This window comes from Vipera ursinii, assembly GCF_947247035.1.
Source record: "Vipera ursinii genome assembly, chromosome: 5".
Classification (NCBI taxonomy): Eukaryota; Metazoa; Chordata; class Lepidosauria; order Squamata; family Viperidae; genus Vipera; species Vipera ursinii.
In genome coordinates, this window is record NC_139518.1 from 4,155,528 (window position 1) to 4,381,101 (window position 225,574).

The 225,574-nt window shown below is 43.7% G+C and overlaps 7 protein-coding genes and 1 long non-coding RNA gene across 12 annotated transcripts; 3 read left to right on the forward strand and 5 right to left on the reverse strand.

Moving 5' to 3' along the window:
• Positions 1–5,222: 5,222 nt before the first annotated feature.
• EIF4E2 (eukaryotic translation initiation factor 4E family member 2) lies at positions 5,223–60,284 on the reverse strand. 5 transcript variants are annotated; one of them, XM_083364038.1, is made up of 9 exons: positions 60,156–60,269; positions 53,333–53,371; positions 51,548–51,662; positions 46,280–46,414; positions 29,712–29,816; positions 28,146–28,298; positions 27,090–27,226; positions 10,675–10,756; positions 5,223–5,626 (listed from the first exon to the last, which is right to left on the reverse strand). In XM_083364038.1, exons 1-8 carry the CDS (start codon positions 60,173–60,175, stop codon positions 10,711–10,713), a joined length of 750 nt encoding a protein of 249 aa, XP_083220164.1. In that variant the 5' UTR covers positions 60,176–60,269; the 3' UTR covers positions 5,223–5,626; positions 10,675–10,710. The 5 variants fall into 5 exon arrangements, with proteins under 5 accessions (XP_083220164.1, XP_083220162.1, XP_083220165.1 ...); XM_083364036.1 differs by lacking the exon at positions 60,156–60,269 and adding an exon at positions 56,069–56,836; XM_083364039.1 differs by lacking the exon at positions 53,333–53,371 and having other exon boundaries at positions 60,156–60,284.
• Positions 60,285–63,465: 3,181 nt separating this feature from the next.
• On the forward strand, positions 63,466–77,169 carry LOC310641686 (cytochrome P450 2J4-like; the record flags this gene model as incomplete). The annotated part of the gene is given in 7 exon segments (XM_083364924.1): positions 63,466–63,510; positions 65,205–65,381; positions 67,743–67,884; positions 71,900–71,945; positions 71,947–72,082; positions 73,528–73,669; positions 76,991–77,169. Coding segments are annotated over 7 exon segments (867 nt in total).
• Positions 77,170–92,542: 15,373 nt separating this feature from the next.
• Positions 92,543–114,243, forward strand: LOC310641162 (cytochrome P450 2J2-like; the record flags this gene model as incomplete). Its single annotated transcript, XM_083363992.1, has 9 exons — positions 92,543–92,710; positions 93,321–93,483; positions 103,247–103,396; positions 104,046–104,206; positions 109,081–109,257; positions 109,833–109,974; positions 112,599–112,786; positions 113,323–113,464; positions 114,010–114,243. 9 exons carry the CDS (start codon positions 92,543–92,545, stop codon positions 114,186–114,188), a joined length of 1,470 nt encoding a protein of 489 aa, XP_083220118.1. The 3' UTR covers positions 114,189–114,243.
• Positions 114,244–122,895: 8,652 nt separating this feature from the next.
• On the reverse strand, positions 122,896–127,398 carry LOC310641687 (uncharacterized protein; the record flags this gene model as incomplete). The annotated part of the gene is made up of 3 exons (XM_083364925.1): positions 127,295–127,398; positions 125,356–126,652; positions 122,896–122,903 (listed from the first exon to the last, which is right to left on the reverse strand). Exons 2-3 carry the CDS (start codon positions 126,614–126,616, stop codon positions 122,896–122,898), a joined length of 1,269 nt encoding a protein of 422 aa, XP_083221051.1. The 5' UTR covers positions 126,617–126,652; positions 127,295–127,398.
• A 1,338-nt stretch (positions 127,399–128,736) lies between these two features.
• Positions 128,737–158,676, reverse strand: LOC310641688 (cytochrome P450 2C39-like). Its single transcript, XM_083364926.1, has 9 exons — positions 158,490–158,676; positions 148,043–148,205; positions 143,932–144,081; positions 138,629–138,789; positions 135,841–136,017; positions 134,765–134,906; positions 133,549–133,736; positions 133,029–133,170; positions 128,737–129,057 (listed from the first exon to the last, which is right to left on the reverse strand). Exons 1-9 carry the CDS (start codon positions 158,658–158,660, stop codon positions 128,867–128,869), a joined length of 1,485 nt encoding a protein of 494 aa, XP_083221052.1. The 5' UTR covers positions 158,661–158,676; the 3' UTR covers positions 128,737–128,866.
• An 11,820-nt stretch (positions 158,677–170,496) lies between these two features.
• On the forward strand, positions 170,497–187,872 carry LOC310641211. Its single transcript, XR_014492684.1, has 3 exons — positions 170,497–170,748; positions 179,868–180,059; positions 186,833–187,872. It is a non-coding gene; the product is annotated as an uncharacterized lncRNA (long non-coding RNA).
• On the reverse strand, positions 179,943–194,388 carry LOC310641168 (cytochrome P450 2J2-like; the record flags this gene model as incomplete). Its single annotated transcript, XM_083363998.1, has 9 exons — positions 179,943–180,121; positions 180,636–180,777; positions 181,248–181,435; positions 182,645–182,786; positions 184,234–184,410; positions 187,038–187,198; positions 187,885–188,034; positions 192,853–193,015; positions 194,221–194,388. 9 exons carry the CDS (start codon positions 194,386–194,388, stop codon positions 179,943–179,945), a joined length of 1,470 nt encoding a protein of 489 aa, XP_083220124.1.
• Positions 194,389–204,202: 9,814 nt separating this feature from the next.
• Positions 204,203–223,809, reverse strand: LOC310641169 (cytochrome P450 2J2-like; the record flags this gene model as incomplete). The annotated part of the gene is made up of 9 exons (XM_083363999.1): positions 204,203–204,381; positions 204,956–205,097; positions 205,665–205,852; positions 208,893–209,034; positions 209,608–209,784; positions 211,974–212,134; positions 212,936–213,085; positions 222,684–222,846; positions 223,642–223,809. 9 exons carry the CDS (start codon positions 223,807–223,809, stop codon positions 204,203–204,205), a joined length of 1,470 nt encoding a protein of 489 aa, XP_083220125.1.
• Positions 223,810–225,574: the final 1,765 nt, after the last annotated feature.

Here is a 225,574-nt window from a genome sequence, read left to right on the forward strand (position 1 = left end):
GCAACCGGCAGGTACTTATGATGGTTGCAGTGTCCTTGGGGGTGTGTGTTCACGTGATCCCCTTTTGCGACCTTCTGACAAGCAAAGCCAATGGGGGAAGCCAGATTCACTTCACAACCCTATTACTGGCTTCACAATTGTGGCAGGAAAGGCTGTAAAGTGGGCAAAACTCCCTTAACAATGGTCTTGCTGAGCAATGGAAATTTTGGCCTCCATCATGGTCGTAAGTCGAGGACTTCCTGTACAGAGGTGATGCTCGCTCAGTGTTATCCTTGTATGGGTTCACGGGCCTGATGTTGACTACATTCAGTTGCTTAGACTTTGCTGGCTGAGGAATTCTGGGAGTTGAAGTCCACAAGCAGAAGACCTTACACCAGGGGGTCCTCAACCTGGGCAACGTGAAGACTTGTGGACTTCAACTCACAGAATTCCTCAGCCAGCTTCCTTGGCTGGCTGAGGAATTCTGGGAGTTGAAGTCCACAAGTCTTCACGTTGTCCAGGTTGAGGACCCCCTGGCTTATCAAGGACCCCCTGTCCTTATCAAGGACCCCCTGGCAATCAAGGGACGCTAAAGCAATCTAGAGGGACGCGGTGGCTCAGTGGGTTAGGACGCTGAGCTTGTCGATCAGAAGGTCGGCAGTTTGGCGGGTCGAATCCCGAGTGCCGCGTAGCAGAGTGAGCGCCTGTTACTCGTCCCAGCTTCTGCCAACCTAGCAGTTCGAAAGCACGTTAAAAATGCAAGTAGAAAAATAGGGACCGCTCCGGTGGGAAGGTAACAGCGTTCCGTGCGCCTTTGGCGTTTAGTCATGCCGGCCACATGACCACGGAGACGTCCTCGGACAAGCGCTGGCTCTTCGGCTTTGAAACGGAGATGAGCACCGGCCCCTAGAGTCGGAAACGACTAGCACGCATGTGCGGGGGAACCTTTACCTTTACCTTTAAAGCAATCCAGGCCTGATCCAGGTGTTACTTGAGTCCCAAACGGAGTGATGCTTGCACACGGCGACGCACGAGCTCAGGATGTCGTTGTCAAGGCGGCCAGGATATTTGTGCAAAAAAGAAAAAGATGAAAGCCCCCAGTTTTCATCTGCCTCGCTCATTACCGTCCTCAGCTGCTCTTGGCTCCTGATAAGATTTCAGCAGAAAGAGGGAGCCACCGTTAAAGCAGAGATAAAACCTCTCGGGGCGGATAAGGGGATGATGGTCTTTTGATCCCAAGGGCACTAGGAGTGCGGCAACTGGCAACTGGCTTGCTTAATCAAAAGCTGTTTGGCTGAGGTTTTCTGCAACTTTACTTCAGCACTGGGTGCGTGACTCCGTTTGCTTTTAATTTGATTGCTTGTCTTGAAGAGAGGAGTAGGGAGGGAAAGAGAAGCAGTGGTAGCCTCCTTCTGACGAAGATTTTAACCTTTCTAAAGCAGTCGCCATGTCGTTTATTCCCGGCTTGGACTGAACCGTGATGAAGACTTTTCCTTCAACTCTTCCTTCCTTCCTTCCTTCCTTCCTTCCTTCCTTCCTTCCTTCCTTCCTTCCTTCCTTCCTTCCTGTTCTGTACCAGCCTGCTACCGGCCCTGCAGAAAAGGCAGGGACAACCCCTTTACAAACGGCAAGAGGCTGGAATTAAGCCTGCCAAATTTATTAAGATAAAACAGAGCAAAACAAGACACCAACCATGAAACAGGAGCTATGAAACAGGAACTAATCAAGCGGTTGCCTTCAGCAAACCAGCCCTCCCACGCATTCCCCTTTTATACAGTTCAGGGCGTGGCTTCTCTCTGCCTCCTTCCGAGGTGCCCCATTGCCTTCCTCTGCAGTGGCGTAGCGTGGGGGGTGCAGGGGGGGCCGGCCGCACCGGGCGCAACATCTGGGGGGGCGCACTCGACGGCGCCGGGATCTGGCAGGGCGGAGGCACCGGAGCCCCAGCCGGGAAGGGCCTGACGCCCCACGGCGCGCCACACACACAAACACACAGCGTGACTCCTCCTTCGGGCCGCTCCGACCGGAAACTCCATAGGCCACAAGTCGGAGGCGCTCTTCTTTGCCCGGCCTAGAAGGCTCCGGGGAGCCAGGCCCGGCTGGAGCCTGAAGTCATCCGGTCCCTGGGGCGAGCCGAGTCCCGCCGAAGACAGCCTTCGCCAAGGCAGGGGCGATCAACTTACCGGAGCGGCTTTTTTTCCCCCCCGCCTGGGTTTACATTTCATGGCTGCAAGCCCAACTCTCTTCCTCTCCGCCTCCTCCTCCTCCTCCTCCTCCCCCCCCCCCACGGTCCTCTCCCGCCCAATCGGAACTGGCTTTTTCTGCCCGGCGGAAGCCGCCGGTTGTCCAGAGAGCTCCTCTCCGAGCGCTAGCCCTGCGGAGAGGCCAGGAAGGTGAGGGGGGGGCGGGGACGCGCTTCAGGACAACCTCGGAGCAGGACCGGGCTTGTCTCGGCTTGTCCCTCGCCGTAAAAGGAGCCGGTCAGTTTCCTCCTGGCTTCCGGAGCGCGCTAGAGAAGGGAAGCGTGCCCCGTTGCCGCTCGCCGCGGGTTGGGAACTGCAGCGCGGAGAGAGCTATAATTATCTGGGCCTGGGAAGGGATGAGTCCTCCTCACAAAAGGAGATTCCCCTGGGTAACAGGGGTCGGCAACCTTGGCTCTTTTATGACTCGCGGACTTCAACTCCCAGAATTCCCGAGCCAGCTATGCTGGCTCGGGAATTCTGGGATTTGAAGTCCGCGAGTCATAAAAGAGCCAAGGTTGCCGACCCCTGCAGTGGCGTAGCGTGGGAGGTGCAAGGGGGGTCGGCCGCACCGGCCGCAACATCTGGGGGAGCACACTCGCACTCGCAGCTCTCTGCCCTTGCCTGGCTCACTCTCTCTCACAGCAGTGCTGGCTGTGCGAATCCAATCCGAGCCGCCGGGTCACCGTCCACTGTGGAGGGGGGGGTGCCAGGCGTGCGGTGCGGTGCGGAGAGAGAGCGAGGGACTATCTGGGGGAGGGACAGTGCAGCGGCCGCCCAGCAGGTTAGGGGGCGCAAATTACTTGCCTTGCCCCGGGTGCTGACAACCCACGCTACGCCACTGTTCCTCTGTTTACTCCTGATTGACTGCCTCCTGCGTCGGGCGTCCTTGAACAGGGCCAGCTGTGGGTCATCTTCATCCACGCTGTCAGGCTCACACAGCTGGGTCTCTGTCGTGACCAGGTGGGAGGGGCCCGGCTGAGGGCTCTGCGGAGCCTCAAGGCCATCATCAGCAAGCTCTTCAACACCCCCCTCCTCCTCCTCCTCTGAGTCGTCCGACCCAACTGCCGAACCCACAGGCTGACCCTGAATCACAACACTTCCTTCCTTCCTTCCTTCCTTCCTTCCTTCCTTCCTTCCTTCCTTCCCTCTTTCCCTTTCTTCCCTTCCCTCCCCTGCAATGAGATTCGGGATTGAATTTCATGCTTTAAAAAAATGGTGCTTTTTCTAGTTTTTAAAAATCGAGTCTTGTCTGGGTATCCGGGGAAGGAAATTCCCGATGCTGGGGTCAGGGATGTGGTAGCCCAGGAGGCAAAAAAAAAAAAATTTTTTTGACCCACATGGAAAAACAAACACTGGAACGAGACCCAGGATTGAACTTCATGCTTAAAATTTCTTTTTCTTCCTTTCTCTTTCTCCTTCCTTCCTTCTTTCATCCCCTTTTCTCTTCTGGCTTTCACTGACCCTTGGTCCCCTGCAGGATGCAGAGCCCTGCCTGCCTGCCACTGCCTCTTGCAGACCCCTTCTGGTCACAGCCTTTTCCAGCTCCTTGTCTGCCCCTCGTATCCTTGACACGGTCAGTCACCAGGAGCTCTTGAGTTGCGGAAACAGGCAATGGAGACGTCGGGCATTTCTCAGGGAGTAGGTGAATAACAGCAAAGAAACCAACACACACACACACCCGCCAATTACAGTCGCCTTAACGATCGTGCGATTCTGCAGGCAGACACGTACCACCAAATAGATCAGCCATAAAGAAGAGGAAAGAAAAATCGATGGCGCTTTGCCAGGCTCTCGGCTCTGAGCGCCCTTAAGACGCTCAACACATTTAAATTACAAGGAGGAAATTCCCGTTAAGACTTGCTGCCTTTTTGGTCAGCAAACATGCAGGGTGTTCGTCTGACTGACAACGGTGCCTTTTAACAAGGGGCACTAGAGCACCACTTCTCTACCTTGGCAACTTTAAAATATGTGGATGTCAACTCCCAGAATTCCCCAGCCAGCATGGGGAGAAAAGAGTTCAACTCCCAGAATTCCCCAGCCAGGATGGGGAGAAAAGAGTTCAACTCCCAGAATTCCCCAGCCAGGATGGGGGGGAAAAGAAAGAGTTCAACTCCCAGAATTCCCCAGCCAGGATGGGGGGGGGAAAAAAAAGACTTCAACTCCCAGAATTCCCCAGCCAGGATGGGGGGGGAAAGACTTCACCAGAATTCCCCAGCCAGGATGGGGGGGAAAGAAAGAGTTCAACTCCCAGAATTCCCCAGCCAGGATGGGGGGGGGGAGAGAAAGAGTTCAACTCCCAGAGTTTCCCAGCCAGGATGGGGGGGGGAATTCAACTCCCAGAATTCCCTAGCCAGGATGGGGGGGAAAGAGTTCAACTCCCAGAATTCCCCAGCCAGCACGGGGGTCTTCAACTCCCAGAATTCCCCAACCACCATGGGAGACATCAGCTCTCAGAATTTCCCAGCCAGGATGGGGGGGGGGAACTTCAACTCCCAGAATTCCCCAGCCCCTGGGACTTGGGCCTGCTGGCATCAGCAAGCCACTGAGTAACTTAGGTGCTTACATCAGATGTCGTGGCGTCATTGCCCGGCACCATTTGGGTAAAAAAGCCACTGGAGGCAGACGGAGTGCTGAGGATGTGCTGGTTGTGAACTCTGCGAACGAGGCGGCTTCTGAAATCCAGACTTAGCACCAGCCACCCTCCCGATTCTTCCCCAAAATGGCCCCTGGCTGGGGAAACTAAGGGGCTCGAGCTGAGCGGAAGTAGATTGAAAGAAAACATTCGTTTTTCCAACTCTTTATCTCGAGTTTGCAGGAAGTGCTTCCCCAAACGGGAATGTAAAGCTTGGTACCGAGGTGTCTCCCCCATTTGCGTTCGCCCCTCTGATCAGCTGCCAACTCGAGCAGAGGCTTCCGAGCTGAGCCCGGCCGTCTGTCGAAACCAGATTATTCCCGCACCCCCATTGAAAACGAGACGCGAGGAGGAGGAGGAGGAGAAGCAACTAGGAGCCTAATCGTTTATTGGCAGAAGGAAGGGGGTGCCAACTCTCCGATGGCCTCTGCCGTGGCAGAGACCCTCATAATACTGGAAACCCTCTGGGCAGACGTGGGCCCTTAGCAAGAGGAGCCGCCCGGTGGGAAATGTCCCGAGGAATGCCAAAGGCAATATTTTCCCCCCTGCTCGGCCTGGCAGGTCCCTCGGCTGCCGAAGGTCAGTCTTTGACACGGGTGTAAAGGCCGTCTTGAAGGGCCAAGGGTCCAGGCCCTCCGGCCAGCTTGGCCTGGAAGGCACCGAGGGAGACGCCCGCCCCTTTTTGCCAGGCTGGACCCCGGAGGAGCTGGTTGGTGTTGAAGCCTCGCCTCCGTCTCACAAAGCGATCTTGGTATTTCGGAAGCTGGAATTATCCCTGCAAGACAAAGGGAGAAAACAGACCAGTTTACGAGGGCCAGGCAAAACTAATGAGCTAATGGGGGTGGGGGGGAAGTCTGTCAAGTGTGTACTACACACCGTGAAGCGACTCTTTCCGCTTGGACCCTGAAGGTGCGTGAATGCAGCTGACATCCCGTTAAGGGCAAGAGGGAAAGCGCCGGACCGGCTGGCTTGTTAAGATTTTGAGGGCCTTTTGCCTAAAGAGGGTCCCAGTGCAAAAAAAGAGAGAAAGGGGTGTGTGTGTGTGTGTGTGTCAAATGGGCTTCTGTTTTGTCCCTGATTTTGCGGGCTATAGGAATTGGGGTGGGGGGGGAAGGGTCTAAGACAGGGGCCTTCAAACTTGTCCCTTTGATGACTTGTGGACTTCAACTCCCAGAATTCCTCAGCACATGCTGGCTGGGGAATTCTGGGAGTTGAAGTCCACAAGTCTTCAAAGTTGCCAAATTTGGACACCCATGGCCTACAGCAGGAGTCTTCAAACTTGGCCCTTTGATGACTTGGGGACTTCAACTCCCAGAATTCCTCAGCACATGCTGGCTAGGGAATTCTGGGAGTTGAAGTCCACAAGTCTTCAAAGTTGCCAAATTTGGACACCCATGGCCTACAGCAGGAGTCTTCAAACTTGGCCCTTTGATGACTTGGGGACTTCAACTCCCAGAATTCCTCAGCACACGCTGGCTGGGGAATTCTGGGAGTTGAAGTCCACAAGTCTTCAAAGTTGCCAAATTTAGACACCCATGGCCTACAGCAGGCGTCTTCAAAGTTGGCCCTTTGATGACTTGGGGACTTCAACTCCCAGAATGCCTGGCTGGGGAATTCTGGGAGTTGAAGCCCACAAGTCATCAAAGGGCCAAGTTTGAAGACTCCTAGTCTAGGACAACTCATTGCGGGACAACTCACCGCCAGGCAAGACTTATTCTAATATCGAAGGAACGACGGGATAGAACCATTCAGAGCCATGATGGCGCAGTGGTTTGAAGGCAGTATTGTCGGCTAACTCTGCCTGACGCCAAGAGTTTGATCCTCACCAGCTCAAGCTTGACTCAGCTGCCCATTCTTCCCGGGTCAGTAAAATGAGGACCTGGATTGTTGGGGGGAGGGCAATATATGGACTCTGTCGATCAGCGGTCCACAACCTTTGTGGCTTGGCGGGAATGGGCAGAGGGCTGTGTGAGCATCGGAATGGCTGCACGCGCATGTGGGCACACAGCTCGACTTGCGCAAAAGTCAGGCCGGCACGCACATGTACACAGCTCGACATGCGAAGTTGAGCTGCGTGCACATCCCTACGTGCCATTCCAATGCTCAGGCAGCCCTCTGACCCCACCCCCAAGACGCAAAGATTGGGGACTGCTGATCTACAGAGTCCGCATATTGCCCTCCCCTCAATCTTCGCGCCAGCCCACCGCTCACACGGCCCGGTTGTGAATAGCCCACGGCCCAGAGGTTTGGGGGTGGGGGGGGGTTCCCTGCTGTAGACTGCTTTAGAGAGGGCTGTAAAGCAGTATGAAGCGGTATATAAGTCTAAGCGCTCTTGCTGTTAAAGGAAGGATGCCGGAGGAGGGAGCAAAGGAAATGTGAATGAGAAAAAATACCGTATTTTCCGGCATATAAGACGACTTTTTAACCCATGAAAATCATCTCAACAGTTGGGGGGGTCGTCTTATACTCCCAGTCGTCTTATATGCCGGAAAATACGGTAAATAAATGTTTAAAATGATTTTAAATAATTAAGCGGAACTGTCGCATTGTTCCACGGTGAATCTGCTGCCATCAAGGGCAACAGCTGGATAAGAGGGATCACTTGGAGGGAAATATATATATATATGTGTGTGTGTGTGTGTGTGTGTGTGTGTGTGTGTATGTGTATAAATATATGTATGTATGTATGTATGTATTAAGAAAAGGAAAGGCCTAGAGTCCTACTCCAGCCCGGCCCTGCCCTGCCCTAAAAAAAAAAAAAGAGCAGATATTTGCGCAACCAAACATTTCACTCTTCTGTAAACTGCCATCCATCAAGGTGGGTATAATGGTTGCACAAGGCCAACAAAGCTTGTTAGTGATGGAAGGTAATAAAAACCAACACCTGCTCAGGCTCTTCTTCCTGGTCTGCCTAGGGAGGTTTGCTCTTTTATTGTGTTGTTGTTGTTGTTTAGTATTTGTGTGGTGGTGGTGTTCCAGCCATCCCCCGCGCCCCCGCCCCCCCCGCTCAAGAGCTTGGTGTTTTGTAAGCCTCTGTTGCTTGCTTACTCCTCTTGGCAATCCAAGATGATTCGTTTGTGGTTTGGAGGCTAATTAGTTAATGGAAAGCAGAGGGAGCCCACGGGGGCGTGGCAAACGACAATCGAGATGGCGGCAGGTGGCGGTCACAATAGTGCAATGGAAGCAGGAGGAGGGGCTTAAACCCAGGGGGAGGGACTTAAATTGGACTGTCCTGGCTGATAAATCTGAATATCTGACTGTATCCTGTAGGCCAGGGGTGTCCAAATTTGGCAACTTTGAAGGCTTGTGGACTTCAACTCCCAGAATTCCCTAGCCTGGCTGAGGAATTCTGGGAGTTGAATTCCACAAGTCGTAAAAAGGGCCACGTTTGAAGACCCCTGCCGTAGGCCATGGGTGTCCAAATTTGGCAACTTTGAAGGGCTTGTGGACTTCAACTCCCAGAATTCCCTAGCCTGGCTGAGGAATTCTGAGAGTTGAAGTCTACAAGTTGTAAAAAGGGCCATGTTTGAAGACCCCCGCCGTAGGCCATGGGTGTCCAAATTTGGCAACTTTGAAGGCTTGTGGACTTCAACTCCCAGAATTCCCTAGCCTGGCTGAGGAATTCTGGGAGTTGAAGTCCACAAGTCGTAAAAAGGGCCATGTTTGAAGACCCCCGCCGTAGGCCATGGGTGTCCAAATTTGGCAACTTTGAAGGCTTGTGGACTTCAACTCCCAGAATTCCCCAGCCGGCACATGCCGGCTGGGGAATTCTGGGAGTTGAAGTCCACAAGCCTTCAAAGTTGCCAAGAGGACTGTAGGCACTCTTGATCCAAAACCTTTCTACGGGGATCTTCTACTCTTTGTTCCTCCTCCTCCCACTGGGGCTGGCCGGAGACTTAAAAATGACACACACCAGCGGCCCCAGAGAAGGAGGGAAGGCCCGCCAATAGCGCCCAACGGGGAAGATCTTCCTAGTTGAGTCTCAAGTTCAACCGTGAAGGCAGATGAAAGCTAGCCTGGAAGTTTCCTCCTCCCCACCCGGGAACGAGCGCAGCCCCACCACACCCTGCAATAAACAGCACGTTCACAACAGCAACACCAGCCAAATGAAATAAATAAAAGGTTTAAAAAACAAAACAAAAACGAAACCAAAGGGAGCCCGAGACCAGCTAATTTTATTTTGGGATGGTCCCCTGCGTCTTCTCCTTCCGGGAACCTGAGGGGACGAGGACCACGATCAGAAGGTGACTCTGGGTGGGGGCTGAAGAGAGCCAACTTAATAGCACTAGCAGACTTATATACGGCTTCACGGCGCTTGACACCCCTCTCTTAAGCGGTTTACGGAGTCAGGATATTATCCCCAACCAATGAGGCCCTCATTTGACCGACCTCGGAAAGCTGGAAGGCTGAGTCGCTCTTGAGCCGGTCAGGATCGAACGCCTGGCAATGGGCAGAGTCAGCCGGCAATACTGCATTCTAACCACTGCCCCACCGCGGCTCTAACCACCGGGCCACCGTTTCTTCTAGCCCTCCCTCTTTGAGCCGTTGGCGCCGCCGCGGTTAGAATGCTGCGTTGCCGGCTGACTCTGCCCACTGCCAGGAGTTCGATCCTGACCGGCTCAAGGTCGACTCCGCCTTCCGGGGTCGGTAAAAATGAGGGCCCAGATTGTCGGGGAGGGGGTGGGGGAAGGCAAGAGGCTGACTCTGTAAACCGCTTAGAGAAGGCTCTAAAGCGGTATATAGGTCTACTGCTACTGCTCTTCTTAAACCAGGGGTAGGCAACCTCGGCTCTTTTATGACTCATGGACTTCAACTCCCAGGATTCCTGAGTCAGCATAGCTGACTCAGGAATCCTGGGAGTTGAAGTCCATGAGTCATAAAAGAGCCGAGGTTGCCTACCCCTGTCTTACACTGAGCCTCAGTTCTGCAGACGCGGGATATACGCTTTTCTTGTGGCAAAGCGGGCTCGTGCGGCGAGTCAACCCATGGACGGAAGAGGCTGGGCGAGGTCACACACCTGCCGGAAGTCCTTCCCGGTTTGTGTTGTCGTTTTTAAAAGCCGAGAGAGGCAATTTGGGGCTGGCAGGTTGTGCCCGGACCGCTGGCCCTCCGACAAGCGAGGTGGCAGCTGGCTGGACTGGGGGTGGGGCCCTTCCTCCCTCCCCACTCGATGGTCCCACACATCCACACAACACAAGCAAGCTAAGGATGTACCTGTCAGCCTTGGAAGAGCCTGGGCAACCAAGGGGGCAAGCTCAGGTGTTTAAGGGGTTTGGACACCCGAGAATTTAGCCTCGGCTCCCCTCCCCCCCAAAAAACCCCTCCTCTTTTGTGAGATCCCTTTATAAAGGAGCAGTTCCTGCAAATTTGCAAGCCGAGGGGTAAATATCTTCAATCTGGTTCAGGATGGGATAAGGTGGCTGGGTTGTTTTTTTTTTTTTAATGCCAGGCTAGTTCAGAGCAGCATGAAATTCAAGGGCGGAAGAATTTTGTTGGGTGGCACTTCAAACACCCTGCTCCGATACTGCAAGGATGAAAGGTGGCGTAGGGAGATTTTGTGTGTGTGTGTGTGTGTGTGTGTGTGTGTGTGTGTGCGTGTGATGGGAGAAGACATTGATTAAGGGAAAAGAACTAGCCGGCCAGGAGTATTATCAAGGCCGCAGGCCTTCAAAGGGGAACTGCCGCTCCCTCGGAGTGGGCGCGAGTGCGAGAACGCGAGTGCGAACGGTGATGGAGGACGAGTTGGGGGGGGGAAAGGAAGGGCGGGAACCCCGGCTGAGAGGTGCATCCCATAATGGTTAAAAAAGAAAGATGATGCCCTACCCTGGGTGTGTGAGTGAGAGAGGGAGGACGCTCATTTCACCGGCCGCTGCTGTTCAACAGGCCATGAAATTCTTCCCAGGCCCTGGCAAGCCAGAGGGGGTGGGGTGGGGTGGGGGAGAAAGCCAAAGGGGTGGGGGAAGGAGGAAGAAGGGGGGGTGAGGAAGGGCAGGGAAACATACACACAAAAGAAAAAACAAACAAACAAACAACACAAGCACTTCAAACCAAAGGCTCAACTCTGAATTAAGAGAAAAGACAATCGCGGGCAGTTTTTTTTAAAAGCACTTTCCTGAGTGGGAAAGGCAAAGTTTTCTAAGTTGCTTTCTGGGGAGGGGGGGGACTGAGATGGAGCCCCACCAGGACAGGGATCGAAAGGCAGCTGGGATGCCCCCCCCCCACGTGAAGGAGGAGAGATCTGGCTCACGTCCAGCCTTTGCTTAGGCCCTCATCTCTCTTCTACTCTGCCCCCCCTCCCCCCCATTCCTATACGGTTCCCCTTCCAGGAGTTGGGACTACAAGATCCCTCTTAGCACACCTGCCTTTTACCTGGCTGTGAATGATCACTTCTCTCCCCATCCCTCCACCCCACCCCACCCCACCCCACCCCCACCCCAAGGAAGCTGGGTAAACAGTCGTTTTGTTTTATCAATTTGTACGGAGAGCCCTTGTGATGCAGTTTTTAGAATGCAACATTGCCGGCTGACTCTGCCCACTGCCGGCAGTTCGATCCTGACCGGCTCAAGGTCGACTCAGCCTTCCATCCTTCCGAGGTGGTTTAGAGAGGGCTGTAAAGGACTCTGAAGTAGTTTATAAGTTTATTGCTACCCTTCTTCCTTCCTTCCTTCCTTCCTTCCTTCCTTCCTTCCTTCTTTCCCTCCCTCCCTCCCTCCCTCTCTTCTTCCTTGCATCTTCCTTCCTTCCTTCCTTCCTTCCTTCCTTTGAGCCATGGTGGTGCAATGGTTAGAATTCAGCATTGCAGGCTGACTCTGCCCACTGCCGGCAGTTCGATCCTGACCGGCTCAAGGTCGACTCAGCCTTCCATCCTTCCCAGGTTGGCAAAATGAGGACCCAGATTGTTGGGGGCAACAGGCTGACTCTGTAAACCGCTTAGAGAGGGCTGTAAAAGCACTGGGAAGCGGTATATAAGTCTAAGTGCTATGGCTATCCTTCCTTCCTCCCTCCCTCTCTTCTTCCTTGCGTTTTTGTTTTCTCCTTCCTTCCAGCCACGGTCGTGCAGTGGTTAGAGTGCAGCATTGCCGGCTGACTCTGCCCACTGCCGGCAGTTCAGTGCTAACTGGCTCAAGGTTGACTCAGCCTTCCGTCCTTCTGAGGTTGGCAAAATGAGGACCAGGGGGGGGGTGTCACGTGATCCCCTTTTGCGACCTTCTGACTAGCAAACTCGACGGGGAAAAACAAGATTCACTTAACAACCGTGTGACTAATTTAACACCTGCCGTGATTCACTTAACAACCGTGACAAGAAAGGTTGTAACACGGGGGCAAAGCTCACTTAACAATTACCTGGCTTAGCAAAAGAAATTTGGGGCTCAATGGTGTTTGTAAGTTGAGGACTACTTGTGTGTGTGTGTGTGTGTGTGTGTGTGTGTATTTGCTGATGCTTTATTTAAACTAAATTCATATGTCAGTGATTGCATGACCTCTGTAGGTGCCATACACTTATTAAATACATCAACTCCCCCCTTCTGTCAAAGGATGGGTTGGCTCAGAACTCGAACTCAGATCTTGCTCACAGACAGCTAGCATTCCCCTGTTCTAAGGGAACTCTTTTCTATCTTTATCTCAATCTCTACTCTCTCTACAATTCTGGGATCTCCAGGAGGGGAGAAAGCACTGGGATTTATTACTCTGTTTTCCTTCTATGGCTATACCGTAACACTTTGCTGTTTCTGCATACTTCCCCTGTGAACTATCTCTCCCCTTGATGTCAGCTGAAAAGGGGGGGAAGAAGAAAGGAATGCGCCTTGGGCAACAGGTTTATCTCCGCATTCGGAAAGGAAGGTGTGAACAGCCGACAAAACATCACTGCAACCCTGAGACAGCCCGGCATTAACTGCTCTTTCCTACAACGGACTTAACACCTGGGGATTGGCACATGTGAACTGACCGGATGGCCTATTGGGGTGGGGTTTTGCTTGGGACTCTTTTAATCTATTGATCTGAGCGGGAAACCCTCAGATCCTGTCTTATTATGCCTGCTGCCAGCTTCTCCTAACAAAAGTTCCCTTTGGAAGAGACGGCTTCCATGAGTTCTGCTTCCTTAGCATGAGGTTTTGAAGTGGGCCCTGATACCGGGTGACTCACTTTTCAACTGCGGTGATTCGCTCAACAACTGTGGCAAGGTAGGTCGTAAAAATGGGGCAAAACTCACTTACCCAATATCTCACTTAACAAGAGAAATGTTGGGCTCAACTGTGTATCACTTCTACCATCCCGGATAAGGTAGGCCGTCCAATCTCTTTTTTGAAAGCCTCCAGGGATGGAGCACACACAACTTCTGGAGGCAAGCAGTTCCACCGGTTAATTGCCCTCACTGTTAGGCAATTCCTCCTTAGTTCCAGGTTACTTCTCTCCTTGGTTAGTTTCCACCCGTTGCTTCTTGTCCTGCCTTCTGGTGCTTTGGAGACTAGACTGACCCCCCCTCCCCGGCCGCCTTCTTTGGGGCAGCCCTGCCACTTTCCAAAGTGTTATGATTCCTCACCAGCCGGTGGATCCAGCAGCTGAGTCTGAGGAATCAGAAGAGGAGGAGGAGGAGGGGCCTGGAGTGACATTACGAGTCAAAGGAAGGCTCTGAGGAGCTCCAAGACTTATAGTTGGACCAGGAGCCCGGCCCCTCTACTCGTGCTCAGGCTGAGATACAGCTGTGCTGGGAGTCTGAGTTGGACAGTGACGAAGCACAGCTGGGACAAATCCAGGATGCACGAATGTGCAGCCAAGAGAAGCGAGTAGGGCAGAGGAATGCAATGGGGCGGCTCCAAAGGCAAAGGAGAAGGCGTTAGGAAAGCCACGCCTGGGCTGCATAATAAAAGGGAAGATGTGGGAGGTGCTGGCTGCCGAAGGCCACCGTTGGTGTTGAGGATCCAGTTTCTGTGAACCGTGTTTGTTTGCCTTGGACGTTGACTCAGGTCTGTGAATAATAAAAGGGGTTTGGGTTTTCCCTGCGGTTCCTGCCTGCTCGATTGGAAGAGGGGTTTGTCTTTGTGAGGAGAGCAAGGACTCACGTAGGCTGGGACAGTAGGCATGGTCACCCATCACCCTTGCGACCAATACTGTCAACACTGACTGAATAGTAGCTGCCCTAGCAGTTCGAAAGCATGTAAAAATGCAAGTAGAAAAATAGGGACCACTACGGTGGGAAGGTAACAGCGTTCCATGCGCCTTTGGCGTCCAGTCATGCCGGCCACATGACCACGGAGACGTCCTCGGACAAGCGCTGGCTCTTCGGCTTTGAAACGGAGATGAGCACCGGCCCCTAGAGTCGGAAACGACTAGCACGCATGTGCGGGGGAACCTTTACCTTTACCTTTATGATGGCCTTATCTTTCCTAGGCGGGTGGAACATGTGGGCTGTTAACCAGAGACGAAAGAAAAAAAAGGAAAGAAAGAAAGAAAGAAAGAAAGAAAGAAAGAAAGAAAGAAAGAAAGAGAAAGAAAGAATGAAAAAGAAAGAAAGAAAGAAAGAAAGAAAGAAAGAAAGAAAGAAAGAAAGAAAAAGAAAGAAAGAAAGAAAGAAAAAATACCCATGGCTTTCTGATACCTCCAAGACTTGACACAAGCTGGGCCAATGCATCGTTTTTGCAAGCCGCACACGAAATCTGTTAATAGAGCCATGTTTTGGATTGGAAAGGGAAAAAAAAATCCAATCACTCCCAGTCACAGCTTGCTTTAAATCTGCTTTGCTAATGACACCCAGAATAAACATAAAAATCCGCTCTGGCTATATGCCGCAAAAGTGCTTTCAGATAAATCTCGGGGAACGGGTCTAATGGGGCGGCCGCTGGGGCTATTTTTCTTGCTGATGGGGGAAAAAGGAAGGGGGGTGGGGTGGGGAAAGATCCAGCCTGCCTGCTTAACAAAGCTAGACAAATGGGAGAGGGAGGCAGGGGTGAGGGTCTCCAGTGAGCATTCGTAGTCCTTGGAGACGGACGGACGAGGCTGAATTTCTTAAATCTCCTGGGTGGGTCAGTCTCTCCTGGTTGCGGAATGGGGCAACTTGCCCCAGACAACTCGCCAAGGGACAATTCAACAATTCAATTTAATTATTGAAAATAATTTAAAATAGCAATACCACTTACGTATCGCTTCACAGGGCTTTACAGCCCCTCTTTCTATGCGGTTTACAGAGTCAGTATTTGCCCCCAACAATCTGGGTCCTCATTTTACCGACCTGGGAAGGATGGAAGGCTGAGTTCGACCTTGAGCCGGTCAGGATCGAACTGCTGGCAGTGGGCAGAATCAGCCTGCAATGCTGCAGTCTAACCACTGGGCCACCACAGGAGGGAGGGAGGAATAGCAATAGCACTTAGACTTATATACCGCTTCACAGGGCTTTACAGCCCCTCTCTAAGCGGTTTGCAGAGTCAGCATCTTGTCCCCAACAATCTGGGTCCTCATTTTACCAACCTCAGAAGGATGGAAGGCTGAGTTAATCTTGAGCGGATTGAACTGCTGGCAGCGTGCAGTCAGCCAGTAATGCTGCATTCTAACCACTGCGCCACCCGGACCCCTTCAAAACTATTTTAATTTTCATCATTCAGATTTCATTGTGTCCCTCCTTTGGCAACCTTGCGTTAATGGTTCCAGTCCACCATTTCTTTGATATTAGAGTAACTCCTGTCCCATGGCGAGTTGTCGTAGACCCCTGACTAGCCTGGTTTGGAGGCCAAACGCTCCCTCCTAACAGCACCAGAGCACGCTTTGCTGCACAGGTAGCCCCCAACCTACAATCACAATTGTGCCCAAAGTTTCTGTTGCTAACCGAGACAGGTTTTAGGTGAGTTTTGCCCCATTTTGCCACCTTTCTTTCTTGCTACCGTTGTTAGGCGAGTCACTTCAGCTGTTAAGTTAGTAATATGGTTGTTAAGCGAATCTGGCTTCCACCGCTGATCACAAAAGGAGATCACAGGACCCCGGGGGACACCGCAACTGTCGTATATGTGACCCAGTTGCCAAGTGTCTGAATTTTGATCACGTGGGGATGCTGCAAAGGTCGGAAGTGTGAAAAGCCGGTCATGAGTCCTCCCTTTTAAGTGCTGTTATATACTTCGGATGGTCACTAAATGAATTGTTGTAAGTCGAGGACTGTCTGTCTGTGTCTTGTCCTTGAACTATCTTATCTGTGGGGCGCTAAACCAGCAACTGCTTTGCCAGCCGCCAAGGTCATCCCCAAGTTAGTGGATTGGGTGCCAGCCTTGGTATCTCCTAAGTCAGGGGTCTTCAAACATGGCCGCTTTAAGACTTGTGGACTTCAACTCCCAGAATTCCTCAGCCACAAGTCTTAAAGCGGCCATGTTCAAAGACCCCTGTCCTAAATGATGGCCTCTCTTATTCACCCCCGGGGCCCCCTCAAAACGTCTGGAAGCTTCCTGATGGAAAAGACAGTAGTCCTCAAGTTACAACAACTGTCCAATGTTAAGATAAGTTTTCGATGGCCCAATTCACACAGCTGATCTCAAAGGCTCAAACTGACCAGGGTTACTCTTGAGCTTGCAAAAGGGAACGTTCAGAAAAGTCAGGATACCCCGGTCTTCCAATGTAGGTAGTCCTCAACTTATGGGCCACAAGTGAGCCCGGAATTTTGGCTGTTAAGTTGTCCTGGTTGTTAAGCGCCTCACCGCCTAAGCTGACTCGGGTTTACTGCCCTTTTTGCCACGCTTAAGCAGGCCGCTGCAGTTATTAAGCGAAACACCTGGTCGTTTGGCGAATCCAGCGTATCAAACGGGCAAAAATTGGGAGAAATGGAGGAAATGGGGAAAAAAAAAAAGGTCACAAATCGAAGTCACGGGACTGCAGGCTGCTGCGACTGGTCGTAAACGCAAGCCGGCTGCCGAGCAGCCGAAACGGGGATCGCATGAAGCAAAGGAGCGTTGCGGCCCTCGTAACTTCCTACCGGCAAGCAGCTTTTTTGAAGTCTGATGTAACTTCAAATCGTCATTAAGCGAGCGGTCCTTAAGCAAGGACCGCCTGTGCCTGGACTGTAGAGGTTCAAACCTGACATTTTCTCAGAAAACCAAACTGCAAATAAATTACGAAATTTGCCAGGGGTGGGAGGGAGATGGGGAGAGGAGGAGGGCAAATGAAAAATTAAATCTCCACTACAGACAGATGAACATAATGTCTGGGTTGTAAAGCTCTCGGTGACTTGGAAGCCTGGCCGTCCGAGGCCCCTGCCCATCTGCACTGGCCGGGCCATTGGTTTTTAGATGGCAATAACTGCTTTAATTTGGATTTTGCAAATATGGCTTTGGGGGGGCATTAGGAGTCGAAGGTGGACTACGTACCCCACAAGCACACGGGGAAGCCTGGCCCGTCACAAGGAAGGTCCCACAGATTCCTTGCAGCTGTTCTGTCCCAGCCTACTACGTCCTTGTTACTTCACAAGGCAACCCCTAATTTAGCAGTAGACTGGATAAATAAACCCCTTTGATTGGAGTTACAGGCTTCAAACAGAGCAGGAGCCAACAGGAAAATAAGTCAAAAGGTTACGTAAACAGACCATCATCTCTTGACACAGACGTTCTTTGCAAACGGTTGCCTCCAGCAACCAGCCCTGCCCACACATTCCCTTTTTGTTACGCAGCCCCCAAGGCGTGGCTTCTCACTGCTTTCTCCTTCTCCCCTGGAGTCGCCCCATGGCCACCCTCTGATTTACTCGGGTGACCTGTCTGCATTTCCCAGCGTCTCTGAGGTCTTCCAGCTGTGCTTCCTCTGAGTCTGACTCCGCCTCCCAGCCCAGCTGGCTTTCAGTTTGACCACGAGTGGAGGGGCCAGGTTCTTCCTCACTTTGTATGTCTGGTAACTCATCAGAGCCTTCCTCCTCCTCTGATGGCTCCTCAGGCCCCTCCTCCTCCTCCTCTGATTCCCCGGACTCAGCTGCCGGGATCACAGGCTGGCATGGAATCACAACAGCCTCTAAGCTGTCCTTCCAGGGCTGAGCAGAAATGATTAGAAAATCACTTGAGGTGGGTGGGGTGGGCATACAGGGGAGGAATTCCTGATGGACGCAAGAGCTTTCTTTTTCCGGGACGTACAGACAGTCCTCGAGTTACAACAGTTTGTTGAATAACCCGGTTGCAAAGGCACTGAAAAACGGGACTTAGGACCGCTTTTCCACACTTAACGACTGTTGCAGCCTCCCCGCGGGTCAGGGGATCCAAATTCAGACAGCTGGCAACTGACTCGTATTTATGATGGTTGCAGCACCCCGGGGTCATGTGGCTCTCCTCTCGCGACCTTCTCCCAAACAAAGTCAATGGGGAAGCCAGACTCTCTTCACAACCGTGTTGCTAACGTGACGACTATAAGCAAGGAAGATCACAAAGCGGGACAAAACTCACCTCACTGGTTTCTCGCCTAACAACAGAATTTCTGGGTTGAGTTGTGTTTGTAAATCGAGGGCTACCCGTATTCAAAGCATAAATCAGGAAGCGATGGAAGGATTAGGGATTAGAACAGGGGTCCCCAACCTTTCGGGCAGTGGGGACTGGTTCCGTGGAGAAACGTTTTTTTCCGCGGACTGGAAAGTTGCGTGGGTTTGCGTGCTGCCTGCATCCCACGGATGGGACTTTGCTAGCTTGTACGGACTGGTTGCTGGCATGCCACAGACCGGGGGTTGGGGGACCCCTGGATTAGAACGCAAGCAGCTGAACAGCCCATAAGAATGGTATACGGAACACTTTCTACAGCTCCAGCCAATTTTACTTCCTGAATTGCCTGTGGAATTGGGATTTATTATTTTTTTTTCTAAAGCTGACAGTTCGGGGGAAATTCTAGAGGCTCTGCAGACAAAAAAGAAACAAGCCAATTGACCCCTTTCTGTTTTGATGCTCTCTCTCTCTCTCTCTAACTTTGGTGCTTGGGGGCCAAATTAGTTCCAGAGCTGGAAGCAGCTAAAATTACGCGGCTAAAAAAGGGAGACTGACAGGTTATCATCTCGGCCATAAGGGGATATCGCGGGTACAACAGCCAAATTCGTTTTCCAAGTGGTGAGCATCTCCATGCCCTGCTTCTTGTGCCGGTTAATTATTTTATGGCATTTTGCCTAATGTTTGAAGACCTGTCAGCTGGGTGTTCCAGATGTACGAGGATGCAACGCAGATCGTGGGCAGGCCGAATGGCCTCAGCCCCCGCAGGCGTCCGGGGAGGTGCACGGCTGGGGAAGGCTTAAAGAAGTGCGCGCCACTGGAGTGACAGAGCACCCAAGGGCTCTGAGCTGCCGTTAACCGATTCGTTAATAAATCTCCTTTCCTGTTAAGCAAGCCGCTTCCCTCCACTTCTTACCCTCCCTAGATCTCCCTTCCTCCACAATCAGAAGCCTGCAGCTATGCCAAGGTTATTTATGAAGCATTATCCGGGATTGGTTCCATTTTCCATCTGTTTTTCTGGCACGAGGGGATGCTGTGAAGAGCCCGCTGCTGCATGGGAAAGCAGGGAATATGCTGTGTGTGCGTGCGCGTGCGCGCGTGCATTTCAACACTGATATAAAAAAAGGCCAGGAAATGGAAGAAATAAAGGAACATTCAGTTCGGCATCTGACTTGTCTGCCTTCAAATGAGGGAGCTTGGAGAGCCAGCTCTTGCTGGCCACCCCAGTGCCACGTTCCCCCCACCCCAAATAATAAATCCGTTTGTGCAACACATACGCACGCATGCCCCTTGTGAATAAACCAGGGCTGCAAAATGCGAGACAGTTGCTGGATTGCAGCAGAGGGAGAAGAATAAAAATATGAAACCATAAAAACCTCAATATCGACTGCTGTGTCTTTAGGGTGTGGTGACCTCCAGGGGGGTGTCATCATCACTAGCTGGGGAACACAATGTCTGGAGGAGTGGTTGGAGAGAAGAGAGAGGGACCTACCACTTGCTTCGCCTCACTAGGGCCTAATCTCCGGTGGTGAGTTATTGCAGAGGAAGGAAGGAAGGAAGGAAGGAAGGAAGGAAGGAAGGAAGGAAGATAGATGGGAGAAGGTAGGAGGTAAGAAGGATAAGAAGGAAGAGAGATGGAAGAAGGGAAAAGGGAGGGAGGGAAGGAAGGAGATAGGAAGGATAGGAATGGAGATGGAAGGAAGGAGGGAGGGGAAGGAAGGAAGGAAGAAAGAAAGAAAGAAAGAAAGAAAGAAAGAAAGAAAGAAAGAAAGAAAGAAAGAAAGAAAGAATAAAGAAAGGAAGGAAGGAAGGAAGGAAGGAAGGAAGGAAGGAAGGAAGGAAAGAAGGGAAGGAAGGAAGGAAGTGAGGGGGAAGAAAGGGAGGGAGATGGGGGAAGGAAGAAAGGGAGATGGGAGGAGGAAAGAAGGGGGAGAGAAGAAAGAAGATAGGGAGGAAGGAAGGGAGGGAGGGAGGGAGATGGGGGGAGGAAAGAAGGGAGAGGGAAGAAAGAAGATAGGGAGGAAGGAAAGAAGGAAGAAAGGAAGGAAGGAAGGAAGGAAGGAAGGAAGGAAGGAAGGAAGTGAGGGGGAAGAGAGGGAGGGAGATGGGGGAAGGAAGGAAGGAAGGAAGGGAGATGGCAGGAGAAAAGAAGGAAGGAAGGAAGGAAGGAAGGAAGGAAGATGGCAGGAGAAAAGAAGGGAGAAGGAAGGAAGGAAGGAAGGAAGGAAGTGAGGGGGAAGAGAGGGAGGGAGATGGGGGAAGGAAGGAAGGAAGGAAGGGAAATGGCAGGAGAAAAGAAGGGAGAGGGAAGGAAGGAAGGAAGGAAGGAAGGAAGGAAGGAAGGAAGGAAGGAAGGAAGGAAGGAAGGAAGGAAGGAAGGAAGGAAGGAAGGACTTCGAGAATTTCTCTGACTAGAGATTTGGGGGCTCAGCTAGACTGGCAAATCTCCAGGTGGAAATCTACGACGGTGACCAAGCCACGGCCAGCCACTTCCCCCTCCTGTACGTGCTTCTTGGAGAAGGCAGGGGAGACTCGCGAGGAAGCCCTGGAAACAAACCCACGGATCACGAAACAAAATCAACCCAGAGTTCTCCCTGGAGGCACAACGGACCAGGCCCAAAGTATCCGACTTCGGGTTACCTAACGGGAAGACCCAGATCTCTGGAATAGCCTCCGTTGCTGGGCAAGGAAACTGGGAAAGGCGACCAGCAGCAAGGTGGACGGACTCTGTTAAAGACGGCTGATGAGGGCACCAGTTGAAAGATGTCGAAAGGCCAGCTGAGGGAGAGAGAGTTGTGTAGATAACCTTTCTTATGGGGCTGCTAAGGGTTGAAAATGACTTGAGGATTAATCAACCCATCAACAGGATTACAGGAAGCCCTCGATTTAGGACCACAATGGAGCCCGGCGTCCAGTCAGAACGGAAGAAGCTTCTTGGATGAGAAGCAAAATGTCAGAATCCATTTATGTCATATTCATAAATGGAATGTTTCAAACATTATTCCATGGATTCTGCCATCTCCCGAAGAGAAGAGAATAGATGTGTATTGAACCGGCAATAGGCATTTCAAAGGAAAGGAGAAGCCTTTTGAACTGGGGAAACAAAAGGGGGGGGCCAGCATCTGGTTTTTGTCACGGAAGACAGCAATAAACATGAAGGGTCCTAAGTTCCTTTTTCCCACGAGACGGAGGATACGAGAGAAAGGATGGGGGACTGACCAAATGGGGGGTTTAAGGGGGGTTAAACCGGGAACTCTTTATAAGGGTTTACTTCGTGGAATAATATTAAGTCCTGTCTCGTTCCTACAACCAAGCATGTCATAGTAAAGATTCTTTTGGGAATAGATTTGACTCCAAGAATTTTGTCTTCCTAAGACGTGGTTTGGGGTAGGTCCTGACACAAAATGTCTTCCAAGGAAAAACAAGGAAGTCCAGTTGCCTCGTGCAAAAAGCACCTTTGGGACAACCAGGACCTGGAGAGGACTGAGAATCTCCATGGACCCTTCCTAGCAGTAAGAACCATCATCCACAGCGGAACAACTTGCCTTTAGAAGTTGTGGGTGCTCCAACACCGGAGGCTTTTAAGAAGAGACTTGAACCATCATTTGTCGAAAATGGCATAGAGTCTCCCGCTGGAACAGGGGGTTGGGCTAGAAGACCTCCAAGGTCCCTTCCAATTGTCTTATTCTGTTATATCAGACAGTGAGGCTCTGCTTGAAGCAGGGCTGGATGAAAGTACAAAGGTTTCCAAAGTGTCTTCTCTTAGCGTTCGCTAGATACTCTTTCCATCGTGAAAAGCTTACTTTTTTTGGCCGAGCCACTAAAGGAATAATGTAGTGGAGAAGCCATATTCTCTATTCACATAAAAACAACAACCCTGAACTGAAGAAGCTTCTTGGATGAGAAGTGAAATGTCTTCAAAGACAAACCAGAAAGTCCAGTTGCCTTTGGGGGGGGTGGGGGGGAAGCACATTTGGAACAACCATGAACTGGATGACTGCGGATCTCCATAGACCAGAGGTCTCCAAACCTTTCATGGCTCGGAGGAAAGGAGCTTCCAAATTGGTGCGTGCGTCCGCATGCAAACAGGGCCACACGCACCGGCATGGGGCTAGCAGCCCCATTCACACATGCACAAACAGGACCACGCGCACCGGCGTGGGGCTAGCAGACCCATTCACACATACGCAAACAGGGCCACGTGCACTGGCGTGGGGCTAGCAGCCCCGTTCACACATGCGCAAACGGGCCACGCAACCCTGCCCAGTCCTAGCGGCCCCGCTCACACATGCGGAAATGGGCTGCACACACACCGCCTGGCGCTAGTGGCCCCGTTTGGGCCCATGTGCATGCGCAAGCGGAGCCGTGGGTGCTAGCACAAATGGGGGCAGGGGGAGTGTGCGCCGGGCAGCCATTTCTGCGGCCTGCTGGCCAACAGGCCGCGGCCTGGTAGTAGCAGACTGCAGCCCATAGGTTGGGGACCCCTGCTTTAGACAATTGAACCCAAAGCTTCCCTTGATAAGCTGGACCGTTGCTAAGTGAATTTTGACCCATTTTACAACCTATTCTTGCCACAGTTGTTATAGGAATTGCTGCAACCGTTCGAGTTAGTCCCACTTACGGTAAGTCAAGGACTTTTGATCTGACGCTACCGGAGAATTTATTTTAATTTTTTTTTTTTTGCCCGTAGGAAGGGTCCTATCGGAGGAGAAACTTCTACCCTATTTTACTGTTCTCAGGGCTGAATTCTATTTTCTGACCTGTTTGTCTCTTTCACTTCGATTAGGTTATTTTTTTTAACGTGGGTCCTCATCACCCAACCGGCATCTTTGGCTACAGAGAACTTTAGATGTTTTTTTTTCACACCTTCTTCACCCCGTCAAGCTCTTAAAATACGCGGCAATCTTTTTATCATTTCTGCGAGAAAATAAAAGTTCATCTGGAGCGGCCTGGCGCTCTGGTAAGCTAAAACGGCCTTCTTTAAAATACGGTTGTCCTCTTTATATGTTGATATCCTCTGCTCTGGTTTAAAGGGCCCTTGTCACTGAAGGAGATGGGAAAATTTAATATGCGGCATTTATAACAATGAGGAATCATCTGTACAGCCGCAGTCAATTTACATAGGGCCTTTCTGAGAGCATTTATAAATCTAATGGGCTTATAAATCCTCGTTAAGTTTCTGCATTTTATTTCCCCAGCAAGTGGGGCCGCACAACACATTTTTCTCTTGCCAGGTTTGGCTCACCGGCGCCAAGAATTCAAACACCAGTCAGGCAACTGGGGGGAAAATTGGGGTTGGAAAGCAGATTGCGCCAGAGGTTTGGGGCCAGGCTGGTGCCCCATGGAGGCTTCGCAGTTCAGTTTTGGGATGAGAAAGCCATCAGAGCAAAAAAAAAAAAAAAAAGAAGAAGAAGAAAGAAAACAACAGGTAGTCCTTGACTTACGACCACGACGGCGCCCAAAATTTATGCACGCTGAGGGAGAAATGAGTTTGGTGAGTTTTAGCCCCGTTTTACGACTTCGCTTGCCACGTTTGTTAAGTGAACCACTGCACTTGTTAAAATTAGGGGTCTTCCAACTTGGCACTTTTCTGACTTGTGGACTTCAATTCCCAGAATTCATCAGCCCCTGGCTGAGGAATTCTGGGAGTTGAAGTCCACAAGTCATCAAAGGGCCAAGTTGGAAGACCCCTGCTTGTGGACTTCAACTCCCAGAATTCCTCAGCCAGGCATGCTGGCTGAGGAATTCTGGGAGTTGAAGTCCACAAGCCATCAAAGGGCCAAGTTGGAAGACCCCTGCTTGTGGACTTCAACTCCCAGAATTCCTCAGCCAGGCATGCTGGCTGAGGAATTCTGGGAGTTGAAGTCCACAAGCCATCAAAGGGCCAAGTTGGAAGACCCCTGCTTGTGGACTTCAACTCCCAGAATTCCTCAGCCAGGCATGCTGGCTGAGGAATTCTGGGAGTTGAAGTCCACAAGCCATCAAAGGGCCAAGTTGGAAGACCCCTGCTTGTGGACTTCAACTCCCAGAATTCCTCAGCCAGGCATGCTGGCTGAGGAATTCTGGGAGTTGAAGTCCACAAGCCAGAAAAGGGCCAAGTTGGAAGACCCCTGCTTGTGGACTTCAACTCCCAGAATTCCTCAGCCAGGCATGCTGGCTGAGGAATTCTGGGAGTTGAAGTCCACAAGTCAGAAAAAAGCCAAGTTGGAAGACCCCAGCTTGTGGACTTCAACTCCCAGAATTCCTCAGCCAGGCATGCTGGCTGAGGAATTCTGGGAGTTGAAGTCCACAAGTCATCAAAGGGCCAAGTTGGAAGACCCCTGAGTTAGATGAATATTACCAATAGCAATAGGACTTAGACTTATATACCCCTTCCCGGTGCTTTACAGCCCTCTAAGCGGTTTACAAAGTCAGCATTTAAGTTAAAGCGAATCTGGCGTCCCCATCAGAAGGCCACGAAAAGGGGATCACATGATCCCGGGACACTGCAACCGTCATCAATGCGAGTCGGTGCAGGATGCTGCAACGGTCGTTAAGTGTGAAAAACGGTCGTAAGTCACTTTTTCCAGTGGTGGTGAAACTTTGAACGGTCACGAAATGAACTGGGGGAAGCGAAGGACCACCTTAACTTACAAGCTTTCGTCTACTCACCGCTCAAAGTCACAGCACAGGCTTACGGCCACTCCTCGCATTTGCGACTGTCGCTAACAGTCCACCGGACCCACGATCAAAATTCGGGCGCTTGGCAACCAGCCTGCATTCACGACAGTCGCAGCGTTCCGGGGTCATGTGATTCAACATTTGCCCCCTTCCCAGTTGGCTTCCGACAAGCAGAGTCAATGGGGGAAGCCGGATTCACTTACTGACTGTGTGATTCGCTTAATGACCATGGCCAAAGAGGTTGTAAAATTGGGCTGACTCATTTAACCACCCTCTCTTGCTTAGTGACGGAAATTCCCGGTCTCAAGTGTGGTTGGAAACCGAGGCAGTTTGACTGTAAAGGCAGTTTGTGTAGCATTAGCCGTTCAGAGCGAGGTTTTTCCCCCCCTGCAATTGTAAGATTCAGGAGTCCCCAATTTACGACCATTTGATGTTCTGATGCACTTAAGAAAGTGCATCCTTGAGGCCAGGCAATCCCATTTTGATTGCTTGGCAACTGGCTCCCATTTGCAGCATCCTGTAGTCCACAGGACCACAATTTGCAAACTTTTTTTTTTGAGTGTTTCCAACAAAAGTTTAATCTGGTTGTTTTTAAGTGATTTTTATTACTTTCAAATGTTTTTAGTATTTTTTTTTGAATTGTAAAACTCCCAGAGTAAGATGAGTGACTGGCCACATTAATTGATTGATTGATTGAATGAATGAAAGAATCCATTCCTAAGAATGGATTCGATTAATAACCCCATGATTTACTTAATGGCCACATGATTTGAGTTTTGATCATGGCAACTCACTTTCCATCGTCATAAAAATACTTGTAAAGTCGAGTCCAGCCATGCGGTGCCTCGACTTACGACTGTAATGGCTTCCAACCGAAATTCCAGTCTCCATTGTGGTCTTAAGTCAAGGATTTCCTGTGGGTGGACTTCAACTTCAACCCCCCGGTGACTGGGGAATTCTGGGAGCTGAATTCTCTAAGCCGCCGTTTCTCAACATTGAGAAATGGCGGCTTAGATATGGCCTAACGCAGATCGCTCTCAACTTACAGCAGTTCATTTAGTGACCGCCCAAAGTCACAACGAAACTGGAAAAAGCGACTTACGACCGTTTTTCACACTTACGAGCGCTGCCACGTCCCCAGGGTCACATGGTCAAAATTCAGACCTTTGGCAACTGACTCATATTTATGACGGTCGCAGTGTCCTGGGGTCACGCCGCCCCCTTTTGCGGCCTTCTGAGAAGCCAGAAGTCAATCGGGAGGCCATATTTCACTTAACAGCCTTGTTACTGACTTAACAGCTCCGGCGATTCACTTAAGAACTGGGGCAGGAAAGGTTATAAAAGGGGACAAAACTCTCTTAACTGTCTCACTTAGCAACAAAAATGATGGGGTCCATTGTGGTTGTAAGTCAAGGACTATCTGTGTGCTGGTTAGAGCAAGTAGCTATTCTAGGATTAAGAGCTGATAGCCTTCTGGGAAATGTAGTTTTCAGTTACTTGGTCACATCTGTGTTTCAGATTGGCCACTGGGAGGGACTTCCATTTGGGGATACTGGGTTTCCTGCATATGTGCCGAGCGGCATGTCTTGTAATGAATTCCAGCCACAAGAGCCATGGGGCTTTTCCGCTCCGTCTAACATGGGAAAATTAACCTCGTTTTTTTACCTGCGTGATAGATTATGAAACATATTTCAGAAGAATCTCTGCAGTAGCTGTGAGTTAATGTTTAGGGAATGCCTGATGCCCGATGCCTGAAGCCCTTCCGTGGAGTTTATCTGTCTGAATCACAGCAAAAGCAGCTGCTTGACTCAGAATAATCTGTTATAAACCTGTTGAGTCCATGAGGGCATCCAGACCGTAGCCGATTCCTGCCTGAAAGCAGTGAAGGAGGAATGAAAAACTAAAAGTCGTCATAGGTTCTCGGATTCCTGAGGGGAGCAGTAACAGTTGTGGAGTTGTGTGTTGCTTTTGTTTGTTCGTTTGGTTTTGCTCTTCGGAATTGAGAGCTTGCAAACCGCTGAGCTCGGGGGGGTCCACAGTCCTGACGAGATGCACACAACAGAACGTGCACCCACGACGCCTTCTATTTGTGTTCAAGCAGCGTTCCACCCATTTCTCGCAACCCCCCCCCATCCCCGCGTCCCAGGCACGTACTTGATGCTGTCGGTGTGCGTTTTGTACTCCATGATGGTGTTGGGGGGAAGGTTGAGAACTCGTCGTAAGGTGTCCCTGATCCTGGCCGTGGTGGCCTGGTCGCTGGCTGTCTTGTTCCATATGGAGATGATATCTTCCTGCAGGGAGAACCACCAGGAGGCCATTAAAGAGTTGTTAAAATCTGAATTATTTTTATTATTTTTTAACCAGGCACAATGCCAGAAAACCTTAACCAGCAAAGTACATACTTGATTTTACACATGACGGCAAGCGGCGAGAATTATATTTGCACAATGTTGGACGGATGAAGAAACACCGCCCGAAGAAGAAATAATAATAATAAAAAATACTAGACTGTGTGGAAATGGACAGACTTACTTTAAGGTTGAAAGAAAAAGAAGAAACAGAATATTTTCAAACTTGGGACCTATTTTATCGATGGGTAGAGCAGGGGTCTTCAAACTTGGCCCTTTGATGACTTGTGGACTTCAACTCCCAGAATCCCTCAGCCAGGCACGCGTGCCTGGCTGAGGGATTCTGGGAGTTGAAGTCCACAAGTCATCAAAGGGCCAAGTTTGAAGACCCCTGGCCTAATGGATGCTGCCCTGAGCAGACAATGGGACTGGATGACCTGTAAGGTGCCTTCCAACTCTATGATTCTAAGAAGATTGTACTAAAAAGCTATCCTTGAAAAGTTTTCAGGTCTTTCTGGATTTTAATTACAAGGCATTATGCATCCAGAATGGCAACAGGTGCCTGGCTGAGGAATTCTGGGAGTTGAAGTCCAGAAGTCATCAAAGGGCCAAGTTTGAAAACCTCTGGGTTAGAGAAAAGATTTAGGGATTAGGAATTTAGTAATTTGCATCAGCGAATAAGATACTCGGACAAGACGCTTTTGTCGAGTGGTTACGATTGAATTCTGTTGGAAATAATAAATCAGTAAAACTTTATAAAAAAAATAAAAATAAGGAGATGATTTAAAGAGGGCAGCCCCTGGGCTCAGATGGACAGCCGTCTCCTGTAACTCCCCCCCGCCTCCCCCCCCCAGCAACTCACCTGGAAACGGACGGAGACGACGGCCCCGCAGATTTCTTCCCCCACCATGAACTGCTCTCCTAGCATGGCCAGAATGAGGTTCTCCCAGCACCGAGACGCCAGGCCCTTTCGGAGGCGGATAATCCACTTGCCCCCATTCTTGTTGGCATCGTCCTGGGAAGAGGGCGGGGAAGAAAATTAGGCGTCAACCACAGCGCCGGCGTGAGGTTGCCGAGAGCACAGATGCTGCACCGATGGGGCGACAGAACGAGACTGTTTTTCTTTGACAGAAGCATCCCGGCGTCTATTCCCCTGACAGGTGAAAGAGGGCAGCAGTTCCAATAAACAGCACCACTTTATGGAGGGCCAGTTTGGAGTAGCAGTTAAAGCGCCGGCCAAGAAACCAGGCGACCGTGAGTTCTAGTCCCCACTTAGGCACAAACACCGACAAGGTGACTGTGGGCCAATCGCTCAGAGTTGGTGAGCTCTAGTCCTGCCTTAGGTAGGAAACCCAACTGGGTGATTTGGGGCCAATCACCAGGAGGTGGTGAGTTCTAGTCCTGCCTCAGCCATAAAAGTCGACGGGATCTCCCTGGGCCAATCGCGAGGAGATGGAGAATACTAGGCCCGCCTTAGCATGAAAACCGGCGGGGCGAGTCTGGCCCAGTCACCAGGAGAGCTTTGTTCTAGTCCCGCCTTAAGCGTGAAAGCCAGCTGGGTGACTCTGGATCAATCGCTAGGAGATGGTGAATTCTAGTCCCCGTCTTGGGTATGAAAGCTGGCTAGGTGGCCCCGCCTACCTCACTGGGTTGTTATTGTGGGGGACAGTAGGAGGAGGAAGGCGGATTAGCTATGTTTGCCATCTCGAGTTTCTTATAAAGTAATAAAGGTAGATGAAAAAAAAGGAAAGAAAATCTAATAAATAAATAATTTATAGGCCAGAGCACTCTGAACCAATACCGTGCGCAAACCTTGGCCTCTCTCGCTCACAGGATCGTTGGCCAAAGGCTGCCCTTCTCGCCAAACAAGTGGGGGAAAAAAACAACAACCCCAGATGACCACAACAATGGGGACAATGAGTGTGTCAAACCTACAAAACTACTTTGGCTACAAGCCGTCTTTCTTCGTTTTTCGGCTTGCCACAGCTGTGGGCCGAGGGAAATTACATTCTTCCAGTTCAGTCACAACCATAACTTTCTTGTGGGAACCAAGGTCAAATCGTTTTAAGAGCCCGCCAAAGCTGTTAATTGGAGAATGTGATTTATTAACACATTTAGCGGGTGGGAAGTTTAACTTTTATTTTGTAACCTTTTTTGTGTGCGTGGCGGGGTGGGGGAAAATTCCAGTCTTAGTTTCACCTACGGTTCGTGCTGATATTATGTAGCTGTTAAAATTGTTCGTTGAGGAAAGCAATTGCCTTGGAGTTCTTATTTCTACCGGTCTCATCTATCGGAACCATGACAGAGCGCGTTCCATCAGGCTACTCAGTGTTAAACCTGGGTTCAAGCCCGACTTACTTCCGCAGTAGAAATGTCAGCGCCAGGAAGGCCTTACTAAGCCAACCTGACCGTCGGCTTTAACACTCACCTCCCACATGGGTTTAATCCCTTCTTTGAAAAGATGGAAGTCGCTGTGGCCTGTCAGGTCCCCAGGACGGACCATGTGGCTGTAAAACCGCCAGAACTGTTCCACCTGTTAAGAAATTTATTTATTTATTTAGGGCACGGCATAAGACAGAGGTCCCCCAACCTTTTGGGCACCAGGGACCGGTTCCGTGGAGAGAGGTTTTTCCGCGGACCGGAGAGTGCGTGGTTTCATGTGCCGCCCGCATCTCCCGGATGGGGCTTTGCTTGTTTGTGCGGCCCGGTTGCTGGCATGATGCGGCCTGGTACGGGAGGTTGGGGACCCCTGGCATAGGATACATGGACTTGCAACATATATTAACATTTCGCCTAGATTAAAAAAAAAACCACACACACACACACAGTAAAATATGAAGGTTAAAAGGCTGTATATTCAGATATCAGTATCTAGGCCACGGGTGTCAGAAACTGCTGGCCCTCGGGCTGGATGCGTCGTAGCGAAACCGCACCCACCCCATTGCCGACAATGGCAAAAAAGTCACGATACGTTGCGACACGTCACGTGACGTTGTGAGTTTGACACCCCCTGGTCTAGGCCATCTAACCACTGAAGTGCAGCATCGTTTCTATGAAAAAAATAAAAATAAAAATCAGATACTGGACCAATATGTGCCCTGAGCTTATAGCTACAGATATCTGTATGTGTTCTTCTCTTCTCATTGCAACTGGTCTTCCCAGTTGCAATGTATGGCAGTGAAAGCTGGACCATAAAAAAGGCTGAGCGCCAAAGAATTGAAGCCTTTGAACTACGGTGCTGGAGAAGACTCCTGCGAGTCCCTTGGACTGCAAGGTGATCAAACCGGTCAGTCCTAGAGGAGATCCACCCTGACTGCTCTTTAGAAGGCCAGATCCTGAAGTGGAAACTCAAATCCTTTGGCCACCTAATGAGAAGGAAGGACTCACTGGAGAAGAGCCTAATGCTGGGAAAGATTGAGGGCAATAGAAGAAGGGGACGACAGAGAATGAGGTGGCTGGATGGAGTCACTGAAGCAGGAGGCGTGAGCTTAAATGGACTCCAGAAGATGGTAGAGGACAGGAAGGCCTGGAGGAACGTTGTCCATGGTGTTGCCAGGGGTCAGACACAACTTCACAGCTAACAACAACAACAATCTGTATGTGATCTATAGTTTTATGTGGGACCCCCGCAGTCACTCTGACGAGAGGATACTCTGCCCCATTTATACAGTGAGTCCCGGCAGACGTTGTATGAAGTGCGTTATCCTGTTCAGGATTGTCCGTTGTTGGTGTGGTAGTTCAAAGTCTGGCACTTTTTTGTGAGGTTGTTTATATGGAGGTGCTGTGGTTAGAATGAAGCATTGCAGGCTGACTCTGCCCACTGCCAGAAGTTCGATCCTGACCGGCTCATGGTTGACTCAGCCTTCCATCCTTCTGAGGTCGGTAAAATGAGGACCCAGATTGTTGGGGGGCAAAAGGCTGACTCTGTAAATCGCTTAAAGACGGCTGTAAAACACTGTGAAGCGGTATATAAGTCTAAGTGCTATTGCTATACGCCTTCCTATGTCTGGACGCTCAGTGACCCATTTGGCTTTCCATTGGGAATCAGTGTTAAAGTTGCTGGGGAGAGGTTGTACAAGTGCCAGTGGGGGCTTCCTAGGCTAAGACAACATCAGCCAGTCAGCCAGACTCTTCGATGGGGAATCTTGTTTTCTAAGCCCGGGAGTAGCAGGACGAGTCTGAAGTCAGAAGGGAGCCATTCCATTCCATTCTATATTTCCTATTCTATTCTATTCAGTTCTATTCTATGCCACATTTTTCATTCTATTCTATTCTATTCTATTCTATTCTATTCTATTCTATTCTATTCTATTCTATTCCATATTTTCTATTCTATTTCATATTTTCTATTCTATTCTATTCTATTCTATTCTATTCTATTCTATTGTGATCTATTCTATTCTATTCTATATTCCATATTCCATTCTATTCTTATTCTTATTCCATTCCATATTTTATTCTATTCCATTCCATATTCTATTCCATTCCATATTCTATTCTATTCTATTATTCTATTCTATTCTATTCTATTCTATTCTATTCTATTCTATTCTATTCTATTCTATTCTATTCTATTCCATAATTCAATTCAATTCAATTCAATTCAATTCTATTCTATTCTATTCTATTCTATTCTATTCTATTCTATTCTATTCTATTCTTCTATTCTATTCCATTCCATTCCATTCCACTCCACTCCACTCCACTCTCCCACTCATTTCCCTTGACTGTTAGTTGGCCAGATTTTTGTAGAGAGCTTAACCTGGCAAGAAATATTTATTCTCATTGGAACTCCCTGAATCTCCTCATTTCCCCGGCGCTTGACAATTTTTCCCCTTTGGAAATCCTACCCAATTTTATAATTCGTTTAAACATTAGAAAGCTTCCAATATCTCATTGAGTTAATCGCTAGAACAATATTGTAAGGTAGATATATTGCCGAGCCTCAAATGCCGATGGGAGAAGGCGGCTTAAAGGCAAGATGCGTCTTGTCTATGGCCATCTGCTGAATTCACTGTAGGGGAAAGGACGCTCTTATTTTCTTTACTTTTGTCATCAACTAATGTGACAGGTAAAAAAAATTAAATCTAATCAGTTGACATGGTCAGAGAGAGAAAGAGGGAGATATATTTAAAAATCAAGCCAATATACATAACTCATATCATGACCAACAGTTACTGACAATTCAAAGAGGAATTGTTGATTATTTATTTTATTATCTTATATTTTATTTTACATTTTATATTATCCCATTTTATACTTTATTTTATTTATTATTTTATTTTGTTTTGTTTTACTTATTATTTTATTCGTTTTATGTTTTATTTTATTTGCTATTTTATTCCTTTTATGTTTTCTTTTCTTTTATTGTTTTATTTTACTGGGTTGAAATCGCCGAGGAATAGGGCAATCTCCTCCGTAAATTGGACTAAAAACAGTCCAAGGAAAAGAAGCAAATCGACATTATTATTATTATTATTATTATTATGCAACCCACATAAAACATTGGAAATTAACCAGCTGCTAATTGCAGTCAAATTCTAGAAACGACCGCAGAAAATCTGGCTGCATTAAACACCGATTTTGTATCCTAGTCGGATGAAAAGAGAACAGATGTAGAACTCATCTGGTTTTGTAAGCAGCACCATCAATCTATGATAAGAAACTCCATAAAATTCAGAATATGGCTGGGCACGCACCAGTGACTGAACGGCTTAGCTCCACGATGGCTGAGCATTTGCAACCTTCCTGGATCTGCCCTCGAGAATTGTCTGTGATAATGTCAAAAGATAGCGCAGGCAGTTACAAAGAGTTCATTCAAAGTTACAACGGCACTGGAAAAAGTGACTTACGATCGGTCCTCACATTTACAACAGCTGTAGCATTCCCCCGTCATGTGCTCAAAATTCGGGTACGCGGCAACAGGGCATGTATTTATGACAAGATTATTGTGATCACCATCTGCAAAACTTCCCAGCTGGCTTCCAACAAGCAAAATCAATGGGGAAAAGCTGGATTTCCTTAATGACCAGACGATTCACTTTGATTTGCTTAACGGTGGCAAAAAGTTTGTAAAATCAGGCACAGCTGAATTCCTTGCTTACCATGTTTCTCCCAAAAATAAGACCAGGTCTTAAATATCAATTTTTTTTCCTCCAAAAGACACATTAAGGCTTATTTTCCAGTCAGGGCTTATTTCCGGGGAGAATACGGTACCAAACGCGTGCGTCTGGCTGACGATTTTAAGTAGGGCTTATTTTTGGGGTGGGGCTTATATTACGAGCGTCCTGAAAAAAAAATCACGCCAGGGCTTATTTTCCAGTTGGGTCTTATCTTGGGGGAAACACAGTAGTCACAGAAATTTGGGTACCGATTGTGGTTGTGAGGACTGTAGCACAAAGGCTTTAGCCTTCTGATGGAGAGAAGCAAGCAGTGGGGGACCGCAAGGCTCTGTCTTAGGGCCAACATCTTCATCGATGACTTAAGGTACAAAAACTATCCATATGGTGTAGTAACAACAACTTGCACCTAAACATCGGCAAGACGAAAGAGATGATGTTAGACTTCCGGAGAAAAAAGGAGGAACCTGCCCCACTTTACATCGGGGAGGACTGTGTAGAGAGAGTTTCCTCCTTTAAATTTCTGGGAGTCTACCTCTGTGAAGATCTGACCTGGAAAGTTAACGCAACCCAGGTGGCTAGAAAGGCCCAACAGAGGCTTCACTTTCTTAGGATCTTGCGGAAGAACAGGGTAGAACAACAGCTAATGACCCTCTTTTACCGGTCTACCATAGAGAGCGTCCTCTCGTATGGTATTGTGGTTTGGTATGCTGGTCTGACAGCCGCGGATAGGAAAGTATTACAGAGGGTAGTGAGCACAGCACAAGACATTGTGGGCTGTTCCCTGACACCACTGGATGACCTCGCCAGGGCTCGTTGCCTTGGAAGAGTGAGGAAGATTCTCAGGGATGACTCACACCCTGGACGGTATCTCTTTACTCTCCTACCATCCGGTAGGATATAGGAATATAGCCAGCCGTACCAACAGGCTGAAAAATAGCTTTTATCCGTGGGCTGTTAGGCTATTAAATGGGACATAATCTTATGCAGAATTGACTTGGGAGGCCGGTGTGTGGTGTAGTTGGTTCACATGGTGTGGTGGGATGGAGGGTTTGTTGTCACTGTGTGTTGGGGGGAGAGAGCACAGGGGGAGGCTCAGCTAATCTCAATGTACACATGTTGTACTTTGACAATAAAGGTTTATTATTTATTATTAAGACGAGGGAATGGAAGGGGAAACTCATCCAATTCGCAGATGACACCAAAACCGTCAGGAGCAGCCAACATCCCAGAAGACCAACTCAGGATCCGAGAAGACCTTGACAAGACTTGAAACTCCAACAAAATGGAGTTTGAACGTGGGGGAAAAAGCAAAGTCTTACCCTTAGGCAGGAGAAACCAAAGGCACGAAGACAGATTGGGGCGAGACCTGGCTTAAAGACAGTAACTGTGAGAGGGGCCTTGGAGTCCTACGAACAGGAAAACATTTATTTGCTTGCTACAAAAAAGTTCCCAAGATATCATTCTGGGACTGTGTCCCGTGATACGAAGCTGATGGAAAAGACCTCTCTCTCGCATTGCCTCTGCTGAAGGTCGAAAGATCAGAGAGACGGCCCAGTTCTTAAGGCCCCAGACTGGGAAACTGGGAAACCGTGAGTTCGAGTCCTGCCTTCACCAGTGAAGCCAGCTGGATGAGCTTTGGCCAGGTCCCTCTCTCCCTCTCAGCCCAAATCACCTCTCAGGTTGGGGAAAATTGGTAGAAGAAGGAACATTAGGTGCGTTCACTGCCTTGAGCTGTTTATAAAAAAAAACACAATAATGGTAGGGTATAATTAATATAAAATAAAAATAAAAATACATAAAACGTGAAGTGGAGAGCAACTGCGTGTTTGTGGAATCTGTTTTGCGTCTCACCAGAGTGCTGGAATCCAGCGCAGAAAACGAGTAAAATGCTTAGAAACAAAACCGCAGAATTTAATTGTCAATTACGCTTTTTTTGTTTTTGTTTTTTTAAAAAATGTGATTGTGTATTTCACTCATTTGGCTCAGGTTTCCCTTGTCGCTTTTGCTAAATCGCAACAAGCCGGAAGATCTTTCTGATCTACTTGCAAGTCACTTGGAAAAAATTGGTAGCAGATCCAAATTTGCTTGGCAGGTTCAAATATGCTTGGAAATAGATAATATGGCCATAGCGCCAGTGTCCCAGTTTCATTTTTCCCCCTCCCCTGTTATTAGGACAACAAAACGCAGGGAGAGAATTTAGAGCTAGAGTGTCATTAAACTGTTGTATTGCTGACAAATCTGTCAAATGGTGGAAGAGATTATTAAGAGATCTGCTGTCTTTGGATTCAATAGAGAGGAATTGGTTAAAAAGTGAAGGCAATTGGCACCTTGGTAGAGAGTAGTCACCTGATCCTCGAATTCTTGATATCCAAGAGAACTGAGAAGAATTATACCTGCACACTGGACTTGTCGTCATCATCACAGTTGGAAGGGACCTTGGAGATCTTCTAGTCCAACCCTCTGCTCAAGCAAGAGACCCTATACCATTTCAGACAAGACGTTGTCCAGTCTCTTCTTGAAAACCTCCACTTGATGAAGCACATCCCCAATTTCTTGTGGCAAGTCGTCCCAGCAGTGAATTGTTCTCACTGTCAGGAAATTTCTCCTTAGTTCGCGGTTGCTTCTCTCCTTGGTGAGTTTCCATCCGTTGCTTCTTGTCCTGCCTTGAGGTGCTCTGGAGAATAGCTTGACTCCCTCTTCTTTGGGGCAGCCCCTGAGACACTGGAAGGCTGCTATCATGTCACCCCTCGCCCTTCTCTTCACTAGACATACCCAGTTCCTGCAACTGTTCTTTGTATGTTTTTAGCTCAGAAGAGTGGTGAACGTGAGAAAAGACAGACAGAATCCAATGGCTTGAAATCCTGGAGGAGAGAAATATCCAGAAAAGAAGGGAAATTCTATTAAATGTAATACTGGCTTTGGTCGCCACAATATAAAAAAGATGTTGAGACTCTGGAAAGAGGGCAGAGAAGAGCAACAAAGATGATCAGGGGACTGGAGGCTAAAATACATGAAGAACAGTTGCAGGAATTGGGTATGTCTTGTTTAATGAAAAGAAGGACTCGGGGTGACATAATAGCAATCTTCCAATCTCTCAGGGGCTGCCCCAAAGAAGAGGCAGTCAAGCTCTTCTCCAGAGCACCCGAAGGCAGGACAAGAAGCAACGAATGGAAACTCATCAAGGAGAGAAGCAACCTAGAACTAAGGAGAAACTTCCTGACAGTGAGAACAATTAACCAGTGGAACAACCTGCCTCCAGAAGTGGTGAATGCTCCAACATTGGAAGTTTTTAAGAAGAGACCGGACAGCCATTTGTCTGAAATGGGATAGTGTTTCCTGCCTGAGCAGGGGGGGTTGGACTAGATGACCTCCAAGGTCTTTTCCAACTATGTTATTCTGTTATTCTGAATCCCAAACAATTCCTACAAGAAGGAAGAATGGGAGAAATCTAATGAAGCCAGCACTGAGCTCTGTAAAACGAAGAGAAAAACGAAACGTGACTAGGATATGGAAGGGAAGGCACATCATCAAAGAAAACTATAACTTAAATCTCCAGAACCTGTGGAAACCCTGTCAGGAAAGCTAAAAAAGAAAAGAAAAGAAAAGAAAAAAGCTGAGCTTTGCGAGAGATACCAAACCGATATGAAGGATTACTTGGATATGTTCAAAACGAAAGACTGCATAGATCCACTGCAAGGAAAAAAGGTAAATCAGTAAATCAGGCTGAGGATTAATCTTATTTTAACTGGGGTTTTATTTATACAGGGACAAATATATATATTTTTTTAAATTTGTTTTTAACTTTTGTATCTTGGTTTTTTGATTACCCTGTAAACCGCCCTGAGTCCTTCGGGAAAGGGCGGTATATAAATGTAATAAAATAAAATAACTAAAATAAAATAAATAAAAAGGGCAGAGCTGCTTAAATCTTATTTTAGGTCTGTCTTCTCTCAGAAAGGAAATGTAGTCCATGTCGCTATCGCTCTCTTGTCCCTAGGGAAGGAGGGATGAGGAGACGGTAAGGGTTAATTTTAAAGGAACAGGGCCAGAAGGATTACAGAATATGGAAAGGAAGAAGCAAGACCACTTGTAAGAAACTTTGAGGATTCCTGAAAAGGTTGCCAAGGCCACAAAGAGAATAATGCTGTCCTTAACCTCCAGAAAGAGAAGAAAAAGGACCTGATAAACAACAACAACAACAACAACAACAACAACAACAACAACAATAGCTTGAAAGGCAGGACAAGAAGCAACGGATGGAAACTCGTCAAGGGTAGAAGCAACCTGGAACTAAGGAGAAACTTCACACTTGGAACTTACCAGTGGAACTCCTTGCCTCCAGACGTTGTGGGTGTTCCATCACTGGAAGTCTTTAAGAAGAGACTGGACACCCACTTGTCTGAAATGGCTACAGAGTTTCCTGCCTGAGCAGGGGGTTAGACTAGATGACCTCCGAGGTCCCTTCCAACTTTATTTATTTATTATTATTCGGATAGAAAGCTTGGGAAAGAAACGGAATTCTCAGTAGCCGACCACAGACCACGAGAGCCGAGCTCACAAAAACGGGCGGTCTGATGGAGAAGTGGACCGTCCTCACAACAAATCAAGGAAGTGTGATTGGGCAGCCTGAACACTTGGTGGGTGGAGTTTATGGAAAGCTATTATTAGCTCACCAGATTTTAGCGTGGGAAAACGTGTGTAGTGGGGTGTAGCGTGTGTAGTGGGGTGCCCCAGGGCTCTGTTCTGGGCCCAGTGCTCTTCAGCATCTTCATCAACGATTTGGACGAGGGGATAGATGGGGAACTCATCAAATTTGCAGACGACACCAAGCTGGCAGGAATAGCCAACACTCCAGAAGTTACAGGCTTAAGATACAGGAGGATCTGGACAGACGTGAACACTGGGCGCTATCTAACAAAATGAAATTCAATGGTGAAAAAAGTAAGGCAAGAAAAACCAAATGTACAGGTATAGTATAGGGGGCACCTTGCTCAATAGTAGCGACTGTGAGAGGGATCTCGGAGTCCTAATGGACAGTCACTTAAATAGGAGCCAGCCGTGTGCTGCAGCTGCCAAAAAAGCCAAACACAGTGCTAGGCTGCATTAACAGAGGGAGAGAATCAAGATTATGTGAAGTATTAATAAATACCACTTTAAAAGGCCTTGGTAAGACCACACTTGGAATACTGCATCCACTTTTGGTCACCACGATGTAAAAAAGATGTTGAGACTCTAGAAAGAGTACAGAGAAGAGCAACAAAGATGATCAGGGGACTGGAGGCTAAAACATATAAGGAACGGCTGCTGGAATTGGGTATGTCTAGTTTAATGAAGAGAAGGACCAGGGGGGTGACATGATAGCAGTGTTCCAGTATCTCAGGGGCTGCCCCAAAGAAGAGGCAGTCAAGCTATTCTTCAAAGCCCCTGAAGGCAGAACAAGAAGCAACGGATGGAGACTAACCAAAGAGAGAAGCAACTTAGAACTAAGGAGAAATTTCCTGACCGTTAGAACAATTCGATAAGTTGGACGGTTGACATTAATAGCTGGCCATCAACATCCCGATCAACCAATAAAAAGCCACCCCTAACTGGGCACCACACAAATACTACGCGTAGAATAGCCCAAAGCACACAATCTGGTGAGAGAGTAGTTGTCCGAGGATGGGCTCCAGCAGGAGTCGAAAAGCTCGGAAGACTAAACCTTTGGTCCTCTGGTGACTGACCCAGATTGGATCCTGCAACATTATCCTGGAACACGTATACTTGCCTTCATTCGTGGTTAAAAAAACAACAACAAACGGCCGCCGTGGACTTTATCAGACATTCGCCAGCCGTTCCAGAGAGTCGTGGTGCCCTCTAGGGACCAAACCTCATTTCTGATTAAATCTTTAGAAGAGATTGATGTGTGCCGTTGTGCCCACAGTAAAAAACATGACAATAAAAGTTATCTATCTATCTATCTATCTATCTATCTATCTATCTATCTATCTATCTATCTATCTATCTATCTATCATCCATCTATCTATCTATCTATCTATCTATCTATCTATCTATCTATCTATCCATCCATCTATCTATCTTTAGGTAACCTTCTAGTTCAGGGGTAGGCAACCTTGGCCCCTTCATGACTCGTGGACTTCAACTCCCAGAATTCCTGAGCCAGCATGGAGGAACTATGGCCCCTTCATGACTTTTGGACTTCAACTCCCAGAATTCCTGAGCCAGCCTGGCTCAGCTTGGAAACCTCTCCCTTTCCCCTCAGCATGGCTGGCTCAGGAATTCTGGGAGTTGAAGTCCACGAGTCATAAAACAGCCCAGGTTGCCTACCCCTGCTCTAATTTCTATCGCCTGTGGCATTTCGGTGAATCAAACTGGTCTGGCAAGTTTTTCTTTTCTTTTCCCCCCCTCATCTTGCCTATTCAAACCACAGGCAGTCCTCGACTTACAGCCGTTCGTTCAAAGTCACAAACGGCACTGAAAATAGCGACTTAGGATCGTTTTTCACACTTGCGACCTTTGCAGCATCCCTTGCAGTGGTCACGTGATTAAAAATCAGACGCTTGGCAACTGACTCGTGTTTATGACGATTGCTGTGTCCCCCAGGGTCGCGTAATCCTCCTCTTTTGTGACTTTCTGACAAGCAAAGTCAGCAGGGAAGTAGGATTCACTTTACAACTGGGGTGCCAACTCATCGACTGCGGTGATTCACTTTTAACGACTGCGGTAAGTTAAGGTCATAAAATGGGGCAAAACTCACTAAACAAAGGTCTCACTTAGCAGCGGAAATTTGGGGCTCACTTTTGATTGCCGGTCGAGGGCTATCTGTACCGTATCTAAGATCGTGTATCAAAATGTGTTAATACATGTTGACCATGCTTTCTTGTACACAAGAGAAACCTGAATAGGTCAAACCAATCTCCCTTGAAAATTCACCTCACAGTTTGGGACGCAAAAGCTCTTCTGGCTATTTCATCTCAGAGATGAGGAAACAATAAAGTTGTTGGACTGCAGATCCCATCATGTCTGGTGGGATCTGTATAAGCTGGCTATATAAGCCAGCGGTTGTGGAGTTTATCAACACTGGAGAAGCACAAACTGGTTGGGCACACCGGCAGAGCCATTTCTCTGTCGGCTACAACATAAAATTCTAAGCCAACAAATAACAACGACGACATCCACATCTGCCTATCCCAGGTCCTTGGTAAGGACTCGATAGGGAGAGAAAAATGCCAAATCCAGTCTGAACATCTGGCTGACTGTGCGATGATCAATAAGAACAACAATAACAATAACAATAACAATAATAGAGTTGGAAGGGACCTTGTTCTAAACTGTCAGGAAATTCCTCCTTAGTTCTAGGTTGCTTCTCTTATTGACGAGTTTCCATCCGTTGCTTCTTGTCCTGCCTTCAGGGGCTTTGGTGACTGCGCCAATCACCAGGAGACAGTGAGTTCTAGTTCCACCTTAGGCATGACAACCGGCTGGATGACTTTAGGACAATCACCAGGAGATGGTGACTTCTAGTTCCACCTTAGGCATGAAAGCCGGCTGGGTGACTTTGGGACAATCACCAGGAGACGGTGACTTCTAGTTCCACCTTAGGCATGAAAGCCGGCTGGGTGACTTTGGGACAATCACCAGGAGACGGTGAGTTCTAGTTCTGCCTTAGGCATGAAAGCCGGCTGGGTGACTTTAGGACAATCACCAGGAGACAGTGAGTTCTAGTTCCGCCTTAGGCATGAAAGCTGGCTGGGTGACTTTGGGACAATCACCAGGAGATGGTGAGTTCTAGTTCCGCCTTAGGCCTGAAAGCCGGCTGGGTGACTTTGTGCCAATCACCAAGAGACGGTGACTTCTAGTCCTGCCTTAGGCATGAAAGCCGGCTGGTTGACTTTAGGACAATCACCAGGAAACGGTGAGTTCTAGTCCTGCCTTATGCATGAAAGCTGGCTGGGTGACTTTGGGGAAATCATCAGGAGACAAGTTCTATGCCGCATTAGGCATGGAAGCTGGATGGGTGACTTTTGAGTCAGTCCCTTTCTCTCCACCCAACCCACCTCACAGGGTTGTTGTTCTGGAGAAAAAAGGAGGAGGAAGGACTGTTAGGTACGTTCGCCACCTCGAGGTGAGATAAAAAAAATCTAAAATAAATATATATATATTGAAAAAAACTCAATGTGGAGATTCACAGTTGGCATGAATCTGGCTCATAACCTCCAGAAAGCCACGGCCACCTCCACATTCTGTGACAGGGAGATACACCAGCCGATTATATCTGGTGGGACAAAATGCTTTCTTGGGCTGTTTCAAAGCTATTATCAGATGATTTGGCTGGGTAGACAGTCCTCGACCTATGACAATTGAGACCCAAATTTCCACTGCTAAGCAAGACACTTGTGAATTTTGCCCCATTTTTACGACCTCTCTCACCACAGTCATTAAAGTGAATCACTGCAGCAGTAAAGGTAGTTAACACGGGTAAGTGAATTTTGCCCCATTTTTACGACCTCTCTCACTCCAGTTCTTAAGTGAATTGCTGCAATTAAGTTAGGAACACGGCTGTTAGGTGAATCTTATATGTTACTTAGTTATATTTACTATATAAATATAATATATTATATATTATTTATTTATTTATTTTTATTTAATTAGTTTTATATACCGCCCTATTCCCGAAGGACTCAGGGCGGTTTACAGGGCAAAGTTAAAAGACAAAATAAGAGTTAAAATAGAATTAAAGTAAGATTAAATAACAATTAGTAGCCCAAAGTTTAAAAAATTTAAAAGTTTAAAAATTAAAACCCCTCAGTCCAGGCCAGATAAATCAAATAACCAAGTTTTTAGGTCCTGGCGAAAAGAAAGAAGGTCGGGGGCGATCCAGAGTTCCACAGGCAGTTGATTCCATAGGGCAGGCGCACCCACAGAGAACGCCCTTCCACTGGGGATCACCCGCTGGCACTCACTGACCGGCAGTACCCTAAGGAGGCCCTCCCTGTGGGAGCGCACAGGATGATGGGAAATTGATGCTGGCAGCAGGTGCTCCCTAAGATAATCCGGACCCATGCCATTTAGAGCTTTATAGGTCATCACCAGCACCTTGAATCTCACCCGGATGGCAACCGGAAGCTAATGCAGCTCGCGGAGGAGAGGTGTTACATGGGAGTATCGGGAGACTCCCATCACAACTCGCGTGTCTGCATTCTGCACCAGCTGAAGCCTCCAAGTGGTCCTCAAGGGCAGCCCCATGTAGAGAGCATTGCAGTAGTCTAACCGGGAGGTCACGAGCGCATGAGTGACTGTGCGTAGGGCATCTCGGTCCAGATAGGGCCGCAACTGGAGCACCAGGTGGACCTGGGCAAAAGCCCCCCTGGTCACGGCTCCTATATGATCTTCCAAAGTGAGCCGCGAGTCCAGGAGGACGCCCAAGTTGCGAGCCCTATCAACGGGGGGTTACACCTCACCCCCCCCATAGTTAAAGATGGACAAAACTGGTTCATCCGAGATGCCAGTATGCACAGCCACTCAGTCTTGGCGGGATTGAGTCGAAGCCTGTTTCTCCCCATCCAGACCCGGACCGCCTCTAGGCAACGGGACATCATGTCGAGGGCATCACTGGGTTGGTTCGGGGTGGAAAGAAAAAGCTGGGTATCATCAGCATACTGATGATACCCCACCCCGAAACCACGAATGAGCTCACCCAGCGGCTTCATGTAGATGTTGAACAAGAGGGGAGAGAGAACCGACCCCTGAGGAACTCCACAAATGAGAGACCTCAGGGCGGACCTCTGCCCTCCCGTCAACACCGACTGCGAGTGGCCCAGGAGGTAGGAGGAGAACCACTGTAAAACAGTGCCCCCCACTCCCAACCCCCTGAAACGCCGCAGAAGGATACCATGGTCGATGGTATCAAAAGCCGCTGAGAGATCTAACAGGACTAGGACAGAGGAGCAGCCCCTGTCCCGAGCCCGCCAGAGATCATTCACCAGCGCGACCAATGCCGTCTCTGTGCTGTGCCTGGGCCTGAAACCCAACTGGTATGGGTCTAGATAATCAGTTTCCTCCAGCAACAAAGGAAGCTGATACGCCACCACGCTCTCAACAACCTTCGCTAGAAAGCGAAGGTTTGAGACCGGACGATAGTTGTTTAAAATAGCCGGGTCCAGGGCAGGCTTCTTGAGGAGGGGCCTCACCACCGCCTCCTTCAAGGCGGCGGGGAAGATACCCTCCCTCAAAGAAGCAGTTATTATTGCCTGGAACCAGCCTCGTGTCTCCTCCCGAGCTGCATACACCAGCCAGGAGGGACACGGGTCCAATAAACACGTGGTGGAACTCAGTCTCCTCATGATCGAATTCATTCCAAATGACATTCTCAAGACCGCTCAATTCCTCCCCGTCAGTCTCCGCCCAGTCAGAATCCAAACCGGCCCGAATCTGAGCGATCTTATTCATATTTACTATTTATATGTTACTTCTATGTAAGGATGTAGGTCTATTCATATGTTGCATATAGTATGTTTAAACGTGTTATGCACGTGCACACTTGGAGAGCAAGCAGCTAAATTTCACTTTTAACGGGTGCCGTTGTGCCCACAATAAAAAAAGGACAATAAAGGTTATCTAATCTAATCTAATCTAATCTAATCTAATCTAATCTAATCTAATCTAATCTAATCTGGTTTTCCCATTGAGTTTGCTTGTATGAACGCACTATTTGTAATCCGCTGAGTGTTGTGATTCAGGGTCAGCCTGTGGGTTCAGCAGTTGGGTCGGACGACTCAGAGGAGGAGGAGGGGGGTGTTGAAGAGCTTGCTGATGATGGCTTTGAGGCTCCGCAGAGCCCTCAGCCAGGCCCCTCCCACCTGGTGGAGACCCAGCTGTGTGAGCCTGACTGCGTGGATGAAGATGACCCACAGCTGGCCCTGTTCAAGGATGCCCGACGCAGGAGGCAGTCAATCAGGAGTAAACAGAGGAAGGCAATGGGGCTTCTCGGAAGGAGGCAGAGAGAAGCCACGCCCTGAACTCTATATAAGGGGAATGTGTGGGGAGGGCTGGTTTGCTGAAGGCAACCGCTTGGATAGTTCCTGTTTCTTAAAGCTCCTGTTTCTTGGTTCGTGTCTTGTTTGTTTTTGTAGCTATAAATTTGGCAGGCATAATTCCAGCCTCTTGCCGGTTGTAAAGGGGTTGTCCCTGCCTTTTCTGCAGGGCCAGTAGCAGGCTGGTACAGAACACTGAGCTTTGTGCAATATGAAATTGCAAAGTAAAATGGTTCTATGCATATTTGGAACATGAGTATTGTAACCGTGGGAGAAGAACTGAAAGTAGCTGATGGATGCGGGTTCCAACGTACACGGGTATATGTGGAAAGTTATGTTCAGCAGGTGGTCAGCAGGAAGTCAGTAAAAAGTCAGCAAAAGTCAGTGGGCCATCTGACCAGTCTTAGAACAAGAAAGGGTATAAAAGGTTGGGACTGGACCTAATTGATTTGCCATTGGCTTATAGCTGTCCTTTCCAGGGGTCGGTAACCTTGGCTCTTTTATGACTCGTGGACTTCAACTTCCAGAATTACTGAGCCAGCCATGCTGAGGGGAAAGGGAGAGGTTTCCATGTTGAGCCACGCTGGCTCAGGAATTCTGGGAGTTGAAGTCCATGACTGCTAAGCTTGTAAGCCGCCCTGAGTCTTTGGAGAAGGGCGGGATATAAATGGAATTAAAATAAAAAATTAAAATAAATAAAAGAGCCAAGGTTGCCTAGGCTTTGCAGCATCCCCATGGTCACATGATCAAAATTTGAACACTTGGCAACTGGTTCAAACAAACCTTCCCCCTCATAGAAGAGGGAGTCAAGCTATCATGTGAAGTGCTAATATATACTTTACAAGGCCTTGGTAAGAAATACGGCATCCAGTTTTGGTCACCACAATGTGAAAAAGATGTTGAGACTCTGGAAAGAGTGCAGAGAAGAGCAACAAAGAGGATCAGGGGACTGGAGGCTAAAACATATAAGGAACGGCCGCTGGAACTGGGTATGTCTAGTCTAGGGCTAGGCAACCTTGGCTCTTTTATGACTCATAGACTTCAACTCCCAGAATTCCTGAGCCAGCCATGCTGAGGGGAAAGGGAGGGGTTTCCAAGCTAAGCCACGCTGGCTCAGGAATTCTGGGAGTTGAAGTCCACGAGTCATAAAAGAGCCAAGGTTACCTACCCCTGGCCTAGGCCTAGGCTACTTTATGACTCATGGACTTCAACTCCCAGAATTCCTGAGCCAGCCATGCTGAGGGAAAAGGGAGAGGTTTCCAAGCTGAGCCATGCTGGCTCAGGAATACTGGGAGTTGAAGTCCACAAGTCATGAAGGGGCTATGCTGGCTCAGGAATTCTGGGAGTTGAAGTCCATGAGTCATAAAAGAGCCAAGGTTGCCTAACCCTGGTCTAGTTTAATGAAGAGAAGGACGAGGGGTGACATGATAGCAGTGTTCCAATATCTCAGGGGCTGCCCCAAAGAAGAGGGAGTCAAGCTATTCTCCAAAGCACCTCAAGGCAGGACAAGAAGCAATGGATAGAAACTCATCAAGGAGAGAAGCAACCTAGAACCAAGGAGGAATTTCCTGACAGTTAGAACAATTAACCAGTGGAACAACCTGCCTCCAGAAGCGGTGAATGCTCCAACACTGGAAGTTTTAAAGAAGAGACTGGACAGCCATTTGTCTGAAATGGTATAGAGTTTCCTGCCTGTGCAGGGGGTTGGACTAGATGACCTCCAAACTCCCTTCCAACATTTTTATTATGATTATGATTATGATATCCCTTAATTTTTCTTGGCGTGGGCATCCCACCCCGTTCAAGCCGTGTCCCGACCGCATGACCGCAACGCACTCACCGAGGCGAAGGTGCCGATCTGCTTGATGTTCTGTTCGTAACTCTGAGAGCTGGTGGGTCTCCCCGGGGTCCGTCTGGAGTACCAGAACGTGTAATTATACTGCAGAGGGTGCTCCGCCGGTCCCGGAACCGCAGCCTGTGTGTGACATTCAAACAAATCGTTGATCCTGACGCCATTCTCTAAAGCAGACGTTTCCAGAGGGAGGAACCTGTCTGTTCCTGCTGGCGCCGGGCGGGAATGAACCGTTTAGCTTCATTTTCTTCCTGAAATCCCATCTCTCTTAATAGCTTGAAACAGACCATTAGTCTGCCAGAAGTTGACTAGACTTTCAAGTTAGAGATTAGCGGCCCTCGCTGCTTGCTGGAGTTCCTCCAAATCGGCAGAGGGCGAGGCTCCAGAGAGGCATTTGGTGTGTTCCTTAAAAGCAGCTCATTGCACAAAACCAGTTCAGGAACTCTGCTTACACGCCTTTATGTGCCTCCTGGTTGGAGGCAAACAGATCTTAAATAAAAACAACCTTGGGGGTGGGGTGGGGGGGCGAGGAGGCACTTCGTTTCCTCTTTCTCTGCATAGGAAGCAGACGGAGTTGAAAAGGTTTTTAAGCAAACCAACTCTGCTCCGTTTTCAGATTGCCTGACTAGCAAAAGTCTGGAGGTACGGCTCCCAATTAATAAAGGGTAAGTCAAAAATAGCAACACTTATATAGACCTTTCTTACATAGAAAGGGAGGAGGGAGGGAGGGAGGGAGGGATGAAGGAACAATAGCACACTTATGTACAACTCTACAGTGCTTGGCGGCCCTCTCTGTAAGCAGTTTGCAGAGTCAGCATCTTTCCCCCAACAATCTGAGTCCTCTATTTTACCGACCTCGGAAGGATGGAAGGCTGAGTCGACCTGGAGCCGGTCAGGATCGAACTGCTGTCTGTGGGCAGTGAATTAACCTGCAATGCTGCATTGTTAACCACGGCAGGCAGGCAGGCAGGCAGAAAGGAGGATGCAAAGAAGAAGAGATGGAGGTAGAGAGGCAGGAAGGAAGGGAGAGAGAGAGAGAGAGAGAGAGAGAGAGAGAGAGAGAGAGAGAGAGAGAGAGAGGGAGGGAGAATGCAAAGAAAAAGAGAGGGAGGCAGAAAGGAAGGAATAGCAATAGCACTTAGACTTATATACCGCTTCACAGTATATAAGCCCTCTCTAAGGGGTTTTACAGAATCAACGTATTGCCCCCAACAATCTGGGTCCTCTATTTTACCGACCTAGGAAAGATGGAAGGCTGAGTCAACCTTGAGCCGGTCAGGATCGAACTGGTGGCAGTGGGCAGAGTCAGCCTGCAATGGTGAATTCTAACCACTGCACCACTATGGCTCAAAGGAAGGAAGGAAGGAAGGAAGGAAGGAAGGAAGGAAGGAAGGAAGGAAGGAAGGAAGGAAGGAAGGAAGGAAGGAAGGAAGGAAGGAAGGAAGGAAGGAAGAAAGATGCAAGGAAGAAGAGAGGGAGGGAGGGAAAGAAGGAAGGAAGGAAGGAAGGAAGGAAGGAAGGAAGGAAGGAAGGAAGGAAGGTAGCAATAAACTTATATACTACTTCAGAGTCCTTTACAGCCCTCTCTAAACCACCTTGGAAGGATGGAAGTCTGAGTCGACCTTGAGCCGGTCAGGATCGAACTCCTGGCAGTGGGCAGAGTCAGCCTGCAATGCGGCATTCTAACCACCACGGGTCAAGATCTGCTTGAAACTCTTTCCCCAAACGCAGGTGAGGTAAAAGCTGCTGGAGAGATGCCTTTAGGCAAGGAAAGTTTCCTTCCCACCGTGACAATAATGACTGCAGCGCTCACAAAACAGCCCCCTTTTATGGGGACGGAGTTTGAGTTTAAATCGGTCTCTGTGGCCCAGCTTTGCAGCTTTGAGTGTCCTTTCCACCCTGTTACAAAGACTAAAAGTTAAGATTTCTCTCAATACAAAGTGTCCTCCTCCTCCTCCTGTTCTGCATTCGAGTTCCTCTAATGTGGGGGTGGGCATGAGAGCCCCCTCCCTCCGCTAGAGGTAGCTCTTGACCGCAACTGAGATCAAAGTTTCCGTGGCTGAGCAAGACAGTCGTTCAGTGAGTCTTCTCCCATTTCACGACTTTTCTGGCCGCCGTTGTTAAGGGAATCGCTGCAGTGGTTCAGTTAGCGACAGGACCGTTCAGTGAATCTGGCTCGCCCCCCACCCCCCTGGTTGGCTTTGCTTGTCAGAAGGTCGCAAAAGGGGATCACGTGACACCCCCGGGACTCTGCAGCTGCCCTAAACGCAGGTCAGTTGCCAAGCGTCCCAAGTTGTGATCACATGATCAGGGGGATCCCCAAAGGTGCTTTTTCCCCAAGACTTCTTTTGTTTTTCCTTGAAGACGTTTCACCTCTCATTCAAGAAGCTTCTGCGGTTCTGACTTCTTCAGTCAGAACGGAAGAAGCTTCTGGGATGAGAAGAGAAACGTCTTCCAAGGAAAAACAAGGAAGTCCAGTTGCCTCGTGCAAAAAGCACCTTTGGGACAACCAGGACCTGGAGAGGACTGTGAGAATCTCCATGGACCCTTCCTAACAGTAAGAACCATCATCCACAGCGGAACAACATGCCTTCAGAAGTTGTGGGTGCTCCAACACCGGAGGCTTTTAAGAAGAGACTTGAACCATCATTTGTCGAAAATGGCATAGAGTCTCCCGCTGGAACAGGGGGTTGGGCTAGAAGACCTCCAAGGTCCCTTCCAATTCTCTTATTCTGTTAAATCAGACAGTGAGGCTCTGCTTGAAGCAGGGCTGGATGAAAATACAAAGGTTTCCAAAGTGTCTTCTCTTAGCGTTCGCTAGATACTCTTTCCATCGTGAAAAGCTTACTTTTTTTGGCCGAGCCACTAAAGGAATAATGTAGTGGAGAAGCCATATTCTCTATTCACATGGAAAAACAACCCTGAACTGAAGAAGCTTCGTGCATGAGAAGTGAAATGTCTTCCGAGGAAAAACAAATAAGAAAATCCAGTTGGCCTTTTGAAAAAGCACCTTTGGGACAACCTTGACCTGGACATCGCTTATGGAAATGTTGAAGCGGTCGTAAGTGTGAAAAACTGTCGTTTTTACGGCGCCACGGTAACTTCTGGACAGTCACTAAATGAATGGTTGTAAGTCCCCAAGGTCGCGTGACCAAAATTCAGATGCTTTGACAACTGACTCACATTTTTGTGACGGTTCCAAAGTCCCAGGATCAGGGGGACCGCCTTTTCCCCCCTCCCGGCAAGCAAAGTCAATGGGGGGGGGAGGAACCAGATTCACTTAACAACCATGATACTAACTTAACAGCTGCAGGGATTCACTTTAGAGCGGTGGCAAGAAAGATTGTGCAAATCTGGGCAAAAACTCACCGAGCCACCGTCTCACTTAGGAACAGAAACGTCGGGCTCAAATGTGGTCGCAAGCCGAGGACTTTACCCCATAGCTGATGGGAGACCCTTTCTTTTTTTTCTTTAATGTAAATTTTATTGGTTTTTATAAGGGTGGGGAGGAAAATGGAAGGGACAGGGCGTGGGGTCGGGATAGCGGGAGCGTTGGGGGAAGGGTTGGGGTTTCCCCCCAATAACATTCAACATTTAGCAAATCGCATATTGTCTGGGTAGATATGTATCAAGAGAAGCAGTCAGAATAATGATCGATAACGGTAACAGATTTTAGCAGATTATAGTAAGCAATGTTACATTTTCAATCTATGATATTTTGCATTGGCTGAAGCTCCTCCAAATGTATCGGACTACGATCCGGGAGCCGGTTAGACCTCCTGAGTCTTGTAATTCCCACCGATCCGGAGGGCACCAGCTTGGGGAAGAAGGCTCACCTTCTCCAAAGAGGGCTACTCTGAGAGCTATAACGCATTCTGAGAACCCTTGAGCAGGTGCTCTGATCCAGAGCAGAGGTCCCCAACCTACGGGCCGCAGCCCACTACCGGGCCGTGGCCTCAGTGCACACACGTGTTGTGATTCCATGCCAGCCTGTGATCCCGGCAGCTGAGTCCAGGAAATCAGAGGAGGAGGAGAGGCCTGGGGAGCCATCAGAGTCGGAGGAAGGCTCCGATGAGCCCCCGGACTTAAAAATCTGATGAAGAACTTGGCCCCTCCACGCGTGCTCAGGATTGAGACTCAAGATGTGCTGGGAAGCTGAGTCAGACTTGGAGGACGCACAGCTGGAAGACATTATAGACCAGTGATGGCGAACCTTTCAGAGACTGAGGGCCCAAACTGCAACCAAAAACCCACTTATGTATCTTCGGGTGCTGGATGGGCGTGGCCCATTGGGTGGGCGTGGCTGCAGTGGCAACGGCAAGACTGGGTGGGACCAAAAAGTTCAATCAATCAATTCCAACTTTGTGAGATCTTTTTTCCCCGCGAGTTGAAATTGATTGATTGAACCTTTTTTTTTTGCACATGGTGACGGAGGCCTAAAGCGAAAAGGTTTTATAAAACCCAGTTGAAGGCCTAGGACTGGGGCAACGGTGCGTGTGGCCACAGAGAGGGCTCTGCGTGCCACCTGTGGCACGCATGCCAAAGATTTGCCAACACGGTTATAGACGCTCGCAAACACCGACAGGTTACAAGAGCAGGGCAGAGGGAGGCAATGGGGCGGCTCCAGGGGAGGAGGAGAAGGCATTGAGAAGCCTCGCCTTGGCGCTGCTTAACAAAAAGGGAAGGTGTAGGCGGTGCTGGTTGCTGAAGGCAAGCGTTTGCAAAGGGCTCCAGTTTCAAGAGCTCGTGTTTTGTTTGCTTTGCCTGTGAACTCTTTCCTGTTTGACTCGTGCTCCGTTTTGCTTTTGGGACAATTATCAGGTCTGTAACTCAAATAAAAGGGGTCGGTTTTCCAGCTTGCTTATTAAAAGAGGGGTTTGTCTTTGTGAAGTAACAATAGACGTACGTAGGCTGGGACAGAACAACATGGATGTGTGCGCGCTCATCCATCCTCGCGCCGGCACTGAGCCGTGAGCCTCTTGCCGGCGTGAGGAGAGCCCCGAGCTGGTGCTAGCAGCCCCATTTGCGGAGCGCATATGCTCGCAGCTGTTCGCGCGCACGCTCAGCCACATTTGTGTGCACGTGCACGCCACGCCTAAAGGTGCCTGTCCTTCCCTTTCCCACCAGGCCGCCATGCCAGAAATGTTGGCGACCCCTGCTCTAGAGAAAAGAGCAGGGGGGGCAGACTAGAAGACCTCTAATGTCCCTTCCAGCTCTCCTCTGATTGATCGATTGATTGAAAAGACAGGGACATACCTTCCTCTTGGCACTGCTTTGGGGCTTGTCTTTGTCGTTTTTTTCCTTCTCACCATCTTTCTGTGTGCTGTTCTCTTCATTCTGATCATGATCGCCGCTGTCGTCATCCTTCAGGCTAACAAAAAAGAAAAGAAAAGAACAAAAAAAAGTAGCTTAAAAGGAAGAACACCTGCTTTTCCTTCGAGATTAAAAAAAAAAAGCCTTTGTGACCGAGTTCAGACTAGGGATGGTTGAATAAACTACAGGAACTATACCAGGGGTAGGCAGCCTTGGCTCTTTTATGACTCGTGGACTTCAACTCCCAGAATTCCTGAGCCAGCATGACTCAGCTTGGAAACCTCTTCCTTTCCCCTCAGCGTGGCTGGCTCAGGAATTCTGGGAGTTGAAGTCCGTGAGTCATAAAAGAGCCAAGGTTGCCTACCCCTGGACTAGTAAGATTTGTGGACTTCAACTCCCAGAATTCCTGAGCCAGCCATCCTGAGGGTAAAGGGAGAGTTTCCAAGCTGAGCCATGCTGGCTCAGGAATTCTGGGAGTTGAAGTCCACAAGTCATAAAAGAGCCAAGGTTGCCAGTAAGATTTGTGGACTGGAACTCCCAGAATTCCTGAGCCAGCCATGCTGAGGGGAAAGGGAGAGGTTTCCAAGCTGAGCTATAGCTGGCTCAAGAATTCTGGGAGTTGAAGTCCACGAGTCATAAAAGAGCCAAGGTTGCCTACCCCTGGACTAGTAAGATTTGTGGACTTCAACTCCCAGAATTCCTGAGCCAGCCATCCTGAGGGTAAAGGGAGAGTTTCCAAGCTGAGCCATGCTGGCTCAGGAATTCTGGGAGTTGAAGTCCACAAGTCATAAAAGAGCCAAGGTTGCCAGTAAGATTTGTGGACTGGAACTCCCAGAATTCCTGAGCCATCCACGCTGAGGGTAAAGGGAGAGTTTCCAAGCTGAGCCATGCTGGCTCAGGAATTCTGGGAGTTGAAGTCCACGAGTCATAACAGAGCCAAAGTTGCCTACCCCTGAGCTATACCATTCCGTCTCACTTGGTTGGCTTGAGCGGCTATAAAAATTGAATAAATCTATACGTTCCTGTGATACATGGAATCCAAGCCAAAAAATAATAGCTTTGTGTGATGGCCTTAGATATTTTTATTTTATTTTATTTTATTTTATTTAAAAAAGATTCCTGAGGCGCATTATAGGGTTTGTCATCTTACACAGCGGGAAAAACACCAAGGCCTCTTCAAATTGTTAGGTCAAATTACTTGCCAACACCAGAAGCTTATCAAATGCCACTGGGGGGGGAGAAATTGCAGACGTTCAGTTCTCAAGGCAGAGAGAGTTAAATTCTAGCCATCGTTTAGCTGCCTGTCCCAGATTGCTGATCCAAGGCTGCAGTTGATTTCTTTATTTCCGAGTGCAAAACAGACTGATGGATGTGAAGTGCAGAGCGACAATTACTCCGTGAGAAACCTTCTCCTGGACTTAATTTTGGAAGCAGAATTTTTTTTCTGCCCTGTTTATTATACCAAGCAGCGTTCTTATTTACTCCCAAGACAAGAAAATACCCATCACCGTGGAGGGGGAAGTGGAGGGGTAGGGAAGGAGAGATTATTATTATTATTATTTAGTATAAGATCCATTTTTATTTACAAGCCTGGGCCAAGGCATTTACCGCAAGGAGTTAATTTCACACAGGTGACAATTACATGCCCAAACGGGGTGGAGTGAAGGGAAAAAGCTCAGTTGGAATCTCTACTCAGTGAAAGCTTTTTCACTGACCTTCGTAACTTACCTAACAGGACTTTGAGAATGGCAAGGGGAACTATATGTCCTGTATTGAGAAAAACAAGAAGAGTGAATAACAATAGAAACTTCCGTTCAAGGAGAGCTTGTTCAGAGGTAAACTAATTTATTCCCAACAATCCTGACCAGCCGAGTTAAACTTACGAGCTTGGCCTTCATCGAGACAAATTATTCCATTTCAGCCTCTCTTTTTTTTCCTCCTCCTTCACCTGACCCGACAATGCAAGCCGAGCTTGCTGACTATCAATTCTTACGACAACAGTTCAGTTAAAACGGCGTTATTTTTTAAAAAAATAAAAATCAACAAGCTTCTCCTTTTATCATTAACTACAAGAGGTGACGTGGTGGCTCAGTGGGTTAGGACGCTGAGCTTGTCGATCAGAAGGTCGGCAGTTTGGCGGGTCGAATCCCGAGTGCCGCGTAACAGAGTGAGCGCCTGTTACTCGTCCCAGCTTCTGCCAACCTAGCAGTTCGAAAGCACGTAAAAATGCAAGTAGAAAAATAGGGACCACTACGGTGGGAAGGAAACAGCGTTCCGTGAGCCTTTGGCGTCTAGTCATGCCGGCCACGTGACCACGGAGACGTCCTCGGACAAATGCTGGCTCTTTGGCTTTGGAACGGAGATGAGCCCCTAGAGTCGGAAACGACTAGCACGCATGTGCGGGGGAACCTTTACCTTTACCTTTACCAGAGGTGAATTCAGAGGGCAGCGTTCCGCAACTGCTCCAGGCGGTCCTCAATTTACGGCCATTCATTTAGGGACCATTTTTCATACTTTTGTGACTGTTGCAGCATCCCCGGGGGTCACGTGATCCAAATCCAGACGCCTGGCACCTTGGTTCATATTTACGACGGTCTCAGTGTGTCCCAGGGTTACGGGATCCCCTTTTGCGACCTTCTGACAAGCAAAGTCAACGGGTGGGGTGGGGTGGGAGCCAGGTTCTCTGTTAACCACCCTGTTGGCTAATTTAAAAATGCAGTGATTCGCTTAAGGACCGTGGCAAAAAAGGGGTTAAAATGGGGCAAGACTCACTGAACAACTGTCTTGCTTACCGACAGAAGTGTTGGGCTCAGCTGTGGTCGTAAATTGAGGACCAGCTCTACTGATGGTCACCAAATTCCCCAAAGGCAGGCTGCTAGAGAGAGATCGCGCCACTAACGATGATCTGTGAGAGATCTGTGATCTTCTTACAGTAGTGGCCAAAATTGTGGAAACCTTTTGGGGAAAGTGCATTTTTGAGGTTGGATGGCTAATAACACCACTTTTTTTTTTTGGAGTAGTGCCATAAAATTATATATCAATGGAAAGATAATTTAATCAAGAATGTAATGCAACAAAGTTTGTTCAATTATCTGTGCTGTATTCTATGAAACGTTATAGCCAAATAACCAGAAAAAGGAAGCACAACTCGCTTAGGTTGATCTCAGCTGGCTTTCCTTCATCTGATTGTAGCCAATGAGCACGAGCATTTAGAAAGCCAGTGAGGTGTCATGAGCCAATCAGATCAGAGTAGGATTCAAGTTATTGAAGTCGTGTATTGAAGCCGCGAGGAGGACATTTGTCAGTGTGTTACGTGATCGCTTATCAAGTCGGTTGGGGGGGGGTTTTGTGTTCTTTCACTTAGCGAGCTTGTAAGACACAAGCTCGCTAAGTGAAAGAACTGCCCTACGCACAGTCACTCATGCGCTCGTGACCTCCCGTTTAGACTACTGCAACGTTCTCTACATGGGGCTGCCCTTGAGGACCACTCGGAGGCTTCAACTGGTGCAGAATGCGGCCGCGCGAGTTGTAATGGGGGTCTCCCGATACTCCCATGTAACACCTCTACTCCGCGAGCTGCATTGGCTGCCAGTTGCCCTCCGGGTGAAATTCAAGGTGCTGGTGATGACCTATAAAGCCCTACATGGCCTGGGTCCGGGGTATTTGAGGGAACACCTGCTGCCAGCATCAAGTGCCCTTCGTCCACTGCGCTCCCACAGGGAGGGTCTGCTCAGGGTGCCGCCGGTAAGAGATTGCCGGCGGGTAACACCCAGGGGTAGGGCCTTCTCAGTGGGGACGCCTGCCCTCTGGAACCAGCTGCCGGTGGAGCTGAGGACTGCCCCCGACCTCCGATCATTCGGCCGGGGCCTGAAGACCTGGCTCTTTGAGCTCTCTGGCCCAGGCTGAGGATTAATCTATTTTAACTGGGGTTTTATTTGCACAGGGTTAAGTTTAATCTTTTTTAAACTGGTTTTAACTTTTGTATTGTTGGTTTTTAATTCCCTGTAAACCGCCCTGAGTCCTCAGGGAAAGGGCGGTATATAAATGCAATAAAATAAATAAAATAAATAAGACGTAATAAAGTTAAAGTAACGGTGCAAAGAGTTGGCCGGTCGCCTAGAAAGCGATGTAAGACAGTATTATTAAGTGAACAAGGCTACAGCTATAAAGAAATTGGAAGGAAAATGGGTGGAAACTTAACCAAAGGTGGCATTTTCTACCGCACTCTTTCCCCAAAAGGTTTCCACAATTTTGGCCACGACTGTATGCTCTGCCTCCATCACCCGGCCGCTATTTTAAGCTTCAAAGGCCTGTTGGGGACCGTGAAACTCTTCGCATTTGAGTCCAGGGAGGTGCTTTGAAGGCAGGGGGGGCCCAGACACTGCAATTCTTCACAGCAGTTGTGCATTCAAAGGTCACAGAGCACCTACAAAGGTTAGCCACACGATCTGGGAAAATACACACCTGCTTTGAAGACGGTTACTATATTGGCAGCACTCAGGTACTTCGAAGCATACGATACGCAAAGCGTCTAGTGCAGGTTTTTTTTTTTTCAAACTCTCAATGGTCACGTCACGCGTCGCGGCATATGGCAACTTTTTCCCCATTGCCGGCGCGGTTTCGGCATGACGCATCTGGCCCACGGGCTGGCAGTTTGACACCCCTGATCTAGTGTTTCCCCCACCCCAGGGCAGGCTGTGATGGTGTTTTTTTTTAAATTAACCTAGTGTGAATCCTTTGGTTGTGACAGGGATTGATTTCCTGGTTTGCCACCCGAGTCTGACATCACAGGCGGAGGGAAAGTGACTGGCCCAAAGCCACCCAGCCGGTTTTTAATCCCTAAGGCAGGATTAGAACCCACAGCTTTCCTGGTTTCTAGCCTGGTGCCTTAATCCCTAGGCTAGACCGGCTTTTCAAATATAAAGCACGACATAACCTCATCCTATATGTACCGGCCTACTTAAGTTGCCTAACTTAGGAAGAAAGAAAAGAAAAAAAAAAGATTATTTTAAGTTTAGTTTTACATTCCTTTCTCTCGCTTCTTTGGGGATATTTTAATCTTCTGTTAAAAAAACAAAAAACACCTTTGTCGGATTTGTCATTTGTCTTATGTGCGTTATAAAAAAAAATAAGAAAACACACCATCGTCAACAACTCCACCTCCCCGGTGTTTTGAGATCAAGCTTGATTTCATGTCATTCTCATCAGCAACTACATAAATATGGGCACAGTAGTCCCAACACAGTGGGGAGGATGTCACATTGAGAAATTTAACTTTGCTGCGTCCCTTTTAAAGCAAGGGGTCTTCCAACTTGGCCCTTTTATGCCTTGTGGACTTCAAGTCCCAGAATTCCTCAGCCAGGCACGCGTGCCTGGCTGAGGAATTCTGGGAGTTGAAGTCCACAAGGCATAAAAGGGCCAAGTTGGAAGACTCCTGCTTTAAACCATATGCATCCAGTCCCAAGCAGTTTTCTTCTTTTAAGTGTTAAACCTGAATTTATCTGAACGAGCAAAAAAACATTTCAAAAAATGTTCCCATCCCTCAATTTGGGTAGCAATAATACCTCAGTGTTATGAAATTCAAAGCAGAAAGCTCGACAACTGAAGACATATCAAATAAATCTTTGTCGCGGCAGACAGAGGAACGCCGAAAACTTTCTTTAGGAAAGAAAAGCGGTGCCTGATCTATCAACATGATGGCTGTTGGACATTTTGCTTGCCAGGTTAAAAAAAAACACGACTCAGTCTTAGTCAATTATGGGTAATACAGATGGCTATAAAATAAAGTAACACCTGCAAAGAATAGTTGGCCTAATTATTACATGGAAGTAGTCGCTTCATAGCTATAAAGATCTCTTTTGATACACCATAGCTATAAAAAAATCTCACAGCTGAAAAAAATCTCTTTGATACGCTATGGTTATTCAGAAGAAAAGGTTCCTTGGCATCTTCAATTTCAATCAGAATAGAGATGGAAGGGACCTTGGAGGTCTTCTAGTCCAACCCCCTGCTCAAGCAGGAGACCAGATACCATTCCAGACACATGGGGATGTCCAGTCTCTTCTTAAAAACTTCCAGTGTTGGAGCACCCACAACTTCTGGTGGCAAGCTGTTCCACTGGTTAATTGTCCTCACTGTCAGGAAGTTTCTCCTTAATCCCAGGTTGCTCCTTGATTAGTTTCCATCCATGGTTTCTTGTCTTGCCTTCTGGTGCTTTGGAAAACCAGTTGACCCCCTCCTCTGAAATACCGGAATACTCCTATCATGTCCCCGCCCCTAGCCAAACCCCAATCCTGCAACCGTCCTTCATATGTTCGTATCTGTTACCCCTTAAGGTATTTAACAAGGACTAGAAAGACATGAGCGGTGATAATGCCAGCCGACATAAATAACAAGCCAGACCGATTTCTCACTTAACTTTAGCATGGCTTGGCTTCAGCTCTTTTGCATCTCCTGCTACCTGGTCCTTGGCTTACCCCCCAAAAGCCAGGACTTTTTGAGTCCTTGGAAAGAAAACCAGTAGACAAAACAGCAGCGCTGTCTCCAAAGTGCTTTTCTGAAAGGCAACTCGAGTTATGTTTTTCTTTGAGGAAGACATTTTGCTTCTCATCCCAAAAGCTTCATCAGTTCTGGCTGGAATGGGCAAGGGGAGAGGGAAATGGAAAGATTAGTTTTGACAGGATATAGGGGTGGTGGGAATGGTGGAAGGCTAATAATAATATTTGGATGCTTGGCAACCGACTCATGCTTATGACCAGTGCTTTTTTTGTAAAAGAAAAAGGTGCTGGAACTCACACACGTCATACAACCTGCCTTGCCTACCCTACAAGGTTCCATCCCAAAAAAGGTGCCGGAACTCCGTTCTGAGCATTCTATGAGAAAAAAAGCCCTGCTTATGACGGTGGCAGGGTCACGCGATCACCTTTGGCAATCCTCTGGCAAGCAAAGTCAATGGGGAAGCCGGATTCACTCAACAACCCGTGTGACTAACTTGGCCGCTGCAGTGAGTCACTGAACAGCTGCGGCAAGAAAGGCAAACCTCACTCAACGGATTTCTCACTTAGCAACGTAGATTTTGGACTCGACTGTGGTGGTACGTTGAGGATTACTTGGATGTCCGTGGAGAAAGTCAAGGCTGCCTTCAGCCATCAGCAATGAGAGACGAGCCCCCCCTCCCCTGCCGCTGCCCTTTCTTGGGGTGCTGTTCGAGTCCCCTGCTAGGATTTCCTGATGGTCTCCCCTCCGAGGGCTCCTGGGGAGGAGCTATGGCCCATCATCCCCTGCCTGGGGCAGGTCCGGCTCCTTGGCCTCAATGCAGATAGTGCTCAACTTACAACAGTTCCTTTTAACGACCGTTCAAAGTTACAACGGCACTGAAAAAAAGTGACCTGTGACCCTTTTTCAGAGTTGCAACCTTTGCAGCCCCCCCCCCGTGGTCAGGTGATCAAAATCCAGGCGCTTGGCAACTGACTCATATTTATGACGGTCGCAGCGTCCTGGCATTTGTGATCCCCTTTTTTCGACCTTTTTTTTTATAAATGAATCTTTATTTACATTTCGTGTTAAATACACCAACAAAGACAAAAAAAACATTTACAATATACAAAAAATGAAGAAATCGAAAAATTGAAAGCCATTTCAAAAATTTCACATTATATCTACTTCTCAACTAACAATTATATTCCACTCATTAAGTCTCTTATAACCATCCAACTCCAAAGCTTATTCATTAACAAAGACTATATCACTTCATTTTTGACCAACCTCCAAGCCACCCTCATTTCTTTAATCTTTTATCCATCCAAATGTACCATTTATTCCATGATAGAAATGCTGGTGTCTCTTCTTTACCCTTCAACTTCTTGGTCTGCACAATCAAGTATTCTCCTAATTATAACTTCATCCGGCGGGGTATGATTTGCCTTCCAAAATTGAGCATACCCCATCCTTGCCGCTGTTAAGATATGTAAAACCAAATACCATATACCTTTTTTCGACCTTCTGAGGAGCACAGTCAATGGGGGAAAGCCAGGCTCACTTAACCACCGCGCGACTCACTTAACAACTGCAGTGATTCACTTAACAACTGCAGTGATTCACTTAACAACCGCGGCAAGAAAGGTCGTAAAATGGGGGCAAAAGCCACTGAACAAACGTCCTCCACAGGAAATTTGGGGCTCCACCGTGGTCTTATGTCGAGGACTACCTGTACCCTCCCTCCTCCCTCTCCCTCCCCCCCCCCGCATTTCGTGAACAACTGCTTAGACATTCCTGCTCGTTTTGGGGTCTTTGACGATGAGGACTAGAACCTTGGCTCCGGCCTGAGGAAGCCGAAGCCCCGGAGTCTGTCAGGGGCTCCCCTGGCGGTCCCCGAAAAAGCTTTAGAGTCTTCGGGAGTCCGAAGCAAAGCGAAATTTCGGCGAACCCCGCTTCCGCCCCTCCCCGCTCCGGGGACCCACTGCGCACGCGCCTAACCCCCAACCAGGAGGCTGACGCGAATGTCTCTCCCCCGGCCCTGTCCCGCAATGCCGCGGCGTCCCGACTCACTCACGCGTCGAATTTGTTGTTCATCCTCCTCGCTCCGTCACTCGAAGCCGCTTCGCTTCCCCCTCAGCCGCACGACTTCCGCTCAGCGGCCTGCCTCTCTTCCATTCGCTCTCTTCCCTCACTTCCGGCTCGGCGGAACCCTTGTCCTGGGCGGCGGCTTCCGCCCGGTTTAAAGAGGCGGTAGGACTCAGGTCTCCTGCGAGAGGCCTTTCTGGGCCTGTGGCGGCTCTATGGTTTAGTCCAGGGGTAGGCAACCTCGGCTCTTTTATGACTCATGGACTTCAACTCCCAGAATTCCTGAGTCAGCATAGCTGACTCAGGAATTCTGGGAGTTGGAGTCCATGAGTCATAAAAGAGCCGAGGTTGCCTACCCCTGGTTTAGTCCCTCTACATCTCGTCATCCCTGCGCTGCTTCTCATAGAGCAGAGAAAGAAGAGAAGCCCCTCCGTTGGCGCGGATAGGCTGTTTCCTGGCTCGCGTGTTTAAAATCGGAGCACGGCCGGTAGAAATCACGGCCGCGCAAAGCTCGTAAATGAAGCTCAAGGCGGGAAGGATTGGGAACCTAAAGGGTTCGCTATGCCTCCGGAAGTTGTGGGTGCTCCAACATTGGAGGCTTTCCAAAAAGAGACTGGAGAGCCATTTGTCTGAAAGGGCATAGGGTCTCCTGTTCAAAAAGGTGGCTCAGTGGGTTAGGACGCGGAGCTTGTCGATCAGAAGGTCGGCAGTTTGGCGGGTCGAATCCCGAGTGCCGCGTAGCAGAGTGAGCGCCTGTTACGCGTCCCAGCTTCTGCCAACCTAGCAGTTCGAAAGCACGTAAAAATGCAAGTAGAAAAATAGGGACCACTACGGTCCGTGCGCCTTTGGCGTCTAGTCATGCCTGCCACAGTTTAAGGGGGTCGCTCTACTTGCAGGAACACTTTGACTTGAACTCTGTTTTTCGTAAATTTACGGCTTTGTAAATTTATAGTATTCTGGGAGCTGAAGTCCAAAAATCATAAAAGGGCCAAGTCTGAAGACCCCTGCTGTAACACATTCAATATCCCCAATTCCCCAATATGCTGTTCCAAAGCTCAGCCCCTCCTCTAATTATTAATATTCAGATGGACTTGGAATTATAAGTTTTGGGAAAAATTCTTGAGAGAAAGTGGCATTGTTTACCCCTTCGCTAGTCAAAACAAATCATGGGACTGCTGGATATTTGAATTGGACACTAGAGGGAACTAGAGGATAACAAAAGAATGGAAGGAAATATTTTAACAGTTTAACTATTTGATGAAATACCTGAGAAAATTATGATTTTTTTTTTTGACAAATGGTCTTTGAAACTCTCAGAAATAATTGATAAATGAACGGTTAAGGATGCAATGGAAGAAGAACAAGATATTCTGGATAAATTTGAAATTAACCCGAACGTGGTTATAAATGTGGAATGAGAAGGAGGTACTGAATTATTGAAACAGGATGATATTTCAATTATTTATTTATTTATTTTTTAATAAAATTTTCCATCACCATTCTCACCTAAGTGACTCAATACAGACAAGAGATATACAACTATTAAAGCAAAAAAATGTCGATGATTTTTCCCCCCTACTGTATGCATAATAGAAATCTGTTAAAGGTTTTGAAGGACTTTCTGAGAAATGACCAAAAAAATAAAGATGGATTTCTCTTACTGAATTTACAAAATAGACGTGCTAAATTTTTGAAATACCTTTGGAAGAATGATGAAAAAATCAAGCTGTGGGATTTCATTTGAAGGGGTTAAGAACTGAGATTATTGAAAGTATAGGGAAGAAATAGAAAGTTGACTTATTCAATCAGTATTGAGATAGATAATTCGTATGTCTGACAACCTTCACTGGATTTTTTGCTGATAAGGAAGGAAAGACAAGAATTTCAGATGTTGCTTTTTAATTAAGAGATTGGAGGCCAGGAGAGTTTGTTTATTCATAGTTCACACTTCTAGACTGCATTTCTCTCTCAAGGAATTTAGACTGCAATTTAAGAGAAGAGGATAAATTTACTTAAATTGTGTGTTTAGATGAAGGAGGAAATTTCTTTTTTCTTTTTATTACTTCTAAAGGTAAAGGTAAAGGTAAAGGTTCCCCCACACATGCATGCTAGTCGTTTCCAACTCTAGGGGCCGGTGTTCATCTCCGTTTCAAAGCCGAAGAGCCAGCGCTTGTCCGAGGACGTCTCCGTGGTCATGTGGCCGGCATGACTGGACGCCAAAGGCGCACGGAACGCTGTTACCTTCCCACCATAGTGGTCCCTAGTTTTCTACTTGCATTTTTACGTGCTTTTGAACTGCTAGGTTGGCAGAAGCTGGGACGAGTAACAGACGCTCGCTCTGCTACGTGGCACTCGGGATTCGACCCGCCAAACTGCCGACCTTCTGGTTGACAAGCTCAGCGTCCTAACCCACTGAGCCACCGCGTCCCTTACTTATTACTTCTACTGTAATCTAATAAAGGAGAATATTTGTAGCTCAGGGTTGAAATGAGGGGGTCCTTAGTGCTCTCTGAGCCTGGTTGCTTTTTAATGAAACATCTCCAAGAAAACAAGCAAGCTCAGAGAACACCAAGGTCCTCCCCATTGTAATCTTTAATAAAATTATTATTATTTATTTTTTTTAAAAGAGAAGAGATAGCTTCTTTAAGCAATCTCTCATCTCTCTGAGGGGGAGAAGAAAAAAAAGGGTCAAGCGCAGGATAACACATACTGACTGACCCCAATGTTGAACTCCTGAGATTGCAAATATGGTCATTGCTTGCAGTTACTTTTCACTGTTGTAACTGAATGGTGCTGGAGAAGACTCCTGCGAGTCCCTCGGACTGCAAGGCGATCAAACCGGTCAGTCCTAGAGGAGATCAACCCTGACTGCTCTTGAGAAGGCCAGATCCTGAAGCTAAAACTCAAATACTTTGGCCACCTAATGAGAAGGAAGGACTCACTGGAGAAGAGCCTAATGCTGGGAAAGATCGAGGGCAATAGAAGAAAGGGACGACGGAGAATGAGGTGGCTGGATGGAGTCACTGAAGCAGGAGGCGTGAGCTTAAATGGACTCCAGAAGATGGTAGAGGACAGGGAGGCCTGGAGAAACATTGTTCATGGGGTCGCGATGGGTCGGACACGACTTCGCAGCTAACAAACAACAACAACTGAATGACCACTGATACAGACAGTTGCTAAACAAGGACTGCCTTGGATCAGGGCAACTCGGCATAATGTAGACGAGTTTCAGTTCGGTTTAGCAATTAAGGCATCAGGCTAGAAACTGGGAGGCTGGGAACTCCAGTTCCTCCCTAGGCATGAAGCAGCTGGGTGACTGTTGTGTAGTGAGTTCTTTGGAGGCAGTAAGTGAGACGAGTGGCTGCAAACAGGAACATTGCTTTATTGAGGCAACAGGAACAGAACTGAAACAGAGGCTTCTGCGCAGCTACTTATACGGTTGGCCACTAGGCGGCAGCCAATAGGTTTAAAACAGGGCTTTTCAACCTTTTCACCCATCGTACCACTTTTAGGATATGGCAACATCCGAGTACCACCAGTCGCCTAGCAAGGTATCCAAAACTTGATGGCCAAAAAAAAAAAAGGGAAAAAAGTGATGAAGTACAGGTAGTCCTCGACTTACCACAGTTCGCTTAGTGACTGTTCGAATTCACAAGGGCACTGAAAAAAGTGCCCCCCAAGCCACAGCCGAGCAAGAAACCAGCCTGCCTGCCTGGCAGTGCTCTTCTGCCTGTCCAAGGTTTTCATTGTTGTGAGACTTTCTGTTGAGGATTGGCAGCGAGGGTGGGGTGGGGTGGGTTTTTTTGGATTTTATTCCCCTCGTCTGCTGGGTGGTTGCAGCAGGTTTTGGTCCCTTCACATGACCCTGGGACACTGTGACCATCATAAATATGAATCAGTTGCCAAGCATCTGAATGTAAATCACAAGACCCTGGAGATGCGGCAACATTCCAGCTGATCAGCGCTTCTTCTGGGCTCAGCAGAAGTGCCAGGATCAGCGCTGAGCTCCAGCCGGAGCCTGGTGCTGATCCTGGTGCTTCCGCTGAGCCCCGACAGCCCTGCAGCTCCAGCCGTCTCTCGCTCAGGCTTGTGCGGTGCTGCCACCGGTTGAGCTCATTCCCCTCCCCCGCTACCACTTCTCTAGGATGGTCGCGTACCACCTGCCAGGTGCCAATGTACCACAGGTGGTACCTGTACCACTGGTTGAAAAGCCCTGTATTAAAGGAACTCTTTCCCGCCCCAAATCATCCAATGATCTTCTTGGAGATAGCAAGTCTGGCTAGTCAGTGACCGTTAGACACACCAATTGAGCAACCTTAAGCAGCATTCAAACAGACACGTGAAACAGTTCAAATAAAATCCCAATACAATACAGTGACCTTGCTTGAGTCCTTATTTCTTAGCTCTAGGAAGGAGGCAATGGCAAACCACTTCCAAAAAAATTGCCAAAAGAAGTGCAGGAATTTGTTCAGGCAATTCCAGGTGGCCTCACTGATTTGAAGGCATGCACATACTTTAAGAGCTTCAAGATAAGAGCAACAGGAATAAGACATAGATGTAGATAAAATGCTAGCAATAACATTAGTTGAAAATAATTAGCATCTGCAAACCATTTTTGTAAGATGACTTTGTAAAATAAACATTAGGTGTCCCATAGTGTGTGATATTATGGGATGCAAATGGGTAACATGCTTGACCGCAGGTAACTGATTTCCTTTGCAAAGGGGAGGTTGCTTTTATCTTGTCCAATCAACTTTCCTCTTGGATGTTTCTTTGTTATGCTAACTAGAAAAGGTGTTGTAAGCTAAAGATCAGGGTTGCATCTTTGACTGCAAGGAATCCCTTTTGTCCGAATTTTCTGATAAACTGTAATAAAATGATCTTCCTGTCTTGGTTTGTCTCACTGGAAACTATGCATGCCGAGGCATGACCCTTAAAAGAGCCGTATTTGGCTTTCAGTTCAACAATGGCCATGTAGAAAGTTTCTTTCCTTACTCCCAAATATTGTGTTTTTAACGAGGTTCTCTGTCTTACACAGGTCTATGAAATATTCCCATGGATTATGAATCACCTCCCGGGCCGTCACCAGAAAGCCTTTGCTTGTTATGACTTTTCAATTTCTTTTATAATGAAGGAGATCCAAAGTCATGAGAAGAGTGGGACGCGAGACGATCCACGGAATTTCATTGATTTCTACTTGGCGCAGATGGCAAAAGTAAGAGATCTGTACCATTAGTGTATCATTCTTCAAACTCAAACTCGTCTCGGATCAGTAAATCTTTTTCCTCTCAGTAAGTGCTCCGCTGTTTTACCTTCACAAAAGTTTCAGAGTCACAGAGTTGGAAAGGGACCTTGGCAGTGGTGGGATTCAGCCGGTTCCCACCAGTTCGGCAGAACCGGTAGCTATTTTTTTTTTGTCGCCCAGGCCCAGAATGGCCTTCTGGAAGCGGCATCCACACAGAGAACCGGCTGTTCACCTATTTGAATCCCACCACTGGACATTGGGGGTCTTTTAGTCCAACCCCCTACCTCAGGCAGGAAACCCTATACCATTTCAGACAAATGGCTGTCCAGTCTCTTCTTAAAAACTTCCAGTGTTGGAGCATTCACCGCTTCTGGAGGCAGGTTGTTCCACTGGTTAATTGTTCTGTCAGGAAGTTTCTCCTTAGTTCTAGGTTGCTTCTCTCCTTGACTAGTTTCCATCTGTTGTTTCTTGTTCTGCCTTCAGGTGCTTTGGAGAAGAGCTTGACTCCCTCTTAAACCACCCTGTGAGATGGGTTGGGTTGATAGAGAATGGCCCAAATTCACCCAGCAATTTTTCCTGACTAAGAAGGGCCTAATAAAGGAGAATATTTGTAGCTCAGAGTTGAAATGAGGGGTCCTTGGTGCTCTCTGAGCTTGTTTTCTTGCAGACCTTTCCTTACCCTGTCTAGGTAATGTCATCAGTGCTAGTAAGGAGTGGAGTTTGCCATCGGTTTATATTCTGGTGGCTTGCCCTGTGATTGGGGGTGATTATTTTGTTGGGCTGTTTACCATTGGTTCTTTGGCAGTTTCTTGATTGGGGCATTGCTTACTTGCTTCTTGGTCTGAAGTTGACCTTGGAGTTAATCTATGGTGATCTGGATGCTGATTGCTGGTGGAGAGGTGCTGGAGTCTTTTCGTTCCCTTTTGGTTGATTGGCTAGTTGATTGTCTCTTTTGCACAGTCCATAGGTATTGTTAATGTCTATGTGGCTAATTTGTCAGAGTGCCAGGCTTCTAGAAATTTATTTTATTTTTATTTATTTTAATCTCATTTATATCCCGCCCTTCTCCGAAGACTCAGGGCGGCTTACAATTTAAGCACAAACCAATGTGCTTAGCAAGAGCCTTCATTCTATGTATATGCCTGCTTATTAGGGCTTTCGCCCCCCCCCCCAGCGGCATTATTACAAAGTCAGCTTAATTGCCCCCAACAATCTGGGTCCTCATTTTACCTACCTCGGAAGGATGGAAGGCTGAGTCAACCTTGAGCCTGGTGGGACGCGAACCTGCACTAATTGCAGGCAGCTGGTGTTACTTAAGGAGGCATTAGCCCACTGCTCCACCAAGGCTCCACCAGAAATTCCCTGGTGTTTTTGGACTTAACCTGATGTAGGATTGTCACATTTTCCCAATTGAGACTATGGTTACATCTGTCTATACGTTGTGAAATTAATAAAATTAAGAGGGGCCTAGAGCAAAATCTCTTGATTTCTAGGCCAGCCCCTTCACCGCTAGGCCAAAGTGGTTCTCCTCATGCCAAACTCTTTTGCATTATTCCTGAGCCTTCATATGCATTCACAGGATAAAGATGACCCGGGTCTTCTAAACTGAGGAATCTAGATTTCCTCTAGGTTAAATATTCAATGTTCTAACTGTTGAAGGAAAAATCTTCATCATGGTTCAGTCCAAGCCGGGAATAAACAACAGGGCGACTGCTTTAGATAGAAGGTTGCAGTTTATTGAAGAGGAGAGCCAGACAGAATGATGGCTCTGGAGGAAAAGAGTGACAGCATATGGAGGGAGTGGGTTTTTATACCCTCTGGGGCTCTTGAGGTTGTTTCCTGTTCCTGTTTGAGGCTTTGTATTTCCTGTGTCTTGTATTTTGACCTGAGTCTGAGTGTGCCCCTTTGGCATCTGTGGGCTAATCCTATCATGTCCTGTCTTAGACTTTGGGTGGGGTATGTAGATTTTAAGGGTCTTTATCTTCCTGATCTCTTCAGCTTCTAGCTGGAAGCCTCCAACCTTCCTGAATGGATTATTTACACCTGCATTTCTACAGAGCTGGTTTCTGCTTGGGGGAGGGAGACTTGGGGCTATTAAGAAAAAACTGGGCATGCTTTTCTGCCTCTTTAAGATCCTTTGAGGAAATATAATATTTTGCCTTTTTAATATTTCCTTCTCTGGGGGCGGGGGGCGGGGGCTGAATTCCCGCATAACGAAAGGATTTGATTCTTGAGCAGGTTCCTTATTAAGTGAATGAAGTTTTTATGTCTCTCAACACCCCTCCTACCCTTTCTATTCCCTCACCTAAATCTCTTGATATGCATTCACAGAGTCAAGGTGACCCCACATCTACTCTGGATGAAAGCAATCTGGCCTACACTATCTTTGATTTTTTCATCGCAGGATCAGAGACCACAGCTACCACATTGCATTGGGCACTACTCTACATGGTGGCCTGCCCGGATATTCAAGGTGAGAGGGACGAAGGTAGAAAGGCAGGGGGAAATCTCAGAACTGTAAACATATGCATGTAACATTAACTTGAAAAATTAATTTGAACCTTAACTTGTTACATTTAATATGTTCTTCTGTTTTCTTCCAAATTGCTCAAGGCTGCTTCTCCCCTTCTACTTACAAAAATCTTTGACTTGTAGGAATGAAACTAGTTCTAGCTTACCCACGGAATGGCACAGCTGCTTTGGGACAAATTGTATGTCATGGTTCCAACAAATGCAGTACTTCAAAGAACTTCAAGGCACTGTTTACCTTAGAGAATCTTTTATTATACTCGCATAGCTTCGGCACGTATGTATTAGAAGCCAAGATCTGAATTCTCCTCCCGTGAACACATCGTATCAACCACAATTCCCTCCCTTAATTTAATGTCATAAATCACATTCTCCAATTCGTTTAAAATGCAAACTTTCCCTCCTGTTTTACAACCCAAATTCTTATCTTCTTTTCTTACAAACAGTCTTGAGATACATTCTCCCTACTCCCCCCCAGCGACCACTAATTCTAGTTCTAAAAATAATGTACGAGTTAAAGGAAGGCTACATCTCCCTGTGTTGTCAAGCAAGAACATCCGATGTTAGCGGCACTGACATTGTACTTCCAACTAGGATTTATCTAAGGCACACCTGACTGAGGAATTCTGGGAATTGAAGTCCACAAGTCATAAAAGGGCCAGGTTTGAAGACCCCTGTCCTAAACTAACATGCATTAAGATGTGTAGAAAGTGTGACCGCTCTGTTTAAATACGTGGAATGTGATTTTAGAAATGAATGAATTTTATTCCCTTTGCCTTTTAAACAAAGTAATGTAAGTGCCGCCTCTGAGCTTAATGTGAAGATTGGAGCCCAACATTTTGTCCAGATCAACAATGTGTCTCAAAATGGAATCCTTCCTTGAATGGATTTGAGAGGAAATACTGAAACAAAGCAGCACATTCTCAAGTCCTCCTGGAGACCAGATGTCTGCCTTGGAGACTACAAACATCCTAGGCTGATTTAGTACAATGCTGCTCATGTTTCTGGGAAACACAAAAACAATAACAAAATGAAATTGAATTGAATGGTAAAAAAAGTAAGGTTCTACATTTAGGCAAGAAAAACCATGTGCACAGGTATAGTATAGGTCAGGGGTGTCAAACTGCTGGCCCGTGTGAAGTAGGCTATAAAGAAAGATACAAAGAATACATAAGAGTGCTGCATGTCATAAATGTGAGGCAGGACATAAAAGTGAGAAGACCCGTGTATTAGTTAGAATAGACTCCCTGGCAGCAGTAGTCTTGCAGAACAGGCGTGCCCTTGACCTCCTGATAGCTGAGAAAGGTGGCTTGTGTCTATTCTTAGGAGAAGAATGCTGCTTTTACATGAATAAATCAGGAGTGGTCAGAGAGGTGGCAAAGGACCTGCAAGACAGAGCATCCAGAATTGGCCAGAGAATCCAAGGAACTGACCAGTGGTTCTCATGGTTACCAGGAACCGCATGGGTCAAACAATTGCTGTTCCTGTTGTTATTGTTCTGTACCAGCCTGCTACCGGCCCTGCAGAAAAGGCAGGGACAACCCCTTTACAAACGGCAAGAGGCTGGAATTACGCCTGCCAAATTTATAGCTACAAAAACAAACAAGACACGAACCAAGAAATAGGAGCTTTAAGAAACACGAACTATCCAAGCGGTTGCCTTCAGCAAACCAGCCCTCCCCACACATTCCCCTTATATAGAGTTCAGGGCGTGGCTTCTCTCTGCCTCCTTCCGAGAAGCCCCATTGCCTTCCTCTGTTTACTCCTAATTGACTGCCTCCTGCGTCGGGCGTCCTTGAACAGGGCCAGCTGTGGGTCATCTTCATCCATGCTGTCAGGCTCACACAGCTGGGTCTCCGTGGTGACCAAGTGGGAGGGGCCTGGCTGAGGGCTCTCATCAGCAAGATCTTCAACCCCCTCAGCAAGGTCTTCAACACCCCCCTCCTCCTCCTCTGAGTCGTCCGACCCAACTGCCGAACCCACAGGCTGACCCTGAATCACAACAGTTATGTGGGATAGCAGGACTAGCCTTCATCCCGTGTGTAATTCCCCTATTAAGACAATTGGCTATGAGGTCAATGAAAGAGATAAAGATTGAAAAGGAATTGGTTGTACTAGAGGGATCTTTGGAAAATGGATTTACACCTGGGATTCTAAAGGAGAGTAAGGATCCAGACGGTGGAATATATGTACGGTTTGGACCTTGGGGATTAGAGAGAGTGCCTGAGGAGGATGAAGTCTAACTTATTGACTTCTTCCTTCCCTTTCTGCTCGTTGCTCTTTGGTCTCTTTCTTGAACTGTCGGCAGGAATCAGAAACAACGTGTTGCTCTGCTATACTGTTTGCCTATCCTAATATACAGTGGTTTTGATAGTTTATCTTTGCTTGCTGGGGAAAATGTAATTACTTGCTGAAATGAAGGAATATCATTGAATGTGAGACTCCACATCAGATGAAATAGAGTCTCAAAGGGGGCAGTGAAGTAGGCTATAAAGAAAGATACAAAGAATACATAAGAGTGCTGCATGTCATAAATGTGAGGCAGGACATAAAAGTGAGAAGACCCGTGTATTAGTTAGAAGAGGCTCAAGGAAATGGAAAATGTCAAACCACACATTCACCCATGGGACACATTTAGTACAGCTGACACAGAATTCAGTTGCAGCTAACCACATATGTCTCACTTGCAGCTAACCACATATGTCTCACTTGAAGCTAACCACATACATGGTACAGGAAACGTAGACGCTAGCAAAAAGACAAGGCTGCAAAACAGTTTAGCAATGCAAAGAGGGGCTAGAAATGAGCTAGAAGGGGGCCTGTAATTCATGTAACCAATCAGAGCTCATAAGTTACATTTCTGTGTTTTGCTACTTTTGGAGACTATATATGGACTTGCTTTTCCATGACAAGGTGTTCAGACATTGCCTTTGCTTTTTGCTCTGAAACTTTTGCGCAAAATAAAACAAACTTCTTTTGATTCTGGGGTCTGAGTCTCTTGATTCTGCAACACGTGGGCCACATGCATCATAGCAAAACGACGCCCACCCCATTGCCAGCAATGGCAAAAAAGTCACGATATGTTGCGACACGTCACGTGACATTGTGAGTTTGACACCCCTGGTATACATGGTACTTTGCTCAATAGTAGCAACTGTGAGAGGGATCTCGGAGTCCTAGTGGACAATCACTTAAACATGAGCCAGTCGTGTGCTGCAGCTGCCAAAAAAGCCAACACAATGCTAGGCTGCATTAACAGAGGGATAGAATCAAGATCAGGTGGAGTGTTAATACCACTTTACAATGCCTTGGTAAGGCCACACTCGGAATGCTGCATCCAGTTTTGGTCACCACAATGTAAAAAAAGATGTTGGCTCTCTGGAAAGAGTACAGAGAAGAGCAACAAAAATGATTGGGGGACTGGAGGATAAAACATATAAGGAACAGTTGCTGGAATTGGGTATGTGTAGTTTAATGAAGAGAAGGATGAGCGGGGGACATGATAGCCATGTTCCAGTATCTCAGGGGCTGCCACAAAGAAGAGGGAGTCAAGCTCTTCTCCAAAGCACCTGAAGGCAGGACAAGAAGCAACGGATGGAAACTAATCAAGGAGAGAAGCAACCTAGAACTAAGGAGAAACTCCCTGACAGTGAGAACAATTAACCAGTGGAACAACCTGCCTCCAGAAGCAGTGAATGCTCCAACACTGAATTTTTTTAAGAAGAGACTGGACAGCCATTTGCCTGAAATGGTATAGTGTTTCCTGCCTGAGCAGGGGGTTGGACTAGATGACCTCCAAGGTCCCTTCCATCATCATCATCATCATCATCATCATTATTATTATTATTATTATTATTATTATTATTATTATTATTATTATTTTACACAACAGACGTGGAGGAAGAGATATGGTTGGAGATGTTATGTATAGTCTCTAAAACCGATCTATTTTTTTTCAGCCAAAGTACAAAAAGAACTTGATGATACTCTGGGTTCTTCCTCCCGGCTGTAGTGATCGGAGGAATCTGCCTTACACCAATGCTGTTATTCATGAGATCCAGCGCTATGCCAATATAATTTTAATTGGCGGCCCCAGACAATGTGTGAAAGACACAACAGTCCTTGGTTTTCCTATTCAAAAGGTAGACATTTCTCATTGCCTTATATATTTCACTGAGGTGGAGGTTCTTCTAGAATTGCAGCAATTCACCAAAAAATGTGAACCACTTTGGATAATAATGGTAACCATTAAAATATATATATTATGAGTGATCTCAAGTGTTTGTAAACATTTCTCAAGCCCAGAGATCTGACTCTGACGTTTTTCTCCCCCTTGTACATGACACTTCTTCTGTTCTGACCCAAAATCTAGTATTTTCTAAGGAAGCACTTATTGGACTCAATTGCAAAATCAGAGAATAGAATAGAATAGAATAGAATAGAATAGAATAGAATAGAATAGAATAGAATAGAATAGAATAGAATAGAATAGAATAGAATAGAATAGAAGAGTAGAGTAGAAGAATAGAATAGAATAGAATAGAATAGAATAGAATAGAATAGAATAGAATAGAATAGAATAGAATAGAATAGAATAGAATAGAATAGAATAGAATAGAATAGAATAGAATAGAATAGAATAGAATAGAATAGAATAGAATAATGGATAAGGATAACATAGGATAGGATAGGATAGGATAGAGAATGGAATAGGATAGGATAGGAAAGGTATGGTAGGGTAGGGTTAGAATAGAATAGAATAGAAAGAAATAGAATAGAATAGAATAGAATAGAATAGAATAGAATAGAATAGAATAGAATAGAATAGAATAGAATAGAATAGAATAGAATAGAAAGAAATAGAATAGAATAGAATAGAATAGAATAGAATAGAATAGAATAGAATAGAATAGAATAGAATAGAATAGAATAGAATAGAGAATGGAATACAAAAATGGAATAGGATAACATAGGATAAGATAGGATAGGATAAGATAGGATAGAATAGAGAATGGAATAGGATGGGACGGGACGGGACGGGACGGAACGGAATGGAACGGAACGGAACGGAACGGAACAGAACAGAACAGAACAGAATAGGAATTCTTTATTGGCCAAGGGTGATTGGACACACAAAGAATTTGTCTCCGGTGCCCAAGCTCTCAGCAAAAAGTGATAGGTCACAGATCATAAATCATAGTTACAATCATTAATCATAAGACAAACAATAAATAATAAATCGTAAGATACGAATAGAATAAGGTAGTAGGAAAGATGAGAAGATGAGAAAAGATGAGAAATGAGAAGGGCTCATTTCATCTTTATGCTGTTTATGCAGGCTTCCTGGGATGCCATTACATTTTTTAAAAAGTTGTCTGGTTATTAATTTTTGACTTGAGAGCATCGTGATTTAATTTAATGACATTACTGTAGAATTATTCTGCTTTTATAGTTTATTATGGTATACGGATAGGCAGGAATTTCATGTGGGACAAGCATTTTATCTCACACAGAAACCAGATGTTTTCTAAAACTGAATCTTTAGATTGATGCAACTGAACAGTTTAAACTTTTATGGCTTTTCTAGGGGGTCAGAGTTATACCAAATATATCCTCAGTTCTCCTGGATCCTAAGGAGTGGGAAACCCCTGAATGTTTCAATCCTGGTCATTTTTTGGATCAAAAAGGAAACTTTATCAACAGAGAAGCCTTCATACCCTTTTCCACAGGTATGTCCTAGAGCCGTGGTGGCGAACCGGTGGCACCCGTGCCACGGGTGGCACGCAGAACCCTCTCTGTGGGCACATGCACCATCGCCCCAGTCCTAGGCCTTCAGCTGGGTTTTATAAAACCTTTTCGCTTTAGGCCTCCACTGCCGTGTGCAAGGAAAAAAAAGTTTCAATCAATCAATTTCAACTTCTCGCGGGGAAAAAAAAGATCTTGCAAAGTTGGCATTGATTGATTGAAACTTTTTAGTTCCACCCAGTCTGCCGTTACCACTGAAGCCACGCCCACCCAATGGGCCACACCCACCCAATGGGCCACGCCCACCCAATGGGCCACGCCCACCCGACACCTGACAATACATAAGTGGGTTTTGGGTTGCAGTTTGGGCACTCGGTCTCTAAAAGGTTCGCCATCACAGTCCTAGAGGGAATCTTCTCCCCCAACAATTATATGTATGTATAGAGAGAGACGCGGTGTGAGCCGCGCTGAGCTTGTCGATCAGAAGGTCAGCAGTTTGGCGGGTTGAATCCCGAGTGCCGCGTAGCAGAGTGAGCGCCTGTTACTCGTCTCAGCTTCTGCCAACCTAGCAGTTCGAAAGCACGTAAAAATGCAAGTAGAAAAATAGGGACCACTACGGTGGGAAGGTAACAGTGTTCCGTGCGCCTCTGGTGTCTAGTCATGCCAGCCACATGACCACGGAGACATCCTTGGAGAAGTGCTTTCTCTTTGGCTTTGAAAAGGCCCCTAGAGTTGGAAACGACTAGCACACATGTGCGGGGGAACCTTCACCTTTTAGAGAGAGAGAATATAGAGCAGACATGTCAAACACAAGGCCCAGGGGCCAGATCCGGCCCGCAAAGTGGTTTCATGTGGCCCGCGAAGCCATCCTGGAAACAGGGAGGGAACGGCCCCCACTGCCTTGGCCCTGGCCCAGAGACCCTCCTCCTGCCAGAGACCCTCAGATCTGTCCCACTCCTGCCCAGGTTCCCATAGGCACCCTTGATGCAAACAATGTAGAGCTGGCCACGCCCACCCAGCAGGCCATACACACTCTAACCACGCCCACCCAGTAGGCCACGCCCACCCTGGCCCTACCCACCCGGCCCCTTGAGGGCAACCGCAATGCTGATGCAGCCCTCAATGAAATTGAGTTTGCCACCCCTGATATAGAGTGTTCAGTTTTCTCATGCATATGGACATGGAGTCCAGTTTTTTTTAAATATATATAATTTGGCAATTCAATCTGATTCACACATTGCAGATAAAGAGATCAAAGCTTACCTTTTCATATCCCATTAACTGCAATGTGAAGATGCTTCTTTTCAGCCTCTACTAGAATATGAAGAGGAGTCTGGAATTCTTGGCTGACTTTTGTTTGAGCTTGGTTGTTGTTTTACAGAGGTTTCATTACCCAATTAGATAACATAATCAGAGCTAGAAGGGAATAGGGTTTGTCCTCTCTCTATATAGTGGCTTGCTCTGTCAGTATTTCTGCAAGCATTGTTTTCTTCTTGGTAGTTCCTTGATTAGGCTGTTGTTTATTGTACGATGGATTATTTGAATTGGTGATTGAGCTATTGCTTACCGATTGATCGTTGGTCTGGTATTAATCCGGATGTTACAGGTAGTCCTTGACTTACGACCACATTTGAGACCAACATTTCCGTTGCTAAGCAAGGCAGGTGCTAAGTGAATTTTGCTCTATTTTATGACCATTGTTTTTGCCACAGTTGTTAAGTGAATCGTGCGGTCACTAAGCAAATCTGGCCTCCCCTATTGACTTTGCTTGTTGGGAAACTAGTTGCAAATGGTGATTATGTGATCCTGGGACTGTCATAAATTCATGCTAGTTGCTAAATGCCTAAAATTGTGATTATGTGACTATAGGGGTGCTGCAATGGCCATACCTGTCTGAGACAATATAGGTTCTTGTGGTCGAGCAGGGGGCTGGACTAGAAGACCTCCAAGGTCCCTTCCAGCTATATTCTATTCTATTCTATTCTGTTCTGTTCTGTTCTGTTCTGTTCTGTTCTACTCTACTGTACTCTATTCTGTATTTCTATTCTATTCTGTTCTATTCTGTTCTGTTCTGTTCTGTTCTATTCTGTCTTTCTGTTCTATTCTATTCTGTTCTATTCTATTCTATTCTATTCTATTCTATTCTATTCTATTCTATTCTATTATTTGGCATTTTTTTCAATGCCATTGTAACTTCAAATAGTCACTAGATGAATGATTGTAAGTCAAGGACCACCTGTAATACCTGCTTATCTGGGGGTTGATTGCTGTGGAGGAGGTGTTTTGGTCTTCATGTTTCCTTTTTAAGTTGGTGATTGTCTCTTTTGAATAGTGTGTAGATGTTGTTTATCTCTGTGTGCCTGTTGATGGCTGATTTGTCTGACTTCCAGCTATTTTCTAGAATTTTGGGATTTAGCTTGGTCTAGGATGCTCACAGTTCCCCAGTTAAAGCTATGGTTAAGCCAGTCCATGTGTTGCGCATTTAAGGAGTTTTCATCACGTCTTCTGAGTGCTAGCTGGTGTTCATGGATACTTCTGCTAAATTTTGGCTTGTTTGGCCTATATACACTTACTCTGTATGTTGTAGATAACTCTTGTGCTGTTTTTTCCCCTTTAGGGGCTATTTATTTTATTTTATTTTAATTCCATTTATATCCCGCCCTTCTCCGAAGACTCAGGGCGGCTTACAAGCTTAGCAGTATTGGGTCTTTTGTTTTATTTAAGATGTTTATTTAAGATGTTTTGGAGGACTTTAGTTGTTTGCATGCTACGGTGATGTTATGTGACTGAAATTAGTTTGTTGTTGGTTTCTGAGATTTTTTTAATGCATGGGAGTGTTCTTTTTTCACAGCATGTGTTGATTGAGCGATCAGTCACTTTTTGATAGTGGAGTAGATTCTGCACATCTGCTTGGGCAGATCTGGAATAGTCTCTTTAACAACTTTTATTTCAGAGGTCTTGAATTCTAAGATTTTGTTTCTTGCATTATCTACTTGCACTAAAAATGGCATTTGTCTAGAACATAGACAAACATTAATATCTGTCCATTAAAATCCTTTAAGAAACCCCTAAGAGGCCTATCCTTATTAGAGGACAGCAAGTTTCCCAACCAGGTTGCTTTTAGACCGTTTGGACCACAACTCCCAGAAATACCTGGGCATGGGAGTCGGAGTCCTCTCCATCTGTAGGACTCCAGTGTGAAGAAGAATGATTTCAGTCGAGAGACAAAGCAAATAGGAGATGAAACTGCCCTTAAATGCTCACGGTTCTTCCTGTTGCCTTTTCCTCCTACCACTCTGGTGTAGGTCAGCGAGCCTGTTTGGGAGAAAACCTGGCCAGAATGGAACTCTTTTTGCTCTTCGCCAACCTCCTGAGAAGGTTCCACTTCCGGCTCCCAGAAGGAGTGACTGAAGTCAACACAAAATACATTAAAGGCATGACGTTGCAACCACATCCACAGCTGCTCCGCGCTCTCCCTCGCTAGCTAAACCTGGCCTTGCGAGGGGCTGAAAAACCCACCGCAGTCTCACTGCACTGCATCTGCACTGACGACACATAGAAAGGCCTCCAGGGGGCATCAATGACCCTCTAAAAGAAGGCAAACAACCAGCTGTCTGCAAGGAGTATAAATCCTCCCATTCCTCACCATCCAGTCAGAGCTGAAGAAGCTTCTGGGATGAGAAGCGAAACGTCTTCAAGGAAAAACAAGAAAGTCCATTTGCCTCCTGAAAAAGGACCTGTGGGACAGCCATGACCTGGATGACTGAGAATCTCCATAGACACTCACTATAGTAGTCACTTACTCATTGGTACTTACTTGGTGTTACCAACTTCTGGTTCCACTATCCTCAGATATCCTGCTCGTCTGTGCCTGTTTCTTTATCACAAGACTCCAAGATAATTGAATAGCCAAATCCTGTGAGTTAAGAACTTAGATTTCTAAAACATTTCTCTTAAGATGAACTTGTCTTTCCTTGTCTACGTCTTTGGCATCTTCTGGGAAGAAGTGTCAATGTACACAGACAAATAAATAAGATAGAAAACAAGGTTCTTATTATGAATTTCTGTTCTTCAAACACCATGCCTTATTTTATGTTGGCATGAGACATCTTTTTAGAGCGAGTAGACAGTCAAACTCTTCTTTGATTGCAAATTTTAGCAGTATTATAAACCCCAGTGTGGAGTGGAAGAGCAAGAAGGCTCCCGAACATCCATATAAAGGTATATAAATAGTGGAACATAGAATAAGTAGTAAAGATTTAAAAAAAGAGCAGAAAAAATTGTTTTTTTTTAATTTAACAAATTCTGGGTTAGGTTTACACTGTTAAGCTTCAAAAAGGAGTAATGCTTACCAACCCTAGTATGTTGCGCACACAAAGCTTCTAGGTCTATAGATGTACCATCTTCTTTGGTCGAACCTGACCCTCCGTTTCAAGGTCTAACGCAGGGGATGTTGTGGATTCATCCTTCTTGGGGAATCGCTATTGTAGCTACGTCATTTAAATCAGGATCTAATACAAGGCACGTCCCAAGATCTAATACAGGGCCCGTTGTAGATTCATCCTTCCCGAGGGTTGCCGTTGTTTTGCCTGTAGCCACGCTATTCAAAGCCTGCAAGGAGCGGACTTGTTGCGCCCGTTGTGAGTCATGGCGCCGTTCTTCCCATCCCTGAGTGCCTGGAAAGCAGGTAAAAGGTCTATATGATGACTGATGGAGTTTTCGTCAGATAACCAGGCCTCCTTGAGCAGTCGGCCGCCCTTGGCGGCATCCCGGGTAATGGCCTCAGCATTGGCAAGATCAAACATATGGTTGTGACGAGCCATATGTGCCCATGCCTGTGAGTCTTGCTCTTGTCTTCTGATTGCCAACTTGTGCTCATGGATCCTGATTTTTGAGCCTCTTAGTTGTTTCCCCAACGTAATTGCATTGGCAATTCTTGTGTTGAATTCTGTACATTATTGAAGATCTTTCTCCATTGGGGAGCGGTTCTTTAGGATGCATAACCATGGCACGCAGGGTTTGATCCGGTCTATGGGCAACATTGACGTTGAAGGGGGCCAACAGCTGTGCAGTTGCCTCGGACACCCCATTAATATATGGGAGTGTCATTTGTGTGGTCAGCATTGTTGGGGCACTATCATGTGGGCTACCACGGGGTTTGGGCCAAAGCCGAGGAGAAGAAATATCTATACCGCACGTGCAGGCGTAATAGCTACCCCGTTGAATTCGTTAGGAGATACAGCAGGCCACACGAACCCCGTGGTAGCCCACAGGATAGCGCACCAACCATGCTGACCACACGAACCAGGATCCCAAGACCTGATACTTTTTCCAGGTGTCCCTATTCAATGGTTTATGAAAAGTGTCAAGGTAATTATGATTTAGTAGCTGACCGGCAGAAGTGATATATAAAGAATGAGTCGGGAGTGTATTTGGGGGTAGTATCCCTTTAAGAGATTGTATCTGAGGAGAAAAAGCAGTTGGAACCTGCTTGCTCACTTCAACCGATTGGATATAACTATCTTGCATACTGATAGCTCCCTGATTAATTCATATTGTACATTAAACCACAGTTCTTTTAACAAACCGCTGTCAGATGTTTATGCTCCTGTGTTGCCACGAGAAGAAAATAAGAAAAAGGCTGCGATAACTTTTTATTTATTTATTTATTTATTAATCCCATTTATATCCCGCCCTTCTCCGAAGACTCAGGGTGGCTTACAATCTAAGAAGCACAAATCAAATGTGCTTAGCAACAGCCTTCATTCTATATATATGCCTGCTTATTAGGGCTTTCGGCCCGCCCCCCCCCAGCGGCATTATTACAAAGTCAGCTTATTGCCCCCAACAATCTGGGTCCTCATTTTACCCACCTCGGAAGGACGGAAGGCTGAGTCAACCTTGAGCCTGGTGGGACTCGAACCTGCACTAATTGCAGGCAGCTGGTGTTACTTAAGGAGGCATTAGCCCACTGCTCCACCAAGGCTCTTATATTTTAAACAGCAAAAAGGACTTGTGGGTTGGTTTCCGAACATTTTGTTACCAGGCTAGGTAATGTGGTCAGCTGAGTTTAGGACCGGGCGTTTCAACCTTATCACGGATTGTACCACTTTTAGGACATGACAATAGTTGAGTACCGCCAGTGCTTAGCAAGGTGTCAAAAATGGGATGACTTTTTAAAAAAGGGGGGGGATTTTGGGTTTTACTGATTAGATTCATTTGTTGTAATAGAAATGGCTAGTTTATAATATTATGGAAAAGTAAAAAGTTGAGGTTCAATGTTAATGCTTCCTTCTACTGCAACAGAAGAAGTCTGGTTTTTTTTTCTCTTCTCCCCCTCACTTTCCCCCGCTTTTTCCTCCCCACTGTGTCCTACTATTTGCTTTTGTATTTTTGTATTTTATTCTATAATCTAATAAACTATTACAAACTGTAGACAAAAAGGAAAAAAAAGTACCAGTCTTAATTTCTTTGGTGGCTGTTCCTTTGCTGAATCGCTTTCCCTTTGCACTGACAAATGTATAATGAATTTATGCATGTTTATTAATATGCACCACTTTGAATTATGATGCTGGAGAAGACTCCTGTGAGTCCCTTGGACTGCAAGGTGATCAAACCGGTCAGTCCTAGAGGAGATCCACCCTGACTGCTCTTCAGAAGGCCAGATCCTGAAGCTAAAACTCAAATCCTTTGGCCACCTAATGAGAAGGAAGGACTCACTGGAGAAGAGCCTAATGCTGGGAAAGATTGAGGGCAAGAGAAGAAGGGGACGACAGAGAATGAGGTGGCTGGATGGAGGCACTGAAGCAGTAGGCGTGGACTTAAATGGACTCCAGAAGATGGTAGAGGACAGGAAGGCCTGGAGGAACGTTGTCCATAGGGTCGCAATGGGTAGGACATGACTTCACAGCTAACAACAAATCATTGGTATGATTTTAAATGATTTAAATTTAAATTTAAAATCATTGGTATGATTTTAAACTGCCCTGTAAACCGCCCTGAGTCCTCCGGGAAAGGGCGGTATATAAATCTAATAAAATAAATAAATAAAATAAAATAAACCAGCTAGCTCAGGGGTCTTCAGACATGGCACGTTTAAGACTTGTGGACTTCAACTCCCAGAATTCCTCAGCCATCATGGCTGGTTAAGGAATTCTGGGAGTTGAAGTCCACAGGTCTTAAAGTTTCTAAGTTTGTAGATTGGCCCTTCTGAGTTCTTCCACAGTGTAGTAAGGATGCACCGCCCCCCCTGCATCCCCCCAATCCCTGTACCCTTAAAGCCACAGTGTTGTTGTTAGCTGCGAAGTCGTGTCCGACCCATCGCGACCCTATGGACAATGTTCCTCCAGGCCTTCCTGTCCTCTGCCATCTTCTGGAGTCCATTTAAGCTCACGCCTCCTGCTTCAGTGACTCCATCCAGCCACCTCATTCTCTGTCGTCCCCTTCTTCTATTGCCCTCAATCTTCCCCAGCATTAGGCTCTTCTCCAGTGAGTCCTTCCTTCTCATTAGGTGGCCAAAGTATTTGAGTTTTAGCTTCAGGATCTGGCCTTCTAAAGAGCAGTCGGGGTTGATCTCCTCTAGGACTGACCGGTTTGAACTCCTTGCAGTCCAAGGGACTCACAGGAGTCTTCTCCAGCACCACAGTTCAAAGGCTTCAATTCTTTGGCGCTCAGCCTTTCTTATGGTTCAACTTTCACTGCCATACATTGCAACTGGGAAGACCATAGCCTTGACTATACGCACTTTTGTTGACAGGGTGATGTCAGTACCAAAAGGCAAAGCCGAAAGCCACAGTAATCAAGTGCAAAGCAAGAAAATAAAGAAACACAAACTCCGGGTTTTTTTCTTCTTCTCTCTTTAAGCTGCCTCAGGCGTGTCACAGGTCATGATGTTGCAATTCCAGACAGAAAGGCTCCAGCAATTGCGAAACGCTTTAGCTTTAAATGAAGCCAATTTACCTTCAAAGAAAATTTTCTAAAAGCCACAGACAGACTCAATTAAAGGGGGTAAAACTAATTACACTTGTTTAAAGGGATTTAAATGTTGCAGAATCAAGAGACTCAGACCTCGGAATCAAAAGAAGTTTGTTTTATTTTGCGCGCAAAAGGTTCAGAACAAAAAGCAATGTCAATGTCTGAACACGTTTTCAGGGAAAAGCAAGTACATATATAGTCTCCAAAGTAGCAAAACACGGAAATGTAACTTATGAGCTCTGATTGGTTACATGAGTTCTAGGCCCCCTTCTAGCTCATCCCTAAGCATCTAGGTTTCCGGCCTTCCATTTGTGGTTTAGCTACAAGCGAGACATGATGTGGTTTGCTGTAACTGAACTTTGTGCTGGCCTACGAGGTGTGACCTACAATTGAACTTGTGGTTTGGTGTTCTCCATTTCCTTGTTCTTCTTCTAACTAATACACGCATTTTCTTCATGCCTCACTTTTATGTCCTACCTCACTTTTACGACATGCAGCATTTTTATGTGTTCTTTGTATCTTTCTTTATGGTCTGCCTCAAAACCTGTTGTCTTTTTTCCCCTTCCCCCACCCAAACCACCTCCTTTTATAGCCTCTCCTCTCCCCCCCTTTCCGCCCCCTTCAGTTCACCTCCAGCTCTGAGCTGCTCCTGGAAGCGCTAATCAGCTGGAGCCCTGCTGACTCCTGGGGTTTCTGTGGAGCCCAGACAGTCCTGCAGCTGCAGCTGCCTCTCCCTCTCCCTCTCCCTCAGGCTTGGCTCACTTAGGCTCATTTCTCTTCCTCGCTACACATGGCTAGCAATCCTGTACCCCCTGCCATGTGGCAAAGTACCACAAGTGCTATGCGTGCCTCCGGTTGAAAAGCCCTGGTTTAGGGGATGTCAGTCTTCTGCTTATCAGGGCTTCAGGTGTGGGTGTGTCAAGTGAGGGTCTTGTGATGGGTCACATGTGAGTCATCAGTGAGGGGCTAGTGATGGGTCTTGTGATGGGGAGCTTACATCAGGTCAGGGTCTTTGGGAGGTAAAGTGCTGGCTATGGGGGCTTGTGCGGGATGGTTGAGGGGTGGGGCCGTACCTGGTTGGCTGTGCGGTGGATTTGGATCCTGAGGGATTTGTAGGCTGGTTGTAGGTCGATGTGTCTGCAGATGGAACTGCTTCTGGGGTGCCAGGCTTTGACGAAACCCTGAGAGTGGCAGGTGGCAATGTGGCCGATGATTTTAGTGTTGCTCCAATAGAACCGGTGCTGTTTGGTGTTGGTGTGGGTAGAGATTAAGGATTTGGGATTGTGGTGTTTGACTATTAGACTCTTCATTGAAGCTCCAGGTCTGATCTAAGATCAACTGGATGATTGTCACTATGTATGACTTTCTTAAACAGTACTGAGAAAAGAAGATGCATAAGATCCTTCCGTCCATCATCATAAAGAGCCGTGGTGGCGCGGTGGTTAGAATGCAGTTACTGCAGGCTACTTTTGCTGACTGCCAGCTGCCAGTAGTTCGGCAGTTCGATTCTCACTGGCTCAAGGTTGACTCAGCCTTCCATCCTTCCGAGGTCGATAAAACGAGGACCCAGATTGTTGGGGGCAATAGGCTGACCCCGTAAACTGCTTAGAGAATGCTGCAGAGCAGTATGAAGTGGTATCTAAGTCTAAATGCTATTGCTACTGCTATCATCTCAGCAAGATCTTCAGAAAAATGGGAAGGGAGATCTCCTAGAATTGGGGATTTCCATGGCAGATGTAAAGATGCATCCTTCAGGGTGAAGCTGGGCACAGGAGACATTTGTCTCTATAATGATTTATTCAGTCTTATTTCCTAGATGAGCCAGAACTACCCTATTTTCTTACCTTGGACATCTGGATATGCCACCATAAAGAACAAAGCCCATTGCTGAAAACTTGATGTGGTTTCTGTCCACGGCAAAAAAACAATTCCAGAATGCTATGAGTTATGTTTCCATTATCAAAGGTAGAGTTGGGTTCACTGTGTTTCTAACAAAAGGGGAGATTTTAGTTAGAATTATTTATTACTTGGGTACATTCGAGTTAGTCTTGACTCTTGGTGACTTCTTGACAGGTCCCTGCAGTTTTCTTGGCAAGATTTCAGAAGTGGTTTGCCATTGCCTGCTTCCTAGATCTGAAACAGAATGGCTGGCCCCAAATCACCCAGCTGCCTTGGTGTCTAAAGTGGGACTCACTGTTTCCTGGTTTCTAATCTTACATTTTAACCACTACACTTGTTAGATAACTTTTGAAATGTTTAAGAATTAAGACTTAGAAATAGGGATGGCGCCAACAGAAGACCCTTTAGATCAGTGCTGTCAAACTCACAACATTACGTGTCGTGTCGCGATGTATCGTGACCTTTTTGCCATTGCCGGCAATGGGTTGGGGGCAGTTTCGCTATGATGCATCCGGTCCACGGGCTGACAGTTTGACACCCCTACTTTAGATAACTTTCAGAATGCCTATTAGACAATGCTTCTTTATCCCGCCTTGAAAAACTGTATAAAAGCTTGTTGAATCCTTTGTTCTGGGTCCTCGCATTTTGATGGCCGGGACCCCTTTTGCTGAAGCCCTTCAATAAAACCTGCACCTTGTGTCTGGTGTTCTTCATCCCCTGAGTTGGGGGCAACACAAGCTTGGCTAAGTTTGGAGCCGAGATAGATCCCTTTGCCCAGTTGGTCATCCCGACCAGGTTCCTCTCCTGGTTACCTTGTTGAAGTAGGGAGAATAAGGAAAACAACTATTCCCAAACCAGGATATCTAAGGACAGTTTTAGGCTGCTGTAGCAGTGGACTAGGAAGGAGAAGGAGTTCATTCATGAGGATGGATCCCTCCAGGCATCTTCAGGTCACAGCAGGCAAGAAGTCGGTTTCATACATTGATTTCTCAGGCATCCATATTTCAGGTTTATGTGGAAGGTGAAAAAAATGGCTTTAATGAAGAGTGAGGAGAGGGCTGTGTTTGCGCTGTGCAAACTCCAAGCCATTTCCATGAATGTCCACAGGGTTGCTTTAATTAAAATCATGTGGCTGCTGTAACAGTGCAAGCAAATCTTTCCTTAACTTATGCGTATCACAGCTACTCCCACTAATTGCCATGAGTGGGAAAATATATTCCTGATGATGCAGTGTAAAAATAGAACTTGTCATTTCTGCAGCAACAACAAATTGCCGGCATGTATTTCGCTGATCATCATCTACACAAGATCTTTCTCACAAGCCACCTTGGGAAACCCGTCGTTTTATTTCTTTTGCCTAAATGAAGATCTTTGCATTTTTCTCTATTAATCAATCAATCAATCAATCAGAATACAGCTGAAAGGGACCTTGGAGGTCCTCTAGTCCAACCCCCTGCTCAAACAGGAGACCTTATTAACCATTTCAGACAAGTGGCTGTCCAATCTCTTATTAAAAACCTCCAGACATGGAGCGCCCACGATTTCTGGAAGCAAAGCTGTTCCACTGGTTGATTGTCCTCACTGTCAGGAAGTTTCTCCTTAATTCCAGGTTGCTTCTCTCCTTGATTAGATTAAATGTCCTTCTTTTCATCCTGTACATTAGCAATCAAGATTGCTTTTCATTTTTTATTTCTGCCTTCTTGGGGAATTAGCTCTCTACCCTACAAAGACAATAAAAAATGTTTTTCATAGCAAAGTCCGCTGAGAAGGGCAGGGAAGCTAAGTCTCTGAAGCAAATGTATTAAAAACACTCTTGATGAAGATTAGACAAGCTAGCATTGTAACTACCTGGAATGTTTCGTTAGATAATGTCTTGGCTTCTTCCTCCTCAGGAATTAGCTACCTTGGATCAGCTTATCTATGAATTGTTTGCCATGTAATTGTTTTCTGTACTTTTGCCAACATCTAAAATTCTAGGTGGGACATAGCTAAAAGGGCTGATCTGCCTCTATGATTTTTAAAACATGGTTGTATGATTCAATCTTTTAGCTTTATCTTTGTATTAGGAAAAACAGCCATGCTGCCTCCTCAACATGGAGAAAGCAACTGTTTTTAACAAATGTGAAACCAACTTTTTCCTTCAAATTGTACCAAATTACCAATAAAACTTGTGTTGTGTGGTCTTTAAAAAAAAGTTCCTTTTCTTAAGGAACTTACCTCCTCATACCAGTGGTTACATCCTGGTGATATTATGTATACTACAGCATGCAGGTAGTCCTCGACTTACGAACACTGTTGAGGCCAAAATTTCTGTCGCTAAGCAAGACATTTGTTAAGTGAATTTTGCTCCCTTTTACAACCTTTCTTGCCACAGTTGTTAAGTGAATCACTGCAATCACTTAGTAACACAGTTGTTAAGAGAATCTGGCTTCCCCCTTGACTTTGCTTATCAGAAGGTCGCAAAAGGGGATCATATGACCTCGGGATATTGCGACCGTCACAAATATGAGTCAGTTGCCAAACGTCTGAATTTTGATCATGTGACCATGGGGGATGCTGCAACGGTCGTAAGTGTGAAACACGGTCATAAATCACTTTCTTCAGTACTGTTATATCTTTGAACAGTCAGCAAATGAACTGTCGTAAGTCAAGTTTACTGCCAGTAAACTAATACTGGGAATTGCAGATTTTGCAGATTTTATTAGTATTCTTTATGCTTAACCTATTTATTCTTGTATCTTTGTTGCTCAGTCGCTAAGTCGTGTCTGATTCTTTGCGACTGTGTGGGAAACCACACACCAGTCTGTCCTGTCCTCCATTGTCTCCTGGAGTTTCCCCAAATCCATGTTCTTTGTGTTGATGACACTATCTATCCATCTTGTCCTCTGTCATTCTCCTTTTTCCTTAAATCTTAAATCAAGGTCTTTTTCAAGGAGTGCTTGTGTTCTTTTTTTTTAATTGAAAAGTTTTACAGTACATTTTATTTTTAACAAAACAAAATAAAACCCCCAAAATAAAATAAACAAAATAAAACTCCCAAAATAAAACCCCCCTGGGAAGAGGGGAGGGGCCCCTCTTCCCAGCCCTCTCCAACACCTCCCTCCCTCCCCCTCCCCCCTCCCCGACTTCCCAGAGCTAAATACAAGGTATAAAAGTACAAACAATCATAGTCTACCATATGCAAACAACAATAAACTATTAAATCTATCGCACTTTAACTCTTATAAAATAACTACAAGCAATATAAATATCACATCAATACTTATTCAAATGCTAAATGAAACTTTTTAGTCCCATATTTATTCTGGATATAATCAATCCATTTTTTCCACTCCACAATATATCTCTGTTGCGAATGGTCTTTCAAGTACGCTGAGATCTTTGCCATTTCCACCAGGCTGGAAACTTTTAAAGTCCGTTCTTCTATAGTCGGCAGTTCTTCCTTCTTCCAATATTGCCCTACTAAAAGTCTTGCTGCCGTAATTAAATTCAACATCAACTTAGTGTCCACAACAGTAGTGTCCATAATAATGCCCAGTAAAAACAATTGCGGACAAAACTTTATCCTTTTCTTAAATATCTTTTGCATATTCCACCAAATTTTAATCCAAAATGCTTTAACCTTTTTACAGGTCCACCATATATGAAAATACGTTGCATCTTCACCACCGCACCTCCAACATTTAGGCTGGCAGTTCGGATACATACTTGCTAGTTTTTTAGGATCTAAATGCCACCTATAAAACATTTTATAAAAGTTCTCTCTTAAATTTTGAGCTTGCGTAAATTTTACATTTCTCACCCAAATCTTTTCCCAAGTATCCATTGTAATGACTTCTTGAAAATTCTGAGCCCACTTTATCATACAGTGTTTAACAAGTTCTGTCTCTGAATCAATTTCTATCAGTGCAAGATATATCCGTTTGATATGTGCTTGACCTTGATCTCTAATTTGCTTTACCAAATTTTCATCAGTCATTGAAAAACTAATTTTCTGATCTTCTTTCCACCTGGCCTGTAATTGCCCATACTGAAACCAAGTTTGTACAATCTTTTCTTCTCGTAAGATATTATACGGCTTCAAATACCATACATTCCTTTCCAAACTTAAAATTTCCTTATATGTAGTCACATCATGTTTAAACCCAACACTTATATTTTCTATTGCGTGTTTCGGTATTGCCCATATAGGTATCTTATAATTTAGCTTATGTCTATACTTTTTCCAAACTCGCAACAGAGCATGTCTTAAAATATGCACCTTGAACACATTATCCACCTTCTTATCATACAATAAATATGCATGCCAACCGAATAGCAAATCATGACCTTCAAGATTTAATAATCTCACTTGTGTTAAATTAATCCAATCACTTATCGCTGACAAAGCAGCAGCTTCATAGTATAGTTTAAAATTAGGCATTTTAAGACTACCTATCTCATGCGTATCCTGCATAATCTTAAATTTAACTCATGGCCTTTTCCCTACCCAGACAAATTTATTAATACCCTTTTGCCATTCCTCCAAGTTTGAATCCTTTTTAAGAATAGGTATCATTTGAAATAAAAATAGAAATTTTGGCAAAACATTCATTTTCACTGCTGCAATTCTTCTCAATAAAGATAATTGTAGTTTTTTCCAGCTATCCAATTCTTTTTGGACTTTTCCCCATAGCTTTTCATAATTATTTTTATATAGCTTTACATTTGAGGGTGACAAATATACCCCCAAATATTTAACCCTTTTAACAATTTCAAATCCCGTTAGCTCTTCTAAAACAGCCTTTTGTGATACTGTCATATTCTTAGACAACATTTTACTTTTTTTATGTTAACCTTGAATCCAGAAACTTTCCCATATTGCATTATTATCTCCATCAGTTCTACAACTGAATCTTCTGGCTAAGTCACCGTAACAACCAGATCGTCTGCAAACGCCCTCAGTCTGTAGTCCTGATCTCTTATTTGAATTCCCCTAATTTTTTCCAATTGCCCGTATTTTAGTCAGTAATATCTCCAATGTTAAAACAAATAGTAAAGGTGACAACGGGCACCCCTGCCTTGTGCCCTTTTCAATGTTACATACTTTGGTCAAACTATTATTTACTATTATACGGGCTGTTTGCTTTTGATATAGTGCCCTAATTGGAGTGCTTGTGTTCTGTATGTACCTGTCCAGCCTCGTGATTGGCTAATCCGGCCGGCGGGAATTCCTGGACACCAGGTTGGGTGTCTGAGGCAAGGTGGGAGTTGCAGTCTGGGGGTTGGCTAGTGTCCGGCAGTTGCCGGACATATAAGGGTTACCGGGGCATGCAAGGCCAGTTTGGCCATGTGTATTGAAATAAACAGAATAACCCCATACCAGTCTCCGAGTCATCTGTCGCAGCACCGAACACAACAGTGGCGACGAAGGTAGGATCGCGGCAGATCAGCGGAGAAAAGGACGCGTAAGCGGAAAGGTGCGCAGAGCGGGAAATTCAAAGAGCCGTCAGCAGCACAACAAGTCTTCAGCCCAGCGGCACCAGATTCGTGGATGGGGAAGCAAGAATGGCACAGGTTGGCTCAGTGAGAGAATTCGACCCAAGATACCCAGAAGACTGCGAGGAGTACGTCGGCCAAGTTGAAGGGTACATGCTAGTGAACGGAATAACCGATGACCGAAAGAAGGCGGCCGCGTTGCTGACAAAAAGAGCCTTGGTGGAGCAGTGGGCTAATGCCTCCTTAAGTAACACCAGCTGCCTGCAATTAGTGCAGGTTCGCATCCCACCAGGCTCAAGGTTGACTCAGCCTTCTATCCTTCCGAGGTAGGTAAAATGAGGACCCAGATTTTTGGGGGCAATAAGCTGACTTTGTAATAATGCCGCTTGGGGGGGGGCGAAAGCCCTAATAAGCAGGCATATACATAGAATGAAGGCTATTGCTAAGCACATTGGTTTGTGCTTAAATTGTAAGCCACCCTGAGTCTTCGGAGAAGGGCGGGATATAAATGGGATTAAAAAAAAAATCAGTGGTACACCGGTTTACCGGGTCGCCGTGGGATTGTGCCAGCCAGCAGCAGTCGCCAGCGTGTTGTATGCCGACCTCTTGGCGAAGCTAAGAGAACATTTCACCCCCAAACAATCAGAACTTTTCTGGAGGAGAATCTTCGAGAAAAGGAACCAGAAACCGGGGGAATCCATAACGGAGTTCGTGGCAGCAGTGAGGGAAGCCGCATTCCATTGCAAGTACGATAACCTGGAGGTGCAAATCAGGGACAGAGTGGTCCTAGGGCTACGCGGTGAGCAACTGCAGAATAGAATCATTGCAAAGCCCACAGGAAACTTACAAGAAGTCCTGGACGAACTGCTGACGTACGAAGCCACCAGGCAACACAACCCCCCCCAACAGCAACGGCGCGGCTGGATCCATCCACCAAGAGTGCCTTGTGGATGGTGGGGTGGAGGACTACCCATGGGAGACGGACATCGACGAGATCACCCGGCAATTCGGGAAGACCACCATGAGAGCAAGCCGATCGGATGACACTGACCGACCCAGAAGACCACCATCGTCTCAACAACCCAAATCACTGAGTGAGGCCCAGAACAGACAAAGGGACCCAGAGTCCAAATGTGAAAGCTGTGGGGGAAATCATCCCCGCACTAGCTGCAGGTTCAGGAACGCGAAATGCCGGAACTGCAAGAAAACCGGCCACATTCAAATAATCTGCAGAGGCAAACCGCGCAAAAACCTCCACGACATCGACGCCTGGGCCACAGGTAAGGTAACCCCCTGCAAAAGTGGCAAAGAGACTCACAGGCCACAGGCACGGAACCCTAACCAGGGAAAGGGTGAGGCCATCAACCAGGTGCTGAGCCCCAAATTAAAAATTGAGGTCTGTCTACAGGGCATTTCCTGCAGAATGAAGGTAGATTCGGCAGCAGCGGTGTCCATAATCTCGGGGGAAATGTTAGCACGCATCGAGGCCAGAAGCGGGCGTCGGGTACCCATTAAACACACACACATACAATTAGCAGATTTCCAAAGGACACCAATTAGAGTGAAGGGAAGAGTCACCATCGATGTCTGTTTTAAGAGGTTTTAGGGGCCACTAGAACTTCTAGTCACAGAGGGACAGAGAACCAGTTTAATCGGTTCGGACCATTAGGTATCTGGGTCGGGGGAATTAATAATGTACAGCACCGAACCCTAGAATCCATCTGCGATAGCTACAGGGGGCCACCCATTAACTTTAAATTAGACCCCTCAGTAAACCCCATAAGGATTAAGGCTACAAGAGTCCCCTTCGCCCTTAAACAAAAAATAGAAGCCGAGTTAGACAAGTTAGTGGGCCAAGGAGTGCTGGAACCGGTAGAAGGGGGACCCTGGGAGACACCCATTGTCACCCCTCTCAAACCCAACGGGGATGTGAGGATATGTGCCGACTATAAAGTGACACTAAACTGAGCTTTAAATCAGCATGCTTACCCGGTTCCAACGGTGAAGCAGGTCCTTGGCCAAAGCATTTGAGACTCAAAGATGTTTTTCCATGCAGCAACTGGACTCTCTTGTTTTTTCTTTGAAGATGTTTCACTTCTCATCCAAGAAGCTTCTTCATTTCTGACTGGATGGTGGGGAAATGGAAGGATTTATACTCCTTTCAGACAGCTGATCATTTGCCTTCTCTTAGAGAGGCATTGAGGCCACCTGGAGGTTTACCTGTGTCTTCTGGGTCATCTGAGTGGTGCAAACAGGTATGGAGTCTTCTTGGAACTGTTGAAAGGACTGTGTTGGAGACTGGAGATAGATGATTTCGTATCCCACCCCCTCTGTTGAGAGGGGACTGTCCCGATTTTGGCCCAGATGGCCTCTTTGACCCCTCTTTCAAACCACAGTCCTCTCTGTCCTGAATGTGGACTTTGCTGTCTTCGAAAGAGCAGCCTTTGTCTATTAAATGCAATGGGCTGTTGAATCTGGTCCTGATGGGTTTGTTCTCCTATGTTGTGCCATGCGTTTATGAAGTGGTTGTTTTGTTTCCCCAATAAATAAACCTCCAAGTGGCTTCAACGACCCTCTAAAGGAAGGCAAATGACCACCTTTCTGAAAGGAGTATAAATCCTTCTATTCCCCACCATCCAGTCAGAGCTGAAGAAACCTCTGGGATGAGAAGCAAAACGTCTTCAAAGAAAAACAAGGAAGTCCTGTTGCCATGTGAAAAAGCATCTTTGGGACAACTATGACCTGGATGACTTGAGAATCTCCATAGGTGTTTGAGCTTCAGGTTCAGGATCTGCCCTTCCAAACAACAGTAAGCATTGACTTCCTTTAGGATTGAGTGATCGGATCTCCTTGTCATCCAAGGGACTCTGAAGACTCTTCTCCAACACCACAGTTCAAAAGCATCAATTCTTCAGCGCTCAGCCTTCCTTAATGGAACTTATTTATTAGCTCTTAATTTTCAATGTGACCAATTTTCCTTTTTAATTCCAAAATTAAATGTATGAGTTTCTTCCTGATCAAAAGATGGGATGACGTATTTAGAAACAAAGAAAGGAAGGCATGGACGATGCCCCTTTGGAAGTCGACACAGGTGGTCCTTGACTTACTGCTGTTCATTTAGTGACCATTTAAAGTTACAGTGGCACTGAACATTTTTCACATCTATGACCATTGCAGCATCACCTGGGCACCATTGTGGTCGAAAGTCAAGGACTTCATGTACAGCCAAGCCAGTTCAGTCTTTCACACAAGCCACACCAGTGTAAGAGAAGTCACTCAGCTAGACATGCTATTTCTTCCATTAAGCTTATAACAAAATTTTCTGAAGAGGATCCAAAGACGAAAATGCCCTGAAGCAGAGAGGTGGAACTGGAAGCAGACTTGCCAAAGAAGGAGGGCAGATTGAAATCCTCTGTGCAGGATCCCGCCCATGAGAACAAAATCAGAAGGACAAAAGGATTCTGCAAACAAAGTCCCAGCATACTGCTTTGAGAAGCTGCATTGAAATGCTGTCGCTAAGCTTCATTTTCCTCCTGCTCTGCCTCCTGGTTGTCCAACTGGTGAGGCTGCAGTTTCAAAGAAGGCGCTATCCACCAGGGCCGACGCCTCTGCCTTTCATCGGATGCCTGTGGCGTCCCAAATTTCTTCACCTGAACCGGGAGCTCTTGACTGAGGTATGAGTTGTCTATCCCTTTCACCAGCTGATTGACACGGATCAAAGAACAAATTTCTGTTAGGGGAGATGCACAGATAATTTATTGTTAAGCGACATTGTGGCTTTTGTGTGGCCAAAGAGGGGGTGGTCAAATCAATTTCCTTTTTCGTAAGAGCTACTCTTTGTCTTCTAAGAGTAACGGGGTTGAGAATGAATGAATGAATGAATGAATGAATGAATGAATGAATGAATGAATGAAAACAAATATTTTCCCCAACTATTTTCTCCAACCGTCCATATTTTTAAGATCTTTCAACATCTGCCTGACTTATTTCTTTATTAAATGTATCTGCTGCCCCTTTCACTATCACTGTGACTCTGGGTGCCTCACAATAGGATAAAAGCAAGAATAGGAAAAGGTGAAAAATATTTTTAAAAACTTTTAAATCAACAAGGATTGGCCAAAACTAGGACCCAGTACAGGTAATCCTTGACTCACCACCACAATTGACCGCCAAATCTGAACCCCATAGTCCTCCTCCTCCTCCTCCTCCTCCTAGTCACCAGCCTAAGGCAACAATCTTAAAGACAAGCATCTTAAGGACTGCCTGGGATGGTTTTTCTAACAGATGTCGAAGATCTACGGGAATATCTTCACATTGTGGTTTGGGACTTGCCCTGTGGTTATGTTAGAAGGTTTCCAGGCAGTGAAGGAGGGTCTCACCGCCCACCCTGAAGATCTTTCTGGCCGGCCTTTGCTCCCTTTTTTTAAAGCAGTGGCAAATAACAAAGGTAAGAACAATCAACTTTTTTTCAGATGTGGGCACAGGAGACAGGACAATGTCCATTTGTTTGGTGTCACCTCTGTTGTGGTACAACTGATCCTGAATTTGCAACCACGTTTGGGACTGGAACTTCTGTTGCTAAGTGAGGAGGTTGTTAAGTGAGTTATGCCTGATTTTACTACTGTTTTGCCACAGTCATTAAGTGAATCCAGCTTCCCAGTGGCCTAGCGTGGGTTGTCAGCACCCGGGGCAAGGCAAGTAATTTGCGCCCCCTAACCCGTGGATTTTAGCACTCGTGCCCCCTTTCAGCATGCCTGGTCTGGTCTGGTGTGGTTCTCTCCCGCGCTCAGCGCTGCGCTGGGCGGCCACTGCACTGTCCCTCCCCCAGATAGTCCCTCTCTCTCTCTCTCTGCACTGCACCGCACGCCTGGCACCCCCCCTCCACAGTGGGCAGCGACCCGGCGGCTCGGATTCGCACAGCCAGCACTGCAGTGAGAGAGAGTGAGTGAGCCAGGCAGGGGCAGAGAGCTGCGAGTGCGAGCGCGCCCCCCCAGATGTTGCGCCCGGTGCGGCCGGCCCCCCCTGCACCCCCCACACTACGCCACTGCAGCTTCCCCCATTGGCTTTGCTTGTCAGAAGCTGCTGGGGAAAGTCACAAATGTTCATTATGTGACCCCAGGATGCTGCAAACCATCATAAATACATGCCAGGTGCAGTTTAATTTTAACTGTTATAAGTGTGAGGACTAGTCATCAGTCACCTTTTTCAGAATGGGATAATTCACAAAGATCAGAATGACATTAATGTAATTTACATCCTTAAATAGTGACATACTGAGCATATGTATTTTTGAGAAATGAAATAAATCTTCCAGGTGTTTGAACTTCCATGGAAGAAGATGTAGCTGCAAATTTAATGTTAAGGAAATTGGTGACACCGTTGCTATGATGGAATCTGGAAAGATTCTAGGGCCAGATGAAATAACTGCAGAGCATTACAAAAATATTAAGGCAAGAATAGTTTCGGTTTTATTAAAGAAATCTTGTTTAAAAACGACCTGCCAGCTTTAGATTGTGATCTTGGTATACTAAACTTTTTGAAAGGTGAGAAGGATCCTGTGAATTGTGCAAAATATTATCTGATGCTGACACTGAGATTTTAAGAAGTGGCTTTGGTGAGAAAGTTATAGACGGCAGGACCAACACGCATTCTTCCCGCTCAAGCAACAAACTTCAGATAATATTAGAGTTTTGGCCAATGTATCATTCCTAAAAACACAGATCAGTAGATTTTGGCATTGCTGAATGCAGAAAAAGCTTTTGTTCTGGTACAAATTACGTTTTTGGTTCAAGTGATGAAGAAGCGTAGCTAATAAAAGTGTACACAATTTTACAAAGGAAAAGTAACTTTCTTAAAATGACTGAATGGCAAAATGTTTGACCTGTTCATTTGTTTGGCTCCTACATCTACAAGACACTCAGTCTACATACAATCTTTGAGTAGTTGCAACCATTCATTTAGCAACTGCTTGAAGTTACAACAGCACTGAAAGAGGTTCCCATACTTACAGGCTACAAGGCACTCAGTCTACATGCAGTCTTTGAGTAGGTAAAACCATTCATTTAGCAACTGCTTGAAGTTACAACAGCACTGAAAGAGGTTCCCACACTTACAGGCTACAAGGCACTCAGTCTACATATAATCTTTGAGTAGTTACAACCATTCATTTGGCAACTGCTTGAAGTTACAGCAGCACTGAAAAAAAGGTTCCCACACTTACATTGCAGCATCCCCATGGTCATAAAAGAATAGAAGAAGAAGAAGAAGAGCGAGACGAGAGCAAGAGCAAGACCAGCAGAAAGTTATGGAATCTTCAAAGTGTGCTTACAGTGAAGATGTGGGAGGAGAGCGGTCTAAAGAAGTTTTGGGGGTCATGACAGAGGTGCTCCAAAAGTTTTGGGGGCGTTAAGATTGCTGATTAAATTTTTAGATTAGAATGTCAATGGAGTAAAATTATTATAGAGGAGAAAGAAAGTTTTTTTTTAAATATTTTACACAATTTAAGATTGATGTTATTTGCTTGCTAGAAAAGTATATTAGGGTTATGGACTTAAAGTATGTGTTGAACTAAGAATGGGTATGTAAGCTCCTAATTAACAACAAGTTGTTTTAGAGATTGCCTAAATCCTTTTTTTATATACTCTTTTTACTTGAACTTTTATTTGAACTTAAGGATGATTTGGAACTGCGAGACATTTGGCGTGATACATGCACGAACTATTTTTGATTATAGTTTAGTTTGGTCGGAGATTATTAAGATTAACAGAGATAGGCGCTTTTGGCGCGTAACTGAGAATTTGTTTGGAAATTAGAGAAAGGTGGGAGAATGCAAATAGCAGGTGAAAGTTTTTTTTTTCTTTTCTTTTCTTTTTTGAAATTAATATGAATAAGGACTGGGATTAAGAAAATTTTGAGTAAAGCTCTTTTTCTGTTTTCCTCTTTTTCTTTTTTACTTTATTTGTAATATTAATACTGTTTGTACTCATTTTATATGAGCTAGAGAGAGATAGAATTTATAGTTTATTGTTGATAACATAGGGGTGTTTATGTTTGTTTTTTGATTTTATGCCCTGTATTTAGCTCTGGGAAGTCGGGGGGGGAGGAGGGAGTGGGGGAGAGGGATAGGGAGGGTTGGATAGGGGTGGGGGAGGGGGGGATTAAAGTCAAAATGTATTGTAAAACTTTTTAAATAAAAAAAAAAGAATAGAAGAATAACAGAACCAGAAGGGACCTTGGAGGTCATCTCGTCCAACCCCCTGCTCAGGCAGGAAATTCTATACCATGTCAGACAAATGGCTGTCCAGTCTCTTCTTTAAAAAAAAAATCCAGTGTTGGAGCATTCACATCTTCTGGAGGCAAGTCATTCCACTCAAGAGAAGCAGCTGAAGCTCCCCCCAAACACCTCGCAATCCCCAATTTGGTTAGATTTGTTTCCCAAACACCCTAGTTGTGTCTCGGAGTTGCATTCACACAGAGTTTATTCAGCTGGATTAGGCTTCAATTTGTTCCGATTTGGTTTTCGAGAATTTAAATGGCCTGTTTGGACATCTAAAATGCTTAATTCAGTAAAGATGTTGTTTCAACCCACTATAAAGCAATAAAGCAAAGGATTATAGGCCATCCTTCCCCCCCCCCCAATAAAGGAACAGAGCAATGGCATTCATTAAGCTGAATGAATGGTTCAGTGGGATTAAAACTTTATTTTCCATATAGTTTTAACAGATTGAGAGATTTTGAAGGGACTTTGAGCTCTTCTCGTCCAGCCCCCTATGCCAATTTAGAGAGATGGCTGTCCAATCTCTTCTTAAAAACCTCCTGTGACGCAGCAAACTGTGCTTGCATTAGGGGCGCCATTTTACGAAGGCCGGAAGAACACTTACACAGACTCAGAGACAAGGAAAAGAGCGGGAAAAGAATGGAATGTGATTGGCTAATACTATGTGTACTGACATGTGGAACTCTGTGATTGGCTGTTGCTGCCTATATAAGGAAATGCTTGACTGACCAAGGTGTGGCACTTCTGAATGCAGCTGCCAGTGTTTCAGACAGTGTCCCACCAGCAATTTCACTTGAAATTGCTGTTTATCTTGGAAGCCTGCACTGCTGTATTCTTTATATATATATATATATATATAAAGATTTTATCAATTTTTCTTTACATACAATAATAATTTTTCAACCAATGTGCTGTCTGAGTTTAAAATCGCTAATACATATTTGATTCCTAATCCTTTATTCTTTCCTTTAACCATTGGTAAAGTAAGTCCCATGTCTGCTAATATTCTGTTTCTTCTTTTTCTTTCAGTCTCATAGTCAGTCTGTCCATCTCTGCGCATTCCAGTATTTTTTTTAATTATTTCTGCATCTGGTGGTGTTCCTTCATTTTTCCAATATTGCACAAATATTATTCTTGCTGCCACTGTGACATGTAAAATCAAATATAGACTTTGTTTGTGTTAGGCATATGGTGTTAGCCTACAATGTTGGGTTGAAAATATATTAACCATAATGCTATGGCTTTAAGATGTTAATTGGCCAATGGGTGTGTAAGTGTTCTCATAGCCATAAGAGGAAGCTAGGAACGTAGCTTCTCTCTCTCTCTGAATTCACTGCTCTCTACTATTACTGTTTTTGCTCTGCTGTTGGTTTACTACTGTTGTAACCTGAACTGTGTATTGACCTCTGGACCGGTAAGAAGACTTTGTAGTTTGGACTGTTGCTATTGTTTATGACCTTGGACTGTTTATTTTTTGACTGTGCATTTTTGTTCTTACACCACCTCAAAGTAAAATACTTTTTGCTTTTAGAACTCAGTGTACTCCTGTGTGTGACTTTTACTGTTCTCAGTACCATTCCTTGTCTGTGCAACTCTTTGGTAGCACAAGGAGACCTCTGCACAATAAATTCCTTAACACTGGTTATGGGCCCAGGCCTGTACTGAGAGTTAGTACACACAGTATCCTAGCTGAGTTTGTGTTAGCTATTTTGGTGTAAAATGGCACAAGAACTGTTGTCAGGCATCTCCTGGATAACCCGGTTGGATGGGACAAACTATGTTTCCTGGTCCACAAAATGCTGCTTGCTTTTGCGCAAGGAAGGACTATGGACTGTTGTAAATAACCCACCAGATACTACTGCTTGGGATCCAGATGATGAAGAGGATGTAAAGAAGTTAGACAACTTTAAACGTAGCAATGAGAAAGCTCTTTGCATTATTGGACTAACACTGAATGACCAGCAGCTTGTCCATATTCGTGGTGAGGAGTCTGCTGCTAGGTGTTGGGGCATTTTGCGAAGGCTTTATGTTCGAGACAGTGTGGGTGCACATATACACCTTACACGTAAGCTGTTTAGGGCTCGTCTGCAGAAGAATGGAGATATGCTGACCCATTTAAATTACATGAAGGCAGCTTTTCAAGAGCTTCATGACAAGGAGCTGATTTTTTCAGAGTTGCATCAGGTCTACATTATTCTGTCATCTTTGGATGAGAGTTATGATGAGTATGTTTCTTCTTTGGAAGTCCTGACCAGAGAGGAACTGACATTGACTAACATTACTGGGAGACTGCTGGAAGAGTCCAGAAGAAGGCGTGACAGAGACCAGCTGAGAGAGACACAGCCACAAGAGGAGCAGCCATTCACCACTGCTTACAACGTCAAGAAATGTTATTCTTGTGGGGCTAGAGGGCATATAGCCAAATTCTGAAGAAAGGGTAGAAAACAGAATGTGAATAGCAGTGGGAAGGCTAAAAAGGGCATTGGTTTGGCTATTTCTGATGAATCAACATCCAGAAATAATGAATTGTGGGTTGTTGATAGTGGGGCTTCACAATGCATTGCTAAAGAGAAAAAGAGGTTTTGTTAATATGAAAAACAGCAACCAATATGTTTCACTGGCAAACGGTTGGAAGATGAAGGCCTCTGGTGAAGGTAATTCCTATTGTCCATGCATTAATGAACAGTTACCTATGTTATATATACCTAAGCTAAGATTCAACCTGTTATCTGTAAGGGAATTGGTTAAAGTTCGGTTTGTGGTAACATTCAGAGGGGAGCAATGCACTATTGAGAGGAATGGAACCTGTGTAACTGCTAATTTGAAAAATGGTTTATTCGTTCTCACAAGTAACCAGGTTAGTACAGTTAAAGCTAACTCAATATGTGAGAATAAGAAACCACATGACGAATGTATACATTTATTGCATAGGCGGTTAGGGCATGTAAACTTTAACTCACTACGTGAAACAGTTCAGTTAGTAGAAGGAATTAAACTGAAACCATGTAGTAAGTATTTGAATTGCAATGCCTGTAATCAGGAAAAGAGCAAGGCAACTCCTACAAACAGGATAAACAGCTTCAAAACAACTGTTCCTTTGGAAGTTGTGTTTGCTGATTTAATTGGACCCATGAAACCAAGTTTAGGAGGGTCATGTTATGTTTTAAGTATATTGGACCACTACTCTCGTTATGGTTTTTGTTATCTGCTTAAGTCAAAGGCAGACACTTTCCAACAATTTGCAAACTGGCTGAAGTTTGTGGAGAGAAAAACAAAGAGAAAGGTTCAGTGCATAATTACTGATAATGGTACTGAATTTACAAATAAGCGTTTTGTTGATATGTTAGAATCAGCTGGCATTGAGCATAAACGTTCAGCCCCTTATAGGCCACAACATAATGCATTTGTTGAGAGACGTGGACAAATGTTACAAGCCATGATGAGAACCATGTTAAAAGATTCTGGCTTAACAGATAGACTGTGGGGGGAGGCAGCAAAATGTGCAAACCATGTTCTGAATTTAGTTGTTAATACTTCTACTGGTAAAATACCATACACTATATGGCATGGTAGAAGACCAAACCTTGATTACCTGCACACGTTTGGCACCCCAGCTTGGGTCCACATTCCTGCACAACTCAGGAGTAAAGGCCAACATAGGGCTAGGCAATTATACTTTGTAGGTTATGAAGCTAACCATAGATCCTATCGTTTCTGGGAACGAGGCACAACTAATGTATATAACAGTGCGTGTGCAAAATTCCTTGAGCACGTTGGTTGGGATAGGTTAGAGCAAGAAACTGTTAATACTGATCCTCTAGTGTTTGAGGACTCCTCTGCTAATGTAAGTAGTAATGATAATACTTCTCCTGTAAATATAAAAGATGAAGAGGAGATAGGGGAGATTAAAGATGAATCAGAGGAAGGAGAGGTGTCAGAAATTCAAAGCCCTGTAGTTCCTTGGTGTTCAACGCGCATCAGACATCCACCTGATCGCTATGAAGCTAGTGTAATATGTCAAGTTAATGTAGAGCCATCTAACTATGATGAGATCAGGATGTATCCTGAAAAGGAACAGGCATCATGGAAAGCTGCAATGAACAGGGAGTTGAAGTCTTTGCAGGATCTTAAAGTTTATGTGAAAGCAAAACTGCCACCTGGTGAGCAAGCTATAGGTTGTAAATGGATATATAAGATAAAGAAGGGTGTAGATGGGACCGTAACCCATAAGGCACGTTTGGTTGCACAAGGTTTTGCCCAAACTACTGAGGATTATGACGAAGTGTTTGCACCCAGTCTGAGGGCAACTACTTTAAGAGCAGCTTTAGTATGGGTGGCTAAAAACCAATATATGGTTAACCATGTAGATGTTGAAACTGCATATTTACATGCTCCATTGCAACATACTATTTATTTAAGAATTCCACCAGGATTGACCAATGATAGAGACCATGATTGTTGGGAGTTAAAGAAAAGCCTCTATGGATTGAAACAATCAGGCTATGAGTGGAACAAATGTATAGTTAATGAGTTAAGTGCATTAGATTTTGTAGCCAGTAATGCTGATCCTTGTTTGTTTAGAAGAGAACACAATGGAGTGTTATCTTTTCTTTTATTATTCACAGATGATATTGCAATAATAACAAAAACTGAGTTAGAAGCACAAACTATCATTTCAAGATTGCAAAATAAATTCACAATTAGAAATCTTGGGAAAATAAGCCACTATTTGGGGTTAGATATTGTGAAAACAAATAGGGGTTTTAAGGTGTCGCAAGCCAGTAAAATATCTCAGTTATTAAAGAGATACAATATGGAAATGTGTAAACCAGCAAAAACTCCAATGGCTCTGGATTTGAAGGACACTAATGTTGAGAGTCCTGTATTTGATAAGACTATATACCAATCTTTGATAGGAAGTCTTATGTATCTGAGTAATTGGACTAGACCTGATATTTCTTACTGTGTAAACCAATTAGCTAGGTACAACAATAACCCAACTGTTAGACACTGGCAATCAGCTAAACGAGTATTAAGGTATTTGAAGCAAACTATTCACTACTCGTTATATTTAGAGCCAAATCGTGAGTTAATCCTTACAGCGTATGCAGATGCGAGTTTTGCCTCTGATACAAGCACTCGTAAATCTACCTCAGGGTTGGCTGTTATGTTGGGTGATTCTTTGATTGGATGGAAGTCCATTAGACAAAAGCATATAAGCCTATCTACAATGGAGGCTGAATTTTCATGTCTATCAGTGTTATGTACAGAACTGCTAGTGTACAAACAATTATTGTTAGATATGGGTTTAAATGTAAATGATCCATTCATTGTGTATGAGGACAATCAAGCTGCAATAAAGATGGCTAATAATGCTGCAGTAAGAACAAGATCTAAACATACTGATCTTCGTTATTTAAATGTCAGACAATGTATCAAGGATAAATTAATACAGCTAGAGTATTGTTCAACTGATGTAAATATTGCAGACCATTTTACGAAGGTACAAAGTGCTGAGAAACACAATGCTAATTGTGAAAGAATGTGCATAAGATTGTAAGAGTTATATATTATTCTACCCAAAGGGGAGAATGTTAGGCATATGGTGTTAGCCTACAATGTTGGGTTGAAAATATATTAACCATAATGCTATGGCTTTAAGATGTTAATTGGCCAATGGGTGTGTAAGTGTTCTCATGGCCATAAGAGGAAGCTAGGAACGTAGCTTCTCTCTCTCTCTGAATTCACTGCTCTCTACTATTACTGTTTTTGCTCTGCTGTTGGTTTACTACAGTACTGTTGTAACCTGAACTGTGTATTGACCTCTGGACTGGTAAGAAGACTTTGTAGTTTGGACTGTTGCTATTGTTTATGACCTTGGACTGTTTATTTTTTGACTGTGCATTTTTGTTCTTACACCACCTCAAAGTAAAATACTTTTTGCTTTTAGAACTCAGTGTACTCCTGTGTGTGACTTTTACTGCTCTCAGTACCATTCCTTGTCTGTGCAACTCTTTGGTAGCACAAGGAGACCTCTGCACAATAAATTCCTTAACAGTTTGTTAACCTTTTCTGGCATTATATCTAGTAAAAAAAAGTTCAGGTTTAAAGTCTGCACTGCTGCATTCTTAACAACTGCACCAACAGGGCTCAGCTTGTAAAAAAGATTAAAAAGATTGTAAAACTGGATGGGTCTCGCTTAACAACCACCCTGTTGAACAATGGGAATTCTGCTCCCAATTGTGGTCTTAAATGAAGGATTAACTATATTGGAGGAACCTTCCCTGAGATTATTCTGACAATTTATTGCTATCATGCCTTAAAAAAGAAAATGACAGAAATCACTTTGGACAATATGCAAGCTAACCAGAATAGAGACATGTTCAGAGAATAAATGCTAGCAATTTTTTATTAATCAAAGATCAAAACTTGAAAATAGTAGAATGTTAATGCAATTGTGAAATTTGAATTGATTCATTGCATGGGTTTGGGGCTTTGCTTTTTTACTTTATTTCTTGTCCCTCCCCAGTATTTTTCTTGGTTATTTATTTCTTTGTTTCTAATGTTTTTCTGCTTTTCTTCTTGCTTTGTTTCCCTTAATTCTTTTGTCCCTTTTTTAGTTAGCCTAGTTTAGTCTTTCTGTTTTATGATAATGCCCTCTGCCAGCAGTTCGATTCTGACCGGCTGAAGGTCAGCTCAGCCTTCCCTCTTTCTGAGGTCAGTAAAATGAGGACCTGGATTGTTGGGGGGCAAGAGGCTGACTCTGTAAATTGCTCTGAGAGGGCTGCAAAGCACTGTGAAGCGGTATATAATTCTAAGTTCCCTGGTTCTTGCTGTTGCTATCACATTCTGAGAAGGGTATTTTGCCTTTCTGTCAGTTCTAAAGACTGGAATAAGGCCAATCATCTGTCATTTTGTGGTTCTGCGTCGTCAGGGATTCTGCTCTCCAAGGGTCAGAACTGGAAGCACCAAAGGAGATTTTCAATGGCGACTCTGAAGGTCCTCGGCATGGGGAAGAGCACTGTGCAGTATCAGATCCAAGAGGAAGCAGAGAAATTGGTGGAAGAGTTCAGGAAAAGTGAAGGTACAATGAAGACGATTGCGTTTATTTTTTTGTCAGAAACCTGTATTGTTTTAATTTTCTGAAATATAAAGGCTCAGACAAATAGGACAGTCTGAAGTCATTTTTCCAGTGTCTGCAAGGGAAGACAAAGTGTCAAAAAAGATCAAGATGATGGCTCACACAATCAAAGCGTTAATCCTTTTTTTTCATGTTTTGAGCAAGGAAATGTAAGATGGGCCAATAAGTAAATAAATAGAGAGAGAGAGGATAAATGATAGATAGATAGATAGATAGATAGATAGATAGATAGATAGATAGATAGATAGATAGATGATAAAAGTTATAGATAGATGAGATAGATAAATAGCTAGATATAGATAGATGATCGATGATACAGTTTGATGAGAGATATAGACAGATAGATAGATAGATAGATAGATAGATAGATAGAGATTTAGAAAGATAGAGACAGATAGATAATAGGATATAGATAGAGATAGATAGATAGATAGATAGATAGATAGATAGATAGATAGATAGATAGATAGACAGACAGACAGACAGACAGACAGACAGGCAGGCAGACAGACAGACAGACAGATATCACATCACCAATAGTCCTTCTCTGCAAGAGACATGGCAGCCACCAAATTCCTCTTTCCCTTTGCAGGAAAACCCATGAATCCTTATTTGGCCCTGAACCTTGCAGTTTCCAACGTGATTTCTGTACTGGTGTTTGGATATCGTTTCTCCATAGAAGATGAGACTTTTCATAAGCTGCTGGAAGCCATGGAGAAACTTTTCAGTGTTGCTAGCAGTTTCACAAGTAACGTGAGTGATACCTTCTTTCCTTTCCCTTTTTCTTTTATGTATAAATATTTTATTAGTTTTCTAATTTTACAATCATGAGTACTTTGTAAACAACTTGTTGTCTGGGTCCATTGGTAATTCAGTGGTACATGTTAACTTTTTCAGTCTAGTTCCAATACTACACCATACAGTGCTTCCTTCATCCTCTCTTCTTCCGGTGACATGCAAATACAATTCATTTTGCTATTAATGCATATACAATTAAGTATAGGTATCTTCATCACATACTATCGATAGTGTCAGTTTATAATATCTTTTGTAGCCAGAATATATCTCAATTGCATTTGCACTTAAAATCCATTTGTTCAATCAATATCCGGTTTTTCCTACTTTTTTAAAATTTTAATTTCTCATCAATGTTCAAAATATCTCTAGCGCTTATAATTTTCTCATAATAAATTATATTTGGATAACCAAAAGCTTCCCTTATTCAAACTCTTTTAGAATTTTCATATTTCCCATCTCATAACAAAGTATGATATTCTAGTTACAAATCCTATCCTACTTTGGCCACCTAATGAGAAGGAAGGACTCACTGGAGAAGTGCCTAATGCTGGGAAAGATGGAGGGCAAGAGAAGAAGGGGACGACAGAGAATGAGGTGGCTGGATGGAGTCACTGAAGCAGGAGGCGTGAGCTTAAATGGACTCCAGAAGATGTGTTCTGAACCAGCCCTCTTCTGGCCTTGTAGTAAGGCAAACCCCTATTCAGAAAGAAGAGACTGGAGAGCGTCCAAGGCTAAAAGGCATCTGCCAAGATTTAATTACGCAGTTAACAAAAACACTAGAGCTTGTCTTCTCAAGCGGAAAAGTTGCTTTCAGCAACCAGCCCCTCCCCAAACACTCCTTTTATAGAGAGCTCAGGGCGTGGTCTCCCTGTGCCTCATCCCGAGGAGTCCCACAGCCTTTCTTTGTTTGTTCCTGCTCGACTGCCTCCTGCGTCGGGCGTCCTTGAACAGGGCCAGCTGTGGGTCATCTTCCTCCGCACTCTCGGGCTCACGCAGCTGAGAAGAGGTCCCCGGCTGAGGGCTCTGCAAAGCCTCCGAACCATCATCAGCCGGTTCGTTTCCCTCCTCCCCCTCGTCTGAGTCATCCGATACATCGGAGCCGACTGTCGGACCCACAGGCTGGCCCTGAGTCACAACAAGATGGTAGAGGACAGGAAGGCCTGGAGGAACGTTGTCCATAGGGTCGCGATGGGTCGGACACGACTTCACACTAACAACAAAATCCTTTTAATTATAATAATACTTTTATTTCTAACAATTATCTTTTTTCTTTACCATATTCAAACATCTGTTTAATAGTATAATATCCCATCTAATATGTCAAAACCTCTATTTTCTTCAGTCTTACTCTAGCTTTCTTCCTTTGCCAAATAACTTTCCAAGTCAATGCATTTGAATCATCAAGTAATTCTTCCTCTGTTTTTGTATATATGGTTTGGAATGAGGAAGAGAATTTGACTGAAGTATTTTTGGAAGAACACTCAACATATTCATTAAACAGCCTCCATCCTTCTCCTTCAGTTTTTCTTTTCATTTCTTGTTTGTCAATATTCAGCATTTCTCCTAACAGCTTTATCATCTATTCAATCAGCTCTTCTTCCTTATCCTCAATGTGTTCTGAGATCTTGACAAGTAAGATATTGTTTCCATTTCCTGTGTTATCACTGCATCTTCTAATTTTTCATTTGTCTGTATCTGCTGTTAATTCCTTCTTTTAGGTCCTCCATCTTTGGATCCATTTCTTCTAATTTTCCTTCCATTTTCTGGGTTAGTACTTCTTTCTTTATGGTTATTGTCTGGATTTGTAAGTTTAGGTAAGAAAATTGTTCTTTTATCTCATTTGTGTTATTTTTAGTCTCATCATGAATAAAACAATTGTCTCTTGGATTATTTCAACATAGAAAGTATTTCTTTCTGAGATTCATTAACATTTTCTTGTTATATTAAGCTGGGGACTTCAGAGACAAGTGTTAAAGATGTTTTTTTTTTACCATTTAAGGCTAAGTATGGACCACCCATTTTGTTTTTGTATGTAGTCTTTATAGTCCAATAGGGTCACCAATACAGATAAGCAGCCCAAGAGGGTTTTTTTTTTTTTTGCTTTTCCCAGCTGCAGTCTGCAAAACTGAAAGTTTCTAGGAACAACAAAGAGTCTTATCTAAGTTTGGGCTTCAAGCCAAGTTTCCTTTAAGCATAATAAATTGTAGTGCCGTGATTTCTCCACTAGATGTTGTTGACACTGCCTTCCAGCTTTCCAAATCCAAGCCTATTTTACAGACTTCCAAATATCTTTTTTTTTTTAAAAAAAAGGCTCAATGGTACTTTTAAGTCCCAAATTTCAAATCTATATATCTGTATTCATTCCAAATTGATCTTATAGTTTTCTCTATTTCCCCCCCCCAAGCAATTAATTTGCCACTTTTCTTTTCCTGAGGGAGCGGGGCAAAAACTTCCCTTCCCTCTCTCAACGGGGAGGATTCTTTGCTTTGCACACTGTTTTTTTCCAGGAAAGTAATATTAAGGTCATAAAAAGAGGATAAAGTCTCATCCAGTTCCATCTACATTACTCAAAAATTGCTAGTTAGTGCTTATTTCAGTTGTCAACAGCTTGTGACTGGTCACATGAATGTAGCCATTCTTTTCTCCGCCGGTTTGGAGGCTTCCTCAGATCCAGCGGAAGGGCTGCTGCCCCTCTGCAATTGACAAGGTTCCCCTCCTTCTTTGTCGCCACTCCAGGGCAACATTTGACCCTTTTCAGGGTCCCCAGCAGGGTGAAATCAAACATAGAAGATGGAGCTCTGACCTTGCGTCTCTCACACCACAAGTTCCTTCTTTCCATTGTTTTTAAAGACAACCAAAATATTATGGTCACTGAACAGGCCTAGAATGTGAAGGGTCAAAAACCCGCAGTAGGTACTAAATACTAGCTGGAAAGCAGACTTATCCACAGGGAGAGGAGTCCAAAAATCAAAATGGCAGCCACAATGGTGCAATCGAGGACCTGCTCCCATTTTTTGTGGGTCACACATGTAGCACAGATGTGAAAGGGACAGATCTTTGATTGAATTGTGGTGGAAGTCATCTTTTTGACCGCAACCTTGCTGAGTGAGATTGGTTGGGTTTCCCAAGTACTGATAGTCCTTGAGTTATGACCATAATGGTGCTGGCCCATCATGGTCGTAACTTGTGATGGTCATAGAACGGGTCAGTCACACAATTTTACACTATTTTTTGTGACAATCATTAACCAATTCCACCATCATTAAAGCAAATGCCACCCACATTAAGCAAAGCAATGGTTCAATTTGGACACGATTTTGCCCCGCCCAAAATAGAAGTAAATGCTGGGTTTTTTTAGCAAAAACATTGTAAAACACGCCATGTGGGATGCTGATGTGGCCTAATTTTTGAACTGCCAAAGTGTGATCACATGTCTGGTGTGGTGTGGTGTGAAGGATAATCATCAGAACTTGAATTTGGATTATAAAGTATTCCCCGCCCCCAGGTAGGTCTGTCAAAACATTGGGACTTGCTTAATGACTGACTGTAAGTTGAGGACTACCTGTATTTATGTCTATTTTGGATTCCTTTTTGCTAATATGCTGATGTACAAAACTCCTGTTTACAATATTTTGAAAACCCTTATCTCTGAGGTTTTGCACAAATAATCCAAAAAAGGACAGCCGCTTGTCTTTGGAGATTCTCAGTCATCCAGGTGATGGTTGTCCCAAAGGTACTTTTTCAAAAGTCAACTGGACTTTGTTTTTCCTTGAAGATGTTTCGCTTGTCATCCTAGAAGCTTCTTCAGTTCTGACTGAATGGTGGAGAATGGAAGGATTTATATTTTTGGAGTCATCTGGCTGTTAGTATTCTCCCTGAGAGCCATTAAAGTGGCCTCAACGACCCTCAGAAAGAGTACTAAAGACCAGATGGCTGCAAAGAATATAAATCCTTCCATTCTCCACCATTCAGTCAGAAGTGAAGAAGCTTCTTGAATGACAAGCGAAACTTCTTCAAGGAAAAACAAAGAGTCCAGTTGCCTTTTGAAAAAGCACCTTTCAAAGACAAGGACAACCAGATTATTAAGATGAAAAATCCCTGCTTATGATACTCTGATGTTCCCCTCTAAGGTGAAATGATTTTCTCACACTTTAATCTAAAGAACAGTTACATTAATTTGAGACTCTAGTCTTAATGTTCCTATGTCTTCCTGCTTTATAGTTTTATTTAACAAGGGACCTGGAATTCTGCCTCAGTATTGTGTTCTACTAAAGTAAAAGTTAAAAATGCCTGGACATTCTCAGAACCCTAAAAAGGAGAATACGATGACCTGACCATCACTATTACCGAAGGAGCCGTGAGCTGCCTCGCCGGCAACATAACCCTAAGCATCATCCCTAATAAAATGTTCTTTAAGGAAGACTTCTTGCCTTGAAGTTCTTTTACTGGTTTCATCTATCAGAATCATGACAGATATATTGCAACTACAACAGAAAAATGAAAAGACAAAAGCAATAAAAATAAGAAAAAAATAAAGAAAAATTATAAAAATAAGAAAATAATCTCTCACTGACACTCAGTTTTTCTCTTATGCCTCTTCCTCCAAAGATGTTCAAAACAACCCAAATTTAATTCATCCTGGAGTAAAGGAAGCAGTGTGGAATGTTCTCGTCACATCAGAGTCTTGATCATTACTGCCAAGGACATTCTCCAGTTTTTTTCTCCAGGATTTTGCTCTCAAATCAGTTCCTTTCCCCCGTTTAATTCCTTTTTCTTTATTATATTGACATAGCCAGCCATCTCCGGTGATTTTTCTTCTCTTCCGCCAGATGTACAATAGTTTCCCCTGGATTATGAAGTTTCTCCCAGGACCTCACAAGACGGCATTATCATTGCGTGACTTTGTTTGGTCATTCATAAGAAAGGAGATCAAGAAGCACCAAGAAGCAGACCATGGAGAAAAAGGCCAAGACTTCATTCATCTTTACCTGGCTGAAATAGAGAAAGTAAGTGGGAGCTCTTTTTTTGTATGACTGTTAGATACTTTATCGAATAAAGGCTTTCCAACCTTGGGAGCTTCAAGATGGGTGGACTTCAACTCCAAAAATTCCCCAGCCAGCAAGCTGTATAATAGTCTTGAATATTGTCTTCTCTCGGGATTGTGACAATGCAGCAGTGGAGAGGAAGCCAGGGCTCTGAGACCCACAGGAGCAAATGCCTGCCTTTTTTGACCCTGCCTTCCCTCAAGGGAGAAGGTTGCAGCTGTTGAAATTGGCAATGTCAGAAAGCCTGTTTATATATAGCACTGCAGAGGAAAAACAAAGAGTACCATCACCATGTGCTTTACTGCTCAACTGTTTTAAACTCTAACAGGAAATAGGAAACTCTCCCCAGAATAAACAGAACCATAGATTATAACCATAGATGCAAACTAAACACTGCCATCTACTGGCTGAATGATCCTGTATTGATTCTGCAATACAAAATGCATTCTAACATGGATTCTGTCAGGCAAGGACTGGAAGGAAGTGATGGCCTTCGAGATTTCTCAGGTATTCATTTCTCAATTTTTGTTCTGCAGACGAAAAACCACCCCCAACCTCACTATGATGAAAAGAACATGGTTCAGAGCATCTTTGATCTCTTTATGGGGGGAACAGAGACATCGAGCACCACTCTCTACTGGGCATTGTTGTATATGGTGCTTTATCCTGACATTCAAGGTGAGAGAAGAATCATAACTTGGATTAGATAGAAGGGACCTTTATAGCCCAATTATACTCAATGCCTGAAGCTGCTGGTAGCATCTTCATTTGTAATTGACAATTATTATTGGAATAATTCTTTAGTTATAGGTAGTTCTCAACTTACAATCATAATGCAGGCTGCTCATTACGATCTATAATAGATCAATACTACTATCTATTTGCTAAGTGGACTACCTCATTTAATAACTCCAAACCCTCTTTCCCCATTGTGGTCATTTTTAAAATTTATTTATTTAATTTTATTCAAATTCAAATAATACAAACATAATACATATAAGTTTAAAAAGAAAACAATATAAAAATACAAATATTACAGTGCATCCCCCACCCGAAATCATTTTTATTACCTACATTTTTTCTCATATAACAACTAACAATATACAATATATTTCAACTGTGCCCTTATCCCCTCCAAAACAGCATATATTCCTAAGTAGGTTTATTCCCTTTCTCTTCCATCAACACTGTTTTTATAAAATCCTCCCATATTTCATTATAATTATTTACTTTAATGATCCCTTTTTAAATTTAATTTCTGTTGTTAATTTATCATTTATTGCCATATTCCATATTTCATTATACCACTCATTTCTTTAAATAACCCATTTCCGTCTCCAATATTTAGCCATCACTAATCTAGCTGCCATTATCAAATTTACAATTTCCTTTTTTGCTTCATTTATATCTTGTTTTTCCACCAGTAACACTAATGCATTCCTCGGTGACATACCTAAATTTACATTCAAAAGTTCTCTAATTTCCCAAAACACAATGTCCCATATCTTTTGTGCGCTATCACAATCCCACCACATATGTTTATATCTTCCAATCTCTTTCTCGCACCTCCAACAAATATTTGTATATTTAACATCTATTTGATTTAATTTATGTGGTGTTAGGTATCACCTCCATATCACTTTATATCCATTTTCCTTAACTCTAACGGACATATTCTTATATACTCTTCTATTCCAAATATTTTTCCAATCTTTATCATTTATTTCTCCTAAATCTGTTTCCCAAATTAATTTTAAACCTTTTGCTTTATCTTCTACTTCAGTTAATATTCTATATATTTTCCCAATTCTTCCTTTACCTATATATTCTTCCTTTACCTCGTTTTCTTTTATAACCATTTCAAATTTTGTTAACTGTTTATCTTTCACCTCGAATTTTTCTTCCGTTTTAATCCATTTCTCTAATTGTATTGAATTCAACCAATTTAATATCTGATAAAGCATTCTTTAATTGCATTATATTCTTTATCTTGTTCTTCCAGTCTTCCCATTTATATATCTGATTTTTTTTAAAATTTACTAATCCATTCTTTCAATTCAATCTTAGGGAATTTCTCCATTTCCACCACCGGTGTTAAAGGAGAAATTCTTGGCATTAACCAATATCTCCATTTATTCCATAGTTTTATCAAATTTTTTAAAAAGGGATTTTTGTGGTCGTTAAATGACCATGTGGGTCATTAAGTGGAGCATGGGGTGCCTCAGGAGTGGCACACTTGGTCTTGTGGTCAGTCATAAGGGCAGGTGGTTTGCCAAGCACCTGAATTTTCTTCACATGATCCCAGAAGCACAGCAGTGACTAACTTAAGGCAAAGTTCATAAGTCTCTTCATTTAGCGCCATTGTAATTTTAAACCGTTGCTGTCATAAGTAATGGTCATAAGTCAAGGGCTACCTATAATCAAATGTCAAGCTATTTTTTTCCCCTCTCAAAGTATGAGATGGTCCAAGTAGGGCTTGACTTCGGCTGTTCAGGCCACTGGCATGATAAGAACATATAAATCACAGAGGGTGAATGGAGAGCTGGGGGAAGAGTAACGGTTTACTTTTGAGTAAACCCAGCAGATGTTCAGGGTGTGCCAAGCATACCCAAGATAGCCTTCTTTTACACCCTAGACCAACGGCTGTATATATTTTGATCAACGCTTGCTCATCTCTTCTGAATAGACAAAACCCATTGCTTATTTGTAGCTTTTGATGTAATATTATCTAAGCTTTATTCAGTCTAAATTATCTTATGCAATATTACATTTATGCATGCCTCAGAAATTGCTTAGAAGTAGGCTGAAACTTAAGAGAGTGTAAACAAAGTCAATCTCAGCTATTTCTTAAAACAGATGAACCTATTTCTTAAAAGTATGGGGCTAGGACTATCAGGGATCCTCCAAGACCCTCTCAGGGGCCTGTTAAAACCAATCAGTTGCCAACTTAAGTGGAAAAATACTAGAAATTTCAAATCCCAAGGACGCCCATTCTGCTTGGCCTACTTGGATGCGTAGAAACATTTGAAAAAAGGTGATGCCTCAGGGGTGTCCAACCTTGGCAACTTTAAGACTTGTGGACTTCAACTTCCAGAATTCCTCAGAGAGTATGGCTGGTGGGGGAATTCTGGGAGTTCAAGTCCACTAAAGTTCAAGACGCCAAGGTTGGACACCCCTGGTCTAGATAACTTGCTTCTCCTGGGCTGAGCTGCCATTAATAGACCATGGACAGCTGGGGCCACACCTGGCTGCTTATTCACTCCTAGCTCTAGTCAATGTGCAAAATCTTTGTTTCTCCCCAGCCAAAGTTCAAAAGGAAATTGATGCCTTTATACCACCGGGCCAGCCAATCTGTTACGAGGATCGCAAGAATCTTCCATACACAAATGCGGTGGTGCACGAAATCCAGCGCTTTAGCAATGTCGTCGCGATAGGAATACCCAGATACTGTATAAGAGATACGATGATCCAGAAATTTCGCTTTAGAAAGGTAAATGAATTCCTGTGTTCTGGAGCGTTCTTTACTTCTCCCAACCAAATTGCTAGAGGAACCACATGCTATACGGTAATTGGACTGAGAACTCTGTGCGACGTCATGTGACCGCATCAACTTACAACGGCGGTTCAGGCAGTTCCTGTCAGGCTCTTTAGGCAAATTCTATTTTATTCTTATTGTTTTATTCTTTTTTAATGCAGAAGCGCAAACATTTTAAAGACACAAAGTCCTTTCTTTCTTCACACACGGACAAAAAGGGATGTTTGATCTCTTTCGAGTTGAACTCGGCTTCTATCTCTCCATACAGACATGTATGCAATTATTATGGCAACAAATCAAATTTCCTTTTTCCTCAGGATATTTTTTTTCAACTGCCCAGCCTTAACCTATTTGTATTTTTTAGAAGAGCGATCTTTAAAGCCATGTATTGAGATTTCTCACTTCGGCCTACATTACCAGCAGATATAACCTTTTTTTTTCTTCCTTTAGGGCGAAAGGCCAAACTTAAGTGCTCCTTCTCTTTTCCACAGGGCACCATCTTTTACCCGAACCTGGCTTCTGCCTTGTATGATGCCAACGAGTGGGAGACACCCCACACCTTCAACCCAAACCATTTCCTTGACAAGGAAGGCAATTTCACCTGTCGAGAAGCTTTCATCCCATTTTCTCTAGGTGCTCGTTCAGCTTGTTAAAATTCCATTGAATCTTTAATGATATGTTGACTGTTCTTGTTTTGCCCCTCAAACAATCATCAGTATGAAAACCCATCATAAGTCACTTTTTTCAAAGTTGTTGCCACTTTGAATGGCCACTGAACAAATGTTTGTAAGTCAAGGACTTCCTTTATTCTCCTTACCGGGAACGGTTATGGACAACAGTGTCCAAGGGAATCCAGGTCAATCACATTGTAAACTCTAATCAGGGGTGGGGGACGATGGCCCTTTTATGACTTGTGGACTTCAGCTCCCAGAATTCCTAAGGCAGTCGTGCTGGCTCAGGAATTCTGGGAGTTGAAGTCCACAGGTTGTAAAGGTGCCATAGTTGCACAATCCTTTTATGACATGTGGACTTCAACACCCAGGCTTTCCTAGGACAGTCATGCTGGCTCAGGAATTCTGGGAGCTGAAGTCCACAGTCATAAAGGGGCCATGGTTCCCCACCTCTGCCATAATCACAACCTGCCAGCACTGATTGGTTGTTTTCCTCTCCTTTCCTAGGTCATCGAGCATGTTTGGGAGAAAATTTGGCAAAAACAGAGCTCTTCCTTTTCTTTACCAACCTTGTGCAAGCGTTCAATTTCCACTTGGCTGACGGATCAAAAGATATAAACCTTGAACCAGTCTGGGGAGGCACTCTGCATCCTCATTCCTTTGAGATCTGTGCAATTCCTCGCTAGGCCAGGTATGAATAGCAGCTGTGGATACTGGGACTGGGAATCCAAGTAGCTGGCTTTGTCTCCTCCAACATTTTTCTGAAAAAAGCACGTTTCCAGCTCTCCTTGTTGCGAAAGAAAAATGTATACAACCTAGTCTCGTTCTGCAACATGGGCTTTTGAATACTGACAGGTCAACAACATCAGCACTGGCCTGGTCTCTGTGTTCTTGTCATTTATCTAGTTCTATTTGCTCCCTTTGAACTGAGCCCCCTAATCTGACCACTTTTAAAATCAAATTTTCATTATTTGCAAAAAGCAAGAGAAACAAGAAAAAAACAACACTTGGGTGTTCACCACTCTTTGAACAATCCTTTTCTAAAATATAACATGTTTTCATAACATGTTGACATTAGTTCAGCCTCCTTGACTGTGGAAAAGAAAGAGGAAAGTTAGAGATATACGAGGGCGATTTGGAAATAAACCTCTGTTTGGTTGTCAACGACACTTGCAGATGCAGAACTTTTATTACACACATTAGAAAACTAGAAGATTATATTACTTTTCGACATATTTGGCATTCAGATTGAGGCACTTGTCATAATGTCTTACAAGATTTGAAATTCCTTAGTAGTAGTCACTCGGTGCCAAATCTGGGCTATGGGGTGTTTGTGTGTGATCAAAAACATCCCAACGGAACTGCTTCAAAAGTTCTTGGGTGCATCTAGTGATGTGCAGGTGAGCATTATCGTGACCCAACACCACACCGGAAGTGGTGCAAATAGAAAATCCCGCCAAATGTGAAGATGCCAAAGGAGTACTGCTAGTGAAGTTGATGGAGCATGGTTCGACCATCAGTTCAGAAGTCTACTGTCAGACCCCCTCAATGTATTTCCCTTCCTGTTATTGCTTTGCCTGTGTATTCCTTTTCGGGGTCTGCCATTCAGGTGGGAGAGGGGCTGCTTGCTTGGGGAATGTATTTACCTGGCTCTTTGAAATGTCCTCCATTCATGAAAAAGGAATGTGGCCTGAAAATATCTGCCTTATCTGCAGGCAACAGTGTTGTGATTCAGGGTCAGCCTGTGGGTTTGGCAGTTGGGTCGGACGATTCAGAGGAGGAGGAGGGGGATATTGGAGAGCTTGCTGAGAGTGTTGGAGAGCTTGCTGATGATGGCCTTGAGGCTCCGCAGAGCCCTCAGCCAGGCCTCTCCCATCTGGTTACGACACAGACCCAGCTGTGTGAGCCTGACAGCGTGGATGAAGATGACCCACAGCTGGCCCTGTTCAAGGACGCCCGATGCAGGAGTCAATCAGGAGTAAACAGAGGAAGGCAATGGGGCACCTCGGAAGGAGGCAGAGAGAAGCCACGCCCTGAACTGTTTAAAAGGGGAATGTGTGGAAGGGCTGGTTTGCTGAAGGCAACCGTTTGAATAGCTCCTGTTTCATGGTTCGTGTCTTGTTTTGCTCTGTTTTATGTTAATAAATTTGGCAGGCTTAGTTCCAGCCTCTTGCTGTTTGTAAAGGGGTTGTCCCTGCCTTTTCTGCAGGGCCGGTAGTAGGCTGGTACAGAACAAACAGAGCCTGGGACCGTTGGGAAATGAAATCAAGAGAGACCTTGAGATGGGCACTAAATCACTAGATTCCTAATATAACCCAGTGCCTATGGATTGGCTGGATTTGAAATGGATGGTTGGACACGTTTTGGAGACCTGAATGTAATCATTCGTCCGGGAAATCATCAGACCTTGCTTTGCTCTACTGCTATCACTAACTCTCAATAAAAGTTCATTTTGAAACTATGTCTGTTTCAAGAGTTCTGTTTTCTTGGGAGACCTAGCTTAGGCAGGTCCTTACATCTACTGTGAAATGTTACAAAAACTCATATGAGCCATTCATAAGCGAGGCATGCTGATTTCCAATGTGATGTTGGTTCGCAATAATGCTCGCCCGCACACTGTTGGACACACCCAAGAACTTTTGAAGCAGTTCCATTGAGATGTGTTTGATTTCCCTCCCCCCCCCCCAGCCCAGATTTTGCGCCGAGCAACTACTAAGGAACTTCAAATCTTGTAAGACATTATGGCAAGTGCCTCAATTTAAATGGCGATTACATCTAAAAGTCATGTAATGTTGTAGTTTTCTAATGTGCATAATAAACGTTCTGTATCTGCAAGTGTCTGTCATTGATAACCAAATTGAGGTTTATTTCCAAATTGGCCTCGTAAAAATAATATAAACAGTATATATGCAGTAATCTCCCAGATGAATCTTCCCCCAAAATGCTAATTATTGCTCTCTTCTATGAGATGTCCTTTTCCCCCCTGCAATTGCAATTTTGCTTTATTTTCATAATGCTTTGGACTTATCAATCCTCATTAGAACTACATCTACACATGGGGAAGTAAGCAGTGGGGTACCCCAAAGTTCTGTTTCAGGCCCAGTACTTTTCGATAGAAATGATTTAGATGAGGGCATAGAAAGGGAATTCACCAGATCTGCAGACGACACTAAATTGGCAGGAATAGTCACCACTCCAGAAGATAAGCTCAAAATCCAGATCAATCTCGACAGACTTCAACTCTGGGCCCAATCTAACCAAATGAAATTCAGTGTTGATAAAAGTAAGGTTTTACACTTACATTTGAAAAATCAAATGTACATGTATAGATTAGGTGAAACCTGGTTCCATAGAAGTGACTGTAAGAGGGATCTTGGGAGTCCTAGCACTCAATCTCTTAAATATGAGCCAGCTGTGTGCAGCCTTTACATCCTAAGAAAGACACCAATCATTCTTGTACACTCCCCTATTCCTTCCTTCAGTATATCGCATCCATGTACATGTTTCCCAGCTTGCATGAGATTTCCCTGGTGCAAAAGCTGACTACAAAAAGCAAGAAAGCAACAGTTGGACTAAACAAATTTCCCTTTGTTCCAGAACCCTTCAGAATCAAGATCAAAATCAAGGAGAGAAGCAACCTGGAACTAAGGAGAACGTTCCTAACAGTGATGACAATTAACCAATGGAACAGTTTGCCTCCAGAAATTGTGGGTGCTCCATCGCTGGAGGTTTTTAAGAAGAGATTAGAAAGTCACTTGTCTGAGATGGTATAGAGCAGGGATAGGCAACCTTGGCTCTTTTATGACTTGTGGACTTCAACTCCCATAATTCCTGAGCCAGCATGGGGGAACTATGGCCCCTTCATGACTCATGGACTTCAACTCCCAGAATTCCTGAACCAGCATGAGGGAACTATGGCTCCCTCATGACTTGTGGACTTCAACTCCCAGTATTCCTGAGCCAGCCTGGCTCAGCTTGGAAACCTCTCCCTTTCCCCTCAGCATGGCTGGCTCAGGAATTCTGGGAGTTGAAGTCCACGAGTCATAAAAGAGCCAAGGTTGCCTACCCCTGGTATAGAGTCTTCTGTGTGAGCAGGGGGTTGGGCTAGAAGACCTCTAAGGTCCTTTCCAACTCTTATATTCTTTTATCCTATCTTGTCTGTTTAAATCCAAACTTGAGAACCTCCTGATGTAATAACCACTTCTACCACTAGATGTCACCACACACTGCTTTTAAAACTTTTCTAAAACTTTGCGGGCACTCCTTTTCTTAAATTATTTTTTACCCAGATTTTCATACATCAGTTGACAACTGAGAAGCTTTTCCCACCAGGTGAATGCTGCCTCTCCCTAGTGATTTTCAGCTTTGACGGAGAAGCAGGATCCCACCTTCGTCGCCAGTGTTGTGTACTGGGTTCGTTGCACAGGAATGAAGTCGAGGCGAGTGAGTTCAGCAAAGATCATGGTTTATTGCTTGCAGGATCTGAACTAGAGAACAGGGGTGAAGATGCAGTAATTTATACCCTGGCCCTAGGCGGCAGCCAATAGGTTTGAAGCAACCTATTGCCGCCTAGAGGCAACCAATGGCAGCGCTGGACACAGGTTGTCTGAGATGCTGGGAGCCATTAGCTAGCTCCCTGCTCCAGCAGCCTACCAGCCGTTACCACGTGGTGTTAACAAGCAAGCCCAATACATTACACTGACACTAATATTTTAACAAGTGGCTTTGGTGAGAAAGTTATAGAAGGCAGGACCAACACTCATTCTTCCCACTCAAGCAATAAACTTCACATAATATTAGAGTTTTGGACAATGTATCATTCCTAAAAACCCAGATCAGTAGATTTTGGCATAGCTGAATGCAGAAAAAGCTTTTGTTCTGGTACAAATTACGTTTTTGGTTCAAGTGAGGAAGAAGCGTAGCTAATAAAAGTGTATGCAATTTTACAAAGGAAAAGTAACTTACTTAAAATGACTGAATGGCAAAATGTTTGACCAGTTCATTGGTTTGGCTCCTACGTCTACAAGGAACTCAGTGGGCAGATAATCTTTGAGTAGTTGCAACCATTCATTTAGCAACTCCTTGAAGTTACAACAGCACTGAAAGAGGTTCCCACACTTACAGGCTACAAGGCACTCAGTCTACATATAATCTTTGAGTAGTTGCAACCATTCATTTGGCAACTGCTTGAAGTTACAGCAGCACTGAAAAAAAGGTTCCCACACTTACATTGCAGCATCCTCATGGTCATAAAAGAATAGAAGAATAACAGAACCGGAAGGGACCTTGGAGGTCTTCTAGTCCAGCCCCCTGCTCAGGCAGGAAAACCTATAGTACCATGTCAGACAAATGGCTGTCCAGTCTCTTCTTAAAAACCTCCAGTGTTGCAGCATTCACAACTTCTGGAGGGAAGTTGTTCCACTCAAGAGGAGCAGCTGAAGCTCCCCCAAAACAATCTTGCAATCCCCAATTCGGTTAGATTTGTTTCCCAAACTTCACACCCTAGTTGTGTCTCAGAGTTGCATTCACACACAATTTATTCAGCTGGATTAGGCTTCAATTTGTTCCAATTTGGTTTTGGAAAATTTAAATGACCTGTTTGGGCATCTAAAATGCTTAATTCAGTAAAGATATTGTTTGCAATAAAGCAAAGGATTATAGGCCATACCCCCCCCCCCACTCCAATAAAGGAACAGAGCAATGGCATTCATTAAACTGAATTAATTTCAGTGGGATTCCATATAGTTTTAACAGATTGAGAGAGTTCGAAGGGACTTTGAGCTCTTCTCGTCCAGCCCCTTATACCAATTTAGAGAGATGGCTGTCCAATCTCTTCTTAAAAACCTCCTGTGTTGCAGCAAACTGTGCTTGCATTAGGGGCGCCATTTTACGAAGGCCAGAAGAAGACTTACACAGACCCAGAGACAAGGAAAAGAGCAGGAAAAGAATGGAATGTGATTGGCTAATACTATGTGTACTAACATGTGGAACTCTGTGGTTGGCTTTTGCTGCCTATATAAGGAAATTTATTTATTTATTTATTTGGATTTATATACGGCCCCTCTCCGAAGGGACTCGGGGTGGTGTACAGGGCAATTAAAACACTATAAACATGATGTATAAAAATTAAAATAAAATTAAATCAAATAGCCCTAAACAATAAACACATTCTAAAATATAAGTCCCATAATAAAAATAAATAAATAAAATTTAAAAATTTTAAAATTTAAGATCTAAAATCCCAGTCCCTGAGTCCAGGCCAGCAAGTTCAAATAGCCAAGTCTTCAGGTCGCGGTGAAGGTCGGGAGCCATCTGGAGCTCAACCGGAAGCTGATTCCAGAGGGCAGGTGCGCCCACAGAGAATGCTCTCCCCCTGGGGGCCACCAGTCGACATTCCCTGACCGACGGCACCCTGAGGAGGCCCTCTCTGTGGGAGCACACAGGGCGATGGGAAATGCTTGACTGACCAAGGTGTGGCACTTCTGAATGCAGCTGCCAGTGTTTCAGACAGTGTCCCACCCAGCAATTTCACTCAATCAATTAAAGTGCTGTTTATCTTAAAAGCCTCTGCTTGAGTCTCTTGATTTGCCCTCTTCTTTGGGTAGTGGTTGACCCTGACACATGCATGCCCACAGAACCATGCCCTCTTCTCCTTCCCCACCAGTCTGCCAAGCTGGAAAGATTGGGGACTGCTGCTCTAAGGGGTTTTACAGAGTCAGCCTATTGCCCCTCTCAACAATCTGGTTCCTCATTTCACAGACCTCAGAAGGAGGGAAGGCTGAGTCAAGCTTGAGCCGGTCAGGATTGAGCTGCTGGCAATGGGTGGAGATAGCCTGTACTGCTGCATTCTTTTATATATACATATAAACAGGGCTTTTTTTTCTCATGGAATGCTCAGAATGGCATTCCAGCACCCTTTTTTGCACAAAAAAAAAAAGCTCCCTCTGAAAGCCTATTGCAGGGCTATGCAATCTTGGCCCTTTTTATGACTCATGGACTTCAACTCCCAGAAATCCTGAGCCAGCCATGCTAAGGGAAAAGGGAGAGGTTTCCAAGCGGAGCCATGCTGGCTCAGGAATTCTGGGAGTTGAAGTCCTTGAGTCATAAAAGAGCCTGCACTAGAGGAGGACATTAAAATTATTTACAGGGTTACTTCTTTAGGAACTAAACTTTTAGCATCTAAAACAGCTAATTCAAAAAAGCCAACAGGAAAGAGCCTCACATTTTTCATCTCCTTCTGTCTTTTGGAAGGTAAAATTACATAACTAAATAATCTATTTCTTATGTTAACACCTCTGCAATGAAATCAATAAAGATAACAGGAAAGAAACGAGAAAATTTTTTCTCAATGTAATATGTTTAATTTAGCTGATGCTAGAAAAAAATAGTATCTTTTGTACATACTCTTGAAAACTATTTTGAATCTAAACATCTATTACAATTAAACCACTTTAAATTAAACAATTCCTAAGAATGAAATATTCTTAATTTGGACTTTACTTTTACTGTTTGGACTGTTGTGTGTTCTGAAAAATAGATGATTTAGAATCAAGTTATGTTGCACTTGAATCTTTAAATAATTAACCTAGTATATACATAACAATATATGATGTTTTCCATGGTGAGCTTAACATCAATAACAACATTTATTAAAAAGGCTAAAATAATTTATGGTGGTATTATCTGTACATTAAAATTTTGTTTAATCACAATCTTTCACTTTTCACATTCTGGAAAAGCAGTGGTCATGTATCCTAGCAAAAGATGTTACATATGTGCATAAGTGTAGTCAGTAGCATATGCCTTTTTAAAAATATCAAACATGCAAAGAAACAAAAATAAGTCCAAAATATCTGTATTACATCCAGAAATGCCAACTTTGCAACCAATATTTCTCATCCATAACTATGGCACCCTAAGGATACCTGCATATATACAAATGCTTCTCTGGGATCAGTAACGCAGCAGGGATTGCTTTTTCCTTCCAGTAACAGATTGCTGGGAAATACCAAACATGGCCTTAAGAATTCCAATGTTTGTTACAAATTTTTCTGGATGTGGTTGGAAAGAGGCCTAGAAATGCCAGCACAAATACATCACACTCACTGAACGTGCACACGCAACTAATTACAATCTTCAATTATATGTGATATATCCAGGGCTTTTCCCCCTATAAAATGCTTAGAACTATGTTCCGGCACCGTTTTTTGCACACACACACACACAAAAAAAGCTGAAGAAAACTGTTCCAGAGAGCCACCCTGCATCGCCTGGCCCACACTGCCTCCGCCAGCCGCCCCGTGCAGCCTTGCCATATAGAGCGGGCCCCGCTGCTCCCACAGCACCAGCCGGAGGACAGCCCGCCACCAACAACCCTCGGACCCATGACCACAGCAGCGGCGCCCCCCCTCCTCTGTCTGCCAAGATGAGAGTTCCGGCACCATTTTTTTTAGAAAAAAAGCACTGTGTATGTGTGTGTGTGTGTGTGTGTGTATTATATATATATATATATATATATATGTATATGTATATGTATATGTATATGTATATGTATATGTATATGTATATGTATATGTATATGTATATATGTGTATATGTATATGTATATGTATATGTATATGTACAGTATATGTTAAGTATTTGTCAAGGCTTTTTTTTTTTTGAATGCACCTTGCTAATTAACTCTTTCATTCCTAATTAACTCTTTCATTCTTTTGGCCTGACTCAAGGCTTATCCACAGGATATAGTCAACTTATGACAGCTCATTATTTGTGTAAATTATTCAAATTGCTAATAAAGAATTTTGGGATGCTGAGATGATCATTTCGAACTCTTTATGTTCTCATCAGTCAGTCATACCCTTTATCTGAGATTCGAACCTGGGCTGATTATATATTAGGCAGTTGTTTTAACTTCCTGAGCCACAGGTTCTTTCTCTCTTTTATTAGCTAGAAGGCAAGGCAAATGTGTGTTAAGTATTTGTCAAGGCTTTTTTTTGTATATATATATATATATATATATATATATATATATATATATATATATATATATATATATATATATGTATGTATGTATGTATGTATGTATATGTATATGTATATATGTGTGTGTGTATATATATATGAATAATTTACACAAATAATTTGAATAATTTACACAAATAATGAGCTGTCATAAGTTGACTATATCCTGTGGATAAGCCTTGAGTCAGGCCAAAACAGGAATGAAAGAGTTAATTAGCAAGGTGCATTCAAAAAAAGCCTTGACAAATACTTTCTCAGGAAAATACAGTAGAGATGACTAAATATAATTTTGAGGATAGAGACTTGAAGATGGAACCATATAAAATAAAAAACTATGCTTTAATTCAAATGGGATATATTTCAACATGTCTAAGCAACTTTGAAGGTAAGGAAAAGAATGAGAAAAAATTCTTATAGGGAAACAAATGAAGCAGCAAAACATATTGATTAAGAAAGGCAAGGACCAGAGAAAAAAGATTAAAATGAAAATTCAGGAAAACGAAGATGGAGATTATCAGAAGGAATATTTTAAAAAGAAACATTTGTTTGAATATGGCTAAAGAAATGGAAAAAATTTGAAATATACTACTCTTAGAGGGATAAATTTTTCCCCCTTAACTAATGTAATGTGGGGTTTTTTATTATTCTTCTAAAAAAAATTGAAATGATTTAAACAAAGGAAATGTTTTAATTATTTAAATGTGACAATAAGAAAACCATTAAAGAATATGTTTTGAATGAGTTAAAGGATTAGATGATTAGAATTATTGAATGGAACGATCAAAGTTCAGACAGATTAAATACGTTCTTATTCAAAAAGAATAAGAAGGGAATAAATATATATTAAATTAGGAGGGATATATATTTTTAAGTTATATGTTATTTTTTGTATCTCAGTGCTCTTGTCTTTTCCCCCCTTGTTTCTCTTTTCTTTTTTTCTTTCTTCTTTCTTTCTTTCTTTTTTTTCTTTTTTCTTTCTACTTTTTTTTACTTATTGATTAATAAATATAAAAGCATGAGTGGGTTTATATGGGAAAAACAGAATTAAATCCACCAATGTAAATGTAGTTAAATGTTGAAAAGATTGTCACTTGTAAGAATATTTAGAATTTGGAGGGAGAAATAAACTGAAATAAACATGGTAACAGGATTTATGATAAGTTTAAGTTTAAGTTTATTGAATTTATATACCGCCCTTTTCTCGTAGGACTCAGGGCAGTTTACAAGTATTTAAAAACGTCAGTACAATACAAAAGTTAAAAACAGTTAAAATAATTAAATTTGATCCCTGAAAAATATAAAACCCCAATTAAAAACTCTCAGCCTGGGCCGGAAAGCTCAAAGAGCCAGGTCTTCAGGTCCCCGCGGAATGACCGAAGGTCGGGGGCAGTCCTAAGCTCCACGGGCAGCTGGTTCCAAAGGGCAGGTGTACCCACTGAGAAGGCCCTCCCCCTGGGTGTTATCCGCCGGCAGTCTTTTACCGGCGGCACCCTGAGAAGGCCCTCCCTGTGGGAGCGCACAGGACGAAGGGAACTTGATGCCAGCAGCAGGTTTTCGCTCAAATATCCCGGACCCAAGCCATTTATTTATTTATTTATTTATTTATTTATTTATTTATTTATTCGTTTTATATACCGCCCTTCTCCCGGAGGACTCAGGGCGGTGTACAGAGCAAAGTAAGTATACAATAAACCAACAATAAAACAAATAAAACCCCAGATCTACAAATAAAACCCCAAATCTATCAGGCCAGGCCGGCTTGCTGGAATAGATAGGTTTTTAAATCTCGCCGAAAGGTGCGAAGGTCGGGGGCCATCCGGATTTCGCCTGGTAAGCGGTTCCAGAGGATTGGCGCACCCACCGAGAATGCTCTCCCCCTGGGGGTCACCAGCCGGCTTTCTCTGACCGGTGGCACCCTGAGGAGGCCCTCTCTGTGGGAGCGCACAGGACGGAGGGGTGTTGACGCTGGCAGTAGGTGCTCCTGTAGGTAATCCGGACCCATGCCATGTAGGGCTTTGTATGTCATCACTAGCACCTTGAATTTCACCCAGAAGGCAACTGGAAGCCAGTGCAGCTCACGAAGCAGAGGTGTAATATGGGAGTATCGGGGAGCCCCCAAAAGCATCCGTGCAGCTGCACTCTGTACCAGCTGAAGCTTCCGAGTGATTCTCAAGGGCAGCCCCATGTAAAGAGTGTTGCAGTAGTCAAGACGAGAGGTCACAAGTGCATGGGTGACTGTACGTAAGGCATCCAGGTCCAGATAGGGTCGTAGCTGGCGCACCAGACGAACCTGAGTGAAAGCCCCCCTAGTCACAGCTCCTATGTGATCTTCTAAGGAGAGCTGTGAATCTAGGAGGACACCCAGGTTGCGAGCCCTATCTACGGGGGGCAGTAACTCGCCCCCAATATTAAGGGATGGAATACTCTGAATATCCTGACATGCCGGTATGTACAGCCATTCAGTCTTGTCCGGGTTGAGTTGAAGCCTGTTCCTCCCCATCCATTCCCGGACCGCTTCCAGGCAACGGGACATCACGTCAAGGGCATCACTGATGTGGTTTGGGGTCGAGATGAAAAGCTGGGTGTCATCAGCATACTGATGATAACCCACTCCAAAACCACGGATGATCTCACCTAGCGGCTTCATATAGATGTTAAACAGGAGAGGTGAGAGGACCGACCCCTGAGGAACTCCATAAATGAGAGGCCTCGGGGTCGATCTCTGGTCACCCGCCAACACCCACTGTGAACGTTCCAGAAGGTAGGAGGAGAACCACTGAAGATCAGTGCCTCCCACTCCCAATCTCCTGAGACGCCGAAATAAGATACCATGGTCAATGGTATCAAAAGCCGCAGAGAGGTCTAATAGGACCAGGACAGAGGAATGACCCCTGTCCCGAGCCCGCCAGAGATCATTCATCAGAGCGACCAATGCCGTCTCCGTGCTGTGTCCGGGCCTGAAACCCGATTGGTACGGGTCTAGATAATCAGTATCTTCTAGGAACAGAGGAAGCTGATGCGCCACTACGCTCTCAACAACCTTCGCAAGAAAGCGAAGGTTGGAGACCGGGCGAAAGTTGTTTAAAACAGCTGGGTCCAGGGAAGGCTTTTTGAGGAGGGGTCTCACCACCGCTTCTTTCAAGGCTGCGGGGAAACTGCCCTCTTTCAATGAAGCAGTTACCACTGCATGGATCCAGCCTCGTGTCCCATCCCGAGCCAAATAAACCAGCCAGGAGGGGCACGGGTCCAATAAGGATGTAGTGGAGCTTAGCTTCCTCATGATCCTTTCTACCTCGTCCAGAGTCACAGGATCGAACTCTTCCCAGATAACATCAACAAGACTGTCCATGTTCTCATCGTCAGACTCTGCCCAGTTGGAATCCAGACTGGTCCGGATCCGAGCGATTTTGTCCAGCAGATGTTGGCTAAATTCCTCAGCACGACCCTGCAAGGGATCCTCCTTCACCTCTAGATTAAGGGCTTTATAGGTCATCACCAGCACCTTGAATCTCACCTGGAGGGCAACCGGAAGCCAATGACGCTCACGGAGTAGAGGTGTTACATGGGAGTATCGGGAAACCCCCATCACAACTTGCGCAGCAGCATTCTGCACCAGCTGAAGCCTCCGAGTGGTCCTCAAGGGCAGCCCCATATAGAGAGCGTTGCAGTAGTCTAACCGGGAGGTCATGAGCGCATGGGTGACTGTGCATAGGGCATCTCGGTCCAGATAGGGTCGCAACTGGCGCACCAGGCAAACCTGGGCAAAAGCCCCCCTGGTCACGGATCCTATGTGGTCTTCAAAATTGAGCCGTGAATCCAGGAGGACGCCCAAGTTGCGAGCCCTTTCAACAGGGGGGGGTAACACCTCACCCCCCATCGTTAAAGATAGAATAGTCTGGTTAACCCGAGATGCCGGTATGCACAGCCACTCAGTCTTGGCAGGATTGAGACGAAGCCTGTTTCTCCCCATCCAGACCTGGACCGCCTCCAGGCAACGGGACATCACGGCGAGGGCATCACTGGGTTGGTTCGGGGTGGAGAAAAAAAGTTGGGTATCATCAGCATACTGGATCTCGCCCAGCGGCTTCATATAGATGTTGAACAGGAGGGGAGAGAGATAAGGCAACTAAAATGACAAATAGGATTATTGAAACTATATACTTAACTGTTGTTAATTAAAATAATTAATTTAATGTTTTGCAAAGAAAGATACTTTGGGGAAAGGGGAAATCAAATGAAATTAACATATGGAATATAGATGATAGAAATTAATTGTTTAAGGATTGTCTTATAAATGTTACCCAGACAACATTCTGTTTATAAAAACTGAATGTTTTATGTTATGTTAAAAAAATCTAATAAAATATTTATTAAAAATAGAAAACTATTTAATGACTGGGGAACTACCAGAGGACTGGAAGAGAGCTGATGTAGTTCCCATCTTCAAAAAAGGGAAAAAAATAGATCCAGGAAACTACAGACCTATCAGCCTGACCTCAATACCTGGGAAGATTCTGGAAAAGATAATCAAACAACAAATCAGCGAACACCTTGATGCAAACAAAGTCATCACTAAAAGTCAACATGGGTTTGTCAAAAACAGATCATGCCAGACAAATCTTATTACATTCTTTGACCAAGTGACAAAACTAGTGGACCAGAGGAATGCTGTAGATATAATTTACTTGGACTTCAGTAAGGCATTTGATAAAGTAGATCACAACCTACTACTTGATAAGATAGAAAAATGTGGGTTAGATAGCATTACCACCAGATGGATTCGTAGCTGGCTGACAGGCCGTACTCAGCGTGTGGTCCTCAATGGAACCGCATCTACATGGAAGGAAGTGTGTAGTGGGATGCCCCAGGGCTCTGTTCTGGGCTCAGTGCTCTTCAACATCTTCATTAATGATTTGGATGAGGGGATAGATGGTGAACTCATCAAATTTGCAGACGACACCAAGCTGGCAGGAATAGCCAATACTCCAGAAGATAGGCTTAAGATACAGAAGGATCTGGACAGACTCGAACACTGGGCGCTATCTAACAAAATGAAATTCAATGGTGAAAAAAGTAAGGTTCTACATTTAGGCAGGAAAAATCAAATGCATAGGTATAGTATAGGTGGTACCTTACTCAATAGTAGTAACTGTGAGAGGGATCTCGGAGTCCTAGTAGACAATCACTTCAATATGAGCCAGCAGTGTGCTGCAGCTGCCAAAAAAGCCAACACAGTGCTAGGCTGCATTAACAGAGGGATAGAATCAAGATCAAGTGAAGTACTAATACCACTTTACAATGCTTTGGTAAGGCTACACCTGGAATACTGCATCCAGTTTTGGTCACCACAATGTAAAAATGATGTCGAGACTCTAGAAAGGGTACAGAGAAGAGCAACAAAGATGATTAGGGGGCTGGAGGCTAAAACATATAGGGAACGGTTGCTGGAATTGGTATGTGTAATTTAATGAAGAGAAGGGTGAGGGGTGACATGATAGCAGTGTTCCAATATCTCAGGGGCTACCACAAAGAAGAGGGAGTCAAGCTATTCTCCAAAGCACCTGAAAGCAGGACAAGAAGCAACGGATGGAAACTAGTCAAGGAGAGAAGCAACCTAGAACTAAGGAGAAACTTCCTGACAGTTAGAACAATTAACCAGTGGAACAACCTGCCTCCAGAGGTGGTGAATGCTCCAACACTGGAGGTTTTTAAGAAGAGACTGGACAGCCATTTGCCTGAAATGGTATAAGGTTTCCTGCCTGAGCAGGGGGTTGGACTAGATGACCTCCAAGGTCCCTTCCAACTTTATTATTATTATTATTATTATTATTATTATTATTATTATTATTATTATTATTATTATTATTATTATTATTTATTATTATTATTATTAATATAGATAAGAGATAGTATGTATTAAAAGAAAAAAGAGAGAGGAAGTATTGGTTACAATAATTTGGAGATTTTTAATAATATTTATTTGTCTGAAATGGAACTATTGTAACCACGTTGCTTTTTAAAGATATTATTGTAATATTGTAATAATAATAATAATAATAATAATAATAATAATAATAATAATAATAATAATGTAGAGTAGAGTAGAATAGAATAGAATAGAATAGAATAGAATAGAATAGAATAGAATAGAATAGAATAGAATAGAATAGAATAGAATAGAATAGAATAGAATGGAAGGGACCTTGTAGATCATCTAGTCCAACCTTTAGGAAAGAGCAAGCTTGAGCAGAGAGCAGGTTAAGGCAGAGCCACCTATGAATGACTGATAAATCATTTAAAAAGCCACATCAGTCAAATCCTATATTCATTTTAATCTATTTTAGGATGGCCGGCAACGAGGAACAGCACAGAGTTTAAAGGGGCGAGGATGTAGGATAACTCCTAGTAGCGGCTCCTGACTGGGTTCTTTCACGCCTTCCGGCCGCTGCAGTTTAAAGGTCCTCAGCAGGTTGGTGAAGAAAAGGAAAGATTCCATTCTGGCTAAGGCTTCCCCCGCACAAATACGAGCCCCTGCAAAGGAAATATTAGGAAAAACAAAAAGGGAAGAATGATAGCCATCACGGAGAGGGCAGCCCTGGCATCTATCATGGGCAAAGATACCATATATATATGGTATATATGTGTTTTAAATGTTTGTTAAGCATTCAGAATACACTTGCTTAGTCCCAGACACAGGACAAATCTTATTTCCTGTTTTTGCCTAGCCCAAGGCCATCTACAGGCAGTAGCCACAGCAGTGGCAGCTCATATTTGTGTAAATTTTTTGGCTTGCTAACAAAGAATAAAGGGAGACCGATATGATCATTTCAAAATTATTTGTTCTCATCAGTCAGCCATACCCTTCTGAGATTTGAACCTGGGCTGACTGCGTCTTAAGCAGTTGTTTTAACCCCTAGGCCACAGGCTCTCGCTCTCTCTTTTGTTAGCTGAGAAGCAAGGAAGATATGTGTTAAATGTTTGTTAAGCATTCAGAATACACTTGCTTAGTCCCAGACATGGGACAAATCTTATTTTCTGTTTCAGCCTAGCCCAAGGCCATCTACAGGCAGTAGCCACAGCAGTGGCAGCTCATATTTGTGTAAATTGTTTGGCTTGCTAACAAAGAATCTCAGCTAACAAAAGAGAGAATCCCTTTATTCTTTGTTAGCAAGCCAAATATATATATATATTTATGTGTGTGGGTTTTTCCCCACGTAGAATTGGAGGTATCAGGGCGACATTTCAACAAAATCTCATCCGTCATCCTCAGGCTTCAGCTTCGTTCTTCTGGGAGAAGTGTGTGGTAGTGGCTGTTTTTTCTTCTTTTTTAAACTCACACCACCACCCAGCACAGATCAACTCTGTAGCCAAGACACTCATCTCCAGAACAAAACACCTAGCTGACGAACAACACCTAAAAACCGAACTACACACTCTCACTAATGTACTAACAGCCAACGGATTCCAAAGAAACATGATTACCAACTTAATCCGAAGAGAGACACCCACAAAAACCCAAGACAAAGAACAAGAAAATGGCAAAGCCCTCCTCCCATACTTAAAAGGGACCACAGACAGAATCAGCAAGATCCTCCAAAAACACAACATCAAAACAGCATTCTACACAGACAGAAAAATAACCACCATCCTAAGAAACCCCAAAGACATAATTGGGTTAGAAAACCAAGGAGTATACGAAATCCCATGCACCACCTGCCCCACCACATACATCGGACAGACCAACAGAAGAATAAGTGCACGCATTGAAGAGCACAGGAACTCACTCAGAAAGGGAGAACAAACTTCATCCCTGTTCCAACACTTCAAAGCCACGGGTCATGAAATTGATTTTAAAAAAACCAGAACTATCGCCAAAATTGAACATTTTAACAACAGAATAATCAGAGAAGCCATCGAGATAGAAAAACGCCCCCACAGCATGAACAAACGAGATGATACCTCTCGCCTACCAGCCATTTGGAAACCCGCCTTGATTGACAGACGAGTCCCAACCACCAAGAACGATACCAGACCCAAACTCATGATAACATCACATGACATCACCACCACACAACCATTCAAAAAGCAAATCCGAACCCACAACGATAACGACACACAACCACAAAACAGAAACCTAACTACAGCTGCAACATCAGCCACTTTAAACCCCTCCAAACCACACAATAAGCAAACTGACACCCACTATAAAAACATGGCACCACCACAAACACGGAGCCGAACAAAAGCAGCACAACTCACAGTTCAGGTCTAAGGCTGGCAGCTGAGACCAGCCCTTCCACTCAAAACACATCCCCACCCAATCAGAACACAGCCCCCATTCAAAACACACTCCCACCCAATCAGAACACAGTTAACCCCCCACCCAATCAGAGCACACCTCCACCCACAGACCACACCCCTCTGGCAGTTTAAAAAAGAAGAAAAAACAGCCACTACCACACACTTCTCCGAGAAGAACGAAGCTGAAGCCACCAGCCTGAGGATGACGGATGAGATTTCGTCGAAACGTCGCCCTGATACCTCCAATTCTACGTGGGAAAAAACCCGAATGACCAAAGATCTACATACAAACACCCGCGAAAACCTCAGAAAACAACAGCAGTAGTCACAACAGTGACAGCTCATATTTGTATAAATTTTTTTTAGATTGCTAACAATCGTTTGCTAATTCTTTGTTAGCAATCTAAAAAAAATTTACACATATATGTGTGTGTGTGTGTGTGTGTGTAATTTTTTTTGGATTGCTAACAAACAATTAAAGGGAGGCTGATATGGCCATTTCAAACTCATTTGTTCTCATCAGTCAGCCACACCCTTCTGAGATTCGAACCTGGGCCGACTGCATCTTAAAACAACTGCTTAAGATGCAGCTTTAAATCCACAGGGCAGCCCCATCCCACCTCCTGGGTGTGCACATAAGTAGAGTCCAGCATCCCTGCTGGCTGTCTTGCCCTGCAGGCTGACTTCAGCCAGGATGCCAGCACTGGCCATCTCCTGTGCACACACCCGGGGGCCAGGACAGAGGTGGTGGGGCAGCTCCTTCCTGGTTCCAGTGGATCTTAGACTGAGTGTGTTCTGGCTTTGATGGACGCAACCAGGTTGTAGATCAGCACCCCCCACCCCACCCCCACCAGCACCTCCAGGCTTGCAGCCACGAGGCATCCCTTTCAACAGGACCGCCCCCACCCACCCACATAGTATAGGAATGGCCAGCAGCAGCATATTAGTGCTGGCAATCCCTCCCATCACCCCTTCCTGAGTGCGGGGGAAGGAAAGAGATGAGAAGGTAAAGGAAGGGAGGGAGGGAAAAAGGGAGGGAGAAATGGAGAGTGGGAGGGAAGAAGGAAGGAACAGAGGGAGGAAGGAATGGAGGGAGGAAGGAAAGAACAGAGGATGGAAGGGAGGGAGGGTGGGAGGGACCATGTCCCGGCACTCGCCCCGGTCCCACCCTCCTCTGCTGGAGACCCTCAGATCTGCCCCAGTCCTACCCAGGAACCCCAGAAGCAACTGATTCTGAGCTGGCCAAGCCCATCCAGTAGGCCACACCCATCCTAGCCACACCCACATGCCCCCCCCCGAGGGCAACCACAATGCTGATGGGGCCCTCAATGAAATTGAGTTTGACACCCCTGCCATAGGGGTACCCTTCACCTGTTCATAAATGGTGACTTGAAATGTAAAAAATGCGATCTCCCCACCCCAACGTTTCCATCCTGATGACGTTGGCAATTAGCCAACGAAAGCTTGATCTTTTAGCAAAAAAAAAAACTGTTTTAGTTTTCCTTATGCCATCCCAGTGTATTTTTAGTTTGTTAATTTTAACATGCCTGGGATTCACATTTTTAATCTTATCAAGGAATACACACACACACACACACACACACACACACACACACACTTAAAATACAAGGTGGACCTAGAGAGAAGGAGCAAAAAATCACTTTTTGCTTCGCAAATTTTGAAGCAGCATAAATTTCCTTTTTGTACATTTTGTACATTTTTGTACATTTCTTTTCTAAGGAAGTGACTCCACTGTGTAGCTACTGACAGCTGAGTTCAGATATATATACAGACAAGGGGGAATTACATAATTTGTTAGTTTGTTGGCTGTAAGAATATTAAGTCATTATGGGGAGTCCTCCACTTACAACAGACCATTTAGTGACCGTTTGAAGTTACAACGACCCATGAACGTTTTTCACACTTATGGCCATTGCAGTATCCCCATGATCAAAATTCCAGGCTGGGCAACTGACTCATATTTATGACGGCTGCAGTGTCCCCCCAGGGTCACATGATCCCCTTTTGTGACCTTCCGACAAGCAAAATCAATGGGGGAGCCGGATTCACTTAAGAACCGCGTTGCTAATTTAACGACTGCAGTGATTCACTTCACATTCTATTCTGTTCTGTTCTGTTCTATCCCATCCCATCCTATTCTAGCCAGTCCCTAACCACTAGGAAAATTATTCAGAGTTTACCTGCTCCAAATGGCAGAAATTCTTCTCTCTTCCTAAAATTGCCATCCTTGTCCAAAAAATGATTTGGATTGAAGTCTTCAGGACTCTCCCATTGCTTGGGATCATGAAGAACTGAATTTAAATCTGTAAGAACAAAAGTTCCCTGAAAGGAAGACAATTGACAAAGAATAAGCCAACTCAAATTTAATATTTGACTAATACTACACTAATCTTAGGCGACAATCCAACACTGCTTCTCTGAATTTGGTGCCTCTTGTTCCTTCTCTATAGTCATGAAAACCACTGCAGTGTTAACATGATTTTAGATACTTCTGCACGAAGACAAGAGAGAATGTATGTGTGACTGGTTATAAGCATATACATAAATTATAAAGTTATTTCTTCTTTAGTTTTTTTTCTTTTAGTGTGCCTCTAAGACTCTGCACAACCCAAGAAGATGCTCTAAGGATTTATGTCATAAAGAGGGACTCTTAGATGCTCGTTTTATTTGGTGGAGCAATGCCATCTGGATCTCTCTTACCTTTGGAATAAAAAGGCCACATGTGTTTACATTTGTCACCGTTTGCCTGGGAACACCAAAGAACAAGATGTATTTTAAACGTAGAATTTCATGAAGCACCGCGTGAGTGTAAGGCAATTTCCACCGGTCTTCGTAACAGACTGAGTCACAGGAACCCAAAACAGTTTCCATTTCTTTGTAGACTTTTTCTGGGTGAAATGTGAGGAAAGGGTATTATTTGTATTTGAGCTCAAATAAACCACTCTATTGTCAGGGACGCGGTGGCTCAGTGGGTTAGGACACTGAGCTTGTCGATCGGAAGGTCGACAGTTTGGTGGGTCGAATCCCGAGTGCCGCGTAGCAGCCTGTTACTTGTCCCAGCTTCTGCCAACCTAGCAGTTCGAAAGCACGTAAAAATGCAAGTAGAAAAATAGGGACCACTACGGTGGGAAGGTAACAGCGTTCCGTGCGCCTTTGGCGTCTAGTCATGCCGGCCACATGACCACGGAGACGTCCTCAGACAAGCGCTGGCTCTTCGGCTTTGAAACGGAGATGAGCACCGGCCCCTAGAGTCGGAAACGACTAGCACGCATGTGCGGGGGAACCTTTACCTTTACCTTTTACCTTTAAACCACTCTATTGTAGAGGGTGTTCCTTTACGACTGCATAATGTTACTACAGTTACTCCTCATATTTAGTATTTGACTAATATTACACTAATCTTAGGCGACAATTCAACGCTGCTCCTCTGCCCAAAATTTCTGTTAAGTGAGACATTTGTAAAGTGAGTTTTGCCCCATTTTACATTCTTTTTTGAGCCGTGGTGGCGCAGTGGTTACAATGCAGTTACTGCAGGCTACTTTTGCTGACTGCCAGCTGCCAGCAGTTTGGCAGTTCGATTCTCACTGGCTCAAGGTTGACTCAGCCTTCCATCCTTCCGAGGTCGATAAAATGAGGACCCAGATTGTTCGGGCCAATAGGCTGACCCTGGAAACTGTTTAGAGAACGCTGCAGAGCAGTATGAAGTGGTATCTAAGTCTAAGTGCTCTTGCTACTGCTATCATCTCAGCAAGATCTTCAGAAAAATGGGAAGGGAGATCTCCTAGAATTGGGGATTTCCTTGGCAGACGTAAAGATGCATCCTTCAGGGTGAAGCTGGGCACAGGGGAAATTCGTCTCTGTAATGATTTATTCAGTCTTATTTCCTAGATGAGCCAGAACTACCCTATTTTCTTACCTTGGACAGCTGGATAGGCCACCATGAAAAACAAAGCCCATTGCAGAAAACTCGATGTGGTTTCTGTCCCGGCAAAGAACAATTCCAGAATGCTATGAGTCATGTTTCCATTATCAAAGGTAGAGTTGGGTTCACTGTGTTTCTAACAAAAGGGGAGGTTTTAGTTAGAATTATTTATTACTTGGGTACCTTCGAGTTAGTCTTGACTCTTGGTGACTTCTTGACAGGTCCCTGCAGTTTTCTTGGCAAGATTTCAGAAGTGGTTTGCCATTGCCTGCTTTCTAGATCTGAAACGGAATGGCTGGCCCCAAATCACCCAGCTGCCTTGGTGTCTAAAGTGGGACTCACTGTTTCCTGGTTTCTAATCTTACATCTTAACCACCACACTGAACTGACTCTTTTAATTAGAATTTGGTATATGCAAAATCTTTTTTTTTCCCCCAGGGAATTGAACATTCCAAAGAAATCTGGAACTTCTCACTTTTTCTCTGGACCTTGCTGATCCGGCTGTTGTGATCCAAAATAAAGTCTAATTTTCTTGAAGCGAATCGTGTACACTAGAAGTAGTTCGTGGTGTTCGAAATGACATAGGATTGTCATCTCAGCAGTGAAACCCATGTGACACACCAAGAATTACTTCCAGATGAAAGATTTCTGGAAATCACTGGAGCAGGTTAGCATGGAAGTGGAGAAGACGTAGAATGTTCTGGAATTCTCTGTAATGTTCCATTCTCAAACAGAATGTGTATTTAACATGTACAGGTCACATTGAAGATTGTCTGATCATTTTGCTACTCTCTTGTCATGACATTAAACAGCTGATTTTGGGTGTTTTGAATATTTGGTTCTTATCTTTTAATTAATTTACAACAAGAAGCCATATGACCAAAGTAAATTCAACTGATCACATGCGTCAAGACTTTGAATAAAGATTTCCAAACAGATCACCCTTGAATTTGAAAAGTTTCTAGTTCAGAACACCTCCAGTTTAGCTCTGACTGAATTATTCTCAAACCTCAAAAAAAGCCTCTTGGCATCCTAGCAGGCATGACTAAAATTTCCAGAAGGATATTTACCTTTTCTATCTCGAGTAGATACAGATCTAGGAAATCGTTTGGCTGACGCTGGGCCAAATCTTGACTGTGTTTCTCTGCCTCTTCCTTTACAATTGATATCCCTTTCTCAACGGACTCTTGTATCTTCTGATGAGGTCCCGGGAGATGTTTCATTAGCCATGGAAACAAATCATTGAGCTACGTAGGAAGCAAAAACAAACTCCTATCATCTCCCTGATGGGTTAGGTAATACAGGTAGTCGTCGACTTATAACTGTTCATTTAGTGACTGTTCAAAATTACAACAACACTGAAAAAAGTGGCTTGTGACCATGGTTCACATGTACAACCGCTGCAGCATCCCCATGATCGCATGATCAAAAGTGAAGCAGGGGGTCTGAATACTTTCTGAATGCATTGTAGGGTGGTCACAGTGTCCGGGGTGTGTGTGTGTGTCAGGGTATCCCCTTTTGCAGCCTTCTGACAAGCAAAGTCAACAGGGAAGCTGGATTCACTTGAGAACCGTGTGACTAACTTAAGTGCAGCGATTCACTTGGGCAAGAAAGGTCATAAAATGGGACAAAACCCATTTAACAACTCTCGCTTAACAGCAGAAATTCTGGGCTGAACACAAACTAAGCTTTGAACACAAAACTCAGCAGGGAAATGAAATGATACATTTATGACAAGGAGAACCTATGCTAAACTAGTTTTTCTTTGTTCTTTGTCCCTGAGCAAAATTAGAAGCAAAAAACTGAAATCTCAATCTTCCCCCCTTCCTGCCTCCAGAAGTGGTGAATGCTCCAACACTGGAAGTTTTTAAGAAGAGACTGGCCAGCCATTTGTCTGAAATGGTATAGGGTTTCCTGACTGAACAGGGGGTTGGACTAGATGACCTCCAAGGTCCCTTCCAACTACTACTACTTCTTCTTCTTCTTCTTCTTCTTCTTCTTCTTCTTCTTATTATTATTATTATTATTATTATTATTATTATTATTGTTGTTGTTGTTGTTGTTATTATTATTATTATTATTATTATTATTATTATTATTATTATTATTATTATTATTATTATTATTATTATTATCATCATCATCTTGTAGAAAGGAAAGGCCCACACTGATAAATTAAAAATCTTTGTGGTCTGCAAAGGAATGCTGGTGGGCTAATCAATGATTTGGTGACTAGAGGAGCATCTACAGTGTTGGAGCTTGTGGTCATGGTAAGCCATGGAAGCACTAGGCAACATGACTTTTAGTGCAGTGGTGGTGATTTTATTACTTTAAAAAAAAGTATGTGCTCTGTCCAAGGGTGCTTTGTAGGCTGCATGTACAGGCCTGGTCTAGAATTTATTTTGGAGCATTCAACTATCTAGAGCAGGCATGTCAAACTCATTTTGTTTGAGGCAACTTTTTATAAAAGAATTGCCATTAATTTGCTTTAATAAAATAATTTAAATCAATTTTTCACTTGATTTCAAATTAAATGAATGAGATTTTTTTTGTACAATTGCCAAATGCAATAAACTGGTTTTAGGTATAAGTTACTGGAAGGAAAAAGCAATCCCTGTTGTGTTACTGATCCCAGAGAAACATTTGCATGTATGTAGGTATCCTTAGGGTGCCATAGTTATGGATGAGAAATATTGGTTGCAAAGTTGGCATTTCTGGATGTAATACAAATATTTTGGACTTATTTCTGTTTCTTTGCATGTTTGATATTTTTAAAAAGGCATATGCTACTGACTACGCTTATGCACATATGTAACATGATCACTGCTTGTCCAAAATTTTACTATACAGATAATACCCCCAGAAATTATTTTAGCCTTTTTAATAAATGTTGTTATTGATGTTAAGCTCACCAGGGAAAACATCATATATTGTTATGTATATACTAAGTTAATTATTCAAAGACTGAAGTGCAACATAACTAGATTCTAAATAATCTATTTTTCAAAACACACAACAGTCCAAACAGTAAAAGTAAAGTCCAAATTAAGAATATTTTATATTCTTAAGAATTGTTTAGATTCAAAACAGTTTTGCAGAGTGTACAAAAGTTACTATTATTTTCTAGAATCAGCTAAATTAGACATATTACATTGAGAAAAATGTTTCTCATTTCCTGTTACCTTTGATTTCATTGCAGAGATGTTAACATAAGAAATAGATTATTTTGTTATCTAATTTTACCTTCCAAAAGACAGAAGCAGATGGAAAAATGTGAGGTTCTTTCCTGTTGGCTTTTCTGAATTAGCTGTTTTAGATTCTAAAAGTTTAGTTCCTAAAGAAGTAATCCTGTAAATAATGTTAATGTCCTCCTCTAGTGCAGGCTCTTTTATGACTCAAGGACTTCAACTCCCAGAATTCCTGAGCCAGCATGGCTCAGCTTGGAAACCTCTCCCTTTCCCCTCAGCATGGCTGGCTCAGGATTTCTGGGAGTTGAAGTCTATGAGTCATAAAAAAGAGCCAAGATTGCTAGCCCTGCAATAGGCTTAGGAAAACCAATAAGGGAGCTGGGTTGTTGTTGTTTTTTTGCAAAAAAAAAAAGGTGCCAGAATGCCATTCTGAGTGTTCTATGAGAAAAAAAGCCCTGAGTTTGGAGAACGATGTGGAGCAAACATTGGACATTTTTCCTCCCAAGAACAAATAGCATTAGCTTTAAACCTGGAATTTGTCCGAATCTCTGTGTAAATGAAAACTTTAGTCTACTTGCCTAGATGTAGAAGCCACTCTAGTGCAGTGGTTTTCAAAGTGCTGATAGACTTAGAAAGTTCTAAGGGACTCAATAAGAAAATGATTACTCACCAATAAGAAGGCAGAGCCCCCAAATTTTGTATAATTACTAATGTCTTCTAATATCATCTGGAACTTTGTGTCTTCAGGAGAAAAGCAGTGTCCCAAAGTCAAAAGGGAAATCATATTACAGACTGAAGTTGTGATCAATGGTAAAGGATCAATTGGCTGCCCTGTAAATGAAATTATAGATAATCCTCTTAACAGTATTCCAGCTTGGAGGAGCAGGACCTCTTTTTTTAAAAAATAAATCTTTATTTACATTTTGTGTTAAAAACACACCATACACCAACAAAGACAAAAAAAACATTTACAATATACAAAAAACGAAGAAATCAAAAAATTGAAAACCATTTCAAAAATTTCACATTATATCTACTTCTAAACTAACAATTATATTCCACTCATTAAGTCTCTTATAACCATCCAACTCCAAAGCTTATTCATTAACAAAGACTATATCACTTCATTTTTGACCAACCTCCAAGCCACCCTCATTTCTTTAATCTTTTATCCATCCAAATATACCATTTATTCCATGATAGAAATGCTGGTGTCTCTTCTTTACCCTTCAACTTCTTTGTCTATGTGTCTGCTTCTGCACAATCAAGTATTCTCCTAATTATAACTTCATCCGGTGGGGTATGATTTGCCTTCCAAAATTGAGCATACCCCATCCTTGCCACCATTAAGATATGTAAAACCAAATACCATATTTCCTTCTTAATATTTCCAGGTCTGGAGCCAAGCAGATACGTCTCTGGTTTAAGATCAACTAAACACCCTGTGATTTCCTCTATCCATTTTTGGATCCTCATCCAATATATAACCACTTCCGGACATTTCCACCATAAGTGATAGTATGTGCCAATCCCTTTACCACACTTCCAACAATCGGCCGACAATCCGGGGAACATTTTGGAAAGTCTAGTCGGAGGAAGATGCAATCTATAAAGCATTTTGTATATGTTCTCCTTATATGACGTGGAAACCACCAGCCTCATATTAGTCCACCAAATCTCTTCCCATTTCTCAAGTGGAAGTGCATAACCAAAATTCTTCCCCCAGGCAATCATCGCATCTTTTACCACCTCCTCCCCTACTACCCTAGTTAGCAACAATTTATGTTGTTGTTGTTGTTAGTTGCAAAGTCGTGTCCGACCCATCGCGACCCTATGGACAATGTTCCTCCAGGCCTTCCTGTCCTCTACCATCTTCTGGAGTCCATCTAAGCTCACGCCTACTGCTTCAGTGACTCCATCCAGCCACCTCATTCTCTGTCGTCCCCTTCTTCTATTGCCCTCAATCTTTCCCAGCATTAGGCTCTTCTCCAGTGAGTCCTTCCTTCTCATTAGGTGGCCAAAGTATTTGAGTTTTAGCTTCAGGATCTGGCCTTCTAAAGAGCAGTCAGGGTTGATCTCCTCTAGGACTGACCGGTTTGATCGCCTTGCAGTCCAAGGAACTCGCAGGAGTCTTCTCCAGCACCATAGTTCAAAGGCTTCAATTCTTTGGCGCTCAGCCTTTCTTATGGTCCAGCTTTCACTGCCATACATTGCAACTGGGAAGACCATAGCCTTGACTATACGGATTTTTGTTGACAGGGTGATGTCTCTGCTTTTTAGTGTGCTGTCTAGATTTGCCATGGCTTTCCTCCCAAGGAGCAAGCGTCTTTTAATTTCTTGGCTACAGTCCCCATCTGCAGTGATCTTGGAGCCAAGGAAAATAAAATCTGTCACTACCTCCATTTCTTCCCCATCTATTTGCCAGGAATTGAGAGGGCCAGATGCCATGATCTTGGTTTTCTTAATGTTTAGTTTCAACCCAAGTTTTGCACTCTCCTTCTTCACCCGCAACACCTAGATATCATCCCTTTCTCCAGACCCAGCAGAATCTTATCTAATTCCTGCAGATTCAGATAAATACCCCTTCCTTCCTTATCCTTCTTATACCTTGACTGGATCTGCAGGTAGGCCCACCACTCCAATTGAAACCCTTGCTGAGCCAGATCTTGTCGTGTTTTGAGTTCTCCCCTGCTATCTAAAAGTTCTTTGTAAGTTGGTCTTCTTCCCTTCTTGAGTAGGGTCGGATGGGTCAAGGCTTCCAAAGTTGATAACCAACACGGAATTTGCGCATAGTACTTAGCCCTTATCTTATCCCAATTCCGAATCAGTATATCCCTTATGTAGTGGCGAGTAAACTGTTTGCTTGGAGGAGTACCTTCCCGCCAAAGAGCTACATGCCATCCCTGCAGCAAATCAAATCCTTCCAAACTCAACAATCGATTATTCCTTAAACTTATCCATCCCTTGCCCCAAACTGAGAGGGCAGCCTGATAGTAAAGTTCCCAGTTCGGTAGGCCAAGGCCCCCTCTTTCCTTAATTTCTTGCATCATTTTTTTCCCCAATCCTGGGGCGTTTCCCCTGCCATATGAATCTAGAAACTACCCTCTCTAACTCTTTTAAAAATTTCAGCGAAAGTTTAACTGGTGCTGTCTGAAGAAGAAAATTCCATTTCGGCAGAACATAAGATTTCACCGTGGCTACCCTTCCTAATAATGACAACTGTATCCCAGGTCCATTTTTGTTTGTATCAGTAATTTAGAATAATTACCCTCCCTAATACTTGAACATCTTCCCGTCAACCAGATTCCTAAATATTTCACCTTCTTCACGATTTTAAACCCTGTAGTGTCCTCTAACATCTGTTTACTTCTATTTGAAAGATTTTTCGTCAATATATTTGTCTTATCTTTATTTACTTGTAGACCAGCCACGTTTCTCTTCCATCCTTTGGGGCTGGTTTGGGTCAGTGTTGATTTTGGGGGACAGGTCATTCGCTAGAACCCTACCCTTTGGAGTGTCTCACAACTCAACTCTCTCTCCCATCCTATATACAACATCTAGACTGTGTGAGTTTGGGGTTTGGTATCGCAGTATTGGCCAGATGAGGTTGTTGAGATTTGTCCTAGTTTTGGGGGGCTGTGCAGGCTTCGATGGGGATGAACTATTTCCAACTCAATGTGGATGTTAGGGTCACTTAGATCTAGAGATACACTGCTGTTACCTTGGATGGGATAGCACTTCCCTAGGCAAAAATGGGGTGTAAATGGGGGCTCTTCCTGGACACCCAGGACACTCAAGGAACAGGTAGCTGCTGTCTCCTAAAAGGTCTTTGCAAAGCTTCCACTGGTGTTCTGGTTACACCTTTTCTTAGAACAGGAGGCCCTTCTAATAGTCATTCATACTCTGGTCATCTCACAGCCTGATTAGTACAATGTGTTCTATATGGGGTTGCCCTTGAACCCCACCCTGTAGCTGCAGTTGGTCCACAATTCAGCTGCACACTCAGTCATGGACATGTCTCAGGATGCCCACAGACACCTCTGTTTCCAAACTGAAAACAGTTTGCAAACCTACCGTGGTGGGTCTTATTACAGGTGGAGATGAGACAGCATACAGGGCGGAGGTACAAAAACTATCCATATGGTGTTGTCACAACAACTTGCACCTGAACATCGGCAAGACAAAAGAGATGGTGCTAGACTTCCGGAGAAAAAAGGAGGAACCTGCTCCAATTTACATCGGGGAGGACTGTGTGGAGAGAGTTTCCTCCTTTAAATTTCTGGGAGTGTACCTCTGAGAAGATCTTACCTAGAAAGTTAATACAACCCAGGTGGCCAAAAAGGCCCAGCAGAGGCTTCACTTTCTCAGGGTCTTGCGGAAGAACAGGGTAGAACAACGGCTTATGACCCTCTTTTACCGGTCTACTATAGAGAGTGTCCTCTCGTATGGTATTGTGATTTGGTATGCTGGTCTGACAGCCGCAGATAGGAAAGCATTACAGAGGGTGGTGAGCACAGCACAAGACATTGTGGGCTGTCCCCTGACACCACTGGATGACCTCGCCAGGGCTCACTGCCTTGGAAGAGTGAGGAAAATTCTCAGGGATGACTCACCCTGGATGGTATCTCTTTACTCTCCTACCATCGGGTAGGAGATTCAGGAGTATAGCCAGCCTCACCAACAGGCTGAAGAACAGCTTTTATCCATGGGCTGTTAAGCTTTTGAATGGGATATAATTTTATAAACTTTATGCATGATTGACTTGCGAGGCCGGAGCATTGTGCAATTAGCTCACATGGTGTGATAAGATGGAGGGTTTGTGTCACTGTAAGTTGGGGGTGGGGGCACGAAGGGAGGCTCAGCCAATCTCAATGTATACATTGACAATAAAGGTTCATTCATTCAAACTATCCATTTGCTTCCAGGTATGATTCAGGGGGCTGGATATCACCTACATGGCATAGGGATCAGATAGGTGAGGGACTGCCTATCTCCTGGGTTTGTCTGCCAGGCCAATTCTATCCAGCAGGGTCGACATGCTCTGAGTTTTCCAGTTAAGCAAGACCATCTACCAGGACCCTGGAAATGTGCCTTCTTTGCACCTGTCTTCTAGAATGAGGCTCCCTTTGATATTCAGGTAGCCTCATGATTTGGATGGTCCTGAAGGCTTTGAAGATCTACCCTGCTAAGTTGGTTGGAATCCTTTACTGAACAACCAATATGTGATTTGTGTTGATGTGAGCTGGATCCATGTTTCATATTTTTAATCTGATTATATATTTGCCATTTTATTTCACTTTGTGAGCTACCCAAAGCTGATATGGCTGTTGTGATTCAGGGTCAGCCTGTGGGTTCGGCAGTTGGGTCGGACGACTCAGAGGAGGAAGAGGGGGTGTTGAAGAGCTTGCTGATGATGGCCTTGAGGCTCCGCAGAGCCCTCAGCCGGGCCCCTCCCACCTGGTCACAACGGAGACCCAGCTGTGTGAGCCTGACAGCGTGGATGAAGATGACCCACAGCTGGCCCTGTTCAAGGATGCCCGACGCAGGAGGCAGTCAATCAGGAGTAAACAGAGGAAGGCAATGGGGCACCTCGGAAGGAGGCAGAGAGAGGCCACGCCCTGAACTGTATTTAAGGGGAATGTGTGGGAGGGCTGGTTTGCTGAAGGCAACTGCTTGAATAGTTCCTTTTTCATAGCTCCTGTTTCATGGTTGGTGTCTTGTCTTGCTCTGTTTTATGTTAATAAATTTGGCAGGCTTTATTCCAGCCTCTTGCCGTTTGTAAAGGGGTTGTCCCTGCCTTTTCTGCAGGGCCGGTAGCAGGCTGGTACAGAACAATGGCAATGGGTGATGCCTACGTTGAATGAATGAATGAAAAGGATTGGATCGGAAAACATACACAAACACAAAACAAAAACAAAAGGCCCTGAGTCATGCCATTTCTTCCCAGTCTCCATATCCTCAAAGTACTCCTACCCTTTGTGCGTGCAAAGGTCTCCACCAGCTGATGGGTCACCAGTTCTATTTTACTCTCCATGTCTTTCTTCCCCACTCCCAACGTCCGAAGAGCATTTAGGGTAAAACGTCTCTGCTGCCTCCAGTTGTGACCATTTGCAAATGCAATCCCTGAGGAATGAACACGAGATCCATACGTTAAAAATAGCCCCGTAAGCATGACTTATAGTTTCCACGAATGATTGCTGTCTGTGAGGCAGAAGGATGGCAGTCTGAAACTTCTTTGCATCCCTTTTGTTCTTTGTTTCTCTTGCACTCTATTCCACGTTCACTCACACGACTTGTCTGTTCTTTCTCATACATACCAAAGAGGGGGTAGGACAGGGGTAGGCAAGCTTGGCTCTTTTATGACTCGTGGACTTCAACTCCCAGAATTCCTGAGCCAGCCACGCTGAGGGGAAAGAGAGAGGTTCCCAAGCTGAGCCTTGCTGGCTCAGGAATTCTGGGAGTTGAAGTCCATGAGTCATAAAAGAGCCAAGGTTGCCTACCCCTGGTCTAGGACAACTCGCCACGGGATAAGAGCTACTCTAATATCGAGGAAATGGTGGAACAGAATCATTAAAGAAAGGATACCAAAGGAGGGCCCCAGTGAATTGTGAATGACAAAAATTAAAATATCTTAAAAATTATTTTAAAGAATTAAATTGAATTCTTAAATTGTCCCGTGACAACTTGGCTGCAGCAAGTTGTCCCATTCCATATCGAAGGATCTTTTCTATTACGGCCGAAGAGAAGCACAAGGAAAACACAAGTAGATGTACAGTACGTGACAACAACTTAGCCTCCGTAGGTTCTGCAAACTATAATAAACAGTTTCAACATGTGAAGAGTTTTTTTTTTAAAATGGGACACGTGGTCCACAATTTATGATCGGTCACTTAGTGATCATTCAAAGTTACAAACTACCCGAAAATGGGAAGTTACGACCCAGATCCAAAGTTACCATGGTCAGACCTTCCCCTCGTGGTGACATCACTCCCCTCGTGGTCACATTTATATCCATTTTCAGAGTCCTGTGGTCATGTGACTTTCTTTTATGATGGTTTTGCTGAAAACCAGAACTGACTTCTGTTTTTTTTTTGGCAAAACTGCAACCATGGTGTTTGCATAATGACCACTGCAAAAAACATCGTATAATTGGATCGGTCATGTTTTTATAATCATTACAATTTACGACCCTAATGGACAGGCACCGTTATGGTCTAACCCGAGGACATTATAGAAAATAGGCAGCAGGATTGTATTTCTTTCTTCTCCACAAAACAAACTCCTGTCTTATTCCACTATCTTCATATTACTACGAGTTTAAATAAGAATAGAATAGCTGTAATCTATAAATTCCTGTATCTATGCTCTGTTTAACAGAATAACAGAATTTCAGAGTTGGTAGGGACCTTGGAGGTCTTGTAGTCCAACCCCCTGCTCAGGCCGGAGACCCTATAGCATTGCAGACAAATGGTTGTCCGATCTCTTCTTAAAAACCTCCACTGTTGGAGCACCCACAACTTCTAGAGGGAAGATGTTCCATGGATTAATTGTTCTAACAGTCAGGAAATTTCTCGGTAAATTCTAAGTTGCTTCTTTCCTTGGTTACTTTCCATCCATTGCTTCTTGTCCTGCCTTCAGGTGCTTTGGAGAATAGATTGACTCCCTCTTCTTTGGGGCAGCCCCTGAGATAGCAATAGCACTTAGACTGATATACCGCTTCACAGTGCTATACAGCCCTCTTTGAGCAGTTTAAAGAGTCAGCATATTTTCCCCCAACAATCTGGGTCCTCAATTCACCGACCTTGGAAGAATGGAAGGCTGAGTCAACCTTGAGCCAGTGAGAATAGGCAGTCAGCAGAATTAGCCTGCAATATTGCATTCTAACCACTCTTCGACCAGGGCTCTTAAGAGATTGGAAAACTGCTAACGTGTCACTTTCTTTGCATTAAACTAAACATACCCAATTTCTGCAACCATATTTCATATGTTGTAGTCCCCTAATCACCTTGTTGATCTTCTCTGTACTCTTTCTAGAGTCTAAACATCTTTTTTACATCGTGGTGACCAAAACTGGATGCAGTATTCCAGGTGTGGCCTTACCAAGGCATTGTAAAGTGGTATTAATACTTCACTTGATCTTGTTTCTATCCCTCTGTTAAATGCAGCCTAGCACTGTGTTCGCTTTTTTGGCCACTGCAGCACACGGCTGGCTCATATTTAAGTGATTGTGCACTAGGACTCCAAGATCCCTCTCACAGTTATTACTATTGAGACAGGTACCCCTGTACTAAACGGTAGAACCTTACTTTTCTCACCAAAAAGATGTCGAGACTCTAGAAAGAGTACAGACAAGAGCAACAAAGATGATCGGGGGACTGGAGGCTAAAATATATAGGGAACGGTTGCTGGAATTGGGTATGTGTAGTTTAATGAAGAGAAGGGTGAGGGGTGACATGATAGCAGTGTTCCAATATCTCAGGGGCCGCCACAAAGAAGAGGCAGTCAAGCTATTCTCCAAAGCACCTGAAAGCAGGACAAGAAGCAATGGATGGAAACTAGTCAAGGAGAGACTAAGGAGAAACTTCCTGACAGTTAGAACAATTAACCAGTGGAACAACTATTATTATTATTATTATTATTATTATTATTATTATTATTATTATTATTATTATTATTATTATTATTATTATTATTATTACCATTGAATTTCATTTTGTTAAATAGGGTCCAGTGTTCAAGTCTATCAAGCTCCTTCTGTAACTTAAGCCTATCTTCTGGAGTGTTGGCTATTCCTGCTAGGTTGGTGTCATCTGTAAATTTGATGAGTTCCCCATGTATCCCCTCATCCAAATAATTGATGACGATGTTAAAGAGTACCGGGCCTAAAACAGAGCCTTGGGGGAGCCCACTGCATACTTCCCTCCATGTAGATGCAGTTCCATTGAAGACTACACACTGAGTGTGTGGTAATAATAATAATAATAATAATAATAATAATAATAATAATAATAATAATAATAATAATAATAATAATAATAATAATGTTGGAAGGGACCTTGGAGGTCATCTAGTCCAACCCCTGCTCAGGCAGGAAACCCTATACCATTTCAGGCAAATGGCTGTCCGGTCTCCTCTTAAAAACTTCCAGTGTTGGAACATTCACCACTTTTGGAGGCCGGTTGTTCCACTGGTTAATTGTTCTAACTGTCAGGAAGTTTCTCCTTAGTTCCAGGTTGCTTCTCTCCTTGACTAGTTTCCATCTGTTGCTTCTTGTCCTGCTTTCAGGTACTTTGGAGAATAGCTTGACTCCCTCTTCTTTGTGGCAGCCCCTGAGATATTGAAACACTGCTATCATGTCCCCCCCTCGTCCTTCCCTTCGTTAAACTACACATACCCAATTCCAGCAACCGTTCCCTATATGTTTTAGCCTGTTTGGTCAGCCAGTTATGAATCCATCTGGTGGTGATGCTGTGTAACCCACATTTTTCTATCTTATCAAATAGTAGGTTGTGGTTTACTTTATCAAATGCCTTACTGAATTCCAAGTAAATTATAGCCAGAGCATTCCTCTGGTCCACTAATTTTGTCACACTGTCAAATAATGCAATAAGATTTTTCTGACATGCTGCGTTGTTGGCTTCTGGTTATGACTTTGTTTGCCGGTAGATGTTCGCAGATTCATGGCTTTGTGTGTTTCAAGAGTTTCCTTGTAAGACTGGAATAAATCTCCCAGCTATTTCTGGAAGTTTTATTCTGATGGTGCACTTTGACAGATTTTAAGAGGGAAATTTTCATTTCAGGATTATTAATGTTAAAGTTAAATTCAAGTTAAATAAATAAAAAAAAGATAAATAAATTTGAGGCACTTCTTTAGCCTTGAAGCAGACAAAGAGAACAGCAACTGATTTGTCTGACGTGGCTACTAAGCACAATTTCACATCCTGAATGAAGCCCAAAACATCTACAGGTATCTCAAAAGCTTCCTTGACCCGTTCCACACTTGAACTTAACGTGAGGAACAAATAATATTCATATTTCTTCAGTTAAATGACAATAAAATACCTTGGTCTTCAGAAGAACTTACCTTTACCTTTGCCAATTTTTAAAAGAAAAGTTGAAAGGGGTCGATCGGCAAAATCTTGTGACTGGTTGATCACGCTTTCCTTCATCGCATGAAATCCAGAAATGACTACTATCGGTTTATGCCACACCCATATAGTGTAAATGTCTCCGTATTTCTTACTCAGCTGGCATTTGGGGCAGAAAAAGAGAAAACAGTTGGGACTTTATAGGAGATGAACCTTCGTCACCTTTATATTGACAGGAGCTAGAATTGCTATCCCGTTTCCTCTGTGATCAAAAATGATCTATTTCTGGAGAGTTTTAGATTAGATGGCAAAGAACACCCAAAGATGCTTTTTCACGAGGCAACTGGACTTTCTTGTTTTTCTCTGAAGACATTTCTTCTCTTCCAAGAAGCTTTTTCAGTTCTTCAGAAGCTCTGAAGAAGCTTCTTGGACGAGAAGCGAAACATCTTCAAAAAAAAAAAACCCCAAGAAAGTCCAGTTGCCTTATGAAAAAGCATCTTTGGAACAATTATGACCAGGATGAGTGAGAAGCTCTAGAAACATGGCAAAGAACAGTTCTAGAGAAATTGGGATTTCTTTTCCAAACATTTTGGAAGCCTTCTCTGCTTCCCTAAGCGACTTAGGTCCTGGAGTGTATAAAAAAGAAACAGTCATGAGATACAGGTAAGCATCAATCAGAAGATTTTAACCTGCCATTATCTAGACCAGGGGTCTTCAAATTTGGCCCTTCTATGACTTGTGGACTTCAACTCCCAGAATTCCTCAGCCAGAATGGGGGAACTGTGGCCTCTTCGTGACTTGTGGACTTCAGTTCCCAGAATTCCTCAGCCAGAATGGGGGAACTGTGGCCCCTTCATGACTTGTGCATGCTGACTGAGGAATTCTGGGAGTTGAAGTCCACAAGTCATAAACAGGCCAAGTTTAAAGACCCCTGAACTAGACCAATGGTTATTAACCTTTTCTTCACTATGGACCCCCTTTATGTACCTTTTCAAAAACCGTGGCCATGGACCTCCAAGACTCAACTCAAGATTTAAGTCATAACATTTCACTTCTCATCCAAGAAGCTTCCTCAGTACTCTCTGAACTGAGGTTGCCGAAGTGACGGTCAGAACTGAAGAAGCTTCTTTGGATGAGAAGTGAAATGTCTTCAAGGAAAAACAAAGTCCAGTTGCATCTTGAAAAAGCACCTTTGGGACAACCATGACCTGGATGACTGAGAATCTCCATAGATCATCTGAGAAATTGTTTCAGGAGGTTATTGATCACTTGGAAAACCAGACGTTGGGCCAGAAGAAGCCAAACCCAGCACAAGAGTTCCGATAGCTTTTTTCATCAAGTGGACCAAGAATCCTGGCTCTTCCCCTTTGAATGTGTCTCTGAATTTGAATGCAGCTTCAAATGCTCTGTTCTCTACCCATGTATCTGGCTTTTGAAGACTTGTCAGGCCTTGTTATATTTTTGGAACCAAACTCCATGCTGTAATTGAATTGTGACCTTGGGACATTATTTTAGATGTAATAAATAACCAGACCTATCTTATGTATGCAACGAAACAGGTATTCAGGCACTGCATGTAGAAACTAGTTCTCATTACGCAAATAAGTTCTCACACTTAGCGTCTGTGCCAATTTGGAAAGCAAGCATCCTCCCCACAAGAGTGAGGCAGGGTCAGGGGGCGGAGCCAGCTGTCAGAGCGGGCGGCTGTGTGAACGGATTTCTCTGTCACACACATCCTCTCACCCAGTGTTCGCGGGGGCTTTTCGGAGCCCCAGGAGGTCCTGTAGGGACAGCCGAAGTTGCAGGCATCCCGGAGAACTTACATGAGCGGCGGTTCGTGTTGGAGATCCAGAGAAAGCCTGATGCGAGCGATCTGGGGAGAAGGAGGCCAGTAATGGCCAACATGAAGATCTGACAGAGGGCCAGAGCCAGCACGGATCTAGCGGAACAACGGTAGAGCGGAGCTGACGGAAAGTATATCCAAATATTTATTTTTGAAAACATTAGGAGCGCTTGAGAAAGAGATATTGGCTTGAAGTGGGTACCTCACGGAGAGGGAACAAGAGGCGATAGAAGCGCTGAGAGAAGGCGTTAGGCGAGAACGACAGGAAGAGGAAGCCAGGAAGCTATTTGACTGCATATTAGCTGGGGATACTGCTGTAAACTGTTAAACTGCCGTGAAGTCAGACGAAACGACAAAAAACAACAACAGGGCAAAGTCTACTTTTGGAGCCTCGGAGACTGAACTTTTGAAAAATCAGGCGTGGAAAGTGATCTGCCTGGACTATCCTGGTAATCTGCTTGAATCTGCTTGAATCTGCTTGAATCTGCTTGTATTTGTTTGAACTTAACCAGAAACGGCTCGTAATGGCTGGAGGAACTGCGGAGGGAGTGAATGCTCCAGCCTGGAATATTTGGAAAGGCTGGGGGAACTGGACAAACTGTAGCTTAAGTGACTGTTGCCGGAGGAGCCACGGCTTGAAACGCCCCAGTTTTGGGGCAGATAGAGCCACGGCTCTGAATGGCTGGATTAACCGGAGAAACCGCGGCATGGGTGAATGCTGTTGGAAGAGCTGGGATATTTCCATCGACTCCTCGCTTGCTCCTAGCTGCTACCTGCTGCTATCTACCCCCCGTTGGTTTAAAGCAGCCATTGGAGATTACCGAGGATGGAGATTACCGAGGAGAAGATCAGGACGGTGTTGATCTCCTATGTTGATTAAGACTTGCTGCCTTAAGAGATCTGAGGCAGCTTTCAATCATGGCCTGGAGTTGCGGCTTCCAAGTTGGGCTGGGCTTGCCTATCACCCATATGGAGTTGGACTCTTGCATGCTATTTCTCCCGTCCCCCATAGACTCAGGAGGACCCGGGGTGAAGAGTCGCTGTGAGAGGGCGGCTCAGTTTCTTTTCATCTACAACCTCTCCGGATGTGAGAGATCCGTGAGGGTATGTTCTTTCTCCCTGGATGGGGTTTCCATCTGCCTCCCAGATCAGCCTCGAGGTCGGGATGAGAGATCGACTGCTGACTGTTTCTGGGGTACCCAGCACAAGTGAGAGTTGTGCTGGACTGGCGGTTTTTAGACTCATATACTCCTCCTGATATGACATCCTCTTTCAATATCTGACTGCCACTTCCCGAACTCACATGGCCAGTTATGGCACGCTTACGTTATTCTGACACGGACTTATACGCCCTCAGGGGTACTCCCCCCTCCTGGGTGCATCCCGCCTTCTTTTTTACCTTTCCTCTTGATGATGGGCCCAATTGTTGGGACCCTGAGAGATGGTCAGGTATGGATTGGGGTCTCCAGTTTATTGTTAGGAAGAGACCCCTGATCTGTTTTTTAGCAAAAAAATTTAAGGGGTTAAGGGGGGGGCCAGGTCCGGGATTGATCGCGTAGGGGGGAGCGGGGGTCGGTTGCCTCTGGAGCTCTGGAGCGGGTCGTGGGACTACCTATTCCCATGACATTAGGGAATGGCAGCAGGTGTAGGAACAGAGGGCCGTATCGACATCCGGGAGGGCATCCCCGCTATTTACAAGCGGTGAGGCGCTCCAACCCTCTGTCTTTACCCCAAGGCTCTGGGAGCGAGGATGTGCAGCCACCTGAGCTCCGGCTAGTGTACCTGAATGCCAGGTCCGTCGTTAATAAGGCTCCTCTCGTCCGGGATCTGGTCGAGGGTGAGCATGCGGACCTGGCTTGCATCACGGAGACCTGGTTGGGCCCAGAGGGTGGTATCCCCCTGGTTGATCTTTGCCCACCAGGCTTCCGGGTGCTACACCGGCCTCGGACTCAGGGTAGGGGTGGGGGAGTGGCTGTGGTTATGAGGGAGACCTTATGTCCGCAGGAGGCCACTGTTCTTCAGATAGTCGGGTGTGAATCTCTCTTACTGAGGTGTGGTCCTAGGGTGCAGTTGGGCTTGCTGCTGGTGTACCTTTCGCCTAGTCGCGCAGCAGCAGCCCTGTCTGAGCTTCTCGATATCCTCTTGGGGCTGGTGATTGAGTTCCCCAAACTCATGGTTTTCGGTGACTTCAATCTACCATCCCTGGGAGGAGCATCTGAGTTAGCTCGGGAGTTCATGGCTTCCATGAGGGCCATGGACCTGATGCAAGTAATTCATGGACCGACTCATGTGGGAGGTCACACCCTGGATTTGGTTTTCCTATCTAGATGGTGGTTAGATGATCTTGGTGGGGGCTCTCCAATTGTTATGCCCCTGTCATGGACCGATCATCATCTCCTGCGGCTGGTCTTCCGTTTTGCCACTCCCCACCGTGGGGGTGCTGAGCCAACTAGATGGTTCCGCCCCAGGCGCTTAATGGACCCTGAGAGGTTCCAGGAAGCGCTGGGGTCCCCACCTGCCTCCTCTGCTCACAGTTCAGCAGATGCCTTAGTGGAAGCCTGGGAAAGGACGGCCACGGAGGGACTTGACCGAGTTGTACCCTTGCGGCCCCTGACCCGGCGCAGATCCCAGTGGGCTCCATGGTTCTCCATGGAGCTCTGGGAGATGAAGCGTCGGAGAAGGGGCCTAGAGAGCGGTTGGAGGTCCAGCCGATCTGAATCCGACCGATTGCGACTAAGAACCCATATTAGGTCTTATCTCGCAGCAATGAGGGTGGCGAGGTTTAATTACTTCGCTACCCTCATCGCGTCCGCAGATAATCGCCCGGCCGCCCTGTTTAGGGTGACCCGCTCCCTCCTTAATCAGGAGGTGAGTGAGGAACCCTTGCAGGGGCGTGCCGAGGAGTTTAGTCAACATCTGTCGGACAAAATCGCTCGGATTCGGACCGGTTTGGACTCCGACTGGGCAGAGTCAGACGATCAGGACACGGGTGGTCTTGTCAATGTTATCTGGGAGGAGTTCGATCCTGTAACTCCGGAGGAAGTGGACAGGATTATGGGGAGGCTGAGCTCCACCACATGTTTATTGGACCCGTGCCCTTCCTGGCTGGTTTATGCAGCCTGGGAGGGGACACGAGGCTGGTTCCAGGCGGTTATATCTGCCTTTTTGAGTGAGGGTAGTTTCCGCCTTGAAAGAGGCGGTGGTGAGACCTCTCCTCAAGAAGCCTGCCTTGGACCCAGCTGTGTTGAATAACTTTCGTCCGGTCTCCAACCTTCACTTTCTTGCAAAGGTTGTTGAGAGTGTGGTGGCGCATCAGCTCCCTCTAGTTCTGGATGAAGCGGATTATCTAGACCCATACCAATCGGGCTTCAGGCCCGGGTACAGCACGGAGACGGCATTGGTCACGCTGGTGAATGATCTCTGGAGGGCTCAGGACAGGGGATATTCCTCTGTCCTAGTCCTATTAGACCTCTCAGCGGCTTTCGATACCATCGACCATGGTATCCTGCTGCGGCGCCTCAGGGGATTGGGAGTGGGAGGCACGGTCCTTCAGTGGTTCTCCTCCTATCTCCTGGGACGCTCACAGTTGGTGTTGGCAGGGGGGCAGAGGTCGACCGCGAGGCCTCTCGTTTGTGGAGTCCCTCAGGGGTCGGTCCTCTCGCCTCTCCTGTTCAACATCTACATGAAACCGCTGGGTGAGATCATTCGTGGTTTTGGAGTTGGGTATCATCAGTATGCTGATGATACCCAGCTTTTCACTTCGACCCCAAACCACCCCAGTGATGCCCTCGATGTGATGTCCCGTTGCCTGGAGGCGGTTCGGGTCTGGATGGGGAGGAACAGGCTTCGACTCAACCCTGACAAGACTGAGTGGCTGTGCGTACCGGCATCTCGGGACATTCAGGATATTACACCCCTCTTTATGGGGGGTGAGTTATTACCCCCCCGTAGATAGGGCTCACAACTTGGGAGTCCTCCTAGATTCACAGCTTTCCCTAGACCATATAGTAGCTGTGACTAGGGGGGCCTTCGCCCAGGTTTGCCTGGTGCGCCAGTTGCGGCCCTATCTAGACCGGGATGCCCTACGTACGGTCACTCACACGCTTGTGACCTCTCGTCTTGACTACTGCAACGCTCTCTACATGGGGCTACCCTTGAAGACCACTCGGAGGCTCCAACTGGTACAGAATGCAGCCGCGAGAGTTGTGTTGGGAGTTTCTCGACACTCCCATGTCACACCTCTGCTCCGCGAGCTGCATTGGCTTCCAGTTGTCTTCTGGGTGAGATTCAAGGTGTTAGTAATGACCTACAAAGCCCTACATGGCATGGGTCCGGAATACCTTGGGAAGCACCTGCGGCCGGCGTCAACTTCCCTCCGCCCAGTACGCTCCCACAGAGAGGGCCTCCTCAGGGTGCCACCGGTCAAAGAATGCCGACTGGTGGCCCCCAGGGGGAGGGCGTTCTCTGTGGGCGTGCCGGATTTATGGAACCATCTTCCGATCGAGCTCCGGATGGCGCCTGATCTCCGCTCCTTCCGGCGTGATCTTAAAACCTACTTTTTTGAACAAGCTGGCCTGGCCTGATAGGATGGGGTTGGGTTTTATACATTGATCTTAACTTTTTAATCTGTATTAATTTATTACGGGCATTGCTGTTTAATTATTTTTTAATTTTTGTATCTTGTTTTTTATTATGTATTGCCCTGTTCACCGCCCTGAGTCCTTCGGGAGAAGGGCGGTATATAAATTAAATAAATAAATAAATAAATAAATAAATAAATAAATAAATAAATAAATAAATTTTGAACTTTTGAAACTTTTCCCTATTTGCTGCGGGTGGTTAATTGACATAGCAATTCAGTAACTGAAGTCTGGATAGTGGGACACCTACTGGTCTTTGGGGGAAAAAACAACAACGGGAAAGGTTAGAAGGGGAATATAAAAGTTTAGAAACTATACTCCAACAAGACCCACAAAAAAAGAATATCAAACAATCAATGGATTTGATTAAACATAAGCTTAATATCTTAGACAAAGAGAAACTAGCACAACAGATGAGAAGCACAAACCAAAACTTTTTTGAAAATGCAAATAAACCGGGCCGATGGCTCGCATATAAATTAAAAAAACAAAAGGAGAAAAGCTGGATTAGCAAATTATGTGATGACGAAGGGAAAGTACACCACCAGGAAGAGGAGAAAAAAACTATAGCCCAGGAATTTTATGAGCGATTATATAAAGAAGATAGTCAGGCAACTGTGGAGAAAGTGGAGGAATGTTTCCAAAAAGCTAAACTACCTAAGGTTACAGAGGACATCAGAAATATGCTGAACGATGAAATTAGGCTGTCCGAGGTGATAAAGGCCATTAATGAACAAAAAAATAATAAAGCACCGGGTCCTGACGGTCTCCCGATAGAAATTTATAAGGAACAACAAAATATCTTAGCACAACCTCTACTGGAGGTATTTAATGCAGTATTAGAAGGCGCAAGAACACCTAAATCTTGGTCTGAGGCAAATATAGTTCTCATCCCGAAAGATAATGCGGCTCACACATTAATTCAAAATTATAGACCCATATCGCTTCTTAATTCGGACTATAAGATATTTACATCAATTATAGCGGAACGACTTAAACGATTCCTGAATGATTTCATACATGTAGACCAGAATGGTTTTCTTGCTAAGAGGCAAACTAAACATAATATTAGAGTAATACTGGATACATTGGAGTATTATGAACTACATAGTGGACAACAGATGGCGCTACCATTTTTAGATGCCCAGAAGGCCTTTGATAATGTTAAATGGTCATTTTTACACCAACAACTCAGTTTCATGGATATGGGTGAAAAATTTATAAATATAATCAGGGCAATCTATACCAACCAGGAAGCAAAAGTAATTATTAATGGGGAAACATCTAGGAAATTCCAAATCCAAAAGGGAACACGGCAAGGTTGCCCTTTATCCCCACTGCTGTTCATATTGACACTAGAAGTTCTAACGAGAACAATTAGAAATGACCCACAGATAAAAGGGTTAGCTATTAAAAAGGAAACTTTTAAACTTCAAGCATTTGCGGATGATCTGGTCTTCATCATGGAGGACCCATATCATACGGGACCAAAATTATTGGAAGAATTAACTAAATATGGTGAAGTTGCTGGATTGAGAATAAATAGAAATAAGACCAAGATGATTGTTAAAAATATGACTAATAAACAAAAAGAAAAATTGGCTGGAATCATGGACATAGAAATAGTGAAAAAAATAAAATATCTAGGAATTAATATCACGGCTAGATGCACCTCACTTAAAAAAGATAATTATGATAAAATAGTGAATCAAATAAATGATGATCTGGAAAGATGGGGAAATCTGAAACTTTCATTACTGGGGAGAATTGCTGTCATCAAGATGAATGTCCTGCCCAAAATCTTGTTCTTGTTCCAAAATATCCCAATACAACTTGACTCCAAATTTTTTCAAATTTGAACAAACTATCACTAAATTTTGTTTGGCAAGGGAAAAAACCAAGAATCAAAATGAAATACTTGCAGGATATGAAGGAAAACGGGGGTTTTGGACTGCCATACTGGGAATTATATTATCATGCCGCGACTCTAAATTGGATTAGAGAATGGATAATTTTGAAAAATAGGAGATTATTGACTTTAGAGGGTCACGATTTACAATTTGGCTGGCACGCTTTTTTATGGACGGAGAAACAAGGATTATCCTCACATTTTCAAAAACATTGGATTAGGCAAGCATTATTTAACATTTGGAACAAAATTAGAATTCACAATTATACTAAAGTATCAGTCTGGCTATCCACTTTCGAAGCGATTGTTTACCCAAATCTATTCGATTTGGGTAACATAATTTCATATAAGGATATTATGAATGAGTAGGGGGAATTGAAGTCTAGAAATGAATTAGATTCACAAGGTATAAAACTGGATTGGTGGGCCTACTTACAGATTCAATCAAGATTCGGGAAGGATAAAAAAGAATGGGGGATAAACACCCAGGAAACGGCCTTGGATAAAATATTATTGGGCCCAGATAATAAACAGATAAAGAAATTATACAATCTGCTTCTGGGATATAAGCTGTTCGAAGAACAAGTGAAGGATCCTATGTTGACTTGGGCTAAAAATCTGGGACATGGCATTGACCTTGATACATGGCAAACGCTCTGGGACAGAAATAAAAGAATAACACTGGCTTCATCTTACAAAGAAAACCTATTCAAAATGTTCTATCGATGGCATCTTCCTCCAGCACATTTAGCCAAGATGTATAAGACAGTATCTCCCAAATGTTGGAAGTGCTCCGAAGAACTAGGTACATACTTTCATACGTGGTGGTCCTGTAGCAAATCACAAAGATTTTGGGAAATGATTTGGACATGGCTGAAAGAAATATTACGACAAGAAGTTGAGTTTAGTCCAGAATTTTTCTTATTGGGCATAACAAAAGAGAAATACCCTAAAGACGAGTTGTATCTGATGATTCACATTATTACAGCAGCAAAAATGTCATTTGCTCAAAACTGGAAAAGGAATGATATCCCAGTAGAAAATGAGGTAATTAGGAAAATTTGGGAATGCGCAGAAATGGATAAATTAACTCTGGAATTTAAAAATAAAGATCAATCAGATTACTACAGAATTTGGAATAAATTTTATCTTTGGCGAGAACAAAAGGAAGGTCTCTATTAGGTCTTACAGATTGGTTCACTGTTCTAAGTATTGTATTATACTTAACTGATTTGTATCTTAAGTGTATTTTAGGTGTGTATATATATATATATAAGGGACGCGGTGGCTCAGTGGGTTAGGACGCTGAACTTGTCGATCGGAAGGTCGGCAGTTTGGCGGGTCGAATCCCGAGTGCCGCATAGCAGAGTGAGCGCCTGTTACTTGTCCAAGCTTCTGCCCACCTAGCAGTTTGAAAGCATGTAAAAATGCAAGTAGAAAAATAGGGACCACTACGGTGGGAAGGTAACAGCGTTCCGTGCGCCCTTGGCGTCTAGTCATGCCGGCCACATGACCACGGAGACGTCCTCGGACAAGCGCTGGCTCTTCGGCTATGAAACGGAGATGAGCACCGGCCCCTAGAGTCAGAAACGACTAGCACGCATGTGCGGGAGAACCTTTACCTTTACCTTTACATATATATATATATATATATATATATATATATATATATATATATATATATATATATATATATATATATATATATATATATATATATATATGAACATTGTAGACAAGAAGGTTTGTCAGTCCATTTGTACCGTGTCCAATGTTTTTAAATAATAAATTTAATTAAAAAAAAGAGTGAGGCAGCTCTTACCTTTCTGGAAAGGGGGGAACATGTCTCGGGTGACCTTCCATGGGAAGAACAAGTAGTTAACATGCTGAAAGCCCCCTCCCCCTTCACCTTTTAATTAATTTTTAACATTGCATTTAATCAACCTTGCCTTCTTTTCCATTTTAACTCTTATATACTGTTTTTATCTTTTGGAATTTTACTGTGCACTGCCCAGAGTCCCAGAGACAGACAGACAGACAGACAGAAATACCTTAGTTAAACTATCCATGGACAACTTGCTCCCAATCTGCCAGAGGCCTCCAATGAAAGGAAGAGGAAGAGGACCAGGAGGGTAACGTCTGCTTGACCAGAGCAGCTTTAAAAAATCCAGGATCAGAAATCCCACCAGCAGAGCAGTGAGAACTTCCCAGATCCCTGCCATTCTCCAGCTTTCTCTTCTGTTTTCTGTTGCAAACTGAATCTCTCCTTGGTTCAGCTGCCAATTGTTATTTGCAAAATTGCTCATTTGAGCGTTCCAAAAACCTGGTCTGGATCTTGGCTCTACCAAATCTTTCTATGTCAGAGACAGAAAAAACAGTTACTCATATAAACCCAGAATGTTTTAACAAAAGCAATAGCAAACTTACTTAAAAGTACAAAAAAATAAAATAAAGCAACAATGAAAAATGAGATGTTTTGACCACAGTTCACAAGAATATATTCCCTGTAATGTTACGGAGCTGATTTCGAGCATTCTTTGATTAAGTAACTAAATGTGGGATAGACAGAATTATCACCAAATGGATTCATAACTGACTGAGCAGCCACCATGGCATAGAAAAGGTGGTATGTGGCTCAACAGCAATAACTGGGAGAGGGATCTTGGAGTCCTATTGGGCAACCACTTAAATAGGAGCCAGTCGTGTGCTGCAGCTGCCGAAAAAGCCAACACAGTCCTAGGATGCATCAATAGAGGGAGAGAATCAAGGTCACATGAAGTGTTAGCACTGCTTTATGCTGCTTTGATAAGACCACACCTGGAACACTGCATCCAATTTTGCTTATCACAACAAAAAAAGATGTTGAGCCTCTAGAAATGTGCAGAGAACAGCAACAGAGATGATTAGGGGATTGGAAGCTAAAACATACACTCATTTTGTATGTTTCTCTCATTTTCCCTTATGTCTAGTCTAACAAAGAGAAGGTTTAGCAGTGACATGATAGTGTGAGAAGCCTCGCTCCCTCCAGAATAAAATACTCTACAGAATATTAAAAGAAGCAGAATAGAATATTTACCCTAAAGGAGATGAGGAGAAAAATCTCCCTAACAAAGGCAGAAAGCAGCCCCAGTCTTTCTGTTATAGGAAAACAGCTTCAAGTAGAAACCTGAAGAGGCTACGCTTTATGAATGGATATTTTGTATCTATTTATAAAGCCAGGGCACTCTGTTCATAAACAAAGGACAGCCTGTCCCTCCGAATAAGCAGCACAAGAGGCAAGGAGCCAAAACTGACAAGATTAGCTCAAACATTTCCTCTTTTGCCTGTAGATCCATTCATGACCACATAGGAATCTGGCAACAGCCATTAAAATAGTAAAAGACATGTACTTGCACAGGAACAGGCATCCACAATCACAAAGCCCCCCAAATTGTATAAAGGTCCATCTACTCTCGACCCCAATTTGTCAGCCACCCTAGAAACATGTTGCTGTCACTGTTGTTTCTAGCTACCAAATAAACAGAGACCTCTTTTCAAAAAAAAACCCCTGCAGCCTGTCTCCAAATTCATTTTTCCAGCATTTCTCTCCCAGCTTGGAATAAGAACTAGACCAGATTTTACTTCCAACAATTGCAGTCTTCCAATATTTAAGGAGTTGTCACAGAGAAGATAAATTGCCTTCAAAGAAAAACCAGACTGTCCGGTTTCTTGGCGGCTTTTTGAAGATGTGTTGCTTCTCGTCCAAGAAGCTTCTTCAGAGCTTCTGAAGAACTGAAAAAGCTTTTGAATGAGAAGAAAAATGTCTTCAAAGAAAAACAAGAAAGTCCAGTTGCCTCATGAAAAAGGATAATAATAATAATAATAATAATAATAATAATAATAATAATAATAATAATAATAATAATAATAATAATAATAATAATAAGAAGAAGAAGAAGAAGAAGAAGAAGAAGAAGAAGAAGAAGAAGAAGAAGAAGAAGAAGAAGAAGAAGAAGAAGAAGAAGAAGAAGTTGGAAGGGACCTTGGAGGTCATCTAGTCCAACCCCCTGCTAAGGCAGGAAACCCTATACCATTTCAGACAAATGGCTGTCCAGTCTCTTCTTAAAAACTTCCAGTGTTGGAGCATTCACCACTTCTGGAGGCAGGTTGTTCCACTGATTAATTGTTCTAACTGTCAGGAAATTTCTCCTTAGTTCTAGGTTGCTTCTCTCCTTGACTAGTTTCCATCCATTGCTTCTTGTCCTGCTTTCAGGTGCTTTGGAGAATAGCTTGGCTCCCTCTTCTTTGTGGCAGCCCCTGAGATATTGGAACACTGCTATCATGTCACCCCTCACTCTTCTCTTCATTAAACTACACATACCCAATTCCAGCAACCGTTCCCTATATGTTTTAGCCTCCAGTCCCCCAATCATCTTTGTTGCTCTTCTCTGTACTCTTTCTAGAGTCTCGACATCTTTTTTACATCGTGGTGACCAAAACTGGATGCAGTATTCCAGGTGTGGCCTTACCAAGGCATTGTAAAGTGGTACATCTACTGTACACCCTTCTTTATTTTATAAATCCATTTACAACCTATAGCTTGCTCACCAGATGGCAGTTTTGCTTTCTCATAGACCTTAAGATCCTGAAAAGACTTCAACTCCCTGTTCATTGCAGCTTTCCATGATGCCTGTTCCTTTTCAGGATACATCCTGATCTCATCATAGTTAGAAGGCTCTAAACTAACTTGACATATTACACTGGCTTCATAGCGATCAGGTGGACGTCTGATGCACGTTGAATGCCAAGGAATTATAGGGCTTTGTATTTCTGACTCCTCTCCTTCCTCTGATTCATCTTTTATCTCCCCTATCTCCTCTTCATCTTTTATATTTACAGGAGATGTATTATCATTACTAGTTATGTTATCATGGGAGTCCTCAAACACTAGAGGATCAGCATTAACAGTTTCTTGCTCTAACCCAGACATGTCAAACACAAGGCCCGGGGGCCAGATCCGGCCCGCGAAGTGGTTTCATGTGGCCCGCAAAGCCATCCTGGAAACAGTGAGGGAATGGCCCCCACTGCCTTGGCCCTGGCCCAGAGACCCTCCTTCTGCCAGAGACCCTCAGATCTGTCCCACTCCTGCCCAGGCCCCCATAGGCACCCTTGATGCGAACCATGTAGAGCTGGCCACACCCACCCAGTAAGCCATATGCACTCTAGCCATGCCCACCCAGTAGGCCATGCCCACCCAGGCCATACCCACCCGGCCCCTTGAGGGCAATGGCAATGCTGATGCGGCCCTCAATGAAATTGAGTTTGACATCCCTGCTCTAACCTATCCCAACCAACGTGCTCAAGGAATTTGGCACTTGCACTATTTTATACATTAGTGGTGCCTTGTTCCCAGAAACAATAGGATCTATGGTTAGCTTCGTAACCTACGAAGTATAATTGCCTAGCCCTATGTTGGCCTTTACTCCTGAGTTGTGCAGGAATGTGGACCCAAGCTGGGGTGCCAAACGTGTGCAGGTAATCAAGGTTTGGTTTTCTACCATGCCATATTGTGTATAGTATTTTACCAGTAGAAGTATTAACAACTATATTCAGAATATGGTTTGCACATTTTGCTGCCTCCCCCCACAGTCTATCTGTTAAGCCAGAATCTTTTAACGTGGTTCTTATCATGGCTTGTAACGTTTGCCCACGTCTCTCAACAAATGCATTATGTTGAGGCCTATAAGGGGCTGAACGTTTATGCTCAATGCCAGTTGATTCTAGCATATCAACAAAGCATTTGTTTGTAAATTCAGTGCCATTATCAGTAATTCTGCAAGACCCTGAGGAAGTGGAGTCTCTGTTGGGCCTTTCTGGCCACCTGGGTTGTGCTGACTTTCCTGGTAAAATCTTCACAGAGGTAGACTCCCAGGAATTTAAAGGAGGAGACTCTCCACACACACACACACACCGATGTAAAGTGGGGCAGGTTCCTCTCTTTTCCTCCTGAAGTCTAGCACCATCTCCTTTGTCCTGCCGATGTTCAGGTGCAAGTTGTTCTCTAAACACCATATGGATACCATATGGATAGTTTTTATATATCCCTCCTGTACACTGTTTCATCTCCATCTGTAATAAGACCCACTACAGTGGTATCATCTGCGAACTTAATGATCGCAGTGGGTGGGTCGGATGATACACAATTGTATGTGTACAGTGAATACAGGTAGGGGCTAAGCATGCAGCCCTGTGGCGAGCCCGTGGAAAGCTTCAGGGGGGCGGATGAAACAGACCCAACCCTCACTGTTTGTAGCCAGTCCATCAGAAAGTCTTTAATGCAATCACAGATGGAGGGGGAAAAATTCAAGTCAGTCAGCTTTTCAATAAGAATGCTCGGCAAAATGGTGTTGAAAGCCGAGCTGTAATCAACAAAAAGCATTCTGACATAGCTTCCAGGTTTCTCCAGATGGCTTGCTACAGAATGTAAAGCAGTAGCTATGGAATCGTCTGTCGACCTGTTCCCCCTGTAGGCAAACTGGTGTTTGTCAAAATCCAGTGGGAGGAACTTTATAATTTATGTATATGCTTTTAACTAGTCAAACATACATTCTCTCTTATCTTCATGCAGAAGTATCTAAAATCATGTTAACACTGCAGTGGTTTTTGTGACTGTAGAGAAGGAACCAAATTCAGAGAAGCAGTGTTGGATTGTCGCCTAAGATTAGTGTAGTATTAGTCAAAGACTAAATGTGAGTTGACTCATCCATTGTCAATTGTCTTCCCTTCAGGGAACTTTCATTTTCACAGATTTACATTCAGTTCTTCATGATCCCAAGCAATGGGAGAGGCCTGAAGAATTCAGTCCAAATCATTTTTTAGACAAGGATGGCAGTTTTAGGAAGAGACAGGAATTTATGCCATTTGGAGCAGGTAAACTCTGAATCATTTTCCTAGTGGTTAGGGACTGGCTAGAATGGGATGGGATGGGATGGGATGGGATGCGATGGGATGGAATGGAATGGAATGGGATGGAATAGAAATAAGAACAGAACAGAACAGAACAGAGAAATGAAATGAAAAATAGAATAGAATAGAATAGAATAGAATAGAATAGAATAGAATAGAATAGAATAGAATAGAATAGAATAGAATAGAATAGAATAGAAGAATAGAATAGAATATAGAAATAACAGAATAGAACAGAATAGAACAGAATAGAAAAATAGAATAGAATAAAATAGAATATAGAAATATGAACAGAACAGAACAGAACAGAACAGAACAGAGAAATGAGAATAGAATATAGAAATAAGAATAGAATAGAACTGAATAGAATAGAATAGAATAGAATAGAAAAATAGAATAGAATAAAATAGAATATAGAAATAAAAATAATAGAATAGAATAGAATAGAATAGAATAGAATAGAATAGAATAGAATAGAATAGAATAGAATAGAATAGAATAGAATAGAATAGAATAGAATAGAATAGAATAGAATAGAATAGAATAGAATAGAATTCTTTATTGGGCAAATGTGATTGGACACACAAGGAATTAGTCTCCGGTGCATAAGTTCTCAATGTACATAAAAGCAATAAGTGATAAATCATGATCCTAGTCATTGTAAAAAATACATTCATCATAAATCATAAGATACAACACTTAGTGATAGTCATAGAATACTAAATAAGCAAACTACTCCCTTAACAAATATCTCACTTAGCAACAGAAACTTTGAGCTCAGTAGTGATTGTAAGTCGAGAACTCTCTGTATGTCACTTTATTGTTGATTTACACATTCTTTTATTTTGTATGTGCTGTAGGTTTCCCTCCCCAAAGATTTGTACAGGTAGTCTTCAACGTACGACCACAATTGAGTCCAACATTTCTATTGCTAAGCGAGACAACGGTCAAGTGAATTTGGACCCATTTTTTGACCTTTCTTGTCACGGCTGTTAAGTGAATCACTGTGGTTGTTAAGTTAGCAACATGGTTGTTAAGTGAATCTGGCTTCCCCCATTGACTTTGCTTGTCAGGTCACAAAAGGGGATCACGTGACCCCAAAGGACACTGCGACCATCATAAATATGAGTCAGTTGCCAAGCATGGAATTTTGATCATGGGGATACTGCAATGGTCATATGTGTGAAAAACGGTCATGGGTCACTTTGGTCAGGGCCGCTGTAACTTCAAACAGTCACTAAATGGCCCATTGTAAGTCGAGGACTACCTGTAACGATTTACTATTCTTACAACCAACAAACTAACACATTCCTGTAATTTTACCTTTTCTATATAAATCTTCTCAGCTGTCATTAGCTGTATGGTGGAGTCACTTGCTCAAAAAAGGAATTTAGAAAAAAGGGAAGTTCAAACTTTGCGAAACTGGCACAGGAAAAGAGAGCAGAGAGGAAGTTAAGACCCCTAAAATGGAGGGTGTGGGTTTTTTTGCTCCTTCTCTCCAGGTCCACCTTGTATTTTGAAATATATTAGTTGTCGGTATCTTTGCCCGTGATAGATGCCAGGGCTGCCCTCTCCGTGATGGATATCATTCTTCCCTTTCTGTTTTTCCTAATATTTTCCTTTGCAGGGGCTCGTGTTTGTTTGGGGGAAGCCTTAGTCAGAATGGAATCTTTCCTTTTCTTCACCAACCTGCTGAGGACCTTCAAATTGCAGCGGCCGGAAGGGGCGAAAGAACCCAGTCAGGAGCCGCTACTAGGAGTTATCCTACATCCTCGCCCCTTTAAACTCTGTGCTGTTCCTTGTTGCCGGCCATCCTAAAATAGATTAAAATGAATATAGGATATGACTGATGTGGCTTTTAAAATGATTTCTCAGTCATTCCTTTTCCTTTCATAGGAGGCTCTGCCTTAACTTGCTCAAGCTTGCTCTGCTCAAGCTTGCTCTGCCCTAAAGGTTGGACTAGATGACCTACCGGGTCCCTTCCAATCTATTCTATTCTATTCTATTCTATTCTATTCTATTCTATTCTATTCTATTCTATTCTATTCTATTCTATTCTATTCTATTCTATTCTATTCTATTCTATTCTATTCTATTCTACTGTATTCTATTCTATTCTATTCTGTTCTGTATCCCATTGCCTATTCTATATCCTATTGCCTGTTATAATATTATATTATTATATTATATTATATTATATTATATTATATTATATTATATTATATTATATTATATTATATTATATTATATTATATTATATTATATTATTATATTATATTATATTATATTATATTATATTATATTATATTATATTATTATATTATATTATATTATATTATATTATATTATATTATATTATATTATATTATATTATATTATATTTTATATTGTATTGTATTGTATTGTATTGTATTGTATTGTATTGTATTGTATTGTATTGTATTGTATTGTATTGTATTGTATTGTATTGTATTGTATTGTATTGTATTGTATTGTATTGTATTATATTATAATATATTATATTATATTATCCCCTTCATGGATTACTGCCTTGTCGTGGCGAAGGGGCTTGCGTAATTCAATGAAGCTATGAGCTATGCCGTGCAGGGCCACCCAAGACGGACAGGTCATAGCTGAGAGTTCTGACAAAACGTGATCCACTGGAGAAGGAAATGGCAACCCACTCCAGTATCTTTGCCATGAAAACCCTATGGACAGTACCAAAAGGCAAAACGATATGATGCTGGAAGATGAGCCCCTCAGGTCGGAAGGCGTCCAATATGCTACTGGGGAAGAGCAGAGGGCTAGTACTAGTAGCGCCAGAAAGAATGAAGCGACTGGGCCAAAGCCGAAAGGACGCTCAGCTGTGGATGTGTCTGGTGGTGAAAGGAAAGTCCGATGCTGTAAAGATTTTTTCTCCATAGGAACCTGGAATGTAAGATCCATGAATCAAGGCAAGCTGGACGTGGTCAAACAAGAGATGACAAGACTGAACATCGACATCTTAGGTATCAGCGAACTAAAATGGACAGGAATGGGTGAATTTAATTCAGATGACCATCAGGTATACTACTGCGGACAAGAATCCCTCAGAAGAAATGGAGTAGCCTTCATAGTCAATAAAAGAGTAGGAAAAGCAATACTGGGATACAATCCTCAAAATGACAGAATGATCTCAGTTCGAATCCAAGGCAAACCATTCAATATCACAGTAGTCCAAGTCTATGCCCCAACCACCAGTGCTGAAGAGGATGAAATTGACCAGTTCTATGAAGCCCTACAGCACCTTATAGAACTAACACCAAAAAATGATGTCCTTATCATCATGGGGGATTGGAATGCTAAAGTAGGAAGCCAAAAGATAACTGGAATAACAGGCAAGTTTGGCCTTGGAGTACAAAATGAAGCAGGGCACAGGCTGATAGAATTTTGTCAAGAGAATACGATGGTCATAGCAAACACTCTTTTCCAACAACCCAAGAGACGGCTCTACACATGGACATCACCAGACGGTCAACACAGAAATCAGATTGACTATATGCTCTGCAGCCAAAGATGGAGAAGCTCTATACAGTCGGTAAAAACAAGACCAGGAGCTGACTGTGGCTCAGACCATGAGCTTCTCCTTGCAAAGTTTAGGCTTAAACTGAAGAAAGTAGGGAAAAGCACTAGGCCACTCAGGTATGAATTAAATCATATCCCTATTGAATATACAGTAGAGGTGACAAATAGATTTAAGGAATTAGATCTGATAGACAGAGTGCCTGAAGAACTATGGACAGAGGTTCGCGACATTGTACAACAGGTAGCAACCAAAACCATCCCAAAGAAAAAGAAATGCAAGAAAGCAAAATGGCTGTCTGAGGAAGGTTTGCAAATAGCTGAGGAAAGGAGGAAAGCGAAAGGCAAGGGAGAAAAACATAGATATGCCCAATTGAATGCAGAATTCCAGAGAATAGCTAGAAGAGATAAGAATGCCTTCTTAAATGAACAGTGCAAAGAAATAGAAGAAAACAATAGAATAGGGAGGACCAGAGATCTTTTCAAGAAAATTGGAGAGATGAAGGGAACATTCCATGCAAAAATGGGCATGATAAAGGACCAAAATGGCAGGGACCTAACAGAGGCAGAAGAGATTAAGAAGAGGTGGCAAAATTACACAGAAGAACTATACAAGAATGAGCTTAACGTCCCTGATAATCACAATGAGGTGGTCACTGACCTCGAGCCAGACATCCTAGAATGTGAAGTGAAGTGGGCCTTAGAAAAGCTGAGCAACAACAAAGCTAGTGGAGGTGACAGTATTCCAGCTGAGCTATTCAAAATCTTAAAAGACAGTGCAGTAAAAGTGCTACACTCAATTTGCCAGCAAATTTGGAAAACTCAGCAGTGGCCACAGGATTGGAAAAGATCAGTTTACATTCCAATTCCAAAGAAAGGCAGTGCCAAAGAATGTTCAAACTATCGCACCATTGCACTCATTTCTCATGCTAGTAAAGTCATGCTTAAAATCCTACAAGCTAGACTTCAGCAGTATGTGGATCGAGAACTACCAGAAGTACAGGCAGGATTTCGAAGAGGCAGAGGAACTAGAGATCAAATTGCCAACATACGCTGGATCATGGAGAAAGCTAGGGAGTTCCAGAAAAACATCTACTTCTGCTTCATTGACTATGCTAAAGCCTTTGATTGTGTGGATCATAACAAACTGTGGCAAGTTCTTAAAGAGATGGAAGTACCAGACCATCTTATTTGTCTCTTGAGAAACCTATATGCGGGTCAAGAAGCAACAGTGAGAACTGGACACGGAACCACTGATTGGTTCAAAATTGGGAAAGGAGTCCGGCAAGGCTGTATACTGTCGCCCTGCCTATTTAACTTATATGCAGAGCACATCATGAGAAAGGCAGGGCTAGATGAATCAATAGTTGGAATTAAGATTGCTGGAAGAAATATCAACAACCTAAGATACGCAGATGATACCACTCTAATGGCAGAAAGTGAAGAAGAACTAAAGAGCCTCTTGTTGCGGGTGAAAAAGGAGAGTGCAAAAGTTGGGTTGAAACTTAACATTAAGAAAACCAAGATCATGGCATCTGGCCCTCTCAATTCCTGGCGAATAGATGGGGAAGAAATGGAGGTAGTGACAGATTTTGTTTTCCTGGGCTCCAAGATCACTGCAGATGGGGACTGTAGCCAAGAAATTAAAAGACGCTTGCTCCTGGGAAGGAAAGCCATGGCAAATCTAGACAGCACACTAAAAAGCAGAGACATCACCCTGTCGACAAAAGTGCGTATAGTCAAGGCTATGGTCTTCCCAGTTGCAATGTATGGCAGTGAAAGTTGGACCATAAGAAAGGCTGAGCGCCAAAGAATTGAGGCCTTTGAACTCTGGTGCTGGAGAAGACTCCTGCGAGTCCCTTGGACTGCAAGGCGATCAAACCGGTCAGTCCTAGAGGAGATCAATCCTGACTGCTCTTTAGAAGGCCAGATCTTGAAGCTAAAACTCAAATACTTTGGCCATCTAATGAGAAAGAAGGACTCACTGGAGAAGAGCCTAATGCTGGGAAAGATCGAGGGCAATAGAAGAAGGGGACGACAGAGAATGAGGTGGCTGGATGGAGTCACTGAAGCAGTAGGCGTGAGCTTAAATGGACTCCAGAAGATGGTGGAAGACAGGAAGGCCTGGAGGAACGTTGTCCATAGGGTCGCGATGAGTCGGACACGACTTCGCAGCTAACAACAACATATTATATTATATTATATTATATTATATTATATTATATTATATTATATTATATTATATTATATTATATTATATTATATTATATTATATTATATTATATTATATTATATTATATTATATTATATTATATTATATTATATTATATTATATTATTATTATTATTATTATTATATTCCAGTGTTTCTCAACCTTTTTCATTTTAAGAGATGGGGGGCTTCAGTTCCCAGAATTCCCCAGCCAGCAGTGCTGTCCTAAAGGATTTCTTGTCTGTCTAAAATCAGATCTATCACTTAACTCTGGCTTGCTTTTGTTTCCAGGGGATAAATTTTAGCAGAAGATAGAAGAAAGGCATTTTTGACAGGAAGCATGACAGATGGAAGGGTTATTGCCCCAGGAGATAGCAAGGGTCAACACAGTGATTGCTCCATGTAATCAAAGTCCTCTTTTAAGTGCAGAGAGGTTATATGATCCAAGCCTTACTTTGTTTTATGTGGATTATGCATGCAACGTATTCTACAAAATTATGCACACAATATGTCTAATCAAGGAGAGAAGCAACCTGGAGTTAAGGAGAAACTTTATAACAGTGAGAACAATCAACCAGTGGAATGGCTTGCTGTCAGAAGTTGTGGGTGCTCTATCACTGGAGCTCATTAAGAATAGATGGACAGCCATTTGTCTGAAATGGCAGAGGGTCTCTTGCTTGAGCAGGGGGTTGGACTAGAAGACCTTTAAGGTCCCTTCCAGCTCTGATTGAAAGTAAAGGACTGTGATTGCCTGTTCACAGCTGCCATTTTGACCATTTTGACCACCCCTGCAGGAGCCCTCAGTTGTGAGAGGAAGCAGACAATGACAAATTGTGATAGGGAGGGTGCCTTTTTTCTACCTGTGCACCAGTTAGAGCAGGGGTCCCCAACGTCCGGTCCATGGATGGGCACCAGGCCGCACCATGCCAGAAACCGGTCCACGCAAACAAGCAAAGCCCCATCCGTGGGATGCAGGCAGCACGTGAAAACCTTCCGGTCCATGGGAAAACCTCTCTCCACAGAACCGGTCCCTGGTGCCCAAAAGTTTTTTTTGCGGGGGGGGGGGACGCTGAGTTAGAGCCATAAATGATGTGTTTGGTGGCTATCTAAATTTTTTAAAAAAACAATAATAATAGCGTAAAATACAATAAGATAACATAAAATAGTAAAGTAAAAATAATAACTTCTTCAAGAAAGAAATCATCCTAAAGTGAACAGAAAATGAGTTTTGTCAAGAAAAATGAAAACTTGGTAACTTGGAATGGTTTGCAGGGGAGGGTGGTGCTGGTCAGAGTAGACAGTTATTTTAGGAATTAAGAGCTGTCCCCTTAAGCGACAGCCTTCTGGGTAATGTAGTTTTAAGTTACTTGGTCACATCTGTGTTTTAGATTGGCCACTGGGAGGGACTTCCGTTTGGGATACCTGGGTTTCCTGCATAGGTGCAGAGATGCATGTCTTGTAATGAATTCCAGTGAAGAGAGCCAAGGGGCTTTTCTGCTCCATTCAACATGGGAAAAATCTTTTTAACTGTGTGATGGGATAGATTATGAAATGTACTTTGAAATGTACTTCAGAAGAATCTCTCCAGTAACTGTGAGTTAATGTTTAGAGAATTCCCAGTGAATTAAAATAATCTGCATGAAATCCTTCCCATAGAGTTTATCTGCCTGCTTCAAGCAACAATCAGCAGCCCATTGCTTGAAACAGAACAGTAAAAAGAGGTAGAATTACCTTCCCAGTAAAAAGGGATTGTATCTTCGCTCAAAATAAAAAGAATTCTCTGAGGCTGACAATTTACATGAGAAAGGCAGCTAGCCAGATCACTCTGCATGTGAAAACCGAGAGAGGTTACAGCCAGTTTTCCTCACCTTGGAATGCTCACAGGGGGGGGGGGAGATATTCAAGATGGACAGTATTTAATATTTTATTGTTAAGTATATGTAGGGTTGTGGGTCTATACATATGTTGTATATAGTATGTTTTAGGTGTGTGTCATGTATGTGTTTCACTTTGAGAGCGGGCAACTAAATATCATTTTTGATGTGTGCTGTTGTGCCCACAATAAAAATGACAATAAAAATTATCCTCTACATTTAGGCAAGAAAAACCAGATGCACAGGTATAGTATAGGTGGTACCTTGCTCAATAGTAGTAACTGTGAGAGGAATCTCAGAGTCCTAGTAGACAATCACTTCAATATGAGCCAGCCGTGTGCTGCAGCTGCCAAAAAAGCCAACACAGTGCTAGGCTGCATTAACAGAGGGATAGAATCAAGATCAAGTGAAGTACTAATACCACTTTACAATGCTTTGGTAAGGCCACACCTGGAATACTGCATCCAGTTTTGGTCACCACAATGTAAAAAAGATGTTGAGACTCTAGAAAGGGTACAGAGAAGAGCAACAAAGATGATTGGGGGACTGGAGGCTAAAACATATAGGGAACGGTTGCTGGAATTGGGTATGTGTAGTTCAGGGGTCGGCAACCTAAAAAAGAAAAAGAGCCACTGGGAACCGGTTCCATCACAAATTAAAAAAAGAGGGAGCCGCGTGCGTGTGTCCATGCACGCGCATGCGCAAAAAGGTTTTTTGCGCATGCGCGGACGCACGCGGCTGCCATTTTTTAAAAAATGAGATGGAACCGGTTCCCGGTTGCCTGATGGCGACGGCCCGTCTGCAAAGCTGCCGCTTTCGGCAGCTTAGCAGACGGGCCGCGGCAGCTTCCGCAAAGAGCGGCGCCCCTGCCCATTCCGAGAGGTGCGCGCGCACCTCTCCGAACGACCGGAGGTGCGCGCGTACCTCCGCGCGAATGGGCAGCGGTGCCGCTCTTTCAGGAAGCCCGCCGCGGCCCGTCTGTGAAGCTGCCGAAAGCGGCAGCTTCCGCAAAGAGCGGCGCCCCTGCCCATTCCGAGAGGTGCGCGCGCACCTCTCCGAATGACCGGAGGTGCGCGCGTACCTCCGCGCGAATGGGCAGCGGTGCCGCTCTTTCAGGAAGCCCGCCGCGGCCCGTCTGTGAAGCTGCCGAAAGCGGCAGCTTAGCAGACGGGCCGCGGCAGCTTCCGCAAAGAGCGGCGCCCCTGCCCATTCCGAGAGGTGCGCGCGCACCTCTCCGAATGACCGGAGGTGCGCGCGTACCTCCGCGCGAATGGGCAGCGGTGCCGCTCTTTCAGGAAGCCCGCCGCGGCCCGTCTGTGAAGCTGCCGAAAGCGGCAGCTTAGCAGACGGGCCGCGGCAGCTTCCGCAAAGAGCGGCGCCCCTGCCCATTCCGAGAGGTGCGCGCGCACCTCTCCGAACGACCGGAGGTGCGCACGTACCTCCGCGCGAATGGGCAGCGGTGCCGCTCTTTCAGGAAGCCCGCCGCGGCCCGTCTGTGAAGCTGCCGAAAGCGGCAGCTTAGCAGACGGGCCGCGGCAGCTTCTGCAAAGAGCGGCGCCCCTGCCCATTCCGAGAGGTGCGCGCGCCCCTCTCCGAACGACCGGAGGTGCGCGCGCAACTCCGGTCGTTCGGAGAGGTGCGCACGCACCTCTCGGAATGGGCAGGGGCGCCGCTCTTTGCGGAAGCTGCCGCGGCCCGTCTGCTAAGCTGCCGCTTTCGGCAGCTTCACAGACGGGCCGCGGCGGGCTTCCTGAAAGAGCGGCACCGCTGCCCATTCGCGCGGAGGTACGTGCGCACCTCCGGTCGTTTGGAGAGGTGCGCGCGCACCTCTCGGAATGGGCAGGGGCGCCGCTCTTTGCGGAAGCTGCCGCGGCCCGTCTGCTAAGCTGCCGCTTTCGGCAGCTTCACAGACGGGCCGCGGCGGGCTTCCTGAAAGAGTGGCACCGCTGCCCATTCGCGCGGAGGTACGCGCGCACCTCCGGTCGTTCGGAGAGGTGCGCGCGCACCTCTCGGAATGGGCAGGGGCGCCGCTCTTTGCGGAAGCTGCCGCGGCCCGTCTGCTAAGCTGCCGCTTTCGGCAGCTTCACAGACGGGCCGCGGCGGGCTTCCTGAAAGAGCGGCACCGCTGCCCATTCGCGCAGAGGTACGCGCGCACCTCTCCAAAGGTTTGGGGAGGTGCGCGCGCACCTCCGCCCATTCGGGGAGGTGCGCGTGCACCTCTCCAAACGGGCGGTGCCACTCTCCATTTGGAGAGGTGCGCGCGCACCACTGCCCGTTGGAAGAGGTGCGCGCGCACCGGGCGGCTGGGAGCCGCAAGAGACGGCTCAAAGAGCCGCATGCGGCTCCGGAGCCGCAGGTTGCTGACCTGTGGTGTAGTTTAATGAAGAGAAGAGTGAGGGGTGACATGATAGCAGTGTTTCAATATCTCAGGGGCTGCCACAAAGAAGAGGGAGTCAAGCTATTCTTTAAAGCACCTGAAAGCAGGACAAGAAGCAACGGATGGAAACTAGTCAAGGAGAGAAGCAACCAAGAACTAAGGAGAAACTTCCTGACAGTTAGAACAATTAACCAGTGGAACAACCTGCCTCCAGAGGTGGTGAATGCTCCAACACTGGAGGTTTTTAAGAAGAGACTGGACAGCCATTTGCCTGAAATGGTATAGGGTTTCCTGCCTGAGCAGGGGGTTGGACTAGATGACCTCCAAGGTCCCTTCTAACTTATTATTATTATTATTATTATTATTATTATTATTATTATTATTATTATTATTATTATTATTATTATTATTATTATTATATGACTCAAGCCTATGTTTAACTGAAGCCAGCTATTCAGCTGTTCCCTTGACTACTGCTTAAAGAGAAATAAAGAAGACAAACCCCTTTTAGAGTTGCAAGGCACCTACAATCCAAATTGGGATTTTAACCTCCGGAGCCCAAACTCTTAGAAATTCCAGAACTGGAGAGTCAGCTTAGGAATCCTTATGAGAAGGGAGCCAGCAGCAGCCATTGTTTCCAAGTGTAGTCTAGCCCTCTGATGGCTAATCTGCAAACAACAGGCTTGTATTTATGCTACCCGCATACAGCACACCCTGGTGTTCAAAGAGTGAATTTTACTGAAGTCTTTACCCACGTACAGTGCACCCTGGTGGTCAAAGAGTGAATTTTACTGAAGTCTTTACCACAAACAGCACACCCTTTGACCCTGGTGGTCAAAGATTGAAATTTACTGAAGTCCTTTAAAATATCCAGGAAATCCTCTGAGTCTTCCCTAGTCATGGCAGAGACCTCTAATGGACCAGAAGAGCTGGTCCATCCAACCAACCTCGACTTGTGTGCAGAACCTGATGTCCAAAATTTAGAAAATGCAGAAACATCTCAGAAACCTTATGTCTTGAGGCAACAAAGAAAGCCCACTGAAGCTATGTGGTTGAGCCTGATGGATAACTGGGATAGGTTCTACCAACGTCATGAAAAATCCTGGGACAGGTTGCAGAAACTCTGTGACACCTCCAACGATGAGCCTTTCCTCGAGTGCATTTGCTCATGGGGAGAGGAGATGGAAGAGCTTTTCTTACAATGGACAAGCTATGAACACTGCCTCATAGACATCAAGTTGCAGGTAGGAGATCCAACACTCAAACAGGAAATACAACACCTCAAGCTGATAAACAAAGGTGCAAGGGACCTCCAAAGTCCCTTCCAACTCTATTGTTCTATGTTCTAAGTTGCTCTTATGCTGCCTGCAGAGGTTAGGTGTCTGGCAGACCCCACAATGACATCAGGACACCCATGACATCATACACTCACTACCTGAATTCTCCTACTCCAGGGCCTCTTCTTCTTCACCCCACCATACTGAGGTCAGAAACATACGTTTCGGCCAGGCTGGAGAAAGCATCGGTCATGCTTGTCAATCAACTGTGGTGGAGCCAGAATGAAGGTGGTGTATCCACTCTTGATCTCAGCAGCTTTTGATACTCTCAACCATGCTATCCTTTTGGGTGGGCTGCCAGGTAGGGAACGGGAGCCCCCTGTGTTGCAGTGATTCATACAAATTGCTGCAACAGAGTGATCCCTATGGCTAAAACATATGAAGAATAGTTACAGAAATTGGGCATGGCAAATCTAAGGAGAAGAAGAGTAGGAAAGACATGATAGCACTGTTCTGATATTTGATTGGCTCCTACAAAGACGAGAGGGTCAACTTCCCTCCGCCCTGTGCGTTCCCACAGAGAGGGCCTCCTCAGGGTGCCTTCGGTCAGAGAATGTCGGCTGGTGGGCCCCAGGGGGAGGGCCTTCTCTGTGGGTGCTCCGGAGCTATGGAATCAGCTGCCGGTCGAGCTCCAGATGGCACCTGACCTTCGCTCCTTCCGACGTGGTCTGAAGACCCATCTATTTGAACAAGCCGGCCTGGCCTGATGGGGGATATGTTGGGGTTTTAATGGGGATTTTTATATTGTCATTGATTGTTTTAGCTGGGCTACTATTTAATTCTTTTTAATTTTTGTATCCTGTATTTTTTATATGTGCCCTGTTCACCACCCTGAGTCCTTCGGGAGAAGGGCGGTATACAAATAAAATAAAATCAAATCAAAATCAAATCAAACTATTTTCCAGCAGCAAAAGGCAAGATAAGGAACAAAGGATGGAAACTAACCAAGGAGAGAAGCAACCTCGAGCTAAGGAGAAATTTCCTAAGCATGAGAGCAATCAACCAATCGAACAACTTGCCACCAGAAGTGCTGGGTGCTCCATCATTAGAGGCTTTCAAAAAGAGACTGGATAGCCATTTGTCTGAAGTGGTATAGGGTCTCCTGCTTGAGCAGAGGGTTGGACTAGAAGAACCCCCAAGATACCTTCCCACTCTGTTAGTCTATGTTCTATGTTCTACCTCCTTCCTCACTGGTCAGTTCCAGTTAGGGTTGATGGGAGGGGTAAATCATGCCTGTGGTCTCATACTGGTGGGGCCCCCATGGATTGATGCTTTCTTTGTTCCTGTCCAACATTACATGAAACCATTGGTGAGGTCATCCATAAGTCACCAGTATGGTGCCATCAGCATGCTGCTGATATAAAATCTGGCCCAATGTGGTAGACATAACTTTACAAAAAAAAGAGAAATATTTTGCATGTATTTACAGGATTCCTGCACATTTCTGAAACGATATCAACCCTGGAGGAGGTTGAAGGGAAGAGGCATTCATTAAGCCTAGCAGAAGCTTATCAGATGCCAATTGATGTATGAAAGTCTGGGTAAAAGATATTTTAAGAAAAGGTGTGCCCATGAAGTTTCAGAAAAGTTTAAACTTTAGAGGTTTTAAAATCTAGTGGTAGAGTTAGATATTATGTCAGGAGGTTCTCGAGTCTGGATTTAAACAAACAAGATAGGATAAAAGAATAAAAGAGTTGGAGGTCTTCTAGTTCGACCCCCTGCTCACACAGAAGACCCTATACCATCTCGGACAAGTGACTGTCTAATCTCTTCTTAAAAACCTCCAGCGATGGAGCACCCACGATTTCTGTAGGCAAGCTGTTCCACTGGTTAATTGTCATCACTGTTAGGAACTTTCTCCTTAGTTCCAGGTTGCTTCTCTCCTTGATTTTGATCTTGATTCTGAAGGGTTCTGGAACAAAGGGAAATTTGTTTAGTCCAACTGTTGCTTTCTTGCTTTTTGTAATCAGCTTTTGCACTAGGGAAATCTCATGCAAGCTGGGAAACATGTACATGGACTCGATATACTGAAGTAGGGAATAGGGGAGTGTACAAGAATGATTGATGTCTTTCTTATGATGTAATGGCTCTGTTGTCTGATGTTCATTGGCTAACAAAGTTTATACAGCAATGCTCCCAACTTTCTAAGGTGTGGCACTTCTGGACGGAACTCTGCCAGCGTTCCAGATTGTTGGCCACCCAGCTGCTTAATTTGATCAAATAAAGTGCTGCTTGATCAAGAAGTCTCCACATGAGTTATCTGATTAGATTGATATGATATCTCAAGTTTAAGTAAGGGCCTGGGATGTTACAATTCTATCCCTCTGTTAATGCAACCCAGGGTTGCATTAGAATTTTTTTGGCTGCCGCCAGACACAGCTGGCTCACATTTAAGTGATTGAGTGCTAGATCCCTCTCACAGTCACTGCTATTGAGCCAGGTTTCACCTAATTTCCCTTGAAGACCACTCGGAGGCTTCAGCTGGTACAGAATGCAGCCGCGAGAGTTGTCTTGGGAGTTTCCCGGTACTCCCATGTTACACCTTTGCTCCGCGAGCTGCATTGGTTGCCGGTTGTCTTCCGGGTGAGATTCAAGGTTTTGGTAATGGTTTTTAAGGCCCTACATGGCATGGGTCCGGAGTACCTCGGGGACCACCTGCTGCCGGCGTCAACTTCCCTCCGCCCTGTGCGTTCCCACAGAGAGGGCCTCCTCAGGGTGCCTCCGGTCAGAGAATGTTGGCTGGTGGCCCCCAGGGGAGGGCCTTCTCTGTGGGCGCTCCGGCTTTATGGAATCAGCTGCCGGTTGAGCTCCAGATGGCACCTGACCTTCGCTCCTTCTGACGCGGTCTAAAGACCCATCTATTTGTACAAGCCGGCCTGGCCTGATGGGGATATGTTGGGGTTTTAATGTGGATTTTTAATGGGGATTTTTATATTGTATATTGTTACCGACTGTTTTTAACTGGGCTATTATTTAATTCTTTTTTAATTTTTGTATCTCGTATTTTTTATGTATGCCCTGTTCACCGCCCTGAGTCCTTCGGGAGAAGGGCGGTATACAAATACAATAAAACTAAAACTAAACTAAACTAAACTAATTTATACATGTACATTTGATTTTTCAAATGTAAGTGTAAAACCTTACTTTTATCTACACTGAATTTTATTTGGTTAGATTGGGCCCAAAGTAGAAGTCTGTTGACTTTGATCTGGATTTTGAGCTTATCTTCTGTAGTGGTGACTATTCCTGCCAATTTAGTATCGTCTGCAGATCTGATGAATGCCCTCATCTAAATCGTTTATATTGAAAAGTACTGGGCCTGAAACAGAACTTTGGGGTACCCCACTGCTTACTTCCCTTTGTGTAGATGTAGTTCCAATGAGGATTGGTAAGTCCAAAGCATCATAAAAAGAAAGAAAATATGCAATTGCAGGGGGAAAAGGTCATCTCCTAGAAGAGAGTAATAATTAGCTTTTTGGGGAAGATTCATCTGGGAGATTACTGCAAATATACTGTTTATATTACTTTTACGAGGACAATTCATAAATAAACCTCAATTTGGTTATCAATGGCAGATACTTGCAGATACAAAACTTTTATTATGCACATTAGAAAACTACATTACATGACTTTTCGACATAATCGCCATTCAAATTGAGGCACTTGCCATAATGTCTTACAAGATTTGAAATTCCTTAGTAGTTGCTCGGCGCCAAATCTGGGCTGGGCGGGGAGGGATCAAACACATCCTAATGGAACTGCTTCAAATGTTTTTGGGTGCATCTAGCGGTGTGCAGGCAAGCATTATTGTGAACCAACACCACACTGGAAATCAGCATGCCCTGATGCTTGTTATGGATATTCGTCTGAGTTTTCGTAACATTTCACAGTAGATGTAAGGACCTGCCTCAACTAGGTCTCCCAAGAAAGCAGAACTCTTGAAACAGGCATTGTCTCAAAAGGAACTTTTATTGAGAGTTAGTGATAGCAGTAGAGCAAAGCAAGGTGTGATGATTTCCCGAGCAAATGATTACATTCAGGTCTCCACCCCCCAGTGTCCAACCATCCATTTCAAATCCAGCCAATCCATAAGCACTGGGTTGTTTTGGGAATCTAGTGATTTAGTGCCCATCTCAAGGTCTCTCTCGGTTTCGTTTCCCGACGGTCCCAGGCTCCGTTGTCTACAGATAAGGCAGATATTTTCAGGCCACATCCCTTTTTCATGAATGGAGGATATTTCAAAGAGCCAGGCAAATACATTCCCCAAACATGCAGCCCTCCTCCCACCTGAATGGCAGACCCTGAAAAGGAATACACAGGCAAAGCAATAACAGGAAGGGAAATACATTGGAGGGCTCTGACAGTAGACTTCTGAATTGATGGTCGAACCATGCTCCATCAACTTCACTAGCCGTACTCCTTTGGCATCTTCACATTTGGCGGGATTTTCTATGGCACCAATTCCGGTGTGGTGTTGGGTCACGATAATGGTCGCCTGCACATCGCTAGATGCACCCAAGAACTTTTGAAGCAGTTCCGTTGGCATGCTTCTGATCACACACACACACCATAGCCCAGATTTGGCACCAAGTGACTTCTACTAGGGAATTTCAAATCTTGTAAGTGCCTCAATTTGAATGGCAAATATGTCAAAAAGTAGTGTAATCTTGTAGTTTCCTAATGTGTATAATAAAAGTTCTGTATCTGTGAATGTCTGTCATTGATAACCAAATGGAGGTTTATTTACGAATGGCCCTCATACAGCTCTAACTTTCCTCTTTCGTCTCCACAGTCAAGGAGGCTGAACTTATGTCAACACATTATGAAAACATGTTATATTTTAGAAAAGGATTGTTCAAAGAGTGGTGAACACCCAAGTGGTTTTCTTTTTCTTCCTTCTCTTGCTTTTTGCAAATAATGAAAATTTGATTTTAAAAACGATCAGATTAGGGGCTCAATTAAAAGGGAGCAAATAGAACTAGATAAATGACAAGAACATAGAGACCAGGCCAGTGGTGTTGTTGCTGACCTGTCAGTATTCAAAAGCCCATGTTGCAGAACGAGACTAGGTTGTATACATTTTTCTTTCGCAAGAAGGAGAGCTGGAAATGTGCTTTTTTTCAGACAAAAGTTGGAGGAGACAAAGCCAGCTACTTGGATTCCCAGTCCCAGTATCCACAGCTGCTATTCAGACCTGGCCTAGCGAGGAATTGCACAGATCTCAAAGAAATGAGGATGCAGAGTGCCTCCCCAGACTGGTTCAAGGTTTATATCTTTTGATCCGTCAGCCAAGTGGAAATTGAACGCTTGCACAAGGTTGGTAAAGAAAAGGAAGAGCTCTGTTTTTGCCAAATTTTCTCCCAAACATGCTCGATGACCTAGGAAAGGAGAGGAAAACAACCAATCAGTGCTGACAGGGAGTGATTATGGCAGAGGTGGGGAACCATGGCCCCTTTATGACTGTGGACTTCAGCTCCCAGAATTCCTGAGCCAGCATGGCTGTCTTAGGAATTCTGGGCGTTGAAGTCCACAGGTTATAAAAAGATTGGGCAACTGTGGCCCCTTTTCAATTACAATGTGATTGACCTGGATTCACTTGGACACTGTTGTCCATATCCCTTCCCAGTAAGGAGAATACAGGAAGTCCTTGACATACAAACATTCATTCAATGGCCATTCAAAGTGGCAACAGCTTTGAAAAAAGTGACTTATGATGAGTTTTCATACTGATGATTGTTTGAGGGGCAAAACAAGAACAATCAATGCATACTTCGGGAGATAGGGTGGCATATAAGTCCCAAAAATAAATAAATAAATAAATAAATAAATAAATAAATAAATAAATAAATATCATTAAAGATTCAATGGAATTTTAACAAGCTGAACGAGCACCTAGAGAAAATGGGATGAAAGCTTCTCGACAGGTGAAATTGCCTTCCTTGTCAAGGAAATGGTTTGGGTTGAAGGTGTGGGGTGTCTCCCACTCGTTGGCATCATACAAGGCAGAAGCCAGGTTCGGGTAAAAGATGGTGCCCTGTGGAAAAGAGAAGATGCACTTAAGTTTGGGCTTTCACCCTAAGGGAAGAAAAAAAAATGGTTATATCTGCTGGTAACGGAGGCCGAATTAAGAATTCTCAATACATGGCTTTAAAGATCGCTCTTCTAAAATATACAAATAGGTTAAGGCTGAGCAGTTGAAAAAAAATTATCCTGAGGGAAAAGGAAATTTGATTTGTTGCCGTAATAATTGCATACATGTCTGTATGGAGAGATAGAAGCCGAGTTCAACTTGAAAGAGATCAAACATCCCTTTTTGTCTGTGTACGAAGAAAGAAAGGACTTTGTGTCTTTAAAATGTTTGCGCTTCCGCATTAAAAAAGAATAAAACAAGTTGATGCAGTCACATGACGTCGCACTTAACAGTCCAATTACCGTTCTGCATGTGGTTCCTCTAGCAATACGGTGAGAAGTAAAGAAGGCTCCAGAACATAGGAATTCATTTACCTTTCTAAAGCGAAACTTCTGGATCATCGTATCTCTTATGCAGTATCTGGGCATTCCGATTGCGATGATGTTGCTAAAGCGCTGGATTTCGTGCACCACCGCATTTGTGTACGGAAGATTCTTGCGATCCTCGTAACAGATCGGCTGGCCCGGTGGTATAAGGGTATCAATTTCCCTTTGAACTTTGGCTGGGGAGAAACAAAGATTTTGCACATTGACTAGAGCTAGGAGTGAATAAGCAGCCAGGTGTGGCCCCAGCTGTCCATGGTCTATTAATGGCAGGAGAAGCGAGTTATCTAGACCAGCGGTGTCCAACCTTGGCAACTTGAACTTTAGTGGACTTGAACTCCCAGAATTCCCCCACCAGCCATATTGGCTGAGGAATTCTGGGAGTTGAAGTCCACAAGTCTTAAAGTTGCCATGGTTGGACACCCCTGAGGCATCACCTTTTTTCAAATGTTTCTATCCATCTAACTAGGCCAAGCAGAATGGGCATCCTTGGGACTTTAGATTTCTAGTATTTTTCAAATTAAGTTGGCAAGTGATTGGTTTTAACAGGCCCCTGAGAGGGTCTTGGAGGATCCCTGATAGTCCTAGCCCCATACTTTTAAGAAATAGGTTCATCTGTTTTAAGAAATAGCTGAGATTGACTTTGCTTACACTCTCTTAAGTTTCAGCCCACTTCTAAGCAATTTCTGAAGCATGCATAACTGTAATATTGCATAAGATAATTTAGACTGAATGAAGCTTAGACAATATTACATCAAAAGGTACAAATAAGCAATGGGCTTTGGCTATTCAGGAGAGATGAGCAAGTGGAATATGGCAATAAAGGATAAATTAACAACAGAAATTAAATTTTAAAAAGGGATGATTAAAGTAAATAATTATAATGAAATATGGGAGGATTTTATAAAAAGAGTGTTGATGGACAGCAAAGGGAATATATGCTGTTTTGGAGGGGATATGGGCACAGTTGAAATTCATTGTATATTGTTAGTTGTTATATGAGAAAAACTATAGGTAATAAAAATGATCTCGGGTGGGGGTGCACTGTAATATTTGTATTTTTATATTGTTTTTTATTTAGACTTATATGTGTTATGTTTGTATTATTTGAATTTGAATAAAATTAAATAAATAAATTTTTAAAAACAACCGCAATGGGTAGAGAGGGATTGGAGTCATTAAGCGAGGTAGCCCACTTAGCAAATGTCGTAGACCGTAATGAACAGCCTGCATTATGATTGTAAGTTGAGGACTACCTATAACTAAAGAATTATTCCAATAATAATTCTCAATTACTAATGGGGATGCTACAAGCAGCTTCAGGCATTGAGTATAGTTGGGCTATAAAGGCACCTTCTATCTCATCCAAGTTATGATTCTTCTCTCACCTTGAATGTCAGGATAAAGCACCATATACAACAATGCCCAGTAGAGAGTGGTGCTCGATGTCTCTGTTCCCCCAATAAAGAGATCAAAGATGCTCTGAACCATGTTCTTTTCATCATAGGGCGGCTCGGGGTGATTTTTTGTCTGCAGAACAAAAATGGAAAAATGAATATCTGAGAAACCTTGAAGGCCATTGTTAAATACTGAGTTGGTAGAGGCATTGACCAGACTGAAGGTTAAACAACTGATCTTTATTGCAGGAAACACAGACGTGCCTAACTGTCGCACTGACAGCTATTTATACATTGCTTCTACTAGACGGCGACCAATCAGTTTAAAGGATATTTTCCCGCTCATTTTCAAACTGCAATTTCCCTCCAAAACAGTTGGAGACTCTTTCAAATATAAAACAACTGTTCATAACAACCATTAACTTTTGAAACCAATACTGTACATAACATCCATCACTTCCTTCCAGTCCTTTCCTGATGGTATCCATGTTAGAATGCATTTTGTATCGCAACAACTACAGAATCATTCAGCCAGTAGATGGCAGTGTTTAGTTTGCATCTATGGTTCTGTTTATTCTGGGGAGAGTTTACTATTTCCTGTTAGAGTTTAAAACAGTTGAGCAGTAAAGCACATAATAATAATAATAATAATAATTAATAATAATAATAATAATAATAATAATAATAATAATAATAATAATAATAATAATAATAATAAAGTTGGAAGGGATCTTGGAGGTCATCTAGTCCAACCCCCTGCTCAGGCAGGAAACCTTATACCATTTCAGGCAAATGGCTGTCCAGTCTCTTCTTAAAAACCTCCAGTGTTGGAGCATTCACCACCTCTGGAGGCAGGCTGTTCCACTGGTTAATTGTTCTAACTGTCAGGAAGTTTCTCCTTAGTTCTAGGTTGCTTCTCTCCTTGACTAGTTTCCATCCATTGCTTCTTGTCCTGCTTTCAGGTGCTTTGGAGAATAGCTTGACTCCCTCTTCTTTGTCGTAGCCCCTGAGATATTGGAACACTGCTATCATGTCACCCCTCACCCTTCTCTTCATTAAACTACACATACCCAATTCCAGCAACCGTTCACTATATGTTTTAGCCTCCAGCCCCCTAATCATCTTGGTTGCTCTTCTCTGTACCCTTTCTAGAGTCTCGACATCTTTTTTACATCGTGGTGACCAAAACTGGATGCAGTATTCCAGGTGTGGCCTTACCAAAGCATTGTAAAGTGGTACAAAGAGTACATGGTGAATGTACTCTTTGTTTTTCCTCTGCAGTGCTATATATACACAGACTTTCTGACATTGCCAATTTCAACAGCTACAACCTTCTCCCTCAAGGGAAGGCAGGGCCAAAAAAGGCAGGCATTTGTTCCTGTGGGTCTCAGAGCCCAGGCCTCCTCTTTGATGCTGCATTGTCACAATCCTGAGAGAAGACAATACTCAAGGCTACTATACAGCTTGCTGGCTGAGGAATTTTGGGAGTTGAAGTCCACCTGTCTTGAAGCTGCCAAGGTTGGGAAGCCTTTATACAATAAGGTATCTAACAGTCACACACAAAAAGAGCACCCACTTACTTTCTCTATTTGAGCCAGGTAAAAATGAATGAAGTCTTGGCCTTTTTCTCCATGGTCTGCTTCTTGATGCTTCTTGATCTCCTTTCTTATGAATGACCAAACAAAGTCGCGCAATGATAATGCCCTCTTGTGAGGTCCTGGGACACACTTCATAATCCAGGGGAAACTATTGTACAGCTGGCGGAAGAGAAGAAAAATCACCTGAGATGGCTAGCCGTATCAATATAATAAAGAAATAGGGATTAAATAGAGGGAAAAGGAACTGATTTGAGAGCAAAATCCTGGAGAACAATCTTGGCAGAAATGATCAAGACTTTGATGTGATGAGAACATTCTACACTGCTTCCTTTACTCCATGATGAATTAAATTTGAGTTGTTTTGAACATATTTGGAGGAAGAGGCATAAGAGAAAATCTGTCTGTCAGTGAGTGATTATTTTCTTATTGTTGTTTAATTTTTTTCTTATTTTTATTGTTTTTGTCTTTTCATTTTTCTGTTGTATTTGCAATATACAGTCATGGCCGAAATTGTTGGCACCCCAGAAATTTTTCCAGAAAATCAAGTATTTCTCACAGAATAGTATTGCAGGAACACATGTTTTGCTATACACAGGTTTATTCCCTTTGTGTGTATTGGAACACAACAAAAAAGGGAGGAAAAAAAACAAATTGGACATAATATCAAACAAAACTCCAAAAATGGGCCGGACAAAATTATTGGCACCCTTTCAAAATTGTGGGTAAACAAGATCGTATCAAGCATGTGATGCTCCTTTAAACTCACGAATTAAATTTGAGTTGTTTTGAACATATTTGGAGGAAGAGGCATAAGAGAAAATCTGTGTGTCAGTGAGTGATTATTTTATTTTTCTAATTTTTCTTTATTTTTTTCTTATTTTTATTGCTTTTGTCTTTTCATTTTTCTGTTGTATTTGCAATATATACAGTGTCATGATTCCGATAGGATAAAACCAGTAAAAGAACTTCAAGGCAAGAAGTCTTCCTTAAAGAACATTTTATTAGGGATGAGAGAGGGAAGGGAAGTTTTTGGCCCGCTCCCTCAGGAAAAGAAAAGTGGTGAATTAATTGCTTTGGGGGAAAATAGAGAAAACTATGAGATCAATTTGGAATGAATACAGATATATAGTTTTGAAATTTGGGGACTTAAAAGTACCTTTGAGATATATATTTTTTTGGAAAAGATATTTGGAAGTCTGTAAAATAGGCTTGGATTTGGAAAGCTGGAAGGTGGTGTCAATGACATCTAGTGGCGAAATCACACTACTACAATTTATTATGCTTAAAGGAAACTTGGCTTGAAGCCCATACTTAGATAAGACTCTTTCTTGTTCCTGGAAGCTCACTTTTGTAGACTGCAGCTGAGAAAAGGGAAAAAACCTCTTGGCCTGCTTATCTGTGTTGGTGATCCTATTGGACTATATCTTAAATGGTAAAAAAACATTTTTAACACTTGTCTCCGAAGTCCCCAGCTTGATATAACAACAAGAAAATGTTAATGAATCTCAGAAAGAAATACTTTCTATGTTGAAATCAATCCAAGAGACAATTGTTTTATTTCATGATGAGACTAAATAATGCAAATGAGATAAAACAACAATTTTCTTACCTAAACTTACAAATCAGACAATAACCATAAAGAAGGAAGTACTAACCCAGAAAATGGAAGGAAAATTAGAAGAAATGGTTCCAAATATGGAGGACCTAAAGGAAGGAATTAACAGCAGATACAGACAAATGAAAAATTAGAAGATGCAGTGATAACACAGAAAATGGAAATGATATCTTACTTGTCAAGATCTCAGAACACATTTGAGGATAAGGAAGAAGAGCTGATTGAATGGATGATAAAGCTGTTAGGAGAAATGCTGAATATTGACAAACAAGAAATGAAAAGAAACACTGAAGGAGAAGGATGGAGGCTGTTTAATGAATATATATATGTTGAGCGTTCTTCCAAAAATACTTCAATCTAATTCTCTTCCTCATTCCAAACAATATATACAAAAACAGAGGAAGAATTACTTGATGATTCAAATGCACTGACTTGGAAAGTTATTCGGCAAAGGAAGAAAGCTGGAGTAAGACTGAAGAAAATAGAGGCTTTGACATATTAGATGGGATATTATACTGTACTATTAAACAGATGTTTGAATATGGTTAAGAAAAAAAGATAACTGTTAGAAATAAAAGTATTATTATAATTAAAAGGATAGGATTTGTAACTAGAATATCATATTTTGTTATGAGATGGGAAATATGAAAATTCTAAAAGGGTTTGAATAAGGGAAGCTTTTGGTTATCCAAATATAATCCAAATATAATTTATTATGAGAAAATTATAAGCGCTAGAGATATTTTAAACATTGATGGGAAATTAAAATTTTAAAAAAGCGGAGAAAAATGGATATTGATTGAACAAATAGATTTTAAGTGAAAATGCAATTGAGATATATTCTGGCTAGAAAAGATATTATAAACTGACACTATAAATATTATGTATAATACCAGAAACATGTGATGAAGATATCTACATTTAATTGTATATGTATTAATAGTAACATGAATTGTATTTGCCCAGTGTGGAAAAATGCATGCCACCGGAAGAAGAGAGAATCGAAGAAGCACTGGATGGCGTAGTATTGGAACTAGACTAACATGTACCACTGAATTACCACTGGACCCAGACAACACATTATTTATAAAGTACTCATGATTGTAAAATTAGAAAACTAATAAAATATTTATATATAAAAAAAAGAAAAAGGAAAGAAGGGATCACTCACGCTACCCGTCAGATTGCCAGCAACACTGAAAAGTATCTCCATGGCTTCCAGCAGCTTATGAAAAGTTTCATCTTCTATGGAGAAACGATATCCAAACACCAGTACACAAATCACGTTGGAAACCGCAAGGTTCAGGGCCAAATAAGGATTCATGGGTTTTCCTGCAAAGGGAAAGAGGAATTTGGTGGCTGCCATGTCTCTTGAAAAGATTGCACAGGGCACACGGAGAAATACGAGGGGTGACATGATATCTGTCTGTCTGTCTTTCTGTCTGTCTGTCTATCATCTATATCATCTATCTACGTATCATCTATTATCTGTCTATATCTAGCTATTATCATCTATCTATCTATCTATCTATCCATCCAACCATCCATCCATCCATCCATCCATCCATCCATCCATCCATCCATCCATCTATCTATCTATCTATCTATCTATCTATCTATCTATCTATCTATCTATCCATCCAACCATCCATCCATCCATCCGTCCATCCATCCATCCATCCATCTATCTATCTATCTATCTATCTATCTATCTATCTATCTATCTATCTATCTATCTATCTATCTATCTATCTATCAACCAATCATTTATCCTCTCTATATATATTTATTTACTTATTGGCCCATTTTACATTTCCTTGCTCAAAATATTTTTTAAAAAGGATCAAAGCTTTGATTGTGTGAGCCACCATCTTGATCTTTTTTGACACTTTGTCTTCCCTTGCAGAAAGTGGAGAAATGACTTCAGACTGTCCTATTTGTGTTAGCTTTTACATTTCGGAAAATTAAAACAATACAGGTTTGTGACAAAAAAATAAAAGCACTTGTCTTTGTTGTACCTTCACTTTTCTTGAACTCTTCCACCAATTTCTCTGCTTCCTCTTGGATCTGATACTGCAGAGTGCTCTTCCCCATGCCGAGGACCTTCAGAGTCGCCATTGAAAATCGCCTTTGGTGCTTCCAGGTCTGACCCGTGGAAAGCAGAATCCCTGATGACACAGAACCACAGAATGACCCATGATTGGCCTTATTCCAGTCTTTAGAACTGACAGAAAGGCAAAATATTCTTCTCAGAACATTGTGATAGCAACAGCAAGAGCTAGGGGACTTAGACTTATATATCGCTTCACAGTGCTTTGCAGCCCTCTCTCAGTGACTGAGCCTCTTCCCCCCAACAATCTTGGTCCTCATTTTTCTGACCTTGGAAAGAGGGAAGGCTGAGCCAACCTTGAGCCGGTCAGAATCAAACTGCTGGCAGGGGGGCAGATTTAGCCTGCAATGCTGCATTCTAAAGATTGTGCCACCATGGCTGATCACAGGTGGGCAGCGTAGGCTTTGGAGTTAGTAAGAAACACTATCATAAAACAGAAAGACTAAACTAGGCTAAATAAAAAAGGGACAAAAGAATTAAGGGAAACAAAGCAAGAAGAAAAGCAGAAAAACATTAGAAACAAAGAAATAAATAACCAAGAAAAATACTCGGGGGGGGAGAAGAAATAAAGTAAAAAAGCAAAGCCCCAAACCCATGCAACGAATCAATTCAAATTTCACAATTGCATTAACATTCTACTATTTTCAAGTATTGATTTTGATTAATACAAATTGTTCCCATTTATTCTCTGAACATGCCTCTATTTTGGTTATCTTGCATATTGTCCAGAGTGATTTCTGTCATTTTCTTTTTTAAGGTATGATAGCAATAAATTGTCAGTATAATTTGACAACCACTGATTGGTTCAAAATTGGGAAAGGAGTCCGGCAAGGCTGTATACTGTCGCCCTGCCTATTTAACTTATATGCAGAGCACATCATGAGAAAGGCAGGGCTAGATGAATCAAAAGTTGGAATTAAGATTGCCGAAAGAAACAACCTAAGATATGCAGATGATACCACTCTAATGGCAGAAAGTGAAGAAGAACTAAAGAGCCTCTTGTTGCGGGTGAAGAAGGAGAGTGCAAAACGGGTTGAAACTTAACATTAAGAAAACCAAGATCATGGCATCTGGCCCTCTCAATTCCTGGCAAGTAGATGGGGGTAGTGACAGATTTTATTTTCCTGGGCTCCAAGATCACCGCAGATGGGGACTGTAGCCAAGAAATTAAAAGACGCTTGCTCCTGGGGAGGAAAGCCATGGCAAATCTAGACAGCACACTAAAAAGCAGAGACGTCACCCTGTCAACAAAAGTGCGTATAGTCAAGGCTGTGGTCTTCCCAGTTGCAATGTATGGCTGTGAAAGTTGGGCCGTAAGAAAGGTTAAGCGCCAAAGAATTGAGGCCTTTGGACTATGGTGCTGGAGAAGACTCCTGCGAGTCCCTTGGACTGCAAGGCAATCAAACTGGTCAGTCCTAGAGGAGATCAACCCCGACTGCTCTTTAGAAGGCCAGATCCTGAAGCTAAAACTCAAAAACTCCTTTTGTCGTGACCTTAAGACATTTTTTTTCCAAAAGACCGACCTGGACTAATGATAAGGGGTTTTTAATATGGTTTTAAGGTTTTATTGGTTGTAGTTGGGGCTATAGATATAGTTTAATTTTAAATATTTGTATTTTTACTTGTATTTTACTGTTGTTAGCCACCCTGAGTCCTTCAGGAGATAAGGCGGCATATAAGTCCCATTAAATAAATAAATAAATAAATCCTTTGGCCACCTAATGAGAAGGAAGGACTCACTGGAGAAGAGCCTAATGCTGGAAAAGATTGAGGGCAAGAGAAGAAGGGGACGACAGAGAATGAGGTGGCTGGATGGAGTCACTGAAGCAGTAGGCATGAGCTTAAATGGACTCCAGAAGATGGTGGAGAACAGGAAGGCCTGGAGGAACGTTGTCCATAGGGTTGCAAGGGGTCGGACACGACTTCGCAGCTAACAACAACAAATAATCTCAGGGAAGGTTCCTCCAATATAGCTAATCCTTGACTTAAGACCACAATTGAGAGCAGAATTCCCATTGTTCAGCTGGGTGGTTGTTAAGTGAGACCCATCTAGTTTTACAATCTTTTAAATCTTTTTACAAGCTGAGCCCTATTGGTGCAGTCATTAAGAATGCAGCAGTGCAGGCTATCTCTGCCCACTGCCAGCAGCTCGATCCTGACCGGCTCAAGCTTGACTCAGCCTTCCCTTTTTCCGAGGTCGGTAAAATGAGGAGCTAGATTGTTGAGAGGGGCAATATGCTGACTCTGTAAAACCCCTTAGAGCAGTAGTCCCCAATCTTTCCAGCTTGGCAGACTGGCAGGGGAGGAGGAGAAGAGGGGATGGTTCCGTGCAAACAGTGGGCATGCGTGTGTAAGGGTCAACCGCTACCCAAAGAAGAGGGCAAATCAGGAGACTCAAGCAGAGGCTTCCAAGATAAACAGCACTTTAATTGATCAAGTGAAGTTGCTGGGTGGGACACTGTCTGAAACACTGGCAGCTGCATTCAGAAGTGCCACACCTTGGTCAGTCAAGCATTTCCTTATATAGGGAGCAACAGCCAATCATAGAGTTCCACATGTCAGTACACATAGTATTAGCCAATCACATTCCATTCTTTTCCTGCTCTTTTCCTTGTCTCTGGGTCTGTGTAAGTGTTCTTCTGGCCTTCATAAAAAGGCAAGCATGGAGTCACTGAAGCAGTAGGCATGAGCTTAAATGGACTCCAGAAGATGGTAGAGGACAGGAAGGCCTGGAGGAACACTGTCCACAGGGTCGTGATGGGTTGGACATGACTTTGCAACTAACAACAACAAAGGCAAGCACAGTTTGCAGAAGCAAAATGGCGGCAGTTAGGCTAACAACAAGAATAAGTTTTCACCCATTTGGACAAACCCTATACAATTAACCAGTGGGATGGCTTTGCCTTCAGATGTTTTGGGTGCTGCATCACAGGAGGTTTTTAGGGAGAAATTGCACAGCCTCTCTAAATTATATGCAAGATCAACTTTTAACCCCACTGAAATTAATTCAGCTTAATGAGTGCCATTGCTCTGTTCCTTTATTGGGTGACTGGGTGGTTTATGGACTTTAATCTTTTGCTTTATTGCTTTATAGTGCCTTGATACAACATCTTTACTGAATTAGGCATTTTAGGTGACCAAACAGGCCATTTAAATTCTCGAAAACCAAATCAGAACAACCTGAAGCCTAATCCAGCTGAATAAACTGTGTGTGAATGCAACTCCGAGACACAACTAGGGTGTGGAGTTTGGGAAACAAATCTAACTAAATTGAAGATTGCGAGGTATTGTTGGGGAGCTTCAGCTGCTCCTCTTGAGTAGAGCGACTTCACTCCAGAAGTTGTGAATGCTGCAACACTGGAGATTTTTAAGAAGAGACTGGACAGCCATTTGTCTGACATGGTACTATAGGGTTTCCTGCCTGAGCAGGGTGTTGGACTAGATGACCTCCAAGGTCCCTACCGGTTCTGTTATTCTTCTATTCTTTTATGACCATGGGGATGCTGCAGTGTAAGTGTGGGAGCCTTTTTTCAGTGCTGTTGTAACTTCAAGCAGTTGCTAAATGAATGATTGTAACTACTCAAAGATTATCTGTACACTGAGTGCCTTGTAGCCTGTAGGTGTGTGGGAACCTTTTTTCAATGCTGTTGTAACTTCAAGCAGTTGCTAAATGAATGGTTGCAACTACTCAAAGATTATATGTACACTGAGTGCCTTGTAGCTTGTAGGTGTGTAGGAACCTTTTTTCAATGCTGCTGTAACTTCAAGCAGTTGCTAAATGAATGGTTGCAACTACTCAAAGATTATCTGTACACTGAGTGCCTTGTAGCCTGTAAGTATGGGAACCTCTTTCAGTGCTGTTGTAACTTCAAGCAGTTGCTAAATGAATGGTTGCAACTACTCAAAGATTGTATATAGACTGAGTGCCTTGTAGACATAGGAGCCAAACAAATGAACAGGTCAAACATTTTGCCATTCAGTCATTTTAAGAAGGTTGCTTTTCCTTTGTAAAATTGTGTACACTTTTATTAGCTACACTTCTTCATCACTTGAACCAATAAACATAATTTGTACTAGAACAAAAGCTTTTTCTGCATTCAGCAATGCCAAAATCTACTGATCTGTGTTTTTAGGAATGATGCATTGGCCAAAACTCTAATATTATCTGAAGTTTGTTGCTTGAGTGGGAAGAATGAGTGTTGGTCTTGTCTTCTACAACTTTCTCACCAAAGCCACTTCTTAAAATCTTAGTGTCAGCATCAGATAATATTTTGCACAATTCACAGGATCCTTCTCACCTTTCAAAAAGTTTAGTATAGCAAGTTCACAATATACTGTAAAGCGAGCAGGTCCTGTTTTTAAACAAGATTTCTTCAATAATATCAAATCTATTCTTGCCTTAATATTTTTGTAGTGCTCTGCAGTTATTTCATCTGGCCCTAGAATCTTTCCAGATTCCATCATAGCAACAGTGTCATCAATTTCCTTAACTTTAAATTTGCAGCTACATCTTCTTCCTTGGAAGTTCAAACACCTGGAAGATTTATTTCATTTCTCAAAAATACATATGCTCAATATGTCAATATTTAAGGATGTGAATTCTTACTAAACTAAAGAAGGGAACATTAATGTCATTTTGATCTTTGTGAATTATCCCCATGAAATAATTATTCTAATTGAACATCATACCATGGCAAAACGGTAGTAAAATCGGGCATAACTCACTTAACGACCTCCTCGCTTAACAACAGAAGTTCCAGTCCCAAACGTGGTTGCAAATTGAGGATCAGCTGTACCACAATGGAGGTGACACCAAACAAATAGACATTGTCCTGTCTCCTGTGCCCACATCTGGAAAAAAGTTGATTGTTCTTACCTTTGTTATTTGCCACTGCTTTAAAAAAAGGGAGCAAAGGCCGGCCAGAAAGATCTTCAGGGTGGGCGGTGAGACCCTCCTTCACCGTCTGGAAACCTTCTAACATAACCACAGGGTATGGCCCAAACCACAATGTGAAGATATTCCCGTAGATCTTCGACATCTGTTAGAAAAACCATCCCAGGCAGTCCATAAGATGCTTGTCTTTAAGATTCTTGGCCTAGGCTGGTGACTAGGAAGAGGAAGAGGTGGTGGTGGTGGTGGTGGAGGAGGAGGAGGAGGAGGACTGTGGGGTCCTTTGTGCTCTCTGAGGTTGGTGATTTTCTTGCAGACATTTCATTGCCCAAGCAGGTAACATCATCACTGCTATAAGGAGGAGGAGGAGGAGGAGACCCCTGCCTGCCATCAGCCAATCCTCTCCTGTGTCTGTGAGGGCAGGCAGGTCTCCCATCGGTCAACCAATGTCTGAGGGGCCTGGGATAGCATCGTCCTCAGCCCCGGCCTCAACAAACAGCCCAAGGGAGACGTGCTGTCCCTGTTGGACCGTCCCGGTTCCAATTCCCCCTCCAAACCAGGCTCCAATGAGGCCATGACAACATACAACTGTTGCAGCATCCCCATGGTGATATAATCAAAATCCAGATGCTTGGCAAACTGGCTCCTATTTATGACGGTCGCAGTGTCCCAGGCCCACACGTTCCCTTTTTGCAACCTTCTGACAAGCAAAGTCAAGGGGGAAGCCAGATTCACTTAACGACCGTGTGACTACCTTAACAACTGTGGTGGTTCATTTAACAACTATGGAAATGAGGTTGTAAAATGGGGCAAAAATTCACTTAACAACTGTCTCGCTTAGCAACAGAAATGTTGGTGTCAATTGTGGTGGTAAGGCGAGGATTGCCTGTATACTAGGTCTTAGTTTTAGCCAACCGTTGGTTTTAAAGTTTTTTAAAATATTTTTCACCTTTTCCTGTTCTTGCTTTTATCCTGTTGTCAGCCACCCAGGGTCACAGTGATAGTGAAAGGGGCAGCAGATACATTTAATAAAGAAATAAGTCAGGCAGATGTTGAAAGATCTTAAAAATATGGATGGTTGGAGAAAATAGTTGGGGAAAATATTTGTTTTCATTCATTCATTCATTCATTCATTCATTCATTCATTCATTCATTCATTCATTCTCAACCCCGTTACTCTTAGAAGACAAAGAGTAGCTCTTACGAAAAAGGAAATTGATTTGACCATCCCCTCTTTGGCCACACAAAAGCCACAATGTCACTTAGCAATAAATTATCTGTGAATCTCCCCTAACAGAAATTTGTTCTTTGATCCGTATCAATCAGCTGGTGAAAGGGATAGACAACTCATACCTCAATTAAGAGTTCCCGGTTTACGTGAAGAAATTTGGGACGCCACAGGGATCCAATGAAAGGCAGAGGCATCGGCCCTGGTGGATAGTGCCTTCTTTGAAACTGCAGCCTCACCAGTTGGACAACCAGGAGGCAGAGCGGGAGGAAAATGAAGCTTAGCGCCAGCATTTCGGTGCAGCTTCTCAAAGCAGTGTGCTGGGACTTTGCTTGCAGAATCCTTTTGTCCTTCTGATTTTGTTCTCATGGGCAGGATCCTGCACAGAGGATTTCAATCTGCCCTCCTTCTTTGGCAAGTCTGCTTCCAGTCCCACCTCTCTGCTTCAGGCCATTTTCGTCTTTGGATCCCCTTCAGAAAGTTACATTATAAGCTTAATGGAAGGAACAGCATGTCTAGCTGAGTGACTTCTCTTACACTGGTGCGGCTTGTGTGAAAGATTGAGCTGGCTTGGCTGTACAAGAAGCCCTTGACTTTCGACCACAATGCAGCCTAAGTGAGTTTTGCCCCAATTTATGACATTTCTTGCCACAGTCATTAAGCAATTGACTTTCCCCACTGGCTTGACTTGACCGAAGGTTGCAAAAGGAGATTACATAACCCCGGGACACTGCAACCATCATAAATATGAGTCAGTTGCCAAGCCTCTGAGTTTTGATCACATGACCACGGGGGATGCTGCAATGGTCATACATGTGAAAAACGTTCAGTGCCCCTGTAACTTTAAACAGTCACTAAATGAACAGCAGTACGTCAAGGACCATTTAACAAATGTCTTGCTTAGCAACAGAAATTTTGGCCTCAACAGTGGTCGTAAGTCGAGGACTACCTGCATATATATAATATCACAAGCATGAAACCCATGGCATGCGGAGATAAGTTTCTTAAGAAAAGAATTCCACAATTTGAGGAAAGCAATCGCCAACCCCGCAAAAAAGATCTTCCTTCTCTTTCCATTTCTGTTTTATTTTCACTGCGTGACATTCCAGTATTCAGTTGGCTGAGAATTATAAATCGCAGCAGCGTACTGTAAGAACAAAATGAAAAGCAATTCTATTGACTTTGTAGAGTAGATCACTAATTCCCCCAGAAGACAGAGATAAAAAAAAAATGAAAAGCGATCTTGATAGCTAATGATGAAAAGAAGGACATTTAATCTAATCAAGGAGAGAAGCAACCTGGAATTGAGGAGAAACTTCCTGACAGTGAGGACAATCAACCAGTGGAACAGCTTTGCCTCCAGAAATCGTGGGCGCTCCATCCCTGGAGGTTTTTAAGAAGAGACTGGACAGCCGCTTGTCTGAAATGGTTAATAAAGTCTCCTGTTTGAGCAGGGGGTTGCTCTATTCTGATAGATTAATAGAGAAATATGCAAAGTTCTTCATTTAGGAAAAAGAAATAAAACGACGGGTTTCCTAAGATGGCCTGTGAGAAAGATCTTGTGTAGATGATGTTCATGCTGGCAGTTTGCTATTGCTGCAGAAATGACAAGTCCTATTTTTACATTGCATCATCAGGAATATATTTTCCCACTCATGGCAATTAGTGGGAGTAGTTGTGAAACACACGTTAAAAATAAAAGCCCAAGGAAAGATTTGATTGCACTGTTGCAATGGGGAGAATAAAGAAGTAGGGTTAACTCCCAAAATGGAGAAGAGCAGAGAACCGTCTCTAGAACTTCCTTGCCCCATTGCATTCATTGCCTCTGCTTCTCCACAACCTTCCTGCTTTTCACAGCTGGTTTTCCACCTTGCTAGCCTGAGTCCCTTGCCAAGAAAGGTAAGATACAAAATCACGTCAATCACGTAAAAAAAAAAGTTACTTTGTAAAGTATACAGGGTTTTTTTTTAAGAAAAAAAGATGTTTTTTTTTCTAAGTTGCTTCTGCAAAATCTCTTGCTTCAAGGACTTGCCTCATCTTCAAGGTGGTGCACGTGAGTTAATTGCGCAAAAAAAAAAAAAACCAACAACAAACAGCTGCCAGAGCAATTTCCCCAGCTTTAATCATTACTAATTCATAATGGTACAAATCATTATGCAATAAAAATCTGAACGCTTTTTTTCTTCAGAGTCGTTTTAAGGTCTAATATTCTAATGTCACAGACAAAACCTTGCAAAAAGTTGCAAAGAGTCAGAACTGACTGATGGCACATACGTACTGTAAATAATAATAATAATAATAATAATAATAATAATAATAATAATAATAATAATAATACAACTTGCCTGTGTCCAAAAAGTCGTGGGAACATAGGGTAGAAAAATTTGTCGAGAATGAGCTGGTGAAGATCTTGTGGGACTTCTGAATACAGACAGATCGCCATTTGGAACACAACACGCCAGATATCGCAGTTGTAGAGAACCGAAGCATACAGCTGATTGATATCGCTGTACCAGGAGATGCCAGAGTCAAAAAATAGAACTGGAAAAAATTATGAAATATTGCGACCTGGCCATCGAAACTGAGCGATTATGGATGAAATGTGTAACAGTGATACCCATTGTCATCGGGCCGCTGGGAACTATGTCCAAAATCTTTGCAAAATACATCAAGAAACTGCAGCTTTCAGCAAAGCTACAAAATAACTCCAGCAAAGCTACAAAAAAACTGCGCTACTGGGAACATCTTACATTTTAAGGAGATACTTGGTTGATACCTAGGATGCTGGCAGCAACCCGTGTCAACCTTTAGTGCCAGTCAGTCTGAGTGTTCAGTTGACTGAGTTTCATGTGTTATGAATAAAAGTTTTATAATAATAAAGTTGGAAGGGAGCTTGGAGGTCCTCTAGTCCAACCCCCTGCTCAGGCAGGAAACCCTATACCATTTCAGACAAATGGCTGTCCAGTCTCTTCTTAAAAACTTCCAGTGTTGGAGCATTCACAGCTTCTGGAGGCAAGTCATGCCACCAATTAATTGTTCTCACTGTCAGGAAATTTCTGCTTAGTTCTAGGTTGCTTCCCTCCTTGATTAGTTTCCATCCATTGCTCCTTAATAAGACTAAAAATGCGAATCCTGGGTGTGTGCATGTTAGAAAGAAAAAGAATCAAGCACCAGGATAGAAATGTAAACAAACTGTTTAATATGCAAAACACTTAGCTTTCGTCGTCAGTCATCAGAGCAAGAATAGGAGTTCCGGGAGTTTGCTTATATAGCCGGTTGCTTTTGCACCCTGCTCATTGAGCGGGTCACCGGTCTATTTACCTCAATCGGCCATAACGTTCCTAATAGTCCCACATGTCTTCGCTTACTTGCAGAATCAAGAGTTGTTTTCTCGCTTGTGGTCGCTCTCCTGGCGAGCGTACAGGCGTCAGGCGGCCGGCTATCCAGTCTGTTGTTTTGTGCCTTCCCCCCCATCTTTGATCAAGCCTGAGCCTCCATCTCAAGATCTAAAACTGGGCATGTTGTGGAATCGTCCTTCCTGGGGATTTGTTGTTGTGGCCACACCCTCCAAATCAGGGTCTAATACTGGCTCATGTCCCAAGGCCTGACACAGGGCATGTTGAAGACTCGTCTTTCCCAGGAATCGCTGTTGTTCTGCGTGTAGCAGCGTTGTTCAAGTCCTGCAAAGAGCAGACTCGTTGTGCTCGTCGTAAGTCATAGCATCATTCTTCCCATCCCCTGAGTGCCTGGTAAGCAGGTAAAAGGTCTACACGCCCAGTTTTAGACATTTGAAAATTAATAAAAAAAATAAGAATGTAATACTGTATTATTAATTAGATGATATAAGATGGTGAGAAATAGAATATATTCAAATAGATAAGACATGTATCCTGAATATTAGACTTTGTGATGAATTGTGATAAAGGGAACTTTGGTGACTTAAAACTTGGAAATTATAAATATTAAATGTTAAATTTAAATATTAACGGGAAACTAAAAATTGGGAAAAAACTAATTAGGACATTGATTGTTTATGAAGACAATGTTAAAATAAGATATGGATAAGCTAAATATTATTGATAAATGTAAGAATGTTGTTTTTATTTAACTGATATAATAAGAATTGTATTAGTTTAAACATGAGACGTAAATACTAAGGGGAAAAGAGAGGAAATATTTAATGTGGTAGTTTGAGACTGGTACTAAAAGATACTTGTATGTCACTGAATTATCGATTAACTCAGCCGCCATGTTGCTTTTTAAATACTTAAATGTAAAATTAGAAAATCAATAAAACATGAAAAAAAACAAAGTACATGACACAGGAAATACAAAACCTCAAACAGGAACAGGAAACAACCTCAAAAGCCCCAGAAGGTAAAAAAAAAAAAAACCCCACCACTCCCAGCTACATGTGGTCAGTTTTTCCAGAGCCAACTTCCTGTCTGCCTCTCCTCTTCAATAAACTGCAACCTTCTTTCAGTCTCCATTTCATTTATTCCCGGCTTGGACTGGACCCTGATGAAGATTTTCCTTTCAACAGTATAAAGTAGCCATTTCTCTAACAACAACTTAATCTAATCAGTATAACCCAAAATTCCGCCCCTTTTTTTTCAGTCATCAAGTTTTTGACACTTTGCTAAGCACCGATGCTACTTGAATATTGTCATCTTCTAAAAGTGGTACGATCTGTGAAAAGGTTGAAGAGGCCTGGACTAGAAGACACACACACAGACCCAAGATCCGTTTATGTTCTACCTCCTTCCTCATTGGTCAGTTCCAGTTTGGGTTGATGGGAGGGCTAAAGCATGCCTGTGGTCTCATACTGGTGGGGCCCCCATGAATTGATGCTTTCTTTGTTCCTGTCCAACGTTATATGAAACCATTGGTGTGGTCATCCATCAGTCACCAGTATGGTGCCATCAGCATGCTGCTGGTATAAAACATGGTCCTATATGGTAGGCATAACATTACAAAAAAAAAAGAGAGAGATTTTGTATGTATATACAGGATTCATAAGAGAAGAAGGGGACGACAGAGAATGAGGTGGCTGGATGGAGTCACTGAAGCAGTAGGCGTGAGCCTAAATGGACTCCAGTAGATGGTAGAGGACAGGAAGGCCTGGAGGAACAACAACAACAAACAGGATTCATGCACGTTTCTGAGATGATATCTACCTGGGAGTAGGTTGAAGGGAAGAGGCATTCATTAAGCCTAGCAAAAGCTTCTCAATTGTCCACTTCTGTATCAAACTCTGGGTAAAGGATAATTTAAGAAAAGGAGTGTCCAGGAAGTTTTAGAAAAGTTTAAACTTTAGAAAAGTTTTAAAAGCAGTGTGTGGTGACGTCTAGTGGTAGACGTGGTTACGAACAAGATAATAGGATAACAGAATGAAAGAGTTGGAAGGGACCTTAGAGGTCTTCTAGTGCAACCCCCTGCTCAAACAGAAGAGCCTATACCATTTTGGAAATATGTACTCAGAAAAAGACTGGCCCAACTCATCAGAAGGGCTTTAAACTAAAATTGAGGGGCAAGGGTGACCAAACGTCAGAATCTCTAGAATCCAAAACCAGTCACAAATCCCAAGAAAACAAATCAAACAAAGAGGTAGGGAGTGATGAGAAAAAAGAAAAAAACTCAAAAACCAGTAGATCCAGGAAACATACCCACGGATAGACATAAAAGCCTTAAATGCTTATACACACATGCTCAAAGCTTGGGGAACAAACAGGGCAAACTGGAAGCAATAGTACACGAGGGTGGGTATGACAGAGTTGGCATTACAGAAACCTGGTGTGATGAAACCCATTGTTGGAATAACCATGATCTCTGTTCCTATACATGTAGCTGGCTAGTACTTTTCTGGCTAATACTTTTCTACCATGGAAAGTCTTCACTGAACCATGTGTAAGGAAGTAAGCCATAAACCCAGAAAACAAAGAAACCTAGGAGAGAGGCCATTTGGCTACAGCCAGATAAGGGCATAATCACAGTATTCCCTCACACCATTGGCTATTCCATTTAAGGCAAATTCTGACGCCTCCTGCAAATGATTGGTCATTACTGTATTTGAATCTACCTCTAACACCTATGTCCTTTTAGGATAGTTTAGAAGAACACATGTGTAACCATGATTGGTCTATTTGAATAACAATAAAATGTGATTGGTTGCTTTTGCTATAAATAAACAAGGTCCACTGCTCCTCGTGGTCCAGTATTCAGTGTGCATCCCAGCAGCGGGGCCCTTCCCCCGAGAGATCTCTGTGTCCTTCTTTCATGGGTGCCAACCCTGGGCAGGAGCAGCCTCTGCCCAGCTTCACCAGCAGCTGATTTCTCAACCCGGCTGCAGCAGCAGCAGCATCCCAGCAACAGCAGCTTCCCTGCATCCCTGCAACCCATGACTGGAATGGACTGATGGATGGATACAAATTGTTCAAAAGAAACAGAACTACAAAAAGAGGAGGGGGAGTTACACTATATGTAAGAGAATATTACATATCTACAGAAATGCACATGATCAAAGATAAAGGCCTTCCAGAATCTATATGGGTCAATAAAAAAAGGGGGGGAGTGACATTGCCATAGGGGTATACTACGGGTCACCCAACCAATCAGAAGAAATAGATGGTCTCTTTGCCAACCAGTTAACAAAGGTATGTAGGAAGCATACCATAGTAGTAATGGGAGACTTCAACTACCCAGATATCAGCTGGGAGACAAACTCTGCAGCGAGCAGGAGATCAAACAGATTCCTAACCAACTTAGCTGACAACTTTGTCATTCAAAAGGTGAAGGAGGGAACTAGAAGTAAAGCTATACTGGACCTAATTCTTACTAGTAGAGAAGAAGTGATAGAGGGAGTTGAAGCTGCTGGCACCTTGGGGGAAAGTGACAAAAGCAATAGAAAATAATTCAACCAATGTCTTAAACTTCAAAAGAGCTGATTTTAACAAACTCAGAGAGAATCTAAGAAAAATTCCATTGGATGAAAATCCTAAAGGGGAAAACAACTCAAGAAGCATGGGAAACTCTGAAAAATGTTATCATAAAAGCCCAGTCCAGCACAATTCCACTGAAAAAGAAAAACAAGAAAGTCAAGAAGAAACCAGCATGGCTGCACAAAGATCTCTCAGAAAAACTGAAAGACAAAAAGGACAAGTACAAAAAATGGAGAGAGGGATGCATAACTAAGGCTGATTATCAGCATACAGCCAGAACATGCAAAGACAAAATCAGGAAAGCAAAGGCTCAAAATGAACAAAGACTTGCAACAGAACTCAAGGATAATTTTAAAAAAGTTTTTTTTCCAACATATTAATAACAAGAAAAAAAGTCAAGGAAACTGTAGGTCCACTAAAGAGAGCAGATGGCAAGGAAGTAACAAGCAATAGGGAGAAAGCAGAGCTGCTTAACTCATTCTTTGCATCAGTCTTCACACAAAAAGAAATTATAGCACAACATACCAAAAAAAATACTGCAAAAGACAAACTAAAACAAAAATTAAAATAAGCAAGAAAATGGTAAGAAAACACCTATCTGACCTTGACGAAAATAAATCACCAGGATCTGACAAATTACATCCCTGTGTTCTGAAGGAGCTGGCAGATGTTATGTCAGAACCATTGCACCACATCTTTCACAAATCCTGGAGCACGGGGGAAGTAGCTGAGGATTGGAAAAGGGTTGATGTGGTTCCCATTTTCAAGAAAGGAAAAAGAACAGACCCAGGAAACTACAGACAAATCAGTCTAACATCATTACCTGGGAAGATCCTGGAAAAGATAATAAAAAAACAGATCTGCAAACAACTAGAAGCAAACAAAGTTATAACTGGTAGCTTCATAAAACCCTAGTGAGACCACACCTGGAATACTGTAGCCAATTTTGGTCACCATACTGCAAAAAAGGTGTTGAGAGCTTGGAAAAAGTTCAGCGAAGAGCAACTAAGATGATCCAAGGCCTGGAGACTAAAATGAAGAACAGCTGTGGGACTTGGGTTTGGCTAGCTAGTCTAAAGAAAAGATGAAATAGGGTGACATGATAGCACTATTCCAGTATTTGAGAGGCTGCCACAAAGAAGATGGGGTCAAATTATTCTCCAAAGTACCAGAGGGCAGGACAAGAAACAATGGTTGGAAATTGACCAAAGAGAGAAGCAACCTAGAATTAAGGATAAAGTTCCTAAGAGTGAGGACAATTAACCAATGGAACAACTTGCCACCAGAAATTGTGAGTACTCCATAACTGGAGGTTTTTTAAGAAGAGACTGGACAGTCACTTGTCTGAGATGGTATAGGTTCTCCTGCTTGAGCAGGGGGGCTAGACTAGAAGACCTCCAAAGTCCCTTCTACTTCTCTTCTAGGACGTCTCCTAGAAGAGAACAATAATTAGCATTTTGGGGTAGATTCATCTGGGAGATTACTGCAAATATACTGTTTATATTATTTTTATGAGGCCAATTTGGAAATAAACCTCCGTTTGGTTATCAATGACAGACACTTGCAGATAGAGAACTTTTATTATACACATTAGAAAACTATAACATTACACAACTTTTTGACATAATCGCCATTAAAATTGAGGCACTTCTCTTTGAAATTCCTTAGTAGTAGTTGCTCAGCAACAAATCTGGGCTATAGGGGGAGTGATCAAAAGAACTGCTTCAAATGTTCTTGGGTGCATCTAGCGGTGTGCAGGCGAGCATTATTGTGAACCAACACCACACTGGAAATCAGCATGCCCTGATGCTTGTTATGGATATTCATCTGAGTTTTCATAACCTTTCACAGTAGATGTAAGGACCTGCCTCAACTAGGTCTCCCAAGAAAGCAGAACTCTTGAAACAGGCATTGTTTCAAAAGGAACTTTTATTGAGAGTTAGTGATAGCAGTAGAGCAAAGCAAGGTCTGATGATTTCCCGGGTGAATGATTACATTCAGGTCTCCACCCCCCAGTGTCCAACCATCCATTTCAAATCCAGCCAATCCATAAGCACTGGGTTGTTTTGGGAATCTAGTGATTTAGTGCCCATCTCAAGGTCTCTCTTGGTTTCATTTCCCAACGATCCCAGGCTCCGTTGTCTACAGATAAGGCAGATATTTTCAGGCCACATCCCTTTTTCATGAATGGAGGACATTTCAAAGAGCCAGGCGAATACATTCCCCAAACAAGCAGCCCCTCTCCCACCTGAATGGCAGACCCCAAAAAGGAATACACAGGCAAAGCAATAACAGGAAGGGAAATACATTGAGGGGGTCTGACAGTAGACTTCTAAATTGATGGTTGATCCATGCTCCATCAACTTCACTAGCAGTACTCCTTTGGCATCTTCACATTTGGCAAGATTTTCTATGGCACTGCTTCTGGTGTGGTGTTGGGTCACGATAATGCTCGCCTGCACATCACTAGACACACCCAAAAACCTTTGAAGCAGTTCCGTTGGGATGTTTTTGATCACACACAAACACCCCATAGCCCAGATTTGGCACCGAGTGACTACTACTAAGGAATTTCAAATCTTGTAAGACATTATGACAAGTGCCTCAATCTGAATGGCGAATATGTTAAAAAGCAATGCAATCTTCTAGTTTTCTAATGTGTATAATAAAAATCCTGTATCTGCGAGTGTCGTTGACAACCAAACGGAGGTTTATTTACGAATGGCCCTCGTACATCTCTAACTTTCCTCTTTCGTCTCCACAGTCAAGGAGGCTGAACTAATGTCAACATGTTATGAAAACATGTTATATTTTAGAAAAGGATTGTTCAAAGAGTGGTGAACACCCAAGTGGGTTTTTTTCTTCCTTCTCTTGCTTTTTGCAAATAATGAAAATTTGATTTTAAAAGCGGTCAGATTAGGGGCTCAGTTAAAAGGGAGCAAATAGAACTAGATAAATGACAAGAACACAGAGACCAGGCCAGTGCTGATGTTGTTGACCTGTCAGTATTCAAAAGCCCATGTTGCAGAACGAGACTAGGTTGTATACATTTTTCTTTCGCAAGAAGGAGAGCTGGAAATGTGCTTTTTTTCAGACAAAAGTTGGAGGAGACAAAGCCAGCTACTTGGATTCCCAGTCCCAGTGTCCACAGCTGCTATTCAGACCTGGCCTAGCGAGGAATTGCACAGATCTCAAAGAAATGAGGATGCAGAGTGCCTCCCCAGACTGGTTCAAGGTTTATATCTTTTGATCCGTCAGCCAAGTGGAAATTGAACGCTTGCACAAGGTTGGTAAAGAAAAGGAAGAGCTCTGTTTTTGCCAAATTTTCTCCCAAACATGCTCGATGACCTAGGAAAGGAGAGGAAAACAACCAATCAGTGCTGACAGGGAGTGATTATGGCAGAGGTGGGGAACCATGGCCCCTTTATGACTGTGGACTTCAGCTCCCAGAATTCCTGAGCCAGCATGGCTGTCTTAGGAATTCTGGGCGTTGAAGTCCACAGGTGATAAAAGGATTGGGCAAATATGCTCCATTTACAACCTGTGGACTTCAATTCCCAGAATTCCTGAGCCAGCACAGCTGTGTTAGGAATTCTGGGAGTTGATATCCATCATGGCTGGCTCTGGAGTTGAAGTCCACAAATCATAAAAGACCCATCGTCCCCCACCCCTGATTAGAGGTTACAATGTGCTTGACCTGGATTCCCTTGGCCACTGTTGTCCATATCCCTTCCCAGTAAGGGGAAAACAGGAAATCCTTGACTTATAAACATTTGTTCAGTGGCTATTCAAAGTGACAACAGCTTTGAAAAAAGTGACTTATGATGGGTTTTCATACTGATGATTGTTTGAGGGGCAAAACAAGAACAATCAACGCATATCATTAAAGATTCAGTGGAATTTTAACAAGCTGAATGCGCACCTATAGAAAATGGGATGAAAGCTTCTCGACAGGTGAAATTGCCTTCCGTGTCAAGGAAATGGTTTGGGTTGAAGGTGTGGGGTGTCTCCCACTCGTTGGCATCATACAAGGCAGAAGCCAGGTTCGGGTAAAAGACGGTGCCCTGTGGAAAAGAGAAGGTGCACTTAAGTTTGGCCTTTCACCCTAAAGGAAGAAAAAAAATGGTTATATCTGCTGGTAACGGAGGCTGAACTGAGAAATCTCAATACATGGCTTTAAAGATCGCTCTTCTAAAAAAATACAAACAGGTTAAGGCTGGGCAGTTGAAAAAAAATTATCCTGAGGGAAAGGGAAATTTGATTTGTTGCCATAAAAATAATATCTACGTCTCTATGGAGAGACAGAAGCCGAGCTCAACTCAAAAGAGATCAAACATCCCTTTTTGTCCGTGTGCGAAGAAAGAAAGGACTTTGTGTCTTTAAAATGTTTGCGCTTCTGCATTAAAAAAGAATAAAACAATAAGAATAAAATAGAATTTGCCTAAAGAGCCTGACAGGAACTGCCCAAACCGCCGTTGTAAGTTGATGCGGTCACATGATGTCGCACTTAACAACAGAGTTCTCAGTTCAATTATCATCATTAACTGACAACTCCCTGTGTTGCATTTGCTTCCTCTAGCAATATGGTGAGGAGAAGTAAAGAAGGCTCCAGAACACAGGAATTCATTTACCTTTCTAAAGTGAAATTTCTGGATCATCGTATCTCTTATGCAGTATCTGGGTATTCCAATCGCGACGATGTTGCTAAAGCGCTGGATTTCGTGCACCACCGCATTTGTGTACGGAAGATTCTTGCGATCCTCGTAACTGATCGGCTGGCCCGGTGGTATAAGGGTATCAATTTCCTTTTGAACTTTGGCTGGGGAGAAACAAAGATTTTGCACATTGACTAGAGCTAGGAGTGAATAAGCATCCAGGTGTGGCCCCAGCTGTCCATGGTCTATTAATGGCAGAAGCTCAGCCCAGGAGGAGAGAGTTATCTAGACCAGCGGTGTCCAACCTTGGTATCTTTACGTTTTGTGGACTTCAACTCCCAGAATTTCCCCGCTGGCCTTATGGGCTGAGGATTTCTGGAAGGTCTACAAGTCTAAAGTTGCCATGGTTGGACACCCCTGAGGCATCACCTTTTTTCAAATGTTTCTACGCATGCAAGTAGGCCAAGCAGAATGGGCGTCCTTGGGACTTTAGATTTCTAGTATTTTTTTAACTTAAGTTGGCAACTGATTTGGCTTTCACAGACCCCTGAGAGGGTCTTGGAGGATCCCTGATAGTCCTAGCCCCATTCTTTGAAGAAATAGGTTCATCTGTTTTAAGAAATAGCTGAGATTGACTTTGTTTACACTCTCTTAAGTTTCAGCCCACTTCTAAGCAATTTCTGAAGTATGCATAACTCTAATATTGCATAAAGGGACGCGGTGGCTCAGTGGGTTAGGACGCTGGGCTTGTCGATCAGAAGGTCGGCAGTTTGGCGGGTCAAATCCCGAATACCGTGTAACAGAGCGAGCGCCTGTTACTCGTCCCAGCTTCTGCCAACCTAGCAGTTCGAAAACACGTAAAAATGCAAGTAGAAAAATAGGGACCACTACGGTGGGAAAGTAACAGCGTTCCGTGCGCCTTTGGTGTCTAGTCATGACATGACCACGGAGACGTCTGCGGACAAACGCTGGCTCTTTGGCTTTGAAATGGAGATGAGCACCGGCCCCTAGAGTTGGAAACAACTAGCACGCATGTGCGGTGGAACCTTTACCTTTACCTTTAATATTGCATAAGGTAATTTAGACTGAATGAAGCTTAGATAATATTACATATTCTGCTTTGGGAAGTCCGGGGGGGGGAGGGAAGGGGAGAGGGTTGATGGGGAGGGGGGTTTATTATTAAAATTTTGTAAAACTTTTCAATAAAAAAAAGCTACAAGTAAGCAATGGGCTTTGCCTATTCAGGAGAGATGAGCAAGCGTTGATCAAAATATATACAGCCGTTGGTCTAGGGTATAAAAGAAGGCTATCTTGGGTATGCTTGGTACACCCTGAACATCTGCTGGGTTTACTCAAAAGTAAACCGTTACTCTTCCCCCAGCTCTCCATTCACCCTCTGTGATTTATATGTTCTTATCATGCCAGTGGCCTGAACAGCCAAAGTCAAGCCCTACTTGGACCATCTCATACTTTGAGAGGGGAAAAAATAGCTTGACATTTGATTATAGGTAGCCCTTGACTTATGACTATTACTTATGACAGCAACGGTTTAAAATTACGACGGCGCTAAATGAAGAGACTTATGACCTTTGCCTTAAGTTAGTCACTGCTGTGCTTCTGGGATCAGGTGAACAAAATTCAGGTGCTTGGCAAACCACCTGCCCTTATGACTGACCACAAGACCAAGTGTGCCGCTCCTGAGGCACCCCATGCTCCACTTAATGACCCACATGGTCATTTAACGACCACAAAAATCCCTTTTTAAAAAATTTGGTAAAACTATAGAATAAATGGAGATATTGGTTAATGCCAGGAATTTCTCCTTTAACATCAGTGCTGGAAATTCCCTAAGATTGAATTGAAAGAATGGATTAGTAAATTTTTTAAAAAATCAGATATATAAATGGGAATACTGGAAGAACAAGATAAAGAATATAATGCAATTAAAGAATGTTTTATCAGATATTAAATTAAATTGGTTGAATTTAACACTAGAGAGATGGATAAAAATGGAAGAAAAATTTGAGGTGAAAGATAAACAGTTAACAAAATTTTAAATGATCATAAAAGAAAATGAGGTAAAGGAAGAATATATAGGTAAAGGAAGAATTGGGAAAATGTATAGAATCTTAACGGAACTAGAAGATAAGGCAAAAGGTTTAAAATTAATTTGGGAAACAGATTTAGGAGAAATAAATAATAAAGATTGGAAAAATATTTGGAATAGAAGAGTATATAAGAATATGTCAGTTAGAGTTAAGGAAAATGGATATAAAGTGATATGGAGGTGATACCTAACACCACGTAAATTAAATCAAATAGATGTTAAATATACAAATATTTGTTGGAGGTGCGAGAAAGAGATTGGAAGATATAAACATATGTGGTGGGATTGTGATAGCGCACAAAAGATATGGGACATGGTATTTAGGGAAATTAGAGAACTTTTGAATGTAAATGTAGATATGTCACCGAGGATTGCATTACTGTTACTGGTGGAAAAACAAGATATAAATGAAGCAAAAAAGGAATTGATTGTAAATTTGATAATGGCAACTAGATTAGTGATGGCTAAATATTGGAGACGGAATTGGGTTATTCAAAGAAATGAGTGGAATAATGAAATATGTAACATGACAATAAATGATAAATTAACAACAGAAATTAAATTTTAAAAAGGGATGATTAAAGTAAATAATTATATTGAAATATGGGAGGATTTTATAAAAACAGTGTTGATGGACGGCAAAGGGAATAAACGCACTCAGGAATATATGCTGTTTTGGAGGGGATAAGGACACAGTTGAAATACATTGTATATTATTAGTTGTTATATGAGAAAAAATATAGGATATAAAAATGATCTTGGGGGTGCCCTGTAATATTTGTATTTTTATATTGTTTTTTTATTTAGACTTATATGTATTATGTTTGTATTATTTGAATTTGAATTTGAATAAAATTAAAAACGACCGCAATGAGGAGAGAAGATTGGAATCATTAAGTGAGGTAGCCCGCTTAGCAAATGTTGTAGACTGTAATGAGCAGCCTGCATTATGATTGTAAGTTGAGGACTACCTATAACTAAAGAATTATTCCAATAATAATTGTCAATTACAAATGAAGATGCTACCAGCAGCTTCAGGCATTAATTGGGCTATAAAGTTCCCTTCTATCTCATCCAAGTTATGATTCTTCTCTCACCTTGAATGTCAGGATAAAGCACCATATACAACAATGCCCAGTAGAGAGTGGTGCTCGATGTCTCTGTTCCCCCCATAAAGAGATCAAAGATGCTCTGAACCATGTTCTTTTCATCATAGCGAGGTTGGGGGTGTTTTTTTGTCTGCAGAACAAGAATGGAGAAATGAATACCTGAGAAACCTCGAAGGCCATCACTTTCTTCCAGTCCTTACCTGATAGAATCCATGTTAGAATGCATTTTGTATTGTAGAATCAATACAGAATCATTCAGCCAGTAGATGGCAGTGTTTAGTTTGCATCTAAGTTTATAATGTATGGTTCTGTTTATTCTGGGGAGAGTTTCCTATTTCCTGTTAGACTTTAAAACAGTTGAGCAGTAAAGCACATGGTGACGGTACTCTTTGTTTTTCCTCTGCGGTGCTATATATAAACAGACTTTCTGACATTGCCAATTTCAACAGCTGCAACCTTCTCCCTCGAGGGAAGGCAGGGCCAAAAAAGGCAGGCATTTGCTCCTGTGGGTCTCAGAGCCCTGGCCTCCTCCCCAATGCTGCTTTGTCACAATCCTGAGAGAAGACAATACTCAAGGCTACTATACAGCTTGCTGGCTGAGGAATTTTGGGAGTTGAACTCCACCCGTCTTGAAGCTGCCAAGGTTGGGAAGCCTTTATACAATAAGGTATCTAACAGTCACACACAAAAAGAGCTTTCTTACTTTCTCTATTTGAGCCAGGTAAAAATGAATGAAGTCTTGGCCTTTTTCTCCATGGTCTGCTTCTTGGTGTTTCTTGATCTCCTTTCTTATGAATGACCAAACAAAGTCACGCAATGATAATGCCCTCTTGTGAGGTCCTGGGACACACTCCATAATCCAGGGGAAACTATTGTACATCTGGCGGAAGAGAAGAAAAATCACCTGAGATGGCTGGATAGGGATTAAACAGAGGAAAAAGGAATTGATTCAAGAGCAAAATCCTGGAGAACAATTTTGAGAATGTTCTTGGCAGAAATGATCAAGACTTTGATGTGATGAGAACATTCCACATGCTTCCTTTACTCCATGATGAATTAAATTCAGGTTGTTTTGAACATCTTTGGAGGAAGAGGCATAAGAGAAAATCTGTCTGTCAGTGAGTGATTATTTTCTTATTGTTGTTTAATTTTTTTCTTATTTTTATTGTTTTTGTCTTTTCATTTTTCTGTTGTATTTGCAATATATATGTCATGATTCCGATAGATGAAACCAGTAAAAGAACTTCAAGGCAAGAATTCTTCCTTAAAGAACACTTTATTAGGGATGAGAGAGGGAAGGGAAGTTTTTGGCCCGCTCCCTCAGGAAAAGAAAAGTGGTGAATTAATTGCTTGGGGGGGAAATAGAGAAAACTATGAGATCAATTTGGAATGAATACAGATATATAGATTTGAAATTTGGGACTTAAAAGTACCTTTGAGACATTTTTTAAAAAGATATTTGGAAGTCTGTAAAATAGGCTTGGATTTGGAAAGCTGGGAGGCGGTGTCAACGACATCTAGTGGAGAAATCACAGCACTACAATTTATTATGCTTAAAGGAAACTTGGCTTGAAGCCGGGACTTAGAATAAACTCTTTGTTGTTCCTGGAAACTTTCACTTTTGCAGACTGCAGCTGGGAAAAGGAAAACAAAACATCTTGGGCTGCTTATCTGTTTTGGTGCCCCTATTGGACTATAAAGACTACATATAAAAACAAAATGGGTGCTCCATACTTAGCCTTAAATGGTAAAAAAAAACATCTTTAACACGTCTCTGAAGTCCCCAGCTTTATATAACAACAAGAAAATGTTAATGAATCTCAGAAAGAAATACTTTCTATGTTGAAATCAAGCCAAGAGACTAAAAATAATGCAAATGAGATAAAACAACAATTTTCTTACCTAACCTTACAAATCCAGACAATAACCACAAAGAAGGAAGTACTAACCCAGAAAATGGAAGGAAAATTAGAAGAAATGGATCCAAAGATGGAGGACCTAAAGGAAGGAATTAACAGCAGATACAGACAAATGAAAACTTAGAAGATGCAGTGATAACACAGAAAATGGAAATGATATCTTACTGTACTTGTCAAGATCTCAGAACACATTTGAGGATAAGGAAGAAGAGCTGATTGAACGGATGATAAAGCTGTTAGGAGAAATGCTGAATATTGACAAACAAGAAATGAAAAGAAACACTGAAGGAGAAGGATGGAGGCTGTTTAATGAATATATATATGTTGAGCGTTCTTCCAAAAATACTTCAATCTAATTCTCTTCCTCATTCCAAACAATATATACAAAAACAGAGGAAGAATTACTTGATGATTCAAATGCACTGACTTGGAAAGTTATTCGGCAAAGGAAGAAAGCTGGAGTAAGACTGAAGAAAATAGAGGCTTTGACATATTAGATGGGATATTATACTATTAAACAGATGTTTGAATATGGTTAAGAAAAAAAGATAACTGTTAGAAATAAAAGTATTATTATAATTAAAAGGATAGGATTTGTAACTAGAATATCATATTTTGTTATGAGATGGGAAATATGAAAATTCTAAAAGGGTTTGAATAAGGGAAGCTTTTGGTTATCCAAATATAATTTATTATGAGAAAATTATAAGCGCTAGAGATATTTTAAAGATTGATGGGAAATTAAAATTTTAAAAAAGCGGAGAAAAATGGATATTGATTGAACAAATAGATTTTAAGTGAAAATGCAATTGAGATATATTCTGGCTAGAAAAGATATTATAAACTGACACTATAAATATTATGTATAATACCAGAAACATGTGATGAAGATATCTACATTTAATTGTATATGTATTAATAGTAACATGAATTGTATTTGCCCAGTGTGGAAAAATGCATGCCACCGGAAGAAGAGAGAATCGAAGAAGCACTGGATGGCGTAGTATTGGAACTAGACTAACATGTACCACTGAATTACCACTGGACCCAGACAACACATTATTTATAAAGTACTCATGATTGTAAAATTAGAAAACTAATAAAATATTTATATATAAAAAAAAGAAAAAGGAAAGAAGGGATCACTCACGCTACCCGTGAGATTGCCAGCAACACTGAAAAGTATCTCCATGGCTTCCAGCAGCTTATGAAAAGTTTCATCTTCTATGGAGAAACGATATCCAAACACCAGTACACAAATCACGTTGGAAACCGCAAGGTTCAGGGCCAAATAAGGATTCATGGGTTTTCCTGCAAAGGGAAAGAGGAATTTGGTGGCTGCCATGTCTCTTGCAAAGAAGGACTAGTGGTGACGTGATATCTATCACACTATCTATCATCTATCTATCTATCATCTATCTATCTATCATCTATCTATGTATCGTCTATCATACACACACACACACACACAGAGAGAGAGAGAGAGAGAGACCTGTCTATCCATCAATCATCTATCAATCATTTATCTCTATCTTATCTATTATCTATCTCTATCTTTCTATATCTATCTCATCTATCTGTACCATTGATCATCTGTGTCTATCTATCTATCTATCTATCTATCTATCTATCTATCTATCTATCTATCTATCCTATATCATCTATCTATCTATATCTATCTATCATGTATGTATCATCTATCATCTATATTTCTTGGTATTATCATCTATCTATCATCTATCTATCTATATCATCTATCTATCTATCATCTATTATCTGTCTATATCTAACTATTATCATCTATGTATCTATCATATGTATTATCATCTATCTATCTATCTTTCATCTATCTCTCTATCTATCTTTTATCCTTTCTATTTATTTACTTATTGGCCCATCTTATATTTTCTTGCTCACAACATGAAAAAAGGATCAAAGCCTTGATTGTGTGAGCTACCATCTTGATCTTTTTCGACACTTTGTCTTCCCTTGCAGAAAGTGGAGAAATGACTTCAGACTGTCCTATTTGTCTTAGCTTTTACATTTCGGAAAATTAAAACAATACAGGTTTCTGACAAAATAAATAAATAAACACACTCGTCTTCGTTGTACCTTCACTTTTCTTGAACTCTTCCACCAATTTCTCTGCTTCCTCTTGGATCTGATATTGCAGAGTGCTCTTCCCCATGCCGAGGACCTTCAGAGTCGCCATTGAAAATCGCCTTTGGTGCTTCCAGGTCCGACCCGTGGAAAGCAGAATCCCTGATGACACAGAACCACAGAATGACCGATGATTGGCCTTATTCCAGTCTTTAGAACTGACAGAAAGGCAAAATACCCTTCTCAGAACATTGTGATAGCAACAGCAAGAGCCAGGGGACTTAGACTTATATACCACTTCACAGTGCTTTGCAGCCCTCTCTCAGTGACTGAGCCTCTTCCCCCAACAATCTTGGTCCTCATTTTTCTGACCTTGGAAAGAGGGAAGGCTGAGCCAACCTTGAGCCGGTCAGAATCATACTGCTGGCAGGGGGCAGATTTAGCCTGCAATGCTGCATTCTAAAGATTGTGCCACCATGGCTGATCATATCTGGAACATAAGGCTGCCTCTGAAACTTAAAGTCCAATTCTGCCAGGTGGCCAGGATAGGCTTTTTGCACCCCAAAACCCACTTATGTATCATCGAGTGCCGGGTGGGCATGGCCCTTTGGGTGGGTGTGGCCATTTGGGTGGGCATGGCCAATTGGGTGGACGTAGCTACAGTGGTAACAGCAGACTGGGTGGGATTAAAAAGTTCAATCAATTACAAGTTTGCGAGATCTTTTTTTTCCAGCAAGAAGTTCAAATTGACTGATTGAACCTTTTTTTGGCACATGGCAGCAGAGGCCTAAAGCAATAATGTTTTATAAAACCCAGCTGAAGGCCTAGGACTGGGGCAATGGCACACGTGCCCACAAAGAGGGCTCTGCGTGCCACCTGTGGCACGCGTGCCGTAGGTTCACCACCAGGGCCCTATACCATTTCAGACAAATGGCTGTCCAGTCTATTCTTAAAAACTTCCAGTGTTGGAGCATTCACAGCTTCTGGAGGCAGGTTGTTCCACTGGTTAATTGTTCTAACTATCAGGAAGTTTCTCCTTAGTTCTACGTTGCTTCTCTCCTTGATCAGTTTCCATCCGTTGCTTCTTATCCTGCCTTTGGGTGCTTTGGAGAATAGTCTGACTCCCTCTTCTTTGTGGCAACCCCTTAGATGTTGGAACACTGCTATCATGTACCCCCTCATCCTTCTCTTCATTAAACTAGACATACCCAATTCTAGCAGCCGTTCCTTATATGTTTTAGTCTCCAGTCCCCTAATCATCTTTGTTGTATTGGGATTTTACTTGAACTGTTTTACGTGTCTGTTTGAATGCTGCTTAAGGTTGCTTAATTGCTTTGTCTGTGTAATGGCCACTAACTAGCCAGACTTGCTATCTCCAAGAAGATCATTGGATGATTTGGGGCGGGGATGGGTCCCTTTAAACCTATTGGCCGCCACCTAGTGGCCAACTGTATAAGTAGCTGCGCAGAAGCCTCTGTTTCAGTTCTGTTCCTGTTGCCTCAGTAAAGCTAAGCTTGTAAGCCGCCCTGAGTCTTCGGAGAAGGGCGGGATATAAATGGAATTAAAATTAAAAAAAGCAATGTTCCTGTTTGCAACCTCTCATCTCTCTTACTGCCTCCAAAGAACTCACTACAAAACAGCATTAACATTCTACTATTTCCAAATGTTGATTTTTGATTAATACAAATTGTTTGAATTTATTCTCTGAACATGTCTCTATTCTGGTTATCTTGCATATTGTCCAGAGTGATTTCTGTAATTTTCTTTTTTAAGGTATGATAGCAATAAATTGTCAATATAATCTCAGGGAAGGATCCTCCAATAAAGTTAATCCCTTGATTTAAGACTACAATTGAGGGCAGAATTCCCATCGTTCAGCAGGGTGGTTGTTAAGCAAGACCCATCCAGTTTTACAATCTTTTAAATCTTTTTTACAATCTGAGCCCTGTTGGTGCAGTCATTAAGAATGCAGCAGTGCAGGCTATCTCTGCCCACTGCCAGCAGTTCGTTCCTGAATGGCTCAAGCTTGACTCAGCCTTCCATCCTTCTGAGGTCAGTAAAATGAGGAGCTAGATTGTTGAGAGGGGCAATAGGCTGACTCTGTAAAACCCCTTAGAGCAGCAGTCCCCAATCTTTCCAGTTTGGCAGACTGGCAGGGGAGGAGAAGAGGGGATGGTTCCATTCAAGTGGTGGACATGTGGGTGTAAGGGTCAACTGCTACCCGAAGAACATGAGGTTCCAAGAGGGCAAATCAGGAGACTCAAGTGGAGGCTTCCAAGATAAACAACACTTTAACTGATCAAGTGAAGTTGCTGGGTGGAACACTGAAACACTGGCAGCTGCATTCAGAAGTGCCACACCTTGGGCTTCCGGTTTGCCATCCCCAGCGCTGGCAGACGTATGAGATGATCTACATCTCCACCATCCAGTTTTATCCTGCTGGGGGACCCTGGAAAGGGACAAAAATTGCCCTGGAGGGGTGGCGTGTGAGGAGAGGACCCCTGTGTGATTGTGGAAGGGCGGCAGCCTTTCCGCTTGATCCAGAGCAGCTCTTCTAACCAACGGGAAAAAGATTGGCCATAACAATATGACCCATCACTTAGCTGCTGACAGCTGAAGTCAAATCTACTAACAAGCACTTAGAAAGCAATGCGGAGGAACTGGGTGAGATGTTACCTTCTCTTTACCCCAGGTACTTGTAGTACTTTTAGTACTTTCCCCCTGTGAAGAGAGAGGGAAGGGAACTTCCTTCCCACCCTCCAAAAATGGTGGCGTTTGACTACCCAGAGGAATTAAAGCATCAAAAAGAACAACTTTAATATTAATTGGATCTATAAATTTTTGGAACTTGGAGTCTAAAAAATTTCCTATTCTTACTGGGACCTTTTATGTTTATCTGCAAAAAAGATTTTAAATTGGAAAAAGAAGCTAGAAAAGTTCAGGTCTTTAAAAAAAACAAACTTAAATGGTATCGATGCCACCTTGTGGTGAAGCTTGTATAATAATTTGCTATTTTCTACAAAGAGCCCTGACTCACAGCTCAGACCTACATAAGAGTTCCCTGACCTTGGGACTATCCATGAGGAACTGTGAAGGTGAACTTTTACTGACTTTTGCTCAATAAACAGCCTTCGCTAGAAAGACTATTTACAACTCTGCGATAGAGATGGAGGAAGGCCAGCAAAAAAATCCTTGCCATGCTAAAATCAATGCATGAGACTATTCTTGCAGCTTGTGAGAACATGAGACCTATAATAAAAGACCAAGATGCCAGCTCAGATCTACAAAGCCAAATTTTGATTGCAACCAAAGAACCAACAGTCCAGAAAACAACAGAAATAGAACAACTGAATACCATGACAGAGGACCAAATTGTTCAACAAATACAGCTTACTGAACATCCAGACAACGAGGCGACAACTTTCAAAAATGGAAATGACTCTTCACACAAATCAGAAGAAAGTTGAGAAAGGAGATCAGACTGAATTGAAGACAACTATACCAGAGCAAATATAGGGAGCTGGGACGCTAGGGCGATAATCTAATGATTACAAATGGTCCAGTCCTCCCAGAAAAGGGGCAATCAAATGGTCTCCTTTAACTCAAACAACATATACAAGAATGGAGGGAGATCTGTTTCATGATTTAAAAGCATTGGTATGGAAGCCTGGTTGGCAAAGGAAGCAAGCTAGATTTAGGTTGAAAAAAATGGGGTTTTTTTTAATCCCTATTCTGGTCCTACCCCTTCCTCAAATCTATAAAATTCAACAAAAACCTTTATAAAAAGAAAAAAAGAAAAGTTGGGGTTTTTTTATTTATTAGAAGGGATTCTATATTGTCAATTAGAGGGTTAAAGGGAGAGATTGAGACAAGGGGGATTTTGATTATTAGACTCAAAATAGTTGGAAATTAGTGGAAAATAAGGGAAATGAAAATTAATTATTAGAAATATGTTTGAACTATCGCTTAATCCAGGCAATATATATAATGGATTTGAGCCAACAAAAGGGATACCCCATTACTAAGTTGGTGATTTAATATGGTGAGAAATAGAAATTTTTTAAGAAATAGAATAAGATTATACGTAAGTAGGTAAAATGTGTATTTTAGTTATTATAGCTTCTTATGAACTGAGATAAGGAAAATTTTGGTTACCCAAAAGCTGGAAATTATGGGTACTAAAGGTTAAATTGGAGTCTTGATCAGAAACTAAAAACTAAAAATTAGATAGAAATCAATAACAGGACATGGACTGTCTATGAAGACCTATTAAGATGTATAAGCTAAAAATGTTCTGATAAATGTAATAATGAAGTTTTTATTGATACAATTGTTTGATATAATCAGAAATGTACTAATTTAAATATGACAGTAAATGTTAAGGGGAAACGAGAAGAAATATTTGATGCTTTTATTGAACTATTGATAACCCAGTCACCACATTGCTTTTTTTAAAAAAAATACTTAAATGTAAAACTGGAAAATTAATAAAATACTTTTAAAAAAAAGTGCCACACCTTGGTCAGTCAAGCATTTCCTTATATAGGCAGCAACAGCCAATCACAGGGTTCCACATGTCAGTACACATAGTATTAGCCAATCACATTCCATTCTTTTCCCGCTCTTTTCCTTGTCTCTGGGTCTGTGTAAGTGTTCTTCCTGCCTTCATCAAATGGCGTCCTAACACAAGCACAGTTTGCAGAAGCAAAATGGCGGCAGTTAGGCTAACAACAAGAATAAGTTTTTACCCATTTGGACAAACCCTATACGTGCATTTGCAGCTCCATTTGCCCAAGTGGAGGGACCGTGGGCCTGCCCTTTGCCCAAATGAAGCTTTGTATGCAAGCAGGCCCACCCACTATTCATGTGCTTGCCCACCGCTTCCACAGCCCAGCACTGGACCACATTGTGAAGGTTGGGGACCCCTGGCTTAGAGAGCTCTGTAAAGCAGTATGAAGCAACATATAAGACTAAGTGCTATTGCTTTTTGGCATGGTCATTAATTTAATTTAATTTAATTTAATAATATTTGTATACCGCCCTTCTCCCTGAGGACTCAGGGCGGTTCACAGGGCAGAATAAAATACTAAATAGAAACATTAAAAAGAGATTAAATGATTGCCCAAGTTAAAACAATTAGAATAAAATTCTAAAACACCAAGTTAAAATTAAGACACCAAAAATAAAAAACCCCACCAATCCCCATCAGGCTAGGCCGGCTTGAACAAACAGAAACGTCTTGAGATCGCGACGAAAGGAGCGAAGATCGGGCGCCATCCGGAGCTCTACCGGTAGCTGATTCCACAGCTCCGGGGCGCCCACAGAAAAGGATCTCCCCCTGGGGGCCACCAATCGACATTCTCTGATCGGTGGCACCCTGAGGAGGCCCTCTCTGTGGGAACGCACAGGGCGCAGGGAGCTTGATGCCGGCAGCAGATGTTCCCTAAGGTACTCCGGCCCCATGCCATGGAGGGCTTTAAACACCGTTACCAGTACCTTGAATCTCACCCGGAAGACAACTGGCAACCAATGCAGCTCACGGAGCAGAGGTGTAATGTGGGAGTATCGGGAGACTCCCAACACAACTCTCGCAGCTGCATTCTGTACCAGTTGGAGCTTCCGGGTGGTCCTCAAGGGCAGCCCCATGTAGAGAGCGTTGCAGTAGTCCAGACGAGAGGACACAAGCGCATGAGTGACCGTGCACAAATCATCCCGGCTAAGATAGGGCCGCAACTGGCGCACCAGGCGAACCTGGGCGAAGGCCCCCCTAGCCACAGCTCCTATATGGTCTTCCAAAGTGAGCCGTGAATCTAGGAGGACTCCCAAGTTGCGAGCCCTATCTACGGGGGGTAATAGTTCACCCCCCATAGCCAGAGGTGGAATGTCCGAATAAACCCGGGATGAAGGTATGCAAAGCCACTCAGTCTTGTCGGGGTTGAGTTGAAGTCTGTTCCTCCCCATCCAGACCCGTACCGCCTCCAGGCAACGGGACATCACGTTGAGGGCATCACTGGGGTGGTTTGGGGTCGAAAGGAAAAGTTGGGTATCATCAGCGTACTGATGATACCCAACTCCAAAGCCACGAATGATCTCACCCAGCGGTTTCATGTAGATGTTGAACAGGAGAGGCGAGAGGACCGACCCCTGAGGAACTCCACAAATGAGAGACCTCGCGGTCGACCTCTGCCCCCCTGCCAACACCGACTGCGAGCGTCCCTGGAGATAGGAGGAGAACCACTGTAAAACTGTGCCTCCCACTCCCAGTCCCCTGAGACGCCGCAGCAAGATACCATGGTCGATGGTATCGAAAGCCGCCGAGAGGTCTAATAGGACTAGAACAGAGGAATATCCCCTGTCCCGAGCCCTCCAGAGATCATTCACCAGCGCGACCAATGCCGTCTCCGTGCTGTGCCCGGGCCTGAAACCCGATTGGTACGGGTCCAGATAATCCGCTTCATCCAGGACCAGAGGGAGCTGATGTGCCACCACACTCTCAACAACCTTCGCAAGAAAGCGAAGGTTGGAGACAGGACGAAAGTTGTTCAATACAGCTGGGTCCAAGGCAGGCTTCTTGAGGAGAGGCCTCACCACCGCCTCTTTCAAGACGGCGGGGAAGCTACCCTCACTCAGAGAAGCCGATATAACTGCCTGGAACCAGCTGCGTGTCCTCTCCCGGGCTGCATAGACCAGCCAGGAAGGGCACGGGTCCAATAAACATGTGGTGGTGCTCAGCCTCCCCATGATCCTGTCCACTTCCTCCGGAGTCACAGAATCAAACTCCTCCCAGGTGATATCGACAAGACCGCCCGTGTCCTGATCGTCAGACTCTGCCCAGTCAGAGTCCAGAGTCCAGTGAATCACTGCAGTTGTTAAGTGAATCACAATTTCCCCCATTGACTTTACTTGCAAATGATGATTGCAAATGATGATAACTTGACCCTAGGATACTTACTGCAACCATCATAAACCCATGAAGTGAAGTGTTAGTACCGCTTTATAATGCCTTGGTAAGACCACACTTGGAATATTACACTCAGTTTTGGCTGCCACGATACAAAGCGTGCAGAGAAGAGGAGCAAACATGATTATGGGACTGGAGGCTAAAACATATGCTGAACAGTTGTGAGAATTGGGTATGTCTAGTTTAATGAAAAGAAGGATGAGGGATGAGAAGATAACAGTGTTCCAATATCTGAGGGGCTGCCACAAAGAAGAGGGGGGCAACCTAGTCTACAAAGCACCTGAAGGCAGGAGAAGCAATGGATGGAAACAAACCAAGGAGGCATCCAACCTAGAAATAAGGAGAAATTTCCTGACAGTGAGAACAATTAATCAGTGGGATGGCTTTGCCTTCAGATGTTTTGGGTGCTGCATCACAGGAGGTTTTTAAGGAGAGATTGGACAGCCTCTCTAAATTGGTATAGGGGGCTGGATGAGAAGAGCTCTAAGGTCCCTTTCCAACTCTGTTATGCTGTTAAATTATATGCAAGATCAACTTTTAACCCCACTGAAATTAATTCAGCTTAATGAGTGCCATTGCTCTGTTCCTTTATTGGGTGACTGGCTGGTTTATGGACTTTAATCCTTTGCTTTATTGCTTTATAGTGCCTTGATACAACTTCTTTACTGAATTAGGCATTTTAGGTGACCAAACAGGCCATTTAAATTCTCCAAAACAAAATAGGAACAACCTGAAGCCTAATCCAGCTGAATAAACTGTGTGTGAATGCAACTCCGAGACACAACTAGGGTGTGAAGTTTGGGGAACAAATCTAAACGAATTGGGGATTGCAAGATTGTTTTGGGGGATCGTCAGCTGCTCCTCTTGAGTGGAACAACTTCCCTCCAGAAGTTTAATTTAATTTAATTTAATTTAATAATTTGATTTCTATACCGCCCTTCTCCCGAAGGACTCAGGGCGGTGAACAGGGCAATACACAATAAAAATCGAATACAAAAATTAAAAAGCCATTAAACATCATGCACATAAAATCAATACATATTAAAGTTAAAACTAGTTTTAAAAACCCAACCCCATCCCGTCAGACCAGGCCAGCTTGTTCAAAAAAGAATGTTTTGAGATCGTGCCGGAAGGAGCGAAGGTCGGGGGCCATCCGGAGCTCAACCGGTAAGCGGTTCCAAAGGTCTGGCACACCCACAGAGAACGCTCTCCCCCTGGGGGTCACCAATCGGTGAATGCTGCAACACTGGAGGTTTTTAAGAAGAGACTGGACAGCCATTTGTCTGACATGGTACTATAGGTTTTCCTGCCTGAGCAGGGGGCTGGACTAGATGACCTCCAAGGTCCCTTCTGGTTCTGTTATTCTTCTATTCTTTTATGAGCATGAGGATGCTGCAATGTAAGTGTGGGAACCTTTTTTTCAGTGCTGTTGTAACTTCAAGCAGTTGCTAAATGAATGGTTGCAACTACTCAAAGATTATCTGTACACTGAGTGCCTTGTAGACGTAGGAGCCAAACCAAGGAACAGGTCAAACATTTTGCCATTCAGTCATTTTAAGAAAGTTGCTTTTCCTTTGTAAAATTGTGTACACTTTTATTAGCTACACTTCTTCATCACTTGAACCAATAAACGTAATTTGTACCAGAACAAAAGCTTTTTCTGCATTCAGCAATGCCAAAATCTACTGATCTGTGTTTTTAGGAAAGATACATTGGCCAAACCTCTAATATTATCTGAAGTTTGTTGCTTGAGCGGGAAGAATGAGTGTTGGTCCTGCCGTCTATAACTTTCTCACCAAAGCCACTTCTTAAAATCTTAGTGTCAGCATCAGATAATATTTTGCACAATTCACAGGATCCTTCTCACCTTTTAAAAAGTTTAGTATACCAAGATCACAATCTAAAGCTGGCAGGTCCTGTTTTTAAACAAGATTTCTTTAATAATACCAAATCTATTCTTGCCTTAATATTTTTGTAGTGCTCTGCAATTATTTCATCTAGCCCTAGAATCTTTCCAGATTCCATCATAGCAACGGTTTCACCAATTTCCTTAACTTTAAATTTGCAGCTACATCTTCTTCCATGGAAGTTCAAACACCCAGAAGATTTATTTCATTTCTCAAAAATACATATGCTCGGTATGTCAATATTTAAGGATGTAAATTCTTACTAAACTAAAGAAAGGAACATTAATGTCATTCTGATCTTTGTGAATTATCCCCATGAAAAAAATATTCTAATTCAACATCATATTTTTTTTAAAAAAAAACACAGGGCAATAATTTTCCAGGGGAGGGAAAAAAATGGCAATTTTCTTATGGATAAAATTGAAAGTTTATTGTCGTTAGAGAGAACTCACTTTTTGCATTGCAACTGTAGAGGTAGTCCTCAATTTACAACAATTTGTTTAACAACCGTTTGAAATTACGACAATGCTGAAAAAGGTGACTTATGACTAGTCCACACACTTATAACAGTCAAAGTTCAACTGCACCTGGCATGTATTTATGATGGTTTGCAGCATCCTGGGGTCACATAATGAACATTTGCGACTTTCCCAGCCAGCTTCTGACAATTCAAGCCAATGGGGGAAGCTGGATTCACTTAATGACTGTGGCAAAACAGTAGTAAAATCAGGCATAACTCACTTAACAACCTCATCACTTAGCAACAGAAGTTCCAGTCCCACACATGGTTGCAAATTGAGGATCACCTGTACCACAATGGAGGTGACACCAAACAAATGGACATTGTCCTGTCTCCTGTGCCCACATCTGGAAAAAAGTTGATTGTTCTTACCTTTGTTATTTGCCACGGCTTTAAAAAAAGGGAGCAAAGGCCGGCCAGAAAGATCTTCAGGGTGGGTGGTGAGACCCTCCTTCACCGCCTGGAAACCTTCTAACATAACCACAGGGTATGGCCCAAACCACAATGTGAAGATATTCCCGTAGATCTTCGACATCTGTTAGAAAAACCATCCCAGGCAGTCCATAAGATGCTTGTCTTTAAGATTCTTGGCCTAGACTGGTGACTTGGAAGAGGAAGAGGTGGTGGTGGTGGTGGTGGAGGAGGAGGAGGAGGAGGAGGAGGAGGAGGAGGAGGAGGAGGAGGAGGAGGAGGAGGAGGAGGACTGTGGGTTACTTGTTGCTCTCTGAGCTTGGAGATTTTCTTGTAGACATTTCATTGCCCAACTAGGTAACATCATCAGTGCTGGAAGGAGGAGAAGGAGGAGGAGGACTGAGGGGTCCAGATTTGGTGGTCAATTGTGGTGGTAAGTCAAGGATTACCTGTACTGGGTGCTAGTTTTGGCCAATCCTTGTTAATTTTAAAGTTTTTAAAAATATTTTTCACCTTTTCCTATTCTTGCTTTTACCCTGTTGTGAGCCACCCAGAGTCACAATGAAAGTGAAAAGGGCAGCAGATACATTTAATAAAGAAATAAGCCAGGCAGATGTTGAAAGATCTTAAAAATATGGAGGGTTGGAGAAATAGTTGGGGAAACTATTTGTATTCATTCATTCATTCATTCATTCATTCATTCATTCATTCATTGATTCTCAACCCCATTACTCTTAGAAGACATAGTGAGCACAAATAGTAGCTCTTATGAAAAAGGAAATTGATTTGACCACCCCCTCTTTGGCCACACAAAAGCCACAATGTCACTTAGCAATAAATTATCTGTGAATCTCCCCTAACAGAAATTTGTTCTTTGATCCGTGTCAATCAGCTGGTGAAAGGGATAGACAACCCATACCTCAGTCAAGAGCTCCCGGTTTAGGTGAAGAAATTTGGGACGCCACAGGCATCCGATGAAAGGCAGAGGCATCGGCCCTGGTGGATAGCGCCTTCTTTGAAACTGCAGCCTCACCAGTTGGACAACCAGGAGGCAGAGCGGGAGGAAAATGAAGCTTAGCGCCAGCATTTTGGTGCAGCTTCTCAAAGCAGTGTGCTGGGACTTTGCTTGCAGAATCCTTTTGTCCTTCTGATTTTGTTCTCATGGGCGGGATCCTGCACAGAGGATTTCAATCTGCCCTCCTTCTTTGGCAAGTCTGCTTCCAGTTCCACCTCTCTGCTTCAGGCCATTTTCGTCTTTGGATCCCCTTCAGTAAATTACATTATAAGCTTAATGGAAGAAACAGCATGTCTAGTTGAGTGACTTCTCTTACACTGGTGCGGCTTGTGTGAAAGATCGAGCTGGCTTGGCTATACAAGAAGCCCTTGACTTTCGACCACAATGCAGCCTAAGTGAGTTTTGCCCTAATTTATGACATTTCTTGCCACAGTCATTAAGCAAATGACTTTCCCCACTGGCTTGACTTGACTGAAGGTTGCAAAAGGAGATTACATAACCCCAGGACACTGCAACCATCATAAATATGAGTCAGTTGCCAAGCCTCTGAATTTTGATCATATGACCATGGGGGATGCTGCAATGGTCATACATGTGAAAAACGTTCAGTGCCCCTGTAACTATGAATGGTCACTAAATGAACAGCGGTAAGTCAAGGACCACCTGTGTCTACTTCCAATGGGGCATCTTCCATGCCTTCCTTTCTTTGTTTCTAAATACGTCATCCCATCTTTTGATCAGGAAGAAATTCATACATTTAATTTTAGAATTAAAAAGGAAAATTGGTCACATTGAAAATTAAGAGCTAATAAATAAGTTCCATTAAGGAAGGCTGAGCGCTGAAGAATTGATGCTTTGGAACTGTGGTGTTGGAGAAGAGTCTTCAGAGTCCCTTGGACGGCAAGGAGATCCGAACACTCAATCCTAAAGGAAGTCAACCCTGACTGTTCTTTGGAAGGACAGATCCTGAACCTGAAGCTCAAATACCTATGGAGATTCTCAAGTCATCCAGGTCACAGTTGTCCCAAAGATGCTTTTTCACATGGCAACAGGACTTCCTTGTTTTTCTTTGAAGACGTTTTGCTTCTCATCCCAGAAGCTTCTTCAGCTCTGACTGGATGGTGGGGAATAGAAGGATTTATACTCCTTTCAGAAAGGTGGTCATTTGCCTTCCTTTAGAGGGTCATTGAAGCCACTTGGAGTTTTATTTATTGGGGAAACAAAACAACCACTTCATAAACGCATGGCACAACATAGGAGAACAAACCCATCAGGACCAGATTCAACAGCCCATTGCATTTAATAGACAAAGGCTGCTCTTTCGAAGACAGCAAAGTCCACATTCAGGACAGAGAGGACCGTGGTTTGAAAGAGGGGTCAAAGAGGCCATCTGGGCCAAAATCAGAACAGCCCCCTCTCAACAGAGGGGGTGGGATACGAAATCATCTATCTCCAGTCTCCAACACAGTCCTTTCAACAGCTCCAAGAAGGCTCCACGCCCTTTTGCACCACTCAGATGACCTGGAGGACACAGGTAAACCTCCAGGTGGCCTCAATGCCTCTCTAAGAGAAGGCAAATGATCAGCTGTCTGAAAGGAGTATAAATCCTTCCATTTCCCCACCATCCAGTCAGAGCTGAAGAAGCTTCTTGGATGAGAAGCGAAACATCTTCAAAGAAAAAACAAGAAAGTCCAGTTACCTCATGAAAAAGCATCTTTGAGGCTCAAATACTTTGGCCACCTAATGAGAAGCGAGCACTCCTTGAAAAAGACCCTGATTTAAGATTTAAGGAAAAAGGAGAATGGCAGAGGACGAGATGGGTAGATAGTGTCATCGA

What these genes read in the sequence shown, in the direction of transcription:
- EIF4E2 (XM_083364036.1), bottom strand. Translation starts at nt 56,238, where the DNA reads ATGCGTCATGCCGAAACCGCGCCGGCAATGGGGAAAAAGTTGCCATAT. An exon ending in AGTAACCGTCTTCAAAGCAG is followed by an intron (nt 53,372 to 56,068) that starts GTGTGTATTTTC and finishes TTCTCAATACAG; the next exon opens with GACATATAGTTCCCCTTGCC. An exon ending in CATTCTCAAAGTCCTGTTAG is followed by an intron (nt 51,663 to 53,332) that starts GTAAGTTACGAA and finishes CTTTTTTGTTAG; the next exon opens with CCTGAAGGATGACGACAGCG.
- LOC310641688 (XM_083364926.1), bottom strand. Translation starts at nt 158,660, where the DNA reads ATGGCAGGGATCTGGGAAGTTCTCACTGCTCTGCTGGTGGGATTTCTG. An exon ending in GGGGCTCTGCCTTCTTATTG is followed by an intron (nt 136,018 to 138,628) that starts GTGAGTAATCAT and finishes CTTCCTACGTAG; the next exon opens with CTCAATGATTTGTTTCCATG. An exon ending in ATCTACTCGAGATAGAAAAG is followed by an intron (nt 134,907 to 135,840) that starts GTAAATATCCTT and finishes CCCTTTTGTTAG; the next exon opens with AAACACAGTGAACCCAACTC.